This window comes from Cloeon dipterum, chromosome 3 (assembly GCF_949628265.1).
Source record: "Cloeon dipterum chromosome 3, ieCloDipt1.1, whole genome shotgun sequence".
NCBI classification, from domain to species: Eukaryota; Metazoa; Arthropoda; class Insecta; order Ephemeroptera; family Baetidae; genus Cloeon; species Cloeon dipterum.
The window spans coordinates 16,604,896-16,888,754 of NC_088788.1; the positions used below are offsets into that span (position 1 = coordinate 16,604,896).

Genomic DNA, 283,859 nt, shown 5'->3' on the forward strand with positions numbered 1-283,859 from the left:
GCGCAAGTAGAATAATATCAAATATTTAATACACACTCGTTAGGTTTTATTCTTTTTCCACAAATTTTGCAAAAACTTGTCTAATAACCCGCAGTGTAACGGGAATTAAAACACTCTAGGTTGCATTTAATACATAAACGTAAAAATGTTAAATTGATGCATGAAATTTGTGACAAACTCTAATTGAAACTCATATTTTCTAATCTAGCTCATGACTCATGAGTCAAGGCTGTAACCAGTAGCCGAAACACTAATACTAGCAGAGCAGTATCTGTCTGCAGAATTGTGGAAAAATAAACACCTCACTATACATCGTTCCTCAGACAGTCTGAATTTGCTCGTAAGATTGCTATGATATTGACCATAATAAATTTTCAGTTAGTATTCAACAGTTAATTAAAGATCTGCTGCCCATATAATAACAAATCTTGTAAAACCAATAATTGCATAAATTTTTTTAAATATTAATTAAATTAAAGACTGGAATCAGCAAAACCCAACTAATTTTATTTCAACAAAAAACGCACGATTTTCTGGAGAGCAAAATAAAAAAAAAATAAACCTCAAATTTGGTTAAAATTAATAATCGTCTGTACCGCATTAAGAACTGTTTAAAAATAACCTAATATTTTTCAAAATAAATTCACGCCTCCAGAAAATACCAATCCTTTTGCACGTTTAAAATTTTTAAAATTTTATTTCTTTAAAACCTTAAAACAAAACAGTATTTTGTTGTGAACAACTAGAGTTATTATTTATCGGCTAGTTGAATGGAATTCAACTTATCGAAACTTATCACCAAAGCAGCAGAGAAGTTCATTGAATTCCTACAACCTAGCCACAAACAAACACAAAAAATTCGTTTTTCCTGCTCTCTGTGTTCGATTTGGCCCGGTGGGCACACGCAGCTAGTGCAGCGGCAGTAGTGCCAGTTTTGTTGCGTTGGCTGCAGCGGCGCACTCTTTTTCTCTCGCTCTCTCGCGTCAGCAATAAAAAATCAGGCGAAAATACAAAAATCAGTACATTCCGCGAGTCAGTGGCGTCGATAAGGGTGCCATCGAGGGCGCCGCGTGCGTGGCCGCCAATCACCGAGGGCGAAGAAATTATTGCCGCCGCCAATTCGGTCGGGAGGGAAAGGTCGCAGCACCGCGCCAATTAATGAATGAGAGCAGAGCATTATATATTTTGTGCAGATACTTCAGGAAAGGGTGAATAAGGGATGATTGATCGAGGAATAGGGGTTCCGGTTGTACCACCGTTGCCGGTCTGTTTTTGTTTAACTATTTCGAATGCAGCTAATGCAATTTCATTAAATTGACAATTTTCAAAACATTTTTAGCACAATATACTTATTTTAGGAGGTGAATTCTGTCTGCTCTAATTTGATACTTCACCTTAGGAAAAAAATCAAAAATATAAATTTTTACATGGTATCGTTCCGGTCATTCCTGACAAAATGACAAATTTGAGATGTTGCCACCTTAATATTTTTTGAAAATTTAAAAAAAGGGTCATTTGTAAAAACGACGAAAATGACATGAATTTTGACGTATAAAACCATTTAAATTATTCAAAAGGGTTCTTAATTCACAGCCCTGAAGATAGTGAAAATATCTGTGAAAGTTTGGATTTGGACATAAAGGGGTTGGTCGGGGGGTGGAGGCTGGAGGGTGGAAAAATTCACCTGTTCGCGGTCGAATTCTGGCGAGGGGTCAACTGGCGCCGCTGCGATGGGCCCTGAGGGGGCTCATGGCGCCGGTGGCGGCGCCGGTGGGCTGGGAGGCGTCGCGAGGCGGCGACCGCGGCAGCTACTGAAAGGAAGAAAGCCCTCGAAGGCAGCCGCACACCGCAACCCGCCGGCCGTAATGCCGCCGCCGCCGCGCGCGATGTGTGCCACCATCTCTCCTAAAAGATCATTCAACTTAAGCACTTTTCGCCTCTTTTTTACTTTATCTCGCGCGCTCTCTTCCCTTTTCCCCTCTTTCTTTTCTCTCTTTCTCTCTACGATCGCGTAGCTTTTGCTCTCGTTCGCTCCTGCTTTTGTCCTTTCCGCCTTCTCACTCTCTTTGGCCGCTCCTTGTGTGTCGCGCTCTCCGCGTTTATTAGCCAGTCGAAATTTCGGAAAAGCAGGAGACTGGCGCTTGATGTCGTGAACCTCGCACCTTATTGGGCTGGGGTTTTCTGTGTAATTAATTAATTTCTATTTAATTGCAATAGATTTTCAAACAGGGTTTGCAGTTTTGTTCTTCCGGATTTTCCACAACCAGCAAGAAATGTTCAGTTTGTTTTCCAGAGAAGGTGGGAATTTTTTCGCAATTTTAATTCACTCAGAAAATTACAAAAAAATGCAAGTTTAGAAGCTCATTGGAAAGGATATTTTTTAAGTAGTATTTATTTTCGTGTCTCTACAGACATTCAAGAGAATCAAACCAATTTAAAAGATGAATATTTTAATGCTTTTTTTAGCGACTTGGGGGACCAGTCAAGAGGGCAAAATTGTATTTCTGGAAGGCACAATTTTATAATAATTGAGAATCAAATACTTCTGAAGGCTACATTTAATATCAATAATATTATACAGTCTTCAACTTTTAACAATTTGAATGACAGTATTCACCTCCGCACTAATTCACTTTTTACAGTTTTGGTTTTGATTTAATATTACGTCAATTTCAGAAATATTGTGTTTAAAAATTGTTTCTTGAATATTATAACTCTTAATTCTTAAATTACCATTTCGTTTTAAAGTGAAACCAGATCAGAATTCAATTTTTAAAAATTTGGAAAAAAATAAGAGTTTTTGTAGTAGTGTCCATTTTTTCATGAACTGTATTGATTGAAAATTGAAAACTTATCTTTTACTTGCTTCTAAGACGCATTTTTTTCCATTCCCGCGCAGGACAAAAAATTCTATTTCGGGCCGTGTTTGCTTTATTTCATTCTTTTCAGGCTGGCTGCACGGCGATTCTGTTCCGCTCAGCGAATCTGACGACACGCTTCTTGATCGCCAACAAATTAAGACTAATGAGGGCAAAAATCATAGAACGCTGCACTTATTTCCCCCACCACCTCGACTTATTTTTTCTCCATACCCTGCTCTCACGCACATCGGAAGAGGCCGAAAAATGAAGGAAATAGACAACTTGTTGGAAAAGTGATTGTTTTCGATCGCGTGCTAAACTTTGAAGAAATGACTGAATTTTCCAATAAAAGTTCTAAAAAAGAGAACATATAATTCAGCGAAATCTCGTGATCCGCAAAAAAGTCGATTTTAAAGGAAATAATCGATTTAAATAAGGGCGCAAAATTCTAAAATATATAGTTGGTTTACAAATATTTTAAAAATAAGTGGTGCAGAGGTAAACTCACGGGGGATTTTTCTCATTTATAATAAGTGACTCAAAAATGAAAAAAATGTGTGCCACGGCGACGAAGCATGGGTTTACAGAGCTAAAGGGGTCGATTTGACGTAAAATTGAGCCGAAAAACATTATTCAAGTAGAGCGGAAATTTAAAATTCGTGTCACTTCCTGTGGTCCAATTTAGATCCGCATCTCTGCTGTACGCTGCTGTGACCCGCGTAAAAAGCGCCGAGTGGAAAGAAAGGAGCGACATGGGCTCTCTCTCTCTCTCTCTCTCTCTCTCTCTGTTCGAAAGCGCGCAAAATTTGGTGTATATTTTAGTTACAGAGAGAAAGAGAGAGAAATCAAGGGATGAAAAAGATAGAAGGGGGAGGTGAGGGTTGCAAAGTGTCACCCTAAAAATCAATAGTTCTTCCCCTGTGCTCACGGCCTCCCTCTTTTGAATGTGTATATTCACAAAATTTCCACCCCTTCGCCCGCTTTTGCATTCAGTCCCCGGCTTCCCAACGAGCAGCACACGAAAAACCCTATCGCAATTAAATTCGTTGCGAAACACATGTAGCCTTTTTTTATAATTGGGAGTTAACGAGCGGAATAATAAAATGTATCATTTCATTGCTCAAAAAATTGAATTACCCCCTGAATTCTAGTGAATTATTCAACAAAACATGTGAAAAATATTTTTTTCAACAAATTCAAAGAAAGTTTTAAAATGTTAAGAGTGTCCCTTAAAACAACTTCCTGTGCTTGGTGTAAAATTTAAAATAATACTGCACTCACCTGCGAAGAACATGCTGGCAGCGCGCTTATCTCCAACACGAAATCAACCTGGCGTTAGGTAGACTAATGGCAGCCTGCATTCTGCATCGGATCGCTGAAATTTACGAATGAGAATTTTTCGAATTTTTGTATATAAAAAAATGCGAACTGCGATCCAAATGCGTTAAAATTTATACTTTCACAAAAATCAATCAAAATTCAACATTTGAAAATTTTCTGACTCAAAAATTGAAACAAAAAAGGCTGAGAGGTTTTTAGATGTTCAGTTAATTAAATGGACAAGTATTAAAATATCTTGAAAAGTGTCGCTCAAATTTAGATAATTTATTCCCACATTATTATACAATTTATCCAACGCTTAATATATATTTTTTTTAAATCGTAACTTCAAAGATGTGGGGATATTATTAAAAATTTAGAAAAAATATTAAATACAATTACGGAATTTACTTTTAGAATACAGAGATATTTTGTCGCGCAAATAACCAGGTGCTTGAAGGGATTCCAATATGAGATTAAAATCAAACCACATGATCGACCCATTCAAAACAGCTACCCCTTACCAGTAAAATTAAAAATTTGAAGCTAGCTATTCCTCTGGTGTTCCTAACTAATCGAGACGATTGCCGATTCGATTATTAATTAAAGCAGATGAAGCTGGATGGTAAGAACAGCAATAACTGATTGCTTTTTGTAGCAAAACGTTGAACGAGACAGAGCAACGACGCGGTACTTGTAAAAATTATATGCACATCAAGTATTGAAGTTTTTTGATTAAATTTAAAAAAAAACCATCTTTCGAATGTTAAGTAGTTTCCCAAAACCGAAAAAAGAAAAACTGGGGAGTGAGGTGCGTGTGGTTAATATTGACTACATATTGACGGAGGCTGTTGAGCCCAGGGCAGGATCAGGTTTTGTCGAAAAGAGATGAGTGTCGCGCGAACAATGCCTGCCGCTTGGCAACCGCGCAGCTCTTGTGGTTATTTCGAGTGCGACTATGGGTATAACCGACAAAAAATTCAGTCAAAGGAAAAAGACGGACGTATGGAGCGGCAGGCCATCGACAGGTCTTCAGGCGGGGAGGGGAGGCAGGCGCATACCTACCTGGGCTGCCCCCACCCCCACCCACACTTGGTGGACGCGATTGCCGCCGAAAACGCACACGTGACTCCTTGCCAGCAGAAGAGAAGATAGCAGGCAGTGTGTAGTTCTCTTTTATTATGCACTTGTCCTTGGCCAAATGGCACGAAAAAATGTTTGACTAAATAAAAATTAGAAGAACTTCAGGCTTGGCAACGAAATATCTCTCACGATATAACGAATTATGAACTAATTTATGAAAATTGTAAAAAAATTCACTGTTACGCTTCTATAATTTTATTACTTAAAAATAGTGATTTAAGTTGCTTGTTGGAATAATCAAATCAGGACCGAGTAAGCGTCAAACATATTCGCATTAAAACTAATTTGTTTAATTCAATATGTTTTTAATTTAATATAATAAAGGTTAAATTCTAATTTTACCCACAAGGGTTTATTTGATTACAGAATACACCAATAAATAAATAAATTCAAAATGGAAAATAAATTTCTAAGGATTTTTCTCCCCATAAAAAAACTATTGAAGCCATGCCAAACAGGATTACAAATTTAAACTATGGACAAGGCATTAAAATACACAAAATTGTACGCTTGATCCAAGCTTCTAATGGTTAAAAACACATTAATCAACTCCAATAACACTTAGTTTTAGTTAGGTCGAATTAACCACCAAAACTAGCTTCCGAGGGCCCCTGGGGGAAGGGTTCCAAACTCATCAAAAATGTTCTGATTATTTATAATTGATCATGTGATAATCACTTAAACCCAGGCGAAACTACTCGCATTGCATGTCACCCTGTTTGACGGGGTTGAAATTATTCGTTTTTTAAACTTTAAATGTAATTATTTCGAAAAGAGGAAAATGTATCACAATATTTTTATGTGCTATTGTTCCTAATAAATGAGGAACATTTTGGCTATTTGAAAATTCGAAGTGTTTATTCCTATTGATATCCAGAATTATTTTTAAAATTAGACAATATTTTTGTGACATTGAACTTGGGGGTAAGTTGTTGGTCATAGTATAATATTTTAGACAAAAATTATTTGATTTTATTCTATCCTAGCAAAAGGTTTAACTCGCCAAAAAAATCACCCTTTTCAAAAATCGCAAACTCTGAACTCCTGTGAAGTGGGCACTTTTTTAATTTTGATCTGAAGTTTTCAGGCGGGCTTTACGTTCTTGGGAAAAATCAACAAAAAAATCATCAAAATCTGAACACCCATAATGCACAAGTTAATATTAAAAAATTCCAAAAGTACTATAAAAATAAGGCAATGATCAATGATGGTAAAAATATAAGACACGCCGTTTTTCAAATGCAAATGGACAGTTTTATTGAATTTTATTTCATTATAAAAGTATAGAAATTTATTTTACAGGTCACATTCTTTGCTTTTTATGTCTGCTCCCACTTGCAATTTTTACTACACACATGCAGATTTTTGTCGATTAGTTTGCTGCAACACATTCAGATTAGTGCAAAAGAACAGTGTTTTTTTCTATTTGACGCCTGCATACATTTTTTAATTTCGATATACACTATAAATTCACCTTGGTATTTACAGGAGAAAATAATGTCTTTCGTTCGTTCGTCACCCAGAGACACCATTCACCCGAGATTTAATTGCAACTGGCTTAAGAGTTAATTATACATATGTATGTGGCAGTATTGTGTGCTTGTTTGTTCATTCACGTTCACCTTTACAAAGAGATCATTGAACACTGAAATGGAAATATATGTTTATATAGAATGTATATAATGTCGGACTGATGAAAATCCGCTCCGATTTTAGGCAGTTTTGCACTCGTTTTGGCACAAAGCATTCATCCAAGAAAAAAAATAAACTGAACACAAATAAAAAAACGCAGAGTTTCAGTCTATGTACAAAAAAATCAAAATCGCTGTCTATGTAGGTAGTGAAGAGGAATTAAATTTTAACTGATTCACACTGCTAGCAAACTGTTTCAACATGTAAGGCCGTAACATTTAATCAACGAGTAAGGTTATTTATTAATTATTATTGGCCATCAAATCAAATATCACAGAAAGAGTCACCTTCCACTATTACTAGCTACGCAAATTTATATATGGTGAAACCAAATCCAGGTACCTCTAGCAAGTCAAAAATAATCAGCAAACGCAGTTAATTAGTTAGTTCGTATTTGTAGGGGACTGGAATTGACAGTTGTACTCTTTAAGCAAATACCCTTTTCTGACGCTTGAGTCTGCGCCACCTTCCGCTAAACAATATAATCATAAACTTATTAAGGCTCATTCCAAGCCTCAACCCAATATCCTTTCGATGTGGAAAATAAACATAAGACAATAATATGATTCAGGATACAATTTTTTAGGCGTTGGAGCCACATTTTAAATAATACAAAAATTTGAATTAAATAATCGTCTCAAGGCAGAATTGACAACAGTTTATTACATATTGGATTTACTGCACTAAATTAGCCAGTTGGGCAAGTTTCTTAGTGTTTGTAGATGTCGACTGATGACTTCACCGTTAATTTACAATTTTTGGTATTTTGCACTGCGATTTTTAACTTTTAATTTCAATAAGTTTGTAACTAACAATGAAACAAAGTGTGTAGCAACAATTTGGGTTTTCCCAACAGTAAAATGGTAAAATTGACTGATTGGAATGATTCGGAATTTGATATGGCAAATAATCTGGTTTTTGTCAATATCAATAGAGAACAAATTTTTACAGGTTTCTACAGTGATCGACTGGACTGATTTTGGTTTCCAGCTCATCAATAAATTATATTAACACCATAAATGCGCTGTAAAATTGTAAATCAACAGTGGCACTATCTATTAACAGCTCCGAACTTTCCAATGATTTCTGTCAATAATCTTTCTTCAAACATATAAAAAAAATAAGAAACCTCTAGGTTCCGATTGAGCGTTGATTGTAGGAAGAGGACAAACTGCGGACACAATCCCTGAGACCGAGATGGCATTTGTGTGTTTGTGTTTTAGTGTGTTGTTTCGTCCGACAGGGGAAAATATAAAGAAGAGGAGGAATGAGTGACTACTGCTTGGAAGATGAGCGCGGAAGGGGCGTGATGGAGGTAGATCCGTCCCTGGGCAGGCCAGGGAAGCTTTGAACCTGGTTGAAGCAGGCGAGCAGGCCGGGCAGGTGGTGCGCCTGCATTAGGCTCTTGTACAGCTCGTTTTGGCCCTGGCCCGGCAGACCGAAGCTGCCCTGGCTCAGCATCTGCGACAGCGCCGCATTGTAGTAGAAATCGGGGTTGAACGGCAGCATTGGGTTGAACGGCGTTGCGGCCATTTGGCCCTGTCCGCCGCCCCCGCACGCTTCGCCCTTGCTTGGCCGGCCAGGGTGGCCCCGACTGCCGTTCACCTTGCCTGTCGGCGGGGCGGCCACCGAACCTGACGCAGTTGCCGCAGGAACCAATGTGATTTCCAGGCTTGAGCCGCTTTTTTCAGTCTTTTTCGCCTGCTGGACGTTAAATAGGGATTAATTTATATATTCCTAGTCCAAACTGAAATAAATAACTATTTTAGAATTAAAACTGTAAATTTCTGAGAGCTTATTTCCAGTAATTGGTAATAATTAGGGTTGCGAATTCTAGATGTATTCCTTTTTTTAAATGAAGTAATATTCAGATTATTTTTGACAAAATATTAATAAAGAAGAGGAATTTGTTCAGAGCTAAACCTAAAATGTTGATATTAGTAACGTTTATGGACAAAATTTCAAAAATGTCAAAGGGAATATTAGTGAAGGAAACGCCTTTTTTTTAAAAAAAATAATTTTACGCTATTGAATAAAAAAATTAATCCAATAAAATCAATCGGTGGGTCATTTCAGACATTCCGAAAAAAACTTGAATTTTCTCATAAGTGTTTGTCCTAGGGCTTTGTGATTTTTAGTTGTTAAACGCAGAAAAAAATACTTAACGTATTTTGAAATGTGATCTAATTTACGATTTTTTAATGTTTAAATTCCCATCAGGATCTTTGATGCTCCATAACTTTGCCAACTACATCAAATTGGGTAGTTCCAGAATAAGAATGCAATTAAATTCACCTTTGAGGGCGCGTGGTGTCCATTCTGCGGGAGGATGGAGACGTTGGGGTAGTGTTGGTTACGGTGCGCGGCGACGGGCTGCTTGGCCACCGGCTTGATGGTGAGGTCAAGCACGCCGCCATCTGGCCGGTCGTCGTTGCGGTCGAAGACCTTGGGGTTGTCGTAGACGCGTCCTGTCATGCTGAACATGCTGACGTTGGGCACCAAGCGCTGCATCGGTGGCTTGTACGACAGCGCCGAGGACGCCCGCTCGGACAGCATGTGCGACACGTCCGGCGTCACCGTGATCGACACCTCGCTCGACAGTTTCTGTGGCTGCAGCAGCACCGCCTCAGGCATGATGGGCGGTGGCGCGGCCGCCACGGGCCGGATGTCCAGTCCGCCCTTGGCCAGAATCTCCAGCTTGCGCCTCTTCATGGCTGGCGATTCTTCGCCGCACGACTTGCGACGGCCCGGACTCAGTGGCGGACACATCGAGCCCGCCTTCGCGTCGCTCGCCAGCTTCTGCATCAGGTTATTATACTCCTGAAACAAAAATTTTCTTTTTTAGTTTTATCCTACGTTTTATCTATTAAAGGACACAGATGAAGAAAGTTTCAACTGAAGGTGAATATATTTTGTTTATATTTGTTCTAGGCTCTTCAGTTGACACACCACAAAATTAAATATTTTTTTGCATTTTTTAATAAATGTTTCCAAGTAACAAGAATGAAGCTACATTATTTGTTTGTTAGCAAGAAAAATAAAAGAAATTATTAAATTAATGATTTTCCGGCCTTAAATCCAAAATTAAAAATGATCTTTGATTTATTCAAGTCAACCTTTTAATATTATAATTATATGTAGGGGCACCGTGATTGGCTCGGCGCTCAACATTCATTTTCAACAATCAACACATTGTTAGATTTTAAATAAAAGGCGAGAGAAGATTCGGCGACAATCATTCACCAACCATAGGCTGACAAGATCTGAAGAAGACGAACCAGAAGACGAACCAGGGCCGAGTCAGCGACACGCAGCCATCCTACTCCGCCAATAAACTCCTTTTTTATATGGAAGGTCATACTCTCATTTAGACCCCCATATAATTCTGGTGACCACCGACTGAAGACACGAACACGGCCCAATAAAGGAAATTCGTCGTGCAAGATTTTGAATAATTCGCCGACTGAAAATTCTTCCCAACAATGGCTCAGAACAACGCTCAGGGTGATGGTGCAGTTCATCGAATTGTATGCCAGCTACCTTCATTCTGGAAGGATAACCCTGACTACTGGTTCCGCAACGCCGAGAGCAACTTTCACATCGCGAACATCACGGCGCCGACAACGAGGTACCACTACGTGGTGAGAAGCCTCGACCAGGCGGCTGTGCGCGAGCTCACCGACATCCTCGACGACGATGCTCTGCGTACCAACTATGAGGAGTTTAAAAAGAAGGTAATTGCTCGGTTTTCATTGACTGACGAGAAGAAGCTGCGCGAGCTGCTCTCTACTGCTGAGTTGGGTGATCGTACCCCCTCACAGCTCCTGCGCCATCTTCGTTCCCTCGCCGGCGCCAATGTTCCGGACAAAATGATGCGCACCCTCTGGGCGGACAAACTGCCCGCCGCAGTGCAGACTTGCCTCGCACCTCATCCTACCATGGCTCTGGAGGAACTGACTGTGATTGCCGATAGCGTGTTTGATGTTGTGAAGATGCAACGCTCCAGTCAGGTATGCGCCGCCACCTCCTCTCCCTCCGACCCCATTGCTGAACTGTCTCGTAGACTTGAAGTTCTGGAGACTAACCAGCGGTCTTCTCGGCCGCAAGGTCAGTATCGGGGAAACTGGAGGAATCGTTATGACCGCTCTCGTTCTCGCAACAATCGGGAATCTGATGACTATTGCTACTATCATCGCAGATTCAAAGAGCAAGCCTACAAATGCGAAAAACCATGCTCTTACACTCCTAAAGCTGCCTCCCCTAACTCGACCAACAAGTCAAACTCCAACGGCAGGGTTTAGTGGCCGACAGCTCCTGCCAAGAGGTCACAGGCCGACTCTTTATAACTGATAAAAACTCAAAAGTACAATTTTTGATCGATACAGGCGCTGACCTTTGCGTTTTTCCTCGATCATTAGTTGCTGGCCGTCGCACTCAAACTGATTACAAGCTTTTTGCTGCGAACGGCACTCAAATAAATACTTTTGGCCTTATTTCCATGACTCTGAATTTTGGACTGAGGCGTGATTTCTCCTGGAACTTTGTAATTGCTGATGTCACAAAACCAATTATTGGTATAGACTTCCTTGCCCACTACAATCTGCTGGTGGATGTTCGACGGCGAAGCCTCATCGACGGGACAACCAACCTCTCCATCTGCGGCAGGGCTGATTCAAGTCCTACGCAGACCAGTGTGAAAGCACTACAAAGCAATATTTCCTCCTACCAAGCAATTTTGCAGGAGTTTCCAGATTTGTTTCGACCTTCTGGCGTGCAAAGAGAGGTGAAGCACAAGACTCAGCATTACATTAGACTGACTGAGGGACCGCCAATTCGTGCGAAGCCGCGCCGTCTCGACCCTCAACGACTGAAAGCGGCTAAAGCAGAGTTCGAGGCTCTGGTAGCGAGTGGTGTTATCCGACGCTCCGACAGCTCTTATGCCTCGGCTCTCCACCTTGTCCCTAAAAAAGACAATTCTTGGCGCCCCTGTGGCGACTACAGAGCGATTAATGCTCGAACTGTCCCAGATATGTATCCTTTGCGCCACATCCAAGATTTTGCTTATAACTTGTCGGGCTGCAAAATTTTCTCCAAGCTCGATTTAGTTAAAGCATACAATCAGATCCCTGTTAACCCAGATGACGTGCCTAAAACTGCAATTTGCACTCCATTCGGTTTATTTGAATTTATTTTCATGCCGTTTGGACTTCGCAATGCTGCTCAAACATGTCAACGCCTGCTCGACGAGATCACCCAAGGTCTCGAATTTTGTTTTCCCTACCTGGACGACATCCTGATCGCCTCGAAGGACGAAGAAGAGCATAAGGCACATCTCCGCACGCTTTTCAAGAGACTCAGCGATCACGGAATCCTACTGAACATCGCCAAATGCGAGCTAGGAGTCGCTGAAATTGACTTTTTGGGATACAAAATCACTGCAGAAGGAACCAAACCGCGCAATGAACGCGTAGATGCCATTTCCAAGTTCCCCAAACCCGAGACTTGCGGTCAATTGAGAAGTTTTCTCGGCATGCTAAATTTTTATCATCGGTTCCTGAAGACTGCTGCGCAAGATCAAGCTCCGCTCCACGCAATGCTCGCTGGCAAGACGAAGAAACACAAAAATGAGCCCCTGAAATGGTCTGCTGAAACAGAAGCAGCTTTTCAGCAGTGCAAAGACACTTTGGCCCAGTGCACGCTCCTCGCTCATCCCTTTGACGACAAACCTCTTGCAGTTGTCACTGATGCTTCTGATTTTGCGATGGGCGCAGCGCTTCAACAGCTGGTTGATGGTGAGTGGCAACCCTTAGCATTCTATTCCAAAAAGCTCACCCCTTGCCAAAAGAAATATTCGCCTTATGACCGCGAGCTACTTGCGATTTACGAGTCATTGAAATATTTTCGTCACATGATAGAAGCGCGAAGTTTTGTCATTTTCACCGATCATGAACCAATAACACACGCCTTCAAACTCAACAGAGACAATTGCTCCCCTCGTCAATATCGACATCTTGATTTTATCTCCCAATTTACGACCGACATTCGACATATCAACGGACTCCTTAACGTTGTCGCTGATACACTGTCACGAGTAGAGATAGAAGCGGTAGAACAGCATCCACTGGACTTCCCTGCGCTGGCGAAATCACAAGAAGAAGATGAGGAGCTGAAGGCGCTACTCAAGAAAGGCTCCAGCCTCAGGTTGGAGAAAGTTACCATTCCAGGCACGGACTGCGAAATATATTGTGACGTGTCTCAACAAAATCCACGACCATTTCTCACAAAAGCATTCAGGCAAAAAGCCTTTGTAAAGCTACACAATCTAAGCCATCCAGGGATAAAAGCCACAAAGCAATTATTTTCATCACGATTTGTCTGGCCGAGAATGCAGAAAGATGTGGGCGATTGGACCCGCACTTGCCACTCATGCCAGCGGTCGAAAATAACGCGCCATGTCTCGGCGCCACACTCCAGTTTCAACCTGCCAACGCAGCGTTTTGCTGTCCTGCACGTCGACCTCGTCATTTTGCCTCAAAGCAAAGGTTACCGCTACATGCTGACCATTGTCGACCGATTCAGCCGTTGGATGGAGTGCATTCCCCTGGAGAACATGACAGCGGAAACCGTGGTGCGGACCATTTACAACGAGTGGATTCCCCGTTACGGCTGCCCACAAACCATCGTCACCGATCAAGGTCGCCAGTTTGAATCCGAAATTTTCAAAATTTTCGCTTCCAGCTTTGGCATTCACCTGACTAGAACAACAGCATATCATCCCCAGTGCAATGGACTGGTTGAGCGACTTCACCGCACCCTTAAGACAGCACTCATGTGCCATGATGCCGATTCTTGGACCGAGGTGCTACCAATGGTGCTGCTCGGACTGCGCACGCAGTTCAAAGAAGTTCTTCAAGCTTCCGCAGCAGAGGTGCTATATGGTGAGCCACTTCGCATCCCTGGTGAATTTTTCGCTCCGACACAAGATTTGCCGCTCAGTGCACCAGATTTTGCACGTGAGCACCAGAAACGCATGGCGAAACTTCGCCCTGCACCAGTAAAAGCACACGGAGAGCAAAAAGTTTTCGTTTATCAAGATTTGGCTACTTGCCCTTTTGTTTATTTGAGGACTGATTTCGTCCGAAAGCCACTTCAAACGCCCTATACTGGACCACACAGAGTACTCGAACGCAGTGAGAAGACATTTGTTATCGAGTTTGGCGCAAAGAAGACACGAGTTTCTATTGATAGGCTTAAACCAGCGTTTATACCAGTTGAACAAGACGAGCCAGCCGCTGAGAGGACCAAGAAGCCTGAAGAGCCTATTCCTGCTGGTCAAGAACAACCACGGGTGGAGCATCGCTATTTCACGAGGTCAAAGAAGAAATGTACCTTTTCGCTCCAACCCTGACTTCCAGTCATAGCAAGGGGCGTATGTAGGGGCACCGTGATTGGCTCGGCGCTCAACATTCATTTTCAACAATCAACACATTGTTAGATTTTAAATAAAAGGCGAGAGAAGATTCGGCGACAATCATTCACCAACCATAGGCTGACAAGATCTGAAGAAGACGAACCAGAAGACGAACCAGGGCCGAGTCAGCGACACGCAGCCATCCTACTCCGCCAATAAACTCCTTTTTTATATGGAAGGTCATACTCTCATTTAGACCCCCATATATATAACATTTAATCAACTTCTGATTTAAAAATTCGATTTTTAAGCATCCACCAACGTTTTCAGAGTTCTATGCCACTGCATCAAAATTTATCATATTAAATAAATTTACCACAACTGAAACAGAGCATCATAATAGTGTCTGAGCGATGTGATGATAATAAAAACTAAACTGAAATTCATATTCAAATGATGTATGGTTGTTAAGATTCAAGTCACCATTCTGTAAAGAAATATTTATAGGCTGGGACTTGAAAGTTAACTTATCAGCGTAATTATCAATTTATCAAAGTCAAGAGATAAAAAGTCCACGCACAATTTTATCTGAGCATAAATTAAGCAAAAGTCAGTGTGGTTTTATTTATTATTTTTTTAGTTGGTCATATCAACAAAGTAGCATAAATCTCCAATAAATTCTAAATGTAAGTCAAAGTGGCATTCCCAGCAATTTTGTAAAATTATTATATTAAATTGGGCTATTTTGAAATAGGTTACATTTAAAAAGTAGGTTTAAAAATTTTGATTTAGTTGATTCCCAATACAAAAATTTTAAGGTATCAAGCATATTTAACTAATATGCATAATAAGAAGAATACCATACTGATGCAAAAATTTGATGAGTTTAAATTTAAAAAAAAATAATAAAAGCAATCTAATTAAAAATCTGGAATCTCATTTAGAACCTTAAAACGGAAAATTAACCAATGAACCAAGTTTTGTTCATGATTTCATATGATTTTGTATGCACCAAAATGGCCATTATCCTCATGCTGCTGCAAAGAAAAACAAGAAAAGCATTTTCTTTCGAATTTTACACAAACAACCAGATGCGCGTGTCAAATTCAGTTCTTTGAAATTAACAGGCGGTCTGTGTTTGAATTTATACTTTAAAAATACAAAAGGCGAAAACGGTTAGCACTATTGTATGGATATATGACCGCCGTCCTAAAGAAATATCCTTCTTTAAGGTTGCACATTGGGAACTTGTTGATCGACATTTTCTCAGTCTTTCACATTTCCAAGATAAATGATTTTCTTCTGGCTGACCAAGTTGTGTTATTTTTATACATCTGGTCGTGACGGATGTTCATTAATCATTGCTCAAGTATTGAGTCTGGTTTCTCATTGGTTTCTTCTAATTACCTTAATCACCTATCCATTCTATTATTTATTACAAAAATTATTTTATACTTGCAAAAATAACTTTGGGATATTACAAGCTGAACAATTTCAACTTTATATTAAAGGTCACAGATGAAAGTTTTCACTCATAACAACTGTCAAAAATCAAACCACTGCAGGAGGCAGCTAAGAGAGAAATTTGATCCCAAAAGTCAAGACATACCTTGGGCTTCCTGCCTCTCTTCTTAGGCGTTACGCTGTCCTTGATGAGTTTGTTCTCATACTCGAGCAGGAGTCTTTCGTAGTGCTTGCGGGTGCAGGTGGCCGCACTTGTGTTTGACTGGCTGCCACCAAGTTCGTCATAGACTCGCTTCCACATGCGCTTTGAGGTCACGTTCTTGTAGCCGCCCAGTTCTCTCACTTTCATGTAGAAGGCGTACAAATCCACTGCAAATGGTTCGATTTTATTAATTTCATGTGATATGCATTAGTAGTTGTTTTGTCTTACGCTGCTTGAAACCCAGGCTGGGCACTTTGTCGATGGGCTGCTTCACTTGGACCATGTGCGCGTAGAGGCCCTGCAGGAAATCGGCCTCTTGTTTGGACGGTGACTTCCGCACTGGACCTCTCTTTCTGATGCTTGGAGCGCCAGGTCTGTTGTTTGTTGGCTGCTTCAACCCCAGTCGCTTTACCTGAGACAATTTTATTTTAATATCACTCTAATTTAATCTGAAAGAATCTCTAAATATCAAAATTTCCTATTAGCGATATATTTTTAAAATATTTAAAAATCATGCTATACAAATAACCTCAAATTTAAGGACTAAATAAATCATATACAAAAAAATTAAATTAAAAGATTGTCTAGTCAGTTACAGGGTTCGCAAACTGGTTCTTTAGGTTATTACCACGGGCCACTATGGCTGGTATTTTCTGGGAAAGAAAATTACCGAAATCATGCAAGTCAGGGGCAAACAAAGTTTTTCAAAAATACCAAAATATTAAATATTTTAATTTCTCTTTAACAATTATAAAATTGGTTTTTATTTTTTTATTTTTTTTTCTAAAACAACTCTAGAAGAGGGTGGTTATTTCCGAAAAAGAAGTCAAGCCCCGACTTTAAACATGCATTAACGGCTTCAGAAATACAATTACTTTTCCAATTGATTCTACCGAATACGACGAGCCTTCACTCTCATTGGACTCTGATCCTGGCGATGCGTTTCGTCTCTTCTTCTTTCTCGGCCTTCCGGCGAATTTGGGTGCTGCAAAACCAAAATCAAGATTCATTCCCGCTTTTTAAATTAAATCCATGAATTGAGCGCACCTAAGTGGTTGCAGAGGAGTTCGTGTGTCTCGAGTTCGGGGTAGTCGAAGTTGTCCCTGCAGAAGAGAACGACGGTGTCCGCTTGGGCGTCGGGCAGTCCTCCGAGGGCGGCGGTAAGCGCTGCGTGTCGCGGCGCCTCCTTCTCCTCGCCCTCGATGCGCTTCACCACGCTGCGGTAGCGGCAGTAGCGGGGAAAGCTCATCACCACCACGTTCTGTGTGCGGAAATCGCTCGGCTCTTTCTTTATCTCTGCAAAATTAATGCGGATGGTTGTTTGTGTCTCGAGTTGAATAATTTAAAAGACATATTTCGGCCTCACAGAAGCGTTATAAATCATGGCAAAACATTCAATTTATAAATTTTCTTACAACCAATTAAATATATTTGTATCTTGGCTTTTATCTAAAAAAAAAATCAATTTGTGGCTGTTGTTGGGACCAGTCTTGGCTTTTAAAGAAATATGCAGAGTTTATTTTTTTGTATTTTTGTCGATAAAAGTATTGGATGATTTTTTTATTTGTATATAGGCGCGGGAATAGGAACAAAATAAATACGATTTTCAACAACACGGATGAAGTTCGTTTCAATTAATCACAGTTGTTGAATAATTTAGAGTTTTTACCTGGATCGGCATTTTCCTTTTTTATTTTGGGGCCGCGCGGCCGGTGTCCCCAACGCCAATCGACGCTGCCGCCGATTATCCACGAGATCAGGTCGTCCGCTTTGAGCACAACTTTTTCTGTGATAGCCATCACTTCATCCTGGAAACAAAAGGAAGTTGACGATTTTAAAATTTTGCCAGAGGCTGCTGTTTAATTTCTTTATAGCCAGTTTAACTTTTCAATGCATGAATAAAGACAATCGTAAAGCAATTGAACAAATAAAATTAAATTTGCTCCAAAAGCTTTTTGATGAAAATTACATCTGACGCATTTTCAAAATTGTGATTAAATTTACGAAACATTTTTCCGGGAAAATCACGACTGTCTTTATACGGGTATGAAATAAGTTTTAAAATGTAGTTTACCCATTTACTGTTCTTTTCCCCGATTTTCTATTCAATATTTTGCATTTTTTCAGTTTGCACCGTTTGCAAATCATTATTTATGATTGATTTCAGCTTCTGAACAGAGCTAATAGGAGGTCTAATTTTAATGGTTTCACTTTTCACTCGCAATTTCCGATTTTTTTCGGCGATACAAAATACTTGAATCATTATTTTATAGACAATAAATTTGAATGGTCAAACTCAGCGTCAAAACAATCTCCTCCTAATTGCAACGCAAACCAAATTGTAAAACTAGACTGTAAAAGTCCAATTACCGTTTCATATTCACGAATTTTTCTTTGGAAGCTATAAACGGCTCCAACATTTTGATATTTTTCTTTTTCTAGAACACACAAAATTCAAAACGCTGCTTTAAAAATACCCTAACTATATTTAATTTTTTTATCTGAAATGCAGCAACATAACACTATTTTCCAAGTATTTAAGGTGTTTTATCAATTTTAACAAGCGATTTAAGACTGTTTCTGGCGGAATCATACAGTTTTGGGCACCAAGTATGGTTTAAGACGATTTTAAATGAAGATCAAAACTTGAAACGTTCAGATCGTGTACATCTGGTGTCTTAAACTGAAAAAAAGAAAATATACTCGGCCGTCTTAAATTCACCAGTATAATTTATAAACATAAATTACTCATCTCATAAAAATTTCGGGAGTTAAATGATTTGAATTAAAGAATTAAGAAATCAAATTTAAAAGCAAGCCAATATTTTACAGTCCAATAGCTCAATTCAAACAAAGATTGCAAAATTTTTAATGCAAGAAAGATAACAGCGATTTATGGCATTATTAATATCGCTAGGCTCATTGACATTCTCGCTGCGATCAAATCTAGATTGTAGTGTAGCCTGGCGGATTTTATTGGAAGCCGTTCTCATTCTCTCTTTCTCTCGCTTCTCCATTTTTTTCACGCAATATTCACCGCTATTGTTTCCCTGGGAGAAAAAGGTCGAAAATGTGCCGCCGAAATCAGAACCGAGTTATCTCGTTAAAGTCATTCTACTTCCAAGAGACAAATAATATTAATCGGCCGAAAGCGTTTTTAAACGATTTTGATGTTGGAAGAAATTAATAGACGGAGAGTGACAGGAAGTGGGAGCTCGGCGCGGCGAGCCAAGCTGAAAATAATGCGCGAGAAGAGGGGCAAAATAAATATTAAAAGAAGTAAGAGGGAATGTAAATGATATTACTTGCAGCGGGGGAAAGGCGGCCAACGTGCGTTAACCATTACTTTTTTCTGCAGAAATGAAACGAGCAAGGAATGAAATCAACAAACGAATCTAATTATCTGCTGACGAGAAAAACAAGAGCTAAAAATAAAGAAAGATATAAAATTCCCAGGCCCTCAAAATAAAATTGTGTTGTAATTTTTAAAAAATTTTATATGGTCCATGAATTAAAATTTTGTTCAGATTCGATGTTTATTTTGCTTTTCCGAATGCTGGCAGAGTGCCAAATTCTCGAATAAAAGGGTTTGTTTTGACCTATTTTTTCCTGCTTAAATCGGCTATCGACAAATTTACGATTAAGTGAGATAATTCAAGCGAGCCGTGATAATTATTAGTGTTGCTGAGCGCCACGGTGGAAGCAGGAAGGTTTAATTTTGGAAGACGCGCTGACGTCTGTTTTGCACTTGTGTGAGTTTCTCTGACTCGCATCCAAACCACCGTGCACAAAATTTGTTGCTTCATCGACCGCCGGCTCAATTGTTCGTTGCGTCATTTCTTTCCTCTCCTTAAATGAAATATTTAATTGTCTCTTTCCAAATTCTTTTGCAATAAATTTTCGACTTTCACATTGAGTTTTTTCTAATAATATTTTTTCAAGGGCGAAACATATTACGGGAAAAGGGGAGCAGGTTAGTTGTGCGCAAAATTTTAATCAGAGCGGACCGAAGAGCACGTGATTTGAGTCGGACGACAAAATCGATTTCCCATTCTCGCGAAACAACTTTTTATCCTCACACACAGAGAAATGCTCTTGCAGCAGAAAGTGTCGCGCGAGGTCGGCGAAAATAAATCACTTGAGCAGCAAATTTCACGGTGCACTCATCGTTAAAAATCTATTTTTAAATTTAATTAAAAATTATTATTGAAGCTGAATTTTGCACGGTTGCGGTAAAGTTTCGTGCTAATCAAGGGCGAATTTCGGATTTGCTTGTGAGCACGAGTTGGTCCTTTGGCTCGAGTTGTCTTTGAAGTCGAGAGCGCGCCATTACGGAGCCCCGACCGACAACAGCGGCTGAATTCAACCTGCCAAACTGCGGCACAATCTCGCTCCCCCTCCATTTTTTGCCTTTCCAAAGAGTAGACTAGCAGGAAAATTTTCAATTATTTCTAAAATTTCCGAGAAACACCAGCCACCCTAATTAATTATAATTAATTACAAAGATTGGTTCGTTTTAATTTTTTTATTTATAGCAACAAATAATAAATATTTTAAATTTTACTTTTATAACTATTTCAAAACAGCTCAAAATAAAAATTCCAATCGAAATGTACGTTTTCCTTAAATTTGAGCCGATAAATGCCGAGAAAAGTATTTTTAAGTGGTATTTTTCTTTAAATCGTATTATTTTATTTTCATCGTATTTCCGCTAATTAGTCGACGGTTGAAATTGGCCTCTTTTGCTGACACGTGCATTTGTGATAATCGCGGCGAGCGAAGAAAATGTTTACAATTCAACATTCCTGATGTACCTGTCTGTTTAACTTCCTTGGTGCACCGAAAGCCGAAAGGATTCCAGACCGTGCAGCGCCCTGTTTTCTCTGTGTAATTGACAAAAAAGAATTCCGCCACTTTGGCACACGAAAACAATATTTTCCACAGCTGCATGTCTTACGGTATACAAGCACGGCTGAATTTAGAAACATAAATATTTTTCCATTGAGGCTAAAAATAGTAATCATAAATAATCGTAGCAGAAAAAAGATTTGATTTTTTACTAAAGTCCAATCCATAAGTAATAACAAATTATTTTAGCGTGTCAGTTTATATTTGAGAAAAAAAGGTTTATTTCTCTTTAATAATTCTAAAAATTCTCATTAATCATCGCAAATAATGCGTAATCTTGTTTTGCAAATAAACAAAATAGAATTCAAACGTTGAGAGGCGATAAAAACGAGTTTTTATATTGATTCGACTGAGGAAAGCATACGTTTCCTTTCTGAGAGAACATTATAGCAATAATTTTATCATTTATATTTATTTTTTCAGATTTCGAGCTCGAGTTTTCTAATCTGAAGTTTCCTTTACAGCGCCACTGCAGAGCAGTGCGACAACAGAAATAAACCAGGAAAACCAGTTCTTGTGAAAAAGGATAAAAATCCGATGAGAAATTTTTACGCGAGTCGATCTGCTCTGCGACAAGTTTTAAACGTTTCCAATCCACCGTTTAATTTGATTGCTTTACGTCGATTAAAAACTAATTCAATTAAAAAAAAATATTTCTTACAATATAATAAAAATAAATTAAAAATGGCGTCTGTCAAAGTCCTAAATAGACAAAACTGGAATAATTGACCCTGCGGCTGGATAAAAAAAAATAAATAAATAAAAGGAGAAGTGCAGTCAGCGAGGCGTGACACAAGGTTTCTGCACATAATATTAAATTTCGTCCGAGCAGATTGCGATTTTTCACTCGTGGAGGCGATATTTAAAACGAGACAATCCGGAGATTTTTTGCTCCTTCGGAGGGAAAATTCGAGGGAGAGCTGCTGGAGGAGCAATTTAGCGTTTAGCAGCTGAATGGAAGAGAAATACGGGCGGGGACCCTCGATACACACACACCCGGCCGTGCACATAGAGGCTGTGTGTTCAGTTCAGCTCGCTTCCCCTTCTTCCATTTTATCCTCGAAACCCCAGCGAGAGAGAGAGAGAGAGAGAGAGCACGCCGAAAGCACACTCGGCACCGCCGGACAAATTTATTCGGTGCCAATTAAGCTAACGCCTGCATTTTCGTGTGCATCACATCCCAATCAAACTGATTTCTCTTGCTTGTTTGCTTTTAATCAGTTGGTTCGTTTGATATTTTTTTTATTTTTATATATAAATTTTAATAATTACTTGTTGAATGACGTAATTTAATTTGAAGGCAATGTTAAAATAAATATTATTTAATTTTTTACAATTTAGAGGATTGAATTTCCTCTTAAAAGCGAACAAATATAATTAAAATCGATAAAACGTGTTTCTCCAACGATCAGAAATCCGTATGGGTGGTGGTTGAAATTTAAAATATTTTAAGAATGGGTATAATTAATTTATAAGACGTTGCAAATTTATTTAGCGAATAGAACAATGAAATTCGGGGCGTGAGGCAGGAAGGAGCGGGCAAGACGAGGTAACCTCTCTTCTAATACCGCCTTGCTCTTCCTGATGTGTCCTATGCAAGTGCAAGCTCAAACCCCAATAATGCCTTTTCAAGCGTCTGGACAAATCGCCGGAACGCAGCAATAATAATACCCGGGTCGCTCTTGTCGCCTTGAGCAATTGTTTGAAAAGACATTTTTTCACTATTTTTTTTTTTTTTAAATACAATGAATGTACAGCGTCTCTCCGTTAACAATACAAGCGTCAAGAGACAAAATGTTCGGCCTGGATTTAAGTATAAGTATTTTCACAATTTAATTTGTAAAAAATACTTAATAAAAATATTCTACAAACACTTCAAATAAAATTAATAGAAAATTTCAATTTCAAATTTATTGAATTTCAGATCATTTTCGGTGAATTGGACAAATTTGAGCAAGCAGTGAGAGAGTGACAGAGCAGAGCGGGCGGCGAGCATTGGCACGACTTTAAAATCAATACTCGAGTGGCAGCGTGCATTCCTATTTTAGTTTATTAAATTGGGAAAACGTCAGCAGGGCAAACTGAAATTCGAAATCTCAGCTGAGCTGCACTGCACAACGTGCGCTCACACACGATTTTTCTTTTTCCCCCCAGAGAGCGAAAGAGAGAACACAAAAAAGCTGACTCTTCTCTCTCTCTCTCTCTCTCTCTCTCTCTCTCTCTCTCTCTCTCTCTCTCTCTCTCTCTCTCTCTCTCTCTCTCTCTCTCTCTCTCTCTATGCTCTCTTCCCTCGCGCTCAAGCAGCAGGTATAGTCGAATCAGTAAAGCAAAAACGGACCTTTTTCAACTATTACATTGTCTGACTGACCTTCGCTCCCTCTAGAAATGCGTATAATATTCAAGCCAACGCGGCTTAATTCTCCTGCCATTTAAAATATTTTTCTGGCCTGTTAGCGCGAAAGAAAAATTAAATACGAGTTGATTACGAATTGTAGGTAAATATTTTAAGTTTACATTGTGTCAAAGTTTCGTCAGAGATTAGATTAAATATTATATATCATTCCGGTTCTCTACAAACTTTCATACTTTTACCAAAATGGTAGGAATAATTTAGATTTATTTCAGGAGGGGGAAGGAATCCTCGTTTCATTTTGCGCACGAGCATTGATTAAATTTCAAGCGATTTCCTTTCACGGAAAACACGCCAGTGACGTCACCTGATGCGTTCTTTTATTCCTTTTATTCCTTGGCTGCACGATTAAATTACCAAAATCCAATTTTTTAATTAAAATGAATTAAAAACAAAATTAATTATTAAATAGCTCTGCACAAGTTTTTTTAAACATTTGAATTTCGTAATTAAATTTTTATTTAATAACAATTAGAGGAGGAAGTGGAAATAACAAATGCTACGAGCGTCATCCGCCGTGGAGGGAAAAATCGATAAATTGGAGCTGGCGAAAAGCAAATAAAATAATAAGCCAGAGAGAAGGAAAAAGGCAAAGTTGGCCAATCGAATTGGAAGCATGCACCGTGCATGGAGCAGCGAGAGATGATAATTTCAATTTACGCGTTCTTTCCGATTCTCCAGCGGAACACCTTTGCAACGAGCTAGCGCACGTCGTCCAAGCAGGGGGAAAGCAGCGCTCGCTTGCTCGTTCCCCCGCCTCTGCCTCCGCATCCCCCGCCCGCATTACCCCCGAAATAAATAGATCCATCCCTTCGGCTCTTCCAGCGCAACTTCCAAATAATGCTAACGAAAATTCACAGTCACGGAAGATCTGATTCATTGCATTCCGAGAAGTTCAAAAACAATTTTTTCTAATGATTTAGATTTTGAAAAAAAAAATTATTCACTTAAAAAAACTTTTTAAATTTCAACCTGCTATTTTAAGAAAAAACCGGAAATATTAATAATATGATTAATTATTAATTAAATATTTAGATGAATTAAAAACTTTTCCCAAGATTGCAAAGCCAGGGAATTCGACAGAATTTGAAAAAATTTGCAGGCATAGTAATAATTATTATCATTCATTTATAGTAATATTATATTTAAATTTCGTATTATTTTACATCTTAAGAATTAAGTTTCTGGTTTGTTTCTATTTTATACATTACTTTGAGGCGAAAATTCGCATTCAAGCTTAATGATGGAAACATTTTTAGTGCAATTCTAATTTAAGTTAATAAAAATATATTTTTTATTTCGAATTCAAAACAATTTTTTCAATCCTTATAAAGTAAAATAAATTGTTGTTTGCTAGAATGATGTATCATTCAGAACGATCTGATTTGCGTTTTATTTCTTTCTTTTTTTGACGCGAGCAAAGAAAAGGAAGAAAGAACGGTTGTGCGAGAATGGGGAGAGTGACGAGTCGCAGAGAGAAACGGTGGCCTTGACTCGCGGCTGAATATTTTCTGCACAAATACACATTACAATGACCAAGTCTCGCTGAACCTGCAAATAATGTTCGATTCGTCCTCAGCGAGTGTAATAAAATCGATTTTAATTCAAACTGAATAATTATTATTTTTACGAGTAAATTAAAGTGAAATTTCGTGCTGCAAGGGAAAAGTCGTTAGTAGAAGAGAGAACGTTTGCGGGGCGGAGGAAGAGGGCTCTTTAATTTGAGTTCGGTGCCGCAAACGAAATGGAAGGAGCGCGAGAGAGGGCTCAGCCGTCGTCTACATGCACATATTATTGATTATTATCTCAATTACTGCGCGATTTGCTTCGTCCCGCACAATCCGGCTAAATTCAAACGGACTATTAATAAAAAAACACTCTAGGTAATAATTATCTTAACAGTCTTTTGCTAATTTTTAAGCAACATTTCAGGGAACAACAGTTTTTTTCTAATGCCCTTGAAAATAAATAAGGCACTTAGGACCGTTTTCAGTGGGCGAATTTATTTATTTTTTATAAATTAATTTTAATTTGTAAAACAATGGAGAATTAAATCTTGTTATCAGTCAAAAACGATGCTTAATGAATGGGAAAATTAGTGCTTTCAAAGTTATCAAATGAGATAGCGAGAGTCACGTTTTTCTTTATGGCGCAATCGTTTTATCGAAACACGGTATTAATTTTGAGAATTTCTTCCTCTCTCGTTTAATTTCTTCAGCGAAACCACGACTGGGAAAGCGACACGTCTCACTACTTGGCTTGTGTGTTTGTGAAAGAGTACGAGCAGTTTGACGCGCGCGATAACAAATTAAAATCAATACTCTCCGCACCTGTTTACTTTAATTTCGTTCCAAGCCGCGAAATCAAACACCGAAATGTATTACACAATGGCCTAGGCCCTGGGGAGAGAAAAAATACAGGGCGTTCACTTCCTGTTATTCACGACGTTTGGCATGATAATTTTTATCGGTACAGTGCCGAAAATTAAATTAACAGTTTGATAACATTTGCTGCATTTTTTTTTAATTTCAAAGGAAATTTGTAGGAAAGAAGGGGGGGCAATTCTATAATTAAATTTGCTGCAATTCGAAAATTTTAAATACAATTTGTGGGAAGGAAATTTTAATTTAATATTCTGCAAATTTAAAAAATTAATTCCGAGACAGTTAGGAATTAATTTAAACGCGCAGAATTTGAAACGAATAAGGTAATGGCGGTGAGAATGAGTGTGTTCAAAGCGAAACTGGTTTTGTATTGAGCAAAAAAGCAGCCAAAGCAAGAGAGAGAGAAAGAAAGAAAAATGTTTCTCCGATTGCACCCCTGCCAACGAGTGTGTAAAATAAGCAGAAGAGAAGAAAGAGGTTCACCCCCTCCACTGCAACAACCCCTCCGTCGTCCAGCCTGTACTGCCGTTGAACTCGAAACGCCGGAAAACCCGTCCAAATTTATTAAAAAGAAAAATGACTGCCTGCCTCCCACGTGTGACGCCTCATTTCGAAATTTATTTATTATTAATTTGCTATTTGAAATTGTTTCGATTTTGTTCACGGCTAACGCTGCCTGACGCCAAGGTTAACCTGTTTTTCTTCGCGAAGCGCATAATAATCCGACAGAGTGAGACAGAGAAATGCTATACCTATATATTTAATTCTCATTTGCGGCTACAAAGAGAAAGAAAGAAATGGAAAAAATTTGTTTATAATTCTCACGTTGGAGGAAATTATTTTTAGACGGAGGGGAGTTTGTTTGTTTGTTTGTTAATCAAAAATAATTATTGTGTTAATGTTATCCAAGATATTGTTTTATTCCAATACGGAAAATATTATTCAACAATACAACAAATTCGAGGAAAATAGAAAACGCGCTGAAATGCCAATTTTGAAAAACTCATAAGAGACAAATTAAATTGTTACGCAATTAAATATTTTTCAAATGGAAAACTTGCGTAATATATGGAACGCATGGGGAAACCGGGGATTGAAATTTTTCAACAAAAAAAATATTATGGTTTTAATAAATTAATTTTTTATCGTAAAAAAATTAGCGTTTTTGCGTAAAGCGCATGCTTTCTAAACGCGCGTTGACACGAGTGTCGGGGAATGATTATATATATTTCGGAGCCGCCATTTGAGAGGGAATTTCACTTGCTTTGTGCACAAGGTCGCGCTCTGCTGCCGTTTCGGCCCGAAACTCGCGCAAATAATAAAAAGGCAAACGCGTCGGGGAGAGAAAGAAATTGGTCGTTTCAACGTGATAGATAAGATAATAATAAATAGCATCATGTGTGCACAATGAGCGCGGTTTAAATATTATTTGCCGTGAACCGAGAGGGAACGAGGGAAGAGGAAAAAATTCAATCTCTAGCTCTGTGCAATTTATGCAAAGTTAGCGGCGGCAATTCGCACGAAAGGGGTGGTGGGGGTGCGCCGGAGCCAATCCGGCGCGGGCGTGTGACGTCACAATTAAAATCTCCGAAATCGGTTCCGTCGATGATTGTCACATAAATACGTTAAATTAAAAATTAATTAATCCGCATCGAGTTTTCCATAATTCTTTAAATTTAAACGTGACTCACCTCTCCGTGCTCGTCGTTTCTGCCCTCGGGGGTATTTTCGGGCAGGAAATAGAGCCTTAGGCTGGAGAGAATTTGATCACTATTTTTGTCTTGCCACAACAACTGCAGCTCGCCGATGCTCACAAGGTCTGAATCGTTCCATATTTTGACGAAGAAAAATTCACTAATCGATATTGTCCTCTTCTGGCCGCACTTGTCCACGAATTGAAATGCCTTGAAGAAGGTATACGCGCCGTGACGGTGGCACGGTTCACCGACCAACTGCAACAATTATTTTAAAAATTTATTAAATTAATTTTAAATTATTTTGTATGCATTTCATACATAAATGCATGCGGTCGAATATTTTGAACATTAAAAATGCACAACAGACATGAAATTTAGACGCCAACAAATTTTTTCCGCATTGCTACTATGTTCACGAATGCATTCGCCAAAATTCTCACCTGAACAGCGGCGTTGTCCATTTTTAAACGCGATTTGAATTAGAGCAGTCCGAAACACACGTTTGAATCGCACATCGGTTCACTTTGTAATACACCAATTATGACGTCACGTGGTGTAGATCGTATATACCCGCTAGAGGGGGACACGGCTGCGACTGCTAGATGAGAAGGCTTTTTGGAGCACTACCTGCTGGCAGTTGACCGAACTTTTATTGCTGAAGTAGTAAGGGATATTCCTACCTCTGTTCTGCGTCCGTGTCACTATCACTAATGCTGGGCTGCTGGCAAAAAGTTGTTTTATGCTTTTATATACAAGTCAGTTACAATAAATCCCAAAAACAATAATAATGAACAATGAGCAAACCATTGTTTAATTTTGGTTTGTCAAAAGCTATTACTTAATAGCATAGATTAGAATGGAAGAACCGCCACATTGAAGGGCCTGGAGTGAATATTATTTTATTAAACTATATCATGATTAAGTTAACTCAGTTAACTATAACATAACTCTGAGACTCCCTGCCTGTTCCTTCTAATAATAATTAAGGTATGATAGACTTTTGATACCTAAATAACTGATCTGACTTAAATATTCCATAATGATAATTAGCTTTCTCTTCCTACCACAATTTTTCCAAATTTTCGCCACTCTGGACAACTTACACGACATAACAGGAGATTGATGAAAACAATGTTATCATTTTTTTATTTTTTATTTTTTTAAGATGATACAAAGAATAAGGAAAATTACGACGTTTCCATGGCAGTGCCAGTGGTCGCCGCAGCAGCGCTCTCCTCACTGTACTTGCCCTTTTCCAAACCCTTAGCCTTTGCGCGGCCCTCAGCTCTACGTTCAATAATTTTCTTCCTGTCCTTGTCCATCTTCAACTTAACGATAACCACCTGAAAAACGCAAGATTTAAAATTAATTAATACGGCGATTTATTGTTATGTTAATTCAAATCGTGCATATAGTGCAACATCTAAAAGTAATGCCGGCTGGTACATGTCTATCGCTTTCTTCTGGTGTAAATTTGAAATATAAATCGCATCAAACAATATTGTTAATTAAATTCATCTTGAGCTATTCAAAATGATGAGTGGAGATTTTGAGAAAAAGTCAGATCACGGATTTTTCCCAAATTAAAAAAAAAATGTAAGTCTAGAGCGATTGTAACATTCCCTAAATTCCAAATAATATCTTATCCAATTCCTAATAATAAATTTAAATTTATCTATTATACAAAACATTAAAAAAGCCACTAAAGCAATTGAAATGACTAATTTATTTAATTATGGACTAATAATTAAGGGCAAAAAATAAGAAATAAAAATACTACATAATTCAGCTGGGCTTTTGTTTAAAGGACAAGCAGCTGTATCTGTCATGGCTGGAAATTAATCCAAAAAAATAAAATTGATTGAACTTAGCGTCTTCTCTAAAATCACGATCAATTTGCAAGTTTTTACGTTGGAGCAAATTTTGGTTTCAAGAAGAAAACAATTTGTACCCAATCGGACAATTTTTTTAAAAAACGATCGGACATAAAAATACCTTGGAGGGGTGGATGCCGACGTAGGTGCTGGCACCGTTGGCCTTCTCGCGCTGAATCCTTTCAATGTGGACAACAAATTTCTTGCGGTACACCTGCACCACCTTTCCAACCTGCTGTCCCTTGTAGTGACCACGCACAACCTGTTCAGAAAAAAACTGTTTAGCAGAAATCTACGAACAAACACAAGATCTGGGGTGGTAAAATCATAATCAGAGCCTAAGTTTTCTGCATGAACAGGTTCGGATTCGGTCTGGACGCCGGTCCAAGACAGGAAAACCCCGCCCCAGGCCGGGCCCTAGACCACCTCATCTGCACAATCAGTGAATGGTTTATGTCATCACGAGAAAGATGTGAAAAGGCTAGGACTGAAAGATTCAAGTACCTGGACTTCGTCGTCCTTTCTAATGGGCATGGTCTTGACGTTGTACTTGGACCTCAGTTCTTTGGACAACGGCGAGGACATGAGTCGCCTCCGCACGTGCGAAGGGGCGGTGAAGTGCCTCTTTCTGTTTTGTCTTCTAGACGCAGACACATATTTGTTCAACTTCATTGTGGACGCAGTCTGTAAAAGAATGAAAACATGAGCTTCACTCGAAGTAAACAAACACTTAGATTAGAAAACTCTGCATTTAAGGAAGAAGCTAGAGGACGTTTTAATTGGAAAAAGGCTCGTTTTGAAGAATATTCCAACAATTTTGTTATAGGTTTACAAATTCTGATAACAACAACCACGCTATGTCGGCATTTTTAAATCACATGGGAAGTTTTTTCGAATAAAAATTTAAAGCCATCTAAGGCGATGAACACAAATGACGATTCAGATTGGACGTGAAATTTACTGCAGAGACATTTTCAGACGGTACTTATGCTGATTTTTCAGTATTTGTTCCCGATTTAGATGGATTTTTGGAACGTCAACATACCTTTCAGGCAGCTCCACGAAACCAGATTCCGTAAAGAAAAACCTACGCCTGCGTCGTGCGTTCTACGTTCGTCGTTTGTTTACTACCTCCAGCATCCACCGCAGGGTGGCAGCATTGAGCATAGTAGACGACTAGCGGGCGGGCACTGCACGCTTCTAAATCTCACGACATTGGGAGGGAAGATGCGCGCGTAATTCTTTGCGGCAAAATCTTATCCACAATTTATTTATCGAATTAATTTTCTATGTTCTCATTTTGTACGAGCTGGAGCTGATTACATGAATAAACTTTAATAAAGATAACACAGAACACACTGAGATGACTAATGTGTGTTAAAATTTTGTTTTGGATTCTTCCCAATGCAAATATATTATACATAATATTATTATATTATGCAAAAATAAATACTATAATTACGGTAATTACACGTTCTTTGTCTCACAATAAGCCTGAATCAAATTCTAAAAAAAAAAATAAAAAAATCTCATATCCTTGAAATTAAATTTCCGCATAAAACGGAAACCGTCTTATCAAAACACATCCGAAATTTCAATGAAATATTTTGGATAAGCTAATAAATTTGGATTACTAGATTTAATTTTATATTATCAAGGTAAACCTTCACAACGTAATACCTCTATTTTATTAAAAATAAAATCAGAGGTTTGCACTCTCTGAAAGACGACTACAACTACAAAGTGTAATGAGCGCCCTGTTGACCGCGCTAAAAACCCTTTATGACAGCGTTCCAGGAGAACTAGAATACACTTGGGAGCCTATTGAGAATAAACCATAAACGATGGACCACCCCAGTTAAAAAATGTGTGTACACGAGACAAAGGCAGAGGACTTTCACAATGCCTTAGGCTGTGATTTATATGTTAGGTCTATGTTTAAGTGTTTTTAGAAAAATATTTTTTAGACATGCTGAGGAATGTGCAAGGCGAATGGAAACGCTGCCTTTGTGCTTGGGTCAGTGGCTCATGAGAGTCATGAGTCATCAATTTTCTTTTAAAATCGTCAACAAGCACCCAAATGCACCCTCCATATTCTTTCCTTTGAATATTTTCAACCTAGACTTAATGATTTTTCTTTCAGAACACCATGACCAGAAATAAAAGTGATACTTAAAAATACCTGCTTATTTGAAATTTAATTTGAGTCACTGAATCAAACTTAGATATTATGAAGAAAAAATAATAAAATTGAAGATATTCTACGTTAAAAAATATTTGTCAACAAACAACGATATTTTTGAAAAAGTGATTTTCATCAATCATCACATTTTTTTAATTTTCAAGAGGGTTACGCTTATATTGATTCGTTTTTTATTTTTAATTTGTATTCGAATGTATAATGAATATGAACTATTATAAATAAACTGCAAAGTTTTTTCTCTTTTAAGTGATTTTGAACACCATCATATTCCGGTTTTATTAGAGTTGGTTGGTAATGTACACAGTACACGCCGATGAGATTAACTTTTAGACATAGATTATAGATTTCAGTTTCCATGTTTGTATTGCAATAAACCCCTGGATGAGATAATGCATTCATGTCCGTCTTACACACAAAATTACGTAGCGATATTTACGAAAATCCTGGTACACGTTGAACACACTCATCCTCAAAAGTCAGTTGGGAAGAGGAGGCTTTCATCATTGTGGTTTTATTCAAGTTAGTAAAGTCCCACAGAATATCAAACGCGACAGCCAAGTGGAGGAAAGTAAGGTAGAGAGGAAAAAACCCTTTTTAAATCCGCATTCCTCGGGTGAAGATCAAAGCAGTGAAATTTGTTAGCAAAATACATGTTTGAGCACTTCTAGTCAATGAGGCAGACAAAGAGACCTAATTCAACAAACACCACAAAAACGCTTACGCTCCGTTAAATTTCTATTTACACAACAAATAACTGGGCGTTATATAAATCATCTGGGAGAACTGATACAAGTATCAAAAACTGTGATGTGTAATGCGATTGTGAAATTCATTTAGAAAAAATCAGACGTCAAGGCGTTTCAGCGAAAATTTGCTGGGCATCAGTCTGCTGTTCGGGATGCTCTTCACGTCACCGGCCCACGAGCGCGACTTGGACCTGAAGTGCTTCAGGTCGGCCTCGTTGCCCTGGTTCAGCATGGGCGTGTAGCTTTGCGGCTCGCACAGCTCCGGGTGCGACTCGAAGAAGGCCTTGTAGCCGCCGTGCAGCAGATACATCTCAGGGTAGAACAAGTTAGGGTAGCACTCCTTGTTGGCGGCCCTGTCGCAGCCGCGAAGGTAACGAGACCTGAATGCACAAGGACGAATATTTTAATATTCAATCGTGAAAATCACTATTAAATAAAACATGTGTACCCTTTTGTAATGCAAATATACAAATCCAATCAAAATTTTTCAAACAATATTTTGGACAATTATTTGGTTTCTCTTTTTCAAAGATTTTGCTACACATTTGTATTTTTGACCAATCAAAATATTTTTTTTCTGAATCAACGATGGCAGCAGTGGGCAAAATAATTAAATGTTGGGTGTTAAGAAACTTATTACTGATTATTCACCTCAAAATCTAATATAAAACAAAATTTTGTGCTTTAACTCTTGAATAAAATACATTCTTCTACTTATAGGAAATTTTGATTCTTTTTGCACACTATTATATTGAAAGTTTGTAGTTTTGTTTTTAATATTTGAAACTTACAGGCAAGGGGCTCGCTCTGAGGAGAATTCACAGTGAAAAATGAGAATGTGTCTCTGCTCGGAGGAGGCGCTGGGTAGGCGGCACTTTGTGATGAATTCCTCTTCGATGAGATCTTTGGAAAAAAGGTTGATGGCACCGCGGATGTGTCCGCCGGCGTATTCGTAAGGGTATCTGCAGTCGACGACGCGGAAGACAATCTGATCGAGGTTGAACTGGCCACTCAGCAGTCCGGCCAGTGTTTCTGACGAGATCGTCTTGAGATCCTGGTGTTTCCCGTTCATCAGGGGCAGCACGTAGGGCTTGCTGAAGTCGCCAATCAGCATAGAATCGGCATAAGCTGAAATTTGATGCCAAATTATAACAATAATTTCATGATAATGTAATGAGTTATTTTTAATAATTTTAACATTGGCCTTGAAATTATTTCATCTGTCTCTGTATTATTAAACATCTTAAATTTTGTATGTAAATAAAATTTATATCATTTTCATGACAGTTTGAGCTTAATTTTAAGGTTTTTTATTATTGTTGTTTTCAAACAAAAAATTATTTTTAAATAATATTTCAACTCACATCTTTCAACGGAGTTCTTGATAATGGCATCAGTGTCGGAGAAGCTGCGTTTGAACTTATCGATGGCCGGCGACTTGCTTTTCTGAAATCCGTAGTTGAGCAGTGAGCTCTGCGTGAGTGCATTGTTGTTGGGCGGAAGACTGTTGCTGTTCTCCCGCAGGGGATTGGCTGGGGTGAACGTGCGTCGCTTCTTGGCCGCTGGTTGAAACGGCGAATCTATGCACGAGTCTGAGTCGGACGGCGGCACAGGGCGCTTGAACGCGAATGAATTGGGGCCAACTACTTCCATGGGGTCGTGAATCACTTCAAGACTCGGACTCTTGAACAGATTCTGGCGGACCTGAAGGGAATAACATTGTTAATTTTAAGTTCAAATTTCTTTGACTCGTTTTAGGAGAAAATAAGACAGTTACTTTTGCAGATAAAAAAAAACAAATTGTGTATTTTTTAAATTTTACAAATACATTGATGTTTTTAAATTATGGTCCAATATTTCTATTTTAAAGTATATTTTTACAAATCAGGATCATATGAATTTTCTGTGAAATAAATATTAGGTGACCGTTTTTTAAGTTAGATTTTTAAAATTCATGTTTTGAAATTGACATTTTTTTTTGTAAGAATTTTGAGAAATATTTGCAACATTTTAAGAATATTATCCAGAGAGAACTTGAATCGTGTAGGAAAATTATGATTGGAAAAAACTGTACTTTCCTGGGAAAACCACATCAGGCGCGTGTGCGAAAAAATTATGGTTTGGAGAACCAAATATAAAATTAGAAAAGATGTCACTGAACGTGAAATTCAAGCAAAAATGACAATATCTATGCGAAGTGATGCCAACAATGACAGATTCAATAGGCAAAAAAGTTTGAAGATGTATTCAATTGTTTATTCACAAAATGAGGACCGTCCGCTTAATTGAACTTTCTCCAATTTGTTAGTTTTTTTTTTAATTTTAAGTGGCAAGTTTTAGAATAATTATTACCTTTGAGGTAGGAGGAGTGTCAAAATCATTGCTGGAGAGGCTGCGAATGAGACTTCTTTTCGCGCTCGAGGGTCCGCTCATCGACCTTTTTGGACTGTCGCCGTGGATGTGGCCCTTAAGGAGGTTGCTAATTCCCGAAGGCGCATTTGGAGACATTGGCTCGTCCTTGCAACACAATTATCACTATGTTTAGTCTTTAATTCGGTTAAATCATAAAGGCGAAGCAAAAAAAAAAAAAAAGATTTCAGGCTCACCTCTTTGTCGCTATTGAGGAAGTCTAGAAAGCCGTCATCGATGGACTCGGAGCCGGAGGAAAGGGAGCGGAAGAATTTGAAGTTGCTGTGCGGTGATATTGGTGCTACATCCTGCCGCAGCTTGGCCACAATGGCCGGCTGTGTAAACTTGAAGCTGCTCGCCGGGTCGTCCAGCACACTGTCCTGAGAGGTGTCCTTCAGCAGAAAGTCAGCCGTCGAATGGTTTTCTTTGTTTTTAATTCCACCCGGAGACAGTTGATTGCATTCTCTCGCCCTGCATCAAAATAACAATAAAATTATACAATTTATTTGTTCCATAAAAACAAGTCATCCATTTCAAAATTTTAAAAGTTGTAATTCGTGCAAGAAATGTTTTAATAACTAATATATTAAAATTGACACTGTTAAAATCTGGGAATTTGCGATTATTTTTAATTCATTCAGCTAAAGATCCGATATTTTATGTTTGTGTTCTCACCTCAGAGGAGACCCGGGGCTGCTGATTTTAGCAGAGGTCCTGAAGATGCTGGAATAATTCAAAATGGTCAATATTTTTTTTCATTCGGATTTCATTCTTATATGAGTTAGGAAACGAATAAGTTGGGTAATGGAACATTCCGTTTTAGAAATATAAAACAGTAATACTTGTAAATCAATATGACGTGACAAAATTTGTTAAGAAAGGTCTGCGCAATAGTTCGTTTCCTAATCGAGCATGGCAAGTTTTAGTTTTCACGGCCAACGTGCGACGGTACCACACCATGCGGCCCTGACCGAAAAAACAAAGGGTGTAACCACCGAACACACCCCTCGTGCAGCTCCCCCTCGCGCCAAAAGCAGTAAGGGCGCCGCAAGGGTTTCGAATATTTTGAAAAATTTTGAATCAGGCAAAGTAAAAAGCTGTACCTGCAAATATCGCAGTAGCGCAGCTCCGAATGGACGGAGTTTGGGCTGCAACGACTAGCATTCTCAGGGGTGAGTGCGGGTGCCGCGGTTCGACAGTGCATGTCTCTCGGTCGGCGGCTCGAGCCCGACTGAAGACTGAAGCAATAACGCGGGTTTGCTCCCAGGAAGGCCAGAGCAGTATCGATACCGAGCGGTATATTTCTCGTCATTAGACGGCCGTGCGAGCTATCGATAGTTCCTGGGCGATGGTTCGTAAGCCTTTTAGAGGGAGCGCGGGAGAGTTCGCACATCCCGTCCCGCCACGCAGCTGTCTCCCGCTTTTTCAAAAATTTATTTTGTTTTTTGAGATTTTCTCGCACATTCAGACAAGGATTTTAATAGTTTCTTAAATATTTAATTCGCAGGATTCATTTGGAAGCAAAAATTCCACTTTTAATCTGCAAAGGAGTTGAATAACTAGATCGGTATAAATATTTTTAGATTTTAAATAGTGAAAAATCTTTTAAGTTAAATTAAACATATTTCTCTGCACATTTTTGTAACTGGAAATATAACTCATTCTATATCTTAAGTTTTAATTTCCCATTTACTGTATAGGAAATTATTTCATTGCCATCAGGGGTCACATTTAAGTTTTTCATAGCTGGCGAGCAGTACAAAATAAAATCTACTGATTTTCTTTAATTAAAGAAAAATGTTTCTCGGAATATTTATTTTAGAGCTTAATACCAATGCTCGAGTTGGGCACCGCGGATCGCGCGTGACGGTGATGGGCTTGCAGGGTCATTGAATCGCGGCAGGCAAAAGGCGGGAAGATCAAGTCAATGATCGGACCAAGGCCAACAGACAAATGCACTGGACAAGTAGCTTGCTGCCTCTCAAAATTATTCCCTAGCTCAGTTAAGAGAGTCAAATCTCAGGACGTAACGTTTTGCGAAGGAGCTGATCGATTTAAATTGTAAAATAAAACCAAACCTGAAATTTCATATTTATAATTAAAATGAAGTTAATTAAATTTGAACTAACTTCATTAGCTAATTAATTAAATTTGGGAGAATCTGACAAATTTGTTGTGAAGCAAAAAATCGAACCGTGGCTTATGAAAAACTGAGTTGACTCTCAACTCTCAATTACTGCACTGCGTTAGATTTGGATTGTGTGTAATTTGCACATGACTGTACTATAATTATTCTGCCTTGTGACGCTGAACAAACGCCAGCCGATATTTTTCCAAAATTGGCTGGACTCCCGTAGTTTCCATAAATAAATTTTTCTTAAAAAAATCTCAAAATTGTTTTCATCTGAATAAATTTCAAATATTTAGTTCTGCACGCTGTATTGGATTTCAGACCGCAAAAACGATTATTATATTACTAATTTTTTTCTAGCCTCTTTGTTACGGTTATAATCTAACCCAGTTTATTTCTACAAAACATTTCGTCAAATAAAAATAAAGAAATTCAAAATTAGGAGAAATAATGGTGCAGCGTTGCCATATATTCGCAATTTTTTCAGAAATAATCCATGAGATATTTTCTGGCCACAAGGTGATTAGTAACGCCAGTATTAATCAAGCCATATTTTCGCCATGTCCTGAAGAGTTTAGTCGGAAATTGCCGCGAAATGGCTTCAGGCGGTTAGGTGAGCGGAGCATGTGCATACGTGCCGGCTGAAAAGCGCCAGTGGTGGTTGTGGCATGCTGCTCAAAATGGCACATCCGGTCCGCATAATCTATCCCCTAACGTGTTTCTTTCAATTTGAATATGGAACACTATACGTATACTCAAGTCTTAGAAAAATTTGATTTGAGCAATGAAATCGTTCGGTTTAATTATTAATTCTCGACACTCGTGCAGCGATCGGACCAAATAATTCCGTTGGAAGAGTTGTGTTTTTTGCGAGAGGCCGGCTGCTTGGCATGCAAAGGCTGGTGTTGCAAGGCGGCGTCGCGCGAATAATGAACAATGTTGGCGTCCGAATGGCCTTGCCGCGCACAACATTGACTCTCAGCCTGCGGCACTTTTCCATAAAATTTCAAGTGTGAATATATTCCACCTCACTCGGGACCGGACGCAAAATTTCCGCCGAAAAATGAATGAGAAGGGTTGGCGCGGCGGTACGAGCGAGCGCCAAGTAAATTAGCGGAAGGAAAAGATAAAATCTGCCTTCAGAGCGTAAATTAGTTCTCGAGACGAATTTTGAGCAAACTCAAACGAAATCGAGGTGGAAACGACAGCTGCTAGGGCCGAGCACGTGCCCCTATCGTAACCCCTGCTCAACTGAAAATTCTTCCAGAGCAAATGTGGCGGCTACACACAAAGCCCTCCAAGGCCAAGCAATTTCATTTATCTACACTTATGGATTGCGCATTACCAGACGGGAGAATAGGACAAACCATGTGTTTGTTTGCTACTTCCAGTTTCAGGCTCAAGTTGTTGTAAAGTCGGTTTTTTCAACGGAGCCCAACGCGAATCGATAAAAAGTAGGGTTGGAAATTTTAAGACGGCTTGCCCGTTTCCCGACAAGAAGACGACGATTTTTCGTTAAATAAGACAGCATAAATTTTTTAACGTTTTTCCGAGCGATTTTCTAGCCAATAGATCACATTGTTCACGATTTGAAAAGTTTTAACACAGTTTAAAGCTTTTAGAAATTGTGGAGATCTCAAAGAGAGACAAGCGTACTGGAAAAAGTCGCTGAATGCCTTTTTGATCCCATAAGACCCCCATGTTAAATGCCTTTGATGGATAAATCGCTTACTATTCTACAACCCGATGAGCGGAAACCCGATTTTTGGTCTCTACTTGCAGCTTAAGAGCTGGTGATCCATAAGATAATTACAGAATCACATTAAAAGTAGATTTAAAAAAATTTAATTGCAATTAAAAAACCAATCAGAGAAATCAGCAAAGAATCTGTTTGAAAAGTCCTCGACGCTAATGGGCTAAGGCAACGCGCATGTCAGAAGCTCCTTAGCCTCCTTGAGAGCAATGCTGCTCACGTGTTTTACATCGTGCGGGAGCTGCATGCTGACATGCGCGTTGCATTAACAATTTACTGTTTATGATTTTTCGAGCAAATTCTTTGCTGCTCTCTCCGATATCCATGTTTTCATTCGCATTAAATAAACTTGAAAATTATATCTGTGATTATAAATCGATAGACCGACTCTTAAGTTGCAAGTAGACACCAAACAATCGGTTTTCCGCTCATCAGTAGCAAAATGGCAAGAGATTTAGTAGAAGCAATACACATAGGGCTCTTAAGGGAGGAAAAAGGCGTTTGGCGACTTTTTTGTCTCTCTTTAAGGTCTCTAACAATAAAAAGTCAAATTCAAATGGTTTAACTCGCGACTTTTCATTTTTTAACCACGAAATATTTTCTTGAAATTAACTTTACTGTTTACTGGTCGAATTCGCCGTCAAACAATCTGGAACCGATGAAAATGCTGACGTAACTTGAAAAGGCATCAATCAACAACGAAGATATTTATTTATTTTAAGTCGTTTTTTTCGTGAAATGCTCGAAACGGCTAACATTAAGATTAGTTTTAAAGGCTCGATTAAACTCTTGTATAGCGTGATTTATTCTTCTTTGGTGTCCTAAAATAAAATCAGACGAACAGAAAAAAAACAGTCGACCGTCTTAAATTCCCGACTCTAACGAGCAGTTTGAAACTGATGCCGATTCGATTTCTTCCGTCCCGAGTTGAATTACCCATTTTCTCAGTCAGAAGAGAGCAAAAGACAAAGACATTATTCCCCTAGCTCTGGGAGTGCGATGGGAACTCGCCAGGGGTGCGCACCCTTGCCCCACTGTCCACCCCTAGGCTTTGTGTTATGAGAACCTTTTCTTCCTCTGCCTCTCACAACACGCATCTTTTCCTCGCGCGTGTTAAATTCGCGTCGGACTTTTGCTCCAGAATGTAGCATTTTGCGCCAAAAAAGAAAACGCGCGGGAGACGATCGGCCGCGTGAGAATTGTCTCGCGCCCCTTTGCCGCTATGAACCCTCGCAGTTGTCTCTAATAATTTTTTTGGTGCACCTGGCCTGCTGTCTATCATCTCGAAACGAGATTTTAATTTGGAGAATATTTTTTTAGTTGTTCTTCACCTTTGAACTTTAACAGGGGGATTAGATTTCAATGTTTGGAAACAACTAAGAGAGGCTAAACAGTATTTTTAACAGAATATTATTTTGTTGCCAAATTGCAAACCCAAGAAAAACTTATTTTGTAGAAAATGGGCACTAATCAGTGCATCTACTTGAGAATTTGCAAGTAAAAAATTAGCTTTCAACTAATTCAGCATTTGATATAATTCTTAGTTATTTAATTAAAAAAATCACTTCTAAAATATTTTGCCTTTATGAAGTGTTCTTAAAATTAAAAAATACATCATTTTCGCCCCCTTTGCTCGAGAGACTAGCACAAAGTTTTCCACTCTGAACCAAAATTGCAGCAGATGCCAGTTAAATAGGATCTCGGTGCGCTGTTTATTGTTGTTTGTGGCAAAAAAAAAAAAAAAAAAAATGAAGATTGGTCCAGCAGTAGCGGCAGGCGGCAGCCAGGGCTGATTTCTCGAGCGCAATTCTCACGGGCCGTTTGTTCGCTCATGAAACCGGCTGCTCTCTTCCACTTTTTCTACCGTCCCGCCAGCCAGACTGCTGCTGTTGCTCATGCTGATCGGCAAAGCGCAGTCTAGTCTGGGGTGCATCCCTCCTTCCGAGTTGAAAACAATTTGCAAACAAAGGAGCGATCTTGTCAGGCGCGGCGCATTGTCATTCAAAGATATGTGCATTTTGAATCGGAAATCGGTGGAATGCCCTCATTGCATAATTATTTTTTGTCGTCTTTCTCAGCCCTTTGTGGTGGAAATTGGTCCTTTTTTGCAGCAGAGCACTATGTTTGAAATTTGACAGGAACAGGTGAGGCTGATTAAGACGTTTCATCGAAAAATTTCCCAGGGCAGAAAGACTTTCCACTTCTTTCCCCGGAAATTCCAGCCCTTCATAACCACTGAAATTGACACGATTGAAAATAGGTATAAAATCGTGTTTGGGTGGATAATTGTGCGAACCCTGGAATTTCCTCATTTTTGGTTTTGAGAATGTCAAGCGAACGCTTTTGCGATCGGGGGAGCCATCATTAGAAAATCAAAAGCCAAAGCGAAAAAAACTTCTTATTGCCGGCGGCCAAAACAAATGCAATATATATATTCTATAGATTACAAGCTTTTCCGTAGGGGGTGATATCCCGCCAAATTCCACCCCTGTGGAAAGAGTCGCACCCCCTGCACCACGCCGCCGACAATGGACTGATTATTTCAGACGTCGCGTCTGCGTGCGATGCTGGTTGCCTGCAATTGATGCGTATATATAGCACACAGCTGCCGCCCATTAATGTGATTCACACTACTCGTCGTTTTGCACTTGGATTATGTATGTGTATAGAGTAGGAGAGAGATTAGTTCATTTACAAGTGTGCACTTGGCGGCAGCTGCTGCGAGGACAACACGTGCTCATTTTGGCATTGGCCAAAAATGAAATTGTCCTTTTGCAATTCGAGTTTATGCGGTGTACGATGGGGGGAAAATGGACCTGAAATTCTTCAGGGCACACGCGAGAGCTGTCACTTTTTACGCGGGAGCACTGTTGATCGTTTTGGTTTGATAAACTGCGCGCGGGAAAAGCTATTCATTTGAATAATATTTCCAGCGGCAAACTGCGAGAAAAACAGATGGCACTTCTAATGAATTGAACTTATTTATTTCATATCTAAGGAGAAGAATTAAAAATTTTCTAAAGTTCGTTCATAAATAATATATGCCATCACTGCTTGGGGAGCATTCAAGAAAATGGGTGTTCCGAAAATTATATATGGATTTATTTAATTTTTCGACGATTTTGTTTAAATGGATAAAATGTACAGTTCCTAGAATGTAAAATATTTTGTTGGTAATTTTAGCACTTAACGAACGCACCAATATATTATAAGACTGATTAAATTCAATCTCGTCATAGAAATATAATTGAAATTTAAGATTAAATTGAATGTTTTTGATTCCACAAAATCTCCTCCATGTGTATTTCTTACTTATTTGTTTAAAAAATTAATATTTTCTTCGATCTATTAAAACCTTATATTTTTGCCGTTTTTTAGGCCCAAATTCACTAATGAAAGGTCGATTCTGACAAGTCATTTTAAAGAATATTGCTACCCAGCGACTGCTGATGATTTTGCTATTTGAATTTGGCTGTTGGTCCATCTCGTAATACCTACATCTCGACCTTGTGGTCGGTCATTTTGATTCTGCGCAGGTCTTCTTTATTCCGTTTGAGCACAGCGTCCGGCCAATTTCCTCCCTATGCAAAGTATGCGAATTCAAGACCTGGTCTGACGTTACGAGTGCCTTTCTTTGTTTGCGCACAAGAAAATGGAGTGACTGGCTGACAATAAAAGAAGGAAAACAGCTCTGACTTGGAGTGGAGTGCACGCTTTGATGTGTCAGTAGAAATAAACAAACAATCACTCCTGTTCTGCCTCTTAATTGAATGCAAACACAGTGCGTCAAGGAAAAAGTCAGAGACTGGTTCTCTTAACTCAAAAAAAGTCACCAGCAAAATTCAATGAAAATATTTTTCCTGAATTCATGCCCATCAAATGAAGAAAATATATTGAATATTTTGGATATTAATTACTCAAATTATGTTTTTAATTACTTTTATATATTCATTGTTTTGTTCTTTTTAAAAAAGGAACAACTGAACATATTTGCATACAACAATCAAGTATACTTTTTTCAAATAGAAAAGTTTTTATTAATTTGTTTTGTGATTTTTGTGTCAGTTTAGCTAGTTTTTACTTTCACACTACCATGATCGTAAAAGTGGCAAAATAAAAAAAATATACGGCTCGGGGTGAAGATGGAGAATGTTTGAACGTTAGGCCACACACAGCATCTCTCACAGCTTCCCAGCTGCGGACGGGCCGCGCTGCACGTTCTCTCTCTCTCTCTCTCTCTCTCTCTTTTCTTACAGGCGCGGTTGGAGAGAGGAAAGCAATGTACTAATGTACGCTTGTGCTCCAACGGTCGCTGGCTCTGCTTCATCTCTGCGAGGGCCATAACAAGCAAGAGATAATGTTTTTGTGATGAGTGGGCTTGAATACGCCCACAGCATCGACTGCGGCCGAGGAGCGTCTCCAACGCTCAAGTTACGTGCGCTTGTAACTCAACGCGGGCAGAAAATGCGTTTCACACGAAACTGAAAATCTATCGCCTTTCCGGAGACAAAGCGTAACAATCTCTTAATCCATTTTTTTTATAAATGAACAAAGGCGGCAAACTGAAGGAAAAATGGATGATGTGCGATTTCCTTCGCCTCGCATCTTGTCTAGCAACAGCCGCGGCAGCAGGTGCGGGATGCTGCGAGCAGCGATTCAAACATCCGCTGGTACACAAGCTGGGAGGTGAAATTCGAAATTCCTCGGCCATAGCGGCAGATTCTGACAGCAGGCTAATGGGAATGGTAGCCTGTTGCTGACTGGGGCTTAGATTTTATAATTTAGAGGAGAGAAAAATAGTCCGAAGCGTCTCAGTGATGTGTGTCGTCGCTAAAAAACAAGCGGTTGCACAGTAAAAATAAAAAATCTCACCCTGGGATCGGTTTTGAGCTTCAAAGATGTGATATGATTTTTTAATCAAAACCCCAGCTTTATAATGCAAAAGGCACAAGTATTTTGATTGCAGGCGTAATCTCTAGTAAATTTTTACTAATTTGTAGGTTAGTAGTCAATGAGCTTAAATTTATAGAAATTGGATATAAATGGAATTTACCCCTATATTTTAAAATAATACTTAAAACTTGATTTTGGGCAGTGTCTTCTGAACTTCGACAAGGCTTAAAAAACCGTCTTTGACTAAGTTTCTGAGCACACCAATCGATATTTGAGGGTTGAATTAGGTAAAGGGTAAAGTGGATATTTTTTCCGACCAAAAAGTCCAGCGCGACGTGCGTAGCACAACTAGAACTTTTTTTTACCACCAAAACACTATCAACCTATATGCGAAAATTGCGCATGCGTCAGAAGCTGGCACACGCCAACCGCGGCTGCTAGCGGCTGACGTGACGCCTCTCCTTGGCCACACCAGCTGACGCATGCGCAGTTCTCGCTTATATGTTCATATTTTTGGCAGTAAACAAGTTCTACGTGTGCTACGCACGTCGCGCTGGACTTTTTGGTCGGAAAAAATATACACCTACCCTTTACCTAATTCAACCCTCAAAAATCGACTGGTACGTGCTCAGAAACTTCGTCAAAGACGGTCTCTAACTTTATTATGAAAAATTTCATTATGTGTAGATAGAAAATATGAAAAATCAAGGCATTTACAATAACTAAAATAAGTAGCATTCGTTCACCTACAATCGTAAATTCAGGGTTTTTGAAAAATAAATTAAATTAATAGCATGACATCATGTATCTTGGGCGAGAAACTGGTGAAATTGTCTGGCGAGGAAATCAAACCATGATTATAATTTTGAACGATATTAAGGAGAGAAATAATTTTCAGCTAATTTATATAACTAGGAAGTAACAAATCCTGAACTTATATTTAATTTGATTACTTTAAGGTAACAAATACTAAGAACCAATCGAACAAATCATAATTTTTTACGAGTTGCAATGCCAGATTTCCACGCAACTAAATCCGTTACAGCAGGTGATAAGAGCCGGGATTTCGGGGCAAAAAGGCAGGTGAGCTTGTCAGGTAGAAAAGACCTTCGGATAGCATTCATCCACGCTTAGGTTCATGTATATTGTAATATTATTCGGAGAGCAGCAGCGGAAATTATTTGTTCAATGGATAACACAAGAAAAAGACGGCTGGTGTCGCACTTCACCTTCGGCACCGCACTTCTAAGGTTTACCTAGCGCTGCGGCAAAATCAAGGCAGGAAACGCAGGCTCGGTTTTCACAACTTTTGTGGTAGAGGCCCACCTGTCACTCGCCTCAATTCTTCGCTCATATTGCTCACGACAGTGGAACACCCCTAAGAATGCACTTTTAGGCGCTTTAGTCCAAGCTAACTCAATCGGTCTTTATATCTATTTTATGACCCGAAAAAACTACCTTTGTTGAATGGAATTCAACGGCCAAGGCTGTGTGAAGCGCCTCGCATTGCGTTATCCTGATCTTTGTAAAAAAAGAAAGATACAATTCTTTGCCCTCAGGTAACAATTTTAACGGCTAACCCAGACCCAGACCTTCAAAATATTGTTAGGTTGGTTAAACTGAACTGATCATTTTTGTTTTAGATGACAGATCGAGATAAGTCAAAAGGAGGTGATTTGGATAGAAGATAGAAAAGATGTTTTTGAATGAAAACATTAAAAACAAGCCCTTACCTTGGCGTGCTGATTGCTTCGTCCTGGCTGGTGTTTTGTGTCAGAACTGCAACATTTGCATTAATAAAATAATTAATTACTTGAAGATGTTTACTCGCGAGGAAGGTATTTTTGAAGATTTGATTTTAATCGGAGTTATCCTCGTTGGTTTCTGCATGAACTGGTTCCCTCTTTGTGAGAATAATATTTAAAAAAAACACTGCTCTTAAATAAAAATTTTTAATGCAAATTAGATTTTTAAATAATTAGCAATAATATTAATTTTGTATCTTTCATAAGAAAAAATTTATTTTCTTCAAAATAGGGAACCAGTTAAAGCCGAAAAATATCAAAACTAAATCAACTTTTAAACAAGACAGGTCCGATTTTTTTCTGCAAAAAGTTTAACAAGAAAATACAATATGGTTAAAATCTTTAGGTTTCACTTTCAGTCCAGCGGAGCGTGTTTCCGCGACTTTTCTGCGCCGGCTGCCGTGAGTTTTACATCCGCCGGAATAACGCGTGCTACCGAGTTTACATAATTATTGGCGGCAAACTGGAAAAAAGGGGTGCGAAGGTCAATCAACCTCTCACTCTCAAATGCCGTCCCGCGGATTTGAAGATTTACTTGCTCTGCGGGCTGTAGATAGAAAACATTCGTCAATTGGAGATCCCCTTTTCCAACGGCCTGAACGCGAGCGATCCCTCATTTTCCCGACCCACCTGCTGATTTTCTTTGCGGGTAATCGGGACAGAATTAGCATTCCACCTGGACTGATTTAATAAGAGCTCAACGGAATCGCAGGAATTCGGCTGACAGACATACCGCTGGCAAATTCCAAATCCAAATCCATCGGCTCCATGTCGCTGCTCGGCAAACCGACTCGGACGGCTGTGTGGCTTCGGAGCCTCTTATCACATGCTGATAAGCGGAATGTGACACGTATGCACAGCTTAAAAGTGATATTTCGCTTCTGCTGGCGCAACGAAAACGTCAGCAACCGCAAGTTCTAGCAAATTAGCGATTTCGTGATAACAAATAATGCATTTCCCGCTCAAAGGGGCAGCGTACTCCTCATGAGTTCAAGCCATACATTTGAATTTTTAAGTAGTTTTACAAGAAAAAGTTTATCAAATCAACGGGCAGTTTTAAAAATTTAGCAAAATTCATTTAGTAAAATTCATATATACTTTATTATTTTGAGTTTCTTTATTTTTAAATTTGTGGGGGCATTATTATTTTGGGGGTTTTAAGATCTTGAAAAGAAAAATAAGCGCCATTGGTAATTTTACCCATTTAAAATAATTAAAAAACGATTTAGAATAGCTAAAACAAAGCTGCATAACGAATTGGATATTTTTTTTCATATTTTGTCTCTAAATTTTTTAATTTTGTCAATACTGACCATACAAATCAGGAGGAATAATGTACTGATTCAATTTTAATTATTTTCGATACTTTATTTAGCAAAACCACTTTCATTAAAATTGGGTCTTTGGCTACTATTTTGTAAAAAATAATTCTGTAATCTGAAACGGAAATTACACAGTAGCTAATAAGTGTGTTAGTTTTCAACGTGCAACAGAATATTTTTACAGCTATTTTTTCCTTACACAATCTCTATAAATCAATTTCTATTATTTTTTTCATTTAATAAATTGTTTCTAACTAATATTGTGCTTTGAAGAGAGGGAATGGTCTGTTCAGACCAACAGAACGAGATCACAATATGCTGGTAACGCGGGATTTTCCCGTTCCGAGTCAGCAGCTTTCAGCAGTGGCAAAAGCCGGTCCTCAGCATCTGCTTGCTGAACGAGGGGGTTGTTAGTTAGTTAGGCCAAGGGGTGGAAGCAGTCGGTGGCACGTGTTCGAGCAGACGGCGAGGGGAGGGGCTTCCTTATGGAATACGGGGGTGGCCGTCAACCGTCATACTCGCGGTCTGAGCGCCCCCAGACGGAGCAACAGGCGGTTTTACCTGTTCTCCCTCTTTCAAATGGATCAATGAACGCCTATTTTCGATACACTTTTGGCTTAAATTTGCTGTCAATAAATTTTTTTAAATTTAAATAAACGGAAATACATGCGTTTTTAAACCACTAATTTTTAAATTTTAAGGAAAAAATTCCAATATAGAATGAGAAATTTTTCCAAGATTTGCTGGCCTTGCAATATTATAAAAATATGGTACTCGAATGAAAGATTTATTTCCCTTTAATGAGACAACTCAAAATTTATGCTACATATAATGTATTTTTAATCATTAAACTCCCTTTGGATTGTATTTAATATTTTAAATTAATGATTAATGTTTGGAATAAATGGATTCACTTTTTTTAAATCCCTCATTTTAATTACTATATTCAAGATATTCAAGATACTTTTTTAGAAATTAAAACTAAAAATTAGGAAACAAGTGTTTCAATGACAAAACTCAATCCTAAAAATTATCTTCATTAAAATAATTGAATGAAAGCAGCAGAAGGGCCAGCTCGGCGCAGTGCTTTTCTGGATGAATGCGCTAACGGCTCCTTCAGCTTCAATAAAACAAGTTTATTTACAAAAGGAGTCCCCCTAGCTGAGCCAGACTGTGACAACCGCCGCTGCAGCTAAGAATAAGAATAGAGAGCAGGAACACGTTTTTCGCAAGGTGCTTTTCTAAAGTGCACTTTTTTTATCCCGGTCCGACAAGGAGAAAAAATAAGGAAAAATCACGAGCTGCGGCCAGCTGTAGGTTTTAATTAGATCATGTGACCGTTTGCTTGATCCTTGATCTTGGTTAGTAGAAGAAAAAACTTAATTTTTGCATACTTTTTGATTTTCGCTGGCTGACCGAGAGGGGGCTTGGAGTGTCACACATGCTGCTAAGGGACAGCCTCCTCCGAAGGTCGGGATCTTCCAGATTGGCGCTTCCCATGTTCTGGGCCAGCATGGACATTGGCGACAGATCGATGGGAAAGGCAAATGACTTGCCAGCCGGGGATGGAGGAGCTGGAGAGTCGGCTATCTCCAGGTAGTTCTGAAACTGCCGTTTCAGCACTTCTTTCGGCTGCAGATCCATTATTTTGGCACTCTAAAAATATATCAGAAATTAGACTCATAACATTATGAATGACAAATAAAGCATTAGAGAAGACATAAAATTTTATTGTATCAACTTTAGTATCATATTATAAAAATTCTGGAATGAAAAAATAACTGCGGAAAATATCTGTGGTTTAATTATTTGTAAAATTTTTAGTTAAATTATAACGTGTTTTCGTATAAAATACCATTACCTTTTTTCGAATGAAATGTGTATGAGTGTATGAATCTGGCAGAAGTGAGTGTGTGCACTCATCAAGCAATATGGGTATCCTTCTGTGCATAATTGGAAAAATTTGTTACATTTCTTGAATACCGTTAACATTGGTTGATAGAAATAAAATAAATAATACATACTTAAGGAAAACTAAAGAATTTAAAGAGGAATGATAGTGAATTTCCCCGCAAAATCCTTTAACACACATACAGATTGGGTCCTAAAAATCATGTACATTTAAAAAAAATACATAGGCAGCACTGTAAATTTTCGAGAAAATCGGCCTCAAACTTAGCATTGTTTTAAATGGAGAATTTTAAAACGGAATTGTGTAATCACGATTTTCTCTGAAATTCCGCATTTCCCCAAAAAAAGACTCTGGCTGTCCGATAGATCTCGATGAGAGGATTCAAAATCATGTGAGAAAACATAGTCAAGCACTGTAAATTTCGGAGAAAATTGGCAAAAACAATTTCATTGGTCAGCGCCCAGCGCTGCTGGCCAACATAGGGGGGGCGTTTCACACTGTCGCTTCTGGTTGCATTACAGAAGGTGGCCGGCGCGCAACTCAATTATCATTTTAATTACGTTTCCATTATCAGAAAAATTTGAAATTTTCGCACATGGTAACCAATAAATCTGTCCTTGAAAATCAATAAAAAATTTATTTATATTATGCGCAGTCTCTGATAGCCATAAGGGTCCGAGTTTGCCTCTGAGAATCATTGAAATTATTAAAATGGAAAAAATCTTTTTCTGAGATGATTCTTAATTTTGGGTATTTTGAATTTTCTCCAAAAAATTTTTAACGTTCTTTAACGGCCAGCTGAAATTTTCAGACAATTTTTTTTTTCGAAAATAGTAAATTTGAGAAAATTTTGCTGAGTGGGGAAAACTGGAAATTTAATCAGCTTTCTGAATTTAAGCAGTATTTAACGCTACTATGTACTGGTGAATTTTAACGAAGCCAAACACAGACCCCTTTTGAAAATCTGCAATTTTTGAAAAAATAAAAAATTCATTCGAGACTCAAAATTACTATTTTTTATCTTCTCACTATTAAATTTTCATAATTTTTCTCACCCCGAAAGCAATTAATTGCCTAATTATGCTAAAAAAGAGGGCGTAGCGTAACCGGTAAAATTAAAAAAAAATGGGTTTTGGGGCACTTTTGGTCAGAAGTACATGGAAAATAAAGGTCGGTTAGGGTTAACTTTACATGAAATTTCATTTTTTAAAATAAAAAAATCACTATCATTCAACTTTAAATTTGAAAGATACACTACTGAAGGCTCCTTAACTACATTATGGCACACGTAAATTAAATTTAAGCATAATTTAATTTTAATGGTTTCTCACCAGAAAACAATTTTTAGAACATGCAGAAAAAAAATAAAAATTTCCTGTGAAATGTGAATTGTGTACTTGTGTATCTATATGTATGTATGTAACCAAAATATAATAATTTTGATAACATCGACAGGTTGGTTTCTGATCAACTTATATTTTTTTTAAACCTGCGACGTGCATTAAGCTTCCAAACAAAGCTAAAAATGCGTTGGTTATTTTTTTAATTCCAGTGTATGAATCATAAATTACTTACATAAACGCCGTTTTCAGCAAACGTTATCTCGTCATGTTTCACCGAAACACGTCAGAGGAAGAAAATTTGCTCTAAAACGGTCCTGACATATTCAGGGTGAGTGACCAAGAATGTCTGCAAGCGCCCGGCAGCAGCGCAAGCGAGAACATCAAATATCGAGTTGACGTGGATGACGAAGGCAGTCTAAAGTCCGTTGCTTCTGCTTGCTAGTGCTGCGGCCAGGCGGCAGGCCGCTGCGCCCGCTGCTTTACTGCTAACTGCTGCTTGTAATGTGGGCTGGGCAGCGCAGGCCGCAGAGCAGGAGAAGGCTTCAAGAGTACCCGCCAAGTATGAAGTCTCTCGCTCAGACGTGTTTTTGGCCAAAATCGCTACTAAGGTTATTACACTAAAAAAAACTAGATTTTTTGGCCGATTTTTTGTACCAATGAAACCCAAATGTTCGGAGCCGAAGTGGCCTAAATCGGCCGCCGAAAGTAGGGCACGCCCCCCAGTTGTGAATGACGTCACAAACGGCACGCCCCCTATGTGAGGAGGCGTGTGCGACAGAGGAGTAGGAGTACGTAGTCAAGTGTTGTGAACCTACGGCCGACTGGGTTTCGGTTACCTGTGCACCTGTACCTGAACGAATTGGTTCCCCACCTGCGGATGATCGACCTTTGAGACCTGGAGCAGCGGCTAGTGGGTGCAAGAGGTGCGTTTTTATGGAATTGATTAGATCGCGCTTGGCGAACACGTTTTTTAACTGCGAGCCGGGACGCGCATTTCAATCGTATGTAAATCAAAATTTTATGTTTTGAAACTGAAATTCGTGTTGATCCGTTGCAATCTAGAATTCCAAAGAGGTTCATGACCGTTTCCTGTACTGAAATCTGCCAGGCTAAAGTCAAAATAAAAAACGTAAAATGTTTTGGCTTGTAATTTTTGAAAGTTTGTTTACGTATCTACATACATTATGTACAATTATATGATACACGTTCAAATTTTAGTAAAGTAGAATTAATTAATCTATCGATTTTACATAAGTGTTCTAATTTTCAGCACGCTCGCTCCAGTGTGATCGACGTGTCCTGTCGACATGGCTGACCGGACACACGAGTCCTTTGAGCCCCTATCTGGGCCACCGTGGCGTGGCATCCGAAGGTCGGCTACCTGGTGTCCGCGGCCGGCAGCGAGCTGTACCTGGTGCGGTCTGAGACTGAACATTGGTGGTTGCTGCCAACGAAAGCGGCAGAGCATCTGCTGTTGTGGTCGCCGTGCAGCCGACGCCTGCTGGCCGCATCCTCCTTGTTCCACTTGTGGAACGTGACCACCTGGACGGCTGAGCGGTGGACAGTTGCGCGAGGCTCCTCGATGGCAGCCGCCTTCAGCCCTGACTGCTGCCTGATGCTGTTTTTGGCGATGAGGCCGCGCGGCCTTTACCGTCTAGTTACGGAAGGAGACCTGCTTTTCTTGTCGAGCGAACCCATGTGACCACCTTGACCTGGGTCGGGACCGTCCTAGCCGCTTTTCTGCACGGCGCAGTGCTGCGGTTCGTGTTCACAGAATCAGAAATGATACCCAACTCGACAAGACCTTAGTAAGTTGTTCACAATTCAGAAAATAGTTTTAAAAAAGATGTATTATTTTAGTGCAGAAACCGATTTATTTCATAGATTAATTTTAATCCCCTGCTATCAATTTGTGTTTCAACTTTTGCTTTGTAATTGACGGCAAGGATGGCTAAAGTATAGCATCATCTATCAACTTCTTCCCAGGCGCCAAGGGCGCCTCCTTGTTGGTGATCATTTGGTCTTCTCGCATTCCCTTTCACCGCAGAAGAAGTCTTCAGCAAAGCCAACAGATTCCGAGAGAGACTGAAATGTGATTTTTTACATGCCATGTCACATTCTCACTAAAAGAAAGATTCATTATGAAACTCTACACAGATGGAATTTTATTAGAAAGAGTTCTGGGTTTCCTTTGGATGGCAGTGTTTTTTAGTCTTTGTATGGTTGGGCCAGAGGCTGTCGATTTTCTCCTCGGCCGGCTTTGTTGCTTCCACGGATGCCTTTTGGGCACCAGAAAATTGTGCATTGCCGCCCAACCAACAAAAGAGAGAAAGCCACGCTGCCCAAGGTGGCGCCCAGCCAGAAGACTACGAAGAACTACGCGAATGTGTGTCCCAGACAGCCCATCTTGAGTCCCGTGGCCAGCGGGGAAAAAACGGGTCTCTGTCATTCAGAATATTAAGAATATCTCGAGTTATTATCCTCTTATTGTTAGTCCTTTAGTTAAAGAGGGTTGAAAAATGTTTATTTGAGTTCAGGCAGTGCGAGGGAAATCAAGCAAGACTAAGATTCAGAGTCCGCACATCTCTCTGAGTTAAGAGTCACTTGTCATCACTTCCAGTTACAGAACCTGGTTTTTTAATATATATAATCAAAGACTACACGGTTATTTGATAACTTTTTTAATAGCAAAAAACTGTACTTTTATATAATATAAATAATATTTTCTGCAGGGATATCCACTTGGTGTTCCGCAGGTAGGGAACCAATTCGTTCAGGTACAGGTGCACAGGTAACCGAAACCCAGTCGGCCGTAGGTTCACAACACTTGACTATGACTACTCCTCTGTCGCACACGCCTCCTCACATAGGGGGCGCGCCGTTTGTGACGTCATTCACAACTGGTGGGCGTGTATGAGTAATAAAGATAAAAAAAATATTAAACTTCTTCAGCCTTCAGCGAGTTCAGCGATCGGAAGGATTTTGACCTTGCGAAACAGATTTATTCATTGAATAACGGTGCCGAGGATAAATTTTTCCACTTGGTAACATCCAGTTTTATTCTGTAGGAGCAAGCCGTCAGTCGGTTGACTCCAGAAAGATGAAGTTTTCTCAAATTTTCGGCTCGTTTCTCTGCACACAGATGGTTCTCGGCGTTCTTGGTGGTGCCGGTAGACAGATTATCTCGAACGTGGTCAAAAGGTCGATTTCTGTTCTCGCCAGGAACATGGAGCAGCACGGCATTGTGCCCGACGTTATCGACGTCGCCCCGTCTGAGGTGGCCAAGGTACGAAAAAGCCTTCAATCTCGACAAAATCGTTCTTTGGTTATTTCCACGGCTGTTTCTTTCAATACACAAAAGCCCAGATTTTTCTGACGGTACATTTTAAATAACGTGGTTTTCTGACAACTAATAAATCGAAGTCAATATTCTGTCTACGAGACACAAATTTTGCAAAATCCTCTCACAGCTTTTAAATTTTCCTTTTTTTCTTTAACTCATAAAAAATGCGACGAACATTCGCAGGTCAGCTACAACAGCGGCGTTTCAGTGGATCAGGGCAACGAACTGACGCCCACGCAGGTCAAGGACATTCCCACGGTGGCCTGGAACGCTGAGAGCGGAGCGCTCTACACGCTCTGCATGACCGGTAATTAAAACAAAGGTGGTGCCAAGCTGAAAGGGTGAAACGGTTGCTTGTGTCTGCTGCAGACCCTGACGCACCCAGCCGAGCTGAGCCTAAGTTCCGCGAGTGGCACCACTGGCTGGTCGGAAACATCCCTGAGAACAAGATTGCCGAGGGGGAAACCCTGTCCGAGTATGTAGGCTCTGGACCTCCCCAGGGAACAGGTAAATATTCCCTTTAATTTTGAGTTCCCTTTCTCCTAGGTTTGTCAATATAAACAGTTGCCTAGGTTATTTTCTTTCCTTTGGATTATTTTTAGTAAATGGGATCAATAATTTTGATAATTTAGTTGAGCGGTCACTTTTTACCTGATTTCCTTGCTTCCGACCAATCACAAGGGTGGAAAAGCTCTTCATTCCTTCAAGACAATTTTTCTAAAAAAAAAAACGTTTTAATGCAGTGACGTTTTCATATCATATTTAGCTTTTAAAAGTGAAATTTTATTTTAATATTTCTCCCTTACGACAGTTAGTAATTTGACTGAGTATTTTCAGCCACTTAATTACTTTATTTACAGTTTTAATCTTTTATTTTGACCATTTTGTACTCAAACTTTAACTGAAAATGATATCTTGACCATTCTTAGGAAAACGTTTGAAAGAAAAATCTTAATTTTCGCTATTGTTTGGAAAAAACGGGGGTTTCTTGCTCTTTTGATCAGGTGGCCAATCCTATTTCTACCTACCCTTCGTCCAGGAATTAATTTCAAACTACGCGTAGGTCTGCACCGCTACGTCTTTCTGGTCTACAAGCAGTCTGGTCAGTTGACTTTCGACGAGCCAAGGCTAACCAACCGCTCAGGCGACAACAGGGGCAAGTTCTCCATCCGCAAATTCGCCGCTAAGTACAATCTTGGCAACCCGGTGGCTGGCAACTTCTACCAGGCCCAGTGGGATGACTATGTGCCCAAGCTCTACGAACAGCTTGGAGGTTAAAAAAGAAAGACTCCAAACTAATAGAAAATTATATTAATTGCTGGCCAAGCCAGAAGACACACCCAAATACATTGCATTGTTTCCGATCATTAAGAGAATTTGGCGCTGTGTTTGTGAAATAAAATTTATATTTGAAACCAATAATGCCTGATCATTTTCAAATCTAACCATACTAATACTTATTAAATTAAACATGATTCTTATAATATGCGCATAATCAAATAATAAATGAATTAAATCATTGATTTTAAATACTATTGCCTCTAAAAAATTGAAAAGATCTCGTATATTGAAAATTTCTGTTCTCTCATTCAAGCTCTTTTAAATTGCTATTTTACTCCACAAAATAAAAAGAATAGTTTATTTGCTTCCATAAAATTCAGCTTTCTTAAATTATTAATTGCAATCAGGAAATCAATTTATTTTCTTTAAATATAAATTCGAAAATAACTGATTATTTGGAAGAGTCAGAAATAGGGCTGTAATATTAGGCTTTCCAATCATTATGGGACGATTAAATGATCACGAATCATGCAATTTTTAACCATGAAACCAATCTTAAAAATGTTGCAAAAAGGGTCTGAGGCAAAGTGCATAATTAATATTACATATCAGGAAATTTCGTCTCATAATATGTAATTTTTAACTTGAAATTATATTTTGATTGTTTCTACATTCAAATTATTATTTTTTTCACATGTTTAACGTTGGTTCCGTTGCTACTTGAAGAGACATTGTTTTTTTAATTTAAGATAAAAATTCAGAAAACAAAATGATGATATATTTCTTTTAAATATTTTAAATAATTCACATATCTTTCCAACATGAAAAACTCATGCCCTTGTCCGTTTCGAAGGCAGATGAGGCTAAAGTATTTTTAAAATGTTAACTAAAATAGAGAAAATGTAAGAATCATGTATAATTATCAATAAAAAATGGCGTTAAATTCGTATAAAAAAGACACAGCACTTATCTTTGCTAAAATATTATATAAGTTTGAAAAATAATTTATCAACTCTTTTTTTCAAACGAGTACATGCATTAATTTGGTTCGTTACTCCCCAAAAATGCAATTTCAATCGAAAAACGTGTTAATTTGTCAGAAATATACCGTGTCAAAACACCATCTATATTACCTTAAACATTAAGCGAAAAAGCATTAATTTTATAGTGTAATTTGTTTACTCTGCTTTAACCCATCTCTTAACGCAATCGCTGCTGCTTAATGTACATCCTTTAAGAATTGAAATAAGGGGAATAATAAAATCCAGTTCAATACGTGGCACACCATTTATTTATTGTTAACCAGATTTCTCGAAATGGAGCAAATACATGGCCAAAAGTACATCTTAGAACAACACTGACATGAGAATGTATCCATTTTATTGTTTAAATGTCTTCAAATTTGAAAATATTTCAACATTGTTTCGGGTCTCTAAAAATATTGGCTAGCTATTTATGTACGGTTATAGTTACTCATTCACCCACATTTTCCAGATCATAAAGAATCACAATTTTTATGGCTTCTTCAACGAAGCTCTGCGCGCGCGTTGTTGTATCGTGTTAAACAGGATAAGTGAGGATGACTAGAGTCTCGACAGGAAATGATGCTCGAATCTAATTGAAACAGCGTTTTTGTGCATTCAGCGAACAACAATGTTTTGTGCGATCAATCCAACTCGGGACAAAATTTGAGCTTATTCAGTTTCGAGTTGAGATCGAGGCCACTTATAGAAATTGAAAACAGAAAACAGGACGGTGCAGGAAGGAACATTGGATTTAATTGAGATAAAATCACAGAAAATCCAAACCCCCGTCCGGAAACAACAGAAACGCCCTAGGAACAAAAGATAATTTTTTTAATTCAATTGGACATTTTGTTATTCACAATATATTTAAAAAATGCTTAACTTCATGCACTTTTTAAATATATTACCTTTGCCTAATTTTAAAATTAAAAAATGTTCATTGATCATAGAGCGGGTCCTTGACATGCAAAAAACAATAGCAAACAAATCAATCACATAAAATTTGCATCGCAGCGCACTTTGGTGCACACTTTTGATATACAAGGAAATCCAGCAGAGCAGCGAAAGCTCTGCACTGATCGTCGCAATACGTTCATACAAAAATGTTTATTTCCATACTTATTTTAAACCCTAAGGATTTGGCATGTATGCGCGCGTGCCTTCTGGACTGACTGAGGAATTTGTTTATTATTATTTATTTAAATTTTTGATTTCACTTCAGCCCAGGACAAAGTCTTTGACGGTCATGTTGTAACACAACTGGTGGTCTCTTAGGTCGCCCCAGCCGCCATTGCCCTTGCGCAGGGGCTTCGTCTTTTTCAGCTTGGCCGGCATCGTGATGGTCAGGTGAGAGGGGAAAAGGTGCTTCTTTGCGTTGTGCAGCACTTTCATCACTTTACTTATTGCCGCTGTCGAATTGCAGTTGGCCTTCTTGTGGTGCACCCCACTGAAAACACAGATCTCGATTAATTTAATTTAAAGCTTCACTTCAGACTTAAATATTTTTTAACTAAAAAATCCCCCCCCCCCCCGTGGGACCTGGGAAGGGTTCAGCCCAAAACCATGACCTCAAAATAACAAAAAATGAATGATTTCCAATCAAATTGGGGTCAAATCCACTTGAAATCTGAAATAAACCATAGCACCAACTTTTGATTATGTTGTTGCTACGTGTATTGACCAAATTTTATGAATTTAAATGTTCTGGGGTATATCAGATTCTTTGCAAACATTCGACCAGATTTTTTTGACCTTGGCTTTTGATCTGTGAAGCTGGTCAAAGGTCAACTTGTGGTTCAACTTGTTTGGCATCAAATAGAGAGTTTTGGGCGCCAATTATTTTTAATCATATCATCAAAAACAAAGTTACAACTCTCTGAAAATATCAACTTTTTATAAATCGCAAACTTTGAGCCCCTCTAATTAACTATATCTAAAAGGTTAAATTGACAACTGGCTTTATGCGTTCTTATCTATTGAAGTGTTGTCAATCATCGTTAGTTATTTAATCACAAAAACTCCACATCCTATGCTTTTGGTAATGATTTAAAGGGATAAAAATATAAAATTATCATACCATTCTCCAATGTGGAACACCCTTGGTCCTCTCATGACGAGCGCGTGCAGCTTGTGCGGCATGCAGTTCTGCGACACCTGCTGCAGGCTCCAGTCCCAGTTGTAGTCGTCGTAGTTGCAGAAGTACTTGACGCACTGCCTGATCTCGCGCCATGTGGTACGGTTGAAGGCCATGCCCATGTTGTGACTGTTACTCATCCACTGAGTCACTTCCGCCTGTTGTGTGTGGATGGGCACCCTTGTTAGTTCCACAAATAATGCAAAAACCCAAAGGAGCAGAAACAAAATCATAATAGTACCAATGTTGGTAAAACATGATTTTTTAATGCAAGTGCATTGATAAAAAATGTTTTTTCCTATTAGTACCAATTTCATGCAGTTAAATTTTAATATTTAAATATTAAAAATATTATAAATATTTTAGAAACAATTTAAAAGTAGACTCTTTCTTCAGAGGGCCGAAAATAATAAAATTTATGAACCCGAAATATCTGGAAGTATCGGATTGATTTAGGAATTCCGTGAAAAGTTATTTTTATATATTTCGTGTTATTTAAATCACTTTGACTCAAAGAAAAATTTTGATCTCAACTTAAAAGGTGAAATTGAGGCTTTCCAAGACACAATTCATGTAAAGATAAAAAAATTAAATCAGGAAAAATTAAAAGGCAAAACCAGATGGTAGGAACAACCACCATGTAATAACCCAGGGAAGGGATGAACGAAAAAAGCGGAAAACAGCAATTTACACAAAAGCAAAATGACGAGTTTGCAGCAATTTCTCGAGAAAGGGAAAATTGTGAAAGAGCAATTTTTTAGAGAATTAGAGAACTGCGATGCAAAGTGTGACCTTCTGGTATTGCTGATAAAGAGTAGGCAAGATTTCAAAGTTCCAGGATGGAGGAATGTTAGAGGTGGAGTGTCCCAAACGCTTGGCTTTGGCAGCTTCTTTCTGCAAATAGAACGAATGAACACGTACAAAAGCAGACCGAGTTAGTTAGTTTGGCACAGGTAACGCACGCACACACAACGTATACACAGTCTTTTTATGGGACCGGAAAATTGGTACTCACGTTTTTGGAATCGCCGTAGTAATTGTAAGTCTTAAGGTACGTCCCCAAGGAGAGAATGTTGCATTTATCGCAGTGAACGGCTGTCGCCTTTTGCATAAGTCTTAGCGCTTCTATAAAGTCTTCGGCTACGTAGTGGTCCTCCTCGAGGAACAACACCAGTCCTGACCAGGAAATGAGATTCATTTTTCATGGATGGAAATAAGGGGAGTTAAAAACCTGTGTGATTTCTAGTTACTTCAAGATGGTCGAACACGCGGTTCGCCTTCCACCACCAGTGGTGCTTCGTCTGCGTGAACTTGGCCTCTCTGTAGTGTCCGTACAGATCAGGGTGCTCTGCGTTCAAGCACTTGATCTTCAAAGCCCTTCAAACAGAAAAATATCACGCGGTCAAGTAACTGACCCAAAATTTCATGGTGGCAAGTAATGTTATTATAAAAATATTATTGCAAATTTTTCTCTATTTTTTTATCACGGTAACAAAATTTTAAAATCTACAGCCTAGATGCTTTTTTAGACGGTAAATTTGTTTTTCTTGTATTTGTGGGACAGGGTAAATACTCATCAAACCCTTTTGAAAAATGAATTTCAAAACATCAGTGAACTAGAATGAAATATTAAGTGAAAAAATTTTCCATTATAAAAATTTTCTAAATATTAAATCATTTTCTTTTGAATGTTTTCCTTCAGGTAGAATACAAAATTAAACAAACTGGAATGTAAAGTAATCAGTTAAGGATTTTTCATTCCCGTCCTATCTGGTGCTGGGACACAATCATTTTCTTTAAAAAAATTCTTAATTTTCCTGTTCTTGAATAAATATTTAAATTTCTTAGCATGTCCTCTTCCAGTAAAAAAATTCCTTTTTTCCAGTAACCTTTTGAGACACCGGTAAAAAATCTAATCACCGCCACTTTGGCAAATAGTCTGCTGCCTCCCAAAATCCAGCAGCTAAGACATTAAATTTCTGTCTTTGATCAACACGTCTTATGTTTGGAATTTTCATTTTTCCTATCTTTTTCCGTGTTTAAATTGCAAATGCTCTCTAGCTACCCACTTCTCTGTTATTTTAAACTGAATAAAGTCACGCGCAGCGTCATATCATTTGCATGGCGACAACGCTGCTGTGAGATTTTTAAAATCAATATTGTGTACTCACTGCTCCTTTTTGATGTTTCTTGGACAGTCGCCAAGGCTCTCGCCGGGAAACTCGTTGGGGTGGGTTTGGATGGAGTAGGGGTAGAAGATCTGCATCACCTTGCAGAAGTCGATTGAGTGGACTAGCTCGTTGATCTCCGGGTCGAAAAAGTCGTGGCTGATGATCAGCAGCACATTTTCGATGCCCCTGGCCTGCGCCAGGCTGACGAGCAAATGCCGCAAGTACGTGATTCGCGCGTGCACCTTTTGAGACACAAAAATTTCGTCTTTACTTCTGCTGCTCGTGCCAAACATCGGCATGGATACAGATCAATCCGATTCAATCTCAGATCTATTGTCAATACCAATCTATTTCTAGCGGAGGGTCACAATGGTTGATGCCTCATAATGGGTTTGATTGGCGTTGATAAAATGCTTTCGCAAGGAATAAATACGATTTGCAGCTTGTCAGCAAACCATGAGTGGAGTATTCACATTAATTTTTAGAAGAGGAATATATAAATTTTGCAAAAGAGAACGTTGGATTGAATGCTCATCTATTTTCACAATATTAAGGGATTTGAACAGATTTCCTAATTTTTTTAGTTATTCAAGCAAAAATACTCTAGTTAACTTTGCGAGTTTCTGAGAAAAACGAGAGAGTATTCAGTAAGGATTATTTTACTCTGGAAAAGATCCTAAATTGTCCGGTTTCTGAAAAAATCGCGATTTTCAACAACTCTTGTTCAAAGATAAAAATGTCTAGTTTAGTATAAACAGGGCTGGGTATCTCCCGGGGAGTTTCCCAAACTTGTAGTGCAGTGTTTTTTGCGGTATTTACCAGTTTGTGCGGTTTTTTGCACCTCATGATTATATTTTGAACAAATGCCCTGTATGGTCAGGTTTTTGGTTTTAGTTGACTCATTGACGTTTTGAGTTATTAAGCATTTTAAATGTGATTTTTCCAAAATCCGCTTAATACCCATGCCCAGCCCTGATTATAAATATAAAATATGTTTATGTGAAATTTCAAACCGAAAAGGACAATAATTTTGACAAACTCAGACACAAATTAAACGGTATATTTAATTTGAAAGCCTTTTTATATTGTATTATTTTTTATATGTACACATTCTTGTTGAACCAATTATTCATTTAAAAAAAAGTTAACACGCAGTCGTTGCAAAAATATTTCTCGGCTCACCTGGATGACGATGACTAGAGAATCGTTGTGAAGCGGTCCGAGCCTTCCCTCGTTGAGCACCACCTGGTAGGCGTTGTACTGCTCGATGGCCTGGCGCACCATGGTCAGGTTGAGGCTGGGCTGCGGCGGCGGCTCAGTGCTGTTGGCCAGTGAGCTGTTCCTGCCCAGCAGGAACTTGTGCAGGTGTGGCGGCACGACGTTGAGGAACTCGTGCAGCGAGTTGTCGGCGTCGGCGCCACCAGCTCCGCCATGCCTTCCGGCTCCGTTGGCGCCGGAGGAGGATCCGCTGCCGCTCATGCTAGCCATGTGCAGCTGCAGCCACAGGAAGGTGACGATGAAGATGAAGACGGCCGTGCGCACGCAAGACGCGCTGCGCCGTCCGCGCGGCCCCCGAGCCGGTGGCAGCATCTGGTGCAACTGGCCCGCCAGGCCCTCCTCCACCAACCGCGGCCCTCGTGGCCCTGCACGCAAATGTACGTTCAATTAGATTTTCTTCAAGGTAAAATGTCGTATGGGAGCTGTAATAAGTCAAGCATTTTTATAACGGTGGACGGAGGAATCTGACGTCACTATTATTGAATTGAATTTGCAGACGAGAGATGCGATAAAAACTTTTTTTAAGATATTAGATAAGGGCTTAAACTCGAAATTTTGCATGCTACGATTGCCCAATGATATTAACCTTTCACTTCAATAATCTTTTTAAAGATATAATTTGTTGGACTGCGCGCGTTTTCGTTTGTTTTTTTAAGTAATATTTGTTGCAATTAATTTTAAGGGTACCATTTTGTGACAATTTTGCAATATGATTTTTTAAAGCAAACAATCCAAGCACAGGTGAGCATTTGATTAGTTTATCTCTATGCTTATGCGAAAAGAGGGCTGATCCCTTTTGTTTTGGAGGAATTGAGTTAAATTTGATTTAGTAGTTCCACATTTTTACAGAATTTTTTCAAATTTGTCCCTGTTAAGATCATATTTTGCATTAAACAAGACAGAAAAGTGTGGAAAATTCTATGAAATGGTAAAAAATAAATTGTTTTGTTAAGTGAGTAACACTAGAATATTTAACTATGTCTTTTGACGCTGCTGCAAAGGAAAAAATTATATTTAGGCTGAAGTCAAATCAAATCAGCTATGCGGTTTGAGGCAGTTTGATAAGATCACGACGGAACGTAGAAAATTTTAGCGGAAGTGCCAAAGGACAAAAATATTTTCAATAATTTTTCTTTGTAACTAATATTTATCCTAAATAATATCCAAGTTTAATTAAAAAACAAAAATCTCTGGTAAAATTCATGGAATTTCCTGATTGTAAATGTAGCAGGGTGCGTGAAAGGAGGCAGTAATCATAATTGGTCACTTTTTTTATCTATTACAGCAAACAAGTTCAGCCAAATTAGTAAATACTTTGAATTAATTAATCTTTTAAAATACACCAAAATTATACACATGTTAAAAAAATGATATTTTTTAGAGGCGGATTGTTTGCTTTGCTGGTGGTTTGTTAGGGAAAAACGCAGTCAGCACCTAACACCATTCTTCAGATTTACACATGAAAAATTCCTAACATACCTCTCATGCTTGTTCCTCTAGGTTAAAATCACTTGATACGAGGTCATCACTGAAACACGAATAAAACGTCTGATTTGAAAATTTTGTTCATTTCCTTCATTAAAAATCATAGATAAATCAACACTCTAGTCTGTCATAATAGAACACACAGAACTCAATGGAATCAGTCGGTTTTTCGAGCATATTCCTTATCAGATAAGTACTAAATTTTTTATCTTCCTTGACGAAATTGGAGCGTGTTAGCTTTGTTGGAAAAAAAACCGTGAATATTTAAGCCATGAAGTAACAACGGGAAGGTGCGATAGTGCGAGTTTGTCTCTCTGTAGACGTGACAAAAAATATTTAAATACAAACAAACGTAACGAAGGACACAAAAAGTTGATTTTTTAATGGCGACACGTGTTGTAAAGCAATAATAATAATATTTATGTTAAACTAATTAAACGCGTCGTGACGCCAAAATAATCAAACACAAAGCAAATTTGAACTTGAGCCAGCGCTATCTACTGCCTTTTGTAGGCAAGCAAATGTCTGACAACCAAGTGAGCAGGTAATTAATTTCGTGTGATGAAATCTTATCTGGGACATAGAGCAGTACGCATGGAGACCGAATATATTATGCTGTCTCTTGACGATTAATCAATTCTTGCTTAAAAACAGAAGATAATAGTTCATAATATATTCTTCCGTTCCTGCTGGTGGCCGTGAAGCCCGAGAAATTGCCCATTGCTCAACAAACAATCAAAACTGTCGAACATATTGTTGCTCTTTTCTTGCAACATAATCACAAAGTAACAATGAACTTAACTAAAGCTCAATTGAATTTATTGTTTCTGGAATTCAGCAACAATTCCTATCTAAAATGTGCAAAATTAAAATCAAGGCCGAGTTACAGTTAAATTACAGAATTATGTCAAATTATTCGAAAAAAATGCAAAGGTTTTTTGTTTATGATTTACGCGATCAAACCGACAGGGTGCGAACTAAGAGCCTTATTTCCCTTCTGTCAAATTAAATCATGGCTTTCCATTAAGGGATGGTATGCTTGCCGCTTGATTAGCATGCAAACTTTAAAGCCGATTTTCTCAAAAGTTTAAATGGAAATCTTGGGAAATTTTTTTAGCTCTTTCCCAATATTTATAGAATATTTTGGGTAAGGAAAAACTATTTTTCAAATTTTTGTTACTAAATTGAGATACACTTTAAAATAAACTTTGTTTTTTACTTTTTGTTAATCCATTACAACATCATCAAATATATAGATTTACAAACATAATTATGTTAAAAGAACGAAAAGTTAAAAGCTAAAATATGAAATTACTGAATCAGTTTTGAATTTGTGAACTGTCGAGTTATGATTAAAATTGGTCTTTGAAAAACTTGTGCAGTTCCGATAATAGAAAAATTGCTTCTAAAATAACTAAAATGAAAAGTGACTTACAGAGAGAAGTGAGACAGTCGTCACGAGAGCTGAAGTGTATTTAACGCACATTTCCACAGCTTTTTGAATCGCAGCTGCGCGAGTGTGTTTGCCACCACCAGTGCTTAAAACTGCGACTGACAATGCTTTAATTACCGCATCAGCTGTAATTGCTGTGATATAACAAAGCGCAGAGCAAGTGACACGCAATGAATGGGAAGTGAAAAAACACAGACACACAAACGGTGAAAGCAGTGTCTTTTCTCCGCCGCCACGCCGAAACAACATTCAGCATGTCTTTATCGTAAGAAAGGTCGGAAATAATTTACACACTCACGTTTTCAATTCAATCAGCATCTCCAAAAAATACAATTGAATAGGAAGCATCCGAAATCAGACAGTCGAAAAAGAATAGTTTCTCATAAAATGACGTGGTTATTTATTGATTTAAAAATTGGACACTATATATGTCCAAATTTTTAAATGACAGAATAGCCGATGAATCGGCAGCATGTCATAAAATGATAAATCCTATTGAAATGCAATAATAAACATCACAAGTATTTAATCTTATAGTTTGAGTTTTTATCTGCTGCCTGCAACGTATTACATAATTATCTAAAAGATTAAATAAACACGAGCATGAGTTTCACTTATTTAATTTAATCCCACCTTGATCCTAGAGAGCTTTTGATAACAAACGGATTTTCCTTTTCCAAACCCAACACATGGCTGGTCTGCTTAGTTTCATTCGCCCTTTTTATCAGCATTTTCAAAAAAAGTTGACGTACTTACTTGTTAGGCAGTGGCAGTCGGCTTAACCTCAAATTTAGGCCAGGCAATGCCAGTGGCGAGGAAAGCCGCCATACCAACACTTCTGGAACACAAGGAAAAATAAATAATAACCAGATCAAAAGATAAACTACCATTAGAAGAAGAAAACTGCCCTTAAACTGTCCCTTTACGGTAATTTTGCCTTTATATAATTACACGGAAAATCCAAAATAATTTTTGTAAATCGTTTAAATTGATTAATATTATTAATTAAAAAGGACCTAATTAAAAACGATTTCGTCCTGGTCCCGGTAAAATTGCGCAGCATTCAACAAACACCCAAATTTTCATTGTCGAATTGATTGTTGACCTTTTCTTGCAAAAATTGTGGGAAGTATATTTCTTCCATTATCTAAAAAAATGAATTTCGATTTAGTTTGCCACATATTTGATTTAATTTAATTTACTCAGAGGAATGGACAACTCTGAGGAAAGGAAGCTGCTTTTTAATTTTATGGCCTCCTTCAATTTGCAATTTGCATCTCTGTTAACAATTAGTTAAAACTTTAGAAAAAAATCAATCATAACCCAAAATAACAAATTTTGGGCTTTCATAAACAATTTTCAGCTGAGCAATTACTTTCTCATTTAACTAATTAATAATTTACTACAATGAATCATATTTACATTATGAACGAAAATCAGGAAAGGGAAAAAAGCAAAATGTACAAGCGATCAAGTCACTGATTGTGAAACGTCGGCAAATCAAAAGATAGTCGAAAAGTGTTCAAAGAGCAGCCAAGCTAAAATTTGGCCTGGTTTGAAAATCAGGTCAATTCATTCATGCTAAGGAGTTGGCGGGTTTGATAGATTTTTTTTGCGCTGTGGCGGAAGATGCGTTATTAGAAAGTAGTGGAGTTGGAAGAGATAGAAAGTTGCGGTAGGACCGAAAACATAAGTTTTCGCAAAAAGAGAAATGGCCATCTGGCTGGTGTTGGAATAAAATTATATAATAATTTAATATATTTAAATAAATTATTCCGACCTCTAGTAATGCTGAGCGCATGACATAAAAATGCGTAATAGGGGTCTTTTAACTAGCACACTTAATATGTGATAATTGAGAGAGCGCGACGCATATAATTTCCAAGGAATTATTTTCCATCATCCCCGAAAAGGGGGCGTTTCCAGCTGAATCTAAGGGTTGTTTTCATTCAGAGAAACACAATAAACAGCTTGAATGTTTCTCAATCACCAATTCAATTTAAAATTCAAGCATATCGAATGATCTTCAAGGCAAATAAATTGCGAAACTGCATGTTCGAGCGGATAGATATGGATGGATGTAAAATTTACACCCCCGTCGGAGGCGAAAAGGGGTTGGTAAGGGTTTGTTCTCACCGGCGGCTCGCAGTGACAGCTCCTACATGTCCGGAGTGGTCGGCCGAGAGTGGTGGTGCCGTCGGGTGCAGCCACTAATAGCCTCGCTGCGAGTGAAATTAAATGAGCACCGATTTCTCTGCGCGCATATTTTATTTACTCGAGCAAACCCGAGCTGGCGAACGAGTTAAGATTCTCGCAACCGTGAATGTGTCGGGTTCGTCGTTAGGTGGCTCCACCAACTCATCAGTGCGTGTTCGCATGAACTGAATTCTGCTAAAATTTGCATTTGCACTCCTACCTCCTACTTTCTGGCCAATCACAGCTCTTTATTCCCCCACCCTACTTGGTTGTACCTAAGCAAGCAATGCAGCTGACGCCGGGCCTCAACGAATTAGGTTTGTTTGTTTATTCTTCCTTTTTCGTATAATTTCGGCAATTATTTGGCGAAGAATATCGTGATAACATAACATTTTAAGAGAACTCTTAAGATTCTACCGAAGTACACGTATATTGTGTATGTCAAATGTTAAGTGCCAAAAATAAAGGCCGAAACTAGCGGAAACCGTCAGCCACTTTTTGTTTATTATTGTATATGTATGGAAAAGTTACAGTTTTCGTCGCTAATCTACAGTTTTCGCCACCCCAACTCAAACATGGGATACTCATAAGAACTGGCGAGATGCGTAACCCGACAGAAACTGTAACTTTACCATAATCTAATACTACACATTTTTGCCGGGAGTTTATGCAATTTTGTCTTCGCAGGAAAATGATGTTGAGTGAGGTGGAGAGACTCAACTTAAACAACGTTTCAAGGATGCCTCAGCACGGTGGCAAGTCTTGGAAAAAAATCGGTTTCCACTCAGGAAAGAAAACAAGCAAGGTGCGCTTCCTGCCGTCGAAAACCAAGCATGACAACGACGTTGGCGTGTTCCTCTCGGCCACATACGAAGAAGAGGTTTGATTAAAATAATATTAATAAGAAAATTAAAGTAAATTAATACTTAATTCTTTTACAGAACAATGAACTTTGCATGTGGAGTGTTGACCCGATGGCTCAATTTGAGGAGAGTGGTGAAAAGCTGAATCTCAAGTGCAGCCTCAACTGCGAGTTTGACTGTGTTGACATGAAGATCAGCGACAGCGGCAGAGTTTTTCTCTGTTGGAGTGATGGATCTTGTGGAATGTTCACTGTTTATCCAACCTTGCAGCCAAGTTTCACCTGGCAGAACCTCCATCGATCGTAATAATTTTATTTTGTTTTCTAAAATGCCATTTTGTCTAGCAAATACGTGCATTTTTGTGATTACGTTGTTTATTATACACCAATGGCATCTACTAAACATTCTATGATCTAAAAATTTCCAAAAAATTCATGCATCAATTTAAAAATCCAGTTTTTGATCAATATGACCTGTTGTGCTATGATTTTCAATTTAAACATTCCCCATTGCAAGACAAAACGATTGATAAATAATTTTATATTCTTAAAAATGACACGTTATTTGCATTGGGTCATTTTGAGCCTAAAGATATTAAAATTACGTCTTATGCTAAATTTAAAATGTTAACCAATAGGTGGTGAAAAATTGCCCAAAGTAAAAACTTTGACAAACAATTTTCTTTTTAAAAATTATTTTAGCCCATTGGAGAGCCATTCTTAGGTCCTAGTGAATTAAATTTACTAAAATAAGGAATTACTGTACGTGTAATAATTTAAAGAAATTAATAATTCTGTCAATCAGAGGGGGCCAGCTGCACTGTGCATGCAGAGGCGTGGACGTCATGGGTGAGGACGTGGTCACCGTCGGAGATGACGGAAAGCTTATCCTGCTGAACAGTTACAACCAAACCCCTATCAAGTCGATAGACGCGAGCAGCGTCGGTTTGACCAGTGTCTGCTTCTCCAAGCACAACGAGGTTGTCACCGGCAACTCGCGAGGCCAGATTGCCTTCTGGGACCTGAGGAGCGAGGGTGGAAAACCCACCGGCGTCCTCTGTCTCTCCAGACTCCGAGGCGAGAAGACAGTGCACGTAGGTTTAATTAATTACCGATTCGCTCATAGTTTTTAAATGTGTTTCTACAGCCAACAGCAAACAGCCAGGAGAAGCACCCGACGCGGACGCACTTGCTGCTCAGCGGCGGCAGCGACGGCTGCGTGACCCTTTGGGATTTGAGAAATGCTAAATTCCCTGTTGAGTTCGAAAGGACGCACACAGGACCAGGTTGGAATTTGAATTATTTTTTGTTTTTATTTAACTTTTGATGTTGTACCTTATCAACTGCACTATAAATGCGAAAAATGCTCTTGTCTCAAATCTTATTCATCCCGCAACTCAAAATTTAAGTTTCCCTATCGTGAAAATTTCTAGGCATGTAAGTCGCGCTAAAATTAAAACGTTTATACTATTTTATAAAAAGATTTAACTGACTAAATTGTATTATTACGTATTATTTCAGTTTTAGAGGCTCATTTCCATCCTGAGATGCAGGAGTGCATAGTGAGCTGTTCGTCCTCAGGAGATGCATTTTTGTGGGACTGTTCCCTTCCTTCAACCCCCTCCACTTTCAATCCTATAGCCAATGGTATAAGTTATTTTTTTAAACCAGTTGGTCGGAATTGACTAAAATGGTTTCAGATCAAGATGCGTGGAGCTCAGTGGGCCGAGCGCACCATCCGCAGGTGACCACCCTGCTTCCCAAGGTGACGGAAACAAGTGTGACGTCCCTGGCCCTGAGTCACAACATGATTGTCTGCAGCAAGGACCCTGGCTTTTTGTTTGTCTACAAGAAGCAGTTAAATTAAATAAAAACGGCAACGAGTGATGTTAAAGAATGTTATATTTATTTTATTTAACGATTTCCTATTTTCCAATTGTGAAAATCCACACGTTAGAGGGGTAAATAATGATTAAATCGCTAATGAGTAGAGTATCACAGTTTCAACCATTTCTTTTTCCATCGGTTGTGCACTTTTCCTTTTCGAAGAAGTCTTGAATTGCCATTCACACACGGAACGAAATAATAAAGCTTTTCTTTTTCTTTGCAGAGGTAAAATAAATACAGTTTTCGTCAACTGTTAGTTTTAAAATAAATTAATTACATCGTGACTCGATTAGTAGGACGTGACGCCCTGAACATTTTAAAACTTCAGACTTGTTCTGGCGCGAAGGGGAAGACCTGGGTGACCTTGCCGACGCCATTGGTTCGGCCCTCCCTGAAGAGCAGCCGCTGGCCCACCTGGATGCGCTCAGGGTGCCTGGCCAGCTTGAAGACAACTGACGCGCGCTCGTCCGTGTGGATGCCACTCGACGCCATGATGCCCACGATCACACCCGTCTGCCTGATGTTGCCCACGTGCACCGTGCACTGGAAGCCTTCGTGGATGGCCGTCGCGTGATACAGCACGTGCACGCTCGCCTGCTCAAACAGAAAGCCGATTTGAGCTTAAGTCTAATGAGATTTGGTCATTAGGAAAATATAAATAATCGCTTTTGATCCTACGATTGGATGTATTTATTTTCTTGCACAATTTTGTATATAAAAATAATTTAACTCTCATTTAAAATTCAAAACTAATCTCTAGATGGAATAAATTATATTCTAAAATTTAACAAATTTATACAAAAAATCCAAAATCATTGAATGGCTGAATCCGCATAGTGAAAATATAGCTAATTAAGCCGCTTTTTAAATTAGTTAAAACCAAAAAATTGGCAAATCTTACCAAAATAATTAGTAATAAAATAAAACATCATCTGCTGGCGTAGAGTTAACATAATATAAGCTATTTTCATTAACCGCACCTGAAAGAAAATACAGCATTCGCGGTCCATGTCTGGGCTGAGCAGGACCATGCCTTTCCGCAGGCCCGGTACCTCAGGGTGAAGAGCCAGACTGGCGCTCTGGCTCGCCCTGACCACCCTGTACGCGGCCTTGTTTCGGTGCACAGACAAAACCTGCACAGGTTTGTATGTGCCGTCGTTCATTGGTCCTAAAAAAGAGAAGAATTGAGTTAGTTAAGTCAGTGAATTTTCAAGCAGAAGAGTAGAACGTGAGGGGTGCAAAAGAACTGAATCCGTAAAAGGTCAGTGTTAATCGCTGGCAGTGTGTTTCTTAAATGAATTCTAAGCAGGGGTAATATATTCGTAGCGGATGCGGAGCTGAGCTCCTGCTCTTTTTTCATTTTTTAGTTCAGGGTATTGTTAGTGTCCTTCCCTAAATATTTTTTATTTTTCCAAAAGTAGTGCAAAGTAATTGAAAGTAGTGATTGTTAATTTTTGGCACTATGTAAATGCACAATTTACAAAGCTCAAAAATGACTGTTGCAAGTTTAGGTGAATAATAGATGACGGTAAGAATCGATCGATGTGACACTTATAACTCTCCGGGTAATCCCAATTTTTAACACCTTGGCCCTTAGCTGGAGGCTGGCACTTGCTGATAATCTCGTAATTATCTTTGAATAATCTCTTTGAATTTTCTGTTTTAGGCAACAGATAACGTAGCTAAATTTTTGTTAAAAATTATCTCCAATTTTTTAAATTAATAACTTTTAAATATTTAATATTTTTCAAGCTACCTTCAAGTGCTAAAAATTTTTAATTGAAAAAAATTGGATCATGGGACAAAATTTTACAGGCTGCACAAATTCAATTAAATCCCCACCACCCATCAGTCAGTTCCCCACCTCATGATATATAAGTTTGTTATTTTGACTTGTTCTAAACCCTAGTAAAACAATGTTTTGATGATGAGTTGTACACTATTGTTTGGCGTTTATTCGTAGTTGAGGGTCGTGCAATTTATATTTTCATTGCATAAGGCATAGCAGCGTCATGCGACGAGACAAGGTTCCGTCAATTGTCAACATTGATTAAATTCATTTCCTCTGACCTTTTTACGACCAAGAAGAAGTTGCAAAATTCGCAGTTTACTCAAAGGTTTGACAAAAGGGCGAAGTGTTTTTTTAATTTTTAAATATTTGTTGGGAAAAATTAGACAAAAATTAATAAAATACTCATAATGGTCAAATCGTTAAATTTAAAAATTTAATTTTTTTACTGGTTCGGATCATATTATCTTTTTTTAGATAAGCGACCCCCTGACCGAGACCAACTCGCGAACACTGCGATTTACGAGTGCAGGGGACAAATTGGAGGAAGCCAAGTCCATACAAGGACCACCTTGTATGAGAATTGTACGAAGAATTAAGAAAAACTGAATAAAACACCAATTATCTGGAAAAACCAGACAATATCTTATGGTACGGACAAAATTGTGTGAGCATTGGTTTACTCACCGATGACCATGTTCATGCCTTCACTGATGACGCCACTGGTGAGGAGTCCACCGACGACGACGCCCACCTCGGGCACCCTGAAAGTTTCATCAACCTGGAACTCGCAGGGCTGCTGCTCAAGCGTGTCGCGTTCATTCGCACTAAGCTCAGGCGGCACGACAAAGAGGAAGCGGCGCAGTAGGTCGAGGCCGTCGCCGCTGACCGATGAGACGCAGAAGACGGGCACAACGGCCGCGTGGGCCTTGGCAGCGGCGGCCACCGCGTCATCGGCCGAATGCACAAGCAGCGGCGTCCGCTGCAGACCACGCAGCGCTGTGTCGAGCGCGTCTAGAGTGGCCTGCACCCTAGTGCCGCCCAGATCCGTCTTGGTCACGATGACGAAGAGCGGCACGTCGAGCGCCAGTACCAGCGCCAGGTGGTCGTGCGCCGTGCCGGCCAGCCCGGCGCCCGCGCTCACTACCAGCATCACGTAGTGCGGCGAATAGCCCGTAAGGCCCAGAACGGTCGTCTTCAGGTACTTCTGGTGTCCTGCCAGGTCCAGCAGCGACACCAGCTTCGTCGAGCTCTCGCAGATCGACTCGTGCGTCACCAGCTCTTTGTAGTTCAAAACATTGCCCTGAGAAAAAGTTGTTTAGAGATTAGATGGATAGATTAAGTTAATGAAAACAATATTTCTGCTTAAGACTGTCAGAAAACTAACAGACGCGGCCACCACCGCCGCTTTTGCCTAGAATTGTGTAATTGCGTGACTGTCGAGCTTTGAGAGCAAGTACGCGCGAAATTCGAGTGATAAGCGTGTCAACGCAGCACGAGACTTAAATTGTGAAATACATCGAGATTTTAAAGTAAGGATACAGTGCTCGCCGCTTGATTAGCATGCAAACATTTCAGCCGATTATGTCAAAAATTTAGGTGGCAACCTGGGAAATATTTCCTAATTTATAGAAGATAGTATATTTGAAGTAAAGTTAAAAATAATTTTTCACAGTTTTTCTGTAATGCTCTACTTTAATAGCTAGATATAAACCTACCCAGGAGAAAAATACCGACTCTACAAAGGATGTAAATTATTTTAAATACTTAATTCTTTAATGATTAGGTATTTAACGTATTTAGTTTATTGTTACAACTCTTTCAAATTTTTAAATATAATTAATCTTGTTAATTGGTGGTCTTGTCACAATTCCAGGTTCTCAGATAAGATAGCTGACTAACACAAATTGACACAGCTCTTGCAAAACAATTGCAATAAAAAATTGTGTTTATTTCAGCATGTCGTAAAGTGTAAAACACAATTGATGAATTAACGATAACAACGACACCAACATTCTAAAAGGAAAACTGCAATGATGCTGATTTATAGTTAATGTTGAACTTTTAAACACTTAAATTTTATCGCACGGATTTATCTTACAGAGCTTTAATTCAATAAATGAAATTCCTTCCGAAATAAAACGTGTCATTTTACTCACCCTGGAGTCGAAGCCAAGGATTTCGTGCGAGATGGACGACGTCCTGCCCGATTGAATCTCATGCAGGTGCCTGAACATGTTGAGCCTGGCCCTGCCGCGGCCGTTGTCCAGCTGGCCCTGTGTAAGCACGCCGAGCAGCGTCGACTTTCCGGCGTCGGCACCGCCCACCACCGCCACCCTGACCTCAATGCTGTGCTGGTCGTCCGGCACCTGGCGGCCCAACGGAAAACGGCGATAAATTACACGCTTTTTCAAGGACAATATTCAGCCTGTAAATTAAATTTTTCCTCTGGTTTTAATTTTTGGTTCGTGTAGAGTGAATATTAATTACAAAATTGTTACCTTTCGGACGAGCACTTCAGCCACCCTGCGCTGATCCTCCTTGTCCCCGAGGAGGCAGTCAGAGACTACTCGCTCCCTCAGCACGGTGGTGGTGGCGCCGAGCTTCTGGGCCATCTGCCGCAGCGTCTGCAGCGACGCCCGCAGCTCCTTGGCGCTCAACCCTGTCAGCACGCCGCTGTCTTCGACGCCTATCTCGTAGATCGCCTCGCCCTGACCCTCTCGTAACCGCCACTTCATCTGGAACAAAACGAATGATCCATTTCACAATTTATTCTAATTTTTTTATTATTATTTTGATGTTCCAGTTCTTTATTTTAAAACTAAGTTTGTTCTTTTAATAGTTAAATCAGAGAAGTGCCACTGGATGAAGCTTCTGAAGATTATTAAATTTAAAAACAAAAATAAACGTCAGATTGGATTTTCTGATGCTAACTCGGCGTTAATTTTTATCATCGTGTAATTAGGTTTTTAATTTTATGATATTTGTGGTCTAACTTTAAAGAAACAAATTAAATCAAAACTTGGCTCTTTCAAATTCTGAAACGCTTTAACAATTTAGATAATCATAAAAATTACTAGCAAAATTGCCAACATTCAATTCTGAAGACATTAATAATATTGTAGCTCGTAAATAATTTAAAACAAGCCATTTTTATTGGTACCTGTGTGACTAGATGTTCGAACCGGAACCTGGATGGGTTGACTAATTTGAGTTTGTACTCGACGTTGCCCAGCTGGGGCTCCGGGGGCAGCTGGTCTGCGTCGGGCAGCAGCAATTGCTTGTTCTGTGTCTTCTTGTTCTTGTTTCGTGAGCACGGCTTGAAGCTGGAGCTGCTGCTGCTGCCGCTCTCCCACGAGCTGCCGCCCTCATCTGAGCTCGACCCCGAGCCGGGGTCAAACAACCCCAGGAACGACTCCATACGACTGCAACACGCGCCAGACGGGGAGATTAGAGAGGAAACGATGTCAGGATGAGGGGTTGAATAAATTCATTAATTTTGACGGGATTTAATTAGTTTTAATGAATTTAATAAAGACTTGAAAATAAATTTAAACTGTACAAATTTAAGGGTTAAAAAGTAGCACGGAAGTGACAGTGCCAATTTCTTTGCTGTTTGATTTTTTTAATTAAAAAATTTAAGTTTTTAAATTTTTAGCATCAGTTGCGTTAATTAAAAAACAATTTGTTATTCTACTTGGTTAATAAAAGAATTTCCTAAAATGTCTTGGATTGTTTTTATTTGTGTTTTGAAAAAATTATTATTTCTCGTTCTCAAGTCTTATCGCTCTGTTTTCCATGATAACGAATTGGTTACTATTATTTCCCCTTTAGAAGGAATTTCAAAGCGTCACTATCATTATGACATTTAACCCACTTTGCAGTTGTTAGTCGTGGTGTGCTCGACTGCTCGTCAGCTGGCCGTAAGGAAAATTGCCTCACGTTGGCGAAAAAGTGAAAGGAGGGGGAGGCAGGCATTTAGTTGAACGAGAGTGCACTAGACCATTCGCACAGCGGCGGTGAAATAAAAAATCTCACTCAAACCTTTCACTTTCTGTTTCATAACGCGATGGCATAATTCGTATTCTCTTGCATAAATATACAATGAATGAAGTTCTCAATTAAGTTAAGGATTTAGACAGTTTCAAAGTCAAATTACGTAAAAATTGAGATTCTTTGGATCAAATGAATAGTTTGCAAATTCAACAGGAAGTAGGTTAAACGAGGAAACGGAAAACTGCGTTTTGATAGTGGTCAAAAACGACTTGGGTTTCAAAAGTTTGCTTAACCAAGATTAAAGGAAGAATTATTCAAAAGTTAAATTATTTCAACTGTACAGGGCACTCCAAAACAAAAAAATAAATTCAATCTCTAGATTGAAATATAATTTTTCCCCACGATTGTAAAGGTAGCATTAATTAATTCAAAATTTTGTGCAGGGAAAAATAACTACTAGTGTTCGAATCAAAGACATTAATATTTTATTATTTAATCTTTTTAATAATTATTTCGTCAGCCTCTAATTTACTAAGAGTTGACTGGACATGTAATTTAAAAATTAATTTAATTCTTACAAAAATGACCATAAAATCTTGGAAAAATTTCTCACTCCATCTAGAGATTTATTTTCTTATTTTAACATCTTAAAAATAAATCTAATTTAAAGGAAATTTTTTGAACTATAAACCTGCGACATTAGTGGTTGAAAATTAAAAAGGAATTTATCTCAGAGGGAGATATGATTGCAAGTTGAACCTTCATTGGAATCAAGTTTTTTCCGCGACATAAATTTTCAACGTAGATTTTCCGGAATGCTTTGTTTGTTTGTTTGTTTGCCAAGGAATCATCGATTGGCAAAGCCAGCTGGTGGAGCTGCGAGTCTCGTGCGAGAACACAACAAACAGCACCACTTCTTGCGGGCCACATCAAGCAGCTAAATTTAAAAAGCGAGTTGCGCACCACTTCTGGCTGCTGGCCAGCTTTGCAATTCGGCCAGGGGTGGAAAAGCGCCTTGCACTAGGCCTTGCTCCGTGCGCGGCCTCGATTCTGAGCTTTCTTTTGGCTTTGCTGCTCATCCCTTTATGCAATTCGCACACATCAGCTTTAATCCTATCTGTTGCTCGACAAACACACAATTTCAGCTTGTTTTTCACAATCAGGGCTAAATTAGTATAATTTTGTTGATTGAAATAATTATCACGTTGGAAAACAACGGGAAATAAATTGACTTGTTGCATCACTTTCCAACTATGATGCAATTTTGCAGAACATGGAGCAACAATAACCGATTTAAAACGGATAAGTATAGTATTACGGCACAAAAAATGAAAAAAATTGCAAATCACGAATAACGTATCAATGTAAATCTGACGGAACTAGGCAAAAATTAAGAGTGCACTTCTTATTTGAATTTTTAAATAAATTGAATAAATAATTATACTATGGCAGACTCACCATTTTCGCCCAACTCACACTTCTCGCTAGGATAGGGATTAACATTGAATCTTCCCATCAGAGCGAGAATTGTGAGTGAGCGTAAAGTGTGAGTCCCCCATAGTAGGAAATAACGGTGCCTGATTGTTAAAATTTTAAATTTAGCGCATTGCAGGCATCAAAATGAGCATATAATTATGCTTTATATTAACACTTGGCGTTCATTACACCTGACAATGAGAATCTAGTTCAGTGAAGCTATGAAAACGCGAATTTTCCTTCCTGCTGAGAGCCGAGACGCGAGAGAGCGATAACAAAAACATTGGCATCAAAACCAAACAACGGCTACGAGCAACGAACTCTCCCCGCGGGAGCTTATTGTCAAAGTGCCAAAGCCTCCTTCCTCCTTTAGCGATGCAAACCAGATTTCCGCGTTCGAAATTCATCCCAAAACCGACTCAAAAAACACCAACCTGAAGCGCACCTGACGCACTCGAGATCCGATCGAACGAATTCGCTGTTGCTAGGTGTTCAGGCCGACTGCTGCTGTCATCCTACCAAACTCAACACAAAAGCCCGTTTCTGTAATGTTTACAGACGAGCGGCGGAGAGAGAAAGCTGCGACCACGCCCACTTACCGTTGCGTCTTCATCCGCGCTCACCAGGTGGCACGCTGCTGCAGGAAACCGTAACATTGCGGTAGGTCAGTGTGAGTCATCAGTCCATCACATTATTTCAAATCACACACTTCACTTCACAGTCTAAGATTGTTCGGGACATGCTCAGCGATCGTTGCAGAAAATGTGAACACAGTGCACGTGAACAAAATAATTGACAGTAAAATCTTGTCTTTTATATATTTATTTGTCATTTTCCAGTCGCTAGGATTTGACAAAATGAAAGCTAGACTGAAAGACAGTTCCCGCAAATTGTATTTTTTTCTAATCTATTTTTAAAACTTTAATAAGATTAAAATGGGAGACTCCCACCATTCCGCAATTGAAAACGTGCTTAAAATTACCTAAATATTAACCCATAATTATTCTAAAAAAGGAGAGTCACCAAAATGGTATTTCCCGTATTTCCTTTTCTTACAAAGATATGTAATGAAAAACAAAATAAAAGCATATTATATGTAACATTAATTGTTATGAATGAGTGAATTTATTAAACGCAGTTATGCGTGCGACACTAATCCTACAATAATTTGTATCAATTTTTAAAACTCTTTGTTGCTTCTATTTATAATTGAATTGAACATTTCAAAATATGAAACTTTTCACAATGTTCGCCACAAAATCTACATTTACAAATATCTTGGGGTTCACAATAATTCATCTGATTTAAACAAAACATTAATTTTTAATTAGTGTTTTTGTTTTTTCGATTTCTCGCAGCACAGAAAGTGCATGCGAGCACTAGACTTGTTTCCGTCTACGCATACTGGGCTAATCTACACTTTAGGTTTTTTGGGCTAATTAGAGGCGTTCGCTAATTATTGGTCCCTCCATTATTGGGCTAGAGTTGCCAGAAAAGCGGAGAGTGAGCGCTGTTTTGCCTCTGACCCCGCGAATTGAAGGGGGATGAGAGCGTGTTCTTTCACCCGCTCGCATTCATTCATTCCACTGAAAAATCGCTCGCAAAATCCACCCGAATGGATGGGGAACCCCTACTTCTCCGTGATCATCTGAGATAAACAACCGGCCTCAGAGTTCGCGGTCCCCCGATCGCCGCAATGTTTGAGCAAAAGAGTACAGAAATAATTTTTATCTTCCCCATTTTTGGATGCAAAGTGTTTAAAAAACTCACATCAATATTCAGGTCATAAATATACTTCAATATGCTCCAGATCTAGACACGCATTGCCACAATTTTAAAGTATGCAACCTGTTGCACTCTCACGCTGTGCACGTTGCACAACATTTTTCTGTTACACATAACATCAAATTCATTAAAAAATTTTATGCTCGAATCTAGTTAATTAATATTATGACATTAAATTTAAAATGAACTCGGTTAAAACGGAACACGACGAATAGTGTATTTAAAATAGAAAGAAGAATATTAGATATCTTGACATTTCTGAGGCTCAATTATGCTGATCTCCATCGTATACTCTTTCAGAATCTCTTCATTGCGCCAAAGAAAGTTGCTGATTGGTATGTCGCCCAGAGCCGAGTCGCCAAGAACATCTTCCATTCCGACAATAACGCTCCAGAATTTCATCATTAAGAAATGCTAAAATTTTAATTTTTTTATTTTGTTCCATCATAGTTATCGTAATAAATATTACATGGGCGAACAAAATGAACAAGTATCCTTTATCAACTGACATGATGTAATACAAGTGAAATACTTGCATAGCAATCCAAGTGACCTATAGCGATTGAACCAAAATTTAATTTAATTTTTGATTATACTTCATCATTACCAATCTAACCACCCTGATGAACATGGAGAGAGTAGTAATGTTGGACATCAACAAGAATGCGCGATCAATCTTGCTGAGTTCCTCATGAGCTCTGCGGGATAAGTCCGTATTTATGGCCCTCATCGACTCTGATATTTGGACTAGAGGCGTCAGAGTCCATGTTATTCCTTCTGGGAGACGGTCCTTTGCGTTATTAACTTCTTCTTCGTCTGCGCTTGAAGCGTTTGCTATAGCATATATGCAGAGTATTTTTTATTGTGAATAAATCATATTAAATATAAATAACATATATAATAGGATAGCTGTCGAACTCACGAAGAAAAAATTTATTTGCTTATAGTTCAAGGACTGTTAAAAAAGAATCCCTGCTGATTAAAATTTTGTCTTCAATTTTTTAAACTATATACTATCTTCATAGAAAAAGTGGCTGCAAATTATGTTTGCGAAGTGGTTTTCTAACTCTAAATCCGATCAAAAGTATAAATTTAGACATTTAATTTTTGAATGCTGCTTATAAACTTACTGAGTTTGTAAATATCTTCAAGGGTTGGGTAATCGGCTCTCATGCGTTTGCTTATTTCCCGAGCAAACAGGAATTGCGCTCTCCTCAGGCAATCAAGTAGGCAGCGGAGCTTCTAAGTATACAAAAGGTTCGTTTAAATTAGCAAAATTTCACATAAATATTCAAAACAGATTTTAAAAGATTAAGCCCAAATAATTCTGACGCGCCTCTCTCAAGATAAAATTTTCGATTTATCGCATAGTCGTGCTAAAAAAAGGAGAAAATAAAATATATTACAAGACTTGATTTCCAATCTCAAAATAATGATGAATTAAAATGGTACATTTTAGCTGCACAACGCCGCTAATTTATCACTCAAGTACTTAAAAAAACCTAAACTCCCACCGCTAAATAAAAAAATCGGGGATTATTAGTTTAAATGTATATTCTTCGCTGATAATTTAACACCAAAGTGCGTCTCAATGTTGGCAAAACTGTATATTTGCTTACAATTTATTTTTATGATTTGAGATTTTTACACTTCCTATGCAACTAGGTTACCTTTTCATCTTCTACTGCCGACATCAATCTCGTTTTCAATTCCAAACACGAGACTTCAGAGACCAATTTGCCAAAACCGAGTTTCCGCGTTACCACTAAGCATCCGTAAAGTATCAGCAGTCCATAAACCAGGATCGATGCCAAAATAACTTCAGTCATCCGTATGTGATAGCTGCAATAAAAAAATGTAAAAATATAATTTGCCTAAAGAATATTAGAAAGGTGAGAGATAAGTTCTCGTTTTCTAAAGTCTCAACTTTATAAGATTTAGAATTTGACAAACTCAAATATGATGTGAGATATCAGCACTCTGTTTTTTTACCGAATTGTAGTTTCAAGAACAAACAATGTCAAATATTATGAGACGTAAATATTTTAAATTTCAATATCGAATTCGCGGAAAAAGTAATCACTTGTCTAATAGTAATCATTTTGATAAATTAACACACCAAATTAAAGTTTGTCAGGCTCGAATACATACAAAACAACACTTATATAGCTTGCAGATTTTGGACGATTTCTAAATTTCGAATCCTCTCAGGGTCGGGCACTGAAGTTTGAGCCTAGCATTTAATTTGCCAGTTTAAGTTCTCTTAGTACACCAAATTAGATTAAACAAGAAAAAATGGACTCAATCAATGAGAAACAAATTTTCAGTCCAAAGGTCGCGCACGGTTGATCTCGGCTTCAAACCAGAATCTAAACATTTTGTATGCTTGTTACATTTTGGTCTTACAACTCGAAAAATTTGGAGGGGTTCAACACCCTGAAAATTGGAAAAATTAAGAAAAAGAGTTGAAAAAGTGATTTTGATCTTAATTGACATGCAACTTTTTTGCAAAAGCAAAAGTTGTTCAGAATAAAATTTGGGGTTGGAGGTGAAAATTTTAAGTTGATATCTCGACTCAAACAAAATTTTTCGCTCTTTTCAGTTTGCATACTAATTTTTCAGGAAATTTGAAATTCCAAAAAACAGGGCAACAGTCCACTTTTTTACTTCCGACTTCGACTCCTATCACCTTTCACTTCTTATAGTTTCAGGGAAATTCGATTACACTTACTCTTTCAAACGGCTCAAAGACACGTCGTGCAAAAACTTGTAAAACATGTCAATTGTATTTTCTCCTTGAGAAAAGACAGCTGTCTATATCGTCTTTATATGACTTTTTATAAATTAGAAACAAAAGAATTGTGGATTGATCGAACTTACTTTCGAAAGTATGCCGCATCACCAACAAACATGAATGCCAGCATCACTAATGTCCATCCGAACGTTGGCATCATTTGAGTTACAAACCTACAAACGTTTAATGTGAATTATACGGGAGATCACGGAAATAAAAAATTTTTATGCTATTGCTTGTTATAATTTTGACCTTCAATTCGAATAATTGTACTCACTCAACTCCATCAATGACCACTTTCCAAAACAAGCGTACAAAGGCTGAAAACGGAACATGCTGGTATAGATGTTATATAATCGATTATTTTCGTTTAAAAAAATGTTTCTGGGCATTAAAAATCCCTTAAACTATGGAATGAAATTTTCAGGGACCTATTTTCTTGCGTACCTGCTTTTTTCTCTAATTTACACCTGTAAATAAGCTTCTTCATCAGCCCCTTCACACTTGGATCCTCAGTGTCCATCGGTAATAAAAGACAGGATTATGATGTGACGGGTAGTAGAGTCTACAACAAAAGTAATGTTTCGCATTTTTTCATACAACGTTTTTGTGTTCCTAAGTATTTTCCGACCTTGTTGTTTCAAGATTTTAATTTGTTCATAATTTTGCATTTTAAATAATGGATATAATACTAATTAAAAAATTAAAATACGAGATCAAGCAAAAAGCATAGTTTTAAAAGTCATTGATATTCAGCTGTTTTTAATTGATAGAAATAATTTGATACATTTTATGCGGGTCATTCATTCGTTCGGAAATTTCAATGCAAAAGAAAGTCTCTATAGCAAGGATTAAATCCTTTACAAGTGCTATGAGGAAAAAAACGCGTCTTTCACTCATGAGGACAAGATTTGGCCGGAAGCCAGAGCATGATTGTGTGGTGGTGCCTCTCAAAGGGGGGCACAGTATGTAGCGGTTCCAGCACAGCATCAATGACGTCAGGTTGGTTGATAAACCAACTTTACGACCCCGAGAATACAGCCGCAATGCCTGCGGGTTGGGCCGGGTGTTTCTGAACGATTAAAAAAGTGGATGTCTTTTACCAAATCAAAATGCTTTCAAAGAATGACTAAAAGACCCCGTCACCATTTTTAGTGACAAAAGTATCATGATGTAATTATGTGTTGTAATAAGGCTTTATTTACTTTTCTATTTAAATAATAAGCAATTCCCTGCGTTTTTTATATGATATTGTCCTATATGAAAATTACACAATCAATGGTTTACGTAAAATTGCTATAAAAAATAATTAATGGAATTTCTAAGGTTTGCGGTAAAGTTGGGTTAAAGTTGTAAATTATGTAAAGTAAATTATTAGTTTCAAATTTAAGACCCTAATATCTTCGGACAGCGATGGGGTTGACAAACAAACAAAAACGAACGCTTACGTGAAATTAGGCAGCAATTCAGGGTTCAGATGGTTCAGATGAGAGCGATCATAAAGAGCAGCCACGTCGTCTCCAACTCGGTCGCTTAATCTCTGGCAGTCTGGCATAAAAGCGAATCTTTTCCTGCTCTCGCTCAGCGCTTGCTCACAATCAGTTATGCCTGCGTCTACTCGATATAAGAGCGAACGGTTGTGGATTTTCCCTTTACTTGAGAATATCTAATAAGTTGTAATTTAACACGCACCGTGAAATAATACAAATTTTGTTCTTATATATAACTGATACATTTGCTTATGCTGCTGGGAAACATTAAAAATTAATTTCACTGTTGAACTGGAAGTCGGAAATTGACTGAAAGAAACTGGCAACACCTATTGAAAGAAATCATTTTACGTGAAGTAAGCGCAGGATTGAATCTAAAATCGCAGCGGAAATGCCTTAAAATCGAAAGTAACCGCTGGCACCATCTATATTGGTGGCTTCGAATTGTAGTAGGGCTTTCGCCAAGGGTGAATTGGAAGGAAACAGATAAATCAACGACTGTTTGATTGATTCTTCAACACTGAAAGCCAAAAGAAATATTTGAAATGTATTGCACGTCAAAAAGAGTGGTGGAAATATTCCAAATGCTTTGCAGTCACACATACAGTAGTTATACTACTGATCAATTTCCAGCATAGGCGTTCATTTGTAGATTAGACAGTCATTATTTAAAATCTGAGCATGGCGGGCAATGGGTCAAAGGTAGATAAAGAAATTCCAAACGTCATGGAATATGCAAGTCAACTAGACACGGATGGTAAGGTTTACTATGACTTTTAAATAATAAATATGATTTAAAAAATTTTTGCAGCCCAAAATTGGAGTCAGAATTTGGTGGAAAGATTCATAACTTCCTTAAGTAAACAGACCACAGCAAGAAAATCTAGTTTTTTAGTTGCGGAACAAATTCTCTCCCAATTGATTACTCCTGATCTAAAGGAATTCGACTTGAGCCTGATTGTCAACTTGTATCCTGAGAAGCCTCAATTTGCATTTGCAATTAAGGTAAAAAATTTATTTTTTTTAACTCATTTATTAACAAAAAAATCTCTTATAGGCACTGCAGTTGGTCTCGTCCAGAGCTAAAATATGCAAGCTCAAAATTAAAATACTAGAATCAGCAGGAGCAGTTAATTATATTATTCCGCAAATGAATGTTGAGATGAGAGCTGGAATTCGCGGGTTGGAGAGTTTGCGACATCTTGACGTCGATCGGTTTTATTTCACAATAGATGATTTGATGAAATTGTGCTGTGAAATTTCCTCGCTGAGGGACTTAACAGTAAAAATCGCTGCTCAACCCATCCAGACATTATTTGATGATCCCGATCTGTTAAAAAGCTTTAAAAATAGCTTCGGAAAATTGGCAGTGTTTCGTTTCTCATCTTTGAGCGAAGAAGATCACAGTAAAGAGTTTGAGGAGGAATTGACTTGCGTTTGCGTTCGACACCTGCCAAATCTGCAGTTTGTGGGCAATTTCAGCCTTTTTGCTGATATGACAAGGCCTTGCATGGAACAGGAAGATCAGTCCAAACTTCAGCACTTGTCTTTACGTTTAAAGCGATCTGAAACTCAAGTTGTCGCATCTTTTGATAAGTTCCCTGATGTCCATACTTTATCCGTGAGCAAAGCATTTTTAAAACGTAGGTTTTAAAAATAACTCAAGCTTCTTGCAATTTCAGCTCAAATTGGACTCAGATTACAATTACTGTCCAATCGAGGAATCAAAAATCAAAGCAATGCTTAAATTCTCACGGCTGAACACTTTGAAGTTAGTGAACATAACTTCGCCTCCATATTTTAAACAATTCTTGAAAATCTACGGAAAACAACTTAAAGAGCTGGATTTGTGTTATAAATATGAAATAGAGGCGATGGACTTGGAATTCAAATTGATTTGCGAATTTTGTCCAGCATTGGAAACAATCGACTTGCGTGGCATACGCGACATTACCGATAGTGACTGGTCGATGGCCTCGTTCTCTGAACTCAAGGAACTGAATCTGATTTTTACCAGGAAGTAAGTTTTTTATATTTCACATTCCATGGTGGGCTTAAAGGAATATTTTTGCAGCACAACCCACTTAATTCAACTTTCTGACGTACTGTCTGCGCCAAATCTCAGAGAAGTGACGTTAGTTAATATACGCGTGTCCGAAGATGAGCTGAAGAAGACACTAGAAATTGCTGAGGCTGGCGAAATTTCAAGCAAGATCGATTACTTGAAATTTTTTGTGCACGAGGAGGAGAATGTCGATGATAGCCTGGAAAACACGATGAATAATAATTGGGATAAATTGGTGAACGTTTTGAAGAAAACTTGGCCTGACGCTAATATCAATATAATTTGGTAATATAGTTCAGTAGTCCTCTTGATATAGTGTTAAAAAGCCACGACGATTTATTTTTAGTTTTTAAAATAGCTTACTTCTCTGTATTTATATATTTAAAAAACTGGATGAAACTATTCTCCTGTTGTAAATGGCCAAAATGATGTGACTGATAAAATTATTATTACACATTGAATCAGGAAAATAATTATATTATACATATACCATCAGCTGTTTCAATGCACAGAATAAATTTGGCCAAAAGCTACTGTAGCATTTGTTCCTTTCAGATGATGCATTGCAATATATATAACTTAATCAAACTGCAACACATACACAGTCTGACATAGTCCACACAATAAAAATTAATTTTAACAGTAGTACAAAATAACCCAGACGTTTCCTTTAAAAATGATTTCCATTAAATCATTTTAGTTTTAAAAAATTTCAATTTATTGCAATTGATATTCAGAGCATGCATTGCTTGCTTGCATTTTGAAGAGAAAATAATCTCACAGTGTTTATGCCCTTAGACATTAACTTAAACTTAATGACCTTAGATCTGGACCTGGGACATTAAATTTGGTGTCAGTTCGATTGGACTCGGCGAGGGGAATCCAAAGTACATGTTACTTTTTAGATTACACCTCGGGGAAATTACATATTGAAGCCTCAAAGTTTTCCAAAAAATCCCACAAAACCCGTAAAAATGAATATTTTGTTGAAAAACTGTTATGTCGCAATCTCCAAGTAAAGACTGACTTCTGGTGTAAGTTTCGTTCAGTTTGCTTGACCTTATGCCAATTTTGTCCTCTATCCCGTGAAAATCATAAAACCAACTTCATACCCAAATGATAAAAAATTGAGTGGAACAGTTCCTATTACAGAAAAAAGGGCGCAGACCCGTAAAAATAATTAAGTTAATGCTGCAAAATACAAAAAATAAATGTTTGCATGTAACTTGCTTCACTCGCGTGTTAGTGTTTGGCACGCCGTATGACGTATGAATCGGTTCTCAAACGAAAAGTGCAAATAAGTATCGTATATGTTCAACGAGTTAGACATGATACAATATTTATTAAAACTTGTTCATTTGGGCTAATGAAGAGAATGCTAGGCACTAGAGGATAGTTGAAGTAGACAACCTGCTCGGCTCGCGTGCTCATACGTTGCATACCAGTCATCGTTTTATCTGTAAGTGAACTATTGGGAAACGGAATATTCGGAATATTTAGTGACAAATATCAGGAATAACTTCTCAAAAAAGTCCCGGAATAGTGAACGACATTACAAGTAGCGACAAACGCACAGCACGATTCTACCCACTGCTGCACCAGGTTTTTTATATCAGAAAAGTTCTAAGATTTGAGCATGGCGTGTAAGTACGTGAAATATTCTAAGATCATCAATCTAGACCTGGATGATTACATTAAAAATTTGAAAAAAGAGGGTGAGTGATTGACCCGGAAAATAAAATATTGAATTTTAATTTAATTTCAATCCACAGCATCTGACTCGAAGAAGGACGTTATAGACACATTCCTAAAAAAACTGGACGACGAGTGCAGAAATTTGTATTATTCCAATGCGAAAGTGGTACTATATGGTTTGATGCATCAAAAGATAAAAAAGAATAAAAAACTTGATTTTAGCCCTTTTTTGGCTTTATCAAAACTGTACAATGAAGATCCCATCATCGTTTTAGAGGTAAAAAAGATTGAATGAATTCCTTTTTACTACAGATTTTCCTTGTATAGGTGCTCCAGAACTTTTCGTCTCAACTGTCAAAGCTTGTCGAGTTTATAATCAACTTTCCCGATGAAAATGCTGCTCCTCCTACAAAAATTGAGACTGCAATGCTAGAGGGAATCGGCAAAATGAAAAATCTGTGTACACTGAAAATCGAGAACTTCTATTTTGAGTACCAAGAGTTGTTTAAACTTTGCAAGCAGTTGTCCGCTTTGCGAGTTTTGGATGTAAAAATCAATCCCATAGAAAACTTTCCTGAAATAATTGCGCGATCATCATACAAGCCTTTCCAAAACTTGAAAACTTTCTACTTTTCTTCGGCATGGGTCAATTTCGAACGGAGTGGACCGTTTCAGGAAACGATGACCAACAATTTTGCCGCCTCCTTGCCAAAACTAGAGTATATTGGAGATCCCGAATCCTTCACCGACATGTCAACTGCTTGTTTCAAGTACAACCTGAACGAGCCATCCCATCTTCGCTGCATGTCCCTTAAAATGAATATGGAAACACCTTTTGCGGATGACACTTTCGAATCCTTCCCTAATGTTAGAGATATCTGCGTGAGTAAAATTTAAAATATAATAAAAAAGCTAATATTTTTGTTTGGAACCAACAGCAAAAAATGGCGTCACCGTTTGATCACAAATCATTTTCTGCCACTTGCACTGTGATTTCAGATTCAACTCTGCTCACGCTAATAGTTGTAAATTATTATTACTTGACGAGTTCAAAACTAAAATCGGTTACAATATTTCAAGGCAAAATAAACCATCATCGTTTCTTCCGCAATTGACTTAACCGATTTTGGCTTCTGGCTCATCAAAAAGAAGTGATGTTTTTTTTTCAATCTGAAATCACTGTGAAAACTGTAAATGAAAGGTGGCGTCATATTTGCTTTGTACTTATACTTATATATTTTTTTGCCTCAATTTTCAGTTGAGATGGGACACAGTCGCCATTTCCCGACCAATGAACAAAGTCAACATGACCTCCCTGTTGAAAATTCACAAGTTGAATCGCGTGTCATTGACAAATCTGAGCTCCTCTGCTTATCTAGAGTTCTTTTTGACAAACTTTGGGAAGGAACTAAAACAACTCGTGGTGTCGCCGTGTGCACTAAAAGATGTGAGATTCGCGATGATCGGCCATTGCTGCCCGAAACTTGATGAGCTCCAAATTCATTGTTTGTTCAAACTGGTTGACGACACGGCTTGGTGTTTCCGCTCTTTTTCCAATCTAAAAGTTCTGGATTTGGAAATGATGGGCAGGTCTGCGTCAAGAGTTTTTTTTTATAATTGTATCTTTTACTAGTTTTTGCAGCATCAATGACGAGCCAATTGGTCTACCTGATATTCTTTCCGCGCCAAAACTCGAGAAAGTGAGGCTGATTGACATAACTGTGAGTGAGGATGAGTTTAATGAAGCAACTGAGTTGCTAGTGCATGGAGAGATTTTGTGCAAAATCCTGCACTTAAATCTGCGTGTCCAAGTGAAAGACAACTCAGGTAAAATTATAGATATCATGCTCTCTGCGGGCAAAAATTTTATCGATGCATTTCCTATTTTTCGACCTGGTGCTTTCATCCAAGTTGATCCGATTGACTTCATCGGTAGACAGGAATTTTACAATACAGTAAACGTGACTGTTTAAAATTTTACTTTTATTTCAAATAAAAATCCATGCCTTTTAATTTATTAAAATTTCGAGATGAGTAGCTAAATATTCTAAACCATTCAAACATTTAAAAAAATTAGTTTTCACCTTGTAGTAGCTAAAATAGCGTGTATATAGCTATTTATTTTTAATTTAAGCGAGGAAAATGGCTCAAAATGAATATTTTTTTTTGCAAAACGATAACACCAATAAAGACTAGAAATAGAGAAAATGAATGTTTTTTTTTGCATTAGAACCCTTACCACATTTTTTAGAAAAGGTTACTCTTTAAGAGGATTGCTTCACAAATTTAAAAAATAATTAATGATCTATATTTATAAAAAGAGATTTATCCAGCCTGGAATTCAGGGAATTGCGGACTATTTTAGATATTAATAAATAGTTAGAAATACTCTTCCTGTGCTTTATTTAACTTTTATTCATCTCGGAATTCTCTAAATTGGATGAGAAAGTATCCATAGCGCAGAGAGTAATTCGGCTGTTTAATTGTATTGCAAATATTAAATCTTAATTAGAAAAAATGATTTAAAAATTTGATATTTTTCTAAAGATAAATTTAAGCATTTGAGAAAAATCCCTACCTTGCTATTTAAACAAGAATATCTTCTCCCTGGCATTCGTTGAAAAATGGAATGTAATGCACGTGAAGAACCACAGAAATTTGTTACTAGAGTTCTCAAAAATTTTAAAAATTATGTTGCACATGCACTGACAAGGTTAGGAATTCTGTTCATTATTGAACGATCGAGAGTACTCTACAGCCTCGACTAACCTCGTTTCTCCTACAAAAAGATTAATAATGTCGTACGTACTTATGAAATCTAATATCAAACCTGTTGAATATGAATTCATGGGTAACGGCGCCGCGGCATTGAGGGCCGACCTGGATGTCATGCGCAAGAGTGAGTAAATAATATTTAATCTCAATTTCAAATTTACATGGTTTTTAATTAATCTCAGATGGCGCATCGGCACAGAAGATTTTGGACGATTGCTTGATACTTTTGTCTGGAACATGTGGAAAGTACAGTTCTGATGACATAGAAATGGTCCTTGAACATTTCATCACCAAGGAGACGACGAAAATTGATTTCGACCGAATCATTTCTTCGTTTCCCGCCGAGTCTAAAGTCTTAAATAGGGTAATGGGAATTTTAACACAGTTGATTTTTATTTTTAAAACATATGATTTACTTCTGACAGCAAGTGAACATGAATTATGCAAATTTAAGACTTTTGAGTCACTCTTATAACCGTCTAAAACCTTCTAAATAACCCTTGTACACTTACATTAAAACCTTAAATTCGCTCGTTTACTTTTTTGGTATATTTTTTTTCTCCAGATACTTCTTAACCGTGAGTTTCGTCAAATTTAACAATAACTCTGAATTCTTTGCATAGAAAATGTCGTTTAAATATTGATTCTAAGCTCTTATAATGACTTATTCGCGTCTATAGTTGTATTCAATGTAAAATCAGCGGATATATTATTTCAATTTATGAATTCACAGGGGATGCGGCTGCTCTCGCCACACTCTACCAGCATTTGCGAGTTCACCATGAAGGCAGCACAAGCAGGAAAAAGTGCAAAAATTGACGGATCCTTATTGAACCAAATCTGCAAGATGGAAAATCTAAGAAAGCTGGATATCAGCGCAGTCCAATTGACCATACCCGAACTAATGAAGCTCTGCGGACAGCTGGTCTATTTAAAGGACATAACTGTAAAAATCAAACCGTGGCCACAACCATATCCGTTCAAGGATCCGACCTTTATTAAGGCCTTCAAGAATAACTTCTCTCACTTGAAGACTTTCAGCTTCACCACGATACAGAGTGACGAGGAGCTCACTTTCGAGCAAGAACTGACCCGCTTCTGCGTCATGAATTTGCCAAATCTGGAGTACTTGGAAGATTTCGGATATCTTGACACTAGTAAATTCGGCTGCAAGCACCAATTGAGAAAGCCAAATAGCGTTATGCACTTGTCCTTACCGTTGAACGAGGAAAGAGCTATCCGAATTCTCTCCCGGCTCCAAAGCTTCAAGCATCTCACTGTTTGTTGAACTTTTTCTTATATTTAAATAATTATCTAAAAATCAACTTCGAAACTCGAAGGAACACGTCGAATTTTTGCGATTTTTTAATTTGCAAATATTGAAAACGTCAAATTGTTAAATTATTATTTTGTCAAAACTTTTGAACGCAAATATCTAATAGCAAAAAATAATTTTGAAGTGTAAATTTGAGTTAGTTTTGACCTCATGCCAATTTTGTCCTCCGATCCGTGACGTTTCGTCCAGTGCTGTCTGATTGTAAATAATTCAAATTGAATTCCAGATTAGACTGGATAGTGGCTTCCGTTTACAACCAATCAAGGAATCAAAAATAGACAATCTGCTCAAGCTGAAAAAGTTAAAATGTCTGCAGTTGATGCACTTGAAATCCGCCGCCTTCTTGGAGTTACTCCTGATGACCTATGGGAAATCATTGGAGCAACTGATCATTCAATTCGTTCCTGACTCAGTGATGGAAATCAGATTCGTGTTACTCCACTCGTTGTGTCCGAAGCTAAAATCACTCGTCCTGCACGACATGCCCAAATTGGTGCACGATGCCGCTTGGTCCCTCGCCTTTTTCTCGCATCTCAGAGAGCTGGATTTGAAGCAAGATTTCAGGTAAATTTTAGTTTACAGCTTTTATTTTACACATATATATTAATTCCTATTTTTTAATCTGGTTCTTCCAGCAATGGCAGTGAACCTGTTCGCCTGTCTGATATTTTGCTAGCACCTCAACTTGTGAAAGTGAAGCTGGTGGGACTTGCAATCACCTACGACCAGCTACAAACAACGACAAGATTGGTTGAGCGGCGGCAAATCTTGACCAAAATCACCCATTTCACTTTGGAAGCTCACGTAAAAGAAAAAAACGGAAAATACGTTCAACAGGTGGTGGTGAGATTTGAGCACCAGAATCTTGAAAGAGCGTTGCTCCAGTTTCGGCCAAGTGCTATCGTTTCCATAGATGTCGCTTATTTCGCGTGAAAATATCTTATTTTCAAAAAGTGAAATATCCCCTTAAATATTGAAGACAGAAAAGGTTTAAGACAGAATGTCTCGTCGCAGAAAGTGCAATTCAACGCTTGTTTGAGATATTTGGATTCGCTTTAAATAGTGAAATCATTTTAAGGGAAAGGAAGTAAATTTCGGGTCCTGTGATTCGCCAAAAGCCACCGGGATGTTGAATTAATTGCGTCCTTAGACGGTCCTAAATTATATAAAATATATATTTTGTAAAATTGTGCTGTCTTTATGCTTTGTCAAGACTTATTAAGAAATTTTTGTCTGCTGTAAAAATAACTTGACTGCCTGTTGGATCAGCACTTATCCCAAAACCTGGCAAGTTCGCCATTTGATATAAATGGAAAAAAAACATTGTAAATTTAATGTACAATTTAAAGAAATTTTAGTAATATCGTCAAAATAAAAACCTTAATTTTATACATTTAACCTGTTTCCATAATTCCAAAATCTTTCTTCCTTACTTTCGAATACTTTGGCGAATATAAGGGAAAAGAAATCATGAAAAAATTTGTTCTGTTTCATTTATCAAAAAATTATGATTTTATTGAACACTTTTTTGTGAGAAACAAAACAAAATTAATTATATTATGCACCATGACGAGTAATAGGAGCCTAGTTCAATGTATTTGATAAAAGTAGAGTTTTCGCCATCTACCTGATTGATTGTGAAATATTTTTATGTCCACTGTTTGAAGTTGAGAATGAAAAGCATTATAAAACTGTAAAAAGTAGGGACGGAGCTAGGTCACTGACTATGCAATGTTGCCGTTCTCGTTATAGCAAACTAAGAGAGAACTATTTCATTTTTCATCCTCAAGGAAATTCTTCGACTTATGATCGATGCTTCTGAAATGTGAAGAATGGCAAAAATTAAAAGCACGTCAACATTCAGGGGATTCTCGTCAAGTTTTCAAAAATTTTGGTTTTTCCTACTCTAACAAGCCAACAGTCCACCCAGCAACGTGCCCGTAAGATTTAGCAAGTCGCAAAATGCCTAAAAGACTGAAAAATCAAAGCTTTGATGACTTATTATCGTCAAACCAACACTTAGAAGCAATAGAGTTAGCCAAAAAATTGAAAAAAGCAGGTGAGCAATTATTAATATTCTTTTAACAGCAGTGAAAGTGAAACAATATTCTCGATTACAGGGAAGGCTGGATTTAACTGTTGTCTGGAACGTATATTGTCCAGTACATACAAAAATTTAAACACTTCGCAGATGAGAGAAATAATTCGAATACTGATTAACTCGAAGACAAAAGAAATAAATTTTACTGTCGTCATGGAAGCACTACACCTTAAAGACCCTGAAGATCATCAGTTTGATTTAATGGTTATCGTCTCGATTTATTATTGAATGCGATCTAAAATTTGTTCTTTGCAACTAGGTTCTGCAGAATATCTCAAGCAGAGCAACAAGTATTTCTAAATTCTCTTACTGCATGGTCGGAGAGAAAAATTTATTTCCTCACACGAAAATTAAAAAAGCGACGAAAGAATTTCGGATGGAAATCTGCAAAATGAAGTCACTCAAAGTGTTTGAAGTTAACATGCTATTTTTTACGCTCGCCGACCTGCTGGAGATTTGCAGGAAGTTGAAAAAATTAAAGATTTTGAATATCTTCCTCGCATGCGACGAGAAATACGAGTCAGCGAACCGGGAAGAATTAAAAAAATCACTGCAAAAATGTAAAGAGTTTCGCTTTTCTTCAGTGTGGTGCGAGGACCACAAGAATGAACGGCTTCAGAGAGATCTGACTTGTTACTGTGTTCAACACGTGCCGAAATTGAAAGGATTGGGCAACTTCGACTGCTTCACCGACATGACCAATGGAATCATAAGCTACAAAGGGATATACTCTAGACTCGAACGAATTGACATCTCCGTGAATTCCAATTCTAAAAATGTATCTTTCATCAAATTTCCTGAGATCACACATTTAAGAGTAAGTCTTAAAGTAGCAACGGAATTTCATTTTTGACAGTGCTTATCGATTTCTGAGGTGTAATAATTTGTCGCTCCTCCTGGGTGTCACTGTGTAAACGATTTTGACGGTTCCACCGCATTTCGGCAAGTCGGGTCGAATTATCAACATAGTTTTTTGGCTGCCTGACCTAATTTTACTCTCAACAATCGAGTGACACTGTCAATATAGTCCAATTTCATTACTGCTTTAATTTTTCACACAAATTGGACAATGTCGATGACGGCTTAATAGTTTTTGACATCTAAAACAAATTTTAATAGCTTTTATGATTTTTTCCCAATGAAGGGATGTTTTTTAGATTTATCAAGAGTAAACCATCTCATACCTTTGAACTGTATTTCAGCTCGCCAATTTTGATTTGTTAACGCTTCTCGATTGGCTAGAGATGAAAGTGTTGAAAAATATGAAGTCACTTGAGCTGATCCAACCGACACACCCTGCACATTGGGAGCAACTCATGATGCACTTTGGGAAAAATCTGAATGCGCTTAATATTGAACTGCCCGCTAGCAACATTGGTGACTTCAGGCTCGCGCTCATTAACGCCGAGTGTCCTAATCTGACAGTGTTGAAGTTACTTCAAATTGACCATTTAAGCCAGGACGCAACTTGGTCGTTGCGCGCGTTTAACCAACTAGTAGAGCTGCAATTACAAGTGAAGTAAGAAGAAGGAACGGATTCTGGCTCATTTGGGGTAAAATCAACAAAATTGCCATGAGAATCTCTTATAGTTTGTTTGACACAAGTTTGAATTTACGCAGATTTACGAGACTCAATTTGGAATTTTCAAACGCAATGTTTTTGTTGCCCAATATTAAAATTACGACGTTCTAGCCCTCAAAAGTTGTCTTAAGACATGACTCAACTACTGTGAAAATTTCAGATTGGTTTTTGTCCTATTAAAAACTAAAAACTGAGGATATGGTCACAACTAAATCTCGGGTTCTTACCATCTGGACCATTAAGCTCATTTCGACTTAAAAAAAATTGAAGGGAACGATTCTCACGCTACAGTCTATAGCGACTACCATGCATGACAATTTTATTAGTTATTTTGCTCAAAATAAGTTAAAATTCTTTCATTGTTCATGTGCTCATAATAATGAACAAAATTTAGCTCATTCCATTGATTGTAATATTTTTCTAGGATTTCCTGCACTAAACCATCCGATTTTCGGCGGTTAATCGCGGATATCTTATCAGTGCCAACGCTTGAAAAGGTGACGTTGGAGAATATTCCTGTCATAGGAAATTTGGTAGGAATTGCAGCTAAGATCACAACATATTCAGCTCTTTCGCTCAAAATCGTCGAGTTCAATGTGAGTTTAAGAGAGCTTAATCGCGGTGCTGAGAAAAGGGAAGAAATTTCCAATGAAGATAAATGCCAAGAGATACAAGATGCTTTAAAATTGGCACTAAGAAATAACGGTGCCTCCTTCAGGGTTAGCCTCGTGTAATTATGCTTTGTGACTTTTGATCCAAAGCAAAACGAGTCCTATCAATCTTTTATACCATCTGATGACCCACGCAAATCCTTTATTGTATACATTTAATCTCAGAGTTAGATTTATTTATTTTTCATAATGTCTACACTCTTAACTGAAAAATTGATTTTACGTCAATCTAAATTTGAGTGGTGTAAAGAGCGTCGAAATAAATTTTATGACTCTTAACTTATAATTTTGACTGTATATTTTTCTCCAAAACCCTAAAAAAGCTTTTAGTTTTTTTTTAAATTGTTTCATTCTTGTACGTTCCCAAGCTATAAAGAAAAAGTTGAGAACTCGATTTTCTCTCCCTAGCTGTGAAGATGCGTGAAATATGGAAGGTTATGCAACCTGCTCGATTTCTGAGTCAAGAACGTTGCATATTGATTAGCCTAATCAGTGCTATAGTTTTATTTCAACCATCACCATTCCCTAAAATATGAATTGCTGGTTAAATAGGGCGAAGTTTTAGAGAAAAATTCAGCATTGCCTGATCCCAAGGCTTAAAGTTTGTTGCTTTCCGAGATTCTGGCTCCTTTTTTGATCAAAGGATTAAGTAATAACTGGATACAATAATGTCATTTTGTAAGATTAAAGATGATAGCTTAGATATTATTTTCTTCCTGTTTTGATTTCAGTATTCCTTGACCTTGTTGAATGCCTGGCATTCCAATCAATGTTCTTGATGGTGTTAAGGCAACGGGAAAAGCCCGCATTCATTTATCTATGTTATTCGATCTGCAATTTTGTTGGTATTTTAGCAGCGTAAAGTTCTGACAAATTTTCTTGACGCTCGGGGAAAAATTCTTAGAGAGTTTCAAATACGTTGGAGGGCAGTAAACGTATAAAATTATTGTTCATAGAATATTGGACGGAGAAATCCGAGATCTTTCCTATACATTTCTCATCTTTGAACCCCGAAAGCAATTTCCCAGTCCTCTCTGAAATCCTAGCAGATTATACTAAAAAAGACCCCACAGAATGGCATACAAATATTTGAGCGATGATCCTGATTTTCACCTTTACGACAAAGTAATGGATGAAACAACTGATTTGTCAGGATCTTTGAGAATTGGCCGTAACCAATATGCTTTTCGAATTTTCTATGATTTATGAATTTACGAAATATAGATGTAGCTTATTTCGCGCAAAAATATCCTTTTATCAAAAAGTCCATACATATTGAAGATAGAAAACGTCTAAGCCAATAATTTTAGTCAGAATGTCTCGTCTCGTAGAAAGTGCAATTTATTGGGTGAATTCCACGCTTGTTTCAGATAATTTGATGGATACACTTTAACCAGTGAAATTATTTTAAGGCAAATTTCGGGTCCTGTGATGCGCCAAAAGCCACCGCAATGTTGAATTAATTGCGTCCTTAGGCGGTCCAAAATAATATAAAAATATTTTGTAAAATTCTGCTTTCTTTATGCTCTACCAAGACTTATGATTTATTTTCTATTTAATTCTATAATTTTGTGTATTGACATGCAAGAATAAACAAGAATAATTCATAAATATTTGACTACCATGAAAATAGCTTGGCTGCCTGTTGGGTCAGCATCAGCACTCACCTCAAAACCGGACAGTTTCGCCATTTTATTTGAATGGTAAAACATTGTAAATTTAATGTACAATAGAAAGAAATTTTAGTGATGTCGTCAAAATAAAAAAAACTGATTATTATAGATTTAAGCTGTTTTCATAACCCCAAAATGATTCTTTCTTACCCTCGGATATTGTGGCGAATATAAAATAAAAGAAAATCCTGAAAAATATTTGGTCTGTATCAGTTATCAAAAATTTAAGATTTTATTGAACCCTTTTTTATTGTGAGAAGCATGCTTAGTAAACAAAATTAAATATATTATGCAACGTAACGAATAATAGGAGTCTTGCTCAATGTATTTGATAAAAAGTAGAGTTTTCGCCATCTACTTGAGGGGTTGTGAAATATTTGTATGTCCACTGTTTAAAGTTGAGAATGAAAAGCTTTATAAAATTGTGAAAAGAAGGGACGGATCTAGGTCACTGACCATACATCGATGCCGAATAGCCTGGCTCCAAGCGGGCGATATCATAAACGAGGCTCCTATTCTCGTTATAGTACACTGAGAGCGGGAGAGAGAGAGAGAGAGAGAGATTTTTCATTTTTCATCCTCAAGGAAATTCTTCGACATATCATCCTTGATCGATGTTTCTGAAATGTGAAGAATGACAAAAACTAAAAGCACGTCAACATTCAGGGGATTCTCGTCAAGTTGTCAAATTTTTTTGTTCCCATTCTAACGCGCCAGCAACCGAGAGACAGCCAGCATCGTGCCCGTAAGTTTTATCAAGTCGCAAAATGGACAACATATATACAAAACTGGGCAGCCAAACGGACGTTCAAAGCTTGAAAAGTTTTTCCAATGACTTTGTCATCCGATACTTACAAGCAATGGAGTCAGCCAGGAAATTGAAAAAAGAAGGTGAGCAATTAATATTCTTTTAACAGCTGTGAAAATAAAACAATTTTCTCATTCGCAGGGAGACATGATTTTCACACTTGTCTGGATTCTATATTGTCCGTTCCAGACAAACATTTAAACACTTTAACGAAGAGAGATATAATTCAAATTCTACTTGACTCGGAGACAGAAGAAATAAACTTCAGTCGCATCATGGAAGCAGTATACCATGGAAACCCTTACCACGCGTTTGATTTGATAGTGCGTCTCGTTTCATTATTTAATGTGATCTAATATTTGTTTTATGCAAGTAGGTTCTGAGGAATATCTCGAGCATAGCAACAAGTATTTCTAAATTCACTTACTGCACAGGCGGAGAGGAAAATAATTCATTTCGTCACGAGCAAATTAAAAAAGTGACCGAAGAATTTCTGATGGAAATCTGCAAAATGAAGTCGCTCGGAGTGTTCGAAGTTAACATATTATGTTTTACGCTCACCAACCTGGTGGAGATTTGCAGGAACTTGCGAAATTTGAAAATTTTGAATATCTTCCTCGCATGCGACGAGAAATACGAGTCAGCGAACCGGGAAGAATTAAAAAAATCACTGCGAAAATGTAAAGAGTTTCGCTTTTCTTCAGTGTGGTGCGAGGACCACAAGAATGAAGAGCTTCAGAGAGATCTGACTTGTTACTGTGTTCAACACGTGCCGAAATTGAAAGAAATTGGCAACTACGACTGCTTCACCGACATGACCAATGGAATCATAAACTACGAATGGTTGATGTTCTCTAGACTCAAACGGATTGACATTTCCGTGAATTCCAATTCTGAAACTATTTCTTTAGACGCATTTCCTGAGATCACACATTTAAGAGTAAGTGTTAAAGTTGCAATGGAATTTCGTTTTTTGACAGTGCTAATCGATTTCTGAGGAGAGATTAATAATGTGATGACGGCTTTTGACTTCTAAAACAAATTATTAGCTTTTATGAATTTTCCCAATGAAGGGATGTTTTTTTTAGATATATCAAGAGTAAATCACCTCATACCTTTGAACTATATTTTAGCTCGCCAATTTTGAAATGATCTTGCTTCTCAATTGGCTTAAGACGAAAACATTGACAAATATGAAGTCACTTGAGCTGATCCACCCGCTACACCCTGCACATTGGGAGCAACTCATGATGTACTTTGGGAAAAATCTGAATGCGCTTAATATTGAACTGCCCGCTAGCAATATAGGTGACGTCAGGCTCGCGCACATTGACGCCGAGTGTCCTAATCTGAAAGTGTTGAAGTTACTTCAAATTGACCATTTAAGCCAGGACGCAACTTGGTCGTTGCGCAAATTTAAACAACTAGTAGAGCTGCAAATACAAGTGAAGTAAGAAGAAGGCACGGATTCTAGCTCATTTGGGGCAAAATCAACAAAATTGCCATGAGAACCTCTTATAGTTTGTTTGACAAAGTTTACGCAGATTTACGAGACTTATTTTTAAATTTTTTAACATAAGACACGTATTAGCCCTTAAAAAAGTTGTCTTAAGACATGAGTCAAAATTCCTGTGAAAATTTCAGATTGGTTTTTGTCCTATTAAAAACTAAAAACTAAGGATATGGTCACAACTAAATCTCGGGTTCTTACCGTCTGATCCATTAAGCTCTTTTCGACTTAAAAAAATTGAAGGGAACGATTCTCACGCTACAGTCTATAGCGACTACCATGCATGACAATTTTATTAGTTATTTTGCTCAAAATAAGTTAAAATTCTTTCATTGTTCATGTCCTCATAATAATGAACAAAATTGAGCTTATTCCATTGATTGTAATATTTTTCTAGGATTTCCTGCACTAAACCATCCGATTTTCGGCGGTTAATCGCGGATATCTTATCAGTGCCAACGCTTGAAAAGGTGACGTTGGAGAATATTCCTGTCATAGGAAATTTGGTAGGAATTGCAGCTAAGATCACAACATATTCAGCTCTTTCGCTCAAAATCGTCGAGTTCAATGTGAGTTTAAGAGAGCTTAATCGCGGTGCTGAGAAAAGGGAAGAAATTTCCAATGAAGATAAATGCCAAGAGATACAAGATGCTTTAAAATTGGCACTAAGAAATAACGGTGCCTCCTTCAGGGTTAGCCTCGTGTAATTATGCTTTGTGACTTTTGATCCAAAGCAAAACGAGTCCTATCAATCTTTTATACCATCTGATGACCCACGCAAATCCTTTATTGTATACATTTAATCTCAGAGTTAGATTTATTTATTTTTCATAATGTCTACACTCTTAACTGAAAAATTGATTTTACGTCAATCTAAATTTGAGTGGTGTAAAGAGCGTCGAAATAAATTTTATGACTCTTAACTTATAAATCTGATTGTATATTTTTTCTCCAAAACCCTAAAAAAGCTTTCAGTTTTTTATTTTAATAAATTGTTTTGTCACTGGCTCGAAATATAAATTTTACCACATAGCAAAGCAGGTCACCGTTCAACCATACCATTAGCTTGTGGGTGTTACGCATTAGTGTGAACAAGTTTAATATCTGCTTTTGCAGTAAAGGTTTGAAAAGTCTGCGAGACGAACTGGCGTCCTTGCTCACTGACGATTTTAGTTATAGTTACATTCTTGTAGCTGTGAAGATGCATGAAATATGGAAGGTTATGCAACCTGCTCGATTTCTGAGTCAAGAACGTTGCATATTGATTAGCCTAATCAGTTCTATAGTTTTATTTCGACCATCACCATTCCCTAAAATATGAATTGCTGGTTAAATAGGGCGAAGTTTTAGAGAAAAATTCAGCATTGCCTGATCCCAAGGCTTAAAGTTTGTTGCTTTCTGAGATTCTGGCTCATTTTTTGATCAAGGAATTAAGTAGTAACTGGATACAATAATGTCATTTTGTTAGATTAAAGATGATAGCTTAGATATTATTTTTCCTATTTTGATTTCAGTATTCCTTGACCTTGTTGAATGCCTAGCATTCCAATCAATGTTCTTGGTGTTAAGGCAACGGGAAAAGCCCGCATTCATTTATCTATGTTATTCGATCTGCAATTTTGTTGGTATTTTAGCAGCGTAAAGTTCTGACAAATTTTCTTGACGCTCGGGGAAAAAATTCTTAGAGAGTTTCAAATACGTTGGAGGGCAGTAAACGTAAAAAATTATTGTTCATAGAATATTGGACGGAGAAATCCGAGATCTTTCCTATACATTTCTCATCCTTGAACCCCGAAAGCAATTTCCCAGTCCTCTCTGAAAGCTTAGCAGATTAGACTAAAAAGACCCCACAGAATGGCATACAAATATTTGAGCGACGATCCTGATTTGCACCTTTATGACGAAGTAGTGGATGAAATAGCTGATTTGTCAGGATCTTTGAAAATTGGCCGTAAGCAATTTGCTTTTTTAATATTCCATGATTATACACGTAATTTATTTTTTTTGCAGCAGCAGCAGCCACGGCTCAGGATATATTTGACAAGTTCATAATCAATTTGGGTTTTAGAGAGAGTGTAAAGTGGTCTGAAGTGAGGCCCCTTACTCAACGTTTGATTGATCAGGGCGTCCACACAATCCATTTGAACCGAATCACAGAATTATTTCCTGATGAGCCTGTGATTGCTTTAGAGGTAAGAAGCGGCATTCTTCTTTTAATCAATGCATAATTATTTATCCTCGTGCGCTTAGATGCTGCAGATGATTTCAGCTCAAGCAACCGCCATTTGCGAGTTAACCATCGGTGGAAATATGTGTAGGCGGTATAGGAACATGCATTTAGAGATAAAAACTGAAATCTGCAAGATGAAGAGCTTGAAGAAACTGGAAATCGATAAATTCCACTTCTACGTTCAGGACTTGATAGAGTTTTGTCCTCAACTGCCCGCGCTTCAGTTTATCAAAGTAAAGATCGCCCCTACTGTCCCAGTATTTGAAGACAGGGATCAAGCCAAGGAGTTCGTAGCGAGTTTGAAACACTTGAAGGTCTTCTTTTTTAACTCGATGTGGTGCAGCGATGATACGAACTTCAAATTCCAAGCAGAGCTGACACGATTCTGTATCCTGCGGATGCCACGCCTGAGATTCGTAGGAGAACCGATATTATCTGTTGACATGACGACTGCCATAGAGAATCAGAGAGAAATGTCAAGCCTGCAACACATTTCAATTATTATGAATGATTCTCAGCCTCAAATTGCGACTTTCTGGAAGTTTCCGTATGTCAGGGACCTGGTCGTAAGCGCTTTTTTATCTTATTTTGTGGTATTAATGGAAAATTTTTGAAATAGCTCTTTCACAATTTTCAAGTTCCAGGCTTTAATAAATTTAGTCAATCGGCCATTTTTTCTGAGCTTACGATCCACGAATCTTGCAATTTTAAACCGTTTCGGAAACATGATTCTTAAATCTCAATTTAAAATTGAAATTTGAATTATTTATTTGAAATAAAAAATGATTTAAAATTTCACAGCCCAATACCAATGAAAATAATTAGAGAAATAATGATTATAATAACCTAACCATGTTTAAAATATATTGAATAACTCAATTTTAGAAACATGTAATGATTTGGTGAAAATAATTATTTTAATTCATTTCCAGATCAAATGGGACAAACACAAAGAGTACCCTCCAATGCAGGATTACAATTTGGACTCGATGCTCCAATTCCGTCATTTGAGAGCCTTGCAGTTGAATCACCTTGCGTCTCTTTCCTATATGGAGTATCTGCTTTCACACTACAGAGAAAGACTGGAGGTGCTGAGTGTTGTCTGTGTTAAGAACACAGTGAGAGATATCAGATTCACGATGATTTACTCTCTTTGCCCAAACCTAGAGTTGCTCATCTTGAAAAACATTCCGAATCCAGTCAACGATGCAGCGTGGATCATGAGCTCTTTCAATAGACTCAAAAAGCTGTATTTGAAAGTGAATCGCAGGTGAGAAATTATTATTTTTTTTATTATTACCCAAGTCATTTGCTCGCATTGTTGAGGGAACGCTTTTGTGAGAATCCGCGCGATGTTTTGGGGCTGAATTGCGCCTACGTTTGATTATATTGGATTGCAATGAATCCATTCAGATTTGGGAGAGTTGCGTGTTCAACTCGCTTCTTGCTAGTCTGCATCTTTCCAGCAAACTTGAATGAATTACACGGGACAAATGTCTAGAGTTTCAATAAAAGACCCTGGTGCGCGGGCAGAAACACGAACTGATCCTTTTTGGACTGGGCTTCCTCTGGCCCGTGAGCATATGTAATTGGGGCATGATTTTTTCACGAGTTGTTTGATACTAGAGGGGTCTCAAAAGCGATCAACCGATAACAATCCTTATATTTATTGTTTTGTTCCATATTTTCCAGCGCTAACGACGAGCCAGTTCGACTTTCTGACTTCTTGTTGGGGCCAAACCTTACAGAGGTGACTCTGGATGGCATCACCGTCTCTGCCGAACAACTGAAAGCCACAAACAAACTGATTCTTGACACAGATATGTTGAGCCATATCATCGAATTCAGACTGTTTGTCAATCCGCGTAATGTTACTGAGAGCTACGAGGAAGATTTGAAAAAAGAAGGAATGATACTTGAAAAAACTTTGACTAGTTTACGGCCTAGTGCGATCGTCGTCGTCTTTATTATCTTGCCTATGGTTGGTAAGCCTATGCAAACCGTGCTTTGAACTCTTGGATGCCTCAGAAATGATAAACATTAACAAGTGCCATTAATTTTTTCTAAAAAAAATATCTAGGAATTTTCCGATTATTACAAATTGAGAATTTTCAAGGGTTTCCTGATCGTTTTTGTGAAGGCTTTGAAGATTTTGTAGCGTAAATGAAATTTTAAGAGCCATGTATTAATTGCAAAATATCCATGATATTGACAATTTTTGCTAGAGTTCCTAAAATTATACATATGTACATATTATCTCACGATCTGTCTGGTCGAAAATATCTTATTAGCTAATTCGCAGTTCTTCATACAAAAATTTACCACATATGAAATTTAATTTTATAAATGTAAGCCCTCAGAATAAATTGTATTTTCTTATGCAACAATTTACAAAGTTTTTTTAAAGCATTTAAAAAAGTTTGAATGAATAAATTTCACGAATAATAGAAGTAAGTTGCAGTATGATGTAGCGCCCGCCAGCAATTGTTAATTTTTTATTGAAACCAGCTTCTGCAGCAACAATCACTGCTGTTTGAAAGTTTGATATGAAAAAATAATATTTCAAGCTGTTTAAACATGATTTCAGCAGTACACAATACCAATGATTCTAAGTTTTAATAAAAAATATAATCACGAGAATTTGAAACCGAGTCACTAATAACTACAAAATTAAAAGATACAGATAACATTTTTAAGAAACAGTCGGAACTGTCTAAATCGCTAAAATAATAAGTCGCAATTATTGATTCAAAATAGTACTAAAGATTCAGCAAAAAAACATTTTATTATTTATTTAACATTTTTTCTGCACTTTTTAAATACCAGTAGTAGACCTGATCCAATCAAGGTGTTGTGCGACGTCAGTGTAGACGCCAGGGAAGAAAGGGTTGGCGCAGCCATTGCCCCACGAGGCAACGCCAACCACGGCGCCACCACCAGCCAAGAAGAGGGGGCCGCCAGAGTCACCCTGGCACGAATCGATGCCGCCCTCGAGAACGCCGGCACAGATCTGGTCAGAGGGCACGCCGCCGAAATCGACATAGGTAGCATTGCACTGGTCGTAGTCAAAGATGGGCACGTCCACCTTCAAAAGGACATCAGAGGCGGATCCTCCTTCCTGAATGATAAAAAATATTCTCAAAATAAATAGTTAAATTATTTTTTCACTTTGTTTTGGATATTTAATTTGAATAATTTCGTAATTTTTTACACTAAAAATTTATCATTTCATATATATAAATGAGTATTAAATTCTAATTTCTTTTTGGCCTGTCCACTTTATGGTATTTTAGGTGAAAGATGTCTAAAATATATGTGGACAAAACTTTTTTACCAGTATTGAAAATTATGCTAATAAAGCCTATGTAAAATCTCTCTGGCCTTTGTAATGGTCGTAATGGTTTAAAAAAATTATAAAAAAATCGTTTACATAGCTAAAATGTTTTACTTACGGTTGTGTCGCCCCAGCCAGACGTTGTTGTCAATTCTCCTGTGGCCGGGGTGACTGAGGATAGTGCGGCGGCGGACGTATTGGCGTTGAAGACAATAGGAACGGTCGTCTGCATATTAAAAATCAGTAAATTGTGAATTGCTGAAAACGGCAATCTGACATGGAGGGTAGTGCTTTGCGCGGGTACAAATTTTCAACCCAAACCCGCACCGAACCCGCTTATTTCGTACCGCATCAAAACCGCACCCATGTCTTTTTTCAAAATTTGAACTCGCACCCGCACCAAATCGCACTACGCCAACCCGCACCCGCAATCCGCCATATTGGATTTGCAAAATCTGGACCCGCACCCGCGGGTTTTGCGGGTCAAACCGTTTTTGGTGCTAGCAGGGGGGTCTGTTTTTGGTGCTAGCAGGAGGGTCTGTTTTTGGTGCTAGCAGGAGGGTCTGTTTTTGGTGCTAGCAGGAGCAGGGGGGTCGTTTTTTGGTGCTAGCAGCTCGAGGGCACCGTGGGTTCGTTCCGCTCTATGGATTTTTTGCAACATTTGTATTAAATTTTGAGATGTTTGTACATGGACCACGAGTCCGAAATTTGTAATCTGACTTGTTTTGGAGCTAAGCATTATTAGATATATTAGAGATTATTAAATTTGTTAAAATGCGAAGATTTGTTAGTTATTAGAATCCGCATGATATTAGATATTTATATTCTCATGGGTCGTTAATCGTTATTAAAAAAATGATTTTTAAATACGTTTATATTTAAGAAGGCACTTCAAGTTAAATATAACTTTTAATTAGTGAAACTATTTTATTTTAAACATTATAATAACAAAATACATTAAAATCATCAAGAAATAAATAAAATTTTATCTTATTAAATACTAGTAAAATAAAATCACTCATAATTTTTTTTAATTTTTAGTCATTAAAAATAAAATTAAAAAAGGCTTTTGTATAACTATATTGTTAACAACACAGTAAATTATTAACTTGTTAGTTAATTAAAAATTGTTTAATGCTAGGGTTCATTCTAAATTATAAATCACACATCATGATTAATATAACTATTGATCTGTCACTTCAAAACGAGATTATGTTTTCCAAAATATCATCTTGATCAGATAAAAACTTGGCCCTATTTCTAAATATAACACGATGGGAATTCTCTTCAGGTATTGGATGTCATAGAAGAACGAACCCAGTGTGCCATTGTGAGAAACCATCTAAATTGGCTTGGAAACCGTTTAAAACCATCTATAAAAATATTCAACTTTTTTTGGAACCAAAAATTTTGGAACTCTAATCCCTAGAACTAAAAGAAAATCATTTACCTGCCACAAGGCGATATCTCCAGCACGAGTGAAGTAATTAAAATTTGGGCTTATTGTAATGTTGGCGACCTCGTGCACGGCTCCAGGGTTGTCCTTTTCAAGGGTACCAACAATGATGCGAACTTCACTCGGGCTTAGATTGATTCTACCAAAATTACGGAAAATTTATTTAATAACAATTCTTTCAATGATTTTATTTTATAATTATAAAAATTTAGAGTGATATAGTGATAAAAAAAAATTACGAGCAGTGTGCGGCGGTGAGGATCCATCTGTCTGAGATGATGCTTCCGCCACAGAAAGCGAAGCCGATGTCGTACTGTAGGGAAACCTGCCATGGGATTTCTCCAAGTGCAGCCGGGCTGCCGCCAACGATCTTTTCACCCGCTCTGAAATCCTGCGGGCCATATAGTTTTCGGTTTCGGGCTCCGCCTGAATGATGACAGAAAATGACACGTATCGATCACAGTCCTCAAAACAATCAGATCTACCTAAGGCGAAAGAAACGCAGGCTAGAATGATAACTAACTTGGCGAGCATCTTGAGTGCAGATCTCTAAAGCTCGACCGACTTTTATACGAGTGCGACCAATCGCCATTATCGCGATTGGAATACGTGACGAGCGTCCAACAGCCGCGCAATAATTGGTTCTCTTAATCGAGTTTCACAAAAATCAATTAGTTATTAAAAATTGAGCCCCTTTTTATATAAATTTCATCGGCACGATATACCCTCCATTGTAGAGAAATAGTTAATTTCTCTATTTTGATTATATGATTGTAATTCAACTTCAAAGCGTTCCCTTTTTTCATATTCAGGACAAAAATCTCTCATAGAGCTAATTGAGTATCTTAATTATTTATTTATCTCAAAAACGTAATATTTTTTGCAGGCTGCAAACCAAAGTCAATTCTAATACAAAAAACAAAACAAAGATAAACCACTGTGTCAGCAGTTATCATGATTGGTTTTTTTAATCTATGAGACAGAGACAGGCCTCAAAAGAAAATATGGCAATTTCTTCTGGTAAATGAAAATGAGTAACTTTCGTAAAATAAGATAAAATATCTTGGGTAGGGCTCCAGCGCCACATAAAAATTACTATTGCGCACTCCCATCAACTTTCAAAGAAAAAATAAATGATTGCGAGTCATTGCTGATCGAATTAAAAATATATTTAATCCTTTCCATCTCTGTCAGAAAAAAATATTTTCAAATTCCAACAATATTATAGTTGTTTATTATGATCCAAGACAAATGTACTGTTTTGGTATATTGATCAAACAAGACAAATTAATACATATATTAACACACCTCTTATGTTGCTTAACTTTTTGAGTGATTTTATAGAAAATAATTAATTATGTTGTAATATTTGTCAACATTATTTCAGTCAAATAATTTTCCAGTGCACACAATATAATTGCATAAATAAATATTTCGATTTCACAACCGAACCCTCTGATTATGAGCTAATAATGATATAACATACATTGGCCATTAGAGGTAGAAGGTGTTGAACAGTACGTAGCCTTTTAATTTTTATTTGAATTCGTCTTTAGGTGTAGCAGAAATTTGTTTACTATTTATTGTACTTTGTTTTTGCTCTCGTCACATGCTTTTTGAAAAAACATTATGTTTACAAAATCTGAATTGAAAATCATCAACAATGTTATAGAGTGAGTATAAAACTTTTGCCTATTATGACCACTCTAGTTTATGAAATTGTTTTCGTTTTAAAGACATCACCATCAAGCGTACCCGCCCATTTTCCACTAGCATTCATTTATGCAGTGGCGTCTCAGCACGACGTTTCGTGTTGAATTTTCTCTCGCTACAACCCGCAAGATGATTGCAGATCAGCATGGCTTGACCTGCAGGAGTTGTGGGAAGACATTTCCCACAAAATACAACTGTCGACGCCACTTTAAAGCTGTACACGAGAAGCTGAAGGATGAGGAGCGGCCTTCGAAAGCGCCTCGCAAGAGAAATCAACAAGAAACGGAGGCTTTGTTAAAACCACCACCAAGCAAAAAAGGGAAGAAAAACTTTGAAAAGCCTCCACCGAGCAGTGCGAGGAGGAAAACTGGTACACGACTAAGCAAGGACAAGGGTGAGTTGCCTCCATTGGTCCTACGCAGGAGTAGTAGGATAAATAAGCTTTCAGCGGGGGACAAGGATCTTTCTATGCTGGTCCAGCTTTGTAAGACAACGCCAGCTGCTGCAGCCAAAAGGTGCAGAGGCAGAAAACGAAGTTCAGCAGAGGACATTCAGGAGTTCCCTGCTGAAGCACGGGTCTCCTTGTCCGGGATTCGCAAGAGGACGACAGTGCAGTCAAAAGAAGAAACCCCTTGTCCTCCTCCTGCGTGCAAGAAAGATGAAAAGAACCCCGCTCCTCCTACAAAAGAACTTCCAAGAAGCGTTGAAAAGTGCCAGAAGAAGAATAAATCACCAGCACCAAAAGCAGAAGCTGTCGCACCAGTGAGACGCAGTAGGCGTCTGATCAAGGCGCAACCCCATGGGCAGCTGGCATTTGCGGCAATCCACGAGCCTGAAGTCTCACCTATCACCAAAAGACCGCATGGCGGCACCATAGAATTTTCCAACCCTTGCTTCCCGTTGTACGCAAGGTTATTTTCCGAAGAAAGAAGGGTCACGGATGTTCCCACCACACCGGTAGTGTCTGGCTGGCAGCCGCAAGTGTTTATATGCGACGATAAAGAGTGCAAATATTATAAAATCACATTTGCCTGCGCCTCGTCCTTGAGTTTGCACAAGGCCGCAATGCATGTTAGGAAGGGAGTGGAGCTCATTCCGGACAGTGCTCCAACCTTGCGTTGCAGAGGGAGTGAAACGGCGGATGAGGAGCATCTGCAGATGGATTTATTTGCAGCTTTTGGCTTAATGCCGAAGAAAGACATTTAAAAAACTAGTTAAATATGTAGTTTTAAATGAATATATACAAACATATTTTAATTAAATCTAGTGTTTCTGTTCATAATTTTAGCTTCCCTTGTAATCAGTGAGATTTTTTTATCTGATCAAAACATTTGAGAATAATATTTTGTATGCACCAGAATAGGATATTATTCGTATTCGTTTTGAAACATCATTAGATATAGCAAAGAAAAGGGGAAAGCCGAATTTTGCTATACAATTTCAATTTGCAAAAATTTACTAACGTTTTAAAAATACTGATATAAAAAAATTGATATTTATCCCTCGGTTCCCAAATCCTTGCGTTTGCAATTATCTCAATGAACAATATCGGATGAAATTTTAAAAGTAACAATATATAACGTCTGTGAGTAGAATGCTGTCTGGCATATTTTTTTTACAAATTTTTAAACTCATTTATCGTATTTATCTTTCGGCAGTAGATTAAAATCTGCTAATGGAATTGTTTTTTAACAAAGTAATAATAGATAATCTATTTCTGGCTGCTCAGGGTCGAATTGGCAAAGGGCGGTAAATTAAGTGACCCTACTATGCTCGGATAGCTCCAGTGGGCTGGGAGGCGCACCCCAGCGCTAAGTCATCGTCACTTGCTAGTTTTCGCACCTTTCAAGCGGCTTTAGGGACAAATGTCTGGCATTTCAATAAAATGCCTTCGTGCAGGGAAGTGAAAAGATGGCCACATTGGGCCCAAGCTCCTCTGCGGCCACTTGGGCCACTCATTGTCAGGCACCATGCTATCCGCTCGGCGGTGTTATTAATATTGGGAAGTGCTTAGCAGATGTTCGAGAGAAAAAATAATTAATTGACCATGAAACTAAATTCAGCTCTATTCACATATTTTTCATTTTTATAAAATTGCTACAATTTCCAGTAAAAATATTTTTAAATTTAAAAAACATTTTATTTTTCAATCTATCACATAAATCATAACTTGTGCTTTCCTAGCTTATTATTCGGACGCCTGTTTTTTGGTTAATCCAGTCACGCTTCGGTGTGGACGCCAGGGTAAGGAATGTCGTTGTAGCCGCTTCCCTAAGACACACCAACCCTCGCAGCTCTCCGACGTCATCGCTCTCGCACTCATCGATTACGACCTGAGGCTCACCTGCGCAGTTCTGGTTTGGGACTATTCTTCCCATGAAGGAGTAGTTGTTGTTGCACTCGTCTTTTCCTACGATGAACAAAATGTTGATTTTTACCCTCGGAACACGCTGGGGATCGCCCTTGAGGTCAAATGAGACCATTGTATTGGTTTGATCCGCAAGAACTGCACCACTGTTGGAACGGCAACGTTGAGAGCTTTCAGAATATGTGCATTTTGACATTTAACTCTTTGGAAGCCATCAGGGTGCTAAGGAAACAGCCTGCCATGCCCATAATGTCGTTTTCCATGGAAATTATTTTTGATGAATCTTGTCTTTCCATTAATTTGATGTGTGTTTATATTATAAATTAATGAATTATATACTATTTAATAATTATTTTGACTCATATAAGTAAATTAGCACACGCTGGTCTTGACTGCTTCCTACTCATGTCAATCAATAACAAGTATTGCTTAATAATGAGGAGCCGGCTGGCCACCAAAAAACATATTTTTGCCGGTGTGTGGCTGTCAAAGTTTTACAATAATTGAAGTTTGACAGTGCTAAGTAGAGTACGTAATAACCGCTTGGAACAGCATTTTTTAAAATCAGTAAAGTATTAACGAGCAGCCACTTACGTTAGTCTTATATCAAATCTAAATCGCTAAACGACATGACAATAGTCAGACTAAAAAGAAAAAAATACAAATCAGCAACAACACTCACAGCGATAAAGAATAATGAGTTTTAACGTGACAGCGCCTTTGTTGTTCTTGCGTGAACGTGACAAAACAATTTTTTCCTAATTAAACCTTAATCTTTCAATAATTTTAAGATTTATCTATTTTTGGGTTTAAATGACCACATTAAAACAGTCTAAACACGAGAAATTAAATACTGTTTGTTAATAAAGTTGATTTTTTCCCTAGAATCTAATAGGTTAATTATAGTATTCTGAATAAGTTTTGTACTGCGTGGAACATACTCTTAATTTGTTTGACAAAATAAAAATGGAAATAACAAACAGTTGCTCAGATTCTGTTTAGTAAACACATTCGCACAAATTAATTTTCAAACACCGACTGTTTGGTTGATCCAATTGCGGTAGGCGGAGACCTCGGTGTAGACACCAGGGTAGTAGATGGTGCCGCAGCCTCTGCCCCAAGACACCAACCCTCTCAGCTCGCCGTTGAAAAAGAGAGGCCCGCCGTCGTCGCCCTCGCACGCATCAATGCCTCCCATGGGCACCCCGGCGCACATCTGATTAGGGGCAATTCCTCCAGACCATTCGTAGTTTCTGTTGCACTCTTCCTTGGATACGACAAACAAGTCTCCCTTCAAAAGGACATCAGACGCCTGCCCTCCACCACCCACCTGTTCGATGGGAAATTGATTAAATTGTTAATTCATTTTAAATGTAAACATAAAATTAATTGTATTTTTTGTTTGACAGGGTATTCCAAAGAACATTTGATCAAATTAATTTTTAATGAGAGAATGTGAATATTTTGGACAAAAAATAAATCGGCAAGATCAGGAAATAATGTTAGTATTGCAAGAAAATAACTCACCGCAGTGCTTCCCCATCCTGAGACGGTCATGACTATTTCCGGCACAGATTCGGCGCCTTGGGCGGGCAACGTAACGGGCTGCGTTCCACCGGCGAATTTGAAGGGTGGGTCCACCTTCCAGATGGCAATGTCGTTCTCGTAAGTGTAAGGCTCGAACAGTTCGTGGACGATGATCTCGGTGACGTTGTGAATTGTGCCAGGAGTGGCCCATTCCTCAGTGCCGGCCACTACTTGGAAGTAGCTCGGCGGATAACCATTACTGAAAATTATGATATTTTTTGTTTATTTATGAAAACCAGTATTATTGGGCGAATTGGAAACGAGCCAGGTAAAATATTAAGAGAAGGGGAAATCCATAAAGCGAGAAAGAGGAGAGAAAAGTCAAATAATTTACTATTCTGTGACGTGAGCTGCAGTGATGATGTAGTTCTTCGAGATGATGCTGCCACCGCAGTAGTGCAGCCCTTCATAGAACTTAATGGACACTTGCCACGGAATTTCATGCTTCTTGACCACAGTACCGCCCACGATCCTATTCCCTGACCTGGAAAGTTCCGATTTGCCTGGCAGCCTTGAAGGGCTACCTACAAGATGAGCACAGATTTTGCAGTTAATATCAGTAACAGTTTTCTAAACTATTCGATTTACATAAAAGCTTTCATAGCTAAAATATAATAAAAAAAACATATGCTATATAGGAAGAGAAAGCTTACCGAGGACGAGAACGGAGCAAGCTAGAATAATTGTGACCGTTTTGAGCAGCATGATGTATGATATAAATAATCTCTCTGAGCCACTATTTTATACATCAAATCTTTATCGAAGTACTGCATGACTGGCTGGACTTTAAAAAATTGCTAATCATCCGCTCAATCAACTTTCCCAATGACAACAAATTTTTGCGTTTTGTCGTGACTACGCTCTTTTGTGCCTTATTTCCTACAATACATTTGTAAAAAAAACAAGTTAAAAAGATTGATTCCCAAAATTTTCTTAAAAAAATAGACTTAAAAATTTTCAATCTCTCAGATGTATGGAAATCAGAGCTATTTACAGAAAGGGCTGTGAAATTGAGACAGTTGTTTTTTTCTGAGCTTGTAATTATTGCGGTACCATTAAAATAGCAAAGAATCATGCAGTTTTCAGCCATTAGAATATCACCTAAAGCTTCAAAAGAGTGTCTGAAAAATTATAAAAGTTCCATCAATTAAGAATTTCAAATTATTATTTTTTGCGTTTGGGAATTCTTCTAACGCGCTTTCATCTTTAGTAGCCCATTTTTTGATTGATGCGTTTGCATCAAAACAGTTTTTCAATTAAAAAAGTAGGATTATATAGTTGCTATTGTTAGACTCGTTGAAATACAGTCAGACCTGTCCTCGTTTTGGTTAAAAATATTATTAAGAACAGTTTTCATTTCCATTTGGGTAAAATTCTAGCAAATAATATACTGTTATATATTTTCGTTAATTTTCAAATAATTAACACTTCATTCCAGCATGGAAAAATCAAAGCCTTGTTCGTTTTGATGGTATTCTGAGAAGTATTTTATAGCCAATATAAGGATGATTTTTAATAGCATTTGGAGATTTAAAAGTTTTCAATTCTTTTATACTCAAAAAGGTAGACAAATTGCATTACGTTTTCTTTGGTACCATTTTTCAGAGGAAATAGTATCACACATGTCAAAAGCGATCAAGATGACGAAAAGAAAACACGTTAATTTCTTTACATTTACTGATGCATATTTTTATTTAGACACCAGTGTTGAGGTTAATCCAATCGCGGTACGCGGAAACCTCGGTGTAGACACCAGGGAATCCGGCCCAGGCGCAGCCGTTGCCCCAGGAAACAATGCCACGCAGCTCGCCATTGCGGAAGAGGGGTCCGCCAGAGTCGCCCTGGCACGAGTCGGCGCCACCCGCGGCCTCACCAGCGCAGATCTGGTTCGGGGGGATGCCTCCGTAGGCGGCATAGTTGCTGCTGCACTCGGTCTTGGACACGATCGGCACGTCCACCTTCAAAAGGTCGGGAGATGCGGATCCTCCATACTGAAGAAAATGTTCATGAGTGATTTTTTAAAAAACGATAAAAATGTAATGCAATATTTAATTTTCCTAAAATCAAAGAGAAAAACACAAGCAAGACAAGTGCAATTCTAATCAATTTATGTATAATTTGAAGCGTAAAGGGTGTTTGCTAATTTTTCATGGTTCGGCAAAATGGTATTGACAAAAATTATGTTATCATGTTTTCTTCGAAAATTTTTGTACATAACTGGATTTTTTCAGAGCAGTTTTAGTTTCTTAAAACAATTAATTCCAATTTTCCTCGTTTGAAAAAAGAACTGGACACATTTGGAAAAAGGGTATACGAATTTTGGAATTAATGCTTAATTGCCACGTAATTTTTTTTCTCAATTTTCAGAGACTTTCTTTTAAATAAAATTTCATTAGAATTATTTTTTGAATTTGCAAGCCTTGGATTTATAATTTATAATTACTGTTTTAATTAAAAATCTTTCAATTTTCAGACATAATTTTGGTGGGATATGGGTAAATTTTGATTATATTTTTCCTTTGTAATTCGGAAAACCCCAGCTCGATATTAAACCGCAAAATCTGCTAATTTTCATAGAGAAATCGCTCCATCTCTGAATTTGTGAATATTTGTCATTTGAAATATTTTTAAACCTAATTAATAGTTAAATTGAAATGAAAAATCATTACTCTGGGAAGAACTTACTGAGGTGGTGCCCCATCCCGAGACGGTCATTCTGGATCCCGCCGTGGATTCGGTGCCCTGAGCAGGCAGCTGCACGGCATCAGTGTTGGTGTCGAACACGAAGGGAGGGTCCACTCTCCAGAGGGAAATGTCATTCTCGTTGGTGTTCGAGTTCCAGTCGGCGGTGATGATCTCAACGACGCTGTGAATCGTGCCAGGGCTGGCTGACTGCAGGGTGCCAGCCACCACTTGGTAGTACGATGGACGATTCCTGCACAAGCATACAATGATCAAATGAAAGAGTAGAAAATAAAAAGATGAATTCCTTCATTAAATCAACAATTTTCTGAAACCCGATAAAAATTCAAAATTCTTAGTAATTTGAAACCGATCAGATAGATATCTTCAATTATCAGCACCGGTGATCACTTAGGATAATTATTGTTTAGTCATGTCTGCATTGAAATTGTTGTGATATGCGGGAATATGTCAATAATTTGCTTACTCAGAGCAATGGGCGGCCGTGACGATGAAATCGTTGGAGATGATGGAGCCGCCGCACATGTGGAAGCCTCCGATGTTGGTCTGGATGGACACCTGCCACGGGATTTCACCCGCTCTGGCCGGAGAACCGCCAACAATCTTGTCGCCTGCCTTGAACAGCTTGGCGCCTTGCAGCCTGGACGTGCCAGCTGATGAAATAATTTTTTGGTTACTCAGAAAAATTTTAACCAAATTTAAGATTCAATCAGAATTGGCCCATTTTTTTAAGAATAAAAAATAGCATCAGGGTCTAACGATTTAATAAAAAATTTAAACGTTACACTACATTTCTAAAACAAATGAGTATTATTTAAGGCAATCACACCTAAGGCTAAAGTGGCACATGCCAGAACTACTACTACTTTGAACAGCATTTTAAATTAAAATCGCAAATCTGTACTCTATAGTCTGCTTTTTATGGTCGAACACTATCATAAATGTCACTGAGATTAATGGATTTATCTCTTTTGAGAGGTGTGGCGAAACTACTGTAGCCTTAAATTACAAGCAGATCAAAATCAAGATAAGATTGAAGATATAAATCTGCTGATGTTATGAGAAAAACTGAAGAGGAATAATATATAATACTTCATTGAACACACCTCACATTGGAATAAAAGTTTGAAGAATTTGGTGGGATAGCTCCGCAAACATAATGAGGAAATTATTTTAGCCTTACAAAAGCTTTGTGCTTAAAAGAAAGGGAATTTATGAAACGGCAAAAAAGAAATACACTCGCAGGAAAATTTATAATGCAAAGCTATTTTAAAAATATTTCCTTTTAAGTGATTAATAAATTACTTTGGGTAAGGAACTTTTTGAAATTCGTCGGATCGGAATGTAAAATCAAATGACCAATAATTTCAATTAATTTTTATTAATAATAAAGAGCAAGCTACATGACAAAAATTTCAAATAATGTAGATCGAGTAAAGGTTTTCCCGGATCCCCCATATTGGCCGTAAAAAAAGCAAAGCTCCCCATCCAATAAAAAGTAGTGCTAATATCTATTCCATCCTGAGAAGTAATTTTTAGTGCAGTGCTGCGCGAGTCTTGTTCTCTGAAGTTGTCCTTAGTTGGTGTTTAGTCGGATCCAGTCGGTGAAAGCGGAGGCTTTGGTGTAGATGCCGGGGTAGCCTGGCTGCGCGCAGCCGTTGCCCCACGACGAGATGCCGTGCAGGGCGCCCTCGCGGAAGAGCGGGCCCCCCGAGTCTCCCGTACACGCGTCAGCGCCCCCGTCCGCGAATCCGGCGCAGATTTGACTTGGGAACACACCCCCGTATGCTTGGTACGCGGTGTCGCAATCGGACACCGGCACCACCGGCACATCCACTCTCAGCAGGTCGCTTGATTCTGACCCTCCTGTCTGTAAAAAATTAAATTATTTGATTTCGTTAGAATTTCATTTAAAAAAGATACTCTCAAAACAGTCACATTAGTAGTAACTGTGGCAAACACGCAGATTTACAGTTACTCGAAAATATTAGAAAAATACATTTTAAACGGCTCATAAAAACAGTAAATTTTCAGAACACAAATTTTGATAGTACATTTTTGAATCCCCCGGTTGTGAAAGCCCCCTATAAAAGTTGCCAGCGGTTACTTTTGATTATAACACAGTTCCACTGCGGCTTCAGACTCAATCCTCCCGCTGTACATATTCTGCTCATAAATTGATTTCTTGTGATGTGCTGAAAACTAAAGTCAGTCCAGCCAATCGCCGTAGGATTGTCAAGAATTACTTTTTCATTTCAAAAAATTGTTTGAAGGGCTTTCGTAAATGGTTAATTGCGTTTGAAAAATATGTATAAACATTATAAAGGAGTCTAATCTACTTAAATAATTTTTAGCACTCTGCCAAATGCTGAAATTAAAATATTTTTACTTTCTTAAGAGTTGGGAATTTTAACGATGGACAATTCATTTCTGGGAATCTGATTTATTTTGGAGTATCAATAGAGCACCAAATATGCAATTTTTAGGATCTTCAGAAATTTTTAAATTGTCTAAAACCATCTTTACAATCCGAAGCTATCAAATCTATCTTTATTACCTATGAACTCGCTACAAAAACTAAAGACCATTCACACATGTGGGGAGGGTATAAATGGTTGTTTAGAAATTTGTCCGATTAGTCTGGAAATTGTCCAAAAAATGGAACATTTCGAAAGATAATGTATCCAAAACGGATTTTATCCGGATGAAAAAAATTGTACGAAAATTGTATTTATTAATCAAAGCTTTTTCTATTTTCAATGCTAATCAGTTCATCAAATAGCAGTAAAAAAATTAAATAAATTCCTGACTTAACCGTCATAAAAATATTTAACATTAATCCCAACCTTTTATGGAGTGTTTGTGTAATTAAAAAAAATTAATTCAACTTACGGAGGTGGCGCCCCAGCCAGAGACCGTAAGGAGGGTGAAGTCTGGCGTTTCTGTGCCCTGTTCGAGCAGAGCGATCGGCGCCGTGGCGGTGCCCCAAACAAACGGCGGTGTCACCTGCCACACGGCGATGTCGTTCTCAAAGGTGTCCGCGTTCCACTCCTCGTGCTGCATGATGCTGACGACGGTGTGCATCGTGCCTCCGCTCGACAGCCGCACGCTGCCTGACACCACTGTGTAAGCATCCGCCGGAAAACTGCCAAAATTAATATGGAAATCATTTTGTTCCAAATTCTGAAAAGCACTATGCAGTCTTTGATTTAAAATAATAGTTCAAAGATAAAAAAGAAGCAAGATTTGATTTTTTTTTCTATTTTCGATTTTTGTCTACACTTTTTGTGCAGAAGCGATTTTTTTGCTATGTAATAGATGCTAACATCTATCATGGGCGAAATTCAGTAGATAATTCGTCTAATTTGGCTGGACTTGAACAGCCTAACTTTTATTTTCCAAAATGTGTCATTTGCGGCTCAGTACGGCAAGAGATTACATTGTAATTAAACGTTTTTGCAATATAACTATGTGCTAGTATGTATGCCTTTTCTTGCTGTATTTTCTTTTAATTCTTTAATTTTATGTAATGACATGCAAGAATAAACAAGTATATATTATGTATTTATACGTTTATACCCATAATTGAAAAAAGAACCCAAAAATATGAATATATTTCACTGCACTTGAGTTTCAACCAAATTTGTATTCCAAAGCATAACTTCAAGTAGTATATCTCTGCAAGTGGTTCTGGTAATTGGACGTTGGTTTTCGAGAAATCCAGCTAACAAAATTATCAGATAAGGAGTGGATTGATTCGAGTTAAAGCCATATTTGGAATTAACATTTAAGATAATTACTCTGAGCAGTGCGCAGCGGTGACGATCCAGTTTTCGTTTACGATGGATCCGCCGCAGGTGAGCTGGCTAAAGAGGAGAATTCCAACTTGCCAGGTGATTTCTCCCTCGGCTGCGATACTTCCATTAACGATTCTCTCAGCAGCTACCAATATTACGTTAGATGCTTTGGAATAAAATTAAATTATGCACTACTCTAACCCAAATTGTTGCACAAGCAGCCTAGAACAATGAGCGCTACTCCTCGCAGCATCCTGGTGTTTGTTTTTATCGTGGTCGAGCGGTTTTTGGCTATCCGAGACAGTCAAGGTTCTTGATTACTCAGTTATCACTCCTACAAGGTCTTTAGTGCCTGCCGAATGAGATAAACGGTGCGAGTGGACACGTAAAAGGGTTCTCTTAATTGTTTAGATAGCTATTTTATATCTCATCTTTCATATAGACAAATTAAAAATTTTCTGAACATGTCACACACTTTTAGGTCGCTTTTATTTTTGTTGTATGTTCTTTAATAATGAACAAATGGATCCATTTTTTTTACTCCATGAAAGAAAATTAAAAAGACGAATTATTCTTTATTGATAATATAGCATCAGGTTTTTGGGAAATTTTTTAACATTGCTAAGAAATTTAGTGCATGAATATTTGAAATGAAATCGTTTTTTTTTTGCTAGTATATAATATTTGAGATAAATAATTTTTAGGTTCCAAATTCGCAATTTGAACATTTTGATTTCAGTAATTGGACTGTTTAGTTGATTTAAATGACCTAATTTGTGTTCATTTGATGGTTTCGCAACGATTATAAGCTCAAAAGGAAATAACCAATCGTCAAAATATGAAATCCTCGTCATTTTGATTTATTTTCAACTGATGTAAATGATGGGCTTATATAATTATTTCATAGCACTGATGATGTTTCAATAATTTTTTGAACTGGCTCATTTCAGTGAAAGAGAAAAACTATCATCCCTGAACATTTTTTGTGTCCTGGTAAATTATTTTCGTTCAGCAATTTTTTTCAGCAGTTAAGAATAATAATATTATTTTATTGTATTTTTTTGGTTTGCAATTTTTGCGTCAAGCTATTTTTTCCTAGAATTCTGAAAAATAGCTATGTTTTCTTTCAGTTTAAAATGAAAAGAATGAAATTTTATATTTTTATGCCAATTTTATTGGTTATTGTCAGATATTTAGACACCAGTGGTGCTGCTGATGAAGTCGCGGTTGGACCAAACGTCGGTGTAGACGCCTGGGAATCCAGCGAAAGCACAGCCATTGCCCCAGGAGACAACGCCAACAACATCGCCGCCACCAGCCAAGAAGAGGGGGCCGCCAGAGTCACCCTGGCAAGAGTCGACGCCACCCTCGGGCACACCGGCGCAGATCTGGTCAGCGGGCACACCACCATAGATGGAGTAGATGCTGTCGCACTCGGCATAGTCGAAGATGGGCACATCGACCTTCAGGAGGACATCAGAGGCGGATCCTCCGAACTGTAAACGCGGCAAACAATTAAGCGATTAGTTTTGGAGTCTCTTCTTAACCCTCTTTCAAATAATTTTATGCTGGATAAGGTTGAAGAAAATAGTCTGTATTTGGCCTGGACAACGAATGGGAATTTTGCTCCTCCTTTCATGTCAATTACAATTCAAGTTAAAATTTTAATTGGGGAAATCTAAATGGAGTCGCCGATCATTTCCAGTTTTTGGGTTCTTGCATTTGCGATATTACAGATCCTATCCTGCTATTTTGTATTCCGAGCGTAAAAATATGTATTATTTATTTTACTCACTGACAACCAAAATCAGTTCGACCATTTGCGGCAGAAACGACAGAAAAAATACATTTCCTCTTAAAGAATGTTTGTTGCGTTTCTACCGTGATTAGCCAAACCGTTTTTGGTTTCCAGTCCGTCTAATGAAATTTTTAATGCCATTAATTGAATCTGAAATCACAGTGGAAAGCAGCCGCAAATTGTGAAATAATGTCATCTGTTGGCAACACTAAGGAACTTTCACGATTGGGTGTAAAAGCAGGGGCTTTTCTGGAAATGTGAAAAGTGAATTTGCGACTCACGGAGGTGGTGCCCCATCCAGAGACGGTGGTCAGAGTGCCAGTAGAGGGGGTCGAGGAAGCCAAAGTGGCAGGCTGGGTGTCGCTATTCCAGGTGATGGGAGAGTCAACCCTCCAGACGGCGATGTCTCCAGAAGAGGTGCTGGGGTTGTAGGCGGGGTTGCTGACGATCTCAGCAACATTGAGGGTCTGTCCGGGTCTGGCGTTCTCCAGAGTGCCGACAATGACACGCACTTGGGAGGGGACTTGGTCACTGCGTTATCAGAATTTCTTGCGTTAGCAAATTCGATAGGTTCACCTTTAAGTTGATAAGTTGATCGGTTGCATTCTGAACCAATCGGCATAATACATATTTTCGCATCTCCAGTTTTCGGGGGTTTTCGGAGAGAATCATGAGACCAGGAAAAGTCTGGTTTTTAAAAATGTACCTAATTGTTCTCTTACAACTACGATAATGTGCACTTTAGAGACATAGAAAAGTTATGCAATTCAAAGTACTTAAAACGAAAAATCAAAAGCTTTTTAAAAAATTTAACTGACGAAAAGCCAGCACAAAATTTTGAAACTAAAATTACTCAAAACGATTTATAAGAAATGCCCCCAAATCTATAATTTATATCAAATGATAATGTTTTCCAGGTTTTATAGTCGTGGAAAGTGGGATTAGTGTTTTTAATTCTTCCAAACCCTGTCGTAAAATTGCTAGGCTGTCTAAATTTCCGAAAAAAGCCAACATGAATATTTTTGCCAAAACTTGCCGGCGAAACGACTTGGAAATTAAAAACGTTTTTCTTACGAGCAGTGAGCAGCAGTGACGATCCATTCCTCAGAGATGATGAAACCTCCGCAGAAGGGGAATCCGTCAGTGTACTGCAGGGACACCTGCCAGGGGATTTCTCCAGCGGCGGCAGGGGAGCCTCCGACGATCTTGCCGGTGGTCCTGAAGAGCTGGGGGCCGGTGAGTTTGCGAACTCCGCCTGAATTCAAGAGTTGAGTTGAAAAAGGAGTGAGTAGAAAAACGAGCAGATTTACCCAAGGCGAGAGTTGCGCAGGCCAGAACGATAACCAACTTGGCGTTCATGTTGAGTGCCGAATCCAAATTTTCGTCGCCTTTTATATTGTGGCGATCGCTCATTATCAACGCAGATTTCCACATTCGACTTTGATCGGTCTGATTTTCGTTTAAAAGAAAATTCCCAAAAGATAAAATTTAAGCAGTAAAGCTCGTCTGACCGTGAATTCAATTATTTAACAATCAGTGAAAATATTTCAGGAATAATTAATGTGTATATGAAAAAAGTCGCCATCAAAATACAATAAGTATATTAAATATACTTATTGTGATGGCGACTTAAATTTTAAGCTTTATGTAATATTTATTTTGAAAAAATCCAACTGTGTGGTTTTTTAAAAATCACATTTTTTAAATGGATTTCACCGCCCCAACCACCATGGATTTCAAAGATTAAGAAAAATAGAGACGAAATATTAAGACTCCAATTCACTTGATCTCAGTAACAAGAATTGTATTTATTTTTAGTTTAGCATTATGATTTTTTTCATCATCAATTATGTTGAAATTTCAAGAACCTGCACACTTTTGATCATATAACCTTTTTGATTCGAATCAATCATCCACACAAGTGTCATTGATAGCGATCTCAAGCTCTCAAAAAGCTGAGCATGCTTGTATCGGTAGACAGATTTTTGCTTATCGTAATTTAAACTATTGTTTTTGTGACTGAGTGTTTCGAATAAAAGCAATCAGCATATAAGTCTCTTGTGAAATATTGAAATCTTAAATTTGCTTGACGTGTTGAAAGCTAACCAATAAAAACACCCATTGTGGTATGGCTGACCTATAGTACTAATAAGAGATTGCTTATACCAGAACAAGCTGGTTAATTCCGTGTAAGTACGACACGCCGTTTTGTGAAACCATTGGATTTTAACTAGAGAAATAATTGACGTGAAGAAGTTATGTGTTTTAAATGAGGATTTGTATTTAATTTGAAACGGGAATCCTCTCTGAAACATTTTTCTTTAACAAAGCTACAACATGAACACAATTGCGATGAATGTGAGATCCTTAAAGTGGTGGAAGCGTAGCAAAATGTGGAAAAATAATTTTAATCAGTAACCTCAAATAAGCGATGAATGTTGAATATTTTCTCATAGGTTGCCATTAAAGTATCTTTCGATTGATTCGATTTCTCTCATCGTTATCTATCCAGCGTTGTGTGAATTATGAGGCAAATTTAGCTTCTGGCGAAAAAGTCGTGAATTTCAACAAGGAGACAGTGCTCGCCGCTAAATTAGCACGCAAGCTTTATTGCCTATTTTCTCAGAAATTTAGAAAATAAATTAAGGAAATTTTAGTTTGGGTCAAATTGCATGAAATATTTTTCAGCATTCTGCAGCACATCATGGAGATTTGACAATTGAATAAAAATTACAAGTATTTTTATTAATGCATTTTATTTTCTCTACAGAAAAGTAGAATAAATTCCTCTATATACAACAAAGTTATGGCTGAAGATCACGCCATAAAAAGTGTTCATAAAATACATTTCGAATGTACACACTGGAAGAGTAAAAGTATTAAAACTACCCCAGACAAGGGGCTGGAAGATCAAGTGTGTCACAAAACCGTCTAAAAAATTACGTTTGAATATGAATCTTCTCATGTCACAAAATATCCAGTAATTCGTAGTTTATGCATAATTATACACACAACCTCGCAGCATAAAATCGATTTGATATTTTAACACGGAATGGCACGATTTAAAATGGGAGAGTAAATTTATATGTTTATAAAATTTCGTTGCAAGTGTTCCTTGATAATCATGCTAGATTCAGTTCACGTTATTTTGTTTTGCTATAGAATATTGCAGCAAATCGGTCATCAAAGTAAGTAGTCTAGTATAGTTGTGAACTGAACGTCGTCGAACATAAGTATTGCGTGGAGGAGAGTAGTATTTTATTTTGTACGTTGGATATTGTATTGGAGTGTAATCCAATTTCAGACTGCGTGTCCCTGTGTGTTTTTCGAATAGCAATTAAAAGGTTGTCTGATTGCTGAACACGTATTCTCCGAGAGACAGACAGTTATACAGATTATAAAACGATGATTTGCTATCAGTATCACAGACTACCTGTTCATGGCACTTGAAAATTTTGTTACAAACCATGATCAAGAAATTTTACATTAGTTTTCTCTCTGACACTTAATAAAATTAACGAAACGGCCCTGCCGCGAAAGCAAGGGCCAAAACACCACTCACGCCGCACAATAAGACTTGCAATTATTCCGGTTCGACGCGCCAAAAAGGTCTATTCAAAACTGGCTAAGATTCGTGTGTAAAAAAAATCACAAGTCTCACTCGAGAAAATCCACACTGTCTCACATGATCACTGTGTCCGTGTGCGATTTTCTGATTAATAAATGTTGTGGTCCTCTTAAAATGATAAGTCACAGGCACATAGAGTGAAATAAGTCCGGCTCAGACGGTTGTTTCGTTGCGTCTGAGCGGCTTGAGTGGCTGCAGCTCCTTCTGCAGCCGGTCGAAGTCGTTGTAATATTCGTGGTCCGACTCCTCCTCCGACGAGCGCTGCGTCGTGATGTACCTGGGTAGCCCACTGTTGGGCCCCACTAGCGGCAGGCCCACGCAATTGGCGTCCGGCACAACGCCCACGGCGCGCGGAGGGCCCATCGCCCCCGCGGACAAGGTCCCCACCGCCTGGCCGATTATGTACTCAGGGTTGTCCACGCTCGTGATTATCTTTCCCACCATGGGGTTGAAGTCTGGACAGTTGGTGTACATGACGGTGTCTGTAAACGAAAAAAATATATTGTTATTTGCAATGGACATTTGAAATATTTATTTTCTTAATTAAACGTAGCATCTTAACACATCCCTTTTTAGTCAAAGAGGAAAAATTAAAGATATTTGTTTATTACCTGGCAATTTGGTTTCATCCAAAATGTCCATGTAGCCATGATTGCCAGCTGCAATTGCAGAGCTCGATTGAGGAGGCTGAGGCATGAGGTAGTCGTCCTCGTCCAAAGGTAGATCAAGCGTCAGGTTTGTGCCGATTTGCGCTTGGCGGTTCAGCGACATCGCCGAGTCAAAGCAATCATCTAAATCATAAATTGAAAAGTTGTTAAAGGAGCTTGCATGTTTGGAGCTCAACAGGATTAAAAAATGTATCAATTCTGACAGCAAATCTGAGCTCCAAAGGGTAGAAAATCAATGGAATGACACCAAACTCGATGATTTTGAATATGGTTTTCCCTCAGGATCAAATCAAGGTCAGACCCTGACGTAACCATGAGGGTAAAAACATCGAATTCCTTGTCATTTTACCCGTACTTGACCCTGAAGAATTCAAATTTACGCTCAGAATGTTAAAATGTAATAAAGAATTCAATCCAAAAAAACTTACCTTTGTCTGCGAACTTAAGAGAATCGCCGAAGTATTTGCCCTGGCTGGAGGAGTCGTGTCCGCTGAGGCTGGGCGGCATGTGGTGGCGGCTAGGACAGCTTGTCTGGCTGCCCCCATAGCGGAGGGCCTCCCAGTTGGGCGGCAAGGGCGATTCAGCTATGCCGGCGGCAGCGCCGACGATGCCGCTGGCCGCGTGCCACTTCTTGGTCGGTGTGTGCGGCGGTGACGAGCCACTCACCACCGACATTGTGGACGAGGTCGAGTTAGGAGCGGTGCCTCTCGAGTGGCTTGGCTGCAGGTACTCTTCGGCGTCAATTACAGCCTCGGTGCCGCCCAGACCAGACGAAATGTTCTGGATTATTTCGTGCCGGTCTTGCGTTGAGAACGAGGGCAGTCGCATCAGTTTGTCGCCCTGGATCACCAAATACCTGTGGGAAAAATTTGCATTTTTTGAGCAATTCATTCAAAAATTGAGCAAGACACTGAGGGGGAAGAAATTTCTTTGTTGGGGATCCAAGAGATGAAGAGATGAATCAGATATAACTAATGTGCGTGTCTGTTTTATTTTTGGACACCAAACACGCAATTTAAAAACCTTACTTGTATATCGATTTTTCCAAAACATTTTTACGATATAAAAATCCCAAAGCCGTTAATGAATTAATTTTTAAATGAATCAATATGAACGGTTTGAAAAGCACATTACCTTCCAGGGTCGCGGCTCATCTTTGCAAACTCATCAGCCAGCTCTTTGAAGGTGGGCCTGCTGTCCGCGTTGAGCATCCAGCATTTGATCATGATCATGTAGACTTCGATGGTGCAGATGCTAGGTTGGGTCAGTCTCTCTCCCTTCTCGAGGATATCAGGCATGTCCCTGGCGGCGACATGAATGTAGGGCCGGTGTCCGTAGGTGAACAGCTCCCAGACGGTGACTCCGAAGGCCCAAACGTCACTCTTGTGCGTGAAGATGCGGTGCTGGATGCACTCGAGGGCCAGCCACTTGATGGGCATTTTGCCACCTTCCGCCTTGTACTCGTCTTCGTTGATGTCCAGCAGCTTGGCCAGCCCAAAATCGGTGATTTTGACCTGATTCGGCGACTGCACCAACACGTTTCTGGCGGCCAGGTCGCGGTGCACAAGGCGCTTCTCCTCCAGGTAGGCCATGCCCTTAGCAATCTGCGTGCACCAGTTGAGCAACGGCTTCGAGCCGATCTTGTCCTTGTTGTTGCGTACATAGTCAAGCAGGCAGCCCAGCGGCATTAACTGTGTCACCAGCATCATCTGCGAGGTCATGCACACGCCCAGAAGCTTCAGCAAATTTGGATGCTCCACGCTGGCCATGATGTACGCTTCGTCCAGGAACTCCTTATTGCTGTTGCCCGCGCCCTCGCGTAACACCTTGATCGCGACCGGCACTTTCACGTTCTCGCCATGCGGAATCCAGACACCCTGAGCAAAAAATTAATTTTGTTAATTTAAACTGTTCTGACTTTTGTTTTTCCTTATTTAAAAAAAATGACCAAAACGTCGAAGTTATGACGGCAAATTAGTTTGAATAGGAATTTGAAAAAAATTTCAAATATTTTTCCTATGAAATATAAAAAGTGGCAGAGCTGAGTTATTTAAAATCTAATTTACACTCTACAATTTTAAAAGGTCAAATTATTTTTCCTTACTCAATTCCTATATATTAAATCAGGGAGAAAAGATTGCAAATTTGATATAAAAATCCTTGAAATAAAAATTTATAGTATTTTTTCGTTACCATTTGAAAAGATTTAATAAGAGATGACAATTTAAAAAAAAAACAATTTGAAAATGTTAAAAATAACAAGTAATTATAAAATTGTTATTACTTTGTAGACGGTGCCAAAGGCTCCATAGCCCATCTCGCCTCCTTTCCTCATTTCCGCCTCCTTAATGATCCGCAGTTTGGCCAAATTTGGCTTCACGTTTGTCGGCCTGAGCGGTTCGTTGTATTCTCCCATTCCAGTAAGCACTCTGGTCATCTTGACGGCGTTTTCTTTGTTGAGAACCTTAGTCTGCCAGTGGTAGATGAGAACGCCGGCAATCAGAACTATTAAGAATAAGCAGCCGCCGATGGTCAACACAAAAGTAGCCACGTTATCATTGGAACCCCTAAAAAGGCAAAACAAAAATTTAAATTAAACTTTCTAAGAAATATATGGATCAAACTTACAGGTGCATTGTAGTTTGCAGAGGTTCAAAGGAACAGTACGGTTCTCCTCCGAGCCCGGGGAAAATCTTGTGAGGAGTGCTCTCTGGGCAGTCACTAGTGCAGTTGAAAGCCGTTGTGTTGTCTCCGTCGCCACCGTTTGGGAAGATTTTGTAGTTTCTGCAGCCGAAGCAGTCGCTGTTCTTTGGCCCACTGCAGCCTCTGCACTCGACAGAGCACGGCACGCATTCCTGCGTCACGCTGTCTACAAAATGGTCCGTCGGGCACTCGTCCTCGCACTGCTCTCCTCGTTTGTATTTTGAACACTCTTGACACACCTAAAAATTCATTAAACTTAAGTTTAGTTTTTGATGGAATGGAGCTACTTGACCTCGTAGTCACCTCAGAAAGATTTAAATCAGCATATCAAACCATGAAAGTATTTGCAATTTTCAGTCAAATTAAAAAAAGTCAGGGACCTTCCCAAAAAATGACCCTTTTCTCGATTCGTTTCATAAAGTAGAATTATTACGTCAAAAACTAGACTAATTTTTTTTTAAAAAGTTCTATGGTTTAATTAAAAAAATATTTTTGAGCAATATTGAAGGGGGAAAATACAAACCTGGACATGGAATCCGAAGCCAGTGCACTTCTTACACCTGGGGTGGCACTTCCTGCAGATCGCTTTTCCCGCCAAAGGCTTGAGGGGCCCCTGCTCCTGAGGGCCAACCCATTCATAGAAATATCCATCAGGGCAAGATTCGTTCTTGTGCAGACAACTCTCAACGTTGATGTCCCCGTTGATGATGGCCTTCTCGCACGAGTTGCACCCGGTCTTGCCGATCGTGTTTTCGGGTCCCTTGCAGCCGGACACGCAGTTGGCGTGGCACTCTTCGCACACATTGCTGGCCGACGTGTACTTGCTGTCTGGACACGTCTTGGTGCAGAAGGGGCCGTCGCGTACGTGCTTGCAGCTCGCGCATTTATCCGGTCCGGGGCCGAAACACGTGTCCAAGCACTCAGTATGGCAGTGCTTGCAGATCTTACCCTCGGCTTTGTAGATTCTGAAAAAATATGTTATTTAGTTTGAGCTCTGAATTTAAGGGAAATCGGCTTTTCAATCGACACTAACGCGTCGATGTTTAAGCAATCTAGATGGTTTTAGATTGCTGCAAAAGTGATTTAAATGGCTTAAAATCATTATAAGATACGTACCCTTTTGTTTCACAGTCGTGGACGCACTCGTTTCCAAGCTGGTAGTTGGCGCAGGAGAGGCACTGGTCGTTCCCAGGTCCCCAGCATCCATTTTTGGAGCACTCTTCGTCGCAAACCAGCCCTTCCTTAACTAAGGAAATCATTAAATTCAGCCCAAAACCGTATTAAAAATTTAAACTTACTACAAGCATCAACATCTTTGTTGTTTGTCAGCAAATAGTCGTGATCAGCCGACTTTTTGATGGTTTGCCAATTAATTCCATCCGCGTAACATAGTTCCCTGTTCTCTATAATGGAAACAGCCCCGGCGCCAACTTTCTTTAGTGATCTCAGACCCAAGGACTTGAGCGACGTTTTAACAATGTAGAGTGACGAGAACATGTCAGTCAACGTACGGCCCCCGATATACTCCAAATTCCTACAAACACAAAATTATTAATTCACGTGTGTTAAAACGGATTTTGGGAAACACACTAAAATAGATTTACTTGAATAACTTATTTTGATTGAGTTAAAAGTGTAAGTAAATTGTAAAAAATGTTAATGTTGAATAAGAACTTTGGCCAGTTTTTTTTAATATTTAAAAGATGCAAATATGCAAAAAGAAAAAAAATACTAAAAAGATGCCAAACTGCAATGCAATAGACTTTTTGTTCACAAACATGTAGCATTTTTATGCAAGAGTTTTGAAGCTGAAAAATTGCATCCTAGATTTAAAATTAGAAAAACTCGAACCAAAATTTAACTTAAATTAAAAAGGAATTCATGCTGATCGAGTGTGGCCTACCTGAAGTACGACAGATTGGTGAACGACTCATTGAACGCCTGAATGTTCAGAAAGCCGGTGATTTCCTTCAAGGTGCTAAACACCTCGAGCCGGTCAGGGTGCATATCAGCATACCGATTGCCGAATGTGTAGTTCTCGTAAATGTGCTGATAGCCAACGAACGTGTGGTCCAAAATAGTGATCGAGCCTTCGATGACGGTGCAGTCTTTGAACGAGTCGATGTTTCCCGAGTGGACAGAAATATCACCCTGACAGGTCTTGGGACATGGTCCGTCACAGGGCACGCACTCTCCGTTGACGGCCTTCTTGTTTGAAGGGCACGACCTGACGCAGGCGCCGTTGTCCTTGAGCAGGTGCTCAGGGCAGTTTTTGACGCAGGTGGCGCCGTATGCGTACTTGCCGGCAGGGTTAGTTACCCACGAATAGGTAATCGAGTCGTACCTCTGCATCGCTGGACACTCTTGCTTGCAAACGCCTCCATCATAGAAATTTCGGCAAGCCTGATGATGAAATAAATATAAAGTATTAGAAAAAGATGATGCGTCAAGTTTTTTCAACATATTTTTTTCTTAATTTTAAGCCTTCAAAGTTTTTACTGGTTTGTAAAACCTGTTGATTTTTTTTTTATTGGAAAATCACAATTTTATAAATTTTTACAAACTAATCAAGTTAAATTTAATTTTGCCCAATACAAAGTGAATTAAAAATATTGCAAAATTTTAAGGGTAAAAAAGTTAATTTTCTCACCAAACAATCACTCTGCTTAGGTCCAATGCAGCCTCCCGCGCAGAAAAGGTGGCAGCATTCCCTAGGTTTGTTCCCAAAGCACCTGCCTTGGTGGCACTGGGGGCTGCAGTTGATTTTGGAAAAGCGCTGGCAGTTTTCAGGTCCCTCGCCCCAGCAACCGGCCTCGCAGCTCTCGTGGCAAGGCGAGCATTTACGTTCGGGGCTCGGAAAGTCGTACTTGTAAACATATTTCGCGTTCTGACCAGTAATGATCTCGTCCCAGTTGATCGTTTTTATGTGGCACAGGTTGTAATTGTTCAGAACGCCCACGCTGCCAGCCAGGATATCTGGAATAACGGGTATTTTTTTTTAAAAATTAATTTCCCTGAGTAATTGGAAATTATACAAAAAGGTGTAATTGCGATACAAAGATTTGCCCTAATTATTATTGATTTATTTTCTTTAAGTGTTCGTAAAAAGTAATAAATAAATAGAAAACACTAGACAGTTCTATTTAACAAAATTCCGGCCTCATGTGTATCTTTTAATGACGACCCTTTGATTGACCTTTGAATTTGCCATTTAATTGATAAAAAAAAACACGATCAAAGCTATAATAGCAAATTTCTAATAATGCTTGCTGTTTTACGATCGAGAAATTAGCCTGTCTACAAGAGAAAAGTACGCACCTCTCAGGGCAGGCAACTCCAGGTTGTGCATTTTCGACAGGGTGGTGATCAGGGCGAACGCATCCTCGTGCACATTGAGCTTGAACAGCGTCCTGCCGCGGATGATTTGCAGACTGGGCAGCACGATGCGTTTAATGTCGACGTGCGAGATGAGCACGTAGCCGGTCACCTCGCGGATCAGGCTGAGGAAGCTGAGGTCAAGGTCGTCATCTTGCAGCCAGGTCAGTTCCAGGTTGCCGTCCACGTAGGTGCAGTTGGTGTATCGCTCGCGCAAATTGCGATAGTGGTGCTCGCGATTCGCGGGCACCGACATTCTTCCATTTGTTCCGATGCATACTGAAACACGCCAAGGACATTGTTGAAATAAGAAACAATTGAAGTGGATTTATTGAAATACTTGTACAAAAAAGTCTCGCGAAATGAGATAATTGCACTGCTTATTATAAAATTTCTGGCGAACGTTTTTATTTTCTGAGCTTGCTCAAGGACTGCACGACATAAAGGCATTTTCTGAGCAAAATGCCAGGATAATAACTCCCTCTTTGTGCGTGTGCAGGCTCGCTGTCTTGTGGCATTGCGGTATGATTTTAAATAAAAGTTATTCAACTAGAATCTTACAAAAATGCAACGTTTCAGTGTTTGGCGAAACCAAATTGAACAGCTTATATGATGGGAATTTCTTCGCTTTGATTAATTCAGCAAAGTAAAGAAAGTTAAAGGATATGATCTAAAATTTCAAAATTGATTTAAAATACAATTTTTAGTCTCAATTTAGGCGAACTTTGGTTTAGAGACAATATCTGATGAGGCAACTCAACCGATGATTCATTTCTGACATTCTGAGAAAATCGTGGATTTCCCTTAATCGCTTGTGCCGCGCTTTTAAATTTTTTATGGTTCATCGTACAGCACAAAATAGAAAATATCTGAGATCTGATGAAATTTTCCATCTTTTAAAAATGAAATTTAATTTAACTATGTTCTTAATTTAAAAAATATATTTCCCTCGAGTTTCCTTATTAGTGCTAAAAAAGGCAGAGACCGACCAACAAGGCTTGCAGTCTGGCCAAACAAAAGTAAATACCCGACGCATTCCATTTGATAAAAGCGCTTAGAAGTGGCCCGCGGCACTCCACAGTGGTTGTGTGTACATGTATATTTTTATTGAGAGCTGCACTACTCGAGGCGAAAACTCGCACAGGTGAGCGCGGCCGTCTGAATACACCTGTGTGCACGTGATTCTCGGAAAATGCTCAGCTTTACCTTCTCCATTAGCATGGAGCAATCTCACTCATGACGTGCTACATTTCAGCCAGCGCTTAGCCATTATTCTTCAGCAGTATTTTATCTCTCTCGCTCGCTCGCTGGTAATTTTCCTTGAAACTCTCGGCGAAAAGCAAAAGCGGCGACAAGTGGACGCGCGGAGACTGCAATGAGCGGTTTTTCCACCGCTCTGCGTGTACCCCCGCGGGCTTATCAGTCGTACGGAATGGCTTATTCAAATGAGTGCACAGGCTCATGAGAACAATGGCCCTTTTAATTTTCAGCGAAAATTGAGCGGCTCTGCAGCAACAATGGCGGTTATTGCGAATTTTTTAGGATAATCATATAAACTTTATCTTAAATTGGCATCTAGTTTTAGAAGTTTATTTTTTTCACGAGAAATTTTTACAGGGTTTTTGGAGTAAAATTTCTGGTAGAAGTTTTTGGCACAAGTCACAAATTTGACCCTTAACATGGCATTGTTGGAGGAAAAATGTCATCTTCATCGTTTCATGTTTTTTAAATTTGAAATCAATGAACATTCTGTTAAGTGTAGAAATGGCTGGAATTACATGTAAATTTGCGATAAAATCGAATTTTCGTTGCTGAAATTGTCTTTCAGATTAAAACAGTCCAAAAAATCGAGACTATCATGGATTTTTCAACAGATTTAGAGCTCGCAACGGTATATAGAAGCTCTGAAAAATAAATTCAACCATTTAAATTTCACAATCCTGAAAATCAGAGAGGGAAGAAATTTTTTCACCGACGCAACGAAGCGTTTTGAGTTGATAACATGTCTGGATTGCGTTTTCAGAGTCTTTTCGATCGAGTGCACTGGAATTTTGATCCTTTTCCAGGCTGTGCGTTCGCGGTCGAGCGGTGAGAGACTCTCTCTTTTACCAACACTCACACACACGGTTAATTTTAAAAGAAGCAAAGTGCGTTCAACAGGTTTGAAATAAATAATTTCATTATCCGATATCGCAGCATCCAGAATGACAATATGTCAGATTATTCTTCGACTGGCTGGCAACTTGATTGCGTCTCAAATGTGACAGGCCAACAACTGCTTGTCAAGCAAGCGGACGGCGGCAAAGCTGCTGCAGGCACCTCGCTCGCTCACTTTTTTCTACTTTTCACTCTCGACGCGGCCTCTTATGACATTTTTTTGTGGTTCCCTCTCGAATAATTTCTCTCCCTTCTCTCTCTCTATCTCTCTCCCCAGATAAAATCCCTCGCTACGTCGGCGGCTTGACAAAGGGCATTGTCATTCTTCATTTTCGCGCACGCAAATGCAGTGCCGAGCGGTACTCTGGACAGATTGGCATCGCGGCCACCCAAAACGGAGCAAAGTTCCGAAAATCTAGAATTGAGAAAAAAATTTAGGCATCGCGGCCGCCATTTGTACAGTTTATTAGCCGGCCGAGGAGGAAGGTTTAGGCATCGAGACCTTCGGATTCTTTTTCAGAGGCGGAATGCCGCCGCCGTTTATTCGGTGAAATATTTTTGCAATAGAATGGAGCTGCAAGAATGTGATGCTGGTCATTATCTCAGAACGAGAGCATCGCCGACGACCAGGGGGCAAAATAATTGCAGTCTCTCTTATTGTTCAACTCGCAGAGGAATTTACTTTATGTAACAGCCTGCGAGAGCACTTTTATGGAAAAGGATTTTGCACATTGTTACAAATTTTAAAACATATTAATTTACCTGCTGTTGACTTTGCACTTTTTTCGAATATTTATTTTTTCTTTCTTTTTAAGCCGACGCCGCGGAAAAAATTCCCTCGCACTCGAGTGAGGCGGATTATAAAAGAGCGAGAGGAGAAGTCACAATAAATTAGCGTGCTTTTAGTGCTGCGGAGAATTATAATCTGCTAAATGTGAGATGATGATGACGACCTCAAACGGTCGCTCGTTCTCAAGCCACTTTTATTGCCGGCTTTTCGCAGCATAAGGCAGTCGTCGTCGAATTACAATTAAAACCCAACGGGCAATCGGCACGTTGAAAAGGCAGCACAATTTATCGGAAACCGGCGGCATTATCGCGTTTGTCCGACCAGCACTTTTCGCGATTAGCTCATGGACAAACGGGCAATAATTCACTCCCAGCTTTGGTAGAAACTCTATACAGCAAAAGGGCGCACAATCGACACTTTTTCTTTCGGAAATTTCCGGGCTCTATTTACAGCACTTTGAGGAATGATTTTTAACAGAAATGCCATTTTCCCATAATTTTTTATGTGCAAAAATTACAGATTTTTGTAAAAAAAATACAAAATCGATCGAATAAATCAGATTCTCTTGAAAAGGGTGTAACAAACGGAAATTTTTAAGTAAGGACTTGCTTACCACGAAAGTTAAAGAAGGCGTAGCATAGTCACAAAAACCGCGGGAAAATCGTAAATTGTACTTTTTTCTGAGATTTAACCTAAATTTCTGATTAAATGATCAATTTACTGATTTTGCAGAATTAATCGAAAGTAAAATATTATCAAATGCTTAAAAACCGGCTGTGAGAGCACAGGCAAGGACAAAACTGCAAGCCCTGCTGATATTGACAATCTCTTTTCTGCTTTAGTAATTGAATTAAAAATAGATTTTTATTTGTACGTAATAATATATGGCCAGCAGCACCTGGCATATTGAATTGATTTTGGAATCCCCGCTGCTGCAAAAACAATTTTCTTCCATTCATCGTCTACGTGCCCAATTTTTTGTAATAAGACTTGGCGAACACGAAAAATCATTTAAACGCGGCGTGCCACTCACTTGCACAACACGGTGGCGGAGGATCGAATTCATTTCGCAGCTGAGGATGGAAAGGAACACTTTACTTCTCATATCAATGAGTGGCGCTGCATGATTTATAGCCGTGCGCTGCGCCATTCCCACGTTGAACATATGCACTGCGAGGTTTTAAAAAGGCACTTCGGCTGCTCCGCAAATAAATTATTATTTCGTTTTATCAGCGAAAAAGAAAGAAAACGCGTCGTTTAATGGAATACGCGCAAAAATAATGGATTAAGGCGATTGCCATTTTTCGCTCTGGCCGGGACAGCAATAAAAATGCGCGGGTAAAAGCATTGAGAGTGTCATTGACGCTCTTACTGAGCCACACCTTTGTGTGTGTGTATGCATGAATGGAGCCCAAGAGAGTCTGAGAGAGACTGACTAACTCGTCCACTTTGGCAGCTTCCAAGGGTATGTGCACGCACGAGAGAGCATGTATACACATCTGCCGTTCGCGCAATTAATTTAAATAGAGCCTCGCGCAGCGCAAATATTGGACTGCGGTGTGGAATGCAAGTGTTTTGTGTGCTTTTCGGCCTGGGCGAGCCGAACAAATATTTGCCCACCCTTTTCGGCGACTCATCGCGCCGACCGGCCGGCAAATTTATTCACGAAAACCCAATTCCGCTTTGTCACTCTCTTTCTAAATCCAAAGCCGCGTCCGATTTTATAGCGCCGACCCATCAGCGGATAATCGTGCATTAATTGATAATAAACTTGGCGCCTGAGTGGAAATTGAAGAGAATTCTATCAGAGGAGAAGAAATTTATGGCAATCCAATGAATTAAATACACCGCGCCAAGCCTGTGAGAAGTTTATTGAGTCTTGTTTGGTCAAAACAGCCGCTTTTTGTTTATTTGGTCGAGTGGAGAAGTGGAGATGCCCAAATTTGCACTTGATTGCTCTATTTTGTGCGGGTAAAATCGATTAAATCAATCAACGAAACCTAGCCATACAGGGCGTGGAATGTAGAAAGCTAGAGCGGTGCCTATGCCAGGTTTATCACCAGAATTATCTTGCAAATCAACCGCAGCAAGAATCCATTTTTCTGCTCCAGTAAATATGCAAACGATACGCTCGTCGCAGCCGATTCGGGGCCAATTACTTTGCAATGCAGAGCGCGGAATGACTCAAACACCTGCCGGCCAAAAAAAGCTTCTTTTGTCTCTTTCGCACAGCCATGCTAAAATTTTTTTATCTCGTGCGCCTCGTGCACTCAACATTTTTAATGATAATAATTACCATTGCCGCGCGCAGGACTGTTGTTAATTCGCGGCAAATTTACGATCCACTGGCATCTCGCGGAAATTTATTGCGAGGGGGCATAAAAACGCACTTAACAGCCGCGGATTTTTCGCGGCAATCGTAAAATTCATCGCGTAATTACCGACATTAATTGCTGCGCGGACGGACAACGGCTAAATATTTTTATCGGAATTTTCGCTCGCGCCGAGTGTCGATGGAGCAGAAAAGCAGCCGATTTAGACCGTTTTCCCACGGCGAAACGCAAGAATGCTAGAAATCACGTTTTCCAATCATGGCGCTGGTGGAACAAAGGGGGAAAATTTACATCATCATCGCATCCTCATCATCATCTCTCTCTCCTTCTCGGCAGCTCTCCTTTTATGTACATTCGCGTCTGCTAGCAGCGGCGGTGGCGGCACCAGCAGGTAGAGAGCGAGCGAAATTAATAATATCGAACCCTTTGTTGGCATAACCAAGGCCCTCTCACTTCGCCAAATGTACCCAATAAACGACAAAGACGATGAATTGTCGGCGTGAGACCAAATCCGCCTATTTAAATTTGATTTTTCGAGACATTCCCAGCGCAATTACAAATTGTTGGGTTTTTTTTACTATTTTTTTTTAAAGTTAATTGATTTTTGGCTTGATTCCACGGTGTGCAAATTATGAGCAAAATTTCCTTACTGGTGAAATTAATTAATTACGATTACCAATAAGGAGTCAGTGTTCACTGATTGATTAGCATGCAAATTTTGGCACATATTTTCTCAGAATCCTGGGATAACTTTAGTTCTTCTTCAATTTTTAGATTGTATTTGAAGCAAAGGTGGATGCAGTTTATCAGATTTTTCAGAACATAAATAATTTTCCCCGCATGGGTATAATGCGATGACAAGCATTCAACGAGCAGTGTCAAAATAATAGAGAATTTCCAATCAGATCTACGCGGTTGATTGTGAAAACGGTGGAAACAATGCAGCTCTCTTTAGCACTGGGGATTCCTTTCAAGCATCGCTTTGTTGTTGTGACTTTTTCGGCGAACAAAGGGGTGGCTGGCAGAGATAATTGTTGTCAAGGCGGCGCATGAACTGAGCAGGGGTAGAGGCGAATGCGCCGAGTCATCATATTTCTGTAAGATCTCATCCGCGTTATTGTTTTCTGCGTCAATTCGACGTATCGACAATGCTGTGGGGCACAACTAACGAAGGAAGGATCGAGAACGAAGTAGACGGACGCTATCCTATTCGGTCTGCCTCCAGCCTGATTAGATTCTTTTCTTCCTCTCACTCTTCTCCACGAAAAAAAGACGAGTAACAACATGGGAATGGTGGCTGGCTGGCTGCTGAGGGCCATCAAAAGATAAGAACAATAAGCCTTTTGTGCTCCCAATATCAAGAATCCGTTTTATTATTCTCGCTTTTAATTAAAATCTCAATCGCGGCCACTTTTTCCGACGCGCACGTGGAATTCCCCTCAGGTGGTACCCACGGATTAAATTTGCAATCAAATTAAATGATTTTATGCACTGACAACAAAGAGAGAAAATTTTGAGAAGAAAAAAGTCGACATTTTCGTAGAGAAAAGCTTACTGATTTGGCCACCAAGGCCTTCAATTTAGTAAAACCTTAAAAATAAGTTTCCTAGCTCAAGATAATCTGCAATAATCTAACTGTAATTTTCGCTGAGCACAAAAGAGGGAAAACGTTGACAGGCTTTAATCCTTCCCTTACAAAAATACAAAGGTCTCATTGTCAGGCCTTTATTCTGAAGCAACAGGCAAAAAATGGGATTAAAATTTTTTTCCTCTGAAAATTGTCGATAATAGCCTTTTTCTCACTAAGATCACGTAGCTCATAAATTATTTTCAATTTTGTTTCGAGGAACTACAAAGCACAGCAAGGTCGTCGGCCGATTGATAAGTTCCGATAGACGAGAGCAGCTCCTCGTGCAAAAGGTTCTGCACGCTCTGCGTTCCCGCCGCACGCACAAATAAGAAAAATGAAGAACAATTATTGCTCTCGGTGCAGTTGCGTGTCACGCGAGAGCCAGGCGTGCTGGGAGACTGTGTGTGCAATAATATTATTTTGTTTGGTCATAAAGTGGGCCCAAATTACCGCAGCCCGCTCTTACGGGTGGCCTTCTCTTCGCTTGTGGTTTCTGTGGGGAAATTGCTCTTTTTCGAGCAGAGCAGCGTCACGAGTCTGTGTGTGTGTGTGTGTGAGTGATATAATGGATAGCACTTAAAAACGGATCATCAGCGCTGCTTTTATCTGAGGCCACTTTCTTCGCACACGGCTTCTGCGCGCGGCCTAACGAGCGAAATGTCGTGAACACGGACGAATTCGCCTATTTTCACCATTGTGCAGAGGTGATTTAGTCCGCCAACCAATTTCAAAAAGGCAGAGATTGCTTGTGCCGATGTAACGAGATATATGTCATTTTTCAAGGCTCTGCATAGAGCGGCGATGACACTCGCGGGTACAGGCCCGGCTATCACGCGCGCGTGCAAATATGAATAAATTTGTTTGGTGTTTCTCTTCTGCTTTAAATCCTGGGAGTTCCTGCTATTCAAGTTTGAAAATAAATATTATAATTTATTGAAAAGGGGTTGGATTTCAATAAGCTTTACATTTTTGGTATTTGCTCAGCAAGACGAATCGAATAATATGACATTCAATTTTCATACTTTAGCAACAGCTCGTGATTTTCCATTTTTTCCGACAAAATGTGTTCAGGGAAAATCACGTGCAGAAAAGTAAAACGTCTTTTATTAGTTTAAATTATCATTAGGCCATTTTCATAAAACCGAGCTTTATTTCAATTTTTTCGCGGGTTGCTTAGCTTGCTGTTAAATGTGAGCCCATTTGAAAACGGCTTTCCCGGGAAATTTCTATAGAAATGTTGAAAATTTTTAAATTTCACCTTCGTTAATAAATTTGTTTTTTAATCAGAACACTGACACGGTAAACGGATTCCGAGGTTGGTAGCCTTTACATTAAATTTACGAAAGCTATCACAACATGCAAATGAGATGCCTTAGCGTTTTCCACAATTCCGCGCAGTGAAACGTGTAAAATGCCGGTGCTTTTCATTATTGGCACGGATCGCTTGTTTCACGTCGTCAATTTGCTGGCAAATAATGACGCTTTGTTCTCGGCGCAAAGGACTTTTTATCGCAGGGCATGCGCGCTCAGCTTATTTATTTGCCTGCACGCTGCCGCGGATTGTTTGTCTTTTCACTCGAGCGCACTTCGCCTCTTGCGTGTGCAAGGTGACAAATGCATTTTGTGCAAGCTGTGTGATGAGACAGGCAGTAATAATAATAATAAAAAAGCAACTTTCGCAGTAATCAACATGCATACATCCATACAGACATTCACTCCGATACAAAAGTAAGAATAAGGGAAAAAAGGAAAATAAGAAAGTTTATAAGGCGCCTATAGGAGGTGCCAAGGTTTGATTACAATTTTCAGGTACTTGTACTGCGATATCAGATTCAATTCTTGGCGTAAATAGTTTTGAATTGACGTACTGAATGCCATGATCGGCTCAACAAATCGCTGAAGAAACGTCAACAAAAGAGGATTTGACTTGCAAAATAGCTTTTATTTTAGGTTTGTACCGCAGTTAGCTGAATCTGCTTTGGTTTTCAGCTCGTCAAATCAATTCTTTCTACGGAAAAATGCATGGTAACAGGATTGAATCTGAAATCACAGTGAATGTTGCTGAAAAATTCATTGCAATCAAACGGTGGCACCATCTAAACACTTGGTTCTTCGAACTCACTTTTCCCCTTGAGAAACTCTGAGCCGCCGCTCTCGTTGCTGATCGAGACCGGCTGCGAGGGTGGCTGGTGCTGGCTGGGGGCGACGGCGGAGGCCGCCTCCACCGCCGCCGCAGCGCTCCCCGCGAGGTGATTGTTGTTGTTCTGGTGGCCGTGGTTGTTGCTCTTCTTGGCTAGGACTGGCGACACGCAGTAGCACACCGCAATGACTAGAATCAGCAGACCGGGGGTGATCACCCCCAACGTCCTCCATCGGACGATCATGGTCCCCCGCCGCCTCCGACGCTCGGAGGCAGCGCTCGGGGACGGGCAGCAGTCGCTGCGCTCGTCAGCAGCCATGCGCTACCTGTATGCGCGTGCTTTTCCTGTGCAAAGCCGCCGCGCCTCCCATGCTCAACCCTCTCCGCCTGAAATCAAAAAAGGATTCATCAGTCAACGTAAATATTTGGTAAAAATATCTAAAAACGTGAAGGGGGAATTCCGGATTTGACGTTTCTTCCATATTTTTTATACTCTTTTCTGATTTGTAGAATAATTCACGGTATTAACAAATTATTTCCTTGCGTATTTTTCAATTCAATATATTTCGTGCGCCCTTCCCGGTCCTCGGACAGGGATAAAAAGAGCAAAAAAAATATTTCAAGCAATTCCCAGGCTATATTCACCATACGAAATTTGCTTGAAAACGTTTTTTAGTTGATTCAATGGCCACACAATCAGGGAAAAATTTATAATTCCATCTAGAGATTTACTTTTCTGAACGCCTCAAAAATTAAATTTACCCTCTGCCCAAAATTATCCGAAAAAATCACAAGTTTATTTTACTTTCAGCATTGCAAAATTGGCAAGCCTTGCTAACTGTAAACGATTGCCAGCTATTTTAGCGAATTATGCACTCTTGTTTGTATTTTTTCGTGATTATGGATGTTTATCATTCCAAGCGCGCGTTTCCAATTGGAAACAGCCGCTGTGTTTATCCGCCGATTTCCTTCGCTGCCTCTTTAGCATTCACGCCGATTTTCCTCAAGCCATCATCTTTTACGACGGATTCTAGGGTCAGGTGCCCGCGGGCTGGGAACCCTTTCGCCATTGTGCGCGGGTAATTTTCCACGAAAAGAGTAGATTGATTTTTCACGGTCGTCAGCAGCGGTGCAAGAAAACGAGCTAGCGGTCGGATAATTAAATTGCAGTAGCAGTGGTAATTTGGAAGAAAATTTGGGGAAAGATGGCCCCGCTGGCGCGATGTAATTTATTTTGTGGAGAGCAACGGAATGCGCACGGCTGCTGCTCCTTTTGTTCACGCCTTAAGGTCAAAGATAATTATTAATGACATAGAGCCGTGGAGCTTAATTAAAGGAATAATATAATTTCTTTGGGAGCTGCCGAGGGATTAGAGAGCTGGCCGCGCGGCCGAGGAGTATCTTTTTAATTTTCAAATTAATAACTGCGCCAAAGGACCGTGTGCGTCTTGCGTATAGCAATAAAAAAAATACACAGCTTTTGCTGCGCCCCCCACGGAGATAATTCCTCCGACTGCACTTTTGGAGTGTTGATTTTTTGCTCGCCACGACTTGAAGCGTAATTAGCTACTGCGCGATACAAAAATTGGGAACTTTTGAGTCTTATCTGTCCCACGAGAAAAATGCCTCTAAAGATTATTCCGAGAACATGTATGTTTTTAGTTAAGGAACGAGTGGAATGCTGGCAAATGCGAATATTTCCTGCACTGGCTGAGCTTCTAATTGGCCACTTTGCCCGCGTCAACGTCCGAGGAAGGGACGTTTGAGCCTTCTAATTTGAGAAGCGTCAGCCTGCCAGCAGCTTCACTCCCTTTCCTGATCAATTTAATTACAATACAGACTCACGGCTGTCCATTGCGCGGCGTTAGACTAAGTTATATGGCTCTGCGGCGAGAGTGTCGGTTGTGGAGTGTATTATTTTTTTTTATACGCGCATTCTAATAAAAGGGAGGCGTGCGCAGGGGGCGTTGCTGCTTGTCAGATAAAGGCAACCTTCATCACGGCCGCGCGTTTTCCTCAGGGGATGCGTCGGTCGGCTTTTGTGTTCCGATGAGGCGCCGAGAGTATTATCCAGGTACAATGTTTCTCTCGCATTTTTTCGCCGGCCCTCACACGCATAATGGGAGCTGAGCTCTGTTTTTGTATGCTAATGAGGTCTAAAATGCAGTGTATTCGTGGAACGATTTTCATAAAACTCAGTAAATGCGTCGTCTGTGCGGAAAAAAGGAATTTTTCAGCCGCGGGGGTTGACTTTTTCCCAGTGAGAATTATCTGCGGCAATCGATCTCGGCTTACTTCGTAAGAGGATTAATCTGCGATCTGCGTGCACTGGAAATAAATTACGGCCGCCGCTGCTTGATCAAGATGCTATTAGCTAATGCGCTGCGGTGCCGGCCCACCTACGCACTGGGCGTATGTGTAATCATAGGTTTCCAAATAATGTGCCCAATCCATATTTGAGAGACTCTTTAATGCATTTTAAATTCGCTTTTAATTTGCAGCCGAACCGTTTCGCGAACAACGATGGGTCGAACGTTTTATTTTTAATTAAGCCGGGCATCAATCAGCTGAGAGCAATTCTGTCCGCGCGCACCCGTGATTCATCACCGCAATAATTCACGTCGCAACCGACAAAAGCTGTAATTTGAACGGCAACTATGGACAGAGCGAGAGAGGAGATAGGAATTTTTGAATATCTCGTTGGCTAAAAGAAAAATAAAAACGGAGAAGTGCCTAACTCTCTTTCTGGAGAAATCCAGCTTGTGGAAAGTGGTTCGAAACTTGGACTGGAAGTCATTTTTATAACAACTAAACATAATATAAATGTATTTTTAGTGCTATATGAAACCAGAAAAACTTAAAGAGATCTTGATCACCAAAGTGTCCTTTAAAAACCAGTTAAATCCAAACCCAAATATCAGCCTGCCAGAAATAAACACCTGTGCGGTTCTCATCAGCTTGACTGTTTTTGAGCATTGCGACTTGCGACGCATTGGCGCAAGATCCTAAATTTTCTTAAATCGTAGCAAAGTACAACGCACTTTGTCCTAAATTGATTTTTACCGGGTGACGGCACACAGCAATATCTAAAGAAAATGAAAAAGGCCGACAGTGAAATATTACACACAATGCACGCCAGATATATTTTTCCTCTCTCTACCTGTCCTACCCAATGCACTCCTGCGGAAAAGAATATGCACCCCTGCTGATTCGTATAAAAGACCCTCTCGTAACCATTTTATGGAGGACGAAGAAGAATATCCTAGCTAACTAAGTTCTTTTTTTACTCCTGGTCTCGGCTCGCGTCCAAAGGCAGTAAAATATGATTTTCATTAACGACGACTGCAAGGAATGCTGGTTCCTGCTCGCTGCTGCACTCGGGAATAATCCCAGCGTTTCGCAGCAGCCGAAAAACGAGTCCGCATCATGCGGCAATAATAAGAATGCTCTTCGTGTAAAACAATGGATCACGATCCATAAAACGATATCGCTTGCAGTAAAATCAACATTCCAGCCTCGGATTCCGCTCATTAAAATCCCTCTCTAGGCAATGACGCTGCCGCCGATGTTAATACCAATAATTCGAGTGCGATATTACGTTTTTATTCGGAATATTAAATGAGACGGTTGCGCCGCGAGCAAGCGAGCGAGCGAGCGCACAATAAAAGCAGCGATCGGCTTTATGGCCGCTGCATGTCTGCACCACTATCATCATCGGTATGCCACAAAAATCAGCCAAATTATATACGTGCTGTAATCCGATTGTAATTTGCCGTTGAAGCTTGTGTGTGAAACGCATCAATTTGAGGGATAAACAGAAGCGCTTGAAACGAGCCGAAATGATTTGATTCTTCTGGTAAAGAGTTGTAAAGCTTAATTCCATCACTAGGGAAGTACCAACCAAATTTTAGAATATTTTTTCTGCGACTGCTGCTATGTTCGGGTGATCAAATGAGTTTTAATCATTTTGACGCATTTTGGAAATAAATTATTCCAGTAAAAACGGTAGATTGGTCATTTAATCAGAATGTTAACTGAAAATCCTAACAAGAGAGCGAGATGATTAGAGGTTGCTCAGTCGCTGCGTTGTCTTCACCCTTGTCAAGCAATCAAGCTTGTTGCATTTTCGAGTTGGAATTAACTTGATCTAGAGCCGGTGAGAGAGGGCATCAATTTCAATTTAGTTATCTGGGGGCAACTGCGCTGGAACAAGACAAGTGACAAAGGTTCTGGTAGCGCTGACAGACCCCCTGAGCATCTTCAAATGATGCAAGAGAGACCGATGCCCAAATTCCCAAAGAATGCCTAGCAACTTGTGTCGTAACACAAAGAGCGTTTAGATAAAAACTCGTGCTCTATTAATCACCTTGCCTTGCCGGGAATATGGCAAAATTCAAATCGCCGGGCACGCTGACAGGCGATTACTCAAACCGATAATCGACCGTGTTTTGACGCTCAAAAATCGAATTCGGAATTGTGGCCCTGATTGATCGCCGGTCGAAAAAGTTTGGATAATTTTCATTTTCCCCCAGCCATCACCGACACGTAATTACAGGTTTGCTGCGCGCACATTGCTGGCCCTTTTGGGAGAGCGCGGTGCCTTTTGCCCGTAATGGTGCAGCCTAATGATAGAGCAGAGGCAGGTTCAAAGTGTGGCTGCTGGCACCTCCGAAGTCACTTCTCCTGCACCTCCCCTGCTGCGGTTCTTAATTAATAAAGCAACTATGGCGAAATTCCGTGGAGGAAAAATCCCGTGGATTTTATTAAGCGTGCGGTTAGTATATATATTTTTTCCTTTTGCTGGTAGGCGGAAACATCATCAATTATGTGCGAGCAGGAGATCGCATCTCTTATCACGATTCGTGGGCCACACACGGCAGAAAATCAGAGCTAATTTTCAGAGCTCACGATTTGGTGTCATCCGACTCGTCATTTTTCCGACTTGGCGTTTATCGGAGGCTGCGGTCAGCGTCCGCTATCGGGCAGTTCGATCAAACGGCATCGAAAAATGCTTACAAACACCTCCAGACCTATACTTAGGAAGGTGAGCGAGAGGGCGAATGCACACTCCGTAGGAATGTCTGGCCGCACGAAGAAAAAAGAATGGGAGCAGCCTCGATTTTATTGATTCCGGCGGAAAAGTGACCGGCGCGAGAGGGTTAACGAGAGTGACTTTTGTTTCTCGCCGCTTTATGGGGGCTCAATAAAAACGGGGCCGTTAAAATAATTCGGCACGGCGGCGAATTAATGATCTCGGTGTGAACACACTAACAGCTCATTAAGCCGGCTCGGTAAATAAAAATCGAGCTATCGGGGAAGTGCTCGTTAAGCGTCTCGGCAAATTTTATGTGCATACGTGCGCGCATGGTTATGCTCTGGGGGCTTAATTAAACTCGACTCTGGAATTAGCTGCATTAAACGCGCGATAAATTTTTGACAAGAATTGTTACTTTAATTAGAAACAAACTCCTGCATTTAATGAAATTTCAGCTCAAAACGATTGAGTTGCAGACGCGATTCCTTTTAAGTAGCTTTTAATTGGCACCGTAAACGCATGTGTTTTGGATTATATCGAATGCGCGCAGGGAAGATATTTAATTATAAGAGCGCCCGTCAGCTCTTTTGATATGCAAACCACGGAGGAAAGTGTGTGTGTTGTGTGTCGGAACCGGCGCGGCGCGAGAAGTGGAGTGTGTGTATTATTATTTTGAGCCTCACGTATTATTACAAACACTCGAGAGTGTGTTGTTTCCGTGAAGAGTCGCTGGCTGAGGCTGCTTTTCGTGGGGAGAGGAGCAAGCGAGCCAGCGACCGACAGGCGGAGCGAGCGGGGAAGGGATGCTGCGAGGATGCCTGGAGCCAGGGCCGACCTTGGTTCAGGTATCACGCAGGTGAGCAGTATAAAATATTGTGAGGGGAACAGAGAGAGGGTCACTCACGAGTTTCTCTCCTCGCTCTCTGCCTGGGTACATCATCTTCATAGGAATTTCATAGCCCCTTTACTGACGTCATGTTTAATATTTTTCCCGATGCTCTGCCTTTTAGGAGAAATAATAGGCAGATAGTATCAAACGGTCGGACGGCCGGCAGTCTCATAATGCGATGTGGGATGAATTTTATTTTATGCTCACATTCGGCGATTTTTCACTTGCGGCATGATCAATGCGCTGACGGGCGCATATTATTTTATTTGCAAGTCGGTCGGCCCGGTGGACGGCGACGCATGGCTTTGTTTTGCATGGATTATCACACGTAATGAGCTCTTCACGCTTTCAACCGTGCAGAAAATTCAAAGTGGATTTAGAAAAACCCTCAAATTTTTGTTACACGGAGCACTAAATCTTTCCCAGCACATTGAGACGGAGCGAAAAATTATTCACGTGCGTGCTTATCCCAAGCTGGAAATCTGTGTAGCGGCGTCTCGCTCTCCGGCTTAAAAATATCAGTCGCGCAGCAAAAACTAGTCAGCACGAGTGTCATTGTCTCGCACTATTTTAGCGCAGATTTTATCAAAAGTATACCCTCCCGGCCTTTTTCAGCCTCTCGCAGCCCGGCTGATGTACTTTTCGGCGTAATCCTACACCGCGCGGCCTTTTATTTCCATCGCTATAATATTTTTCCAAGCAAATAAGCAATTTTTTCAAAAGCGGCTTACGTATCCAACTGTCAAAGCTTTTTCCAAACAGGATTTTCTACCCGTCGCGGCACGCAACCCAGCACCTCTCTCCAAATTTTCTCGAATAATGCGAATATAATTTCAAGTTTCGCACTATGGTGGCGCCGACGCGAGCGAAACCATATAGTGGTCCATTGTGCAGCCGCGCTCAACGGGCAAAAAGGAGAAGTTTCACTCTCTCTGCGCTGAGCGAGAAAATCCGCCCGCTGCCGTTGCCGCCGCCGCCGCACAACAATAAAGTTTCGCGAGTGTGCTGGCTGGTGCACGCATGCAGCATTCTTGGGCATAGTCGTTTGACCAGCAGAAGCACCAACCTGGCGTCACCGTGCCTTATATAGCCATAACATGGACCACAAAACAACGGTATTGAAAATGAACCCAGCCAGCAGTCAACACATACTAAACACAAAACATTCGCTGCCTGGCTGACTGACTGACTGACTGGCTCGCCAATTACTAGCGATCAGCGATTTTTGAGTCAAAATATTAATTGGTTTTAGGTTTACCACGAAATTTAGCAAGGAATAATCTTTTCGAGTTTAACTGTTCTTGAAAATGACCAGGGTGGTTTCAATATAAGAAGAAAGCAGTTTTGGTATGCTTCGGAAAAATTTAACTCTGAGGAAACGAATTATATTTTTTTGGACCATTACTCTAGGCTAAAAAATTTAAATCTCAGTTCTGAGTAAATGGAGTAGATGAAAAATAAAATTCAACTATCGGCAATTACTAAAAGGCGAGGGTCTCACGTTTGTAACGAGCGTCAATAATAACAGTTTAATTTGTTCACCGGCGCAATTTTTCCGCTGATGAACCGGTTTGAAATTATTACGAATTCAGCGTGTCCCCTCATAATTGGTTCACATTTGGCGACGCGGCACTTTCCACTGTTTGCGCCGCTACAAAAATTAATTAGAGCCGATCGCAATGAGCTAATGAGACGTCATTGTAATTGGAAAGTCGCGGCGAGAATAGAGATTACGAGCGAGCTGCAATCGATGCGAGCGGTAATTTATCGGGCCACGTGGGCACCGATATGTAAATAGAGCGCAATTTCTATGGTAATGCTCGTTTATTATGCGCCTCTTTGCGAAAGGACACTGCGCTGCACTCGCTTCGAGGAATGAAAGAGAGAAACAACGTGTTTATTGCTAGGAAATATGAATGGGTGCCTTTCTAACTGCCTGCCACCTGGATTTATCACAGTTTAATAGTCAGAAATTGGAAAATTTTCCAGAAACCCGAGAGCTGGCATTTATTTTTAACGAATGGACGAACAAGAGTTTTGTCCAAGTTTTGTGTTTACATATTAGAGACAAGCCTTCGTTAAACGGGACAATAAATCATTTCCAAAAACGTCAGGCAGAGAAGTGTCAAGACAAATCGGGCAGAACGGCTTATCCAAGTCAAAATCTGAGTGAGTGCAGCGGCAAATGCATTTCACCGGTTGACACACGGGGACAGGTGGGCTGCAGCGGCAGCAGCAGCAACAGCAACAGCAACAGCAGGAAGGTATGTTGCCGCGGTCTGTCTCCGCTCTCGGCAGCGGTCTACACGGTGCATGTGGGCTGCTGCCCTTGACACGCTGCCTGAGCAGAGCCGCGCCGAGAGAGAATAAAAAGGCAGTGTTGTTGGTTCATCTGCGAGCTGATGGGCACCCACATGATTTTCATTCGGCGCGCACCACGCCAACTCCTTCTCTACGGGGGCATCTAGTATGCCCCGCCATTTTAAACTAAAAAGAAAGACGCTCACGCTGAGGGGGCTAATGCTGACAGAGCTTGCGGTGCTAAATGGTTCTTTAGGTTTAAAAGCGCGCCGTATTGGCACCGGCGACACGTAATTTTATGGATGTTATTCTGATGTCACGGCTCTTGTGAGCGAATTTTTGTCAGCCTGCCAAAGTAGCAGGATTTCGCAATTCCAAAATTGTTCCCGGCAAAGACATTGAACGACCTTTATGCGCAAAGCAATCGCCGCCGTGCTTCACGCTTTGTTCATTTGAATGTCTGCCGTACTTAGAAAGCCATCAACGCCGTCATAAATCTCGTAGCAAGCACGTTCAGCAATAAAACAGTGAACTATTGATATCAAAAATGTAATTGCCCCCGAGACGACAAACAATGCATGTGTACGTATAAAATTAGCGTGGCGTGAGGCGTGAATCGGTCGGCGCCCGGTGCCGTTGGAATCTTATTAGCTGTCGCTGCACGCCCGCTCTCCATATAGCAAAATAGACAAGCAGCTCGCACATATAAATGAGATGCACGTAATCGATATTTTGCAGCTCGGCACTCATTCCGGACACACTCACGACATCACGGCCCCTGCTTGCTTGTGTGTATATGACAACAACACACATTATCACACGCCGCGATGCGTCAGGCCGATAGAGACGCTTGATTTATTGGTTGGTGCTCGCGGGACGAGCATCCATCCATCTCGTTTGTGCATTAATTGGACCGAATATGTAAATTTCATCCCCTGGGAAGAGCAGCGACGCCCACTTGTGTGTGTGTCAGACCAAAGGCACCACACCTTGTTGGTGCAGGCCGCGTTGCATTTAATTTATATAAAATGGAATAATGTTATGCACCGCCGGAGAACCACCTACGACTAGAACATACCGCCAGACAATGGCTTTTCACTCAATAAGTCCCGACCGGCAGCTGCCTGGTGCCCCTTTTTATATTGTACTGGAGGAGCGAACAAGAAAGGCCTCCTTATCGCGCGCGATTACAAAACGCTGCCTGGACAACGGCCCTGTTTGAATTATTGTTCCTCGCCATCGCCTCGGCGCATGCTGCATTAATATTAATTTTTAGGGTTTTGTGCTGAGCCATCTCCGATTTATTAACATTCCGGAGAGAAGAGGGTGTCGATGGCGAACGATCAATCCATCACTTCTCCAAAACTCAAGGCACTGGTTTTAATCACAAACAAGAAATTCAAATCATGAAATCTATAGATAGGCTGTCATACAAACTATAGCTGACTCGAGCTTTTTTGAGGGTGATCTTTGCACTTAGTTTTCTCTCTCTTGCGCAGCAAATTATGATATTTATTAATTGGGAACCAGCTTTTTAAAATGTCTTTACTAGATCCAGATTTTTTTGTCACCCCTCTGCAATGGGTTGACCAGAACTTGACATATGTTCACACGACACGCCTGCCATGCCTTCCACTTTTTAATTTGCAATAACGAAACTGTAACGAATGACTATATATCAACTGTGATTTTACTATTGCATTAATTTTATCATTTCTTGATATGTACGTGATGAAAATAACGGAACTGTGTGTGAAGCCCCCAATTTGAAATTTTGAGTGCCTGTTTTTAATAATTTTCTGATATAAATGACTGTTGTATACTCTTTCGTGTTAGATAAATTATTCATTTATTGTTTCAATAGGACTTTATATTCACAAGGAAGTAAAATATAAATATAAATTGACTTTTGCTACTCAGTTTTTGACGAGTTTACAATATTCTTGATGAAATTTTAATAGAAATTAGATTGGATACAGCAAGCATAGTGTCTTTCAGCAAGACTGCTTTCTGTCCAAGCAGTTTATTAACAACTTTGAAACCTGAGTAGGTAGGCGCCTTCATTTCTTTCTGCTCGACTCAGCTTAAAGCGCACAACAACATGCTCCACTTGATTACGTGCTGATCTCGGAAAGCTCTCGAAGACAGATAAAAAGGTGGCTAGAGAGCTGTTCCTGACGTATCGAAGAAGAAAAAACAGCCATGCAAACTCGCCTTGGTCGAAACACGCGACAGTCCGGGACAAAAGCCACCATAAAACGAGACGCGAAAGAGCTAAATTGGACCGGACTGAATTTAATTAGCATTATTAGAGACGTGGCTTGCGTTTATTCAGAGTAGAATAAAATCAAAATCAACACGCGAGCGTGTCAGATGGAAATGAGAAGCGCACCTGTTTTTCGTTCAGGAGTAAATCAAACCGGCATAAAAATGAGGCTGCGCAGGGAAATTAATAGAGAGTCAAGAACAAGCAGCGTATTTTACACCCCTCTGCTACCCAATTCCAGGCAGCAGCAGCAGCAGCAGCAGCAGCAAAAAATAATGGAAAAGGGCCGGCTTTAAATCAAACACGTGATGGATCGAGCGATTGGGAGCGATGGGGTGGAAGGATGCTGTTCTGCGGCCAGATTATCTCAGCGCCAAGCCACTGGAACGAGAATTAAACCGGCCGCGCGCAGAATAAAAATTTATCAAGCACGGCATCTCCGTTTCTTAAGAGCAGATTACACGCGCATGTTTTCTTACTTTCAGCGTGTACCTGGAGGGGCTGTTGTTGGGAAACACTCTGGTATGTGTGACAAAAGCAACACGAACAATGCGCCAGGCTGAAAGTGAGCAGTTTCTGAAATTTCAGGGGTGTCTACCTCCCCCCAATCTGGCAACAAGGCAATCGTTACTACTTTTACTACGACGTGCCAACTTTTCCACCTGTGCACCGAAGGGGAGGAAACGGAAGCCATGCACGCGTTTTTCACAAAAGGCGTGTGCGGAGTTGCTCTATTAGCCGGTCGGTCGGTCATCCTGCGTGTTGGTTGCATTGCTCAAGAAAGAGTCGACCGGTGAACCAATGCGTGGGACAAGCCCTGTTGCCATCACAGAGAGTCACTTCGTACCGCCAAAAGTAGAGAGACGATTAAAGACAAAATACTGCGAAATTCCGAAACATCCTTGTTGTTTTCATTACATAGACAAATCCTCAAGGGTTAAATTAAAGGTAACAATAAGTTTTTTTTTAGAAAAGTGTTTGCAAAGTTACCATATGGCGAGCGTATTGTCTCCTTACTTTTGAAATCTTATGTTATTTCACAACAAAACATTTCCCCAAAAGGTGACATACACGAGGAATTTGTTCAAAAGCGCTGTAAGATAGAGAGTAAAATTTGGTATCTGCCAATAACAATTCTAATTATTTTCAATGAATGCTCTTTAATCCGATTTAAATGCGTGAAGTGAATCGGCCTTAATTTAATTGCGGTCGTGAGCTGAAATTGAAAAAAATATCTCAATTTTTGGCGCGCGCGTGTGTCGGAGTTGGAGATTTGAACGCGCGCTGCTGGATCTCCATCACACAGCAGAGTGTCTTTCTCACCGGGCTTAATTAATATCATCCATCTGGAGCAAAAAATCGCGCGGCAACGGTTGCGTCGGTCCGTTTCATTATTAACACTCGACATGCGAGCGAGAGAGAGCTTCAAATTATCATTTCGCCTTTCGTCTCATAAGTACATAAGGCGAGGAATTTTTCAATTCCAATCACCCAATCAAGTCTTGAGTGGTACAACAATGGAGACGCCGGGCAAAAAACAACCTTTGGTCCACCGGGAAGGGGTTCGCGCGCTCACTCGCTTTCCGACATGGCTACTCTTTTTGTGTTCCAAAAGGCCGAGAGAGCGCAATTATCTCGGCTTGTCATGCCATCAGAGCGGATAAAAAATAATAATAAAATGGAAAAGAATAAATTCCGCGTCATTACGTCATACACGTAGGGCTGGCAAGAAACGTAATTAGGGTTGCTCCGAGCGTCTCGGGTTTCAAGGCGAAATCGCAGCAGTGGAAATTCGAGTCTGAACTGCGCAGGGGTTGCTGGCCGTGTCCCCTCAGGCGGCAATTAAGAGCTAATTACAACTGCGAGTGCATCGGTGGAATTAATTTATGGCGAGAAGAGACGAGATTCCGATCGCAATAATCCTTCGACCGCTAATTTACGATGCACCTGACATGCTTTTGACGGAAATCAATTTCCACGGGTCTGATTGCGGCAGTTGGCATGTGCGAAAGCTCGGCGGTTTGTAATTTCATGCAGTTGGCTCCTCACGCTAATTGAATCGGCTGCAGCGCTGCTTTTTGCACCAGATGAGCGGCCGCGTCATGTGGCGTATGTGAGAGTACTGTACCGCCAGCCGATGTAACGACCCGCTCAAAGTACACACGTACGTTTTTGACGATAATGATTGCCTCGGCAGTAACAATTTCGCCTTTTGTGCCGCTGCATGATGCAGCGCTTATTCGCATTTCGTCCGGCGCACTGGTCAGTCGTGGAAATTTGATTTGATATTTTTAGGTTTGAAGAAAGTAACATTGTATATGACATTTAAATGCTCAAAATCCAGAATCAATTGAAAATTCTTTGCTTTGAACTCTTCAGTGATCATGCCTGATAAAAATATCTTCATCTTTTCCTAGTTTTCTGATGCGGCGCCTTATATTCTCCATCCTGATAAAACGCGCGGTCCTTCCAAAAAACTCTTGAATGTCTTCTCTTGTATTCTTATCGCCAGGAGCAAATACTCGGCGTTTTCTGCACAATTACGACGCAATTTGGAGCGGTTGGAAACGAAAACGACGAGTGCGGAGTTAATTATCGCGTTAGCACCGCCTCAGGGACTGTTTGTTTGGCGCCGAGGCGACGACGAACATCGGATATGTGTCGCAGCCCGATCGGCCGATAATTGCGGCGAAATTCTGTAATGTGCGCCAAGGATTTTTGGCTGAAACTCTCGCGACGGGCGCGAAACGTCGGCCACTTGATGGCCGGAGCTCTCTTGTGTGAGTTTTGGCCAAAGGTGAGTGCGGCGCGCCGAAGGAGAGAGACATTTGGCAACATTGTAAAGGTGAGGCAGGCAGCGCTGTTTTTACCTCAGGGAATATCATATTATTTTTTCTGCTTCACAGAAAAGTGGCGAGCAGATTTATTTTGTCTCTCAAAATGCACAATCGAAATGTTTCATAACGAAAATAGTTTCATACGTTCTTATCGACAGCACAATAGTGTTTTATGTTTTTTTTTAAAAAACTTCGCTTTGTCCTAAATCCCTTACAAAAAGAGGGAGAGTAGCAATAGAGATTGGGTAAGAAAACAAAGTTCTTTTTTTAACAATAGGCAGCCATATTGCGACATCAAGCATTCCCTGCAGGACACTGTACAAAATATTTCCGTGGAATGCAGTTTTCCGCGCATGACGTCAACGGCCAGGCGAAAAGGCGCCACCAGTACATGACATTAATTCTGCAAGAAATTATCATATTTGCCCAATAATTTAGCCCATCTCAATTTAAAAGAGACAAATTGCCTTCTCGTATTTACTTGGGCCGTCTTGAAACTTGAGCGTTATTTGTTTATTATTTTTTTAGCTCTGCGTGCGTGCAACTCGCTGGATTTGTTTGTTTGATATTGTGGGCCGCTTCCATCATTCAAATCTCGCCTGCGGCATATCAAAATCATTCTAAACTCGAATTTTGGTGATGACTGCCGAAAATCAAACGAAATCTTATTAGTTTTACCGCTTGATGCGAGAGATTTCACAACGTAATCACCAAGAGAGCGAGTGAGAGAGAGAAAGAGAGATACATGACAGTCGGTAACAAGTCTGGCCTACTTTTGAGAAAAATGCTGCTCGCTTTTCGTTTGATCTGCGCCTTGATCGAGTCGAAGCGACAGCTGAGCCCCCGTCGGACGCGTTTGGGCCGACTGCTCGGCCCGAAGAAGGAGAAATCGGCTTACCTCGGAGCAAAATAGGTGGCGGTCGGAGGCTGGCTGGACCAGGAAGGTATTGATATCCGCGCAAATCACTGCACAAACACTACGAAATGTGTCTTGGCTCGAACAATATCCAGTGGGGGGCGTTGGGACAGTCCTGGACACACAAAATCCGTGGAACGCGATGGGAACACCTTGACGGAGGTGCGTCTAGCGCAGGGCCATAGCCGTATGTGGCGAGAGAAGAAAGGTACTCTCGGCTGGCTGGCTGGCTGGCAGGTAGCGTGCCAAGGAGGCACTCTGCGCGCTAGCTTACAGCGCAACAGGTAACTAACAGCGGCGGTGGCGGCACAGAGGAGGAGAGGAATACAGGCATCTCATGGCAAATTCACCTGCCTGCCCGATCTCTCTCTCTCTCTCTCTCTCTCTCTCACACACACACACACGCCGGGCATTATTTTCTGGCTCGTTTCGACGCCGATGCCAGAGGTTCAACGATCAACGGACCTTTTGCGGCTTCCCGACTTTGATTTCGGCCATTGTATTAGCATATTATTAGCCTAGTTGTTTGATCCTTTATTGTCAATCGATGAGAAAATTTTTATTGCAGACCGCATTATTGACCTCTACTCAAAAGTATTTTAAAAGATAAAATTTACCCACAAGTTCCCGTGGAAATTTTCCGAATAAGCTGGCTCCAAAGTTAATTGGTATGCTTTTAAATCAAGACATAAAAGCATGGAACAGCTACTTAAATTTTCACTCAAACTGGAAAACGGTAAACTGTAAAATACCTTTCAAGTGGATCTCTATACTGAAAAATCCTTTTTTACCTTTACTTAATCTTTTTTCTATGAATTGAGAACGAGGTTACATTTTCCCAGGTTGTTCGAACAAATTTCTGAGAAAATCGACTCCCAAGTTTTCAATATAATCAAGCGGCGAGCAATATGTCTCCATACTGAAGATCATAACTTACTTTGCCAGAAGTGAAAATTAGCTCAAAATTTGTATACCGTTCGATAGATCGCAACAAGGTGACGAGAAGAATTGAAATCATGCGAAAAATCATCCACTATAACCGTTTAATTGCTAGAGAAATTTAGAAAATTCTCGAATTTGACTGTTACTTGGTTCTGATTTAATTTTTTCACACATTACAGATGAAATTTTGCAAGTTTCCTAAAAAAATAATTCATTGTCATCATACCACTTGCTCAATGTAGTTTTAACCAATGCCATTTTGACTTAATTAAAAATGCAAAAAAACTTGACACAGAAAAGCCTGAAGAATGCTGGATTGACCTCACGTCATCAACAATGTGGTTATTTCAAACGTGTATTTTTAGCATTCCTCAATAATGAAGGCGATCAATTGAAAACTCACGATTAAATAAAACGAGCGTGCTTAAAGCAATTATGCAAGCTCAGCAGTTTTCTCAATTGCAACTGCAGTTTTTCTCGTCCGGCTAAATCACCGTTGCCGCATACTCGGAGCATTGAGCCCTCGAGAGATAAATTAAATTTCGCTTTGCAAATTGCCGCTAAACGCTCTTGTGAAATTTTCCCTGGCAGATATCATTGTGCGCAAGTGGCGTAAATCAAACAGCATGTATATTTTACGCTGAAAACAAATAAATATTTCAATGAGGCATATAAAACGCAAAATGAAAAGCCCCGCCAGCAAAGTGCAATAAATAAACGCGCGTATGCTCGAATATTATTGCTGACTGCACTAAGTTCGCCGAGTGTGTTTACATTCGACGAAAACGAGTACAAAATACACACATGTAACTCTAGCCGGCTCTTAATCGCGATAGGAAATTTCGTGTGGGGCACATTCCTCCTGCTTTTCACGAAAATGACAAGAATTAAAGAGAGAAAAACGTCCAGATGAAAAACGACGAGGCCTCTCCGCTCCACCAGCGCGCATTATAATAATAATTTTCAGCAAGATCATATCAGCTCGCAGGCGAACATGGCGGATAATTTACATGGGGACAGGTCGAATGGTCGGTTGGCCGCAGAGCTTGACAAATAATGATTATTATTTTCATTCGGCTGATGCTTTTATTTAGTCTTGTTGCCCGGGTGCGTGAAACTCGGCTCAAACTCAAAGTATTTTGGTTATTGGTTGTATTTTCTCGTTGCCATAGCTAATATTCATATAAATTGAGCAAAAACCTTACCTAAAAATCAAATTTTCTTAAAAGTTTTATATTAATTTTTATAATCGTATTTTAATTAATTAAAGCTTATAAAATATTTTGTTAAGGTTGGACAACTGACAAATTCAGAAGATAATAGAAAAATCAATTTCAGATTTACAAAGCCAAAACCAAATAGGTACAAGTTTTGTTATTAAATTAAATTTTTTTCGGTTTGGAATGCGAGGTAATTCACCAATTTTTTTCTCTGACTAGACCTTGTGCCTTGTGCCCGGGTCTAAATAGATTTGTAATCCCGAATTTACACGTTGGCAGATTAGCACGCAGAAAGGCAGACGCGAGCAGCGTGTCGCGTTCACTCCTTTAATTTAGTGGCTCAAATTTAATTATCAGGCGGCGCGTTTCGTAGCGAGTGACAGGCCAACACAGAGGGTCGGAAGATAAGGAAAAGCGTCGGACGGACGGGCTCATCTCGGGCATTGGCGTCGGCCGTGCGTTTTCCTTCCTCGGTCGCCACCTACGCGACCTGCGCGGTGCCCACGCCTCACCTCGTGGATTTGGGCGTCAATAAAAGTGTACCAAGGGGGCGGCGACCAGAGCCGGTCGGTCGCTAGCATGAATGAATAAAAGCTAGTTTATTTGTATTCAAGTAGTGCAGCAACATCCACTAACAGGGAAAGCGACATGAGCATTATCATCGCCGCAGCCAGGGGATCATAAAATCACACTCCTGTCTCTCAAGGAGGAAGGAGAGGGGAGATTGCCAATTTTAATTTGAGATTCGGTGCCCGATTGCCCCGATTGGCGCTCGAGTCCGGCTCGCATGCACATTTATTTACTCTCTTAAAATTTGTTTCCATGCGCAGGAGAATGAGATCGAGACCGGGACAAGTTTTGAATGTAATTGCTGTTGTAAATTTGTTCCCCAAAGGCCGGGGCTTATCTATGTTCGACGGGAAATTTTTCAACAAGGAAATTCTTTCAAGGATGAGACGTTTTAGTTTGAGGCGAAACCATTTATCTGAATTTAGTGGAATTTTTTTTTCGATTCAACGATTGTAGCAATGAAAGTAATTAAACAAGTTTCAAAATCGATTTAAAAATACAGTGTTTGCTCAATTCCGATGAAATTTGGTCTGTAGACAGTATTCGATGAGACAAAACGATCGGTTGCTCAATTTTGACACTCCGATCAAAACTTGAATTTTCCTTTAATGTTTGTCCCCAGCAGCTATGCAAGTTTTTAATGGTTGACAGTAGACAAAAACGTTTAGCATAATATATTCTGTCAGTGAGTGCTCATAAAATTTCCTATTTTTTACATAATGGCGTAAATTTTCTCGTGGGAATTTTGATTTTCAAAAGAATATAAAACTAATTTTTTTTAAAGCTAAACAGTTTGCGAATTCAATCAAATAGAAAGTTTTCTGCTGGTAATATTTTTAACGTTTTGAATAGAACACGACTTCAATGATTTCACCATACAAACGTAGCAACCCCAAATTTTCCTTGTTAAAAACAAAGCTTGCTTGATGATTAGACTAAAACCGTTATTCTCTCTGATTGTTTCTAAATGTTCTGAAAATCAATCTTCATTCTCCGTAACGAACGATCTCCGCCGATTTGCTAAGCTAAAAACAACTTGAAGAATTCCACGCGTGATTACGCCGAAGCCCACGGGTCGTGGAAAGTTGGGAAACGAAAGCTTCTCTAAAGAGCCGCTTGTAAATTGTTTTCCGAAGCATTTCATGGGTAACATCAGCAGACACGCGCGCGGCTTATTTCGTAACGCATGTCCACGTCGAATAAACAGCGCAGAGCCGAATGAAATTTTCGAGAATCCACCGCACACAATGGCCGGACAAGGAATTCCGAAAGCAGAAAAATGTACGAATTTCGCTAGGCGACTTTTTCAAACAGCATGCTCGGCTGGAACAATAAATTAAGCCTGCTGGCCGCTGCTGGTCACCACTTACATTCTTTTCCCGGCTCACATTCCGTACAAACAAGGTGTATGTATTTTACCATTTGGCGTGCGAGGCATTTGCGGTGAGGATCGGCCATACGCGCCGTGTAAAAACGCCGGCCGTGGCCTCCGTCAGCATTGCGCGTTTTATATAAGACGTAATGACACCAATTAAAGTTGGAGGCAATTGTTTTTGGAACGGGTTCTTTTCCAGTCAGCGCGCAGCGAGGCCGAAATCACTACTGCTAAAATGCTGTCTTTTGCTCCCTTTGTAAAGTGATCGATTTTCCAATATATATGTACAAGCCATTTCAAAATATGGAGAGAATGACTCACGGATAGACAAAACCCGATAAAAACTATCACCATGCATGAAAGTGTGGAATGATATGCCACCCGCACTGAAATGCTGCTTGGCGGCACAGTTTAACTCCCTCTACAAAGACGTTGGGACTTCAATATTTTAAAATGGCACTGGAATATCATTTTTTACAGTGCCAGTCGATTCCTGAAGGTCGGATCAGGAGGCTAGGCACTCGGCCGAAAATTCGACATGATGTGTCGAAAGTCAGCATAAACCGATACTTAAGCGGTTTTTGGTCTGGACTTTGCAATAAGTGCAACAAGAACGCCGAGAACCAATAAGGGCGTGGTTCTCTTATTTACGTTGGCCTAAGACTGAGAAATCAGTGCCACAACAGCGACAGCTAGCTTAAATAAGCGACAAGGCTGGCTGCTGGCCGACCTACCATGTCGCTCAACTCGCTTAATTGCGCTGAATGTCGCTGTGGCGCTGCTGTCTCGATTTTACAATTAAGCCACCCAATCAAAAAACCGCTCCATTCTCTGATTGGTCGCCAGCGTTCTTTTCACACTTTTTGTAGGTTCAAACAAAAAACCACCAAAGTAACAGATTTTCACGTTTTGGCTGATTTTCGGATTGTCGAATTTTTGACTGAGAGGAAGAGACTTATTTTCATATAAAAATAAATACCAAATAAAAAAATCTCTTCTGCCGAACCAATATAAGACTTTGACGACTTGTTCCCTTATTTGAGGCGCCGCCACTCAAGTAGATTTAACTGTAAAATGTTCATTAACTCATGCTAAAGCCCGGGTCATCCGGTGTGCGCAGACTATATACGGAATCCATTTTTACGCCGCGCATAATTCCAGAATTAATCTCGTTCTCGCGCTGACACTTGACACTCGGAGCCGATGGAGTAAACCCAGCGCGAAAAATATTTTAACGAGCTCTGTCACGATGAGCCTTTCATTTGTGCCGCGCAAAATCGCCTCGCCGACAAGTCAAAATGTATATAAATAAGCATAAAAGCATCCCTTGGCGGAGGAATTTCGCGTTCGCTTGATTTGTGGGCCTTTCTAAAGAGCGCGGCTCTTGCGTTTATCTCTTTCGCCTTGAAATCGGTGCCGGATTAATAATGGAAACTCGTTTCATAATTTCATCCCGGCGATGCTTCAAATAGGTATTAAACGAAAAGCGCGCGCTAATTTGTGTGTCGCCGCCGCTGCGCGTCAAAGGACCACACCGGCAATTTTTGCGCAAATCTCCGAGCGAGTCGATATCAATTAGCGTGTCAGCGATGCTTGAAATATCACTCCATTAGCAGATTTAATCTGCGTGTGCTGTGCGTGTGTGTCGTTAATTGAGCTGCGAGGTGATGATTGAGCCGAAACGCTCGCTATATCGTCTAATTCAATCTGCGCCGCACGTAAAATCCAAGGGAAAACGTGGATTTGCGCAAATTATTGCCTGGCTGCGCTGCAATCAAATTAAATTGGCAGAATTTGTAGCAGATGAGCAGTGTAACGACTCTGGGGAATTTATGTGATGCTCTAATAGCGAATTTGGAGGGTTTCGGGGAGCATAGTTAACATATTTCATCAAAGTTTACATTAAATTTAATGCAACGATCGATCAAGCGAATGAAGCGTTTGCAGCCATTATTTTTCTAGAAACAAAAGTGGATTTGCAGTGAATTTTTTTTTAACAAATTTATGGGTTTTTTCTTACCTAAAATATTTTCTAAAATTGGGAAAAGCTAAGAGCAACACAGGTTGCCGTTTATATTTCTGAGAAAAATTGCTGCTAAGTTTGCATGCTTGTCAAACGGTAGGCACTTCTATCCTTATTGGAAATTATGATTTATTTCGTTAGAAAAAATTTACCCCATAATTCGCGCATCGTTGGATATAGATCGCGACGAGAGGAATCGAAATCAAGCGAAAAATTACTGACAAACCGTTTTATTTGTCGGGATATTTGGCAAAATCTATTACTTGGTCCTGATTTCTTTAGCGCAAATTTAAGACACAAATTGTTGCTGCTACATTCTAAAAACAATAAATTCAACGAACCACTTGCTAGACGAAAAAATGCAAATTGCTGCCCTGTAAAATAACTAGCAAATCAAATAAAAACATACAAATTTAATTTGCTGTTCATGCAAGAATTTCGAATTTATTCTTAGCCTGTTGTCAATTATAATGGCAGCGAGGGCACAGGTGTATTTACATAAAATATGCCACAACATTTCCATACCATACTCGCAACGTCGGCGATGAGATAAGAATCATTGTTGTAATTAGCGGAATAGCACGAGCACGATGCGCATCACGCGCGATGCAGGAAAAATTGTGCTCCCTCGGCGCGCGAGAATTAATTGGGAATTCACACTTTTCTGGCGATCAGCAGCCACTAATCAAGCGGCCAGTCTGTTTTCTCGCCACAGGTGGCGTCACGTGAGTCGAAACCTGCTTATTTTTCACCATATCGGGCCGAGCGAGCTGGGAAATAAATAAACTTTTGCAGGCATTATTTCATCCGCGCGCCGGGATTTATCAGGAGCGATAAATAATTTAACTTTCTGTCACTTGTCATAAGCCGATAATTAACGATCGCTGCGTGCATATACGACTCCAGCCAGCCAGCTTTATACAGATAAATTCACAAACGACTAATGGCGTATGATGCGCGCAAACCATCATTTATATAAACGCTCGGGCCGACTGCAGCGGCGCTGGTCATTTCTCGCAGACAAACACTCGAGGCGGGAGGTGCTGGTTAAACGCGTGTTAAAAGTGTTGAAAGGCACCTGTTGATTTGTCTCATTACTTCGTGATGACGGCGAGGAATCACATACACCGCGCACAACTATTATAATCGGCGGTGATCTATTGAGATTTTGGGTCACGAGAGGGTCACGAACGTGGCCGTGGCCACACTACATCCTAATCACACCAAGATTGATATTCCAAGTGCAGTTCAAATTTCTAGCAATGTTTCTGAGCCCCCCCCCCCCCCCAAAAAAAAATAAAGTTCTCCAATCATTGGGAAATTCCTTGGTGTTTGCAGCGCCACCATTCTCATAAAAAGTTAAGGTATTTGCACAGTGATATCAGAATCTATCCTGATTCAAAGCATTCTTAGCGTAAAAAGATTTCTTTTGACGAGCTGAAAATTATCATAAAATCAGCTAATCGCGGTAGAAACGGCAGCAAAGATTTTTGCATGTTTCTACCGCGAATGATCAAACCGATTTGGTTTTCAACACGTCAAATAAGATCTTTTAGCACAGCAGAAGGTGGTTTTTGGTCGAAACCTAGCAAAAAATGCCACAAGGACGCCTCTGACCAATCAGAGAAGCGAACGGTTCTCTGATTAGCTTTTTGACAAAGCGCTGGCCTAAAGATCGAGACAGCAGCGCCAGGGCGACAGCCAGCAGAAGTGAGTCAAGGAGACAGTCTGGCTGCTTGTTGATCTGCCTTGTTACTTGCACTGGTTGTCGCTGTGGCACTGCTGTCTTGATCTTAGACCAACGCTACGTCAAATAGTCAATCATTCTTTCTCTGATTGGTCGATACTTGTGGCTCTTTTTGCTAGGTTCAAACCAAAAACCAGTGAAAGTTTTTTTTACCGTTTCCGCAGCTTTTAGCACATCCTTTCTAAGTGTCGGTCGGGTATTTAGGTTGCCTAATTTAATTGGACACTCGGGAATCGATTGGCACTGTCCAAAATGAAAGTCTAGTAATACTTTAATCCATTCCACGTGCTGTAAAAAGAATGAAATTGGACACGAAGAGAGAAATAAACAGGACCTCTTCATGGACTCCCAAAGTTGACGGATTTCTTCAATTTACATTCGCAGGTGTGCACGATGATCAAATCAAAAACAGCAAGTGGTCGAATCATTATGATAAGTAGCTGTTTGCTCACGGTTTTAGCTACGACTTAGAATTAAACGCGCTAATTTCCACTGTGCTCGGCATTTGCATTTTTATCTGAGCAAGTGCATCACACGGAGATGCAAAATGGAATGCTGCTGGTGGTCCTGGCAGTTAATTGTTGTGTACATTATCGCGTCGTCTCCTCTCATTGTCGGAGCAACGGAGAGATGTTGTTTTTCCTCTCGGCCGAGCGGCAAACACGATTAATGGGTGCTTTTTCTCCTTGGCTCGCTGCATTTCATACCCCTTTAAGGCCCTCGCCTTTTTCTTTCTCTCTCTCACACTCGCGAAATACCCGTCCGTCGCCGACTTCGTGGCTTTTATCGTGACTTGTATTAACAGCAGCAGCATCTTCGTGGTGCCGCTGTTTTCTCTCTCTTGCTCTCCACATCACCCAAGAAAGAGGTCTTTTGCTGCTGCTGCTCGGATGTATTGCTTTTTTGTAATTAACTTGGTATGTGATAATGTAAAGCGATGGCATTTTTCTTTTCTGTACAATGAAGGTCATGCATGGCATTAAAAAGGAACTTTTCACGGCGAAACGGCCACTAACCGAAACAAAGATCGCTGTTGCTGCTGCTGGACACGAGCTGCGAGAGTAACAAGCTGCGCGGCCCATTGTGATATTGTTCTTTCTTAAATAAAGTGAACAAGAGGTGGATCAAGAAGTGTAGGTTTACATTCAGCCTAGCGAAAAAAAATATAATTAATTTCACAATTATTTCAGGATAACGCTTTGGAGTATCTAATGAAAAAAAACTTCTTAAGTTCACGGTGCATGAAGAAAATATGTTTTCATAACCACAATATCAAATTTTACAATCCGTCCATGGGGATGTTTTCCCTTTACTCTCAAAACAACAATGGCTCCAAATCAGATTAAAGTTTAAGCTAAAAAGGGTCTCAAAATAACAATGACAGTGCATGTTAAGAAATATTATCCAAGGCTTAAAAATAAGCTTTACGAAATTTTTATATAAAATCTTTTGCAACCATGGAAAATTGTTGAAATCGATTTTAAGGTTCGTGATAAACATTGTTTTGGGTTTTATTGCTGCAAACATTCTCAAGAGGTATTCATTTTAGTTGAGACATATTATTCATTTCACAAAATTGTTTTTAGTCAGAAATAATAGTTAGTAGTATATTCCAGCAATGAAAAGTCACAAAAACCGAGTTGTTTTATTATTAACCTTTTCCTATTGGAAATAAACAATTTCTAGCCCTTTATTCATTGGTAATTCGGTGCTGGTAAAAAACGAAATAAAATTCGTTATTTTGTAGGTTTGCGGATATAATAATAAATTTTAGATGGTTAAGTAGATTATTCACGATCGTCTGTCGTTTGAGGCAAAGAAATAAATAAGTTGAAATTCAAAACAGCCTGCTCATCAGAGATTCCTGAGTCGTCAAATTAGGATTCGCGTCGATAATTTATCCAAGCCCCGAAACGGCAGGCAACCCAAACAAAGGCAAAAATCGATTTGCATTCGTAATATCGCGAGAGCTAGAGCAGCGATTTAATTGCCGCGTATGGTCCGCCACCCAGCACGCGTGTGTGTATTTTATTGAAAAGCGGGGGCCATTAATAATAAAATGACTTCTTTTTAGCGCGCCTCGGGCCGAGTACCTCCGCGGGCAGATTTATGGCCGATAAAGAGGTCACATATTTAAAAACCATTAATTATATTCGCTGCCGAGTCAAAACACACCGCGAGCCGCGCTTTATTAAATTGTCAACGACGCGGTCATGCGAGTGATTGACAACTCGTGCCGAGTGTGGGCTTATCGCGGAGCATTTCTGGGTGTGGACATGACCCTTTTTAATTGAACATTTTTGTTTCTTCTTTCTGAGTTGGGATGGCGTTTTGACAGATCAGTCAATCCTCAATCCTACCAACAAATAACAGCAAATTGAGCAGCGGATAATATTATGAATTGGAAGGACAGAGAAGATGGTTACTGGCCGTTTTGTTAAAAATAGACAGATATGACTTCCGGCTGCGTGATTTATGTTTCTCCAAAAAACGAAAACATTCTTAAATTTGAATTTTACTTCACAAACCAGTCCTGTTCTTTGTGTTTGACATGGTCTCAAAATTTATTAATCACAATGTTTGGTCCATTTTCTTCGCGAAACTGTTAGCAAAAATAGTACATAGGAAAACAACTAAACGTGTAACCTTAGGCATGACTTTCCGTTTAATTTTCCAAGTCTTGAGTACCATTATTTGAAATTGATCTGTTTCTACGTCTTCCAAGTGAGCAGAGATATTTATCTGCAAACCTCTCTAAATCGTTCAAACGATTTGCAGGCTGCGAGCGCGGCGCAGGAATCATGATTAGTCTGATTTGATGCTTCGTCGGGAGCACATATTTCTCTACGCGAGCATCATCCATCTATCCGAATTCGTGCGCAGTTATCGAATCTCGTGCAAGGCTGCGGCAATTTAGCCGCGGAGAACATCTCGACCAGCTGGCACTTCCACTTTATGCGTGCGTGCAGCGCAGCGGAATTTGATCGGAATTTGCAGAATGAGGTTTCCCCTTTAGCTAATGGGCAGTACAATATTATGATTTGTGGAATTCGAACCATTTGATGCATACATAAACAGTTTGAGCGATCGCCGGGTGCAAAAAATTAATGGTGCAAATAAATTTGCGATATTCATTTGGTCGTAAAGCAAATTTACTGCGCATCATTAAGCCCTGCGGATGAAGTAAAAAATAATAATTGATAAGGATCAAACGTCGGCCTACGTGGATTTCTTCAGGTTTGTTGCCGCGTCCGATTGAGATGTTTTATGTTCGTTCGAAGAAATTTTCCGCATCTTTCGAATCCGGCTTAAAAAAGACCGGTCTCGGATTTCTCTGCAAATGACAAAGCGTCTAAAGCTGCGAATTCTAGTAAAAATTTATCAGACTACTTTAACCATTAATTTTGTCCGGTTAGACGAAAAAATTAAAGAAAAATCTTACGCCAAAATGGAATAGATGGGATATAGCGCTTTAAAAAATAGTTCAAATATTTGAAACAACAAAATGAAATTATTGTTGCTGAAAACAGCATTTATGAAAACTAAAATCAATTTTTTGGGTTGGAAAATCGCAGTTAAATGCAATGATTGGGAACTTGGGAAGCTCAGACATAAATTCACATTACTAAAAATATCCCTCAATTCCATTCGCGGATTACAAGCTGTGAGCTGGGTCATTAATTATGATTTTAAGAATAAAAAACCGGAGTGGAACGGTCCGCTGCTCGCACCTCTCATTACACACAAAAAGTGGTCGAATTTGTGATTAAGCTCGTCGGCAGCGCGACGTGTACAAATAGTCAAATTAATATGAGCGCTCCGAATTAATTTCCGAAGCTGCTCCGGGATAAAAGAGGTCAAGCGGCGCGATTTTTCCGCCGGATTAACTCGGCGGAGGAGGGCGGCGAATCGATCACTGTCTCCGACTGGTTTATTCTGCTCTTTAATTGCGGCTGACATTCTTCTCGCAATACACAGCACGGACCGATCGGTATCTGCTTTGTGTGTGTTCGAAAAATTCGGCCGAGCGGCGCTTGTTATCAGCGGAAAATCGGACGAGCGAGCGCCCTGCTGCTGGCCTGCTGATTTTATTGGCAGATTATAGCCAAGAAAGGAATATTTTTCTGTCAGCACGACCACCAAATTCACAGTAAAAACGGCGCGGGGTTGTAAAATCTTTTTGTCCCGGCTTCAAGAGAGGCAAACCTGTTTCCCTCATTTTTTCCACTGGCTACAACAAGAGTAGTATTATTTTTGCGCCGCGAGAGATGCCAATTTAATGTTGGATAATTTTTATGACACGTTTAGCAAGGCTAATTTATGCAAATGCCGAGGCACGTATCCATTTGCCAATCTGCGCCTATCTCGCACCCATCTGGCAAAATGAATTTAAAACTTAATCTTTATTTCTGCTTTGTGTGCCAAAATCCATGCTTGCGTATAGGGTTGGGAATTTTAGACGTTTTTGTTATTTTCAAGAACAAAATATCATTTTTTGTATAAGGCTTGGAGCCAAATTTGATTGCTTCTATGCTCTTTCCTAACAAAGTTCTAGCCAATATAATGACATTTAAAGAGGTTTAAATTTTTTTAAATAGTTTTTTAAGTTCTGACGGTTTTACTAGCAATTCAAATTCCAAAAAGGTTTTATGCCTGAATATTTCTTGGTCTCATACCTATCCCGAAAAAAGTAGAATTTAATTAATCAATAAACCAAGGCTTAAATCAAACTATTTTTTAGTGGTTTTATAAAGGCTCTAAATGTGTCTATAAGGTCTAAAAGTCGCGTTGTGCTCATAAACCTTCAAATTTATAAAACTATTAGTTTTTCAGAGAACGAGTTTAATGAAAAAAATATCAAAATGCGTAATACCAATAAAAATTTATTCCCTCATTTGATGGTCGTTACAAAAAAACAAATCGGCAATCAGTTTTGAACATCCACATCGTCTTAAGTTTCCAACCCAAACTGCTCTCATTGCTTTCTACAACTGCGATCATTTACGCCATTACTGAGGCAATAATTTTTTGAAGAACCTCGTTAAAGACGAATTCGCCTCTATTCTCACTCAATGGCAGTAGCATCGGCGGCAACACCTGTGAGGGCACGTTCAAAATATGACATGGCCGAGCATTTTATAATTTACGGCCTGCGCCTTAATTTTCTAATAGGAGCACTTAATTACCTGCGCCAGAGTCGGCCGGGCATTAAAAATAATCAGGAGCATCTCTTTCAGGTCCAGCAGCAGCCGAAAGAAATTGCTCCGACCTGACGTCACCTTGCTGCGCCGCGGCTACGATTTTTCTGTTCTGGGCAAAATTCTCCGAGCCGGCCGCGAGGTCATGAATTCCAAGGTCCGCGCGCACCGACCGAGAGAGCAAACGGCCAATTACACGTTTCGCGGCGTGTTATTACAACGCTTTTCCTGATAATGCCGTATGATTAAACGCTTTGCTGCAATTATTATTATCCACGGCTTGCTCACATTCATTCGCCAGTTGTTTTCATCGGCTTTTAGCGCCAAATGAGCTGCGCGCACGGGGTAGAGAAGCAACAGCTCAGCCAGAGTTCATTTGCGTGAATTTTATTTAGTTGAGAATTTTTGGCGGTTTTCAAGGAAAATAATCGGTTGTTGGTCGATTTACTCGGTGTTATGTGCATCGTTTGTTACCTTTTTCAGCATTTTTAGGAGAGGGCGGTATACTTAGAATTTAACTATTGGGATTAAGTTAAAAAATAGCGAGTGTCTTTCCTTAAAATTTCTATCAAAAGATTTAATTTAATTTAAAAAACTGCGTCACAATAGCAAAATTTCCTTTTTCCTCTCTCACAGATCTTGAATAACTAGTCCAAAAATTTACAGTAAAGCCATTTTTTGTTACAGATAAAATTTATTAACTAAAAAATTAAATTTAACCTTTCAAGCAAAATTTGAAAATAATTACACTCTTACACGGATTTACGACTTTGACCGTTTAAAGAGCAGTAAAAATGGATGATTCGTGATTGTGTGAGGATTGGAAGTTAAATAAAAATAGTCTACCGACTAAAATTCACAGTATTAGCGATTGCACACACTTCAGTTGGGTGCCGATTACGGCACAGCGCCGTGGCACCTGTCTCCGCTCTCGTTCCGTGTTATCCGTTGCATGCGCAGAGCAGAGCAGACGTGACTCTCTGTTAGGTGCAGCTATTTTCATTCTTTCTTTCTTTATTCCGACGTGATCCGCCGGCGTCGTGATCGCTGATGAAGATCGCGACTTTTCGGAATTCGCGTCGATCTGCGGCTGGCTGCCTTGGACGGAAAACTCAAGCGGCTTCGAATAAAGACGGAGCAGGCGAAATCGCACCAAAACGATCTCGCTGCCACGGGCACCCCAGCCAAAGTTGGAACACAGACGACGTGATACTCGAAAGCGGATCTCAGCACAGCATCAAACGAAAAGTGTTGTAAAGAGTCGATTGGATTTAGGAACGAGAAGAATAAATTTTAAAATGAGTAATATCCAAAAAATTCTAGTTTCAATGCAAGGGGAAAAATTTGTTTCGTTATTATAAAGACTAACTTAGGGCTGAAATTTACCAAGTTTTCTGAGTGGATTTCAGAGAAATTCGTTTGCAAGTCTTTAATTTCGAGAAGCGAACACACTTTGTTCATATAAAATCGTGATTGATTTAGCGCAAAGGAGAGTTCACACGGATCCCGACGAGAGGAAATTCAATAGACATGAATTGGCTAATTGTAAGCTTTCAAATGACAAGGCAGGTCAGCCGCAGCAGCCAGCCCATTGCCCATTGTCACTTGCGCTGGCGTCGCTGTGGCGCTGATGTCTCGATCGTATTACGCCAACGCTACGATAAAGAGCCAATCAGGGAGACTCTTTCTTTTCTCTGATTGGTTTTTCTTGTGGCAATTTTTGTCAAGTTCAGACCAAAAACCAGCTAAATTAACGGATTTTACGTTTCCGCCAATTTTCGACGCGTCGTGTCTACTTTTCTATCGTCTAACCTACCTAATTCGCCCCTCATTTTTAAGTTTCAAATACCATCTTTGCATGGATTTAGTTTATATTGTAACTTTTTGTGGTCCTATTTACATGATTTAGAGTGAACATTTTCTAAAAAAGAAAACAAAAACAGAAGATAACCATTAATAGGAGGGGGCACTGATAAGAAATCATAAATAAATAATTAGAACCAGTAACAATATCAATCTCTCTTGTAGCTACACATGCAGACTCACTAGTCATTGGGAGACAATTCAAAAGCAAGTTTTCGGTAGTCTGCTACGAGATAAAATCGCACGCCCATGCTCATGCTAATTAACAAGAACGCCCGCCAAATCCAAATTCAAATCAAGGGCACGCTCCGGCGTACAAGTTTCCTTCAACCTGCGTTTGGATCAATTCGATTACGAGTGTGCGGGCGGCGAGAAAAGTTGTGTTTATTCGGCGGGTGCGCAGAAAATAAATCAACTTGAAGCATCTCTGCATGGGACTCTCTCGTTTATTATGACAAGACGCGCGAGTAATGTTTTTTAACGCGCGAGCCGGTGCGAGAGCGCAACCTATTATTAGCTTTTATTACGTTTTCGCCATTTTAATTGAATTTCACTCCTGCGCCCCGAGTTGTATGTATATATGCAATGGACACGAGGTGGAGAGCGCGATAGTTAATTAAATCCCCGGCCGCCACAGCCAAATACGCGCACTTAAATATAATAATGGGAAATACAGCCGCGAAACCAATACTTTCATCCTTTAAAATATAATTGCTGCCATTAATTACGAAAATGGCAATAAATGAGACCGCGAATGAGAGGCAGATTCGTAATAACTGAGCCGCTTTTATCGGACTCGATTATCACCGCAGGGAAAATGAGTTCAAAACAACACAGCGATTCGAAACTAATCAACATTTTTTATAGCAGACAGCTTTATAGTTGTATCAAAAATAAATAATAAAAACACAGCAGCCCAAAATGAAATTTTGAATAAAAAAGAGTAGTAAATAAGAAATGGGTAGCTTAAACTGATAAGTGGATATTTTTCAACAAACGAAGATTTAAAATTATTCTAATTTTCTGGGGAACCACGAACCCATTTCAAAATTCGAGTAACTCCCTCTTACAATGGTTCCTGTTCACAGAGAATGCACGGAGAACGTGTTTTTTGTATGAAAAATATCAATATTTCCAAAAGGTTCAGGTTCAGACATTTTTCCAATAGTTAACTCAAAGATATTGATTATTATCGTTTTAAGGGGAAACGAAACACATTACCATTTCACTGATGGCTCTATTGGAAAAAATTTAATGTTTAGAATCTGATTATTATCGATTATTTTCTTCAGACCTGAACCAAAAAATTAATTTAAGCAAAAACGACAATTTGTTAGCATTTATTAGCTAACCTTAGAATATAAATCCCCCCAGATGATATAAATCTATTAGCTCCCTTTAGAATTTAAAATGTAATTTTTATGCAGCTTGTAAAAATTTAAACCAGAAAATAGTAAAAATTTGAAAAAAAGTTTTTAAAATGCAGTTTTTTATCCTAATTTCCCTTTACGTTTTATTTTCTTTTGTTTCTTTGAGTGATATGAAAAATTGAATTTGTGTTAAGAATGCAAAGTGTTGAAAGCACTCACCAAGTTATCACGCAGAAGCCCGGTTGTTTGTTGGTGTTTGATTGAGCGCGAGTGACTGATAAGTGCGCGGCTTATTCGCCTCAACCCTGCAGCCCCTCTCTTTTTCACTCTTTCTCACTCTCCGCGCTGACACAAGGACCTGCTGCACATTCGCAGGAGCATCGTAAAAATACGCACGCTGCGCCAGAAGGAAAACATACTCTCGCGCGCGACTGATTATTATTTATGCTGTTTGTTTTTCGCTTCTCGGGTGTCAAACGGCCGTTAAATCCGCCCAGCGGTCTGTGGGAATGTAGTTCACGCGCAGCGCGTTGACACTGCTGCGGCTTTTTCGCCCGCGCGGAGGCAAAATGGGTGCGAATGCGAATGGGATCGGGTGTAAAGTGGAAATCGACACCTACCTTTTCATTCATTGTCAGGCGTGAGTCCAGCCAAGTGGAAGATGAAGAAGAATCTTGTCCTTTTGCGCGTGAATGGATTTCATCTGCTGGAGACTTTTCTGGAAATCACTCATTAGTGGTGAACATGCAGCACTTTTCGAATCACCAAAGACCCCACCGAAAATGGTTTCTTAGAATTTAGAACTTTTAATAAATTTTGAAAACCCAAAGAAATAAAAAGGCTAGGTCACCTCTAATTTGGGACCAAATTTGACAAATTTTTATTGTTTTCAATCATATTTTAAACTAATAAATATTTTCCCATTTTTTCATGGTCAGAAATTTTTTCTTGGATCAGAAATTTTGATTGAATCTAAACCTTAAGAGAACCACGACCTGTAGAAAAGGTTAAATCATCGTATTTTATTCTATCTAAACGATGAATGTTTGATTTGGTTAGAATTTATCGACTTCAAAGTTACGAAAGAGAGATTTTGATCGAATGAAGCAAGAAGAGAAGAGACACACACAGATTCACTCTCTCACACTGTGAGCACATCAGGAAAGTTGCAAGGAATGCGCTTCTTATTAGCATTATTACTGCTCTCATCAACAAATTGCATAAGACCGTGATCAGCACCAGACGCGGCGTCGATGTGCACACGGACAGAATGCATCGCCACTTACCTCATTGCAGTGCAATTATCTCGAAGCATTATCTTCACTTTTTATTGCAGCCCGTAGCAAGCATGATGGCTGCCTCTCTTACCTGCAACACGAAACGAAGAGGAAAATTACAAACATTGAAAATTAAAAAATGACTGCTGATTATCTCTCGCTCGCTCGCTTGGCGTCGGCTGAGAAAGTAAATATTAATTCAAATAATGTGCGATAAGCGCAATGCCTTTTCCGAATCAAAATATTGACTCTAGGATGCTGCACGTGAACCCGGCCGGGGGAGAAGCTGAGAAAGAGAGATAAAAAGACGTGCGTATATAGTGAAAGAAAAATATACACGGTGGGTCAAAGATCGCCAATCATACATAAAAACGTAATTTGTACGAGCCGCGCGCCGGTAACTGAATTTGCGTTTAATTTTTTGTCCCTAGCGCTCTCTCTCTCTCTCTCTCTCTCTCTCTCTCTCTCTCTCTCTCTCTCCACTCTGGTGCGGCTTGCACGGTGGTATATAATAACGTTCGTTTTATGCTTTTATGAGGATTAAAAGACGCGCGGTGCATTAAGCACACTGCTGGAAATGTATATGTTTTATCACTGGAAACATCAGTTGCGAATGTCTTGAGAATGCTTTCACAAATTCCTCTCTTCCCATTATTGTAAATATTTGCTTTTTATTTTTCTGAGAAAAATCAGAAATCTCGATAACCCTCAAATTGTGTGCGAAGCAGGAAAATTTCAAACAAGCAGGGAGGGCCGCAATTTTATGCTACGTTTTCACTTATAATTGCGCATAATAAGCAGAATTTTTTACGCGGTTCATGCCCACCAATCTGCTTTCCTTGCAGGCGTTGTTTCGTCCACGCCTTTCCGTGAAATAGCTTGAAAGCTAAGCAAACTGGACACAACACCGACTTTTTTCGTGCTAAACTTACTTTGATTTGGTATTTTTTTTTTTTTAATTTTTGACAAATCACGGTTACTAGACTTTTTGGAAGCGACCGTAACTTTCGTGAATTTTGAAATGGGGGTTTACTTCTTCGGAAAACTAAAAACAAAGGCGTGGTATGTGTCACAAAGCACAGAGTAATTTTAGTTTAAAAAATATCTCTTGTTAAAAAAATAATTTTAAGTCAAATTCATAAAAAAATTCATTGTATTTAAAACACGCGGCGAGACGGGCATATGGGCGAGAGAGAATATGAAGCTATCACCCAAGCGTCCAAATAGGCCCTTTTTTGTCCGCAATCGGAGATTTATTGTGCAAATTAGTGCGATGTAATTGCCGAGCAAAAAAGCACGCATGAGGCGAACCAGACTCGTCTCGTCGCGATATGCAAATGCGTGCTGTGTGTCAGACACCCGACGCACCAGCACTGCCCTGGCCGCCCGTTACGATCTCTCGCGTCAACCCCCTTCGAGTGCCCCTTGGCTGGCCGGCAATACATCACGCGCGTCGTTCATTGTTTTTTTTTTCGCTGCCTCGACCGCGCGCTGCGGAATAAATTTAATGGTGTAAACATGCTTTTTGCACAACGATATTTGCTGGTGAATTTGCAAAACGCACAAAACACGCTCGGCGCACGAGACGTGAGTGCAGCCTATTTTTTCCTGCTCGCCACTTAATGACTTTGTGTGTGCGTACGCATGCTATGAACGCCTCTAAATTGTATGTACCACGTGGCTTAAGGTCAACAGTTTTGCTCAAATTTAAAATACGACTGATTCTTTTCAGATCAGAGTTTTTGTATGATTGTGGTGGTTTTGTTTCTGTAGGTCAATTAAATGAGACGAACCGAACGTTTTTTTAAATTAATTCTGAGGAAATTTTAATTGCAGGGTTAATTCTGAGCCCAAGTTTTTTTAAATTTAATTTTAGAGCAAAAATCAGCATATTCTGAAAGCCATGTTATTTTCGTTTCAATCAGATCAAATTTTCTACTTTGATTTTCTTAAAAACAGATATTTTCAAAATTGTCCATCATCGTATAGCATAATATAAATATATACGACTATTTTAATGATTTCAAATTTTGAGTTTTTCAAGTATGTGTATTTTTTATTGAAAAAAGCACTTAATTTTAATAGAGTTAATTAAAAATGTTGGGAATGTTTGCTTCTCTTACCGCGGTAAATATCAGGAAAAAGAACTTATCATTCTGATCATTTGCCAAATTACGCACTGTTTAAGAGCGCATAAAACCGTGAGCAATTACGTCACATGAATAGCGAGTCCTATTTTTACGAGCCGAACCTTTGCAGCGCCGGAGCCAAGAAAAGTGGCGATTTTCCGAGAAAAATGCAGCCGTTGGCTCGACCAAAAATTTAGCAATGACAATAAAACCCCGGCTGGTGCGCTGGACGAGGGCCCACAACAGAAATTACAAGAAAAATGTGAATGTGTGTTGCTGCTGGCCAAGAGATTTTCAAAGTCATTCTTTCTAATTCCCATCCATCTGCCGCCGCCGGTGCTGGAGAAGGGAAAACGACGGAAAAAGCTTGGTAAATAATCGCCGCTCGGACAAAACGGCGCTAAACAACAAACTCGTTCATTAAATATCATCAAGCGGGCTTATTATTCCGAAACTTAATTCGCCCTCTGAAAGGAATAAAAGTTCGCATAATCAACTGCAATGATATAGTAATATTTCACAATTTGTCACGCTGGCGATGATCAAAAAATCATAAATTACGCCCGCGTTTCTCCACAAACGCCAGCTGCCGCGCGAGTGTAGAGTTTGAACAAACAAATGGTGACGTTCCCATTAAGAAATTTTGGCGTAAAAAACGCTGACAGTCAGAACAAATTGAAATATCACCGGGAGAGGTGTGAATTTCAGGGCTACGTGACTTTTGTGCAATTTACGTGCTAATAAATTGCTGATGCAAATCAGTTTTCACCTGTAGCTGTGCTTTTAATTAGCACCTCAAAATTTCCAACGCCAAACGAAAAGGATGTAAATGCAAAGAGACTCGAATACGGGAATGCTATCGAAAATTCAATCTGATATGCTAAAAGAAGAAGGCTGAAGCTATGCATTTCTTTTATAAAAAGTGGGATGAATTCGTCCTTTTACGTCTTTTTTTCAATCCTGCCGAGGCAAAGAATTGAAATTAATGCGCCGATGTTTCTCGGTGGGCGGCCATTTTCGCAAGATTGTTCAAAAATTAATCCCACCAATTAATCAGCACCGCATCTGTTCGTTCAAGAGAGAATCCGCTGCTTTTCAGCGTGCTGGGAAACTCTTCTTATCGAACATACGTATTTTCGGATTCAGTCACTTATCCTTGTCAGGATATGAGGCTGGGATTTTCATAAACTTGAAGCTTAATCTCAGGTGCGCTTAATTATTTATTCAAATCCCTGACAAATTTCAGACAAAAGCTACAGCCGCGGCGATAAATCACGAGGCGCATAGGGGGCCGTCGAGTGAGCATTGGAAAAAAATCCTTTACCTACACCACGGCATAGGCCCAGACAGAATTCAGAAGATAAAATATTATTTTGGTGGTTGAATGAAATTCAGATTCCTCAGCAATGACGATGAATCTATATCGCATTCTATCTCGAGGTTGAGTAAGGAATAAGTGACTCCATTGAGCATGAAAAAACCATCAATTGATTTCTTTGAAATTTGATTGTCCTATAAAAAAAGAAATTGTGATAATTTTTTCAAACTTTCATTCACAACCAGAAACCCTTTTAAAAATCAAATTTTATAACTAGACTTTCGACATGTATTCTTGGAAAAAATGCTCTCAACAATTTCCTGGAAAAAATTTAAAGGACCAAAATATATATCTTGATTTCCAAAACACTATCTAAAAAATTAAAACCATTACAAGCCGCTACATTTGGGCCCACTTTGGCACACAAATCATGTTTGAAGAGAAACTTAAATCCCGGAGCGATAATTTGTGCGATGAGCGGAGAAAATGATTGGTAATGGCGCGCGGTGGACATTAGATATAAATCTGTGATTAATGCTCGACGAGCGGCAAAGGTGAGGATTATTCGAGGTAATTTGAACGGCGAAATGGGCAGAGATTCGTGAGAAAGGATTACCAGATGAATAAATTATCGGGACGTGAGGAAGATGGCTGGCTGGCCGCGTCGCGCTGCAATCAGTCCGAAATTGTTGCTGGCGTGAAATGATCAGGCACAAACAATCACGACGCCGCGTGATATCAAAATATGTGCGTTGCGCGTTGTGGTTTTTTTCCTCTCTCTGATCAGAGGAAAAAGGCAGACAGGTGTTTATGACCGCTGCTGAGGAATTTTTGTTTTCTTTCACCGCTGCATGCCACGAGCAATTTTGGGCCGCTAAGATTGCTGCTACAGACATTTTTCTCTCGTTCCCAAGGCTCGCTTCTGCGGGATGATATTATTATCGTGACTCATGCATGAGGCTTGACACAAAATTGAGGCCCGATTTGGCACAAGGGTGCGCAAATGAGACATGTTTGTATGCATGTGCGGTCATGTGATCTCTCCTATCGAGATTGCTTAGCGCTCGAGCATGACTTACTTTGGCTCCATTCCAGTGCAAAAATAATCGATTTTTGTTCAAAATAGTCGATTATTTTAATCAATGTCTTTGAACAAAATAATGTGGTAATATTCGATTTTGAGGATAATAATTTAACAATAATTGGTTTCTCAACGTCGAACATTTTATTTATTTTCCAAGTGCCTTCAGTGAAATTGCCGCTTGATTTATTTCCACTTAAACAAATACTAGAATTAACGAGTCAACCAATGGAGAAATGAATAAAATTTTGTATTTCGAAAAAAGCGTTTACTAGATAATCTGTGAACAGCGTCCACTCGAAGGGGGCGCTACTCTCGTGAACTTTTAAATAGGGGCGTGGTTCCCCGGGAAATTAAAAAAAGAAGGTGTGACACGTGGCAATAATTGTAAGCGCAGGAAAATCGTATAATTGGACGTTTTTACATAGATTCACCGCTAAAATCCAGGTTAAATGAGCGATTGCAAATTTTGCTGAAATAATTTTTCAAATTTAAAACTCATGCTTAATTGGCAGCCTGAACATAAATCCGGTCACTGAAAATACAGTCGATTTTCGGTTCTGCACATCCCTAGTGATACTCTTTTTGTTTTTAGTTGTGAAAGGTAAACAAATTATCATTTTAAATCACTTAATTAATTAACGAACTGAAAGCTTGCGCACAGACGCCCTTTGTTTCAGTAATTGCATTCATAGTATTCACACACGAGGCATAAGTGTTTTACATATCTCGCAAAAATGCTAATGAAAATGCAAAGTGTTAGCTGTCAAAGGCGAGTGAATGAATGAACACATTATCGGCCGTGATTGATGCCGGGCCTTCGAAGGGAATAAATTAAAAATCGCCGTCGTCCGGCTGGGCGACCCAGCAGAAGGTGTTAATTTATTTATAAACATTAACCCACCCCTCGCGCGCGCGCCTGTTAGAGAGAGACCGACACAAACCATGACCTAACACTTGATGAATATTAAATAGGCGTCATGATCAGGTGATTACAAGCTGCTTTATTTATACAGCGGTTTGAATACATCATAAAAAGCGGCTGCTGCGGCCTAATCAAAATGCGAGTCACAGGCGCGCGCGGGACAGCGTGGAAAAATAAAAAGCAGCACTGCAGGAGCAGCCGGGCACCGCCCTTCATATTGCCAGCCGACCTGAACGGGAGAGACAGACCTGACCGAGAAGCCGCTACATCACGTCCCTTGTCTTCCTCCGCGAATATTCTATAAATAAATTCATTATTTACTCGCACACGACGATGCAAATTTGTTGCCCCAGTCAGACCAGCGCCTTTTTGTGTTTTAAGCGGGAGGATTTTTTTTTACTTACTGCAAATGCCTTCTTTTCTGACGACTTACTAGTAATTCGAGCTGCTCAATTTAACGTTCTAATTGCTAAACACACTCTGCGTAAATGCAGATTATCGTTGTCAGCATTGAGCGTGGATTTTAAACGGTTTTAGTTTTCAAAAAAGACAACTATTAATTTTTTTTCCTAGCGATTTTTTCTACACAATTAAAATTTAATTTAATTTAATACAATTTTGATTTGAGGTCAAATTTTTGTGTTCTAAGAAATCTATAAGACAGTTCAGTTGTAGCCACATTATATTGAACATTTCTTGTTCGAAAACATGTAGATTTCAAAAGGCAACTTAGGAATTTCTTTAAAATCAACCCTATAATTATTAATTGAAACATCTTCATGAATTTAGCAATTTTCCACGTTTTAAAGATGTTTCGAACATTACTTAATTTAATCAAACACACAAAAAATGATGAACTGTCTAAAATTCCAAATTGCAATTGTGAGTATTGGTCCAGATATTGATGCTAATAGAGAATCACAATTAAGTTTTGTGTCGCAGAAAAATTGTATACTGGTCAAAATCATGCGCAACTATCAAGAGTTTACCTTTCCAGCTAATTCCATATTTATTGAGTCTGAGTACGTTTTTTTATTTGATCTTGAAAGAGAACGAGTTCATAGCAAGTTTATCCCTCGTCTGGACAAACACGAAAAAAGCAAATATTTAATCTGCCAGCCGAGGAATAAGGATTGATGTTATTTCCCCGCGCGCGGACGACGCGGCTTGGGGATTTTTATTTAAAAAGGACTCGCGTGCAAAGCCAAATGGAGGCCGATAAGGAGAACGAGTGAGTCTCATTTCTAATGTTTGTGTGCGTATAATGCCATAGGAAAAAAGCCAACAATGTGGGGTGTCTGTGAGAGAATGCTGTGCATTTCGTCGCGCTGCAACTCTGCACTCAGGGGGCAGATAGCGAGAGCAAACACCATCCCGAGATACGGCAGGCATCACAACTCACAACGGCAAAACGTGATTTTGCACATGCAACCCTTGGAAGCAGCCAGAGTGTCCCTCGAGCCGTTCACACACGTGGGCTCTTTGAGAATTGTCACGCAGGGCGAAGTGAACGCACGCCAAATCCTGAGAAAACTGCAAAGTAAACTACTGACTCTAAACTGATACGAATTTAATCTATTGGTTTTTATTATGAACCCAACAAGAAATGTACGTGTTTTCAAAATGATTAGAAATTTCCAGTATTTTTTACTCGTTGTTGTATAAGAAAGTACCAAAATTTGCACGCTTTTATTTAATTTAGGCAGTTCATGTTATTCTTTTCTTGCATTCCTGGGACATGAAAAATACTCACATAGACGTTAAAAAGGTATTTTACATATTATAGCACTTGTGAACTAGAATTGAAAAGGTGTGATACTTATTTTCATTTCTTTAGACCATTTACTACGAATTTTTCTGTGGCCGGAATATCATTTTTACATCTGGAAAATAAAAGTGTGAAAACCAAAAGTGTTTTTACCGGGTATAATATCAATGCAAACACTAATTCAACATTTTCTTGTGTACTTTTTTAGTAGTTTTACATCACAGAAAGATTTTGGGCGTGTGCAAATAAAAAACGCTAAATTTCCGGCTAATAACATTTGTTGGACAGGAACTGTATGTGTTTACTTTATATTTTCAATCGCAGAACTTTAAGGGTTTCCATTTCAATCTTTAATAGTATTTAAAAAAAAAAATTATTTCCACAAATATACACCGGACAGTCTTTTGGTAAGTTAATTGTAAGCCCTATTTCGCCAAACTCAGCTGTATTTAATAGAAACTGTGTACTCGCGACCTTCAGCAGTAAGATTTGGCGAGACAGGCCAGCTTTTTTAGAAAACACTGCTTCCCTCGCAGGTTAATGTCCACCTTAATCGTCTCGGATGCTCATCCGTAAACAGCAAGTAGGCAATGCGTAATCGGCAACTTTCCTTCTGATACGACCTTTCGGGTGTCCTTAGCGTCACACGAGTCCTTGAGCACTAAATTTTCATGAGTATATGTAGAAAATCAGCAGACTTCCGCTTGCTGTCCATTTTCGTGCCGGTTTGGCATCCTGTGTGCTGCCGGCCACGCACGTACACGAAAGTAAAGAAAGAAAGGGCGCCTTTCGGAGCATCAAAAGAAATTGCAGCAGCAGCGCGTGCCCTAAATTGACGCGGACGTGATCAGTGTATGTACTCAGCCACGGCTTCGGTCCAGGTGGATAATAAAATATGCTGAGTACAGGTACCGGGCCAAAGCGATGCAGACATGAAGTCGATCGCTGGCGCCAAAGAGAAAAAGAGCCCTTGGGGCGCACTGCTCCGATTGAACTTTCTTCCTCATTAAAAATTTGAAACCCACGCGACGCGCGTCGAGAATAATGCTCCGAACTGCCCTTTTGTGTCTTTTCGAATACAAGAGAGCCACGCCCGCAGAGAGGAATTTTTGAGGAAAATCCGACTTTGCTTTTTAATTGCTATCTCGCAGCGAAGACAGTGCACCTGTGTTCCTCCATGATGATTATTGCCGAATCAAAACAATAATTATCGCGCAGGGTACGGTCCCCGGTGTTCCGCGAACTTGATTTTGCAGAGAAGAGGAAGATGAGGAGCGAGATAATGCGCGACAAGTGGCACGGATGGCCCTCGGGCCACTGTAGAGACCGGCCCAGCCTACCAGAGAGGAACATAACAACGCATTTCTCTGTGAGAGAATCTCGTACAAAAAGAACATTAATTTTGAGTCATAGGAGGATGCTCTTTGCAGACGAGAGATCTGCGTATAGTTATTTTATACACCGTTTGAATAGCATACAAACAAACACGACGTTTCCCCGTTTTTTTTTATGACAGAAATATTCTTGGCCCCTGTCTTTAACAATTACTTAGCAAAAACATAGTCCGTAGTTTTCTTGTCGGATTTTGGATTTCTCCACATCTTGAATTCAAGATCTCTTTAAAGAAGTTGTAGTGGAAATAGAAGGCTGTGAGAACTTTCCATCTTGAATTCCCTATTTTCAAGTAGAAATAGCCAAGAATACAAATATTTTTATAAAAATGCTACAAATTCTGAGCAGTTTAGCAAAATCCCCAGCTGCTAGACTTTGAGAGTGATGCTCAAGATTGCTGTATGATTAAAGATGAAGTTCCTTCTCATCAAGAATGCCAGTCAAATCAGTAGAAATGCGGAGAGGGCAGTTAAAATGACGAACGCACGTGTGATCCTGCTGTGAAATTTTAATAGCGCCGCTCTATCAACTTTGAAACTCTTTCCAAAGTTTGGAATGTGGCGGCCATGAAAGTGATTCGCCGGCTGCTGCCCTTCTAATCATCACATCATCGCTAATTTTAGAATTACGCTGCCGAATTGGCGTCGACAATTTTTGCCTGCCTTATAAATTTACTTTTTTGTGCGAAGAGCCGCAACCTGTTTGTCGTGGCGTCGCAGAAAGGTGCATGAGTGCGAGCGGGGAAACTGTAAATCCGTTGGCCGGCTTATGTTGATGAATTCCAGGAGAACATAGTGAATCAGCATGGCAACAATTTTTGGGCTCCACCAGCTGGCCGCCGCCGAGAGGTGCATCTAATCTTCTTCCGCGTGTGCTATGTTTTGGTGCTGGCCTTGGGCGAGATGGAAGCCGCGGTCAGGGCAGGGGACAATGCCCCTCAACGCTGCCGATGCTGCCTGGAGAAATATTTCGGGACTGCACTCGGGAAATTTATTTCAGCGCCGCTGGATTCGTTGTTTATGGCGATTTCAGGGAATAAATTTCGATCTCATCGCTCACACGAGGAGGGATTTCAATAAAAAGTTATGACGAGCCGCGATTTACTGCCACACTCTCGTCTCTGGAATTGTTCCGGCCGTTTTATGGACAAATTTACATGAATCCGTGAAAAGCTCAGCGGGGAATTTTTGTAAACACGCCGCGACAAGATTCGAGACGCTTTTTAATTATGATTTATTTTGCTTTTGGATTGAGCCGTACGAAATTACAAGCGGGCGCCGGTGTCGCGCCGGAGAATTCCATAAAAAGGCACGCACCGCTCTTTTCCAGAAAAAAATAAACCTTCGGTGAGTAAGCGGAGCGTCGAGTTGGCTTATGGCAGGTCAACGGCTTTCCTTTGTAACCACATTGTCAATAAAAATATTTACCATGGCTTCATGTCAAGTCACTTATCAAAGCGAAATATAAAATGTTGTTCTTGTGGAAAGGTAATGGAATATGAAAGGCGACAAACATCTCTGCCGCCGAGAAAAGTTTTGTGTCTGTCTCTCCGTGTGCATCCAGATTGCAGCAATGAAAAAGAATGCAGCCGCGTCAGGGCGCAAGTTGTCTTGTGAAGTGAACTCCATTTCAGGCTGTCAAGAGAGATTTATTTATAATTAATAAAAAAATGATACACACATTGGAATTGATGGATGGTGAAATTCTGCAGTTTTGACAACTTGCTTTGAGATTTACGATAAATCTTTCAGCGCCGGAGCAGCGAGATTTACTTCCCCTCTCTGAAGTTCAAATTTTGGAGGAACCTTCTCCAATTTGTCGGGAGCAATCAAATCAAGGAAGGTCGTATGCAAATGACCAACAAAGGGTGTTGTAAAGCAGCTTCAGATACGCGCGGCGGCGGACAATGGACGCGTCAGCCGGCACCACTCCCAATGTTATTATTTCAACGACGCGTCGCAGCCGCTTCTTGTTCTCTATCTCATGTCATCTTGCCGCAAAAAGGCGATCAGTGTTTGCACCCGTGTTTGCATTTTTTTAACATTGCAATTCAGAAAGCAAAATAGTCGGCACGAAAATAAACTTGTGACTACACAAAAATAGCAAGTTCCCTTCTATTTCACTTCATTTTAATCTTCTAAGTTATTTTAAATCAGGAGTATGAACAGTCTTCTTATGCACAGATGTATTTAAAAGTTGGAGCATAACATGGTTTCTATCACAGGATGCAGTTCAATCAGTCTTGTACCAAATTGGTCTAATAGCTTAAAGCCATAAAAATAATTGTATTTATAAAATTTTCTCCCCAAATATATCCTTTTTGCTTTTCACAATCAAAGCACATTTTTTATTTCTTGTTGGCTGTTGTTGTTCAGGCTCCATTTTTATCTTTTTTACATCTTTTGGGAAACGAGAAAAATAACATCTGCTCTTGACTGTCAGCTTTGCACGGCAATAATCCCAAATCCGTTCCATAAGGCAATGGCCCGACAATGGTGCATTATTCAGGGTGCCATCGCCGCGCGGATCAATTCTACATGGACGGCAGCAATAATGGCTTGTATTATTGTTATTACACAAAACCAGCCATCATGACTACCAAAAGGTGAGCGGGGAGCCGGCCGCCGCCGCCGTCGCCGCGGGAGGGGAGGAAATCGAGAGAGAAACCTGTTGTCTGCGCGCTGGACCACTCTCCCCGACGCCACCGCATTCCAAGGTGTACGCCGGCTCCCCCGGCCCCCTTCCACTCGTACCCTGCACGCAGGCCGCGTCCCGGCGCCACCTGCCGGCCAGGTTACGGATTCCGCGCCTGGTTTCGACGGACGGCCGTCAGAGGGCCAAACGGAGCGGCATCCGGGCACGCTCAAGGTGAACGTGTTCTCCAACGGCCGATTTGGTGCTTTTTACGCGAACGTGCCGCAATAAATACGCGCGAGCGATTGAGAGATAGGTTTCCCTCCAGTCTAAAGCAGAAAATCGCAAATTACCTGCTCCTCTCTCGCTCTTCTCAGGCGATATGTGAGTGGTGATTAGCGCAAATTTGTGAAAATTAGCTCTTGCGAGATCCTCTCTCTGCAAGTTTAAATATGCTCGAGAGCTTTTTTCCAGGAGTGGCTCAAAGTGGCCGAGTTTTTCTAATTGTTGAAATGAACTAGATGATGAATAAAGTCCATTATGTTACTATTAGCAGGATATGCTGTACATATCGATAAAACGGAGTATTTATTTTAATTATTGTATAACTGCATGGAAAATATTATATAAATTTAATAACACGATCCCCTATTACAATTGATTACGCTTATTCTAATGGCATTACTAAATTTCATCCTCATAATATACTTTATTTTACTCTATATAAAAAATGACTTTACATTCTCCGTGCATAGGGAAAATACAATGAACACGGACGGATACGATTTTAAAGCTTTGATCTATTACCAAGAAATTGCTCCTAATAAAATCTGCGCGAATTATCATTTCAGGCATCAAAGCATCGGTGGTTCAGTGGTAGAATGCTCGCCTGCCACGCGGGCGGCCCGGGTTCGATTCCCGGCCGATGCATCTTTTTAAATTTCTTTTAGATGCAGCATGATTGCCTTAAAACAAGATATTTTAATCATGATCATTTGAAAACAGTCTGTTAAAGGGGAAAATTGTCCAATATCTTTTTTCCCCATATTTTATCACGTGGGCAAGCAGTAATTACATTTCCAGCTCGTTAATTGCCATTTTTGGTGCATATATATGCTTACAAATATCTGTATTGACAATGGAAACTACCAGGATAATTATTCATTTCTTTTTTTTAAGATGGCCCGGTCCAATCAAGAAAAAGTTCCATCTTTTTGAGACTTCGCAAATTTTTCATAATAAAGGTCATGTAAGGAAGAAGTAAGTGATTTACTCTCACCGGGTCCCATTAAATCAGCGGTTTTTGTCTGAATAGGCATAAAACGTAATAAAACAAATCTTACGATCTGTAATGTAAATCATGGGCAATAACAACAATAATTACTATAATATAATGAAAGTATGCAATTTGCTCGCCGAGTGCGTCGTGCCGGCTGCCTACCCAGCTCATCCTTTTTCCATTCAATCGCAGCGAATCGCAGCGAGTGACTTCCCCGCGCGGCCACCAGATGGCTGCTGCCGGCGGTGCAGCACAGCTTCCCGAATCTCGACCTCGACGGAACGAACACACATCACGCAATTACTAGGCGTGCGAAAATTGGTCCGTCTGGAGCGGACCTTTTCCTTTTTGGCCGACCATTATTTTTGATCGACGGATTGCAGATCGATGGTCGGTCGGCAAACGTGTACGTGTAAGCTCACATTATATATGAAAAGTAAACAATTTAAACAAATATGAAAATAATAAATCTCTATGGGAATGGAGCGATTTTTTCAAAATAGTATATGTGGCCAAATGATTAAAACGATCACAGTTTTTCTTATTCAATTACTGTTTATAAAATTTAGGATATTAATTTCTTCATCCCGGTTTAGTCTTTTTTCCATAGAGTCCCTAGCGGTTAAAATAGGAAATTCAGTTTCATTTTTACATCAACTACTAATTTGCTTGTAATTAATTTCTGAGTGTGAAAAACGCGAATTATCAGATCAACTGGCGCGGCGAGTGCATGCACATACGCGGGGCGTGCAATTTGTCTGACGATTGTTATACAAACATGCTCGAGGAGGAGGTCATTATTATTTGCTGCTTGTGCAATCTCTTTTCGCTCCGCCAACGGAAGTCAGCTATTACTTTAGATTACACCTATACAAAAAAAAATCGAGGAGAGGTATACGTACACCTTTTATTGTGATGTCAGGCACAGTTTGTTTTCACGAAGGGAAAATATAAACCAACGCGTACGAAGGTGTGATTCGAATTTATTGGATTTCTGCGAGTTTCGCCTGCGCATTTTTCACAATTATTCCCCTGCCTGCACAAACACAATGGGAGATAATCGTGTGGCATTAGTTCTAAGGGGCATATTTATATATAATTAAATTTCGAACTCCAATTGTTCACTTGTGGTTTTCCTTGTTTTGACAGGAAACTGAGGCCGAAAAAGAGAAACCAGGCTTGATTTATGCGGCCATACAGAAGCGGATTAAATATTTATGAAGCTACCAAGTTTTGGCACAGAATGGTGCGATTCATATCGCGTGTGTCACCTCAATGGGACTGAATATCAAGTCGCCACGTAGACACGGACATCAATTTTCGGATTAGAACCTCTTTCGCCTACAAATTAACCTCGTGAATAGGGCTGTGAAATTTAAGACGGTTAACCATTTTTCTCTGAGCTTCCAATCTTTGTGGGAACATCGGTTCAGCTCGAATCATGCAATTTTAAGACATATTATTAACATAAGTCTATAACCACTTAAATCGGATTCACCAAAAATTGATAGTTCTCTCTTAAAGAGATTAGCATTCAAGTTTAATTTTTCAACCCGAAATATTGTTCAGTCAAAAATTCAACTTTAATCCAAATGTTTTGAAAATAATTCCTCGACCCAAAAAAATTGAAAGATCTGAAGTATTTCAAATATTAGTCAGAAAATTCGATGGTTTACAAATTTTAAAATCGAAGTATTTTTGAAGACATCAGGATTGAATCAATAGGAAAGAGCTTTTTCACCGGTTCCATTTATTAAAATGGGAGTGGTTTAAAATGAAAAATCATCAAATCAAATCACAAAAAAGATAGATAAGTAGATTACAGCTATCACGAAAAACTTCTAGAAAATTATTAAGAAAGGAAAAATAAATAAGAATGGTCTATACCCACAAAAATCGGCTCGCGAAACGGTCTAAAAAATATATATTTATATATTAGAATTTTCCGGTATTTTCTCGAAAAAAGCTGTGTAGAATTCACAGCCTTTTTGGAAAAAAATCTCATCAGTTTATAAGGTGACTGGGTAGAATTTTTAACAACAGGTGTTGTGTTGTTCATTACCGGCAACAAAGGAATCAACTCATCTAACTTCACATGTTTATTAAGAGCATCATACTATTTCTTTATTTGCTCTCTGATGGAAAGTGATAATTAAGTCCATCTTTTCAAAAGCAGTTGCATCCTGCGTCCATTCACGGTCGGATATTCGTTTTAAAACGAGATGCATGACTGTCCTTCGTCGGCAGCATTTAATTAGGCCATAAGGGCGCTTTTCGCGTGAGAGCCCATGCGGCCAACAGGCCGTGAAATTCGAAAAAGCGCCTTGAATGAGACAATGGCTCAATGAGAGATTTCGTTATTATTTCGCTGCGCAACTGGTTGCATTCCCAGCGAGAAGCGCCGCGAATTTCGATGAAAAATTCATGACGCGCGCGGATCGGAGGGAAAACTGGCGGAGAGCGAGAAAAAATCAGCATCAACGGCGGCCGGCTTTTCGAGTTGGAGCAGACAACCGCGCGATCATTATTATTGTGTCCAGGAACTCGAAAACACAACGGAGCAACGTGCGCGGAATGGCTAAGCGACGCGCTGTTCGCGCCACGACCTCCGCGAAAGAAGATCAGAGACTCACACACCACACACAACCGTCGAAACCAAAAAATGACTGGCTGCATTTTGACACCAATTTAAAAAAATGTATTTTTTTAGCGTTTTTATACGAATCGACTATCACCAAACCTGGTTCACATTAGTTTCAAAATTAAGTTTATTATGGGCTGACAGGGCAACTCTGCCCCAAATCAGCACACATCCATAAAGTAATGAGACAATTATGTAAGAAACAACATTTGGAAGGAAGTAATGTTCAATGGTAGCTTGAGATAATTGCTTCTTCAATTTGCTTCTTGAATTCTCGTTCATACACAAGTACACCAGGATAATATCCACGGAGCACATGGCCCGTGCATCAAAGTCACTGAAGAGACTCTCGAATTATTCACAGGCGCATGCGGTTCGCTTTTCTCGTTTCTGTTATTTATTTTTTTTTCTTTTTTGCTGTCATGGGCGTGGGTCGCAAGCCGTGTGTGCATCACGCTGCTCGGGTCACGGTCAAGTCAGCTGAGCGGCGACCCTTTCTCGGTGTAGTCAGATCAGCGCGCGGATCATTACTCTCGCGCGCGGCACGACTTTGGTTGGTTGTTTGGACGCCCACTTGGCCCGCCGCTTTTCTCGCCGGACAGATTGATCCATCCTGTCGCGGGCTCACACCATACCGGCCCGGCGTGCGGCGATTTTATTCGCATTCGCACCGCACAATGGGTAAACAACTTGTAAGACGATACAGCCGGACACAAATGGGATGCTGCCGATACTATGAAATATGCGCCACACGGCCTTTTATTTAGTAAATAAAAAATTCGGCGTGTAATGATGGTCTCGGTTGATCGTTCAAATCGTTCTCCCTTGGGTGGGAAGAAGTTCATTTCTAGTTTTAGCAATTTTTTTGTACTTTGAAGAAAATTACTTAAATTTTCAAAACCGATTTAAAAATACAATTTTTGCCCAAGATAAAATTTGAATCATAGACAATTTTTGATAAGACAAATAGATCGGTGGATCATTTTTTACAGTTCAGAAAAAGCTAAAATTTTCCCTTGAGTCCTGGAATTTGTACGTTAATAATGGTTAACCATAAAACAAAAAGGTTCAGCATATTCTGAAGCCTGGTGAAATTTGCTGACTAAATTTTTCTAGCAGTAGCATTTTTTACTTCCGAAAAAATTAAATAATATATCAATATCCGAAAATTAAGTGAATGAATTTTTTTTTAAATTTACCACTGACCAAAACGGAGTTACATCGGTAGCAGTCAGCTAAGGTAGTTTGAAAAAAATATACCAGACAAATTCGAAAATTCAGCGGCTGATGAGGACAATCCTATCTAGATTGCTGCAAAGTTGATTTTTTGCAGACGCAATTTCAATGCTGATGAGGCCTGAGGGGCCGAAACATCCGCTGTTCATGACGTTTAAGATAATTATATTTCTCTCTGCCTCCTGCATCCTGGCGTTTAAAATAAATTGGATAAACTCATTACATGATTTTAGCCTGTCACAAATTTAATATTCCGTTTTAGAGGTATTTTTCTCCTCTTCATTCCAATAAAATCGATGAGACTACTGATTAAATTGTCCATCTTGAGACAGGCCGCCATCAATTACCACATTTTAAGTCGGTTGGATCCGTAAACTGGCATCACACACGGACTCGAGTTGTGGTTAATGAACAAGTATGTGTCAGTTTGTTTTCAGCGTCTCATTAGTTAGCTGGTCGGTGCTGGCGCAGTGGAATCAAGGCATCCTTGGCCGCCCCCGCGAAGTGGCCGCACGCGAAATTGAGAGCCCGACAACAGCAGCAACGGACGGCTCTCTAGCCAACCGTCGAGTGTTTCGCGGCCCACTCGATAACTCCAGGCGCATTACTTGACTCTCTCTGCAAGCTTGTGATATACTTCACGCACACTTGCCCCGACGAGACGCACTCAACTATGCGGACACTATGCAATCACATTAATCCAGCATTGCACGCTTTTCAGTCAGATTAGCAAACAAGCAAAAGGTGCATGACCGATTACACGCTTCAAACTGTGAAAAAATTGCTCGAACCATTGCATCGAGTAAATATTTTTTTTTATTGTTATACTTTCATTTATTTAGGAACTTAGTTTTTCGCTATACCATTTGATAGAGTTTGTTTGATAAAAGATGACAAATTGACAAACGAATAGCTCCCGTTGTTTTGGTTTGCTAGAGCTACGGATCTGTATTTTGACAGTTTTAATTTTATTAAATTTGAAGTTATTGCTCACTTCTAACATTTGTGCTTTTCTGGTTCTCAGTTCTCATCAGTCTATACTTTTTCAACGGTCGTCCTATACCAGATGTAAAATTTCTTAAATAATTTGACAGGCCTTAAATGCAAGAAGAACCGTCATTATTTACATTTAATTGAGCTAGGGGAGCTCCCACAATTTCCGTTGGCGCTCAATCCTTTGGTTCCTTCCGGCATAGGAGTGCTCATTTCGTTGCTCTAGGCACATCTCTTTTTGCACCCCGGCACTTCAACTGCCACCCCCGGCCGGGCAAAAAGAGCAGCAATCACTTCCGCGCGTGTGTGTGTCGCGGGGCGTGCGCCGCAGCCGAAAAACGAGCCTAGGATATCCGGGGGTGCGCGGCGGCGTCTTGCACAACAACATTACCGAGCGCATCGTCTCTTTTCTCACGACAGACGGTGAGCAGCAGCAGCTCACCTATATTCGCTCTTTCTCGTGTGTGTTTGTGTGCATCTCGGCATCGAGCGGAAGCTGCGAGTTTATCGCATCTCCCCCGCACCCCACCTCCGAACGGTGCAGCAGCTTCTCAGGTTACTCCCATAACCTCGTGAACTCGCCTCGCTGAACGAAACGAACGCACTTCCACTTTACTTGAGCAGGATGAGAAATGCATACGTCTTATTTACCAGCACGGGTGGATTAATTTATATGCGCACGTTTTTCAACTGACAAAATAACTAACGCACAAATGTCTAGGGTTTAAAGTAGCACTGGAGTTTAAATTTTGAGATTGACATTCGATTCATAAGGGTCGAATTAGGTTAGGTAGCCGAACAACTAAGTCGAAAATTCGACACGATGAGTCGAAAGTCGGCGGGAAAGTAAAAACCCGCAAAATTCAAGGGTTTTACGTTTCCACCGTTTTTTTGGCTTGTGTCGAATTATAAGCCATCACGGAACATTTGCAAATTAATTCAATCCAAACTAAGATTCAAGTTCTAAACACACATATTCCTAGGGTTTTCACTTCCGGAGATTGCTGAATTGAATAAACTGAAAAAAGTAGCTTTTCAATTGTGAGTTCTTTGACACCATTGCAAGGGTCAAGGGAGCCTTCTTTGCTTTAGAAAAAAGTTCAAGAGACACGCCTGGCATTATTTAATTTGTAAATGAAAGTGACCTATCGCCCTATTGTGTTACCAAATAATTTGATACTCAAAATCTAATTTATATTCTTTAAGGATGAACGAACTCTGAGAAAAACTTGCTTCTTAAGCAGGTTGAACAGGAAACTTCAATTGCGCAGCATTGTCAATTTGCCTGTATTGATTTGCATGCACAAATTATCCAATCGATTCACTTAATGCTCCGACTGCACTTTTATCTCGGATATTTTAGCTGAGTGCTCATTAGCATTCCTTCTCTGAACGATGACCATCGGTCGTTTGATGACGGTGCAAGCAAAATCTCGTTAAGGGAGCAGTGTGTGCGCATCAAAGAGTTGTTAATTTTCTTCGGTCATGCACTCCAACTTGCAATGTTGGGAGAGCATTACGTATAACGAGCGGCCCAGAACTGCTGTGATCATTTAATGTGTATCAACGTGCTTTATCATTTGTACCCCTCTCCTTGGTGTGCGGCCGCCAGTGAATTGAAGTATCTTATGTATACATGCTTGATTGTTGTCGGTCTTCGCGGCGCGTTTTTCCTTCTTCACGGCCTTGATTGCGATCGCGGCCGGCAGGAATTTTCGGTGTGAAATTGGTAAAATTACGCTTAATTGGTTCGGCTCGATTGGGCTCGTAATCAAAAATTTGTGCAATGGCCCGCTAATTGCTGGTAGATTTGAGCAACGCATACGAGTTGAGAAGGCAACTGAAAAACTTAGGGCAACATTTGAAAATGCTCCAGAGTTTTGAGTTTTATTAGATAAAAAAAATGACTGAAGGCGCATGCTCAATCTTGAAACCTTTACTCTATTGAAATTTTAATTGCGACATCATATTAGAGAAGCGAAAGCCTTTCAGGAGTGAGAAATGCCCATTGTTTTGCAGCCCATTTATCAATCTATTAATAGCGTTTACGCATTTCCCTGAGTGTGGCTGGGCCTCGCGATCAGAGGTATGCATTTATGTCATTAGCCTTTGCATGCGAGAGCGTCGGCCACTCCTCAATTAAATAAATCAAGCGCGCGAGTGTGCCTTACCGCGCTTACAATCTGGAGTTGAGCCAAATGTGTACCAACACTTGGTTATTCGTACAAGCCGGGCCTGCATATCAAGTAATTCCATTAGGCACATCGCTCAAGGACAATTTTTCATCCTGCCCATAGACTCCACTCACCTCCCTGCGTGCTCTCGTCGCGGTGCGTGCAGCGCATGTATTTGGTGAAGACGCGAGAAGCAATCAATTGCGAGAGTCGATTGTGTTCGCACTCTATGTGTACTGTTAGTTTCCCTCGGCCCTCGTAAGGAAGAATTGCTCATTTTACAGCTCAGTGATTTGCAATTTCGTTAACTCCAGCCTCGCCAGTACGATATATTGCTTTTGGACAAATCGAAATTCGAATTAGTTTACGTATATCATTCTGGTGGGGTGAATGAGATTTCGGTTGCAACTCCGCCTGCACACGTGCGAATATATTGCTTAAATTTATTTTAATAGAAATTTTAATCAGTTTAATGTTTTTTTCTGAGTTCACTTGGTAAATGCAACGTCTCAAGGTGAGATTAGTTATGTTCATTGTCGTTTGGTCTGAAAATGTACTGCTTAAATAATTTATTTTTGGAGAGAAAAGAGACTTAGCAACTTTTAGCAATTAGCAGCTAGCAGAGAGTATTTTTACCAGCTGGTTTACTTCTACATATTCAAAAATATTGTATACGTTTAGAACGCAGCACGACATTTCGAGACCACTTGCTGCGCGTTTTTGCCACACTTTAGCGGCCATATGCAGCCAGCCAGCACTTCTTAATCAGCGCTTTTATTTCGTCTCGTAGACAAAAAAGCAAGATAACACGACGGCGACACTGGTTGTAATATTATTTTTGGTCCCACCAGCTTGCGCAGATTAAAATTATCTAGTCTAGAAGCGCCGCGCGTTTGTTTACAATTCGGCGGGTTGCATGTAGTCGAAATTAGAGCCGCCTTTTGTTTTCGTGCATTTTTTGCCGCTTTTCGCGGCCTAGCAGCTCCTTTTTATGGCATCTAGCGATACACAAAGACCAACGCTTGGAACATTTGCTCGAAATCGGCACTCAGATGTTGCCAAGCGGTACAAAAAAAGCTAAAAGGCTGCATTGCGAGAACTCTCCGGCGAAGATTGCGCACCAGATTATTAAAGAGGCTGCTTCCATTATTCAAACGCGCGACACATTTCCAAGCGGCCGGCGAGGGGTCTGCTTGGTTAGATGGCTTCATTTGTGCATCTACAGGGCGAAAACACGTGTTTAATTCTCTCTATCTCGAGATGCATCACAGCCAGCTGCACTTGCTCTCAATTCAGACTAATTAATGTGCCACCAATCATGCATGGAAACCATCTATTTTGCTTCTTCGACGGCTGTGCCCTACAACAGTTAATTTTCATTTGACCATTTAACCCGTCGTCAACAACAAGGAATATTTGACTTCAGCAATTGCATTATTGACTTATTTAAATTTGGAAACCAAACGGCAAAAAGCAGAACTAAATACATAGTTATGTTTTTAATGTGAAATATTTTGCATTTTATGGAACCAAATGGTGAATATTAACTTCTAATTATGTTCTACCAAGACTTTTATTAAAAAAATCAAACTATACACCAAGTACTCTCTCTTTAAGAGAACACGTGCGGTTCGTGTCATTGTGTTTGGCATCCGGGACCTTGCGGTCTTGAAAAGGGTTGAAACAACCCTTATAAAAGCGTCACAGATGCAGGTTTATTATAAACACGACACAAAAGATATCAGTTTCGATCTGAGGGCGTCACATGCATCGATGCAACACTGGCTCCAGAAGAGCGGTTTTTATGCTGCTCTCTTCGCGCGGCACGAGTTGAGTAAAAAGCAAAACAGAATTTTCTTTCGAGATGGCATCAAAACGTCTGCGGCAGATTGGCATCGTCGGAGGAAGGATTCCTTTCTTTCCGCCAGCAAAATTCAAACTGGCATCTAACCCTCTGCATCTATTGTTTCACGGAAGAAAAAGAGATTTTCACTCGCGAGTGCAGCGCGAGTGCAAAAGAACTGAAAATGACAGGTCGATCGTGCGATAGGCCAACGTCCGAGGATAGCCTGGCCTCACTTGGCCAGACAACATCAACTTTTCATCCTCGCAACAGCAGCAGTAACAATACAACAATCGAATATGACCGCAAAAAGCAGTTTGAGCCGTGTTCATCGAACAGGCCATGTTTTTAGCCCGTCTGGCTGCTGAAATGCGAACTCGTAGCGACGCGGAGGCCAAGCCGACGCCGAAAACAAGCGAATTATGCCTAGGCGGAGGTGGGACATTATGTTAATGCACCTGGGAGGGCTGCTCGGAAACACACGCCTTTGTGCTGCTGCTGCTGCTGAAGCTGGGAATATTGAAAAGAGAGAACCGCAGCATGCATATGGATCAGCAGTCTTTTTCATATCAGTCCCATTCAATTTCCTCGAGTGGTGTTTGAAATCATTTGATTGGCCGTGTTCATGCACATGAGCTCCATTCACGTCCACCAGGCAAAGGTAAATACGTATATAACCTTGGGGTTATTCAGATAGAGAGAGAGAGAGAGAACACCGGAATGCTCGCTGGTTGTCACTTGCGCTTACACCGAATGATCCCCTTGAGAAAAAGGGGTGCTCGATAAAGTGCAAAAATGGCGGCTCGCTATTCATTGCGAAAGCTAGTTTGGTGGGTGTTACATAAGGCTGCACGTTAGTTTTTTTCAACTAGTGAGTTTGTTTGTCATGGGGTATTATTTTTATTTTAACAACCTATGTTGCAAAATAGCTACAAGGATTGTGATAATTATTGATATTTTATTGTGAAAAACCTTTCTGTAAACACAAATAAAACAACTAGGATCAATTTTATGAGGCTATCATTTTTGGAAGCACAAGTAGTGCCCTGTCACGAATTCTGTGTCTTCCCGATTCTGATTAGATGCATGGAGCCGAAAGAAGCAACACCCCGCGGGCCGCCTCAGTCGCAGCCGGTCTGGTTGCTCGCTAATGACAACATTCGGCTGCCAATACAAAGCGCGGCTGGAGCTGGTAGTGTGATCTGTGCTGCAGCCTCGCATTCCGAGACGCGCACCACGGACAATAAGATAAATTGAAACGACATTGCTTCGTTTGCTCTCGCTCCGCGCGCGCATATGAAATATGACGAGCATTGTTGGATTTATAAATCAAAGTCGTCAATAAATAATTGAGTCCCATTGTGGACCGGTGTTGATGGATCGAGACGAGAGAGATTATTGGTTTATTGTTGGAAGGCAGCGAAAACGGATGGCAGGCAGGTGCAGGTGCCGCGAGACGGGAGGGGCTTCAATGTAAGCAAGGTGTAAATACGTGCTAATTAGCTTTAATTGATTGCATTTGTAATGATGACTGACGCTTTGGCTGGACTAGGAAATAAAGTTTCGTCATGGGTGCCTGTTTGTGGAAATAAAGCCGATGTTAGACACAGTCTGCAATCCGAGTGATATTGTTCTGCGTGCCTCCACTCGAAATAAGCCGTGAAAAATCAAAGAAGGTTGTTGGAGAGTAGAAGCCAGCCAGTCTTTTTGCCGCGAAGAGATCGCTCTGCGGGGGCCAGAAGAACTGAAGCGGAGCCTCCACGCACTCTGGCCAGCAACATCTCGCGCATGATATTATACCCCTTTTGTCTTTTTGCCAGCCTCGACGGCCGACGCGTTAATAAATTACACCGCACACTCACGAAACAATGAGAAAAATAAAATACCTCAAAAGCACTAGCCAGTGAAAGATGGGCCCGGGAAAAACAACAACTAAGCAGCGTCGACCCTTTTCCTTTTCAATTTCCAACGGTCATTTTTTTCACCACTCAGGTGCACATAGCGATTCATATTCAAATAGGACGGCAGCAACGTCTCAAGACGGATTTCGGTGAATTGTACGCGTAACGTCTTTTCTCTTCGTTCATGCAGCAGGTCTTGCTGCCGAGGTGCACAAAAGACGATGATTGAAAAGGGAGGATTTCGATTCGAGTGGCGCGATGAAAAAATTGTCAAGTCCGTTAAGAACTCTTCCTGTTGATGATGAGCCAACGATTTACACACATCACCATTTTTCTCGGCTCATTCATGAACACGTTATAGAGAGAGTGCATCTATTTTGGCGGTTATTGGGGTGTGCGTTTAGGAGATTATATTTAAAGAAGCTTCAGGAATTGGATTGTTTTAGTGGCAATGAATTTAAACTCTTTCAAGTCCACTCTTGATTTATTAATTTAAACTTTTTTCTTACCGACCTTTCCAAAGGAAGGTGTAAATATTTATAATTTGGTATGTTCAGGCAAAAATTTTGAATACTGTTTGAATTTTTGGAATTGGCCGCCGCGTTAGCCGTCAAGCGAGCGGCCATTTCGTGACGTCATCAGCGTTATGGCCGCTGATGTTCAGGAAACCTGATTGCTATTCCATACCGATTGTTTGGTTTAAAAAGTATGGGCAGCAAAAGAAAATCCAACAATCAGCTACATATAAGAAAATGCATGTCCTAAAAGACCAAAATCATTTAAATTTTAGGAAAGCCTATGGAGCTGATTTTATCAGGAATTGCAAACGTAACCAGGGTTAGTTTAGCTTTGATCCATTTTTTCGAAAGATTTTCCTGAACCATGCAGTATTGATCCACGTAATCACGCTTCTGAAAACTAATAACTTTTAGTGACTCATTCTGGCGAGTGCAAAACGCATCATTAAAGTGAAGCAACTGTGCGGTCGAAACACACCTGTTGATCCAATAGAAGGAGGCGTACGAAAGACGTGCAATGATTGATTGCGAAAGCACCAAATTTCAATGTGTAATTGTACCGCCCGTAGGCTGCTTATTTCGATCTGAAGCAGTGCAAATTGGCAATCCATCAAAGTAGTGGTTGCTCCTCGGAAAGCACGAGTTGTGTCGCGGATTCTGGAGTAAAAAATGGCGGCGGGCTGGTTCGTCAAGGTATTGTCAAAGTGGCGTCAGCGAGGCGAGCCGCGGTTGCCGCCGAGCCGAAATGAATACATTTTGGAGCGAGTTTCGCGACGATTCCACATTAATCATCGCGCCAGAATAATATTTCATGTTGAGACTCCAGCGTTCGGATTTACCTGCTGGAGAGCGTTTGATTTTTTGTCTTGAACGGTTGGGTTAATGTTTGGTTTAATTTTTGTCGCTGGTTTGAATAGACACGGCTGAGCGGGCAGCACAGCGCGTGCACGGCGTTGACCAATTTACATCTAGTTCTTTGCCTTTTTTCCCCGCACAAACGGGCAGCTAGGAAATTCACCACGCCACAGACTCACGCTTTGTTGACAGAGAGTCGGCTTTCACGGTGAGAATGAGTAAAGAGTGTGCTTATTCTTTTTAGGAGTCGAGTGCTAATAGCTAGAGACATTTCACAGCACAAAGCAGGTGATGTTTTCACAGTCAAAGAAACAAGTTGTTATCTTCAGAACTAAAGAGATAAGAGAAATGTGTCAACTGAAGAATTTGTCTCTCCAATAAACATTATCTCATTCCTGCAATGTTTTTCAGCCGTCTCACAAGAGTTTTTGATGAAACCATTGATTTCGTGTAGGTCTTGCTTTCGTCATTGATGTGAGTCTTTCGTCATGTGGGAATTTTTCGATTCGACAATTTTAGCCATAAGGATACATACCAAAAATTTAGAGATGGGTTTAAAAATACAGGTTTTGCTCTTTAGAATAAAATTTTGTTCATAGACAATGATTGAATAGACAAATCGGTCAGTGGGTCACTTTTGACATTACGACAAAAACTTGAAAAAAAACTGAAATGTCGCACCCTTTGAGTTACCCTGTCACTTGTCACTCTTGACGATGAAAAATGCCACGCGGCAATATAATAAATAAGAGATTGAACACGGTGATAGATAAAAATGTCCAGCACGCAAGCCTTCAAAGTGTCAAAGGCAAGAATTTCCAACGACACGCAGCAACTGCTGCTGCGCTGGACCGCTTTCGAGGGCAGTCATTGATGTATGATGGTGCGATATTTAAACTTCAATTGTGGACAATGGCAATAGAGATGATGTCAGCGGCGTGCACGACATACCAGTCGAGAAAGGTCCGCACACGCAAATCCGCACCTCTGAAAGCAGAGAGGCGCCTCTGTCGAGCGAATTGAAACGTCTGCGGGTGCAGAGTAAGTGTTAGGCTAGCTGAAATCAATTTAAAAATAATCAAAATAAATGTTTACGACTTGAAGAGGGCGGCTGGCTCTCAATTAAAGGGTAATTTATAATGGCAACTCGCTCTGTGACCTATTCCCGCGCGGCGAGCAGAGGTCTCGACATAATTATTAATTTATAGCCTTTTTTAGGAGCTCGACTGGTGCAACAGTCAGCCAAGAAGAAAGACATATAAGTGTGTGTGCGTGCACACATAGAGCGAAGGAGTCAAGTGTTTTACTCTCCGACCCGCAGCAGCAACAAAAAGCGGCCATTCCCTCCTCAGCTGATAACAATAAATGCGTGCATGTATATTTGGGGCCGGGACTCCTTGCACAACATCTGTTTGGGTATTTTGTTGCTTCGCATCCAAGCACTCTATCAAATTGAGATTATTGCTCTGAGACGGCGGGGGAGTCATGAATACATTTTTGTGACACCACTTTCTTTCCTTTTGTTGCCGAAAAGAACCGGGCCAGGCGAGTAATAAATTTCAATTATTTTTTAATGATGGCAACGAGCAGGAAGGGTTGGGCAATTAAATTTCAACTTTCTGGCAAGTCGTAATTTTTACTGACATCGATTGTTACAACACAATCGATAGTTTGAACCAATTCTCTGACTTAAAAGGACACTCAAGCTTTGGAGATACTATTTACGTTACAGTTTTTGGTAAAACTATTGATTTGCCACAAATTTCCGAAATGGTTTAAAAAGGCTGTTTTTAATTTGGATGAATTTTGGTTCGAACAGGCCATGTGTGGTGAGACAAATCGATCGTTGAGTCATTTTTGAAATTCCGAGAACAACTTGAATTTTCCCTCAAGTATAATTGTCCTAAAAGCGACGCAGTAGCTGATGAAGGTTTTTTACTCGCGCGAGGACGAGCAGATAACTCGATCCAGCGTCGACAAAGAACTGTTGCGACGCTACTGCTGGTTTCTGATTTCAAACTATGTGTGTGTGAGAGAACACCCTTCTGGAGCATCAGCACAACCCTTTTCTATGGGAGCATCTCACGAAACGACCTTCGCCGCGCGTTTACTTTGCATTCCTCTCAGTCAGCTCAGCAACGGATCGTTCGAAATGCGTTCGAAGAAAAAATTATCTAAACGAGATTATATTCCCGTGGGACACAAACTGCGTAAGATCAACGATTTTCCTCGCGTAGCATGCGGTCCGAGAGGTGCGAGCGAGTGCAAAGCTCGAGCGCTACAGAGAGATAAGGGGCAAACAGGTGTGCAGAGGTACGCAGAGGTCGTGACGCTTGCAAATCATCTCAGAGCAATGAAATGCTGATGAGGCACACGTCACAATCTTGGTCACGACTCTGGCTTTTATTTTTGAAACAAATGAAGAGGATCTCCATTTTATTTTCAAGCCTCCGTGGCGCAATCGGCTAGCGCGTTCGGCTGTTAACCGAAAGGTTGGTGGTTCAAGCCCACCCGGGGGCGATTTTTTGATTCTCTAGTCAAGTTTTAATTTTAATTACGTTAGTTGGAGTGAACCGCAAGACTTATGACTATTTTATTTTCAATTTTTCGCCCCCTTTCGAGAAACTCTGGTACACCGTGCAGCTGACACCAACGATATTCGAGTCACCAAAAATAAAATTCAATAAATTTAAAGTGTCTCCTGCAAAGTGTTTTGAACCGAGAACCGTGAAATAAATCGCAATCAAAATTCACGACTTAATCCGCTTAATCATCCGGACCTGAAACCCCATCGATCTTCATAACATGCGACGTCGAGGTCCGCTTTTGGGCGATGGCAACGCGGCCGTCTCTTATTTACAATACAGCACACAACAAGGTGAATATTACTTTTTGCTGTTTGCCATTTTTTAACTTCGCAGCCGTCGCCGCGTGTTTTGTATCTCCCCCACATATCAAGTGTGGTGGCACCAGCACATGTTATGCTTTCTCAGCTCGGCAGCAGCAGCAGCAGCAGAAGCAGCGTTTCCAAAGGCAATCACCAAAGCACGACGCTGTTTGCATATTCATTACATAAATTCTTCCCTACACGAGGCTGCCGCGCTTTTCACGCGGCTGAGAATCTGCTGTCGCAGCGCAAAAATATCGAAATCGACTTGCAAAACAAACGACAGCTTGCATGGACAAAAATTGAGTATTGATGAACTGCATAACATGGGATAAAGGCCTTGAACAAACCGTCAAATTTAAAAATGAGGTGAGATTGTCAGAAAATTCAACTTCTTAATTTTAACTTGGCAGAAAATCTTCAAGTAATTGTTTGGTATTTGCGTTGCATAGAACAAAAAAATGTTCAAATTTAATACAAAAATAAATTTTAAAAATGCTTCTGTACATTGTCCTCAGAATTACAAGGTGTGAAATTTTAGCAACCGATTTTGATTATTAATATTAATGAGGTTTATCTTATATATTTTTAAAACTTCCAAATAAAAATTTCTAAGCATGCTTTAGGTTATTTAGCTCAGAGAAAAAAAGCTTAGATCTAATTTGATTGCAACCTGTCACGCCGACGATATGAAAGTGACAGTTACAAATGACGCCTGCGACGCTTGCCTCCAATCTAATTCAATGTTCTCTGGCCCCGCATTTTTCCTACACTCCTGTTAAACATTCAACAGTCGCGCATAGTTGGCTGCGTCGAGCGGCGATAATTGGCAATTTTTAACGAGGAACTTATCCCAAAATTTATGTGATTTTTATTTCTTTTTCTTGGAATCAATATAACATTTAGGTGGCGCTTGAAAGGCACAAAAGCTTGAAGCGTTAAAAATGAGGCCAAACAGTATGAGTGTCTGTAAGTTAATTTATTACGATTAAAAATTATATTTGAGGAAGTGAAAAAGTAATAGAATTTTGCTTAAAACAGTCAGATATTTTAACTGGGCGCCACTAACGGATATTTTGAAAAGAGGGTGTGGCTCTCCAAAAAATTAAAAATATAAAGCGTGGCACGGTTCAAAAGCTCGGGTTAGTCGTGAAAATAATTTTTAATGATTTCGCAGCAATAATCGTTTTTCCAAATGCTTCAATATATATTTAAAAAAAACGCAAAGGTAAATTTGTGATCAGGTCGAAGTTGTGTTCGGATCAAGAGCGACGGTGACACAACTTTCTCCTCTCATTGTCAGGGAGGCCTACGCATGGCGAAAAAGCAGCTCTTCTACGAGAACGCGCGCTCATTGTTTACGTAATAAAAAGGGAGCAAGCCGAAATAAATGCATGCATGGTTGGCCGCGTCAAGAAGGAGCCGCCTTATCTCTCTCTCTCTCTCTCTCTCTCTCTCTCTCTCTCTCTCTCTCTCTCTCTCTCTCTCTCTCTCTCGTGCCTACGCCTTGTTCCGAAATGACGTCACGATTTTCGAGAATTTTAAACTCGAAAGCAAGCAGCTCAGGCACGCGCGCCCGCCGCCAAATTATTTTGCCCACGCGATTGCAAGTGCGCGAAATGGGCCTCTCTCGGCAATTTTTTGCCGGGGCCCCCGGCCGCCGCTGCCGCATTTTCCTGCAACATCTGCCGCGTCTCGGCAACAGCAGCCTGTTGATTCGTCTTTTTTCAAATTCCCACGCTGCCGTTGTGCGGGGGTGAGTTTCCACTCTCAGCAGCAGCAGCCGCTTCTCCTTCGCTGATGAGGCGCCGCCACCATATCAAAAGATTCAATTTTGTTATTCTTGCCTCGACAAGGGTTACAAACACTCTTGTACGATTTAAACGCCCTCATGATGCCTATCGTGTGAACCGCTGATCGTCACAATAATGCGGACAGTAGCTTCGATGTTAAAATAGCCCGCATCAAAGGATAAAACTTGACGCGCGCGACTTTGGTTTAATTGAAAAACTCGCAAAGAGGGGGATAACAACAGTAACAACACGCAATTTGAATTTGAAAACAATTTGAAATTTCGAATGACAAGCCGTTCAAAATCCGAACCCTAGGTGATATCGTAACCCTACTAAATTTGTTCTTTAAATCCTGCTATCCCTGATTGTGAGGTGCACATCCCTATAGGATATAATGGCGTGTCAAGTTATGAGAGTGCTGCGCAAAAAACGTGCTATTGTGGAAATAATTAGGCAATACGATACCACGGAGACTAGAATACAGGTGCAAATGCAATAGTAGAAACGTGATATTGCGCACAACCAAACTAAAGAATCGTTTTTAAGCCCGGAAAAGCGCCTCAGTGTCAAATGCGCAGGTCCCGGATGAGTCACTGTTGCAGAATATTAAAGTTTTATTATCTATGATTCACACAGTTGTTAAAAGTCGGCTCAGAGGAGCAATTTGTATCAATATCCAAATGGGGGTCACTCGTCCGTGTATACGCGGCTCCTGCTCCTCATTATTTACCATTGAGAAAAGGTTGAGAATCCGTGGCCACTTTGTGTGAGCCAGGAGCGCGTCTCACATCGGTGATTCCGCGCGTGAAATGTCGACTGAACGCAGAGGAGGAAAACGCACGCTGGTGAACCGCGCCTTTGTTGGCGAGAAAAGTGTCTCTGCTGCGATCACAATTGTACAATACCCTTTCATCTGGAGGAGCTGATAAATAAAATATTCGCTTGGCTGGAAGGACATCGTGCGTGTGACACTTACATTTTTATGCATGCTCGGAAATGGCACACGCAGGCAAGACAGCTTACCTGAAACAATGAATGATTCTCATTAATTATAAATATCGATACGAAGAAAAGGCAAACATATTAATTTTACCCAGTAGGAAGTTTATGCAATAAGGACTAGACCACGATAGCAATAATTTTTAAGATGCTAAGAAAGGAAAATAATCACTAGATTGGACGAGAAATTAAAAAAAAAATAATGCTAAGAGAATAAAACCAGAGCTAGATCATATTTTTTTTAACAAAATCAGCCTTTTTTAATATTTTCTAGAGAATTATATTCTCCAATATTTAACATCTAAAAAAATCATTGCCAATTTTATGTTTTAAAAATTCACTGCTTGTTATTCGTCTCCCTCCATCACAGGTTCTTTGCAGAATAGTAATTTTTCAGAATAATGGCGAAACAAGTGCGTATATGAGCGGCATTTCTTTCCTCACCACCAAGCTCAGGGGAACGTGAGTGAATTTTTCATGCAGCAACAGTGCGACAGACAAGGTCATGAACCGACGCAATGCAAAAACTACGTTTACCACACACGATGATTTACCGAGAAACTCTGAAAACAGAACTACTAAGTGAGAGCCTGGTGTTGTTGTGTTTTGAATCTGGCTCGCGAATATTGTATGGGAGAGACGAGAGGAAGTCGTGGAGTGCGGCGGGTTGCGTTGCCTGCAAAGCACTATCACCTGTTGTCTTGGGAGCCGGTGGGGGAGCAGTTGTTGGCCGTGCCGAGTGTGTTTACAGGCGGATCCAGTTACAAAAAACCTGAATTTCACTATGGATGTACGCACTCTGCGGCAGGCAAACTGCAGCCTGCTTCGAGAGTACGAATTTATTTAAAGCGCAAAAATCGCCTTTTTACGCAGCGAGGGGGATAAAAAGAAGTTTTCGCAGTAGGATTTAAATTTGATTTAATGTCGGTTGTGCGATGAAGCAAAATCTTAAATTCTCAATCACTGTAACTAACAATAAGTACCCTTTAAGATATTGATGAAAATTTATTAAAGGTGCACAACAGCGAGCAATGTGAAATATTAACTCTGGTAAAAAAATTTAAAAATATTCTTTGCACGCAAAGTTTTTTAACGAATAGCTACTCCCACAGACAAATGAATAAGGAGTGGGTGGCTCAATGTCAAGTATTTGCAGAGAAAATAATGTAACACGGCATCGGACTGGCAGTACCTAAATCTGCAAAACAAAATTAATACCAGCGTTAGCTGCAGTAAATTCTGAATCGATATATGCTTGTTGAAAACGTCGAATTCTGAGCACAAAGAGAAAGGAGTTAAGAAATATTCTCTTACAACAATTCAACCTAAACAAAATTCTAACTTTGTTTTAACTTTTAAAATATTTCAATTCTGCTCTTTTTATCACGAAATTTTTGTGAGAAATTGTACCTTCTTATAGCTGCTAACTGCTGCCTAATCGAGAGAATTTAATCACTAAGTGCCTTGAAGTTATTTTCTCCCGTTCGTTTCTTTCCATTTTTTTTATTTAGCAACTAGTTTAAATATTTTTCGCCAATGTTAAGCATTTTTTACAGTGCTGCTTTAATATAATTAGTTTTCTTGACAGCCCGGGGTGCTTCGAAAACATTCAAGTGACTACAATGAGTAACTATTTGCACCAGCGAAATTCTTCACGTCGTCAGATAAATTTGGGGGTCAGAGACACACAGCACAATGACATTCCTGCGCGAGGCAGATGATCATTCGTCGCGAGAGTTCGGATAAGGAGGCGGCGGCCGCACAGGAGAGACGCGGAGAGTGAAAAATTCAGCGACGACTTGAGAATGATGACAAAGCTTGAGGCGAGAGAGCAGCATGTGCCTCGGCACTAAAGGTGTGTGTCGGCTGCTTCTGTTCGCTTTCAATCGCATTTGCAGATAAGAGACAAAGCCGTGAAATTGAATTGTTTTCCATTCAAAGACGGCTGACTACCTGTTGATTTCTATTTGCGCCGAATTCAATAAACCCGGCTTTTTTGAACTGCTTCAGAATAGAGGCAAGAATTTTAATTGCCTTCGGTCGAGTGATGCACAGTCCAAATTGAAGGAAAGTTTATTTTTCTTTCGGCGTCAGCAGTGTGGCAGAAAAGCTTTCTTATGTTTTAAGAATCCGTCTCAAGTGCGCTGTTTATGTTCCTGCCACTGCCACCCACCCCTGGAGCCGCACAAACCACTATCTGCGGACAAAGGTAACTCACACCTGAGGCCGTCCCCCTGAAGTACACTAAGACTTACTCTTTTCATATTTCGCTCCCACTGTTGCGCCTGGCATCTTTCCAGCTCACACCTGCGCCTCTCTAGGCAGCATTTACGTTCTGTTAGCTTGTGTACATCGCAACTACTGGCGTCGACTTTTTTCTGTGCATCTGATTTTTTACTCTCTGAATCCAAATGAGAACGAAAAATACTTTTAAAAATAGTCAAAAATGAAATTTCAGTGCTACTTTGAAGTTAAAATATAGTAAAAATTGTGAACTCCTTCCAAACAAGATATTACTAGCTAGAAAATCGGTAATAAGTATAATACAGCCGTCTTTTTGTTTGTAACAAAAGTCTAAAATTCCTAACCCGAGTACTAAGGAAGACGCATTCTTTTTGGCCTTTTCGGCGATTAATTGCGCCATTCTAGAGCTTTCAGCACGCCATCCCTGAGGGAGAAAATAGGCTTCGATTTCGTTTGAAAGACAAATTGCTGGCTGCGTGGCCCCCATTTTCTCACGTAACATCCTTTCTGGCTGAACGATAATTCGCCGGCACTCCAATAAAAATCTGCGCTTCAGGGCTGTCATGCAAAGGCGTATCACCTCACGCGACGGCCACCGATAGTTTTTGAGTCGCGCGCGTTTATTATATGAAAAGCAGCAGGCACGCGAGAAAATGCAGACTAGGCAGCGCCCAAGGAGAGAGAAATGATGAATATTCATCCAAGAATAAATTCTTCCAGCGCATTGTTGCTGCGGGTATATTAATTACTGGCTCGTTTCCCTGACGCGTTCGCACTATACAGCACAAGATGCAGAGCAACAGCAGCAGTTTCCCATGTGAAACCTGAATGCTGCTGCTGGCTGGTAAGAAAAGATAGGCTGCAAACTGGATATTGCAGCAGTCAACAGCTAAAGCGACGCATATCAAAACGCACTGCGCAGAAGTGAGTGCAACCTGGGAAAATGAAAGGCGTCTTGCTTTGTTTCTAAACTGATTAAAAAAATTAATTATGAATATTAATTAATTAAATATGATTTTAGTTTTGAATTTATTACTCAGCAGCTTTCAGTGCTAGAGCAATGATCTTGGCAAATTTGGAAGTTTAATTTGCATCTGTGAACAATAAATAATGGGAACTATTCCTTTGACAAATTGTAGTTAAAATATTGCATATCCGTGAAAGCAGAATCAAAACAAATGCTTATTTTCTAGAAAATTTACTCGGCTTGATAATAAATTACGAACCACTCTCGCTGTTAGAAAACCATTAAAAATATCCTCCGCAACATGAGCAACTTTTTTACCCTTTTGCACTAGATTTCTTGAATTGCACAGCTAATGTGAGCTGTGTCATATCAATCCTATAATTGGCTCCCTCATTTCAACACCAACAAGTGCAGTGTAATTTAACTGTTGCAGTGATGCTACTCCCGATTGCACTCACATGAAAGCAATGCGTGTGGAGCGAATCACGACCAGAGCCAACTGCATGTCTCTTGACTCAGAAGTGCATGTATCAATGATTTTCTCGGCCAGATGTGCGGCTCTGACTAATGTTTTCGTTCGGCAGCAATTTATAATTGCTAATCGACATGCTCACAATGCACGCTGCTCGTAATATTGTAATTTCCCACAGCCCCGATTTGTATCGGCTATAAGCTGCACGCACCGTTGTGCGAATGAGAGAGAAAGACGCCGCCGTGTTTTCTCTGAAAAGCGAGCATTTCAGTTCGCCAACAAACATCCTTTCATGGGAACGCCGCCGGCATCACGCGCATTAAAAGTGTCACGATAGCGAGGAAACTAATATACACAAAGAATTGTTTTTAATTCTTAAAGTAGATCATTACAACATTTCCTTTTTCACTGTGCAATCAAGTCAGGACTGAGTAATATTTTAGATTTTGCCAAATTTCTCGAGAAATTAAACGGTTGTATGCTTGATTTCGATTCCTCTCGTTGCGATCTACTCAACGGTGTGCGAATTAACTTTTTGGCGAGATAAATCACTATTTTATTGTGGGAGACAGAGCTCGCCGCTTGATTAGCAGGCAAACTTTGGCGCCGATTTTCTTAGATATTTGAACGGAAACCTGGGAATATTTTAGCTCGTTCTCAATTTTAAAGGAATATCTAAGTTTCAGGTAAAATTATTTTTTCAGAGTTTTCCATTACATTTCCACTTACCCACCGTTCAAGCTTCGGTGTGTTTATCAGACAGCGTCTGGTTTGTCTTTTCCCACTCGCAAAGTGGGCGATAAAAATTTTTGTGACAGCTCGGCATATAATTTTCAAGAATGTGATTCTTTCTCGCGTTTTGAGTTTTCTAATTTTTTGTTCCTCGACTCGAAGGCCCTTGACGCTTAATAAGAAAGAGCGAGCTGAGAAGTAGTTTACTCGCTCTCATATTTCAAAACCACTGCCATGTGTGTGCTGGTCCAAATGAGAGAGAGGCTGACTGGGGGATCGAAACGAACTGCTCTCTGGCTTGGTATAAAAAGCGGCGAAAACACAAGGGCGTGGGAGCGATGTTGCGTCGCGCGCATTGAATATGACACTCTGCACTGCCGCAAGGCTGCATCATCCCGAATATGAGACTTTCGACGGAATTTTCTTCTTTCTGCTCACGCGGCTAGGCAAGGTGCGCCACAGGGTGACCACAAAACGCGCGGGGCCATGTGTCCTCACGCAAACAACATATTAAACAGCGGAGTTGGGTGTTGCTTCTCTCACACTGTGAGCTGGGCTGCTTATAATTAAAATTTCATGCGCGTCTTCTTCATTCTCCTCGCTTGGTTTGATTAATAAGGGTGTAATCTGAGCAGAAATACTCTTGTTTCAACGAATATTTTACTTTTGTTAAGACTAAAATATAACGGATTAGTATTTTATAGCACTCGCAGGATCAATTTTTTATTTTAAGGGAGCAAAAATAAACTAGAGCTCCAGTTTCTTTTACCTCTAGTCCTAAATTCTATAGGGAAAGGTATCACTTCGTCCACTTTAACTTAAGAATCTATTGCCGTGAGGAGCCTATAAACTTAATAAGCAGCGAATTAAAAAAAAAACATGAATATTTTACACCAAGGTTGTTTTTGTTTAGCAGGGTTTCATTATTTTTTTAAACAACGTTGCGGCGTCAGTGGCGTTCTCATTTGTCAATTGCTTTATTTTTAGGGGATTCTTAGCTCCAGAATTTTTTTCTTCTACATTTAGTAGCCAAACAAGAAAATTAAAATATTTTAAAAAGGTTTAAAATTTATCTTAATTTATTTTTCAATAGCCTTAATAAGTAATTTTCATTGCCAGAAATGGGAAAAATAAATTTAGAAAAGATCTGTCCCCCTTTGAACTTTTGAACTACCCTTTTTCGGTAGTGTGTCGCGACTTGAACAAAAAATTAATTAATACATAATATCTTCTGGAAGAAACCAAACATTTCTTGTATTTTTTTAAACAGACGATTATGGTTTCTCTGACAGAAGAAATATAGCTGAGTTTCGAATTTTCCTCATTCCCTGGATTCCGTTTCCTTGATTGAGACCTTTAAGGAGAGAACACGCCTGGGTGCAGAGGAAAATCTCGAGTTGAGGCGAGTCTAAAAGGCACGCGGGTCTGCCCGAAATGACTCTGTAATGCGTATTAAATTATATCCGAGCATGAATGAAACCGCAATAAGCGTCTCTCCTGTAATTTGAAAACTCGGGCCTTTGTTTGGCGCGCCAAGGAGTGTCGAACACACGCAGGACGCTGCCGAGAATGATAATAAACACAGGCCGGCGTGACAACAAAAAAGAGCCGAGAGCAGCACAGCGGCCCAATAATCAAAATATTTGGCCATCCCGCAGGATATGTCTCTGCTCGATATAAAAAGTGGATTTCGTTAACACAAGCCCGTATAAAGCGCAGATGATGCGGTGTGTGCGTGTGCATGGCGTATAAATATTTAGGTCCGGAAAGGAAGTCTTTGACCTGGCCATGCCGTCAGTTTCAAACTTTTCGCCAAAACCAACTGCATGCAGCAGCCCAAGCCTACGTGCCAAGAAAACGCTGATTTTCAGTTACAGAATTAAACCTGGCGCGAATTGCATTTCAGGGGCAAAATGCGCACACGCAGTTGGTAGCACTTCTGGGAACACGCTCACTCACTGCTACCTTCGTGTTCGGCTGCAAAACCGGAAGGCAGCCCGTTACGCTTTTTCTTCACGGCTTGCTTCGAACGAATCGAAAGAATCAAGTTTAGTGTACTCTCAGGAGAGCGACATGCAGGAAAAAGAGTCGTGCCTCACCAACAATCGCAATGAGAGCAAGCCTTCTCAAGCCTCCATGCACAATCCGCTTGAGATTAGGAAAAATTAAATGAAGGAATGAAATTGCAAATTTTAACAGCTCTTCAAACTTTCATCATCATCTATTACTAGTTTCAAACTCTAGGGACGATAGTGAGAAAAAACATGATTTTCCAATAAAAACGAGATGAATATATATGAGTAGTTAAATTATTTAGTTGAATATAAATGTAATATTTGTAAAAGTGTTCAATTTTTGGTTTTAACTTAAACCTTCCCAAAAATAACTTTTTCATGTAAAACACTATTGAAATATAGCCAGTCACTGCAAGTTGCATAAAAAATAAAAAGAATTAGAGCAGTGAATAATTTCTTAAAATTCATGCGTAAGATATTAATCAAAATTGAGAATTGACTTCTAAAAAACCAATATTATTCCCAGACTAGATTGACGCCTATAATTATGCACCTTTGGCTTGTTTCTTGAGCGCTCATCAAGGAGCATCACGACCCAACGCCTAGTTTGTCCAAACAAAAGCTAAAAGCACTTAATCAAGCTGCCGTTTTTTATTCTCTCTCGAGAGAGCTGGTCCGGCGCGCGAATAAATCGTTGCAAGACGATGATGCGACGCGACGGAGCAGATAAGTTCGTTTACTTGCTAGCGATCGACGCTTTAAAACAACAACTGAGTGTCTGGAGGCTGCTGCTGCTGCTGCTCCATCAGGTTAGTGTTTAAGAGCAAATTTATACACACATATACATGCGCATACATTTTTATTAACAGGATGCTGAACCACCTGAGGAGATTTTTGCGCACGTCAAGAACGGCTACTGTTGCACAATCGCCGCCGAGTTTAAAAAGAAGATGAGCCGCTTTTTAAACCGCCTGATGATGAAATTATAAATTGGCCAAAACAGTTACAAAGAAGTGTGCTGAAATTTGAATTTTAAATGCTGATTGTTTAAAGTAGAAATTTCACACAGGTAACTGTGAAAATGATGCAAAAGGGAAATTGACCAGCCGTGCACAATTAAATGGTTGACTGCTGATGGGCAGATTGATTTCACTTCTTTGTGCACATTTGACTGCCCTGGGAGATGCATATCAGGCGAAAACCCTGCGCTCAGCACAATAGGGCCATTGTGCGAAACTTTTTGCTCGACGGTATAATTTCGGACGCACGTGAGCTAGCAGAAAAATCGTTCCTCCTTTCGTCACAGCCTCTGCTATGATTTAATTAGACTGGACGGAGAAAAATGCCTGTGTTGATTGGCTAACGATCAATCTCAATCCGAGCCCGCAGACGCAGAGGCCCCGCGGGTCTGTTTGGGCGACATTTCTGGCCGCGGCAGACGGAATTAAAGCAAACAAGCGGCCGCGACAGCAGTGAAAAGAGTATATTCATTTAATGACACAATGATGTCGACGGGCTTGAACAATAATGAGTCGTCTTGGTTTGAACATCTGGCTGCAAAGCCGCTTTATTTGATTACATTTCGACTAGCGCGACAGTCTATTCGAATGCACGGCCCTAAATCTCTCTCTCAGGCCGATGGGAAACAATGAGGCCCCGCGCACCGTATCCGCTTAAGAAATATTAAGATTATAAAATGACACTCTGCGTTGTCGACGCCGAATTCGTGAGTTTTATCCCAATTGACCTCAAATGGGGAAGATCGAGAAACACACACGTGTGTGTGCCTGAATGTATCCTCTTCCTTTGACACTAAAAACAAACTACTCGTGTTTGTACACGACACTTTTATGACCTGAAAATTCGTGACTCCTCTGAATGGGACGGAGATTTCGGGAAGCGTGCACTAATCCCACCAGCTTCCTGCTTCCAGCCCTAATAATCTTGTCCAACAAGTTCATTATTTATTTAAAACACTCTCGAGTCGGGAGATGTTCAAGGCGTAGTCAATGTCACCCACGGTGCCTTTTTTGCACGCGCTTATCAATTACACGAATCTGCTGAGTAAGAGTGCACACGATAGCGTGAAATGCGGTGAGTTACGATGGAAAGAAATGATTACAACCTGCATTTCACATTTTTTATATCATCAAACAAAGAGAAATAATTTCAAGTGATGGGTTGATGGTCATGATTTAATCTCGAAATCTGTCAATTTTTACGATTTTCCCGCGATTTGAAACATTTTTTAAACTATGCCTCCATTTAAAAATCCCCAAAAATTACACCCTTTTCAAGTGGCCGCTACAGTTCATAGAAAATCTGGTAGAAGTATTTTTTGAACATGAAATTTCAAAATGATTTAAAAAATCAAGTAATTTTTCCATCGCCTTTTTTAGCTTGTGAAAATCGATTATCTAATCGTTTCAAGTGGATAAGAGACACAAGCGGCTATATCACTGATTAACTTATGATGCTTGACAAAATAAATAAAACGTTGAACGTTAAGAAACCGATTTATTTGTTCTAACAATAAGACTGAAGTTAAAAATTAAATTATTTTGAGACAAATCGTTCATTTAATTTTTTCACATTTTCCTATCGATGAGCACTCTGATGGTGGATTTTTGTTATAAACTGTTTTTTCAAAACTAATAAAAACAAGACAAACCAATTTGAATATGTTTTTGAGCGTCTTCTCCTTGGTTTACACGCATTTTCGTGAGAGTTATTGCCCCGTAGAATGTTTGTTAAAACGGTTAAAACTCTACTAGGATGAAATTTTGACGACAACAATATAGGGATTACATCATATTAACAGCACGATCTCGGAACTTGGGTGGATTATTTGCAAAAGGAAATGCTGGGAAAAAGATAAAAAAACGCAGCATCCGACAGCGTGTCCCACGCGTATCACGCGGACGTGAACAACGCGTGAGGCCTCTTTTCAGACGCAAGCACACCTTGCCGATTGCAACACCGGCGAATAATGCGCACGACAAGAAATTAACCTGCTTCGGCCGTTTTTGGCCCGAAATCACAGAAGAGAGAAGGGTCGTCGTCGACAGCTGTCTCTTTGAAAAGATTTTCGCTTCAAGCTGACAGCAGGTCGTCGCCCAGAGAACGTATTTAACAATAATTGTGTGTCCGGGTTTTGCCTGCTGCGCGCGAGTTTTTTACGCGGGTCGTGCATTTCTTGCTCCATAATGAGGCGCTTGTCATCGCGGCAGGGGATTTTCGGACAGAATAACTTAGCTCCTTTGCATCACGCAAGCCGCTCGCCGACCACTCGCGCGGTAATTATCTCGCAAATTAATGTGGGCGCAATTCGCCAGCACGCTCCTCGCTCGTCAGCCTGTTGAATACATTCTAATTGGACTTTTGTTTGCTTTAACACGCAAAGCGAATCAATTTCCTGGTAGAAGTCAACGAACGGTATAGCTGAAAATATATTCGTAGGAACCTTTTCGAATGAACAGATCAATTAATTGATCGCTTTTTATCTCCGATAGTTTTCAATCAATTTTGAAAAATATGCCGGGTTTTGGCTTTGACAGTTTTTTTACAGAAATAATCACCCATCTAAAATTATTTTAAATATAGGAAATCCCCTTCTATTCCGCGATTGAATATTTATTAAGGAAAAAAATACATCAATTTTACCCTTACTAAGTTGATTAGAAAAAACGAACAATTTTTTCGATTTTCAATCACTAACAAATTGCATTTATTTTTCTTTTAGGGGTTTATAGTGCCCAAATAACCCGCAATAAACGCAATTTTTAATTCAATTGAATAAATAAATCCATTTTGTTTTAAAATCATGTGAAGACTACTTGAATGAATTTTTCTATCAATTTTTTCATTGTGTCAGCAAGCCTTTGAGTTCAATTTTAACGGGACACTATCGGCTTCGTTGGCTTGATTGTATTGTTATCGCAGATTTGAGATACTTCATGCTGAAGCGCCTTTTCGTTATGATAAGAGTTTTAGAAAAAAAAGGATTGCGTGCCAAACTCCTAGCAATTCAATTTGAATGTAGGCTCTTGGTGGGGCGAGCTGCAAATCATGCAGTGAACAACAATGGCATGCACACGAGATTGTCTGCATTTTAATCGGGCGCAAAAAGACGGCTGGCTCGTCTGCTGCATAAAATTCGAGCCGCTTTTTCAGAGATTTAATGGCGGCTCACTCGCGGTACCACGAGGCCGAGACGTGTATAACCGGCCAGCGAGGTGAGCATCAAGATTTGAAGAGCTGATCCATATACGGGGCCGTGCAAAAAGTCGTGGTTCACGAGCCAGACAGACATAGAGAGCAGAGTAGAGCTCGCGCGCGCGGCCAACGAGAACAAAAGAGACAAATAATAAATAAAAGATTGTGAAGCAGTGTGGCTGGTCAAGTTGCGTCGTCGCACTCGCTCGCAAAGAGACCAGCCGAGGAGAGAAATAAAGAGACGACCACGGACGGCCTCTGAAATTAATTGATCACATCAGGTCAACGATCTGCTGCGCGACTTCTTGTTGTCCCGTGACTCTTTCCACAGATGATGATTCACCGCGTGAAATACGACATTATACATGTTTAGCTCTGGGCAATTTATTTTTTCGTTGTTTTCATAACAACTGCAGATTTGGGGAAAATCCAATGTTGAAATCACCACATTATCAAATCTAATCTTTCTGCCAACAAGTGATGCTTTAACGCTGATACCATCAACTGTATTTTCTGGTTACATGTAGGGCTGTAAATTTAAGACGGTCGGCTATTTTTCCTGAGCTTCCAATCGTCATGGGACGATCAATGTTTTATTTTCGAAATCTACAGAGTATATTTCAACATCTGTACTATTGTGTAATATATTTCAACATCTGTACTATTGTGTAAGCTTAAACTAAAAAGCAGGATAACGTTTTGCTCATGTTTTGTGCATGGTAAATAAATAAATTTAAATTATATTTGTGAAATATAGTAGGACGAAGAAATGACGGGTGGGGACAATTTATTTTTATTGTATAATATAATTCAATTTTAATTGAAGCTCGTAAAATGTTCAAAGACAGTGTGGCTACTGGCTAGTATTGATGAATTTAAATAATTGTGTATTTGAAAGGTAGATCGATTGCGCCTGAGATTGACCGATCAACTTTGCCATTATTTCCACTGCACTAATTTTTTCAGCACTTGGAAAAATTCTTATTCCATCTTGAGATTTATTGTCCTATTTAAAATCCTTCATTTTAACGTATATAAATCAATTTAATTTTATCTTGATGAGAGTCACAGTTTCCAATTCCGTGTTTTTATTACCTTTTAATTACGTCTTCTTGCAATGAAATAAATTTTGAACGAAAAATACTTCAAAATCATATTAATCAATTTAGTGAATTTTTATTTGGAACAGATTATTGTCTTGACTCACGGTGGGAGAGCTCCGAAATAATGGATCTCTCAACCGCCTGCACTCCATTAGCACCAGATGAAACAAAAATTCTCACTAGCGTGTGCAATTAGGACACCATAAAGCGGATCCACCACCTGGAATTCCCGCGGCAGATAGCGATTTTATTCTCGCACAGCCAGGGGAGGAAGGAAACTTTTCGCGCGACTGTACACCTTTTCCCAAGCAGCAGAGATACACGCAGTAGTACACAATAGGCCTAGTACACAAAGGAAAAAAATGCATTCAAAGAGTGAGGGTGAATAACAGAATAACAGCGACCTGAGCCCTGAGTTGCATAGGGGAGAGGTATGCCGCGGCCCAGGGTTGAAAGCATCCCTTGTACACAGACAGTGGCTGCCAAGCTTTATGATGTGTACTGCTTCACTCAACGTCAAGAGGACTCTATTAACCCACAAAATGAAACCTAATGAACATCGCCCTGGGAATTGTCAACAAATTTTACATTCAACTAATTTTTAATATTAACTTCTAGGCAATTAATGTTTTATCCGTTAATTATTTGAAATTAGTTACGTCATCGTGTTGTTAAGTCTGAATTTTTTACTTTTACACAAATAAATAATAATAAAAATTTAATACAACCATGTGATTAAAAAATCGGCTCTCAGGATTTTACGCTATCATGGTGAGAATCATTTTCTTTAACTGAAAACATTCAATAAAATAAAACTCCACGACTTTGACGATGAGTGTTTAGCTGCAATTATTATCAAGCAGTTAAAATAATCTGGTTTTTAGTTTAGAATTTCTTTTATCAGTCTCACAATACGAGGTGCGTCGCAAGTTGCAAGCTCAGATAAACACTATATACACAAGCGAGAAATTGGAGGTGATGATGGTGTCACAAAATTGGTTCATATTATAGCAAAGGTTGGGCAAACACCAGCATCCGATTAAAAAATGCAGAGGCAGTACTGTACTCGTCAAATAACAAACTACAAGGAAAGATTGACGTTATCTGTTGACACCAGACACCAGCAGGTCATGTTGTGCGTGCTTTCGCAATAGTTTCTTAGGAAATATTGTTGGGTCTATGTGATTTGAAATTTATTTTTTCTGAGGACCATCAAATGAGCACTAGTGCAATTTTAAGTCATTTTAACCAAAATCATAGGCGTTTCAGTGCTCCAAAATCGTCCTGATATCGTTGAAAATTCCAACAACGGCTTTTTCAATTTTAATATCAGTGTACATAGGTAGTGTAAAAATTCAGATCCCAAAACAATAATATATATGATTCCTTCCTTGTCTGATGTCAATTTAAAATTTCCAGGGAAGCGCAAATTTTCGTCTCCTTCCTCGATAGCGCACAGTCCTTGGCGAAATAATGGGAAATACATAATTAAAACGAGTGGCGCGGTTTGTTGATGAGAGAAGAGCTGGCAAGCGTGAAATACTGGCACGAAAGAGAAGCAGCAGCCGCACATAAAATACATACAAAGAGTGCTGTGTGTGTAAAAACATGGAGAAGGCTGCTCCTTGCACACAGAGCGAATGAATGCAGCAGAGAACCTGAAGCGAGGGTAGGGAGACCTTATGAGTGTGCCCAGCCGAGCGTGAATTAAGAAGTTTCAGCCGCGGGAGGGACACACGGTCGCGCTTTTTCGTCGCTTCCGAAGGTGAAGAAATAAAAATTAAATAGTGGACGAACCTCTTTCGACGATGACGGCGTGGCCGACGACGAAGCAGGCCGCGAGGAAGACGACGATCGGCGCCGACAGCATGGTGGCTCGCTGATTCGATTGGATTTTCAACACTCGCCAGCCGATTATCCTGATTCGGCGGCCGCGGCTCGCATCTCTTGAAGTTCACAGATTCGAAAAGGTCTAGCACAAAAACTGACACTCTCGAGTTTCGGCGCTTTCGGCAAAGCAAAATGTGACGCTACAGACGATCGGCAGCGATCCCTCTTGGCTCAGCAGCAGCGAAAACTTGACTGAGTGTTTTGAATGCTGCGACCGCGTGTTTACGCGATGGAGGGGGAGAAATGGTCGGCGCCTATTGGTCCAAAGTCCAAAGGGCTTCGTTTGAACCTTGTGCAGCGCGAACACGTCGGCTATTTCTTGGAAAGTATGCGAATCTTCCCAAAAGCGTTGGCACAGCTTTTTGTGAATGAAATCGATGAAGGCTGCTCAAACTCCGCCGTACTCTGATTTTAACCAGCTTTTAATGTTAAATAAAACACTCTTATGAGAAGGACAAATTTTTATTAAATCTAAAAAATTAAAAATGAATGTACTGCAGAACTAAAATAATATACCACTTAAAATAAAATTTGGAAGTAACTTATATTTTCAATGATTGAAATCTATATATTTCTGAGAAAATAGAAAATCTGCTGCAAATTGGTATGCTAATCAAGAGGTGAGCATTGTCTCCTTATTGTAAAATCATGATTTATCTCACCAAAAAGGGAAATTAACATCTTTAATTATTCAAACACCAGTGTATAGATCGTGCTGACGAGAACAAAATCCTGCTCAAAATTCGTTGATACGCCATTTTTTTATTTGTATTCAATTTTGTTTCATTTTGTTAGAATACTCCGAAATTTGTGTTTGAAATGTTTTAAAGTTCAAAACTAAACAATATCAACAATAAACCAAACTAAGATGGCCAATTATTATTTTTTTTTTTGGAGAAACCATAAAAAAGTTGACCTCCAAAAAATGTCTGGCATTTATTCAAAATAATATACATAATTATGAGAGCATAAAATACATTTTTAAGAAATTTAAGAAGAAAGTTCTAAATTAAAATTGCCACCAGGGCGCGGATGTTGGTTTAACATTCTTAGATAGTTTACTTGTGGCGGATGTCAAATAAAATGCGCTAGTTTGATGGGTATTTTCAAATATCTGTATAAATTTTATTTTAGCCGACACAAAATTAATGATAAAATAAGGTAAAATGAACTAGAACTAATGCTGTACACGATCAGTTTAATCCAAAGAGAACCACAAGACAAATGTATAAGTTGGAACCTTAAAATATAAAACTAAAATTAAAACATACTCGACTTGGTGATTCGTTCCTCAGTGAGAGTTGCACAAAATCTTACAAAAGACGAGCTTGGCAACTGAATTTGAATCTACTGCCATAATTACCATATGTTATTTTTGTAAAGAAAGAAAACATGGGCAAAACATGTACATCCTATAGAAAACACGTGTCCACCCAGCAATGCATAATTTGAAATAACAGTTATGCAAAATCCATCATCAGTTCTTTCCCGGTCGCCCACTTATCAATGTAACAACACTGCCTATCGGCTACGAATTATTTAATCTGGTATTGTGAAGACTTGGCGTCCAACTTGCTAAATGGTCTATCACAAGAAAAGGCTCTGCTGTGGTCAAGACGAATTAATTAAGAGGAGGAAAGAAACAAATTAAATGCTCAGTAAGAATCGAGGCAGCAAGCATTTCAAGACATTGACTAGAAGCAGTGTGTTTTCCATTAATTTATTCCGTGATTCTCGGCTCATTTTTACTTGTCTCGAGGAGGGTGTGTTGCGCAACTAGATCACTATTACGTTATCTTTCTTATTCTTGTTTTAACAATAAACTCACTATCCCCAATGGACCATCGCAGTGACATTGAGTAGGCCAACGGATTGTACAAAAACACAACAATTTTCTCAGTGATCCAAAAAGCTGCTGCGAGTGCTTCTGCGTGTGTTGATGGTCGCTTGCTTGTGTTCTAGATGAGAGACGCCGGCGCTTAACAGACTGCAGCCTCTGAGATGGGATTTTCGGTGATATGGATATTGGCGACGGCACTGTCAATGCCATCCAGAGACACAGACGTGGTCGCCTGACGACACGTTTTGGCCATTTTGCCTTTTCCGATTGTGTAGAGTCCTGCAATAAGAGCAAGCAGAACATGTAAACTTGTGCATTTTGGGCCAGAAATGGCACACAATCCTCACCATTAAAAAACTAAAAATTTGCTAGCATGCATTCCAGATTCCAAATTATTCTATGAACAAAAGAAATCAGAATAAATTATAAGTTAAGACCGAAATGAAAGAGTGACTTAAGGTTAAAATTGACTTACACCAACAAATTAGAGGAATGCCGATAAATAATTATTAATATTTTTCGTGAGGTGCAGATTTGATAAAGGAATGGTTGCATTTTTCATTCGAAACTATTTTTTTTTAATATTTTCTTACGCAAGAAGTTTTACCATTTTTAGGCAAAAATTCAAAAATTTCAGTTATTTATATTTTATATAAAATTCTCAACCCTACCGATTAACGATTAATTCCTTTCACGGGGATTGTCCTTAACATCATTTGAGATTTTGAATAATGTTCGAAATAACATTATTTCAAGAAAAACCCTTAACTCCGTCATTGAAGGTAACAGACCAAAATAAAATAAAAAAAACGAATAGAACATGCAGAATGAGCGAGTGAAGAAAAGAGTGAGTAAAAGTGAGTACCTGAGTCCCCTTCGTGCCATTTTTCTACTCTCAAATGACATTGATGAGGAACTACACAATTTTAAAATGCAGAAAGACAGAGAACCGATCATGCTCACCACATTTAGAGTAAAAATTTAAAAAAATCGTCCATTTAGGGTGGACGGAAGAGAGAGTAAAGTAGACACATAAATATATTTTATACAAGTTGCAAAATAAAAGAAGCACTTACTAATGAATGAAGTTCAACTGCTGATTGAACACTGACTGAGTGTGATTTGTGGAGGAATGGGGAATGAAGGTTAATTGCTGCCGAGCGACATTTTACCTTCGACTGAGGCTGACGACAACTTCCTCCCGAGTGCCACAGCTTAAGAAAGCATAAGAGAAAACAAAAGTTAAATCCATGACCAAAATAAATGTCAGGAATAATAATGAATCTGACGGACGCATGCCTTTCCTCGCTATCTCTAGAAAATTCCATCTAACATTTAATGCATGGCAGCCTTGTTTTTCTTTCAAATGTAAACTATTGAAAAATTTACAAGCAACTTAGAGAAACATATTATTTACAAAATCGTTACAAAGCTCCAAATCCAGAACCGAAGGAAAGTAATCGTGGGTTCAAGGAGAGATTTTCGACTCGCAAGTAAGATTTTACAACAAAATGAAATGAGGAAGATGCACAATTGTATACAAACGGTAACCAAAGAGTGCGCTTATATGATTCACAAATAATTCCAAAGGAGATACATACCACGGTTATATATTCCTCATGAACCAGTGTAAAACAAATAAAAACAGTTTGGCAAAAAGCATTTTGTAATGATTGCTGACATGACATGTTAATAATTATGTGAGTGCTTTTTGAGAAATAATAAAATGTAATCGAACAAATATAAATATAACTCTGCCTTGCCCCAATTGAGAGAGAAAACAGTTTAGTACTGTTTTCTAGATGCAATAATTATGTAAATTAAGAGGAAAACAGTGGTCCTTTCTGCTTGGAACTCTCTGAGATGACTTTTCGATAGCGAAGCCAAGTAAATTCAAATTTGTATCTCTCATATCTCAAACGAATCAGACGCATAATATTCTTGCTATTCACTACTGTACAGTGTGATTTAAAAGATTTTCAAAGACATTTAGTTGCGGCTGCACCACCACTACTGAGGAGTCACGCACTTACCATAGCCCTGGCCTTGCAGGAACAGACGAAAAGCTTCGCAAACCTTTCCTGGCTGCTCTTCCAGCACCATGCCGCAATCTTGAATCTGCAACATTAATTACATCAGTTTAAAATGTCGGCAGAAAAGGATATTAAATGTAAAATACCATGAAATGATTTACAGTAATTCAAAATATTTTTTTTTATCAGTGGAGGAAAATTTAACTAACTCTATTAAAAGATATTTAGTTTGTTTTTTTCCTGAAATGAAAATAAACGCCAAGAAAATTTGGGTTAATACGTAACTGTATGAAATTTATTCATTTTTTTTTAATTTTAGCTGTCAGATTAACAATTATAACTTACAAAGGCCTGAACAAATTTGAACGGGGAAATTTAAGTTTTTCTTGTTTTTTTAATGTTAAAAATTACCCGTTGATCAATTTGTCTCATCAAACATTATCTATGAACCAAATTTCGAATAAATTGAGCAGAAACCACATTTTTATTTTTCATTTTCATCAAAGTCCCATGAAAAGCTAAAATCGTCTAATCGCAATATTTTCACCTATTTTACAAAATTAATTTTAAAAACAAATAAATTATAGTGCCACTGATTTACAAAATGATGGATATTTAGCATTTAACTTTCCATATTCCCTGTCCATTTCATTTAATTTCCAGAGGAATCATCAAACATATATGATTAGCAGGAAAATTACAAACCTTCATCCAAGTGGAGTTGGTGGGGTCCAAACGTCCGTTGAGAGTGACCGTGTCGTCGATATGAGGGCTGAAGGCGCCTGTGATGTTCATGACAGACATGCGCAGTGTGTTCTCGTTCTTCTTGCCAGGGTCGGTCTCTCGGGAGATGCTCAGGTCTGAGCGGCGGATGTAACTGTCGATGAAGAGTGCCAGGTTGACCGGCTGCACGTGCCGCTCAAAGTACTGCTTGTACACCTCAACAAGGTCGTGGTTGCGCTCATCTGTGCCCTGGTCAGAGAATAAATACAACTCATCAGCAGTGTGAAAACTTCGTTAAAATGCAATTTTAAAAACTGATTTCATTTTTAATAAAATATTGCTAGTAAATAAAATCAACCTGAATGTCCTAGTTTTCAAAATGCACGTTTTCTTTAAAATACCTGCATTTATTTTTTATGAATCCTTAAAATCCTATTTCAACAAACTGCATTTTTAATTTTATAACTAGCTAAATTTGCTATTTACAAAAATCTATATTTTATATTTTGAAACACTACTGCATTATTTCTTAAACACTCTTTTCCAATATTTTTACCAAAAGAGGAAATAAAATGCACAAAAAAGGGAAATATTGAGTGGTAAGAAGGTAAATACTGCTTTGTCAGTGACCACATTAATACAAACCTTTCCAAAGTGGTGCCACATGAGGTAGTCGCGCACGCCTTCGGTCATCCCCTTGGCTCGCAGGTTGCGCAGGTTCATTTTCTGATATCCCCACTCGATCCAGCCAGCTTGGGTCGAGGCGCAGTTGATCAGGCACATACACTCCACCTTAACATATCGAGTAAGGGTTATTATTCACTTTGTTTCAAATTAACTTACCTTGTTTGGGTAGTTCAGAGCAAACCTCGCCAAAATATTTGCGCCAGCGCCTACGCCAAAGCCAATTACACTTTTGAGATTGTAGTGTGCCATCACAATGTTGAGCATGTCAGCGAGTTCATCCATGGTAGGATAGATGTAGCTGGAAAAATATTCAATTAAAATTTGCCTGTGGTTACCAACATCGCAGGTTAAAGGTTACAAAAAGCAGACCTATCAAGTTTTCAAAAAATTCTAGCATACTCTAGTAACATTTTTAAAATCAAAATTAGCCAAAATGTGACCTATTTGTGTGGTAATAACATTATAAATATTGGTATCTTTATTAGATCAGAATATTTATTAGACACCTACGGTGTGCAACAACATGAAATTTACCGTATTACCAAGTGGATTGAGTTCGGAATACATTTTTTTTCCTTTTTGAGAAATTCAAAGTCAAAGTTTTTTAACGCTGATAATCGATAATTTTTTAAAAATTGTAAATTCGCTTGTCAAAAAACGTCTTAATTCTCCATCATGAATTTCAGCACCCAGGAGATAAGAAAGCGCCATAATGTATTTTGGTTATTTTGTATGGGAAAATGACCCAGATGCACGGCAGTTGAGCAATATTATTGTTTCACACGCAGGAAAAGGCGCCAAATATCGTCACCTAGAATGAGCAATATGCATCCTGCTAAAAGAAATTGATTTGATGATTCATTTTAAAGCAATTAGCACTCAGCTGTTTAGAGCAAGCTGAGAGCTCTAACTAAGCAGTAGTAATGGGTCACATGTTTTCCCTTGCGACTCCCTGCTGCAACGCTCAACACGGGTTTTAAAGTGAGGCGCAGTAGTTGTCTTATCATGTGAGTGTGTGGATTACAAGCAAAGGTGTGGTTTTAGCGTATTTTAAATCACTATTTAGAATGTCATAAACAAGGAAACTGCTTTTTCGTCACAGTTTAATGTGGTTTTGCACAAGGGAATTTATTTTGGCAGAGCAGACAAAAATCTATGAGTGCTTGAGAAATTCTTTTGGCAAATTTGAAAAGCTGATAAAAATATGCCATTTTCAACTAATTTCCTCTTCCTAATTTCCCGGAGAGGCCGTTTGAAAAATTGACTCTTATTTCCCAGTTATTCAACCCAAAATTTTAAAATAATTACAGTAAAGTTAAGCTTGATTTTATGAAAATGATCTAAGAATAAATTAAAACTCAACTTCAAGCCGTTTCATTTCTGCACATGATTTTCCCAGAATATTTTTGAAAAATTACGAACTTTCCAAAAGTAACATAATTTGATTCGTTTACAACAATTTAAAGGTTGTTGAAATGTTGCCAATTTTCAAGAAATTATGGCAGCTTAATATTTCCTAAAATTTTGACTTGTAAATTAACGACAACGAATTATTACTTTGGAAAATTGTCATCTTTTATCAAAAACTATATAACTATCGAAAACAAACAACTTAATTTTCAGATTAAAAGGTGCACTTCCCCTGTGTTGCTGTTAATTTAATAAAAAATTGCTGTTTAATGAAAATTTGTAGCTCTAAGACAAGCAAACAAGTACTCACTCCTCAGGCAAGGCTGGAGCACCCTCCTCCTGTCCTGGGGCGTTGACGTGATACACGCAGAAGTTTTCCAGTAGGGCCCTCATGTCGATGTAGTTGAAGAACGCTTGGAAATTGGCAATGTCTGCAAAAGGAAAAAATGGTCAGTCTTTAAGAGGACAAGAGCATGCACGTCGGGTACAGTTGAGGCCGATGTCGTGGAAAGACATGATGGCAGGTTTGCGGCGGTCACCCTGGATGGCGACCAGGATGGAGCCCTTTTCGGTCATGACCTGCTCCTCTGTGGTGTTGGTGTCATCCCTCGAGAGGGTGCGCGCAGTGGGGAACTGCAGCTGGATGTTCTTGAGCTCAATGTCGTCCATGCTGTCGCTGGGCATTGTGCTGTAATCACGATTCACGGTGGGCATCAACATATGAAAAATTATATCAGTTCTTGACAGATCCAATTGTTTATTTGTCTGGCTTCCGAGGTTCCGAGACGCGAATTACTGCAAAATATGGGTCAATGCGTGGCGCACGAGCCAGCTCTGGGTTGCTCGTTTTACTGTTGCAACAGATGCTGCGAGGGGTGCGGGCTATCGGGGTAAATTTTGGCAAGGGTTGCGAGTCGATTCGCACGCACCCGAGTGAAATATTTAGCAGTCTACAAGGCATGGCGGCAGCTGCAACTCTAATTAAGCGCGCGTCAAATATATTGGAGTTGTCTCCGTTTTCTCTGCGGCATTTTTGAATTCAAACCACACAGCGATGCAGATCTGGAATAGGAAAATACGTCCTTGCTGTAAAATCTGCAGAGCTCTAATCTCTAGGCAGCAATTGACCAACTTGAAACACACATCCCATGAGTCCAATGGAGGAGTTTGTTTCCATTTCTGGGGAAAATGTTTTGCAGTGGTAGAAGGCTCGTTCCGAGTTCTAGCTTAGCTGTTACTTAATGCGTTTAATCTAAACACCGTAGACCTACGTATCCTCCTAGATTCTTAACGCACAATTATGAATGTTAATGTTATTAAAAATTACTTGGCATATATTTCATAAGGACGAGACTTACGTTAGTATATAAATAATTTGATTTCAATTACTTAATTTCAAATGAAATTTAAAAAAGAGTGAAGAAAGGGGATCGAGGTAAATAATTCAGGGTTTATGTTTCCTCAGGCTATTTTTCAGAAAAAAACAAGAACTCGATAAGTCCGTTTTTTAGACGATAGGTATTTTATTATGTAAATTTTGGAAATTTCCATGCTAAAATTTATTTTTAATCAATTTCTATACACGGATATTATAGGGCCTGATAATTAAAATTTTTTGTGAAGACTTGAGATCTTTTTATCGGTTCGCCTCTTTCGAGAGAGACGACCCTCTGAGAGCGAACAATTCTCGAAAACTCTTCATGGGCATGGGCGCACGGGCCTCATTGGAGGAAGCTCACTCCAGAAAAAGACCAGCTCATGCGTTAAGTAATTTAAATTTCCTGTTTACCCATTTAAATTGTGCAATAATCGAAACAACCTTGAGCTTAAAAGCTCTAGAAAAAACTGTTGACAACTTGAACCGTCATTAATGCATCAACGTAATTTAAAAAGCCCTGGGCTAAGGACTAAATAGAAAAAACCTTATTTTAAAATACTCTGGTGCGTTTTTTGTTAATTTTTTGTTTACTCCGTTTTCTGGCTTCTCATGTAGGACACAGAAATTTTGTGCGGTGGAAAAATTTCTTGGTATTACCTATTGTAAATTTTTGTACATTAAAAAAATGCTTTTTCCGAAAGTCTAAAAAATGGAGTTATTTTATCACTATCTATTTATTTTGAAATGAACAGCAGAACAAACTTATTCCCTTTTATAAAAAAAATCACACAATATGAGGAACAGTGTTTGTAACATGTTACAGATGTGTTTAATGTTTCAATTTGAGATGACTATAAATGTTGGCATTGTCACCGCTAATAAGGAGAAAGTGTACCGAGTCAGGAGCTCTCCAATATTACGCAATCAGGTCAATGGTCATCGTCTGGTGCAGCCGAGCAACCTTTGGACTCAGCCACTGAACCGACACAAATCAATTTTACATGCATGCATGGAATAAAAAATATCGCACATCGCCGATGCGCGGTTCTTTTCTTAAGTGCCTTGGAAGAGCATTAAATTTCGATTATTTATTTGCATTTGACATATTATGCTCTCGCGCCAGAGCTCTAATTTGAGGAAACGTTTGCGCTATCGATTAGAACGGTTTTTGCCCTGGTGCTTTATCATGGAGCGGAAAATAGAGCAACGACCAGACCAAGCGATATTTGAACGGCTGCCAGAAAGGAGTATGGAGCCCATTTAATTACACTAATGGCCTGCTCGACACGACCATCGCCAGCAATAATTCAAAAACACGGATACAAAGCAAAAATCAGCTCTGAATAAGCCGGAAAGGGTGCTTCTAAGAAAATCAGTAGCATCTTTTCTCCTTGTTAGCCGGTGGAAAATCGATGCCGGCTTACGGAATGCCTGGCTTTAATTGACACTGTCACGCAAACAGCGAACCGGCGAATGGCGCGCTCGAGTGGCTTCTCCGCCACGGCTTATATACCATCTGTCCGCGATTTGCAGCAGAGTCAGACTGACTTTAGATCGCAGGTGTACCTCCAATATTTAAACGAAAGACGACGACTTGAATTTAAATTAACCAAGGCCAGCAGGATTGGAGTGAAGGCAAAACAGAGAAGAGAAAAATCTACAATTGCATAATATGTGATTAAATGTCCCTGACAAAAAGCAAGGTTTTTCAAAAGAGTGAACAGAAAATGAAAAAAGGGTACAATGTTATATATTTTGAATTAAATAACCGATTTTTGAAGAATTGTATTTAATGATTCAAAGCAGTGAATGTCCATTACTATGCGACTGAAAATGTGAAGAAAATTGCCAAAATTATTGTATCTTTTGGCTATCATGAGACGCCCAAAATCATTATTTGAAGTCGGAATGATAAAAATTTAACAATAACCATGAATAGCAAAGTTAAGATCATTTTGATTAGGGTGGGTTTCATTGATTTTTTCACCTGTTTTTTAGCTTTTGCGTTTTTGCATTACTTTAACCAGAGACACTAAATATTTTCCAATGAATGAATGTATTAAGTATAAAATGTTGAATAAATTAACAGAAAACATCATTAGCTCCAATGATTATAACCAACGAAAATGTTACTAATACATTTTTGAAGGATTTCATGAGAATCTTCCGTATTTTCGACATCCAAAATGACTTAAAAATTATGTAACCATCTAATTTACAAAAGTCCATCATTGAGCTTTTAGACTTGCAAATTTTTGGTAATTAGCCAAGAACATTAGTGCAAAATCTTCTGGGAAAAATCATGACTTCTTGCCGTTTTTGATCAGAAAAAAAACAGTCGTGGAAAAAACTCGACGGACGAAATTGCAACCCCTGTCAAAAAGGGATAATTATAGCGTAGCATTTTTAAGCTACTCAGAATTTTTACTGCTGATTTTACCATCATGACTTATTGACGTGTGGCTTTTTTAAAACACGCGTAGTTAAGAGCGTGTACACGGCAGACATAGAGATAATTTGAGCTCCTACAATTCTTTTTTTCTGATTCGATCGGTTCGATATTTTCCTCCGTTCAGGGGACTTGCGTCATGAAATTATGCGAGGCTGGTGGCAGCAGCAGACGTGCCGTATTGCGCTCACCACGGCATGCAGGCGGCGGCACCTGAATCCGCACACATTCACGGGATATCGTGATGTCTGGGGCCACCCCGTCACCCTCCCGACCGACCCAGTGAGCCACCCACGTCTTGTATATCGATCAGCTGCAGCATTACTGCGGCTCGCTCGCTCACTTTATTCCGCCGACCTCTTTCCACGCCCGCAGCCGTGTTTTGTTCGTTCGTTCGAATCGGTGCTTGCCTGGCAGGCGCATATCTCACCCCTGTGGAGAACGCCGTTTCGCAATCTATTGGGCGTTTAAATGCCTTCCCGTCTGCCCGCTTGTTTGCATTTAACGATGAATGGAGGACGCCGGCTCGTAGGTGCTTTAGAAAAAAATGAGACGCATATGGAATATGAATAAATTGGCAGACGACGCGCGACAACCTGCCCGCAGCTCAATCAATGATTCATACGCGCGGCTGATCGTCGTATTGCGCGTTTGCAATTGCAATTGAAACCTGCTCTTGCTATGCGGGCAGACACTCCACATTAAAAATTAATCGAATGATATTGGCTCTCATAATTATAGGATATATTGTTTTACACGATTTACAGTTTTTAAAGGATTTCATAAAATGGTATAACAAATTATATTCATAGCAACTGCTGGTAAATGCATAAGTCCTTCATGAAACGATCTAACTGCTGGGTATGAGCACTACAAACAAATCACAAAAATTATTTTAGCCTTCACCATTTGCTCATTTGCTCTGAGAGTTGAGTAAAGACTAAAATTTTAATAGGTTGGCTTTAAAATTTCTGAAAAAAAATCAGCTCCAATGTTTGCATGCTAATCAATATCTGTATCATTGTAAAATCACGATTTGTTACTCAAAATTAGGGAAAATTAGCAAATCAAACATTCGCACACTGTTGGATGGATCGCGACAAAAGGAATCAAAATCAAACGAAAAACCATTGAAAAATGGCAGATTCTTAAGTTAAACTATTGCTCGGTCCTGATTCGATTGATAAACTGTAGAGATAATGATTGAAACTCATTATCTGATCAATTTCTAATTGAAGTCAGCAAATTCAAATAAATTACAATTATTGCCCTGTAATATTCCACTTCAATCATTTTAGTACAGAAACCTTTATATTTTCTGACGGATTGACGGTTTATTTATATTTCCTCAATTTTTTTTCACAAAGAATTAAAAAAAACTATGTAATGACGAAGCGTTCAATTATTTAAAACGGTCTTTCACTTTTCATGCTCAATTTCAATCATGCAGCTATCGGAAACTATGTATATCTTGGTAGAGGGAGGCACACACAAAAAAGGCAGGCGTACTCTTCAAACACATAATTTTTCCAATCTTATATACTGGTAATTGGTATGCCACATATTTATTAGCACACGCTAGAGTTATTATTGTAACCTCTCGCACACCGCTCCTGTTTGCTGTGATAAGAAATGTCAACTGTAAACATTAGGAAACCTAATGCCACTCGAGTGCAGTCTGTGGAACAAGAAAGAAGAGAGACGCCACTTGAATAATTTTTCAGCCAGCCGGTTGGTACGACGGACAATAGTGAAACAATACAATTATGATTCAGTCTGGCTTTACTGATTTGATTCAATTGTTTCGTTGGTGAAGACAACGTGATTAAAATAATTGTGTGCTTAGGCTAATGTTAGTAATAGAAGCGAGAAAATGTTAGAGATTTATGGTTGTGACATGTATATTTACGTTCAAGAGAACTGGGGCATAATACGATGCTTGCATTAACTGAACTGAAAGATTTAAAATTAGTTCTGATAAGTATGGTTGGGAATTTAAGACGATTTTGAAGCCAATTTGAACAGTAATAATTTTTTCCACCGATTTTACTGTCAAAAATATTAATTTTTGTTGGTTGCAATTATTTAATCAGTTTTAAAAGGGCTTAGAGGAGAATTTTGATAAATTTAATTCAAAACTAAATTTTCTTGGTTCAAATCCACTTTAAAAAGATCAGGAAATGACCTTTCAGCTTGACCGAGTAAGATATTTGTTTAGAAAATTTTCTGTTTACACAAAACACACTGGCCAAACTCAGCTAGTATGATTTTTGGATCAACAATGTTGAAAAAAGACTTGACCAAACAACAAGAGAATTGTGAATATTTAATTTTAATAGTTTTGTCTGGCTTTTCAAGAGAATTAGACGGTTTTAAGAGAGGTTCCAGTTTGAAAATATCGTGATTTGTGCTCATTTGGTGTCTAAAAGTAAATCAGACGCTTAGGGAAAAAATCGGTCGTCATAAATTCCCAATCTTCGTGATAAGATAAAAATTTAAAGTGCGCGGAGGGCCAAACCGGAAAGTTGGTCCAATAAAAGTGACAATAAACGAAATGGGGCAGACAAACGGGTGGCTAGCTGAATTGCTTTTGTTCGCGTACGTGAAACAATAAACCATTTCGTGGCTCGGTTATGGCTGAAAATGGGTCGATAATTTCTTGCGAGCGTCCAACCAAATGACGCAAAACGGGAGGCGAGTGAGTTCATTCTTCAAATTAGAGGGCGACCTCTAAGAGGGCGGCAAATCGAGCAAGGCCATACCGCCCAGCCGGGGCAACAACAGTAGTTGAGAGCTGAGTAATTAGTGATAATCTTCAGAATATACACGCGCTTGTTGACAAAAGAGATTTCGCGAGAGCAATTCGCCGGTCCACGCGCTGTCAAAATTTCTACCAATTTGCTGTGGAAAGCATATTATGAGTGAGAGAGACAGAACAGTGCGCATCCAACCACCTCGTAAAGAGTGCCCGGTTTTTTGAAAGGTGCTTCTGTTTTGTCTTACCCCAAGAGGGCAGTCTCTTCGGCTGAGCTGGGCATCCTTCTGCTATCCCTAGAATGAAATTCGCCTATTCAAAACACTGTTTCTTTGTACAGAGTCGTGAGTGAATATTGTGGTTGAGTTGTGAACGCAATTACCCCGCTAAAATGTACCGTAACTTGGAAAACACCATAATTTTGTGCAAGAGCTACTTAGTGCACACTAGCATGCAGCAAACTAAACTCAAGGTGCAAGAAGCGGCCAATATGGAGACACAACAATATACTTTAATAAAAAAGCGGCATTATAAATGGCTTGCGTTGCAGTTTGATCAATAAACGTTCAAGGAAGGACGCAAATCGAATGTGGACTAAAGTTGAATAACTCAAACAAATATTGAGTAACACTTATCTGACTGAAAGAAGAAAGGTGTGTATTATCGGCAAGTTTTAATTATAAACGTGCTGATAAAAAGTTGTAACAGGACCAGATTAACCGGAAGAAAGATTATTGTTAGAAGAACGATTAGTGACTTGCAATATTTTGGGAAGTTATTTTATTATCTGGTTAATAATAGTAATAACTACCACTCGAATTAAAGGTGGAATGTGATATTAATTTTTTGTTCTACTAGCACAATATTTACACATCTTATTAAGTTTTTAAGATAAAAATAAAAATCTATCATGATGATTTTTGGTAAAGAGATGAATCTATTGATGGGGTCATTTATTACTTTTAGAATTTCCTGGACACACAATCATAGAGATAACATTTTGCATGGCCCCTCTAACGTTTCAATTTTATACACAAAGTTTGCTGTGTATTTCTTATTTATTAATTTAAATATTTGACACTTATAATTTAACATGTAGTATAAATTAAATTTAATAAATAAAAACAGTATAACTTATTTGAATTGTATATTTTGTTTTCAAGAAACAATGTGCCATACTCTTGCATAAGAAATCGTTTAAAATCAGGATTTGGTGAAATATTAAAAAACCCACATCCATTGATTTGTTTTGTCAAAAAGAGTCCGTATACCAAATTACAAGATTGAATTTTTTAAAAATTCAAACGATGATCCCCATAAGACGCTATCCTTAAGTTTTACTTCGTAACTTAGATCTGATGCGAAAATAGAAAATGTTACTGGTCTTTTTAATTTAATTTAATGAAAATCTACACTTTTGAAGCAAAAAAATGCATTATATAGCGGCACGAACCCAAAATATTTTTGGTAGCACAGAGCACAGTTTTGAAACCATGCTCTGGTAAATATTTACCACGTTCCACCTGAAAGTCGAGGGCTTTTGTCGACATTTTTGAGCGGTCGAGTGCCGGAAAGAGGGGCTCTCGCCGAGAAGGATTCGGGTAGCAAGGGTGTCAAGTGTGTGTGTGTGTGTGTGGTTGTGAGCGTTACCTGCCAATGATAATGGGCGTGGGCTCGTCGGCGTGCAGACTGACCGTGTCGAGCGAGTTGGAGTGGCGAGCCCTGGCCCCCGGCCCACCCCCGATACTGTTCAGTATGCTGGAGCCACCTTTGAAATTTTGCTGGAAGGCCTTCTTCATCGAGTCCAGCACATTGAACTTGTCGGGGGCGGCCGAGGTGGTCGTCGACTTGTACACATCCTCGGACAGAGAGCTGTACGAAGTTCCTAGGCCTGCAGGCATCTTTCCTTATCCTAAAGGTGAATTTCATAAGCCAAACGCTGAACTCATAAAAAAAATTCTGCAGGCGGGCTCCGTCTTTCGAATTAAATCAAATTAAATTCAAAAGGGTGCAAACAAAAACCATGCAGCATGCGACAAAATGCCGAAAACCGTGCACGGAATGCAGCTGGACACGAGCAGGCTAGTTTAGATTCGTTTTTTTTTTTGCTTTTAAAAATTGGATTAATAATACACTTTGGCCGATTACTAGTCATTCGAATCTAACGAGACTGTTTTATTTTTTTATTTACAAGAACAACTATTAGAATGCGGAAGTTTTACCAGATTTTTCAACGTTGCATCCAAAGTTGAATCTGGTGTTAAAATTTGAAACAACTGCTCTTGGTGGTAGACAACGCAACAATTTGATCAAAAACTTGATGGCAATTCAGGTCACGCTAGAGTGGAATCAAAAATCTTTAAATGCAAATAAATGTTGATGGAACTTTTCATCGTATCGATCAGAATCATTAGCGAAATCGGGGTTCAAGGACCTGGAATGAGCCCAAGACGATGGCTCAGTCTGTTATTGATCCGTTCCACAAACGAGTCTCGGACCTTTTCTTTGCCCCAATCAGGAAAATTTATTGCAGAATTGTTAATTTTGATTTTCAAATTTTCGATATGACTGTGTCGTTTGACAAAATAAACACTCAAAACTTAAGTCTCACCTTGAGATCGGTTTGGGCTAAGTTCACATTGTGAGTAAAAATTATTGTAGTTGATTGTGAGATCCAATTTTTCAATCTCAGCAGATTTAATTTTACCAAACGAGTTTTTAAAACTGTTAAACAAAATATCAATACTAATTAAAAATCGTTTATTGTAAAAATATTTTTATTTTGTTGAAAAATTAAGTAAGCTAGATGAGGCAAGAGTTTCGAAAATTATTTATTGGTGTCTCAATCCCACGAATGATCCCGGTAAAGATAAAACGAAATAATCATCTGCAACGAATTATTTTCCTGTTCACGAATTTTGCGTGCTGTGCACTGCACATCCGTGTCTGTTGGAGTGAGTCACTTGTATCCAGTTTGACAAGATAACTGCTCCTTATTGCGAACGTAAACTGCTGCGAGGCGAGCGCACAGTTACGAGAAAAACAAAATTGTTGCGAAATGCAAAATTAATTGTAAGAACCGGCCAAGGTTACGATTCTCTCATCAAAAAAGTGCTTCGTTAGGGAAACACAGAATGCTGAGTGAATTAATGCTACGTGAAAATAATAATTGCTGTCGCAAAACCACACAATCGCAGTTCGATTGCGACTGCGAGTGATTGACCTGAATCAATTGCATTTTGAAAGCTGCGTGGTTTTCGCGTGACAAAGGCGTGAGGGTGTGACCTGAGCTCACCTTTGTAAGGTCTGTGGTCGCTGGGTTGATACGAGTAGGTCTTGCGACGCACCGAACTAGTCCTTGCTGTTGGGTTAACTAGCCAAAGAGTTAATTCTTCTCTTTTTCGTCCCAGCCTCGGCTCAATAGCAATGACGACACACGGCCAACCAGCCTGAGGACCTCATTGGCCGGCGCCGACCATGTGACTCGGGCCTTGCCCATATGACCGGATTCTCGCGATCTTTTACAGTTTACGAGCTTTGAAACTAAAATTTGGACACTAGGTGATAATCTGTGATAGTTTTTCTCTATTTTCATGGATTTTTCAGATTTACTTGGCGATTTGGTAAGGTAAAATTAAGGAAAAACTCCAACTTAATGCGATGTTTTGTGTTGGTAGTTTTGTATATTGACGAAAGAGGCGCTCTAAACAGCGTGCTGCAGAAAGCAGGACATCTGCGAGGGAATAAATGGTACTACTGACAGTTTTAGTCCCCGAAAGACCCGCACTGTTCGTAGAAGCGTTTGTTCATTGAAGAAATCAAACTACTTCTGTGCTTTTCTTTCTTATTTAAGACGTGTGTTAAAAAATAGGAAAATTACAATATCTGGATGAAATAGGAAATTTTTCAAGATAGTTTGGCCGCAGCATTGAAATAAAATTCTGAAAAATGAGGATTAAGATAATTAAGGGTTGAAAATTCATTTGCTTGTGAATAATAGGATATTAACATCTCATTTTAATAATTTTTTATGGTAAAGTGTATATTCAAAATGTAATTTTCTTAACATCCCTTCAAAAAGATTATTTAAGAAATTATAGGTGACTGCAATTTTTTATTCATAGTGATCTCCGTTAAATTAAAATTACACTGAAATTTTATAATTTGAAAAGTAGGAAAAAATGAAAATTCACCACCTAGTCAAAATGTTGGAGTCGAAAAGTTTTATTATTAATTGTTATGTCCGGTTAAAAATTAAATAAATTAATCAAATAATTTATTTCTCTATTATGGACAACTGCTATACATGCTATACACATGGTCTCATTATTATTCCTTTTATTTCATTCAATACGTAGCATATTTTTTATAAATATAATTTCGCGATAGTTAATTTTCTTTCTCTTCTATTCATTTTCCCCAGCTGCCGAGGTATTCAGTGCGCGACAAATGTGCATTCTTTCCCTTTGATGTGTGGCCTTTTTAATGTGAGATTTCGTTTATGCTGCATCGGATTTAAAACAGATACGTATCATGGTTGTACAATTTATAAATCTGAAGGGAACACAGTAAACAACATCACGTGGCATTGCGTTTCGAACTCCCTGACTAAAAGAGAGTGGAGATAATAATACTCACGTTTCCATGCTTTCTTCACACGATGCGTGTCAGTCTTGATATCTCCAACTCGCTTTGAGTGCCGAAAATCGCACTCGAATAATCGGCGGGAGCCCAAAAGCGCGAAACCTAACCGACTTCGCCTCTATTTCCCGCTCGAGAGCGAGCCGTGCGAATATTTTCGCCCGCCAGAAAAAAGCGAGTATGGCGGAGAGGAATATAATATCGATCTCGCCCTCTCTAGGGAGCGAGGGATGCTGCGAGGGCTGCAGCTCGCTACGCATGAGCACTGCCATTCATTAGCCGCGAATTCCTAAAAGGCACTATTTATTTAATTTTTATTGGATAAAGCTCTATTTTAATGTTTCACAGACTGACAAGACTATGTCATGGTGTCAATTTAAAAAAAATAATAATTATACTCTTGGCTCGCAACATACAATAATAAAATTGGCGATATAGGAACTAAAAGCGCATTGATTGTCAGGAAACATCAAGACGAATCCCGACGGTGTGCTTTTATAATAATAAAATTTCTAAAATATCGATTTTCCTCTTCTTCTTTTGAACTTATAATAGCCAAAGAGGTGCATAACGGAAGATTGAAACTTTTAGCTAATTGATACACCTGCAATTTTTACCATTTGTGAATTTTTAAAATAAACACAGTTGACATCCATCACACTCTTGTCACTTTTCAAATGCAGAAATAATAAATAAACTATTTTCTTCAATCCACTCCCGTTTCCCAATTGTAATAAGATCGACAAACTTTGTCCAAAAGCAAAAACGAGAAGTACAGTTTACAAGCGCCAAGAGCTGTGCCTTTTTATGAAACCCTATTATATATGTATTTATTTTTTTATAAATTGTATTTAAAAATTGTTGCATAAAAGGTCTTGTCAGAGGATTTTAACTGTGTTTTTTTATTCCTTTTTTGTCTGAGATAAGCATATTATAATATTCATTTTGAACCAAATTTAATATTTTTCAAAATCGTGTAAAATGTGTTGCACAGGTAAATTTAACAAAGAAACTGAGCAAAACTTGAAAACTAGTCGTTTTATCACAATTTCCTTTGAAAGAGGACCTTGCAACAATTCAAATTTTAGCCAATTTTCTTCAAAATGTACTTTGACATCTATCTTTATGGCAGCAGATTTAGATTCCTCTCGTCGAGATCTATCAAACGGTGTATGATTAAGTTTTGGGGAAACTATCTTTGTTGTGAAAATAAGATTTTAAGTATAAGGAGAGGTTGATCCTCACTTATTATTTGCCTTATTTGAAAAACGTGCCAGCTTTGCAGCCACCTTTCTAAAAAAAATTAAGGGATTTAAAGTGCTATCTTGGTAAATTTTGGCTTATAACTGAATCCTTTAGGATTGGTTTGTGCATTGACTTGATGGATTTCTTGGAGTTTTGTTGAATAAACAATTGTCACGGCGATAAGATGCACACCGAGAGTAAAGTTCCTAAAATTCAGTATTATTTGCTTTTTAAAGCATAAGTGAAAGGGGAAACTTATAACCCGTAAAACATTGATCCTGCCGAGTTCGGCAAGATAAACATTATGCAAGTGTGTCAAAAGCGGTTACTCAAACAGTGCGAGGAAATCCGAGAAGCGAGCCTAATGCAAATACCAAAGCTTCTCTCCAGAGAATTTCCTTCTTTTTTCTTCGCGGTCATATTTTTTCAAACTGCTGCATTTACATCTGGAACAGTGTTGTTTTCGTCTGCCACAATTATGATCGATTCGTTTGCAATGCTAATTAACAAGAGCAGTCTGCATCCTGGCGATGTTTTTCAAGCAAAGCTTTGCTTTTGTCGCGCGCCGTCTATATGTGCCCACTGACGCAAATGCACTTTTTGCAGCAGTAAACAAAGAGAAGCCGTGTTGTTTGCGCCACGGAAAACCTAATGAATTTGTATGCTAATTAGCCAGGCACTGAACTTTTTTGCAAACACTGGGAATAAATTCAAAACAGCAGCGCGCATCATTTTCATGACGCAAAAGTTCATTTTGAATCTAGAGTTGAAAGTTTTTTTAACGCTAGTTATTCGAATATTTTTATGTATATTTATATTTTTTCCCAGCTTTTTCCCAATTAACACAATAATAACCAAAATAAGTTTAAAACTGTATCGTCTCAAATTATTTTTAAAATAAGCATTTTCATAATTTTGAAAATTTAAAGTCAATGAATTTTCTTGTCGTATATTATGCCAGATAATTTTCGGATGGTTTTAAATATATGTTTCATTTTACGAATAAGCGCTAGAATTTTTCTTCTTTAACCAGAAAATTAAAAGAAGCAATGGTGAACAACTCGCTCAGTTTTTGTGTAGTTTCATTGCTGGATTTCAGTCTCATTGAATTAAATATTCAAAAATTCGCAATCAAATCATTTCTTTTGCTGAAAAATGCATTTCTGACCGAAATCAAATAAAACAATTAAAAAATAGCTAGAAATTAGGGGACCTGATTTTAGTATCAGAAGAATCAAAAATCCGGTTCTATTCAGCTGAGATTTAGATATTCTTGAACTTTTTCATTATGGTTCAAAAGGGTTAAAATTGCATAATTTTCGCTCATTCGATGGTCCCGCAACGATTGGAAGCTCAAACAAATTTAAAAACGCAAAAACTTCATCCACCGCTGGAGAATCCATATTTATAAGTGAGCTCGGCGTATTTTTTGTTGCACCTTGCGCTCTTCCCAAGCCGGGATTACGAATTCCGTTGTCACACGTGTCTTTTGTGTGGAACAAGCGTTCGGTGATAAATTGACCAAATACGCACAAAGCCCTCAAACGAAAGTGTATAAATAAACGCTCAGCAAACAATACTGTCATCCACCTGCACCGCTTATTTTTCCCAGCCTTTTCCACCAGACGTTATGCACGACAAACTTTTCCGCTGCCCGAATCACATCTCCGAGGTGTGTGAAATAGTCCTGAATTATTCATCGAGTCTGCGGGATTTCTGTGTGTGTGAGTGTGTGCGTGTGCGCGTGGCCGAAACTTTCTTCGCTCACCAGCTGGTTTTGCTTTCGGCCGGCCCCGGCGTTTCTTTTTATTATGCCATACCGCACACCATGGAGTGATAACGCATTGATGACGGTTCCCCAGCTTGATCTGATTTCGCTTGAAAGGGGAAAAGTTTCCGCCAAATGCGCGCACTTCCAGAGAAAAGGAAATTGATGCTAACAAAGGAGAGTAGATATATACATATTATAAGCCGGGGGTGCTTATTCCAAAAAGGAGTACGTGCCAACCTTTGTGTCATTTGAAGGGTCCAAAAGGAGCGGAATTTGATTTAGCGATTACAGAAATTTTCATTCCTATCATTCCAGGTCAAGCAAAAATATCTTGATTTTATTTTCGATTTATATTTGAAAATGAATTATTTGCAAACATTAGAATAATTAAAATATATAGATTATTGAAATGAGGGTAATCTTTCTGTCTTAATCCATGAAATGAAGGCTCACTCAACCTGGCTCACTCGGGCTTCTTTATGTGGGTCATCTTCACACTAAATGATGCAAAATTTATTCAAAAATAGCTTGTTAAAATGTCTTAATTAGATGCTTAACTTTTGTCACTCCTTTAATGGTTGACTAGAACTGGCTTTTTCACTAACAGCCTTGACAATGTGTCTACACGACACGCCTACCATATGGCTTCCACTTTTTAATTTGTAAAAACAAACAATATCAACACAACTGTGAACAATGAATGTTTTTGTATCAACTACGGTGATTTACCTCTTGCATTTTATCATTTCTTGAACTGTGATAAAAACATACTGTAACCTTATTTGAAGCCGCCAATGGGAAATCGTGTTCGGACGTTTTTTATCATTTTCTGATAGGCTATATTATGATTGTTTTACACTCAAGCGATAAACAAATTATACATTCATTTTTTCATTAATTTAATTTGTTTTATTATTTCACCTGGATTGATTTTCTCTATCAAATTATAAGCTAAATAAATATCATTATTTCTATTTTTATTTTTCATATGAGCAATGCAGAAAAGGTATTTCCATCCCCTAGTACAATAAATTCCGTAATTAATCCCACCGCGAGGAAACAAATCCCAAGTGGAACGTTTGTGCTGTTGGCCTCTCACTGAGCAGTACGCAGTGCGTCTTTGGCTTTTATGGCCTCGCAGGATGCAAAAAGCACCGCGTGCGCCTCTTAAGTATTTGTGGCGTCTTTTTTATTGTTGATCCGGCGGCGAATAACGTGCACCGCGGCGTGCAATATTAAAAGCAAGCTGCTCCACTCGCGGCATCATCATCGGTTTGTTTCGCTCCGGAGAGAAAAATGTAAACGTTTTTTCCACTGCTGCTCGGTGGGCCGTTAAGAATTTCATTGCGTGTGCATTTCTTATTCATTAGCTGCTAGTGGAGGAGTGCTGGCGAAAAATCGCAGGGCCTTGGATTGGAATAACACAAAGAGCAGAGTTTTCTAACTAGCATCCAAGTTATTCCGAGAGTGATGCATTTTTAATCTGAACAACTCATCGAGCAGAATGGAAACTTACAATCCGCAAATACCCGAGGGGGTTTAGATTTCCTTTTCTTTCCACGGGGGATGTTGGAAACTATGCCAAATGGTCAAGTTTCTGGTTTTCAAATAAATGTTGAACTGAAGCTCCTCCTTTCGCTATTTTTTACTTCTTGACTACACAAAAAATGTCAACTTCATCTTATTTTCTGATGTTTTTGCTAACGTATATAAGTTATACGATATTGGGCAAAAATTAAAATTAAATTGAATTAGCTGTTGATGAACCTGTTTTTTTAATAATAATTCTCTGATACTATGTGCAATTATCAAATTAAGACCAAATCGTAAAAATTCAATTTCAGATTTTGCCTATTTCTTAATAAAAATATACGGTTATTTTATTAGTCGCAGTGTTTTTCAATAAGTTTCGACTCCTATCGTCAGGATCTTTTCAACGGTGTGCGAATTGTGAGCTAAATCTCCCTTCTGGTGAAATGAATCGTGATTTTAAAATTTTACAAGGCTTGCTTCTTGATTAGCATGCAAACTTTGCAGCTGATTTTCTCGCAAATTTAAGCGGCAAAAAACCTAGGAAAACTAGACATAATATCTCACCAATTTTATAGAGTATTTCAACAATGGATAAAATCATTATCCACAAATTTTCTGTACAACTTTACTTGAAATAGTTGTCTGAACTATCCAGTAAATAATGTTGTGCGTGAACTAAATATATTGTATCAGCAGATTCTAAGAACCAAAATTTTCAATCTATATAATTGTATTTTTACCAAGATCTTCTTAGTAAACAGTTTAAAAATAAGGAAAAATTTAGTGTAATTATCTATCAGGCCCTCAGCCAAAATTTCAATAATCACGGGAATAATAAACTGAATAGTATATAGGCTCGGATTAACCAGATGTTATGCTTCTGACAAGAACTGGATTGTCATTGTCAAAATTAACCACTTTCAGTACTCACCGAAGAAGAGCAGGTTGGTCCTCCATGGGCAAAATGCTGCTGACTGTGCAGTAATTATTGACTTCGCCCACCAAATTCTCAGCTGGCTGGTGCTGTTTTACAACGCCAAGCATCACTGCGAAAGAATGAACCGTTTTATCTTATTCTTGAGATAATCAAAGAATCGCGCAAATTCAGGGACAAATGGGCCGGCGCTGTTATCAGACGCTTAATTCAATTGCGACATAGCGATTCCCCTCTGATGTAGAAAGATATCACCGAACCTCAATCGAAAAAATTCTGGTGAAACGTGAAAGAATGGGTGTAGCGACCGATGGCTCAGAACTAATTGAGTGTATAGCCACGCACTGAAATGCTTTGCTTTCGCCACTGGTGTTTATTACCAAGCGACTGGGGAGCCGAGGGCCACCTCTGTGGCATCATTAACGTCACAATGAACTCCACGGCATAGCCTACGAAAAAGGTTAAGAGCTATGGCGGGAAAGCCATTCATTAGCGCCAACAGCTCTGTTTGCCAATATTGTTCCAAGGCGTATTTTTGCAATCAAAGCCCTGTTCGGATTGTTTGCTTTGTTTTCTCTACTCTCAGGCCTTAATTTTTTTGTCTTTAGGGATTTCCCAAGCTCCTTTTGAGATAAAATGAATATCATACTCATAATTACACGATAATTTACATAATTCCAAAACGACCCCTTACCATTAAATTTTTTACTTTAAAATCCCAGTAACAATTTTTAATTTTGCGCTGTGTGAAATTTGCCAAGCCTCCGTTTCCAACATGTCGAGGAAAATGCACTATAATATCAAATTTCCCATGGCTTCTATGCCTTATTCCAGTAATCGATTTTCCCAGAGAATCACGTGGACGTGTATTTCATGTAGAACAATTGCAAAATTTTCAAATAAACCAGACATTTTCCCAACGGTTAATTAACTCATGGTAATCGATTATTTTTCGTTTTAAGCGAGAAAAACCCACACCGTTTTCAAAATAATTTTTTTGCCAATTGATAAAATTTCGCAAATAAAAAAGTCGTTTCTGTTTCGTTGGACAAAAGTGAAATCGACTTTGGCTTTCTGTCAATAAAAGTGAGATTCGCACGCAGCGCAGCAGGTGCAATTGGCAGGTCATATCGCGACGGGAGCGTCCTTTCAGCGGCTCTCTGTGTCATGTGCACGCCAAACTGCCTTGTCCTCGAACAGAATACAGTTAGTTTCAATCTATCCGACTGTGCCAGACCAGCAGCTGAATTTTAATTAATTACGTACCCGCCGAGTACCATAAATATCGTGTGTGTGCGGTGCTGGCGGTTGAATGCAGAGACGCATACGTGCAAATCGTTGTAATTCATCACGTTACAGCAGGGAAGGGAGGAAAATGTTTGTCAGTTGCAAAATTTAATGAGGCCCCGTGCCTCTCACTTATTATCACTTGCGTGTGCATCTCTCTCACTCTCTTGGAAAGAGATCTTGAAGGAAGTGAGCAGCATCCCCCTCGAATGAATAATAATGTACAGCACGGCACACGAACTCAATATGATTCTGACGACGGCATAGTTAAGAAATAACGAGCAAAGTGATTATGTAACGCGAGTCAGCTTTCGTAATTTTGCATAGAAGGCAACACAGCCAAGAAAATAAGGCTCTGTTCGAATTTTTGATAATTTATTAATTCAAAATTTGGAATAAAAATTATTGGCTTGGTTATTGTGAGTCATCTAGCTATGTAGTAAATAATGTTTTACAACTGTAGCGGTACAACAACGCGGTCCTGCTTTTTGTTGGAAGCCAACAATTGTCGGCGGTTTGAATTATTGTAATTTTGCATTATTGTTTAACAGCAGAAAGATGATTTTAAAATAAGAATTCAGTTTTCGTCCGTCAGCCACACGGTGCTGACGTGATTCGTTTAATAGTGCAGAACCCGATTCAAAGGGGTGAGTCCAACCGTCAGTTAAACTAAAGAATTTGTAACTTATTATTGTAAACCATTTCAGTTCTTGTACTTGATTTAAGTATCCGATCGGATTTCCAACTGTAACCAATCCACCAACAAATTCTTCATCTGAATTCATCGGTCTTCATCATTCCAACCCTCTTAATTCTCCCAAACAACTATTGGTACTGTAACGATTTTCATTGTTGTGAATATTATATTTTGGTTTGTTTTTTATTCAGGTGGATACATATATTTAGCCGTTTCATTCATTAGTACATAGAAGAATTTAGTAAAAGAAAAGGTCGCAAAACTAATTTGTACTATCTTCTTTAACTTTTTATATTTAAAAATAAAAATCCAGCCCTTCCAATATATTTTATAGAAAAATTGTTATAGAATGTTAAAATTTGTTAAAAAATCTAAAAAGTATTTGGCACGGTCAAAAAACTCATGATTTTAAATGTGTTAGAATTAAAGTTAAAAATCTCTTCCTTCTAACTAATGTATCTCTAACATGAAACCTTTCATTAAAACGACGAAAAATGACGGTTTTTCGGAAAAATGCCTTATAAGAGTATTAAATTAGTAAATTTTCCAAAAACAGCTACCTGAATATCCTCGGAAACAGTTGCTCCCCAAAACCATCTTCAACCGTCTAATATTTAAAGGTCTTCCTATAAACATGCAAATTTGTCAAGGTTCGTGAGACTTACATGCCTGAACTATCTTTCATGGGAGCTGACAACGTGTGTTTACCTGAAACGTGCGTTCTAGTAAGAAATAATTCATTTTTATCATGCCCCTTGTTTGCTGGTGGCGCGATGAAAAATCAACTCATGCAAAGACATCCCACACATTGCGGCGTACAAGTTATCATTTTAGCAAAGACGTCTGTGTTTTCTTATTCTTAAAAGCAGGAAAGAAAGTTTTAAAGTAGGTTACAGCTGTTTAAATATCATGAATTTTAGCAATTTATTTGTCAAAGAGGCAATTCGTATTTTTAGACTCGTGAATTTTCCTTCAGCTTTAGCCACGTTTACATAAAACTTAAAATTGAAGCTGGAATTCCAATTTGATCCACTAGGGAATTTTTAGAATAACACTGTATTAATTATTTCAAACAACACTTGAATGTATTGAAAAACTGTGAGAATATAAACAAATATAAATCTAGGAAAATCATATATTTTTTTACTTTTATATCTTGAAATAATGAACGAAAGTTCGTATTTCAAGTATAACCTAACATGTATTGTGCTCTATTATTTTTTTCTAGCGCAGCGAGCGAGCGAACGGCAGGAAAGAGAGCATTTATTGACTCTGAAGTGTAATGCGTTCATGATTGTGGCCAATACCTGGAAAGGCGGCGCATTTCGCGTCAGGCCGACGCTTCTGCGGCCGCGTCTCTCCGCGAAAAATACGGTGCACGCGTGTGTGTGCTGCCAACATATCTCACGGGACGTGAGTTTTCCTCGCCATCTGCGTCACTTCTTGCAGAAAACGAATCCGGCCGAGAGCAGGAGCAGATAAATGCATAAATCATGAGGTAATATTTCCGACGCTTTTCCACTTCATGCGTACTCGCGCCCGTCGCCACATTACTTTCAGCAGCGTGAGAAAGTAAAGGACCGCAGGTAGAGATGCGTTTCCCAAAATAAAAAGGCTGTTTTTCTACCTGCGATGGGGTGCTCTTCATTATGACGTAATCAAATTTTGTAGAAAACAAGGGTCGCTTGGAAGGCTGCTATAATTTGCTTTGTAAGCCGCTGCAATTACCTGCGAGCACGTTCCCACTCGAACCAATAGCAAGTGAGACACTGTGCTATTTCTTCAGAGCGAAGATTTTGAGCTTGTTTTGACATCGGAGTACATTCACCTTCAATTTTGCTGTTGCGGAAAAACTGTGTGGGATGCTATGTACTCATCTTGGAATTTTCCATAGGTGTCTGTTGTTATCTTCAAGAGCAAAAGGAAGCAATTACAGATCTAGATAATTTCCATGAAGATCTGTGCAATTTTTAACTAATACACACTTGGGATAGTTTTAATTTTATCCATGTTTTTTAACAATATAAATTTCCATTTTTTTTTAAGTGCGTGAGTTGTAGAGGAAGGAATAAAGAGCAATAATTCATCTAAAATAATCTGATTTCCAGTTTATACTGCATCCTATTTTAATATCTGCTTTTATGTTTGCAAGATTCTACGATTTCTAGGAAGCACGAACGTCATGATACGTACGTTTGTAATGTTGTATTGGATTAATTGGCATGTTACGAAATTGACACGTAAATTATTCAAACAGAAAAGTAGTTTATTTTAATTTTTGTATCAAGACGATATTTTTCCAGAAAAAACATGCTTTAGCTAAGAAAACAAAAATTTGTAAAAATATCATCTTCGATCAACCAAAGGATTAAAAAAATCATATGTCTGTAGTGCACTTTAAAAAAATCTAATAATGAGAGCATTTCTAAAATGCTTTGGCATCTATTCAACCTGCTTGACTAGCATGTTGTGCTGATTGCCTAACTTCTTCTAACTCGAGCACCTGTGCTCCTCCTTTATTTGACTTTTTATTACAAGTTCCACCGGTGTGTCACTCACTCAACGGACAAGCGGGTCTTAACCCCTCAATTAAGTGCATTTCCTCGTTGGAGAGGATCACGATCGTCTTCCTGCTACAAGAAAGGCAACAAGGAAGCTGTGAAGCCAGAGAAACCGTTCACTATCGCTTACACGCATTGAGATCAAGCGCTAAGAATAGCGATGCTCATGATGAGCGCGAGTTTTCACTGCTAGGCGAGAGATGCGACCGTCGCTTTGGTCATCGAGAAAGAAGCAGCACTTTCTTATTACTTGCACGCTGCGTGCGAGTAATCATAAATAAAAACGCGACAGATCACACAGCACACAGCACACACACGCGTTGCTTTCGAGCTGCGCCGGGGAAAGTACTTTTTCTCCAGCGGTGTGTACCGACTTTTTACGGTTGCCGCGTCACCTCAGCCTGATTCACCCAGTCCGGGCAATGGAGCGCCATTTGGTTAGGCATCATCATTTTTTTGCGTGTTTCAAATCGTGACAACAAAGCTTTTAAATTCAGCACTTTCCCTTTTCGTCTCAAGTAACCTAAGAGGAAGGTGAGCATTTTCGCGCAATTAGACGGTAAATCATCTCGTGCTTCTGCAGCAGTAATCCCTGGCTCGAATTTATCGCATGCCGCACGAAAAAAAATGGAGCTGTAGCTGCAAAGCGTGCAGTGATAAAAAAGATTTACTCCGCATGAAATTGCAGGCTCATGCCCCTTTGTGTTAATTAAGATGCATTATCTGCTGCAATTTGGAAAAGTGCTTTTTATGAGATGCTCCGTCTTTCTCTCTTTGTGACTCACGCCAGCGACCGATTTCTCTTTTGATTTATTTGAACAAGATGCAGCACTGTAATGCTAATTTCCCAAATTTCGTCATCACTTTAAATTTGCGACTATACAATTTGACCTTATATCCCTATTGATTTTAAAATATATAAATTGGAGACATTTTAAAATAAAATGTATCTTTCTTGAAATAAATCCAGGTTGAAATCTATCCATTTTCGAGAAAATTGGAAATAAAGTTTATTGTTTTTACGTGCACCATTTAATTTGCTAACAGCTATTCCTTCAGAAATCCACACTTTCAATTTAGATTTATCTCGTTGAGAATAATTATATTAATGGAAATGGAAAAGCTGAGTAAATTTTTTGAAATACCAACAAAATCTTGATTTTCAGAATTAAAATTCGTTGATATTTAAAAGAACAAAAGTACAATTATACAATTAATCAGTCAAGAATTTATATTTACAGCTCACCAAAGCCAACCTAAAATGTTTTCTAGCATCATGTATGTGTGTCTGAATTTTGAACTGACAGTCGCTCCTCATTTTATCGTTCAATATTATTTTTACCGGATGCTGACAACGGTACAAACTTTTTTCGCTAGCGGAAGTTAAAATTATTACATCGTGTTAAAATAATTTTTCGTATTCCATTAGTAGGGTTTTCCAACAAATATTTATTTGAGATTTGTATCCCAAAACTTGACAAATTAAACTCACACTGTTGGCATTTAATTGTGTTGCAATTTAATGTCCTAATTCCTTAGAATTAGTTTCTGTTAACTAGACCGAAACTAAAACACTTGTTCCTAATTACACTGTGCATGAGCATCAAACTAACCCACCTGTGTCCATTGCAAGCGCTAAAAATTGAGTAGGACCTGTTGCTCACTCCATCATATTTTTTTCTGTAAAAATGAATACTATCTACTCAGCAGAAGTTCATTAGAAATCCATGATTGCAGTAAGTTGGCACCAAAACAAACGCAGTGGTGCATTCAAAACCAAAACTACACGAGAAATCTGCAGAAAGAGCAGAAATTTCAGGGGAAACCACAACATGTGAGCGTGGAAAGTGAAAACAAATCCACAGTAACACGCATCTGGAGGAACAAACGATCGAGAAACATGCGTTGAAAGAGTTAAAAGTAGAGCTGGAAATTTGTATTATTTTTAAAAAGGTTGACTTTAAAAATTATTTTGCTTCAAGTATAATAAATACAAATATTCTTATATGAAAATTTAATCTTGAGTGGAAAATGAATGACAAAAAGACTTCATCTTTGATAATTTCAGAGCATTTTTATTCAATTGGCGAATCCAGTTCACTCTTTGAGATAAAAATTCAAAATATCACCAGTACAAATTTTGCCAAAAATAAAAATTCTGGACTGGATTCGCTGAAACTGGCCGTGAGTACTCTGTAATAAACGAAGATGAGCTCTTTTGGTATTCATTTTCCTCTCAAGACTGCAACCAGCCTCGAGTTTAAATTTTCTTTTTTAATCTTTGAATTTGAAAATGGTACGAGTTTATCCAACTAAAATCCATTTTGAGGACTAGGACATAAGTTCCGAATAATTTATCAGAAATCTTAATATTTTAGAGTCTTAAATTGAAAAAGAATGAATATTTATTTTCTTTAGTACATATATTCGTATTTTTTATACTAAATTAATAGACCTAGTGTAGATATTTTGTTCAAAAAAATGATATAACGGAACAATTATGTCACCGTTATATTTTATTTCTTCCCCAAAAACTAAATTTACAATAGGTTTCCCCCTAGAAATGTTACATTTAAGTTTGAAATTTTAAATCAATCCACATATTTTTTGATTTCTGTTTGTTTTAAGAAGGATTGGAAGGTTTTAAAATTTTAAAAGTGGTTCAAGTGGCTCTTCGTCCTCAATTAATGTTCCCTTTAAAAATTAGTAGATCGAGCAAAATTGACAGCCCTATACCCATATGGTTTTAGAGGTGTCGCGGCAGAGTAAAACAGCTAACAGAGCTAGCCCCTCTCGAAAACACACGGGAAGGGGGAAGCAGGAGAGCAATGCTCGCGGCGAGTGAGCCGGTCGGTCGGTGATAGAGAAGCATAACCAGTCACTCGGTCGAGAGCGCGACGCCAGAAGACTCGGCACCGCAGCGGAGAACGGACACACGCACCAAGGCCTCCACTCATAGAGCGCAACAAAGAGCGAAAGGGCATCAACAATGCAGGCTAGGAGAAGCTGGTGCACCCTGCTCGCAGGCCTAGCGTGTATTTCAATGGCGCACGCTGCCGGCGAAGCAAAACTCAAAGTTGAAACTGTGTCCGTACCTGAGGGCTGCACGCAAAAGTCCAAATTGAACGACATGCTCACCATGCACTACACAGGCACGCTGGCCGACGGCACCAAGTTTGACTCCAGGTGAGAGATTATTATTTTTTTTTAATTTAATTAATTTTAATTTTAAGATCAAATATTGCGGAAATAATATTTTTTTTTTAATTTTTACTTCCGGATTTATATTTTTTGGATTTATTAATTCGTCTCTATCGCAATTTCTCTATTTGTACAACGGAAACGGAAACATTATAGTACTTGGCCAGTGCTCACTCCTTTCACAGAGCGGAATAGCCTTGAATTATAAACACCACGTCTCCATGCCGAATCTCAGCTGTTGAGCAGCCTTGCCCGCTTTCCTTTCTCTCTACATTGTAGGGGCGCGGTGCGTAAAAAAAGGAAGAAAGAAAGAGTTGTAAATTAATAAATTCCTCACGGGATGGAATATAAAATTACGAATGCAGACGCGCGCGGCGACAAAAGCGATAATGGAGCGTTGCAGTGGCACTGCAGCTATTGTGCTACATTATTTATAATGAATTACGTGGCCCACTAGTCGCGTCGTGGCTCGCATGTGTGCCACGTCTTCAGAATTACCAAGTCGGCGCGGCCAAGCAACCAACTCCGAACAGCTAGAGATTAGGCTTATCTCGCGAGCCCACGCGCCCGCGTGGACCCATCGCCGCCGCCACCGCGCTGTTGATGCAGGATTGTGGTTATTGTAATAGAGACAAGAGAATCTCTAGCGGGTGTTTGCCGCCCGATTAATTAAGACACTTGTTGGCCCTCGACGCACGCGGATTAATTAATTTTCGTTCGCCGCTGAGAATTGTTTGCTGCTGTGCTGGTCACAGGTGCTCGGTTTACAAAGCGTTTAATTGCGTTGAAATTTCCTGGCTCCTATTACACATATATGTTGGTAGAAAAAATTTGTGCAGAACGTTTTAAATTGTTGCTCAACTTTTGCGTCTTTAAAAATAAAATGTAATGTGTAGTCCTCTAATGTGAACATTAATTTTTCTACCTTTTGTTAAACTTCTGAGAAAATTTGAAAAACCGTTGAATTTTAGAGAGCTCGTATTAATGAATCCGTATACTTTTCGGCCAAATCAATGCCTACAATATTAAATTAAAAAACATTTTCCAAAAAATTTCTTGATAATTTCTTGCATTTTTTTAGTTATCATTATTTTTTAGTTGCACTTTATTCGATCCATCTCACTAAGCAGATTCCAAAAATGTAAAGCGTGTTGAAATCCGTCCACTCTTCACGAAGTTTCTTAAAATTCAGACTTTTAAATTACGGAGGCGTGCACTTAGCAAATCAAAAAAAAATAACGGTATCTATTCCTTTGGAAAATTCTCATCTTTTATCAGTTACTTTAAAATTCATTGAAAATTTCCTGAGTATTTAATTCTAGACCATATCCAAGTAGTTGGAGGTAAACTAACTCTCTAATTTCCCAAATGAATTTGACGTAGCTGCAATTGCGCTGCAGCAATAATTAGGCACGACTGGTGCTTACCATGCAGATGTGTGCACCAAATCAGCCGATATCCCGGTGCTACAGCATTACCATTCGACGTGCACATGAATTCACCGGTGCACGCCCGATTATGCAAACCAAAAGTGCATGGGTTCGCCTGCCGGCCGATTAATCCGCAATAATCCGTCTCTCGCGCGCACATATTCAGCGGCGGCCATAAATATGTTTAATTTCAGCGGAATGCCTCGCTGTGCGAGCTTTGAATAGCTGGTGGCAATTTATCATTGCAGCTGGCGACCCTTTGAAGTAGGCAAAATAAAGGGTTTTGCCTCGCTATGGATATTACTGCGCTGCATCTGCTCCCATTCATTCGCGCTGAGCATAATTTATCGGCGCGCAGTATGTTCCCATCTGAGCAAATAGTGCACTTGTGCCGCGGCTTTATATCAAGTGGGCGCTGTTTGCCTTTCGTTTAACCACTCGTTATTTCAGTTCAAAGAGTTTAAACACAGGGGCTGCAAGGGAGGGATTTTTTCTAGAATGAAATCTAGTAATTAGTTCAAGTGGAGAGCGAAGCAATTATGACAAATCATTACATTACTTAATTTATTCAAGTAGGATTTATTGAATTAAAATCTTTACTTGGTTGAATGTTGGCTTCAGAGGAAATGAAAGAATTAATTTTTCGCAGGCAATTGCCAACAGTAAAAATTCCAATAATTTCCACGAAATACTCACACATATCATGTTTTTTCTGACTGATTCTAATTCCTCTCGTCCGGATCTGTATCCAACAGTGTGCGGTTTGGGAGAGAAATTCTCCTTTTAGCGGAAAGAAATCAAATTTTGCAGTCATGCATAGTTATTTAAACTGCAGAACAGATTGATTTTTGCTTTCATGTATTTTATAATAGTGTTATTTAAGGGAAGAATGATTTACTCAACTTACGCCATTTCCACATCAATAATTTTCTCATTTTGTTTCTTTAAGAGGTTAACCATTCCGTTTTCATTTTATTTATAATTAAATTTACTGTTTATGTGATTAAATCGCGAGCAGTACTAAAAAACAAGGAGAGCTCGTTAAAAACAGGCATCGAAACAGAATTAAATGTAACGCATACGCATTATCTCTGCAGCTCCACTTTCGTTTTCCTCGCGCAGTAAATCGCGGGCATACATTACGAGAGAACGAGTTTCGTTCAGAGTTCAGGCTCTTTCTGTTTGTTATTTGGATCAAGTTATTCATGCACCTGATTCCGCCTTTCACCCAACTGCGTGTGGAGCGATCGCAAAAGTCGTTCTCCTTGAATTAAGTGCGATACAGCGGTGGCCAAAACCGTTTTCATTAATATTGATTGGATGCGAGCAAGAATAAAAACCGGTAAAAAGGGGAATACTCTGCGATTTTTCTGCCGAAATCGAGGTCAATGCCGAGCATAATTGCATTTCTGATATGATGAGTCTCTATATATTAATTATCTCGTCGAGTGGCAGTGAAATTTCTTCTCGATGGGTGCTAAAGGCGCAGCAACTAATTGCTTCGATCCCGTTAGAAACGTGCTCATTATGCCAGAAACGAGACTATATTCTCGGAATTGCGGCGGGGCGGGTAAAGAAACGCAACAAAGAAATATATGTGTATTCCTACCTGTCAAATTGCGAGACCGGAGCCGATGTTTCCGCGCCAGTGGACCACTTGACAATGACTCGCGGGTGCCTCTAATTTTAAAACTGTGACGACGTGGTTTGCACAAAAAGCACACAAAAGACTATTTGATATTGTGACGTGACTCGTTTGTCCGTCGCGTTAGCGTCGATTATCAATCGAGAGCCGTAGCTTGCACCCTTTGTCGCGGCCCTTCCCATTGGCTGATCCAAAAAGACGCATTTCGATTGATCTAGAGATTTCTAAGTTGAATAAATACGCCATCTAAAGAAATCACAATTAGGAAAATAAATCCTTTTACGATAATTTAGGAAATAAATACACGTATTCAAAAAACTGAATTTATATTTTATCAAAATTAATTTCAACTCTAAGGAAACACAAACCAAATTGATTATATTAATACCTTCAGGAAAATATTTTTCTGAAAGGAAATTTTTTTCCCAAGATCGTTTGGTGACTTGAAATAGCCGAAAATAAAATTTTGCTGAGAGAAAATAATTACAAAATTGATGTAGCACTGTGATTTTTCTCTAATTGAATGCAAGTTTGATTTAATACTGGTAATACAACCTTGAAAAATGTATATTATCATACAAAGAAATTTATTTTCCAATTTAACATCTTAAAAATTATGATTCCGTTCTATATTTATTAAATTCCCTCTTGCAATAGAAATTGAGGTTTTTAATTTAATAATGTTAATAACATGAATAAATATATTCAAACAATTTTTGCGTCTACTAGAAACGAACCAACTTGGCAAAGGAACCCTTACTGATGTGTGGAGCACATATATAAAATTGCGTTCATGAGTGATCGGGCGTGAAAAGCTGCAAACCACAGTCTAGACTCGTTGCAAACAGAGAAACACACACATTCAACGAAGCAAATGCTGAATAGACCAGAACGGCGAACGTTAGTCGAATTTACCGTGCTTTGCCCTGCAATGGCAACTCGCTCATTGTCGGCAGCTAAATCCGTATACGTAACTAAATTTTATGCAAAGTGTGTATGTTCGCATCAGCGGAACAATTATGTGCTTTGAGCGTCAGGCAATAACTCAAGTAACCGTCCATACTTCGCCCCTGGCTGCTGTGACAGGCGTTTATTCAAACGCGTCGGAGTAAATCTCTCACCCCATATCAAACTTATCCGCCTGATCGTTGACGACAGGGAGCATCCAAACTGACATTATGTATGGTGCTTTTGTTGAGCTGGATGGCATTTTCGACAATGCTAGATGAAAATCGGTGCAAGTTATTTATTAAAATATTTCAAGAGCAAAATAGGGATGGGAATTTTTGGCTATCGACTATTTTGTCACGGTGCTTTCAAATAATGCAATTTCTAGCCCATTTAAAGTACTTTTCAAATCGTCTAAAATAACTAAACTGTCTTATTTTGATAAAAAAATCATTTCTTGGTACATTTTGTCCAAATTTAAAAAAATGGCCGTTGTCTCGCATTTTTAAGGCATTCTCAGGAGTGTCAAAGCAGTAGGAGATATTTGTGCCGTTCAGGGATCTAATACTGGTTGCCCAATGTCAGAGATGGAAAAGGTAATTAGTTAAGTGACTCAAAATGCTCAAATAGCCCAACGAGCTGGGAGGTGCACAGGCACTGACTCGCCACTTGATGATTTTTGCACCTTTCCAACGGCTTAAGGGACAATTTTCTGGCGTTTCAATCAAAGACCCCGGTTCAGAGAGGCGAAAAGATGGCCACATTGAGCCCAAGCTCCTCTGCGGCCACTCGAGTCACTTAATATTGGGACGCGGTGAGCTCATAGCCCACGGGATGTGCTGAGCAGAGGTTAAAAAAATAATTCAATAAATAATGCAACAATAGTTGCTCTGGATTTAGATTTTTTTTTTTAATTTCAAATGAAATCAGCGATAGAACAATTTATTTTAAATTTTATTCCAAATTAGGTACAAAAATGTAGGTAATTTTAAGTCTGATCTAATTTTAAAATTATTTTATTGTATGAAAAATGCTACCCATTAGTAAATTTGTAAAGAAAAAATACTAAACTTTTACGCACAGATATTTTATTTGGATCATTTGGTGCTGTGCCACAACCAAGAAAAAGACGCACGTAGTCTTCAGGGTTTGTCTTATTTTCCCGGTGTGTGCGATTTTTTATTGCCTTTCCTTTCTTCTGGAGCTTGTCATTACTCCTTTATCAGATTTGTTTCTCCCCGGCTGCGTGCCTGACACAGACACATGTTTTAACGGCCGATGCATCGGGGTGGAAGGCTGGCTGGCTGGCTTCGAGGTGAATATAAAACAAAGGCACTCAAGTCTGGCCCGAATTATTTCAGATTGCAAGCCACAAGAGAAATCAAGTTCGTGTTTACGTGCCGGCACGTACTTTGGCAAAGCGGCGGGATGCAAGAGTTTGCGCGCGTTTCCTGGTCGGCCTGCAGGCCACCGACCCATTCCGAATGCAAATAATAATTTTCCTTGCGCTGTTTGTTGCGCTGTTTGCGCCTAGCCGCCCGCACACACACGACGAGCACACTCCCTGCCAATGAATAAATTATATTGCACTGCTTTTCGCCGGCTTGTTTTCCGGGAAAGATGCCGCGTGACAAATTCGCATCGAACGACGGGGTCGTACCGTTGCAAACCTGTGCTCGGCAAACACGCCGTGATTAGATTTTCACACAGTGTCGTGTTGTTTGCAAATAGGGATAATCTCATGATGGAGAGTATTTTTAGACTGTTGAGCACACAAGACGCGTATTCTCATTGTGTGCCAGGCTAATTTTCAGGTAGTTGCTGTGGCTGGACGTATCATTAACCCGATCAGAAGGTGAAAATGTTTTTTGCGGTGTCTCAAGCTGGTGATTTTTGCTAATGAGCTGCTCTCTAGATTAAAACTTTCTGAAATTGATTAATGCATTCAATTTATAAGAAATTTGTGGTTGACCGCAGCTCTTTAGAGTCTATGAAGGTGACCCAGAGTTCTTCGAATCCCAAACCAAAATTGGATAGGACGGGATTTTCACTTGACACAATTTTCATAATTTAATAATAATAACTGGTGTTGAACCAAGCATCTCGTGATTTGAAAAAAATGGAGTGATACATAAAGTTAAATAATGGCTCATCATTAGCTGTTTTTTTTGCCACACTATCTTCTGATATCTTTTAGTTGAAATTAAATACAGCTTTTAATTTATGGAATCTGCTCACAATCAGCGAAACAAATCGAACGATGCGCGACTTTCATACTTTTGTAAAAGTTGATGATGATGATTTTTACAAATTTTTCAATAAGAAAAGTGCTCCAGGGAAAGTCGCTTTCAGAAATATTGCTGCTTGTAGCGGTTTAATTTTTTTCTAATTAGTTTGAATAAAATCAAGCTTTATTTTGGCTCTTTAAATTTTTAGATTTGCATAAATTGCTGGTAGATAGGAGCCAATTTTTAAACGACTTTGCAGGGAGATTTTTTTTCAAAATATGGTAAAATTGATAATTTCACAAGCTTTCCGAATTTGTAAAGAATTTTTATCTTTGCACTCACAGCAGCTGAGTTTTAGAGTCAAATTAGTGAAAATTTCACTCAATAATATTAGCAATTTTTGACCCTAAAAATTCATTTCTATCAGCTCCTCAACTGTAACATAAAAAGTCTATAATATTGTCTCATGTCGCGAAATGAACTCTTCATTTTTCTTCTGCATATTTCAACTCCATCGCATGATGATCAAATATTTTGAACGGGGCCGCTCACCAAATTTATGTTTTTCACGTGCAAGACGCAGGCTTTGCTTCGCATTGATTATTCATCGACAATTTCGCACAGAGCCGGCAGCGGGACGATCTGATATTTATACCATTTTCGCCGCATTAATTAGTCAGAAACGTGCCATGAATTCGAGCCCGTGAACTCTCGTCCTCGGCGCAATTAGGCTCCAGCATCTGCGGTGTGAAATACGTAAACATGCCCGCTTGTCACACTCCGCCGCTGGAGGGACCATTAATATTTATCACTCCGTGCGCAGCCTTCTATGAATGTCAATTTCGGTTCGTGTGATAAATACACCATGCACAATCCACCCCTGCAGAATTGGACTACACACCCTCGTCACACTTCTTCACCTTGGATTAATTGCTGATGAGGTGGACACAAGACAATTTTTGCTATATGTGATAACTGCGATTAGCAGCTGAGCAAGCTCCAGAATAGGCCTGACATTATTTATTTTATAAAAAAATCTCTCCACAAGAAAATACTATCAAGTTTTATGTGAACCTAGAATTTTCTCAATCCAGTAAATTTTTAATCATCAAAGAGAAATCCTACTATTGTCCGGCGACAACATCTCACTTTCGGGAAATTGAAAGTGGAAACTCCATGTTGAGTCATATCAGCAGGACATTTCGCCCCATTACACAACTCATCAGGATATAGAAACGCGACGCCTTGTGCTCTGGACCAAACTGCATACATTAATTTTGAGAGAGGCGCAAAAACAGCCGCGCGGATGCGCTCTTTCGGTTACTTTCTCCAGACTGCTTTCTCCTACCGCAACAATGACCTCGGAGCTGAGCATTTTTATTAACTCGCCTGCTCTGATGATGATCGTTCAGGATGAACTTGATCCGTTATTATTAATGTGTTGGCGCGTTTACGGTATACACGTCGTATTCATTGCACCAGCTTGGAGCAGCCCGAGGTGCAGGATCTCGCCGCTTTCTTTCCTTCTTTCTTCTCGCCGCCCAGAATAGTGATTAGATGAAACTTTGCTAGAGTACGCGCACTCATTTAGAATCGCTAAACAGCTTTTATGAATAAACACTGGCACACTTCTAATAATGAAGCACATGATGTGACCGTGACTAGGGCATTCATTGCGACTCTGAATCAATACACTCTTATTGATTGATAGAATTAAATTCCATGGTTTTAGCAGCAATATTTCTACTGTAATATATTTTGATTAGATTTGAAGGTCAATCATATTTGTTGAGAATAAATGAAACCAGGCTTCATCTTTGTGATTTCAAATTCGTTGTTTTAATTCTCGTCCAGTTTCTACGTCATCAAGTACGTCCTATTCATGAGGCAGCTGAGGCTTGCTCCAAAGACCAAATGCGAATCTCAATCGTATTTTTGGCATCATTTTTATTTATTATACAATTCCTTTAAAAATTCAAATTTAGCCACAGCGAATTGTAAATTTTCAAGAGAGTCGGCTTCTGATTTTTGAAAGTCTTTAATGCTGTGTCTGCCTATTAAAAATCTACAATTATTTAGGCAAAATGAGAATTTCCTACACTAGGCACAAATCTGCGGAACAGTCTCAATGAGAATTATTTAGATCAAATAAAAAACTGGTTTTAATTATAGTTGGTAATTTGAGGAAGAAAAAACAAAAATAATCACCTTCAATTTCTCTTCAGGTACTTTTTACTTGAAGCATAATATGCTACTGAAATGGACAAGGCATGATTTTTTCCCATTTTGGAAAATTATCCTTTACCCGAGAAAAGAAAGTTTTACCAAATTTCTGATAATTGTATAATTAATGTGCTATTTTAATAAAAAAAACGTGTTCACAGCCCTGTTTTCAACAAGATTAAAAAATCTCTAAAATCACGATATCAGTAGAAAAATATGCACGGTGTGTGCTTTCCGTCTTCGTAGACAAAATTTAAAATTAATTTTACTGCGAAGGAAACCTGTAGTAAAACGATATTTAGAAAATTAGTATTGATTCATTAATAAACCATTTTTGCTCTTTTATATAGTAACCATCGCTGGCAAACGATTTATTGTGCAAAAAAGATTGCACATTGCCCGCGTTGCAAGTTAATGTCCATAGCAAACGAGCGTGCCGTATCCGACGTGACAAATGCGGCACTTCGCATTTTTCACCTGTGGCGAGCGGCGCAGAAATTCGGCAGGCACAAATTTATATAAAAGATTTTATCACCGCGCAGTTATAGGGGCAATAAATATTGTTTTTACGGCTGGTAGAAATTCAGACGCGTACCAGCATGGCGCAGCAAGGTGCAGTCGGGTGACCGCGCGGGTCCTCTAATTAACTGCCGTGCATTATGCATTAAGTGGTCGCGGGACACCGAGAGCAATGCGCAAAGTGCAATGAACCTGCGAACCACGAGGAATAGAAGTGCGGATGGCCATCACGGCGCCGTGTTTCTTTTATTTTATGATGCCTACTTGTTATTCTACCGCAGTGGTGCCAGCCGTGTCGTAAAAACCGACAAACTCGCCCGCTCTCCGCTAACTTTGTGAGTGCGAATCAATCTATTAGTTATAAACAGCAGAGCGAAGGACCCTCTTACGATCAAAAGATGAGAAATGTGAGCCGAGCGAGGGACCCAAAACTTTCCACTGCACTTTTAAAAGCGTCAAGCTGTACTAACCGCAATTTTTACGACATTTCGGTTGCATAAAAAGAAACTCAGGAATTAGTCCAGGTTCAGGGTTTCTAGCATCGAATGGTGTCTCTCCAAAGCTAGCAATACTAGCTCTCTTGTGTAAAAAATTATATTAAGGTTTCTTGCTAACAATGAGCCGTGAGGCGGATGAGAAATTCAAAGCTATGTCAAAGCTGCGTAGTTTTTTCTTGATTGGACTAGAGCAAAATTGTTTATAAAATTAGGTAAAACAGTAATGTTTTACAGATATTTTTAATATGATTTTTGTTTTGATTTAAGATCAATTCAACGTCGAAAAGTGATGTTATAAGTCGTCAATTGTTTCTAAAATAAAGCTTTCCAGCTCAAAGATGATTTTTTCGCTAATTTTAAGCAGCTAAATAGGAAATTTAAATAACCGTAAAAAGTATCGCATCAACATTTTTTAAATGCCAAGGGAGTAATTTTTACGATCAGAAAAACATAATTTAGAATAGATTATGAGCTTTTGACTGGCAATTTTTCGTTAATTCGTTTTGAAACTTGGAAAAAATCACATTTCGTCTAGAAAAAAGCCAAGAATTTTATTTTTCTTTGGATAATACCGAATGGACAAATGTACAAAACCTGTTGACTAGAAGAATTTAATTTATCAACGAAAATATGTTAATGATTTAGGAATTAGAAACGTCTGTTTTTTATGTCAATTCCTTTTTTTTTAGTATTTTCACTGTAAAGAAAATATTTCCTGTAAATCATATCCCGAAAAATTTAGCTTTTTCAGTATTTGACTGACAACTCAGTACATATTCTTTCTTTACTTGGCTTCAACCGTATCTGCTCCATTGTTTCAGCCACGACCGCGACCAGCCATTCACCTTCCAGCTGGGCGTGGGCCAAGTGATTAAGGGCTGGGACCAAGGTCTTGTCGACATGTGCGTCGGCGAGATCCGCAAACTGACCATTCCTCCCAGCCTGGGTTACGGTGACAAAGGCGCAGGCAGCGTCATTCCCGGAGGTACTATTGGCTCTTGCTTAAATGTTTTCCTTGTTATATTAATCAATTTGCAGGCGCCACCCTGTACTTTGAGGTCGAGCTGATCAGCCTGGGCGACTCTCCGCCGCCCGTCAACGTCTTCAAGGAGATCGACGAGAACCAGGACCAGCAGCTGACCAGGGAGGAGGTGAGAAAAATGGTGAAATGCTCTCTTTTGCCCATTAAAACAACTCACCCGCGGGAATGTCTGTGAGACTAACAAAATTGTGGTTTGTATTCGTGTATTATTGTTAGAGGAGTTTGGGGATCAGGCTCAACTGATGTTTTTTTATTCCTATAACGCAATTAATAGTGAGTATATCAAATTACTCACTTAAAAACTTCTAAGCAAAGTTTATTAGTAGATAAATTAACATTTTTTTTTTGTTATTTAACATTAAATTTTTTTATTTTAAATATTTCAAACCTCATGGAATTTTAAACAGTATCAAACTGCTCTAAGGCTGTGCATTTTGGCTGTTTTAAATTTTTTACAATTTTAACTGATTTCTGCCCTCAGAACATATATAAACTGTCTATTCTTTGGAATGTATAGTTTTTTCGAATACAATTTCATAGTTCCGAAAGAAGAAAAATTATAATAATAGGACCATTTTTAAAAGTTGATTCTGGATTTTTTCTGTCTATCATTCTCTATATAAATGCGCATTTTGGGAAATTTTCATCATAAAATGTAGCTTTCAGTAAAATTCTGCGGGCAATTTTCAACTGGTTTTCAACCGTTCTCGTTGACAATTATTAATTTTAAAATATTTGCTAAAATATTATGTAATAATTCATAATTTACCCTCAAAGGAATTGAATGATTATATAAAGAACGTTACTATAATTTTAAGAAAAACAATTGTTGGAAAAATAGATCAGAACATTTGATTCAGCTGGTTTCACGGGCAGTTAGTTGGTTTAAGGCACATTATTTAGTTCTAACATAAATTGATATTGCTTAAAAATACCTGATTGGTGGTCAAAGTCCAATACTTTATAGCACGTTATAAATATAGTTAGAAAAAAGCATGACAAAAGCTTACAAAAGATATGAAATTTATATAATTCACACAACTCCTTAAATAAAATTGCTCTCTACAGAATATCATTCAGATTTTACAGCTCATCGCTTTTGGGACCTGAGAACTCACAGTGCTAGATTCATCCATTCTTTTTTATCATAAAAATAACGCTCCTCATTAAATAAACCATGTCCATAATTTGAATTTCCTGTCAATAAACCAATATTTGTATTTGTCAGTATATTTGTTGATTTTTTATCATGAGGAAAAGTATCTGATTTGAAACCCATTCCGCAGGTGAGCAACTACCTGAAGAAACAGGTGGCTGAGCAGGAGGGTGGTGAGATCAGCGAGGATGTCAAGAGGATGATGCAGGACCAGGACAAGCTGGTCGAAGAAATTTTCCAGCACGAGGACAAGGACAAGAATGGATACATCTCGCACGAAGAGTTCTCAGGCCCCAAGCACGATGAGCTGTAAACTGACTGAACATATTTCCCAAGTCTGTAGAGAGCTCATGTTAAGGAGAGAAATTGTTCAAAACAAAACAGTCCATTAATTGTTGCATGGTACTTTAAAATATCATGACGAGTTCTAATTTAAATTAAAATGTTCAAACTCAGCTGTAGGTTTACTATGATGACTGCGCACTCTTTTGTTGAACGCCGATGATGTTTTGAAATTTAAATTGTTGATGTAATAATTAGCAGTTTGTATAGAATGGAGTCGTGCATCGTTCTTTCTTCTTGGAAAATTACACTGCTGAAGATGAAACTTATCCTGCTCATTGAGTATACCACTGTGAATTTAGAAGCATGGACGACTTGAATGTTCATAGTGAACGGAAATCTTTTGTAAAGCTATAATAAACTAAGTTTTAATAATAATTTGCATCCAGTCTCTCATTTTACATCTTTAACTTGATATTTTTTCATCTTGTAACTACAACGGACTTCATCCTCGTTGCTTTAATAAAGCAGCGATAATATAGACGCAAAAACATTTGAGGGAAGCCAATTAGCTTGATAAAAGGCGCATATTAGCTCGCACTCGACCCCCAAACATCGCTCAGGTTCTCACAATTGCAAGTGCACGTAGAGCATACTCTCAACAATGCGAGCAACCTACTTTTGGTTCAATTTTACGGATTGAACCATTAAAGTATGCCGCAAAATCTGCTCACAGTGTTATCCCAATGACGGCGCATGTTGTCAAACTCGTTTGCTCTATTCTATACTGGAATCACACGTGCCATTCGCGCCAAAAACTCAAGTTTGACGTCTGCCTGAAAAGCTACACCCATGTTTTCACAGTCAGTGGGGGTGGGGGGGGAGGCATATTGCCGCCTGATGTTGCTCACTGTTGCTTGCTGCTTGCTGTACTGTAAACCGTAAACACGGCGTAAAGAAAGCGGATAACCCGGATAACAAAGAAACATAAGCAGAGACAGGCATGGACTAGTTGTTACTTCGGTCACTTCCGGCGCGCAAAATGGATCTTAAGGATTTTAAGCTTGCTGACAACTGATTTCATCTCAAGGAGTGACAATTCCAAATGAAAGTAACCACCAAGATGCTCACCAAAGGAGGAAACAAGCGTGAATTGCGCCTGTTAGAGGTAATATTTTTTAAATTACATCATCATACATAATTTTCCGAAATTTCATATGATGATGCTATGTACTAAAAGATGTATCTAAGTTAGTTAAGTCAAGTTATATACAGTTTCTGCCGGGTTACATACATACACATCTCGCCAGTTCCTATGAGAATCCGGAGAATCCCATTAAAACTAGGGGTGGCTAAAACTGTAATTTTTTCCATAATATTCATTCTGGAAATTATTAAACTTAACGAGGACTATGTACATTTTTCAGTTACATTATTATGATATTATGACCGTACATAACATAATGTATCTATGTATCTATGTGCCCTATTTTTAGTTGAGAAAAATTAAAACGTGACATTTCATTACATACACACTTGAAATTTTCATAAAAATCTTTTCATTTTAAATGGTCAAGGCAAAATTCCAATAATACATAATAACGTATGTGATACTTAAGGAAAACCATTTGTTAGTAGTTTCCATAATTATTTTTCCCCCTCCAAATTTAATTAACATTTATGTGGGATTGTACAATATACATATTCAATATAATATATATTATACATTTGAAATTTGATTACAATGTCGTGTGCAGATTAACGGGACAGGATTCGTAGTGATCTTCAACTTCATGCCGATGGAATTCAATGCTGAGAAAAATTACCACTACTGGATGATGGACTGCATGTGGCCTGAGCTGGAAAGCCTTGTCCAGAGGTCATCGCTCAATCTAGCTGGCCAAACGCCTTATAATCACAAGATTCTGTTAAGTCTGTTCAAAACTGAGGAATCTGCCAATTTCAAAGTCAAGTAAGACCATTTTGTTGAGTTAAAAATCTGATTTTTATTAAAATAACCACTCTGATTGAACAGGATTTCATATGTCCCTGACATAGGCAGCCTGAAAGATGCTCTGGATGTTGAGGATGACTATAATGGTGTGAATTTTTTGTATTTCAAATATTGCAATAAATTATTTATTGTTAATATAGGTTCAATTTCTGAAATTAACATCAAGGCTGAGGTGCACTTCAAAGGAGACAGATCCAAACTGAAAGCAGCGCTTGACATACTGCAACAGTTCAATGTGAGCGTAGGATCCATTTCAGTCAGGGTTCCGAAAAACCCGGTTGGCTGGGTTAAACTGGTTAAAACCGGTTTTAACTAGTTTGACCCAAAACGACTTTATTTTTTGGTTTCATCACTTTCACCATTCAATTTCACTATCAGAAAAAAATTGTATCATTAAATGTTTTGTTTGTTTTGTTTTATGCTATATGAAATGAAAAACCCATGAAACCCGGGTTTTACTATCTAGTTTAACCCGGTTTTAATCGGGCTGGTATAAACCGGGCTGGTATAAACCGGGTCGATAAAACTCGAAACACTGATTTCAGTTCACATTTAACACTTTAATTCATGTTTTGCTGAACGCCTTTTTCCTTGTGTTTTAATTAAAACGCAAGTTGTATCTTAACAAACTTTGCTGGTAGTAGCTGGTTTTCGAAGAAACCAGCTGTCAATATTTATCTGTACAAAGAAGCTTTTCTGCACCTATATTAGTTTTTTCTCTCATAGTGAAAAAATAATTTCTGGAGTCCTGATCGAACTAAAATTCATCTTGTGCATCAAGTAAAAATATTAAATTATGACAGCTGACTAAAATTTTAAGGCTAACTGTTTAAAGTTAAACGTTATATCAAAGCCTTAAGTTGTATTCGTTATATAAAAACTTACTAAAACCCGTCTAATTTCAAACTCAGGAACCTGAGAACGTTGGTGCTGCAAAGGTTCGTCGCCCAAAAACTCCAATCAAGAAAAAGCCGTTCAAGCAGCTGCAAAATTACAGCGGTGACCAGGCAGACAGCGACATTGAGTGCTTATCCCCAAAGCCAGAGCCGCTATGGAAGGCCTCAACGCACAAGGTGGAGGAAAAGCGCAAAAGCACAGACGATTCGCAGGAGGAGGTGAAGAAAATCAAAATCAGCAAAGAGTCGAAGGCGACTGTAAGACAGAAGAAAGGCAGCAAGAGCAAACTGGACAAAAACCAGCCGACTCTGAAAAATTTCTTCAGCCCGTCGCAGAACAGAGGAAAATCCATATTGTCTCAGGAGGAAGATGAGAAAATAGAAAATATATTCTCACTGGATAGAAAGAGCGACACGACCGACTCGCAGGAGGACATTTTCGCTGATGACGGCCATGTGGTTGCTGAGCTCTCGCCCCTCAAGAAGACTCCAAAGGAAAATTATTACACTCCAACCTATGACTCTGTGTTTGACTCGCCTCAACCATCCACCTCAAAATGCAACTTGAGTGAATCCCAGACTGCCAGGTTTGTCATGCTGAGTCAGTCTCCAGTCAAAGCAAACACTCCCATGCGGAAGCATTCCCAGGATGAGGACGCCATTATCAGGGACAACTATCCTGATCCAGGTACAATAATTTTAATTTTTAATCTGCAAAACTTGCTTTGTGCTGATTCACCACATTTTTTGATGTGGATTGGAAAGTCAAATTTAAAATTAATTTAACTCGTTACCTTGATATGTTGTAAAATTTTACGTTTAATAGGGTGATAAAAGTGAGTTGGAGGGTTGGTACCCTTTGAATATTTTGGGGAAGTCCAGACTAGTCTATCGGTGTCACGGTGTCTGGGTTTTGAAAATCTTGACAAATAAAAGCCAAGATTTGGGCGTGTAAACCTTTTTAGGAAACCCCAACAATATCCATTTTTTAATATAAAATGATAAAGGGAAACTCTATTCAAGATTTTAACTTATTCAACATAATTTTTTGCGCTCAACAAGTTGGCAAAATCAAAATGAAAGAAAATTTGATTTTATTCATTTTCTTATTTGCATATATTCCATTTCAAAAATTAGATTTTCATGACCTTAATCTTTGACCTTCCACTTTGAGGTCGGCAAAAATCTGTTCCACTTGACAAGGCAAGCTCAACGATGTCATATTTTTTCTACGACCAATTTGTCTGATTTGGAGAAACTCTACATTGAAGAGTCCGTAAACCTGAAATGTGTGTTGGGGTGTTCTAAATGGCGTTTTCGGTCAAATGGGGCCTCGTTTCAGTTTAAAAAATAACATCCTAAACATCCAGAAACACCTTCCATAACTATTTTACCTTTCCTGGACAATGTCTCATTTACCACCATGTTATGCAACCCCAAAAAAGTTGATATAGCTGGTTTTTATGAAAAGTATCTAATCAAAGATGAATACTCTACTACAAGTGGTTACATTTTTCACGCGATTTTCAAAGGACATTTTCTGTTGGAATATAAATAAAACTACAAACTGTTGCAAAGGTATGAATATGGCACTTCATTCTACTTGTCTCGCTGAGCAGATCAGCAGGTTGCAAAAATGTTAAGTTCATTGAAACACCATTCTATTCTAATTAAAATCTACACACTATTTTTAAGAATATTTTATTTTTAAAATGTTTGCAACTAAGTCAGGAAAATTCCTTAGCTTTAGATTGAATTTTTCTTATTGGTTTTACGTTAAGGGAGAGAAAATTTTTTGTAAATTGTGCATTGAACACAAAAGCCAAGAATTCCTCAACCTTTTATGACAAAATTATGTTTGTCAAAGAAATGATTGGAAGAGCCCTACATACTTTTCCATCATTGTTGTCAGCCGAAAATCACATTCTTAGAAATCATTTTGTTAACACTTGCTTTTGAACCTGAAGCTATGGATAAAATCTTATCAGTGAACACACAAAGTAGCTAAATTTCCCCTCAAAAAGTGTTTACAAATTAGAACTAACGCAAATTATTATTTGCAGATGATGCAGAGTACAGAAAATGCTGCAAACAGTTTAGGAAAGTTTTGGAGAGTGGGTAAGTTCACTTTTGCCTCCACTGATTCAAAAATTAATTAAAAATGGATAGTGACACGGACGTTATGGACTGTGCCGTCATTGAGAAGATGTTTGAATCCCACACAGACTACTTGTGGGCTCTGCACAACGGCAAAGTGCCCAGTCTGCTCAGAGAAGTAATTTAGAATCTCATTTTTCTCTGGCATATCAGTGCTCATTCTTAATTTTGTAATTCGCAGGAGTTCTTTAAGACTGAAGACAATGGTTATGCTATGCATTACGAAGAAGGTGGACTGCTCTTCAGCTTTGAAAACATGAACATGCTCACTAACATGGTGGCTCAAACAGTCCACAAAAGCAAGGATGATCAAAATAAGGTATGTATGTTTCTTTCTAGAGAACCCTTGCCTTAAACGTGTTCACTTTTGTGATGACCACAAGGCACAAGGACCACCAGTTTCAAAATCTAGCATTGTTTTTTAGTAAAAGGCTGCAGATTGTATTTTTTTTAATTTAACTAAATACTATAGTTAACATTAATTTCAAAACGTAACAATCGTGTTGGTATTTGGTTTGTAGACTCCCCCTTGACAAGACAAACCGAGCAATTTTTTGCTCCCCAAAATTCTTGAAAATTACTTCCAAAGTATTGCTTAACTCTTTAAAGATCACTTAAAAAGCAGGCTGATGTGAAAAATTAACTATTAATTAATTATTAATGGTTTATTAAACGCAAAATATATGCATGCAACAGATATAAGTCATTGGTTGGATCACTAATTGGGCACTGCAGACTTAGAAGCATGCGACAAACTGACTTTATTTTTCATTTTAACTTCATGGTTCATGAAAGTTGACACGTGTGAAGCAAAAAATAATGAAAATATAATGTTTCATATGGATTCTTGAACTATTAATTTGCTCTCTATTACAGAACATGAACTACACTATTAAGGTGTTGATGCCAGAGCTGATCGCCAGGATTGTGATGTCAGTGTACAAGGTGAGCAAGCAGGATGCGCTAAAGAAAATCAGGGACATCAGCGTCTACCAGTCGCATAAGATTTTCAATTTCTGATCCTAAGTCACGACAAGACCTTTGTTATATTTAAATCAGAATGAAGTTTCAGCTATAGTTCCGCAGATCTCTTAAGTTAATATTACACCGTTCAAGTGGTACTGTTGATTTTTGATAAGAACCATATTTCATTATTTGTCCCTCTGGAAGGTGAGGCGAAATTTAATTTCATTACTAAGGCTAGAAAAGCACCATTTCCGCCTTTTCCATTGAATAGGGAGTTGACTGATTTGTATTTGAAACATTCAGGGGACGAGAATTTCCTTAAAATGTGGTGCATTATTAATATGGTACCGCTCAAATACATGAGTACAAGAAATGATTGAAAACATAAAATGTAATTGATAACCGTTGAATTTGCAAAATACAAATAAATCGTTTATGGCCTACGTTTTGAAGATTTGCTTATAATTCCCTCCACGCAGCAGATTTTGAATTTTAAAAATAGAACTCTCAGCAGTAAATCAAAGCGGAGGCAGGAAGCCTTCTGGAATGAGGAATGGCCACAAGGTTAAAAATAACTTTGGCACTTATCTCTGCCAACGCAGCTAACTTTGATTTGGCGCTCATTATTTTTAGAACTACTCGCTGATTTGGCTTTAATTGCCCGCAGAAACTTCGATTAGTTACAACTTCGACCGCAGTTGAGCAAAATTGCATATTAATGAAGTGGAAATACATACATCAAACACTTGGAGTTAAGCTTGTCAATTGTAAAATTATGTACAAGAAATTATAATTATCAGTATGTTGGCGGTTCAAACACAATAAACAAAATCCAACAAAATGATAAATTAATGCATATTATATTGTTTTTGTTTAAGCAACATGTCTGAGTAAAATGCTAATATTTTTTGCGTCTCAAAATGTTAAAAATATGAATGTCAGAACAGTCAAGGGTTTATTGCGAGTACAGACATTTTTGCTCTTGTCCAATCTTAAATTGGAATTTTTTTTCTCAATTGTTAAAACAGTCACATAATTATTTAAATCACATAAAAATAACTGTCGCAAAGGAAAACGCACAACTTTTGGTAAAAACTCGTGAGAGTGGTGCCGAAAAGGCCTATACACACTAGGTCTGATGGAACGAGTAATTAATTTCTCTCTTTCACACTTTTCTTAAGAATTACCTCAAAAAATATAAGATCTTTTTCAAAAATATCTAACCCCCTAATACATAATATTTTGGAAAATATAAAAAATGGCCCAAACTCGAGGCAACATTTAAAAAATTGGCACTAATGTTCATCTTTATTGTGTGTAAATCAAAGTTAATGTTGAGAAAACGTGTGTTCAGATTCAGCTACTCTTTTATTTTGTTAAATGTATTACATCCTGAAATCGAGGTTTTGTAAAAAGGGCAATTTTTTGCTGCTTTTATGAGCGGCTTAGAACCAAATTAGATTGAAAATAATTCATTTTTATTTTTCGAGGTCGTGGGCTGAGATCCACCTCTGCTCCCTGGGGGTGAAATTTTTTAGTTAAACTAACTTGATATCAACTGATTTTGAACATTCATGATGTAGTTTCAGTAGTTCGTTTTAAATTCCCTACCCAAGTAAAAACAAATATAGATATTAAATGAAAATTTAGAAAATGGATTTTGCTTATTGCTAGTTTAAATTACCTTCATCTTATTATTATTATTTTTTGCAAAAGCTCAGTTTGAACTTGATTTCCATGTTCTTTCCAATTGGATAAGAAATCGTGAAGTTATTTACGACCTTTTATTTTGACATTGGAGTACGTCTTCAGCCCTCAGATTTTCCGCTGCTATAACAACCGATATGTGAATACACGCATAATTGCATGCAGGGAAAAGCCACAAGCACTTGTGCCAATGGAAATTAAAATGCGTTCCAACAAAGTACACTTCACATGCTAATTCTCTTTTTTCCATCTGAGTAAACTAATTTGGATTGAAATGAGCATGAGAGCTTGCTACCTTTTGTTTTCATGATTGCCGCAGACTTTTCGTCGAGTGGAATAAATAGAACAACAAATAATATTAAGCTTTCATCGTTGCTGTATTTTACATTTCCAGCGCCAGGAGAGTGCGCGCGATTCTAGAAGTGCGGAGAGAAAAGTCATGTGCTGAGAGAAAATTGGAGAAAAAGCGGCAGCAGGGCGGAAAGCGTCGGAGAAAGACAGCGGGCTTGCTCGTTACCTCCTCTTGATAAAAACGCACCTTCAGCATTTTATGATTTTTCACTTGGAACTTGGCTAGTCGTCGTCGTCGCCGTCGTTGGCTGCCGACTCGCACGGAGAGTACATAAATACGCCCTTCTTGCAAAATATGTGTGTATACCTCGACGGAAAAGCTGCGAGCGCAACGAGTTAAATTCACTCCCTCCTTTTCTCCTAGTGAAACATAAATGGCCTGAGGTTGAAACCTTTATTCTTAATGAAACATCTGGTATATTACAATGAAAAATAGAAGAACGATGAAAACTAAACTGAGAGCAATTTGGGAAAATAACTAAAATAAAATTATTCAAATTAATTTATTTGAAATTTCCCAAAGAGATGCTTAATTTTTTGCCATCCCTGCAAAGATGGACAAGAACTAGAAGTCGGCATATTTCACTAAAACATATGTGTGCACGCTACATTTACACGCATACAATGCCTTCCACTTTTAATTTGTGTGAAGAATAGTATCTGTAGCAACCGTGCGATTTGCCTATTGCGTTTAAATACATTTTGAACTTTAAATCAAATACTTTTTGTGATGTTAATAGCGTCAACACTGTTTCTAAAAATAATTTACCAAAGAAATAAATATAAAATAGACTTTTGGAACCTTGAAATTTAAGTAAAAAGTAAATACAATAAAATTAACTTGAGTTGGACTATGCCCTAATTGCTTGCTAAATTATTATTTTCATCAGATTAATTTTATGAGTTAATAAATAATTCTGTCTTAAAAATGGTTCACCTAAAATACATATATCTTTTAAAATAGTTTAGCTAAATTTTTCTTTAGAAAAAAAAAACAGATTTTAATATATAATGCCGCTTTCCAGCCTGTGCCGTTTCGAATGGGAGTGGAAAGGAAATTTGCATTCAAAATGCAGTTCTCTATTCTCAAGTTGGTGAGTTCATTATTCAAACTATTTCCCATTCACAACAAGTCATGCTTCTCCATTCTGACAGATGAATTTTCCACTTCTGCTTTTGCTTTTGTTTTGAAACTCATTCTCTCGTCGCTCCATCTCCACAGTGAAAATTTAAAAAGCAGAATGCATAAACCCTGCCTTTGCGAAAGATAAAACTATTTTGCTAGGCTCGCGAGCGAGCGAATGTTGGGCTGGGCGTGCAAGTCCCAAGACGACGAGACGAAATTTGCCGGTCGAGCCGGGCGCAATATAGTCGAGTCAGAAATGCGCGCCCTTTGAAACCCGACTGCCAGAGAATCCGCTCGTATTATAACAAACTCGGCTGACGTTTGACGCAGAAATTAAAGAAGATAACCCACCCATGGCATAGTTGAAACTGGCGCAAAATGGCAATCAAGAATGTTCTGACGAATCCGGCTGTAATTTCACGAGGAATGCTGCATATTATCAAAAGGGCAGTTTGATCCTGTCGACATTTACGCAACTTAATAAAGGACGATTATTCTTATCATTGCCATTTCTTCCGGTACCAGTTGCAATCAACCAGTGGAACGGATATGGAGAGTGATGCATTTTAATTGAGAAGTAGGTCAGTTCATTAGCATTTAGCGTGAAACTGATTGCACGTGAGGAAGAAATACTTTTGAGTTATGCGACAAACATGCAAATCGATCTCTCTGCGATTTATGTTTATAATTAGAGAGGGCTGTGATTTTTTGAGTAGATTCAATAAGGCTGAAGGAAAAATTCCTGACAAAGCCACCCACCATATTGGGCTTCCTTTCTTGTATGATGAGGAAAAAATCAAAATGGTGCTTCTTTGAGAAATTAATTTGTCAACTCTGAGTTAAAAATTTATTATGATTAAGCTAATTTTATATCTACATTAACTATTTTTACATTGAAAAGTTGTAGAGAAGCTGTTTGGCAATTTCCAAGAATATTTCAAGCACACAACATTTTCCAGAATTTTGCATTGCATATATTAATTTTATTTTTTTGTTCAAAACAATTTTTTTGAAAAAAAATCAGTACTTTACTAAGCAGTTCCAGTTCAAATCACAATTTTCAACCCTGACGGAAAAAACAAAAATTACAAACTTCATTTCCGCTCGATCCGGTGATCCGGTCGTGATATAGGGTAAAAACTGGGAGTGCGTGCACTTCAGCTCGATTGGCAATCGGAAACAGCACATTTCAATCAATCGAAGTGGTCAGTGGGTCGTTATAATCGTATTCATGGCGATGGAAGTGTAGCGACGGTCCGGCGGATTAGAGGTGGGCCCGATAAATTGCAGGCGCAATCAACTGCCACCGTTGATCAACCGCAACAGCAGCAAACGCTATCTTCCGCCGACTTATATGCCGCCAAGACCAAGAGCATGGTAGTCCACCGGCGTGGCGCTGCTGCTGTGCGGGCCGCTCTACCGACACATCTGCAGGGGCCACTGCACTCGATCCGCTCTCACAGGTTAAAAGCCTATCAGGGCCGCACGCGCCGCAGGCCGTTCGTTATGTTGCGCGAATCAATTAGCTCTCTCATAATCGAGTGTGGTTTGCGGCTGTCTTAACACCAAACATCCAATTAATTCAATTAGTCAAAGCCTAAACAAATAATGTTCTATTGGCTCGAGTGATCTAATTATAGAGCTGTGAAATTTAGACGGTTTTTCTGCAAAATAGTCAAACATTTTTTAGGTGCAAAACAGACCACGTTAGACAGTTTATTTGCCAATTTAGACGGTTTTTGTCTCATCATTGTAGAAAAATCACAAGATTTTGATTAAAATGGCACTTACGGAAATCATAATTAATTTGTCAGAACTTCTGTAACGATGTCAATTTTAGGGAGCATATTTCACCGCAGATACACGAATTAAAAGAAGGTTTTCCAAAATAAAAAGATCTACCAAACTACAAAATTGTAACAATAAAAATTAGTGTTATTTATTGTCTTCATTTTACAAAATTGATAATTGCATTTAAAAAAATGAAAGTCGTATGATTTTTAAACTTTTATTAAATACTGTTTGCATGCCGTTGACACGGAAAAAGCATGAGGTTTACCGTGTTGAATAGATGAGTGAATTGAAAATGTTTTAGAGTCGCAACATTTTCTTTGCGGATTTTTACCCAAAAGAAATAAAAACTGGAAATATGTCTAGAAATAGTAAAGTAACCGACTTTTTCGTGTACTAATATAGCACAACAGAAAGTTGATCAAAAATAATTTAAATTTAAAGAAATTAACTTTTTTTATTGTTACTAATTAACGAACGAGAACTCTAGTGCATTCAAACAAAAATTAGGCCAAAATATTGTTCTTATAGAACCTAATAGTAGCGTTTCTGTAGAATTAGTGCAAGCCTGGCAAAAAAAGAAAAACTGATTTGAATGCATCATTTCGGCAGGCGATGCATCAAACACTCAGGTTACCATTATCGAGGAGAGGAAAAATGGTTCGTTGGATTGATGCTGGTTGGCATGAAAGGGCCCACGCCACTCTGCGTTGACTGGCCGATTTTTCTCTCCAGAATGAAAGTCGTGTGTGACAGTCATAGCTGATCTGATATTCATTTGACTGTCAGCGCTGATTGATTTCGCTTCAAAACAAACCATCCGCGCAAATCCACGCCTCGCACACACAAAACACAGGCCGATTTGTCACGGGCGGCGCGCGATTTTCACTCTCGGACGCAAATTGCGTGACACATTCGTCGTCTGGAGGAAGTGCTGGGCGCCGATTGCGCCAATGCAATAAGTCAGAGCGGCATTCAGACATTCGGCCAGTAGGAAGAAAAATATCATTTACTTTTTATTCCGAGCCACCCGCGGTGAGAAGGAAAAGGGACGAAACAAGTGAAGCCAGTTGTTGCTGATTTTCGGGTGGAGTGAAGTGGTCAAAGAAAGCATGGCGGCTTCTTTGAGGCTGGAATGCTCGGAACGTTGCGTGTTTTTGCCAAATTGCTTTTACCACTTTTCTGGGTTGCGTGGTGTGACGGAGCGAGTGAATTTCCAGCTTTTATTTAATAGATTTCGCCGGATTTTCACCCTCACTGAACTTTCATAGCACAGCAGGATATTCAGTTAGTTTCTAAATGAAAATTTGCCGAAGTTTCTTACTCTCCAATTCAAATTGGCTGTAACTTCATTGAAATTAGTTTCTACTCTGATAAATTATTAAATTTATTCTAAAACACGATAGCAGATACATTTAGCTCTTGCTGAATTCAATTCACATATATCTATTAGGGTTTTATCTATTTTATCAAAATTGTTTTTATTAGAAAATAAATTATTTGCTGGTGCTGGTGGATATTATCTGAAGCGCGGCTTCAAAAGACACAAATGGAAAGGAAGCAACAAAGCCAATTACACTCCACATCATTTGCAACCGCGCCCCACACAGTGCGATATGTAAACAACTTGCAAATTGTAAGGCTCCATATCGAACTTTCCGGCGGATGCACTTGACGACCATCTTCCGCCGCTCGAGTACGATTTTCGCTTTGCTTTTTTGTGATGTGCAAATACACAGCAAATACCAAATGCACGTTTTTGTCGGCTGCAAACCGCAACGCAAACTTGGAATATTATGCATTCAACTTGAGCGAAAAAGCCACTTGACTGCCGACTAAACTGCAAAAGTAAATCTCGTTTCCTGTTCGAGGGGCAAAAACTAATTTTCTCAATTTCTCACGATCGCTCCTCTCGAGCAAAGGAGGAAATAGCCTAGCTGACAACTAACTTTGCAATGCGCATTAACATGAGCGGAGGAGGCAGAGGATGGGTGGGTGGGTGGGCGGGAGACGGAAAAAGCTGTCGAGCATAATCGCGAGGGGCTGCCGAATCTATTGAATCAGTTCCCTCGTTACCCCTCGGCGAACGTGCTCCGAATTGGGTCTGCTCACGTCGCCACTCGTTCGCTCACTCGCGACACTTACATGTTTATGTCTCTGTGCGCCAATTTTGTAAAACCCACGTTCGCATTGGCGTAATTGCGCATCGTTAAATGGTCACACGTTGTGAGGAAAATCACGAATAATATTGGATTGATATACGCGCTACAAATGAAATTATTTTGAAAATTGTTCATAATAATTTGCAGTTGGTCTATTTTTTAGTGTTAATAATGTGCAATAATCAGATTAGGAACAGTTAAAGTTTGTCAAATAATTTGCGTGATTTTGGCTTGAATAGGCTGCCAATTATGATTTTCAAATGGTGAGAACTGACTCCTTACTTGAAATCTTATTTTATTTCACAACAAAGAGATATTTATGTATTTTATTGAATAAACCATGAGCAAGAATAATAAAGTTTCCCTAAAAAGTTTCATGCACCGTTGGATAGATCTCGACTTGGGGAATCGAAATCTGCCAAGAAAATGTGGTCATTTAAGCACTGTAAATTTTGGAGCAAATTTAAATTTTTAACTTTTTAGCAACGTCAATTTCAGAGTTTGCCAAATTTCTAGAAAATTTACACAGTTTATGCCTATCGAAAAATCCTGCAAGTGCCGAGGCTGCAAAGCGTGATGCCTTTTTACTTGTACCTGCGCCACACCGACCACGTCTTTTTCTGAAGGTGTCAGAGCGGCCATACAGAGAGCGAGAATAATCCAGGGATGCGCCCTACGAAGTGACAGCGCAGCCCATCCCCGCCTCCAGCCACCCCCAGCGAGAACATTTCTTTATGCTTTGACTAATTGAATTAATTGGATAATGTCTGGTGTTAAAATAGCCGCAAAACTTTGGCACCGATTTTTTTCGGAAATTCAAACGGCAACCTGGAAAATCTTTAGCTCTATCCTGATTCCCAAAAAATATTTTAGTTAAAGGTTAATGTTATTCTTCATAATTTTGCAGTACAATATCAACGTCAATGAGATATTAATTTGGTTTGTGCAACAGCACGAGAAAGGTGAGATTGCTATAATTCTATTTAAGGAGAAACAGTTGAAACTGATTGCGTGTTAATCCGAATCGAGATCAGGTAGAAGAGCCTCTGTTGGAGTTTATGTTGTCAACTGCTCAGCAGTTTCCTTTGATTGAATGCAGCTAGCATGTTGGGAAGTTCCTCCTTTCATCCGCGAGTTGATTGCTTTATTGATTCCATTTCACTTTCTCAGCAGAGGAGGTTCCTCTTGACACCAAGGAAACGAAACAAAACGTTTGAAGGTTGGTTTGACGGCTGCATTAATTAATTTAAACGCTTCCACAAAACAGAATAATTCAAAGAAATACAAATGGTACATGATAAAACTTTTGAGCAAAATTTTTAATTTCGCGGGGTGTGGGAAGGGGGGGGTAGATTCAACTTTGAATGTGCAATAGTAAATAATTTTTTCAATGATTGTTTACACGAAATATTAGGCTTTGTTAAATTGATCATACAAAAATGCCCCAGACTACTGTTTAAAATAATATTTATCGTCACAAGCGCGTCAGAGACCATTTTTTATAAGCTGTAATGTCATGTTAGTCGAGTGACAGATGTCGACATCAAAAGTTTCACCTTTGGGGGCCCTTTTTGTGGATCAGATTACACGCACTCTGTCATTACGGCCAACGCAGTGCGGGAGATCATACGCCCGAATCTCATTTTTCGTCCTCATCAAGTATCTTTTTTATTTGTTTTTGTTACACGTGTGTGTCCTTTAATTTTAGCGAAATTTCGGCTTATGATTTGCTTGCGAACCACACACATCTGCTGCAGCTAATATTTTTTATACCTAATCCTCTTATTGAAATTAAATTATTAATTGTAAAATCTGGCACGCATTAAATACAGTACGCAATACATCAATCGTTTTTCAAAACGCCCCGTTCGCATTAATCAGCTTAATGCTAAAACCGAGCCGGCTCAAAATGTTTATTTACAGTTAGCCGGTTTAGTTTGCACACCTTTATTTGAGCGGTGCAAATCCGTCGCATAAACACGGCTCCGTCGCGAATTATGCGTCGATGAAATCGCAATATCCATTAACCTGGCGTGCACAATACAAATCAGCCGGAATGGCTCTCTCGGGCCGGCGTGTGATCGGCGGGCGGCCGTCATATCTGCGGCGAAATGAAATGCACTCAGCGCCGAAACGCTCTAATCGACCATTACGGCTGCATGCAAAATGAAAACAAACGGGCCATTTTCATCAGCCGAGCGGGCAGGCGTGAATATCAAAATAAATTGGCACTGGCGATAACCTCCGGCCTTAATGGAATGGCCCTGCCATTACGCGTGCCATCAACTCGAATTCACGAAACCGCAGTGTGCTTGGTAGCTTCAGTCAAGTGCGCTGCTTGTTCTCGACGAGAAAGGCCGACTCGGCCCTCCAGTCTGTTTTTGCTCAATGCTCATTACGCCTGCATTGGCGGGTTTGCAATTCTGAAGGATCTATTTCGTGAACAAAGAGCTCCCTTAGAGTTGCGCATCGAAGATGATCGACAGTTTTTTTCTAGGTGTCTGTTTTATTTTTAGGACGCCAAATAAGCGAGAACCAAAACTAAAATTAAAACCACCAAGAGCGTCTAAAAGCATCTAAAAACTGTCTTAAACTGTCTAAACCAGCTAAAAATCTGAAGATATATACATATTTTTTTAATTTGCACTGAGAAATTCACGCAGAGCTGAGCAACCCGATTACATTATTTTAAGTCCAAAAACATCTAAAATTACCAACCCTCCTCATTACGCCAGCTTTGGTGGATTGGTAAATCTGTAGTATCTATTTCTAAAACAAATCTCCTTAACTTCATGTTGTAGTGCAGTACCAAATTTAGATATCTCAATGTTTACGTTTGTAACTCGATGATTAAATACAAACAATGCTAGGTGAGTCGAGTATTGTTGTGCGCATTGATACCCAATTACCTCGCTGTGTTGTTTTGCAACAAAATCTGAGGGAAGTGTAGTCAGAACCGAGCTATTGCGTAGCATTGCCTGCTGAAAGAAATACATAGCAGTCATAGGGCTGCATAATATCTCGAGAATGACAGATTCCACTCGAACAATGCTTCTGCTGAAATTCAATGCGATTTTGATTAATTATAGCATTTCTGCCTGACTCCTCTCTTTGACCGGAGAACACAATATTATAGTATTTCCACGCTCTCTCATCTACACGAGAGATAATGTATGTACACGCGTGGCAAAGCGTCGTCATTAAATATTTGTTCTACATGCTCGGTGGCGTGGAGCGCTGCATATCTCAGCCGCAGCAGCAGCGCCGAAATTGTGAGTTGCTCTCCACCCTGGGGGCAGGCAATTTGCGGGTTTCTCAGTCAGTGAGAGAGTGGATGATGTTGCCTTATGTTTTATGGTGGGCCCGCAAGAAGGCAGGATTTCGAGGAAAGGGGCCCAGTTTCTTGCTTGTTTTGCTGCAGTGAAATATTGAGAGTGCGCCATGTTAACATTAAAAACAGCACTCCGGAAATTAATAGCTACCAGGGGTTGGGGGCAAAAGACATATAACCCTATCGAGTGTAATTTCTGGAAATATTTGCCTCGAGATCTTTTCAACATTTTACAGAACAATTAGCAAAATAAATGCGTACTTGACGCTCGTTAGACCGGTCATGGCATACGGCCTCCCAGCCTGGCACCCGACAACCCAGGACAATATTAACAGGCTGGAGAGAGTGCAAAAAAGGGCAGTGCACTTTATCTACGGCCGAAACCCGCCGCCGATCCGCGAGCAAAATATCATGCCTTTCCTAATGCTGCTAAAATACAACGACCTGAACTTTTTTAAAAAGTGTGAGTGTGGTGAAACTGACTTCAATGCGCGCGCGAGAATCATTCAGGGTCGCGTTCTCAGAGGTGATAACGCCTTGCACCCGCGCTTACAGCCACCCCCGACTCGCAGCGTTTTCGGCCAACGTGCATTTTCTTTCAGGGTCGTAAAACCCTGGAACGACTTGCCACCTGTGCTCAAAAACAGCACCGCCGCGCAATTCCCCGCTCTGAAGCAGCAATTGTGGAGTGATTTTTAAAGTGTTTTGTGATCGTCCAAAATAGTGCTAAGTAAAATTCGAACGGGCGCATCGCGACGACTACGGTCTGTTATATCGATTTTTCGCTAGCTTTGTAGCCCTTTTTCATCTGTATATAACCTGACATTGCATTTTACATGTATATTGACTTAGATGAAAATAAACAAATATAAAATAACCCCCAACTCACAGTTCCAGAAAATTATTTAAAAAAAGGAACTTTCACCGTAAACCTTTCATCTACGGATTTGAAGGAAGATTAGAATATTAATTAAATGATTTTACTTTACATTACTATACCTTTAAATAAAACTGTTGGGAATCCGTAATTTGATATTGGGTTAAATAGCTCACCAACCATTACAAATAAGAACTGGTGGTTTCCTAATTGTAAAGATCGGCGTGTTTTCACAAGACACTATCCTCCCATGGTTTCTGATGCCTATGAGGACAAAGGTTTTCATGAATATGTTTCAGCCAATACCAATTTTTGATGAAGCATAAAATTGTGAAAATAGTCGCTAAATATAAATTTTTCCAACGCAAATCCACGTTTTTAACATGATAATACTTTTTATGTGCTGTAAACCATAGGTGTCAAATAAACATTCTATCCTATAACTAAAGCTAAGAGTTCTAAGAGTCACATTAAAAAAATGCAAACAATTAAAGGGTTTCATGGTGGAATTTGTTAAAATCTTCTCGCAAACAGCACCACAATGGCCGAGGAATTACGCACTCTTACGAGACAAACAACTGGCCGCAGAATTCACGTTCCTTTAATCGCCATCAAAATATTTCTCGTGTGCTCAGCTTGAATCATTGAAATATTTACTCCTCTTCCACAAGAATTTCAAACTCACAATTTTTAAGTACTCTCAAGTAGTATTTTTCAGGACTGAAACCGAAATTTCTAAATTAAATTTCTGCATACTCTAAATATTTCTTTCATTTGAAAAAATCCTGTACGGACGTTTTAACAAATCAGGCAGAAAATTGCACCAATCACCTGCAGTTTCAAACTTTCCTTGTTAATTCATGAACACGCATTTACAAATCATTCAGAATTTCCCGGTGAAATTGAATGTGGTGGAAAATCCTTTGAACAAATGTTTCGGTTTGAAACGAGGGATTATTGCAACAAGTTTATGCTTTCGCCATTGGTTTCTCAAACGGAAGCTTTGCTCAAAACCACATGCTCGCAATGAAAGCGCAAACAGATGAGAGAAGAGAATTACTGCTTACGCACTCGCTCATTCGCAAAATGGAACATTTGCTCGTAGTGAGTGGTTATACGCTGCGAAATCTTGTTAGTCGTCGTCGGCGCGGCAGCAGGTTCAAGTGGATACTTTCATGCATATTACATTTGCAATGGGCGTGCATTAATTTTTGCCTAGCTGCCATTTTCGCGTCGGGCGCCGCATAGTAATAATAATAATGTGAAGTAACGGCGGCTCCTATTTATCCCGCATGCAAGAAGTAGTTTCGCCCTCTCGCTCGCTTGTCGGCTCGGCCCAAAGTGTATTTGGCCACGCCGCCGCCTTTTATTAGCTCTGCTATGCCCGGAGAATAAATAATAAATTTGCGTTTCATCACCAGAAAGGCTGCACTACACTTCCCGGGACCGATTCTGAATCCCAAATTAAGTAAACGCTCGCGTCGTGTCCCGTTCTGCGTTTGAGTGCTGCGAATCTCGGCGTTGAATTGACACACGGCTGTTTCCAAACAAACACACCCTCCTTTTACGGGCTAGCTAATTTTCTTTAATGGGCTCGCTCTTTTCAAACCAACCAGGACGCAAAATGCATTCAAAGACTTCCCCCTGAAAGTTATTTTTCGGGAATTATAGCCCTTTTGATTTAAACTGTGAATTGGAACGTAAACATTTTTAGGAGTTTCTTTTAGATTTTTTTAATTAATCTAAGTAAGTTTGATGGAAAAATATATACAACAATTTTGACATATATTCGTGAGTAAAATATAGCTTTGAAACGGGAAAACATGTATTGATAATAATGATGTTAATATAACTGAAATTTAATTTTCAAAAAAATGAACAAACTTAAAAAACCAAATAGATACAACAATTGCTGTAAGTACATTTAAATAATATGTAAATTTCTAATTATATGAATTTTAGCTTAAACCTTGCTTCTCACACTTAATCAGCATTATTTTACCTATAATAGCTTATGTTTATTCTGTTCTCAAAAATATCTCTTGGGAAATGTAGTTGTTCAAAAATACCGTAGAATACAACGATGCATAAATAATTGGTTTACAGCCAGTTTCCTTGGTCAAAATGTGCAAAAAATTAAAAAATCTTCAAAGCCTGTTCGGTCTTCTGACACTCTTGATTTATTTCGCTAAAAATTGCCTTATTATCAGAATTTTGAGCAAAAAACGAAAGTTGAACTTGAGTTTTAAACGCTTTAAAAGAAAAATTTCCGGTTGTTTCGTGCGTAAGAAAAATCTGGAAATGAAAATCATATTGATATTTCTTTTCGCGGAATTGGCTCTAAAAAGCAAAAAACATTATGGCGTAAAATTTCTCACTCCCGAAGCTGTTAAAATCAGTGCTCTGCTTCCGCAAAATTCTCCCTTTACGCTGCCACACCCATGCAAATTAAATGGAGTGCAAACCTAAAAGTTTAGGGCGAGGGAGAATGCGTGTGTGAAACTCCTTTCTTCTTCTCTCGCTTCACTCTTTGAGCAACGCTGGCGCGCGCGCGAGCAATAAAATTGCCACCCTCTGTGGACTGAGTAAGCATAAATATGCAAGTATCGCAGCACCTCTCTCGCATCCCGAGCTTTAATTAGCAAAGAGAAAGTCAGCAGCTATTTCACACACATACTTTGCAAATAATTAAGATCAATTTGTGCGATACGCCTAACAAAATTAATTATTGCAGTGTTTGCTTTAAAGACGACCACCGCTCCGTGCAGGAATGAGAGCGATGAATAATTTAATAATTTCAGTTTATGAAGTTTCACTTGGTTGGATCTATGCTCCTTTGACAAAAAGCTACAAGTTTTGGGATAACAAAACAAAGTTAAGGTAACTCGAATTCAATTATAATATTTTAGAACAAAAGTTTGCAATGAGGTGGAGGCTGTAAACTTTCGAGGTTCGGAAATGATTCTCGTGAATGACGACTGAGAGATAAATAAGAATGCCGCAAATAAGAAGTTTCAAGATGAAAATCGAAAGGCGTGCAGCGCAAAGTTTATATCGACAAAAATACTTGGTGCGGGTATATCAAGTTTCGACAATAAGCAGCCGCAGGAAAGAACCGAATGAAATTTCGTCAGAGTATATATAAAATATTCTCTGCGCTCAGGCAGATAAGGATGCCGGAAATTTTATTCAAAGGCCGAAGATAAAGTTTTTTTTTGCTTTCGAGAGAGATCATTACAGACTGTGGAGAAGTAGAAAGAGCACGCTTTCGCAGAGAAGGCAAAGGCAGCGCGGATCGGGAAAAAAGCGCCCAAAGAAAGGCCCAGCACCAGCACTTCTTGGTCTGACAGCATCGCAACTCCACACTACACACACCATAGCATGGCTACGGGCTGCACATATCAATGCGAAATAAATTCATGAGAAAAATCGCGGCCCGCAAAACGAGTTTCCGCGTCGACACGGCGACAGCGGCACGAAAGGAAGAACGGCCGGGTAGAAAAGACGTCGCCATTCATTAACGAATCCAAGAGCAAAAAATTTAGCTATCTTAAGCCCCAATCAACATTCTTTTCGGCAGTATGTACGCATCAAAAACGTGTTTTCGCAGCAGACGTACATTTGCTGCTGCACAAGCAACAGCGATTCAAAGGGCTTTAGAGGCAGTTAAATCTCAATATATGTATTTATGAAGTGTCAAAAGACAAGAATTCGATCTTCATGAATTTAAATAACATTTTTGTGTTTTTATAAAAAAAATAATTATAAAAAAACCGAGGAGTATTTTCTGCACTGCTGCAAAGGCAGAGACCAACAAAGAAAGTCTTAGTCTAAAATACAAATTGAAAATAGAAAAACCATTACAAAGTTTTGTATTTTTCGTTTTTCGGTAGCTTTATTAAAATGAATACAAATAATGACATGTTCTGCTTTTCCACAAACAAAAATTTACTATTTTAAACTACATCCAGAATGTTTGCTAAAATTTTTCTCAATAAAATTGCATTAAAACTAGCAAATTGTAATTTGAATGAATAATAAGAGCATAGACCACCCACTGAGTTGTTGCAAAACAATTCCTTTCAAAAACCATTTACACTCATGGCTGAACTATGAACTAACATGCTAGACAAATATATATGCCAGTCATTTATTGCAAGTGTGATTCAAGAGACTTTCAAGGTTAAATTGCGATGCAAATGCAATCCCAAACATTTTCAACGTAGAACGCACTCGGCAAAAGCCTTCCATCGTCATTTGATCAAGTATAAGGGAACAATTTGCAGAGTAAAGACAAGCACAAAATATCCAACTGTGTGGTCTCGATTTACAGGTGCACTCATTGCTTCCAAAACTTCAATCGGTTGATCAATAGTAGTATTTAAGCATGACGTTGTTGTGCCTCTCGTATAGTAATTAATTTGATAACAATGCTTTGTGCAACGCACAGCGTGAGATTGGAAACATTCAGAAGGAAGCCGGTAAGCTGATTGCGGTGACTCTAATATGCATGTTGGGGAAATAATGGTGTCGTTATAGTCCCAGAATGTGTACCTGATCGATAGTATTACGAAAACCCGGTATTATTATTTACGTTGATAAACAGGGATAGCGGGAACAAGGTTCCTTTGGAAAATTATTAATTTTGTTATTCTCAGCTTGATGAGTCGATTATCTGTAGAAGATTTATTAAAAAAAGATCTCGATTTTTCGACACAAATGCTATTGGGAAAATCTACTCTCAGATTTTTCCTGAAAGATTAAAGCTAAAAAAATACAATATCCATTTTTTCTTCACTTCAATACACAATCATGAATAAGACGAAGAGATTTATGCTTGAATTAAAGTTTTATTGCTCAAAGGAATTGATTGAACAGACAAAATCAAGGCCTGATGGTGACGCCGGCGGCGTTGGCTTCGAGCCAGTCGAGGAACTCGGTGATCCTGGTGAAGGCGGCAGGAGCGCCAGACTCGCAACCGGCCGACGAGCCAAACGAGACGATGCCGACCTCGGTGACCTGGCCGTCGTCCTCGGTGATGGTCAATGGGCCGCCGGAGTCTCCGTTGCAGGTTCCCTCAGCGCCGTTGTTGGTGTCGACGCAGATCTTGGAGTCGTTGATGACATTGCCGTAGTAGTCAGCGCAGGCGGCGTTGCTGATCACGGTGACGTCGACGTACTTGAGCACGGGGCTGATCGACGGGTTGGCTACGATGAAAAAAATAATCAATTAAATTCGTTAATTGCTTTTGATTGCAAGTAAGGGTCGACTCACAGTCGGAGGTCCTGCCCCAGCCAGAAACGCGGGCCACGGTGTTCTCGAAGGTTTGGCCGACCTGAGAGCGGGAGGGCAGCCTGACGGGGCTGATGCTGGCCGAACCAGCGCTGCCGCCCAGGTTGATGATGGCGATGTCGTTGTTGATGTTGAACGCGTTGTAGTTCTCGTGCGCGACGGCGTCAGTGGTGAGGAAGGTCTGCCTGTTGGGCTCGTTGTTGTCGTTGATCAGGTGAGCGCCGAGCACCACCTCCCAGATGGACGATCTGCAACGTGCCAATGTTAAACCGATTGATTCGTTAAATTATCTGTGCCAACCCGTCAACGCAGTGGGCAGCGGTCAGGGCGACGGTTTCTGAAATCAGCGAGCCTCCGCAGAAGCCTCCGAAGTCGATGGTGACTCCGGCCTGGAAGGGGAACTGCCCTGGGGTGGCCTCGGCACCGCCGATGATCTTGCTCGGCATCACAGCTATAATCGCAATAAAATCGTTTGTCAGGCATTTAAAGCATTGAGCGGGAATATTCTCTTACTGTGAAGACCAGGGCGCGTCTTGAAGACAGGACGAACCTTGGCCCACTCGGTGGCCTGCACAGAAAATTATTAAGGCACATCATTAAGGAAAAGTTACAAGTCGTCATCTATAAATTGCAATGCTTTGATGGCTTTGACATTGGTGCGAATATTTTTGTTAAGTTAGGAAAAAAATATGACTTTTTCTACTAAGATTTCGTACCTGGGCGGCGGCAACCAGCAACAGACAAGTAGCGAGAACCTTCATGGTTGAATCGACAATGAGGTGCCGATGAATTGGTTGTTCCACCTTTTATACTAATTCTTATCAAAATCTGGGAAAATCTCAATGCAATTTCAATTGAGATGCAGTAAAATCAAAAGCAATCTCTCCGTCTCCAGTACGACGTAACAGTTATCTCACATAGACTGAGCTGATTGTGTTGACTGATTTAATCTGCACTATTTTCATTGAAGAAATAATATCTTGGGAATTACCCTAAAAATAATGCGACTTTAACCTAATTAACAAAATGCTGATTGTTACTAGAGATATAAGATTTCTTGGATAAATTCAGCATTACAAAATCTTTTGCGCAATTAAATGTCTGCAAAGTGAGTTAGCGCACGAACAAAAACTTTTAATTGGGCTCTGACAACTTTTTTTACTTAGGGATGATGATAATGTTCCTGCATAAGCCAAAAAACGCCTTGTCGCATTAATTTTAAGAACAAATTTATAGCAATTAAATTTACCTAATTATCTGATCTCTGAAATGATTTAAACTGGGAATATGACGATCTCCGCTTGCATCTTTTTTATTAAAAATAATTTAATTGATTGATTGATTTTTATAGGATGCAGCCTTGGAAAGAGCCATAGATTTCTTGTCACAGTCCAATAGGTGATACATATACTAGATAATGTAGAATTACAATATGAACGTTTACATTTATCACATGCCTCTAGATGAAAACATTCGTTAGAACAGATTAGAAAGTTATATCCATGGAATGAGTATCTGATTAACATTGATTACTCAATTTTTCAATCTTTGTTTGTCCCTTTACTATTTTCCTGCCTTTCGGAAATTATCAAATTTAACAATTTTGTTTAAAAACAAAGGCCAGATGACCCAAATAATTATCGTGGCTTCAACATCATGTACATCCTCTCTTTTTAACCTCCCAGATAGAACTCTTAATAAGCGTATTTATTTTATTCCTTCTTGACCTTCTTGATAAAATACATTCCCCCAACCAATAGGAAAATCTCTCTTGGTGCAATTAATTCCTTGATTAACGAAATTCAACTGACTGTTTATTCAAAGAAAAAGTCTTTACACGCACTATTTCTCGATATATTTGCGTAAGGCATATTTAATTCCATTGATCGAACGATTCTATTCAGTAAAAATGTTGACAGCAAAACGAACTGACCTATTATGAATTAAATTTACTTGCAGAAATTATCTGCTTAATTTTCTTTGCAAAACTGTATTTTAAGTCTGAATTAAAAAATAGAACGGCAACGTCATTATAATATAATGTAATGTACCTGACTGAATTTGAGAATAAACAACAATATATATCATTCCCAAACTTTAATTTTATTGTATTTCGTATAAAGTTAATATGTTAGTTCAAAAGTGACTCATTTCTCATTTCAATCGCATGCAAAGTTATCAGTTTACTGAGATCAATATAAAAAAAAAATTGAGGGAATCTTCGTATACTGATAGCTCAGAAAAATGATTTGCACTTTTTTAAAGGGCTAATTATACTGAATAATATCGTTTTACTAGGTTTATATTTATATCTGAACGGAAATAAAAGTCAAATCTACCTTTCACTTATTTTTAATTCAAATAAATACACACGAAATATATGAATGTCTCGACTGCTATAAAAGCAATGGACTAAAATTTGCAAGGCACAAGTTTATTTTTAACTCATTAAAATAATATGGTAAGGATTTTGAGATAATTATGTAAATATATTGGCTGTTTTCTGGGATTTCAAAAGATGATTAATCAATGAAAAGAGCGGAGATAAAAATAATCAATTCAATCAGTGCTGTTTGTGAGAGATAAAATTGTTAGGTTTAAGCTGGAGAGATTGCTTTTGATTTTACTGCATCTCAATTGAAATTGCATTGAGATTTTCCCAGATTTTGATAAGAATTAGTATAAAAGGTGGAACAACCAATTCATCGGCACCTCATTGTCGATTCAACCATGAAGGTTCTCGCTACTTGTCTGTTGCTGGTTGCCGCCGCCCAGGTACGAAATCTTAGTAGAAAAAGTCATATTTTTTTCCTAACTTAACAAAAATATTCGCACCAATGTCAAAGCCATCAAAGCATTGCAATTTATAGATGACGACTTGTAACTTTTCCTTAATGATGTGCCTTAATAATTTTCTGTGCAGGCCACCGAGTGGGCCAAGGTTCGTCCTGTCTTCAAGACGCGCCCTGGTCTTCACAGTAAGAGAATATTCCCGCTCAATGCTTTAAATGCCTGACAAACGATTTTATTGCGATTATAGCTGTGATGCCGAGCAAGATCATCGGCGGTGCCGAGGCCACCCCAGGGCAGTTCCCCTTCCAGGCCGGAGTCACCATCGACTTCGGAGGCTTCTGCGGAGGCTCGCTGATTTCAGAAACCGTCGCCCTGACCGCTGCCCACTGCGTTGACGGGTTGGCACAGATAATTTAACGAATCAATCGGTTTAACATTGGCACGTTGCAGATCGTCCATCTGGGAGGTGGTGCTCGGCGCTCACCTGATCAACG

General features: G+C 39.2%; 19 protein-coding genes, 2 long non-coding RNA genes and 2 other non-coding genes across 53 annotated transcripts in view; 10 read left to right on the forward strand and 13 right to left on the reverse strand.

Moving 5' to 3' along the window:
* Positions 1 to 6,555: 6,555 nt before the first annotated feature.
* On the reverse strand, positions 6,556 to 28,065 carry LOC135939085 (AT-rich interactive domain-containing protein 5B-like). Of its 3 annotated transcripts, none has more exons than XM_065483266.1 (9): positions 27,933 to 28,065; positions 27,487 to 27,747; positions 17,763 to 17,901; positions 17,141 to 17,389; positions 16,987 to 17,078; positions 16,322 to 16,505; positions 16,037 to 16,260; positions 9,312 to 9,836; positions 6,556 to 8,720 (listed from the first exon to the last, which is right to left on the reverse strand). In XM_065483266.1, exons 1-9 carry the CDS (start codon positions 27,951 to 27,953, stop codon positions 8,292 to 8,294), a joined length of 2,124 nt encoding a protein of 707 aa, XP_065339338.1. In that variant the 5' UTR covers positions 27,954 to 28,065; the 3' UTR covers positions 6,556 to 8,291. The 3 variants fall into 3 exon arrangements, with proteins under 3 accessions (XP_065339338.1, XP_065339337.1, XP_065339336.1); XM_065483265.1 differs by having other exon boundaries at positions 6,556 to 8,717; positions 16,969 to 17,078; XM_065483264.1 differs by having other exon boundaries at positions 16,969 to 17,078.
* A 561-nt stretch (positions 28,066 to 28,626) lies between these two features.
* RpL26 (ribosomal protein L26) lies at positions 28,627 to 30,550 on the reverse strand. Its single transcript, XM_065485289.1, has 4 exons — positions 30,412 to 30,550; positions 29,871 to 30,050; positions 29,488 to 29,628; positions 28,627 to 28,835 (listed from the first exon to the last, which is right to left on the reverse strand). The coding sequence occupies exons 2-4, from the start codon at positions 30,036 to 30,038 to the stop codon at positions 28,680 to 28,682; spliced, it is 465 nt and encodes a 154-aa protein (XP_065341361.1). The 5' UTR covers positions 30,039 to 30,050; positions 30,412 to 30,550; the 3' UTR covers positions 28,627 to 28,679.
* A 1,431-nt stretch (positions 30,551 to 31,981) lies between these two features.
* On the reverse strand, positions 31,982 to 50,275 carry LOC135940759 (M-phase inducer phosphatase-like). Of its 5 annotated transcripts, none has more exons than XM_065485790.1 (10): positions 50,116 to 50,275; positions 48,490 to 48,571; positions 48,023 to 48,284; positions 45,235 to 45,280; positions 35,400 to 35,447; positions 34,922 to 35,195; positions 34,668 to 34,832; positions 33,680 to 34,019; positions 33,107 to 33,443; positions 31,982 to 32,695 (listed from the first exon to the last, which is right to left on the reverse strand). In XM_065485790.1, the coding sequence occupies exons 3-10, from the start codon at positions 48,270 to 48,272 to the stop codon at positions 32,413 to 32,415; spliced, it is 1,743 nt and encodes a 580-aa protein (XP_065341862.1). In that variant the 5' UTR covers positions 48,273 to 48,284; positions 48,490 to 48,571; positions 50,116 to 50,275; the 3' UTR covers positions 31,982 to 32,412. The 5 variants fall into 5 exon arrangements, with proteins under 5 accessions (XP_065341862.1, XP_065341861.1, XP_065341863.1 ...); XM_065485789.1 differs by having other exon boundaries at positions 48,490 to 48,568; positions 50,116 to 50,248; XM_065485791.1 differs by lacking the exon at positions 48,490 to 48,571.
* Positions 50,276 to 52,775: 2,500 nt separating this feature from the next.
* LOC135940765 (protein D2-like) lies at positions 52,776 to 54,648 on the forward strand. 2 transcript variants are annotated; one of them, XM_065485809.1, is made up of 5 exons: positions 52,776 to 52,927; positions 53,026 to 53,169; positions 53,410 to 53,533; positions 53,596 to 53,733; positions 54,290 to 54,648. In XM_065485809.1, the coding sequence occupies exons 2-5, from the start codon at positions 53,026 to 53,028 to the stop codon at positions 54,502 to 54,504; spliced, it is 621 nt and encodes a 206-aa protein (XP_065341881.1). In that variant the 5' UTR covers positions 52,776 to 52,927; the 3' UTR covers positions 54,505 to 54,648. The 2 variants fall into 2 exon arrangements, with proteins under 2 accessions (XP_065341881.1, XP_065341880.1); XM_065485808.1 differs by lacking the exon at positions 52,776 to 52,927 and having other exon boundaries at positions 52,954 to 53,169.
* Positions 54,649 to 55,780: 1,132 nt separating this feature from the next.
* Positions 55,781 to 66,393, reverse strand: Mgat2 (alpha-1,6-mannosyl-glycoprotein 2-beta-N-acetylglucosaminyltransferase). Of its 8 annotated transcripts, none has more exons than XM_065485798.1 (10): positions 66,190 to 66,393; positions 64,810 to 64,888; positions 62,595 to 62,643; positions 61,020 to 61,480; positions 59,838 to 60,079; positions 58,898 to 59,043; positions 58,682 to 58,842; positions 58,459 to 58,560; positions 57,610 to 57,824; positions 55,781 to 56,979 (listed from the first exon to the last, which is right to left on the reverse strand). In XM_065485798.1, exons 3-10 carry the CDS (start codon positions 62,599 to 62,601, stop codon positions 56,751 to 56,753), a joined length of 1,563 nt encoding a protein of 520 aa, XP_065341870.1. In that variant the 5' UTR covers positions 62,602 to 62,643; positions 64,810 to 64,888; positions 66,190 to 66,393; the 3' UTR covers positions 55,781 to 56,750. The 8 variants fall into 8 exon arrangements, with proteins under 8 accessions (XP_065341870.1, XP_065341873.1, XP_065341868.1 ...); XM_065485801.1 differs by having other exon boundaries at positions 64,806 to 64,888; XM_065485796.1 differs by having other exon boundaries at positions 64,810 to 64,891.
* Nup43 (Nucleoporin 43kD) lies at positions 57,789 to 69,008 on the forward strand. Of its 2 annotated transcripts, none has more exons than XM_065485806.1 (7): positions 57,789 to 57,903; positions 66,937 to 67,129; positions 67,191 to 67,414; positions 67,917 to 68,205; positions 68,259 to 68,397; positions 68,633 to 68,758; positions 68,812 to 69,008. In XM_065485806.1, exons 2-7 carry the CDS (start codon positions 66,941 to 66,943, stop codon positions 68,976 to 68,978), a joined length of 1,134 nt encoding a protein of 377 aa, XP_065341878.1. In that variant the 5' UTR covers positions 57,789 to 57,903; positions 66,937 to 66,940; the 3' UTR covers positions 68,979 to 69,008. The 2 variants fall into 2 exon arrangements, with proteins under 2 accessions (XP_065341878.1, XP_065341877.1); XM_065485805.1 differs by lacking the exon at positions 57,789 to 57,903 and adding an exon at positions 66,459 to 66,566.
* LOC135940760 (GTP-binding protein 2) lies at positions 68,996 to 76,853 on the reverse strand. 2 transcript variants are annotated; one of them, XM_065485794.1, is made up of 7 exons: positions 76,694 to 76,853; positions 73,951 to 74,212; positions 73,289 to 73,525; positions 72,947 to 73,156; positions 71,475 to 72,090; positions 69,979 to 70,166; positions 68,996 to 69,592 (listed from the first exon to the last, which is right to left on the reverse strand). In XM_065485794.1, exons 2-7 carry the CDS (start codon positions 74,206 to 74,208, stop codon positions 69,323 to 69,325), a joined length of 1,779 nt encoding a protein of 592 aa, XP_065341866.1. In that variant the 5' UTR covers positions 74,209 to 74,212; positions 76,694 to 76,853; the 3' UTR covers positions 68,996 to 69,322. The 2 variants fall into 2 exon arrangements, with proteins under 2 accessions (XP_065341866.1, XP_065341867.1); XM_065485795.1 differs by having other exon boundaries at positions 76,705 to 76,830.
* A 503-nt stretch (positions 76,854 to 77,356) lies between these two features.
* Positions 77,357 to 82,400, reverse strand: LOC135940764 (uncharacterized). The gene is made up of 9 exons (XM_065485807.1): positions 82,287 to 82,400; positions 81,286 to 81,403; positions 81,116 to 81,158; positions 80,925 to 81,011; positions 79,715 to 79,886; positions 79,175 to 79,286; positions 78,652 to 78,878; positions 78,514 to 78,597; positions 77,357 to 78,458 (listed from the first exon to the last, which is right to left on the reverse strand). The coding sequence occupies exons 2-9, from the start codon at positions 81,359 to 81,361 to the stop codon at positions 78,285 to 78,287; spliced, it is 975 nt and encodes a 324-aa protein (XP_065341879.1). The 5' UTR covers positions 81,362 to 81,403; positions 82,287 to 82,400; the 3' UTR covers positions 77,357 to 78,284.
* A 544-nt stretch (positions 82,401 to 82,944) lies between these two features.
* Positions 82,945 to 83,943, forward strand: LOC135939389 (uncharacterized). Its single transcript, XR_010574738.1, has 3 exons — positions 82,945 to 83,085; positions 83,140 to 83,333; positions 83,386 to 83,943. It is a non-coding gene; the product is annotated as an uncharacterized LOC135939389 (long non-coding RNA).
* Positions 83,944 to 86,468: 2,525 nt separating this feature from the next.
* Positions 86,469 to 88,119, forward strand: LOC135939464 (uncharacterized). Its single transcript, XR_010574741.1, has 3 exons — positions 86,469 to 86,970; positions 87,347 to 87,678; positions 87,731 to 88,119. It is a non-coding gene; the product is annotated as an uncharacterized LOC135939464 (long non-coding RNA).
* Positions 88,120 to 88,813: 694 nt separating this feature from the next.
* LOC135939560 (uncharacterized) lies at positions 88,814 to 90,176 on the forward strand. The gene is made up of 3 exons (XM_065484019.1): positions 88,814 to 88,987; positions 89,046 to 89,227; positions 89,597 to 90,176. Exons 1-3 carry the CDS (start codon positions 88,885 to 88,887, stop codon positions 90,149 to 90,151), a joined length of 840 nt encoding a protein of 279 aa, XP_065340091.1. The 5' UTR covers positions 88,814 to 88,884; the 3' UTR covers positions 90,152 to 90,176.
* A 13,364-nt stretch (positions 90,177 to 103,540) lies between these two features.
* On the reverse strand, positions 103,541 to 106,098 carry LOC135938336 (trypsin-1-like). The gene is made up of 5 exons (XM_065481950.1): positions 106,050 to 106,098; positions 105,804 to 105,990; positions 105,559 to 105,703; positions 104,227 to 104,334; positions 103,541 to 103,892 (listed from the first exon to the last, which is right to left on the reverse strand). Exons 1-5 carry the CDS (start codon positions 106,096 to 106,098, stop codon positions 103,590 to 103,592), a joined length of 792 nt encoding a protein of 263 aa, XP_065338022.1. The 3' UTR covers positions 103,541 to 103,589.
* Positions 106,099 to 110,623: 4,525 nt separating this feature from the next.
* On the reverse strand, positions 110,624 to 111,997 carry LOC135940073 (trypsin-2-like). Its single transcript, XM_065484746.1, has 4 exons — positions 111,886 to 111,997; positions 111,567 to 111,756; positions 111,173 to 111,431; positions 110,624 to 110,975 (listed from the first exon to the last, which is right to left on the reverse strand). The coding sequence occupies exons 1-4, from the start codon at positions 111,935 to 111,937 to the stop codon at positions 110,673 to 110,675; spliced, it is 804 nt and encodes a 267-aa protein (XP_065340818.1). The 5' UTR covers positions 111,938 to 111,997; the 3' UTR covers positions 110,624 to 110,672.
* Positions 111,998 to 112,926: 929 nt separating this feature from the next.
* Positions 112,927 to 117,890, reverse strand: LOC135938337 (trypsin-1-like). The gene is made up of 7 exons (XM_065481951.1): positions 117,736 to 117,890; positions 116,828 to 117,080; positions 115,515 to 115,805; positions 114,765 to 114,816; positions 114,402 to 114,588; positions 113,918 to 114,167; positions 112,927 to 113,223 (listed from the first exon to the last, which is right to left on the reverse strand). Exons 2-7 carry the CDS (start codon positions 117,017 to 117,019, stop codon positions 112,927 to 112,929), a joined length of 1,269 nt encoding a protein of 422 aa, XP_065338023.1. The 5' UTR covers positions 117,020 to 117,080; positions 117,736 to 117,890.
* A 993-nt stretch (positions 117,891 to 118,883) lies between these two features.
* On the reverse strand, positions 118,884 to 120,961 carry LOC135940072 (trypsin alpha-3-like). Its single transcript, XM_065484744.1, has 4 exons — positions 120,841 to 120,961; positions 120,605 to 120,785; positions 119,812 to 120,061; positions 118,884 to 119,228 (listed from the first exon to the last, which is right to left on the reverse strand). The coding sequence occupies exons 1-4, from the start codon at positions 120,941 to 120,943 to the stop codon at positions 118,926 to 118,928; spliced, it is 837 nt and encodes a 278-aa protein (XP_065340816.1). The 5' UTR covers positions 120,944 to 120,961; the 3' UTR covers positions 118,884 to 118,925.
* Positions 120,962 to 122,269: 1,308 nt separating this feature from the next.
* Positions 122,270 to 214,981, reverse strand: Egfr (epidermal growth factor receptor). Of its 4 annotated transcripts, none has more exons than XM_065483061.1 (14): positions 170,127 to 170,289; positions 138,937 to 139,341; positions 129,848 to 130,183; positions 129,180 to 129,505; positions 128,433 to 128,932; positions 127,828 to 128,063; positions 127,646 to 127,775; positions 127,053 to 127,494; positions 126,455 to 126,768; positions 126,111 to 126,393; positions 124,961 to 125,703; positions 124,255 to 124,682; positions 123,770 to 123,949; positions 122,270 to 123,640 (listed from the first exon to the last, which is right to left on the reverse strand). In XM_065483061.1, the coding sequence occupies exons 2-14, from the start codon at positions 139,271 to 139,273 to the stop codon at positions 123,312 to 123,314; spliced, it is 4,584 nt and encodes a 1,527-aa protein (XP_065339133.1). In that variant the 5' UTR covers positions 139,274 to 139,341; positions 170,127 to 170,289; the 3' UTR covers positions 122,270 to 123,311. The 4 variants fall into 4 exon arrangements, with proteins under 4 accessions (XP_065339133.1, XP_065339134.1, XP_065339132.1 ...); XM_065483062.1 differs by lacking the exon at positions 170,127 to 170,289 and adding an exon at positions 169,726 to 169,921; XM_065483060.1 differs by lacking the exon at positions 170,127 to 170,289 and adding an exon at positions 153,181 to 153,441.
* TRNAG-GCC (transfer RNA glycine (anticodon GCC)) lies at positions 182,890 to 182,960 on the forward strand. The gene has a single exon. It is a non-coding gene; the product is annotated as a tRNA-Gly (tRNA).
* TRNAN-GUU (transfer RNA asparagine (anticodon GUU)) lies at positions 197,917 to 197,990 on the forward strand. The gene has a single exon. It is a non-coding gene; the product is annotated as a tRNA-Asn (tRNA).
* An 898-nt stretch (positions 214,982 to 215,879) lies between the features above and the next one.
* Positions 215,880 to 238,560, reverse strand: MESK2 (misexpression suppressor of KSR 2). 11 transcript variants are annotated; one of them, XR_010574706.1, is made up of 12 exons: positions 231,358 to 231,515; positions 229,713 to 229,974; positions 228,311 to 228,358; positions 221,969 to 222,168; positions 221,791 to 221,911; positions 220,227 to 220,368; positions 220,029 to 220,175; positions 219,366 to 219,632; positions 218,661 to 218,745; positions 217,704 to 217,841; positions 216,975 to 217,024; positions 216,766 to 216,906 (listed from the first exon to the last, which is right to left on the reverse strand). XR_010574706.1 is itself a non-coding variant. In XM_065483067.1 (12 exons), exons 2-11 carry the CDS (start codon positions 229,961 to 229,963, stop codon positions 217,020 to 217,022), a joined length of 1,308 nt encoding a protein of 435 aa, XP_065339139.1. In that variant the 5' UTR covers positions 229,964 to 229,974; positions 231,358 to 231,515; the 3' UTR covers positions 216,766 to 216,906; positions 216,975 to 217,019. The 11 variants fall into 11 exon arrangements, 9 of the variants coding, with proteins under 9 accessions (XP_065339136.1, XP_065339142.1, XP_065339143.1 ...); XM_065483067.1 differs by having other exon boundaries at positions 217,800 to 217,841; XM_065483064.1 differs by lacking the exon at positions 216,975 to 217,024 and having other exon boundaries at positions 215,880 to 216,906; positions 217,800 to 217,841.
* A 7,026-nt stretch (positions 238,561 to 245,586) lies between these two features.
* Fkbp14 (peptidyl-prolyl cis-trans isomerase Fkb14) lies at positions 245,587 to 258,344 on the forward strand. Of its 2 annotated transcripts, none has more exons than XM_065483075.1 (4): positions 245,587 to 245,917; positions 256,244 to 256,407; positions 256,461 to 256,585; positions 257,751 to 258,344. In XM_065483075.1, exons 1-4 carry the CDS (start codon positions 245,721 to 245,723, stop codon positions 257,931 to 257,933), a joined length of 669 nt encoding a protein of 222 aa, XP_065339147.1. In that variant the 5' UTR covers positions 245,587 to 245,720; the 3' UTR covers positions 257,934 to 258,344. The 2 variants fall into 2 exon arrangements, with proteins under 2 accessions (XP_065339147.1, XP_065339148.1); XM_065483076.1 differs by having other exon boundaries at positions 245,589 to 245,917; positions 256,461 to 256,573.
* Positions 258,345 to 258,851: 507 nt separating this feature from the next.
* LOC135940183 (uncharacterized) lies at positions 258,852 to 264,378 on the forward strand. Its single transcript, XM_065484972.1, has 9 exons — positions 258,852 to 259,070; positions 259,660 to 259,874; positions 259,938 to 260,002; positions 260,057 to 260,151; positions 260,828 to 261,500; positions 262,876 to 262,930; positions 262,982 to 263,087; positions 263,151 to 263,288; positions 263,846 to 264,378. The coding sequence occupies exons 1-9, from the start codon at positions 259,008 to 259,010 to the stop codon at positions 263,987 to 263,989; spliced, it is 1,554 nt and encodes a 517-aa protein (XP_065341044.1). The 5' UTR covers positions 258,852 to 259,007; the 3' UTR covers positions 263,990 to 264,378.
* Positions 264,379 to 280,110: 15,732 nt separating this feature from the next.
* Positions 280,111 to 281,375, reverse strand: LOC135939356 (brachyurin-like). The gene is made up of 5 exons (XM_065483683.1): positions 281,289 to 281,375; positions 281,086 to 281,140; positions 280,873 to 281,023; positions 280,555 to 280,820; positions 280,111 to 280,487 (listed from the first exon to the last, which is right to left on the reverse strand). Exons 1-5 carry the CDS (start codon positions 281,331 to 281,333, stop codon positions 280,165 to 280,167), a joined length of 840 nt encoding a protein of 279 aa, XP_065339755.1. The 5' UTR covers positions 281,334 to 281,375; the 3' UTR covers positions 280,111 to 280,164.
* Positions 281,376 to 283,271: 1,896 nt separating this feature from the next.
* The window catches only part of LOC135939398 (brachyurin-like), a 1,250-nt gene continuing 662 nt past the window's right edge, over positions 283,272 to 283,859 (forward strand). The window contains exons 1-4 of the mRNA XM_065483738.1: positions 283,272 to 283,347; positions 283,496 to 283,550; positions 283,613 to 283,763; positions 283,816 to 283,859. The exon at positions 283,816 to 283,859 is cut by the window's right edge and continues 222 nt beyond it. Of these exons, the coding sequence (XP_065339810.1) occupies positions 283,303 to 283,347; positions 283,496 to 283,550; positions 283,613 to 283,763; positions 283,816 to 283,859 (295 nt within the window). The 5' untranslated portion in view covers positions 283,272 to 283,302. The remainder of the gene's footprint in view (positions 283,348 to 283,495; positions 283,551 to 283,612; positions 283,764 to 283,815) is intronic.

Excerpts from the sequence above, each read along its gene's own strand:
- LOC135939085 (XM_065483264.1), bottom strand. The coding sequence starts at position 27,953 with ATGGACAACGCCGCTGTTCAG. Across the intron at positions 16,506-16,968 it reads CGGTAGAATCAATTGGAAAA|GTAAAGCGACTGGGGTTGAA; the intron begins GTAATTGTATTT and ends AAATTGTCTCAG. Across the intron at positions 16,261-16,321 it reads CAGCCTGGGTTTCAAGCAGC|TGGATTTGTACGCCTTCTAC; the intron begins GTAAGACAAAAC and ends AACCATTTGCAG.
- RpL26 (XM_065485289.1), bottom strand. The coding sequence starts at position 30,038 with ATGAAGTTGAACAAATATGTGTCTGCGTCTAGAAGACAAAACAGAAAG. Across the intron at positions 29,629-29,870 it reads GAAAGGACGACGAAGTCCAG|GTTGTGCGTGGTCACTACAA; the intron begins GTACTTGAATCT and ends TTTTCTGAACAG. Across the intron at positions 28,836-29,487 it reads TCGGCATCCACCCCTCCAAG|GTGGTTATCGTTAAGTTGAA; the intron begins GTATTTTTATGT and ends TGCGTTTTTCAG.
- LOC135940759 (XM_065485789.1), bottom strand. Across the intron at positions 45,281-48,022 it reads CAGCCAGCGAAAATCAAAAA|TTCTGACACAAAACACCAGC; the intron begins GTATGCAAAAAT and ends CAAATGTTGCAG. Across the intron at positions 34,833-34,921 it reads TCCTCAATAGCGACAAAGAG|GACGAGCCAATGTCTCCAAA; the intron begins GTGAGCCTGAAA and ends TTGTGTTGCAAG.
- LOC135940765 (XM_065485808.1), top strand. The coding sequence starts at position 52,984 with ATGAAGTTTTCTCAAATTTTCGGCTCGTTTCTCTGCACACAGATGGTT. Across the intron at positions 53,170-53,409 it reads CCCCGTCTGAGGTGGCCAAG|GTCAGCTACAACAGCGGCGT; the intron begins GTACGAAAAAGC and ends GAACATTCGCAG. Across the intron at positions 53,734-54,289 it reads TGGACCTCCCCAGGGAACAG|GTCTGCACCGCTACGTCTTT; the intron begins GTAAATATTCCC and ends AACTACGCGTAG.
- Mgat2 (XM_065485798.1), bottom strand. Across the intron at positions 59,044-59,837 it reads AGAAACATCAAAAAGGAGCA|GGCTTTGAAGATCAAGTGCT; the intron begins GTGAGTACACAA and ends TTCTGTTTGAAG. Across the intron at positions 57,825-58,458 it reads TTTATCAGCAATACCAGAAG|GCGGAAGTGACTCAGTGGAT; the intron begins GTCACACTTTGC and ends CACACACAACAG.
- Nup43 (XM_065485806.1), top strand. The coding sequence starts at position 66,941 with ATGATGTTGAGTGAGGTGGAGAGACTCAACTTAAACAACGTTTCAAGG. Across the intron at positions 68,398-68,632 it reads AAGGACGCACACAGGACCAG|TTTTAGAGGCTCATTTCCAT; the intron begins GTTGGAATTTGA and ends GTATTATTTCAG. Across the intron at positions 68,759-68,811 it reads TTTCAATCCTATAGCCAATG|ATCAAGATGCGTGGAGCTCA; the intron begins GTATAAGTTATT and ends AAATGGTTTCAG.
- LOC135940760 (XM_065485794.1), bottom strand. The coding sequence starts at position 74,208 with ATGGAGTCGTTCCTGGGGTTGTTTGACCCCGGCTCGGGGTCGAGCTCA. Across the intron at positions 73,157-73,288 it reads CTGAAGTGCTCGTCCGAAAG|GTGCCGGACGACCAGCACAG; the intron begins GTAACAATTTTG and ends TTGGGCCGCCAG. Across the intron at positions 72,091-72,946 it reads TCCTTGGCTTCGACTCCAGG|GGCAATGTTTTGAACTACAA; the intron begins GTGAGTAAAATG and ends ACTTTTTCTCAG.
- LOC135940764 (XM_065485807.1), bottom strand. The coding sequence starts at position 81,361 with ATGGACACTGAGGATCCAAGTGTGAAGGGGCTGATGAAGAAGCTTATT. Across the intron at positions 81,012-81,115 it reads GTGGTCATTGATGGAGTTGA|GTTTGTAACTCAAATGATGC; the intron begins GTGAGTACAATT and ends AAACGTTTGTAG. Across the intron at positions 79,887-80,924 it reads GATGCGGCATACTTTCGAAA|CTATCACATACGGATGACTG; the intron begins GTAAGTTCGATC and ends TTTTTATTGCAG.
- LOC135939560 (XM_065484019.1), top strand. The coding sequence starts at position 88,885 with ATGTCGTACGTACTTATGAAATCTAATATCAAACCTGTTGAATATGAA. Across the intron at positions 88,988-89,045 it reads CCTGGATGTCATGCGCAAGA|ATGGCGCATCGGCACAGAAG; the intron begins GTGAGTAAATAA and ends AATTAATCTCAG. Across the intron at positions 89,228-89,596 it reads AGTCTAAAGTCTTAAATAGG|GGGATGCGGCTGCTCTCGCC; the intron begins GTAATGGGAATT and ends ATGAATTCACAG.
- LOC135938336 (XM_065481950.1), bottom strand. The coding sequence starts at position 106,098 with ATGCTCGCCAAGTTAGTTATCATTCTAGCCTGCGTTTCTTTCGCCTTA. Across the intron at positions 105,991-106,049 it reads CTGCGTTTCTTTCGCCTTAG|GCGGAGCCCGAAACCGAAAA; the intron begins GTAGATCTGATT and ends GTCATCATTCAG. Across the intron at positions 104,335-105,558 it reads GAGATATCGCCTTGTGGCAG|ACGACCGTTCCTATTGTCTT; the intron begins GTAAATGATTTT and ends TTTAATATGCAG.
- LOC135940073 (XM_065484746.1), bottom strand. The coding sequence starts at position 111,937 with ATGCTGCTCAAAACGGTCACAATTATTCTAGCTTGCTCCGTTCTCGTC. Across the intron at positions 111,757-111,885 it reads TTGCTCCGTTCTCGTCCTCG|GTAGCCCTTCAAGGCTGCCA; the intron begins GTAAGCTTTCTC and ends CTCATCTTGTAG. Across the intron at positions 111,432-111,566 it reads GCAGCTCACGTCACAGAATA|TAATGGTTATCCGCCGAGCT; the intron begins GTAAATTATTTG and ends CATAATTTTCAG.
- LOC135938337 (XM_065481951.1), bottom strand. The coding sequence starts at position 117,019 with ATGCACACCGTCGTCAGCATCATGCAGCACGAGGAGTGGAACGCGGAC. Across the intron at positions 115,806-116,827 it reads CTGGCTGGGGCGCCACCTCC|ACAGGAGGGTCAGAATCAAG; the intron begins GTAAGTTGAATT and ends AATTTTTTACAG. Across the intron at positions 114,168-114,401 it reads ACGGCCGCCCATTGCTCTGA|GAATCGTCCATCGTACTACC; the intron begins GTAAGCAAATTA and ends ATGCTTGTGCAG.
- LOC135940072 (XM_065484744.1), bottom strand. The coding sequence starts at position 120,943 with ATGAGCGATCGCCACAATATAAAAGGCGACGAAAATTTGGATTCGGCA. Across the intron at positions 120,786-120,840 it reads CTGCGCAACTCTCGCCTTGG|GCGGAGTTCGCAAACTCACC; the intron begins GTAAATCTGCTC and ends TCTTGAATTCAG. Across the intron at positions 120,062-120,604 it reads GTCACTGCTGCTCACTGCTC|TGACCAAGTCCCCTCCCAAG; the intron begins GTAAGAAAAACG and ends CTGATAACGCAG.
- Egfr (XM_065483061.1), bottom strand. The coding sequence starts at position 139,273 with ATGGCTGCTGACGAGCGCAGCGACTGCTGCCCGTCCCCGAGCGCTGCC. Across the intron at positions 128,064-128,432 it reads ACCAATCTGTCGTACTTCAG|GAATTTGGAGTATATCGGGG; the intron begins GTAGGCCACACT and ends TTGTGTTTGTAG. Across the intron at positions 124,683-124,960 it reads ATGAGCCGCGACCCTGGAAG|GTATTTGGTGATCCAGGGCG; the intron begins GTAATGTGCTTT and ends TTTTTCCCACAG.
- MESK2 (XM_065483064.1), bottom strand. The coding sequence starts at position 229,963 with ATGCCTGCAGGCCTAGGAACTTCGTACAGCTCTCTGTCCGAGGATGTG. Across the intron at positions 221,912-221,968 it reads CCACGACATCGGCCTCAACT|ACATTGCCAATTTCCAAGCG; the intron begins GTACCCGACGTG and ends TTCCTTTTGCAG. Across the intron at positions 218,746-219,365 it reads CCAACTCCACTTGGATGAAG|ATTCAAGATTGCGGCATGGT; the intron begins GTTTGTAATTTT and ends TTAATGTTGCAG.
- Fkbp14 (XM_065483075.1), top strand. The coding sequence starts at position 245,721 with ATGCAGGCTAGGAGAAGCTGGTGCACCCTGCTCGCAGGCCTAGCGTGT. Across the intron at positions 256,408-256,460 it reads AGGCAGCGTCATTCCCGGAG|GCGCCACCCTGTACTTTGAG; the intron begins GTACTATTGGCT and ends ATCAATTTGCAG. Across the intron at positions 256,586-257,750 it reads GGGAGGAGGTGAGAAAAATG|GTGAGCAACTACCTGAAGAA; the intron begins GTGAAATGCTCT and ends CCCATTCCGCAG.
- LOC135940183 (XM_065484972.1), top strand. The coding sequence starts at position 259,008 with ATGAAAGTAACCACCAAGATGCTCACCAAAGGAGGAAACAAGCGTGAA. Across the intron at positions 259,875-259,937 it reads TCTGCCAATTTCAAAGTCAA|GATTTCATATGTCCCTGACA; the intron begins GTAAGACCATTT and ends CTGATTGAACAG. Across the intron at positions 261,501-262,875 it reads GGACAACTATCCTGATCCAG|ATGATGCAGAGTACAGAAAA; the intron begins GTACAATAATTT and ends TATTATTTGCAG.
- LOC135939356 (XM_065483683.1), bottom strand. The coding sequence starts at position 281,333 with ATGAAGGTTCTCGCTACTTGTCTGTTGCTGGTTGCCGCCGCCCAG. Across the intron at positions 281,141-281,288 it reads TGCTGGTTGCCGCCGCCCAG|GCCACCGAGTGGGCCAAGGT; the intron begins GTACGAAATCTT and ends TTTTCTGTGCAG. Across the intron at positions 281,024-281,085 it reads GACGCGCCCTGGTCTTCACA|CTGTGATGCCGAGCAAGATC; the intron begins GTAAGAGAATAT and ends TTGCGATTATAG.